Source organism: Antechinus flavipes, chromosome 4 (assembly GCF_016432865.1).
Source record: "Antechinus flavipes isolate AdamAnt ecotype Samford, QLD, Australia chromosome 4, AdamAnt_v2, whole genome shotgun sequence".
In the NCBI taxonomy this organism is placed as follows: Eukaryota; Metazoa; Chordata; class Mammalia; order Dasyuromorphia; family Dasyuridae; genus Antechinus; species Antechinus flavipes.
Window position 1 is genome coordinate 480001515 of NC_067401.1, and position 247434 is coordinate 480248948.

The 247434-nt window shown below is 50.0% G+C and overlaps 6 protein-coding genes and 7 non-coding genes across 21 annotated transcripts in view; 4 read left to right on the top strand and 9 right to left on the bottom strand.

The window, feature by feature from the left end:
* The first annotated feature begins 29384 nt into the window (after positions 1 to 29384).
* Positions 29385 to 36372, top strand: BEST4 (bestrophin 4). The gene is made up of 9 exons (XM_051999897.1): positions 29385 to 29543; positions 29898 to 29992; positions 30496 to 30729; positions 31126 to 31280; positions 31595 to 31672; positions 33224 to 33394; positions 33522 to 33602; positions 35206 to 35360; positions 35585 to 36372. The coding sequence occupies exons 1-9, from the start codon at positions 29392 to 29394 to the stop codon at positions 35895 to 35897; spliced, it is 1434 nt and encodes a 477-aa protein (XP_051855857.1). The 5' UTR covers positions 29385 to 29391; the 3' UTR covers positions 35898 to 36372.
* Positions 36373 to 47336: 10964 nt separating this feature from the next.
* On the bottom strand, positions 47337 to 47468 carry LOC127563659 (small nucleolar RNA SNORA35). Its single transcript, XR_007954097.1, has one exon. It is a non-coding gene; the product is annotated as a small nucleolar RNA SNORA35 (small nucleolar RNA).
* A 110-nt stretch (positions 47469 to 47578) lies between these two features.
* Positions 47579 to 49905, bottom strand: RPS8 (ribosomal protein S8). The gene is made up of 6 exons (XM_051999896.1): positions 49793 to 49905; positions 49476 to 49582; positions 49034 to 49133; positions 48507 to 48682; positions 47931 to 48060; positions 47579 to 47732 (listed from the first exon to the last, which is right to left on the bottom strand). Exons 1-6 carry the CDS (start codon positions 49794 to 49796, stop codon positions 47623 to 47625), a joined length of 627 nt encoding a protein of 208 aa, XP_051855856.1. The 5' UTR covers positions 49797 to 49905; the 3' UTR covers positions 47579 to 47622.
* LOC127563612 (small nucleolar RNA SNORD38) lies at positions 47814 to 47886 on the bottom strand. Its single transcript, XR_007954054.1, has one exon. It is a non-coding gene; the product is annotated as a small nucleolar RNA SNORD38 (small nucleolar RNA).
* On the bottom strand, positions 48387 to 48457 carry LOC127563611 (small nucleolar RNA SNORD38). Its single transcript, XR_007954053.1, has one exon. It is a non-coding gene; the product is annotated as a small nucleolar RNA SNORD38 (small nucleolar RNA).
* LOC127563606 (small nucleolar RNA SNORD55/SNORD39) lies at positions 48908 to 48991 on the bottom strand. Its single transcript, XR_007954047.1, has one exon. It is a non-coding gene; the product is annotated as a small nucleolar RNA SNORD55/SNORD39 (small nucleolar RNA).
* Positions 49906 to 54444: 4539 nt separating the features above from the next.
* KIF2C (kinesin family member 2C) lies at positions 54445 to 87572 on the bottom strand. 3 transcript variants are annotated; one of them, XM_051999866.1, is made up of 21 exons: positions 87389 to 87572; positions 86203 to 86297; positions 82986 to 83093; positions 82848 to 82896; positions 74545 to 74670; positions 73927 to 74049; positions 72680 to 72780; positions 72175 to 72270; positions 71823 to 71877; positions 71577 to 71739; positions 70994 to 71084; positions 70719 to 70782; positions 70482 to 70573; positions 69969 to 70111; positions 67867 to 68071; positions 67654 to 67764; positions 67144 to 67211; positions 66807 to 66918; positions 66576 to 66689; positions 55355 to 55478; positions 54445 to 55087 (listed from the first exon to the last, which is right to left on the bottom strand). In XM_051999866.1, exons 1-21 carry the CDS (start codon positions 87450 to 87452, stop codon positions 55005 to 55007), a joined length of 2187 nt encoding a protein of 728 aa, XP_051855826.1. In that variant the 5' UTR covers positions 87453 to 87572; the 3' UTR covers positions 54445 to 55004. The 3 variants fall into 3 exon arrangements, with proteins under 3 accessions (XP_051855826.1, XP_051855827.1, XP_051855828.1); XM_051999867.1 differs by lacking the exon at positions 87389 to 87572 and adding an exon at positions 87130 to 87275; XM_051999868.1 differs by lacking the exon at positions 87389 to 87572 and adding an exon at positions 87126 to 87275.
* A 4375-nt stretch (positions 87573 to 91947) lies between these two features.
* Positions 91948 to 136526, bottom strand: ARMH1 (armadillo like helical domain containing 1). 2 transcript variants are annotated; one of them, XM_051999883.1, is made up of 12 exons: positions 136315 to 136526; positions 125919 to 126146; positions 123011 to 123079; positions 122446 to 122612; positions 122064 to 122260; positions 116689 to 116773; positions 96618 to 96740; positions 96459 to 96531; positions 93980 to 94109; positions 92862 to 92939; positions 92357 to 92438; positions 91948 to 92273 (listed from the first exon to the last, which is right to left on the bottom strand). In XM_051999883.1, the coding sequence occupies exons 2-12, from the start codon at positions 126122 to 126124 to the stop codon at positions 92161 to 92163; spliced, it is 1323 nt and encodes a 440-aa protein (XP_051855843.1). In that variant the 5' UTR covers positions 126125 to 126146; positions 136315 to 136526; the 3' UTR covers positions 91948 to 92160. The 2 variants fall into 2 exon arrangements, with proteins under 2 accessions (XP_051855843.1, XP_051855842.1); XM_051999882.1 differs by lacking the exon at positions 136315 to 136526 and having other exon boundaries at positions 125919 to 127062.
* On the top strand, positions 102899 to 103014 carry LOC127563532 (U5 spliceosomal RNA). The gene has a single exon (XR_007953990.1). It is a non-coding gene; the product is annotated as a U5 spliceosomal RNA (small nuclear RNA).
* Positions 106167 to 106282, top strand: LOC127563724 (U5 spliceosomal RNA). The gene has a single exon (XR_007954148.1). It is a non-coding gene; the product is annotated as a U5 spliceosomal RNA (small nuclear RNA).
* LOC127563533 (U5 spliceosomal RNA) lies at positions 108415 to 108530 on the bottom strand. The gene has a single exon (XR_007953991.1). It is a non-coding gene; the product is annotated as a U5 spliceosomal RNA (small nuclear RNA).
* Positions 136527 to 136602: 76 nt separating the features above from the next.
* On the top strand, positions 136603 to 149348 carry TMEM53 (transmembrane protein 53). Of its 4 annotated transcripts, none has more exons than XM_051999890.1 (3): positions 136603 to 136798; positions 145589 to 145710; positions 148657 to 149348. In XM_051999890.1, the coding sequence occupies exons 1-3, from the start codon at positions 136738 to 136740 to the stop codon at positions 149308 to 149310; spliced, it is 837 nt and encodes a 278-aa protein (XP_051855850.1). In that variant the 5' UTR covers positions 136603 to 136737; the 3' UTR covers positions 149311 to 149348. The 4 variants fall into 4 exon arrangements, with proteins under 4 accessions (XP_051855850.1, XP_051855851.1, XP_051855852.1 ...); XM_051999891.1 differs by having other exon boundaries at positions 136606 to 136798; positions 145595 to 145710; XM_051999889.1 differs by lacking the exon at positions 136603 to 136798 and adding an exon at positions 142267 to 142413.
* A 2394-nt stretch (positions 149349 to 151742) lies between these two features.
* RNF220 (ring finger protein 220) overlaps positions 151743 to 247434 on the bottom strand; it is a 247401-nt gene continuing 151709 nt past the window's right edge. Inside the window, exons 3-15 of one of the 3 annotated variants that reach the window (XM_051999872.1) lie at positions 191965 to 192127; positions 189319 to 189364; positions 180609 to 180704; positions 174665 to 174707; positions 170062 to 170183; positions 169763 to 169895; positions 162344 to 162440; positions 161907 to 161993; positions 161689 to 161744; positions 161190 to 161271; positions 156674 to 156782; positions 156459 to 156533; positions 151743 to 152565 (exon numbers count right to left, since the gene is read on the bottom strand). In XM_051999872.1, coding sequence (XP_051855832.1) covers positions 152494 to 152565; positions 156459 to 156533; positions 156674 to 156782; positions 161190 to 161271; positions 161689 to 161744; positions 161907 to 161993; positions 162344 to 162440; positions 169763 to 169895; positions 170062 to 170183; positions 174665 to 174707; positions 180609 to 180704; positions 189319 to 189364; positions 191965 to 192127 — 1181 coding nt within the window. In that variant the 3' untranslated portion in view covers positions 151743 to 152493. Of the gene's footprint in view, positions 152566 to 156458; positions 156534 to 156673; positions 156783 to 161189; positions 161275 to 161688; positions 161745 to 161906; positions 161994 to 162343; positions 162441 to 169762; positions 169896 to 170061; positions 170184 to 174664; positions 174708 to 180608; positions 180705 to 189318; positions 189365 to 191964; positions 192128 to 247434 lie in introns of all 3 variants that reach the window. The other 2 variants (XM_051999871.1, XM_051999873.1) reach the window with 2 other exon arrangements.

Sequence of the window (247434 nt, forward strand, 5' to 3'; positions counted from 1 at the left end):
GGTACAAAATGTCTGCTTTAAGAGTTTCAAGAGCAGCACGGGTGGTTTTTAGGAGAATTTGAAAAAACTGCAGGGTAATAGAGCGTAAGCATTAATAATCCAATTCCAATGAATCCAATTGTAATCCAATGAAATAAATCTGTCAAGTTCACACCTTTGAACCAAGAGGTAAATCCCTTCGAGATTTCCTCATTCCATTCTTTAACAAAAACATTTGTTTAACAAAAAAGCATTTTGCATAGCAGAAATAATAAGATCAAGGGCTCTCAATTCGCTAGTAGCATTTGTAACATAAGTAGCATTTCTTAATACATCTTCCAAATATTGATATAAGGTAGAGTTAAAAGGAACAGGGGTAACACATACAGGATAGTACTTATAATGACATTGCATTCTCATATAGCGGAGCATCAAAGCTTGCTGATGTACAACCACTTGCAAAACCTCAGTTGTTTGTGCTATTCTAGCTAACAGAGCACCGTCTATCTGTTCTTGATGTCTCCAAGCTTGTCCATTCTCAACCATAAATTGTTGTAACGAAGCGGCTACAAAACTTAACTGATTTTGTATATTATGTATCTGTATCTCTTCTATAACATTGAGAGCCAGATTCACTACTGACAGTGCAGCCGCCAGTTCTCCTTCTCTTTTCTGTCTACTTAATTTTCCAATTAATTCATTAGAGATAGAGGTAGCAAAGTCATCAGCTTGAACTGTAATGCCAGAGAAACTGAGGCAGGAGAGAGATTAGAGAGTTTTTAATATTTTATTAATGGGAGAGTAAGATTGACTGGACAGGACTCTCGTCTCAAATTGTCCAGCCAGACAGAGATAAAGATATACTGGGACCAAGGAATTCATGTTGGTCCCAGGTCTGGAGGAGACTATCATCTCAAAGAATCCAGCGTCCAGCATCCACAGCCAGCCGCCATTCTCCAGCAATGAATGGAGGAATCTCTAACCTTTATATACCTTTTAGAGACAAAGAAGAGGGAAAAAGAGCGGGAAAAGCCCAGCTGGAAAAGACTATGAATTAAAAAGGAACCCAGAGATAAAGATGTCAGTGAAATATCTTGGAATACTTTAAGGGATGTTGTAAATTTCTCAAGGACAGAAGATAATCAGGAAGTCTACTCTCTTGTTTATCTTGCTTGGGCTAATAATTTATATCCTTAATCTAATTGGTCCTCAGCCTTCATGGACCAGAGGGAGATTTACAGCTTAGGGGAGTAATTAGGGAGACTGAGACAAGGGAAACTTGTACAAGGAAACTGAGTCAGGACAGTTAAAGAAAACTGTGGCATAACATTCCACACTCTCTTTCCTAAATATTCAAACCTTTGAATCTTAGCATCTTCCTCTAGATATCCAGGAGGTCTTTGACCCACCTTATGTAAAGCAAATGAGCCAAAAATAAAACTAGAAAAATGTAAGGACTCATATGGCAAGAGCAAGTCTCTCCCTGATAACCCCAGAGTTAACAGCTGTACAAAGGCTCCCTTGTTGCAAGCATGTCAGGTCCTCTACAGTTCTGGAGCACCACCTCAGCCAGAGAATCCAGCTTGAGATGGACAGTTAGATCTGTGGTCATTTGTGCACTTAACTGTCTCTGCTTACAGATCAGCAGGACCAAGGGCTCAAGCCCATTCAGAGGAGCAGATCTCTCCAGGGGAGAAGGATGAGGCTTAGTAGCTCCACCCGTACCCACCCAGAGAAACAGGCAGGGCTGCTATTAGAATATAGATTTCTGAGCAGATTATGCACAGTTAGACCATCAAGGCAGGCAAACTCCAAACTTTTTAGGTGCCTCATGCCAAACTTCAAGGTCCTTTGAAATGCTGAAATACTTAATGAACTGGGGTTACAGGAATGGAAAAATAGATCAGAGAGATTGCCAGTCCCAGGACAGGTGTCTGATTTCTAAAACTTTTCTAAAAAAATAATCCCCAAAACTGAGTCTGCCAGGGCACTTTTAACAAAATAAGGGATTCTAAAACTAAAGCATCCAAATTCAATCTGAACTAGTGAGATAGGGGGTGGGGCAGAAATGCCTAAGACAAAATAGGAGCTAGGGGTTCCCATTCTTTTTAGTATTTTGAAAAAAATATACCAGGTTCCCCAATGTTCTACTAGGTTCCCCAATGTTCTATCTCTACCTCCCCCTTTTTCTTTCTCACAGAAAGGAATTATCAAATGACCATTGCCCATATAAATCCCAAGAGTGAATCAAAATCCCTGTACATAACAGACTAGTACAGTAGCATTTCCTAAAAATCCCTCAAACATAACAGCAACAGTTACACAGTGTTAACAAATCCCATCCCAAATCTTAAGCACACAGTAGTAGATGATCCAGGCAAGGTTTAACAGTCATTCATCAACCATTCCCAAAGTCCCTCATATCAGTCCAAAGTACAGTAGATGCAGGGTCTAGTCCATGGCTGTCATCCAAAAAAACCTGCTGTTTCAGGCTGTGAAGTGATAGGAGGCTTATTCCTTGCAGAATGGGTGCTTCATGCTGACAATCAAAGCTGATCAAAGCTGATCCAGGCTCCAGAAGCAAGCCAATATCTGTAATTTGACCAAAATCTAGAACAAAAACACAGATCTAACAAAGAAAGATTAGATCAGTCTCAGACAGAAAGACTCGGTTCACCAGACTGCTGCAAAATATGAGGAGGCCAAAATAAATTGGCCAGCAGTTTCCTATGTGAAGAGATGAGTTTGCTCTACAGGCCACGCAAATGGGTGCAGTCCCAAGTTGTAACATCAGTGAGGTCTCACAGACCCCTGTTAATTGTCCTCTTATTATGTAGAAACCTTAAAGAAACAAAACACAAATATCCAGTAACAGACAGATGACCAGGCGAAATAGTTGCCCAAGCATTTAGGATACAATGATTACATATAACCAGACTGAAAATAACAAGTCATAACATAATTGAATTGCATTAACAGTTCTATTGACCATTGCTCTGATCAGAGAGATCAGTTACAAAAGGAAAAATGCAAGAACATAACTATAACATAACATAAGCAGTTGAGTTTTAACAGCTTATCAATCAATTGTCCCAGTAACTGTCAGAGGGTGGAGCTTTAGAACTCCCAAATAGCATTAACTAATTAACTCTAAGCCCAAAAAATTTTACCCCCCATAACAAATTCCATTAATCAAATTTCTGATAACTCCTAAACAAACATTTACCCTAACCTTATAGTAATAACAGAAAGTAATTTCGTCTCAATAAGTTCACAACTTAGAACAATTATCATATCTGGGTAGATGTTACATAAGTGAACATTATACATACAAATCATTTGGCTTTTAAAATACCCAATACATAGAAAAATATCCCAAACTGCATATTGTCCATAACAGAAACATTTTCAAAGGGACAAAGAAAAAACTATTATGTTCAGAGGCCCTTTAAATAACCTCAGGATGACCAAATACAATCAATTTAAACTTATACAAAAGACCCAATTCCACATAAAAGAATTCAAGAAGGTTTTTTTAACATAGCAATTAAACTTTTAGAAATATTCGTACCAACGTAGGGATCACATTTATGACCATATCTCTTTTAATCCAAAAAACATTTATGTATCAAAAAAACAAATATTCAATCAATTTAACCTAAAAGTATGTCCTTAAAAATCAGTTTGCTGAACTGGCCGTAATCAGATAAGAAAAAAGCGGCAGGAACATACTTAAGAGGGGTGAGGGGAGGAGAGGATTCCACATGGCCACCCTTCCCCCACTCCTGCCCCCTAGAAAAAAACTTCCCTCAGGTTCCCCATTCAAATTTCCTAATGGGGATCCTTTTCAAGATTTAACCCATCAGTTTCCCAATATCAGGTTCCAACTTTCTCTTTCTCCCTGGCTACATATTTGAACAATCTCCTTAAAGAACTTTCCTATCAGATGCTCCTGATGCTACTATAAAGACAGCGGAGGTGGATGGCTCCCTCCCCCCACCTCTTCACCTACTCCCAAAAGATTTTCTTTCACTTTCCTAAAACCATGCAAACCTCTAATTGTTCCTACAAATCAGTCTTTCCTAAATCACCTGCATTCCTCTTTCCTTTGTCCTTCAAAAACCTGTAAGATTCACACTATAGTGAATAGTCCAAACCTCCAAAAACCCACACATGTCCAGCAGAGCTGGTTTTAAAGTATAACTTATGTTAACAAATAACTCAATATATTTCAGAAGGTAACAAACTGAATCAAATTAATACAGCTGTTTTTAAAAGTTTTTTTTTCTTTTACCACATTTCTTCTAACAGCTATTAGCTTCTTATCTCCAGAGCTTTTTATTGCCCAGGCCAGGGTAAGCCTGAATTTTATTGCTTTTTACTCTAGTAGGCTTTGTTTCGAGGGGGAAAAAAAAACCTTTTCTGTCCGTTTAAAATAGCTAAATTCCGTGTACTTACAAAATTAGTACAACAGGTTAAAAGTTTTAAAATCACAAGCAAATTTTCAAACAACCAATTCCCAAATTTCTTAATCATTGTTCTTAAACTTAACAAAGCTTTTAAATCAGCAAAAACAGACTAGGGGCTGTATTTTAACTTTCCGAAATTCCAAATCCCTTTCAATCTATTTTTTTCATTTCCTTTTTTTTTTTTCTTTCTTCCTTTCTCTCCCCTTTCTCCCCCTGTCTCACAGGCTGCTGCAGTCAGCCAGAGATAGAGAGAGAGAGAGAGAGAGAGAGAGAAAGATTTTTCAAACTTCTTGATATTCTCTAAACCTGCAACACAGAGGCTGAAACCTTATCTCTTACAAGCTTGCTACCTTTTAACACAGACACACACAGACAAACATGGAGCTCCATTTTATTAAGCACAGTTGCAACGTTGTTCTTAAAAATTTTTCCAACCAATAAAACAGACAAATCACACAGAACATAGAACACACATCACACAGACTACACAGTTACAACATTAAACAAACATATAACACACAACATACCCAGAGGATATTTCCCAGCGTCCCAGAAAATACCCGTCTCAGAATTTTTAAACCCGTCGGTATTTATTCTGAGACTACAGGTTGCTAGCAACAGACCAGACCAGAACCAGAACCAGAACCAGATGGTACCCCAAAAGGTACCCAGACAGACTTACTCTCCCAAATGCCGAATCGATTCCGTTGTCCACTGTAGGCCGGACTGAGACTGAAGAACTGCTTCCTTTTCTATCCAGAGTGCTGATCTTTCCTGAGGAACAGACCCAGGTCCTGAGCCCAGGCCTAGGTGGAGACGGAGAGGTCTCTAATCTCTAATCCAGTTCTCAGTTTCTATTATCTCGGGGGAACCTCCAAAATGTAATGCCAGAGAAACTGAGGCAGGAGAGAGATTAGAGAGTTTTTAATATTTTATTAATGGGAGAGTAAGATTGACTGGACAGGACTCTCGTCTCAAATTGTCCAGCCAGACAGAGATAAAGATATACTGGGACCAAGGAATTCATGTTGGTCCCAGGTCTGGAGGAGACTATCATCTCAAAGAATCCAGCGTCCAGCATCCACAGCCAGCCGCCATTCTCCAGCAATGAATGGAGGAATCTCTAACCTTTATATACCTTTTAGAGACAAAGAAGAGGGAAAAAGAGCGGGAAAAGCCCAGCTGGAAAAGACTATGAATTAAAAAGGAACCCAGAGATAAAGATGTCAGTGAAATATCTTGGAATACTTTAAGGGATGTTGTAAATTTCTCAAGGACAGAAGATAATCAGGAAGTCTACTCTCTTGTTTATCTTGCTTGGGCTAACAATTTATATCCTTAGACTAATTGGTCCTCAGCCTTCATGGACCAGAGGGAGATTTACAGCTTAGGGGAGTAATTAGGGAGACTGAGACAAGGGAAACTTGTACAAGGAAACTGAATCAGGACAGTTAAAGAAAACTGTGGCATAACAGAACAGGATGAATAGTATAGGGGGGAACTCTAAAAAGAAACACAGCATAACCTATGTAATTCTCATTACGTCTATTAGTGATTAAGGGGTTGTTACATTGGATCACATATCCCTCCTCCACTTGAGTAATGTTAGGGTGCCTACAAAGCATAAAGGCTGCATTATCTAGCGTAAGAACCTGTCCTTTGAATTCATAGCAGAGAGTACTATGTTCTCCATAATTTCTATGGCAGGTAGAATTCCTGTTTTGGAATACTTCAAACCATTGTCCAAAAGACAAATCCCTATGTAATGGATTGGAAAGATTCACAGAGATATTCACACCGTATAGGGCCAATCCTATTTTCCATAGCTGAGTTTGTGGAATATCCTCCACCACCGGGGAAGGGGCTACTAAAGCGGAAGTGGAGGTGGTATTTCTATCCCAAAAAATTAACTTCTCCTCTCCAATGTTGTAAATCCCACCAATTTGTCCTGTAGAGCAACTAACCATAGGGGTAAATACTATTCCATCTGCATCACGGGCACATGGGGGAAGATGGGATTGCTTTATGTGTGACACGTTGGTCGGGTTCTTATGTGGGATTGCCAACAATTCGACATCTAATGAACTAGTAAAATTGTTAAGATCCCGATCTCTGTGGGATCTTTGAGAAATTTTCCATGATGTCAAAAGAATACAATACTCTGAAACATTTGAGCTATTTGTGTCATAATATACACAGATAAGGGGCATAGCGGGTGTGCAAAGTTAGGGTACCATTGTAAGTCTTATTTGTGAATGGGATTGGGAAATCCAACCAAGGGCCGTCAAGAAAAGAAGCATTGCCACGCACGATTAATGGAAGGGATTGATGACGCCATGTCATCATTTGGAAAACAGGCAAATTTGGAGTAACAGCCCAATAATTGGCTGCCTCTTTGGTGGTTACAATATCTTTCCATTTTAATGTATGGGGGACCATAGGGGCAGCGATAGCAGAATCAGTCAGGATGCTAGCCAAAAGGCCTGTGATCAATTTCCACGTTGCCCTGCCGGACGCATTTTTTCTCATGCCTCTACGTCCCCTCTTACAAAGTTTCTTTTCTGGAATCTGTTGTTTCTGTTTCTTTCTTCCTTCCCTCCGTCTTTGCTTCAGAGATCGTCGACGGCATTTGCTGGACTTCTCTGACATTTCGTAACGGGATCCATCTCTTTTCTCCTTCTCCATTCTCACCTGTAGAGACACAAAGATATCCTCTGCCTCTCACAAGGACCTTGTGAGGGCCATTCCAATTTCCTTTCTCGTCTTTCCACCACACAGTACTGCCCTCCAGGCAAGTCCGTGGGTGTAACTCATTGTTTTGTTTTTTATGATTGTCATTTCTAATTGGGGAGGTAGTGTAAAATTTCATGGCTGGTGTTGTACCATCCTCTCTGACTTGTAGATAGTTCAGAGTAAATACTGCTTTGGCTACTTGTGCTCTAGTCAGCCATCCAGCAACTCCCCTTTTTTGTTTAATGAGCGTGTGTTTTAGAGATTGATTAGCACGCTCCACTATTGCTTGTCCTGTAGGGTTATAAGGAATACCTGTAATATGATGAATGGCAAACTCGTTTAGGAAGGCCTTAAAGCCTCGAGAAGTATATGCAGGGCCATTAGCAGTTTTTAGAGTGAGGGGTACTCCTACAACTGCAAAACATTCTAACATATGTTGTATTACACTTTTTGTAGCCTCACTGTTCTGTAGAGTTGCCATTATAAAGCCAGAAAATGTATCCACAGTTACATGAATCAAAGAGGATTGAAAGTGAGTAACGTCCATTCGCCAAAGAGAGTTTGGTAGGTCACCTCGAGGATTAGAAGTAGGTTCTCGAGGAGGGGGCCTAAAAGGAATACAGGCAGTACAGCATTTGACTATCTGGCGGGCTTGATCCCGGGAAATACCATATAACCGATGTAAAGATCTAGTGGATAGGTGGAATTGAGAATGAGCTAACTCAGGGGCTAAATACCATATAGTTGTGACAGGGGATGAGAGGGAAGAATCAACTATAGAATTGCCCTGAAATATAGGCCCACACATGCGAGATCTGACATGAAGGACATACATAGGTTCCTTTCTAGCAAGGAGTAGACTTTGAACTTGTTTAAACAGTTCCTTAATAGAAGAACTTGACATATCCAACTCAGCATCAGCTATGTGTTGAAGAGCATTAGCACAATATAGACTGTCAGTAATTAAATTAAAGGGTTCATGAGGCAATAGCCTCAATGCAAAACAAATGGCTGCTAGCTCATTCTTTTGAGCAGAAGAGAAAGGAGTCTGTATTACTTCTAATATTTTCTTTTCTGGGATATACACAGCAGCCCTATTGGCTTTAGTGGCATCTGTAAACACGTTTACGCCATCTACTGGGTATCGTGAAAGAGGGCTTCTGGATAAGGTTATGGGCATCTCTTTCCATCCCCGAATGACGGGGGGAAGAGGTGAAGAGGTGAATGTATGGGTGATATATACCACGGCCCAAGCTTCATATTCTTGAGCCAACTCTCGAAGGACCTCTAGAGGAGTTGATGAGTAAATGATTGGGCGTTTCCCAAAAAGTTGTACACATCTTTCACTAGCTTTCATTACTATTGCAGCTTGTGATTCTTGGCGGTCTCTTAAACATTTCTTCACTTTGTTTCCATTTACCCACTCTAAAACTCCGCATGATTGAAAAAGGACAGCAATCATTCCTTCATTATTGAGTATAGTTAACCCTATAGGTTCTTTTATATCAACACGTGTAAGGGTTTGTGGAGCTCTCTGTGCTATAATGCCCAGGACCCTTAAAGCATCCTTAGACCATTCTTGGGGTGAATTTAAGTTTGGGTCTCCTTTAAGAATTGCATAGAGAGGTTCCATCTCTTGATCTGTTATAGGAATCGAGGTTCTTATCCACTGGATCGAACCTATCCATTTTTGGAAGTCATTAAGTGTCTTTATCTTCTCCAAGGCCATTCTGGGAATTTGCTTAGATACTTGGTTCCCATTAATTCGATGGCCTAAATACTGAAAATTCAATCCTTTCTGAATCTTTTCTGGGGCCACCTGAAGGTGGTTATCATTTAATGCTATAATAGTTTGTTCTAATATTTCATCTATAATCTTTTGTTGAGGATGTGAGATCAATACATCATCCATGTAATGGATTATTTTTGCTATAGGAAATCTCTCCCTAATAGGGGTAAGAATAGCAGCTACATACATTTGACACAAGGTGGGGCTATTAGCCATTCCTTGAGGGAGCACTTTAAATTGGTAACGTTCTGTGGGGGATTCCAGATTAGTAGAAGGAACAGAGAATGCAAATTTTTCACAGTCATCTGGATGCAAGGGAATTGAGAAAAAACAGTCTGCTATATCTATTATGATAATTTTCCATCCCCTTGGGATGGCAGTAGGTGAAGGTAGGCCAGGTTGAAGTGCACCAAATGGCACCACTACCTCATTCACCTTCTTTAAGTCTATTAACATTCTCCATTTCCCTGATTTCTTTTGGATGACAAATACTGGAGAATTATAGGGGCTTGTTGATGGTTCAATATGTTTCTCCTTTAATAAGTTTTGAACTATCTCATGGAGGGCTTGTAACTTCTGTTGTGTTAGGGGCCACTGGTCCACCCATATAGGTTGATTATGTTTCCATTTTAAGGGGATAGCCCTCGCTTCCCAGGTGGCCCCTATCAGTTTAAATGATGATCTTCAGTACTTAGTTGCGCCCCTATACTATTCAAGACATCCCGTCCCCATAGATTTACAGGAAGCCCAGTCACACAGAGTGGTTTGAAAACACCCTGTTTATCCTCATACTCCCATCTCAAATATCTTGGGGTTGTATACGCAGCCTGGAGACCACCCACTCCAGTTATTGGCTGAGGTCTCTGTCTCTTTTCCCATTCTAATGGCCAATCCTCCTCTCTTATTACTGAAACGTCTGCTCCAGTATCCAACATGCCCTCTAAATGATGTCCTTCTACCCCTAATATAATCATGGGGAGGTCTGCTGTGATTTGCTGTGCCCAATTTATTAAAGTTCTAGGAGTCGTTTTTATATAATCCTTATCTATCCATGGAATGGAATGGCCTTTGCTATTTCCTTTTCAAACGTAATCTCAATTGGCCAGGCATGAGGATTCGTAATCCAGATATCTTTTTCCCCTGGATTTAGTAATTGACTATGTACAATAATAGAAGGAAAATATTCAGACCTGATAACTAAACGAGGGTAGTTTTGTTCAATTACTTTTACAGTGACCGTGCTCCATGGGGAGAGCTCGATCAGGGGTTCATTTAATGCGATTATCTCTCCTCTTGCTTGGGCCGAAAAAGTTCTGCTTGGGGGCGGAGTTTGCCGGGACGGCTCATCCCCCCTTGACCTCCCGGTCTCCCGTTTCCCGCCTTCTGTCTCTGTCCTGACCTGCAATATTTGGCAATATGCCCTGGTTTTCCACAGGAATAACACTGTATCCCCTTCTTTGGCTGTCTACAAGCTGACCTATAATGACCTGACTTCCCACAATTAAAACATTTCCTCTCATCGGTTGTTTTTTGCATTTCTTTCACAAGGTTGGCCATTGTTTCAGTGAGCATAGCCATAGGATCCTTCTCTGGAATGTCCAATAATTTATCAATCAACTCCTCAAGGGTAGGACTGGGTGGAAGAGTGGCTAAAACTGGTTTGTATTCAGGGCGGAGGCCCTCCTTAATCAATTGTAAAGTTAATTGAGGACTGGCCCCAGTTCTTCCAAATGTACTCTCTACTGTCTCCTGTACTCTAGCTATAAACTGTAGAGGCTTCTCACTAGGTTTCTGTTTGAGTCCTGATATTTTATTTGTTCCGTTTTGAACCCCCATTTTTTCAAGGGCTCTAATGTGAACTGTCTGCACAGCTCTCAGCACTTGATCATCAAGCTGGAGCTGGGCTTCAGGAGTAATCCAATTCCCCTGTCCTGTGATCATATTTATGGCCTCCTCAGCATTAGCTATATTCATTTCCTCCACATATGCTCTCGCACACCTTTGTGCATAGACCTTAAAGGCAACAAACTCTGCCGGGCCTAAGACTGTCTGCATGATTTCTGCATAATCATAGGGAAGCCATGGTGCAACTGTAACAGAGGCAGAAATACACTTCTTTACGTAAGCGGAACCTGGCCCATATTTTTCTACAGCTTCTTTCATATCTTTCAGAAATTTGTATGGCAATGGCCAATGAGCGGGTGCGTGAGTCCCATCATTTAAAACTTGTGTAAACACTGGGCCTCCAGGTTTCAAACCCCATTCATCTAGATCCACATCCTCCCCCTCCTTTAAGGCCGCTCTCAGACTTGTGGTTAATATACTCTGGTATGTACCTTCTTTTGTTCGAGGGGGTTGCATAGTAACGGTTTTTTGTTTTTCTCGTTTCTCACTTCCTGATTCTCCAGGTTGCATACCTGTGGTTTTTTGTTTGTGTCCCTCGTTACCTGGCTCCCTAGAAAAGTTTCTATGTAGACTAAAGGGTGGGTCTTTGTTTACTTGTGCTTTCTCCCCTGATTTCGACATAAATCCTGCCTGTTTTTCTCCTGTTCTATGACCCTGATCTGAGAAAGTTCCCCTTTTACCAGGGTCAAACATCAAAAAGGTTCCCTTTCTTTCTTTCTCAGGTTTCTCCTGGAACTTTCCACTCCCTGCCCTTCTTAAACTATCCCACGGGTAGATTGGCGGGGGATCACAGGAGAAATAAATCTCGTCCTCACTATCCGTATCATAAAGGGAGTCACCTGCCTGGGTCTCTAGAGAGTTTGTAAGCGGTGGGGGTGTAGGATGTAAAGCCGCCCCCACCACCGTATACATCACAAAATCTTGTTTGGAAAGAAAGGATGGGTCTTCCTTGTGGTAGGAGGCCATCTGCTGGCCAACCACTCCCCACCGGTCGGGGTCTATACCGGTGTGTTCTATCCAGGGGCTGACTTGAAAGATTTTTCTGACCCATTCCCTACAAGCTCTTATATTAATCTTTACCCCATTATTCTTACACAATTTATACAATTGACAGGTGAGTACGCCTGCATCCTCCGGCTCAATACAGGCTCTTACTTGTTTCTGTCCCATTCTTCTGCCTTCTAGTGAACTATTCTCTGAGTTATTTCAACTAGGCTGTCTGGTCTTCTCAATTGCTGGCCAGCAGCAATATGAGGTGAAAGAGCGCAGCACTTACCTCTTCCTGGTTCCCGCGGTGAGTAGACTCTTGGTCCAGCTTCGTCTTCATTCAGGGACCTGAATGTTGTTGGGGGCCAGGACCAGTCGCAGGAAACCTCAACAGTGACTGCCTCTTCCAGCTTCCCGAGCCGACGGGGCTTCGGACGTCTCCGGCCCTCCTCGTGGAGACGGGAGGAGGGAATCACCAGACAGAGAGCCGAGGTTGATAGAACAGTGATGTTTATTGAAGTTACAAGTCAGCGGTGTCTCCAAGACCGTCCCGTGTCCACTCTTTTTCTTCCTCCTTGCTGTTCACCAATCGGGGTAGAGACTCCTCCCCAATCCCTCCCCGAAGGAGGAGCTTAACCTTTCTGTGCCTCCCCTGCCCCCGGCCAGGCTCCACCACGCCAGCAGTGCCAGCGGGGTAGTCCAGGATCCGGGTTAGGGTGGGCCTGACACAAAGGCGTCTCAACTCTCTCCAGGAGGTTCAGGTCCAGAGTCTCTTACACATAGTATTTTCATTCTTTTTGTTCACTTGCATTTTGTTTTCTTTCTCATTTTTTCCTTTTTGATCTGATTTTTCTTGTGCAGCATGATAATTGTGGAAATATGTATGGAAGAATTGTACATGTTTAACCTATACTGGATTGCTTGCTGTCTAGGGGAGAGGTCAAGTATGTGGAAGGGAGAGAGAAAAATTTGGAGCACAAGGTTTTGCAAGGATAAATGTTGAAAATTATCTGAATATATTTTGAAAAATAAAAAGCTATTATAAAAAATAAATATATGTTAAGTCCTCAGGGAATAAGTTCTTTCTGTCCTCTTACAATCTCTTTAAAGCTGTAGCAGGGGACTTTCCCAAAAAATATAGATTATCTCTAACTTGTCCAATATATATTTTGTTTGCACATAGTTGTTTGTATCCTGTAGGGTGAACTATGGGGTCCTTGAGAGCAAGGACTGTCTTATACCTTTTATCCCTGTCTTCTGTCTCCATACCTTTGCACTGATTGTGTTCTGTAGCTAAAATGCTCTCTTCCTCCTCATCTCCATCTCTTTATTATATCATTGGCCTCTTTCAAGAGTCAATACAAATCTTACATTCTGTCAGCCTTTCCCAGTGCCTTCTTCCCTTCTAAAATGACCCCCCAAATACTCTGTATATACCTAGTACATACCTGGTTATTTTCTTTATTATTTAATACCTTCCCCCCCACCCTGAAGCAGTTAGGGTTAAGTGACTTGCCTGGGGACACACAGCTAGGAAATATTAGGTATCTGAGGTCACATTTGAACTCAGGTCCTCCTGACTTCAGAACTGGCATTCTATCCACTGTGCCACTTAGCTGCCCCTCTTTCTTTTTCTTTCTTTCTTTTAAAAGCTTTTTATTTTCAAAACATATGCACAGGTATATGAATGTTATGGAATATTATTGTTCTGTAAGGAATGACCAGGAGATCATGATATACCTCAACAATGATACTGTATGAGGATGTATTCTGATGGAAGTGGATCTCTTGGATAAAGAGAGCTAATTCAGTTTCAATTGATCAAAGATGGACAGAAGCAGCTACACCCAAAGAAAGAACACTGGGGAATGAATATAAACTGCTTGCATTTTTGTTTTTCTTCCCGGATTATTCATACCTTCTGAATCCAATTCTCCTTGTGCAACAAGAGAACTGTTCGGTTCTGCACACATATATTGTATCTAGGATATACTGCAACCTATTCAACATGTAAAGGACTGCTTGCCATCTGGGGGAGGGGATGGAGGGAGGGAGGGGAAAAATCAGAACAGAAGTGAATGCAAGGGATAATGTTGTAAAAAATTACCCTGGTATGGATTCTGTCAATAAAAAGTTATTTAAAAAAACATATGCACAGATAATTTTTCAACATTGCTCTTTGCACAGCCTTGCATTTCAGATTTTCCCCTCTTCCCCAACCCCTCTCCCAGATGGCAAGCAATCCAATATATGTTAAAAATGTTAAAATATATGTCAAATCCAATATGTGTAAACATATTTATACAATTCTCTTGTTGCAAAGAAAAATCATATCAAAAAGGAAAAAAATGAAGAAAACAAAATGCAAGCGAACAACAACAAAAAGAGTGAAAATTCTATGTTGTGATCCACACTCAGTTTCTCAGTCCTCTCTCTGGGGGCAGATGGCTCTCTTTATCACTAGATCATTGGAACTGGTCTGAATCATCTCATTGTTGGAAAGAGCTACGTCCATCAGAATTGATCATCATATAATACTGATGTTGCTGTGTGTAATGATCTCCTGATTCTGCTCATTTCACTCAGCATCAGTTCCTATAAGTCTCTCCAGACCTCTCTGAAATCCTCCTGCTGTCGTTTCTTACAGAGCAATAACATTCCATAATATTCATATGCCATAATTCAGCCATTCTCCAACTGATGGGTATCGACTCAGTTTCCAGTTTCTTGCTACTACAAAAAGGATGTCACCAACATTTTTGCACATCCTTTTTGTCAAAATACATGCAAGCATAGTATTCAACATTCACCCTTGTAAAACCTTGTGTTCCATATTTTTCTCCCTCCCTTCTCCTCCCTAGACATTAAGTAATCCAATGTATGTTAAACATGCACAGTTCTTTTATACATATTTCCAAACTTATCATGCTGCACAAGAAAAATCAGATCAAAAAGGAAGAAAGGATCAGGTGGAGGTGGGGGCTTCTGCATTCAAGGTATTTAATTATGTGTTTTGCAATTTTTACTTTGTGCTCCTTTTGCTGACAAACACCTTGTTATATGGGAGATGCCCTTTCTTTCCTTTTTAAAAAATATTTTATATTTTTTAATTATAGCTTTTTTATTTTTTAAAATATATACATGATAATTTTCAACATTTACCCCTACAAAACCATGTGTTCTAATTTTTTCTCTCCCTTTTCCGTACTCCCTCCCACAGTGGGTAAGTGATCCAATATATGTTAAATATGTACAATTCCTCTATACATATTTCCATAAATGAGATGCCCTTTCTTATGAGATTGTAATCAACCTCCCTTTGCTTTTTCTTATTCTGAGAGTCTCTGATTGTTTTTGTGGTTGCTATTGTCCCACACCCTCCCTCCCTCCCTCCCTTCCTTCCTTCATTTCTTCCTTCCTTCCTTCCTTCCTTTCCTTCCTTCCCTTCCTTCCTTTCCTTCCCTTCCTTCCCTTCCTTCCCTTCTTCCTTTTTCTCTATTTCTCTCTCTCTCATCCTTCCTCCCCTCCCCTTTTTTCTTTCACTCTCTTAGGCAAGAAGTTCAACAGCTACCTGCTCCCTCTCTGTTTGACACAGGAGTTTGATCTGCACCATTTTTGATCTGTGCTGGTTTACTCCTCCTCAGGCAACCTGGTGACCCTCTGCTCCTAGGGTTTATCATGTCATGCCAGAGAAATCGAGGCAAGATAGAGATTAGAGAGTTTTTAATATTTTATTTGGATTTCTGAAAGGGAGAGATTGTCTGGAGGCAGAGCAGAATCCATTCTGCCTCCAGGGCTGAATTGGACTTCTCTCTCAAAGAATACAGCATTGAATGTGAGATTCCAATGAGTTATATATGGCTTTAAGAGCAGGGGAGACAAAGGCAAGGTAAATGTCGAGAATTTCTAGGCAGGGACCATCAATTCAGTTCTGGCAGGTTGGGGGTAAGACTATAAATTCTGATAAACTGGGATTGACGGGGGTAGTCAACTAGAGATAGAAAGTCTGGAACTTAGAGATATGTAAACATATCTCTTAGTAACTTATTTGCCTTTGAATTTAGCTCAGTCCCTTCATAACATTGGTCCCTCTCGGCTCAGGTCCAGCTGCAGTCTGAGTGACAGGCCTCCTGGCCTGAGTGACCACAGGCCTCTCCTTGCTCCTCAGGACACTGATACTTCTCTGGCTGCGAACCTAGGCTCTGGAAAGATGGGATGACAAGAGGTCCCCTTGACCTTTTGATCTTACAAAGTCATAGACTTCACTCCCTTCACTGGTCATCATCACAGAGAGAAGAGTCCAGGATAATGCTGAGCTTATAAACCTTAGACACTAGAAAGATGAGGACACCTTTGATGTAATAGGACTCTGAGTCGCCCAATCTTTGTGGGGGATGGGCTTGGGTTAGAAAAACCCTGAATCTCAACCCTTGTCGGCTTGGGGAAACTCCTAAAATGATCTCACCTGAATCTCAACCCCTCCCACCCTCCCACTTGGCTTCCGGAAACTTCCAAAATAATCTCTACCTTCGATTCATTTGGAGATTTGGAAATAATCACCCATTACTGACCCGAAAGTTAGTCCCTTAAATTGCTCCCTAGTTTCGTGCCATAGAAAGCTAAATAAAATCGAACTCTATATCCCCAATCTTTGCAATCTTCCTAATCAGGATCCTAGCCCACTGAGACCGCTCAGTGAAAATAAACTAATTTTTGCCAAAATCTCACTTAGAGATTGGGACTGCAAATTCTTTTGCAAAACATGTGACACTGGCCTGGTGACCCCCAAATGCTGTTAGGGTATCTCACCCCTCAACACCTTTGACCAGGAAGGTTTGGAAGAAGAAAAAGTTGAAGTCCAGAGAGGAGATTGGCCAAAGTCACACACGTGATAAAAAGTGGCTGAGCTGGGATTGGAAGTTGGATAGTGTCACTCAAACCCCAGAACTTTTTCTTCATCTTCAAAATGAAGAGATCAGACTAGATCCTTCCTAGTTTTAAATCCATGATTTTGTGAGTGCCTAGAAGGCAGTCAGGAGAATTTGGAATGACCAGAAAAGATAGGAAGCATTTATTGCATGCTTTCTATATGTGTCAGACACTAAGTGCTTTATAAGTATTATCTCATGAGATCCTTGCAACAACTCTGCTTTTATTATCCCCAATTTACAAATGAAGAAACTGAGGCAAACAGAAGAAAAATGACTTGTTCAGGATCATACAACTAACAAGTATCTCAGGTTGGAGTTGAACTCAAGATTTTTCTGACTTCAAAGAGATGGAAAGAATCATAGAATCTCGATGTTGAAAGGGACCTCGAGGGTTTCTCTTCATGCCCTGCAAACTGGCAAAAAAAAAAAAGGCAACAATCAATGTTGGAGGGGTTATGGTTGAATCGGCTCACTGATACATTGTTGGTGGAGCTGCGAAATGGGACAGCCATTTTGGAAAGCAATGTGGAATTTTGCAAGTTGACTAAAATGCCTCTACTGTAGATAAGAAAAGAACCATTACTTTTAGCAGCACCTTTTGTGATATCTAAAAATTGGAAACAAAGTAGATGCCTGTAAGAATCCAGAGAGGAAGCTCGTACAGTTCAATTGGAAAGTACAAAAGCCTGGAAGCCTGAGATCCCTGGATGTGGTTTTCTGTGCCCAGCACGATGCCCTCATGAGAGGAAGCTCTGATCCCATTGAGATCGTGACACCAACGGGAGACGTCTCCTTTTCTGATTGGCTGTGTGTGACCTCATAGACCCTATTTAAACTGTGGGGATGAGGCGGTGGGTGGAGTTCGAGTTTAAGGGATTCCCTAGGAATGCGCAGGAGGTCAGTAAGGGGGCAGAAGGGGGCAGGATGTGAACACCTGGAACAAGGTCCTGAGCTCACCTGCGGCCTCCTCGGGTGCTCTGTTGGACGTGAGAACCCGGCTCGGAGAGGTGGTGGCCAGAGATCTCGGAAGACTCTGATGGAGGTGAGATTGGTAAAGAACACTGTGCAAGGCAGTGGCCAGGGTCATCTGAGGGCCTGGGAACTAGGCGTGGCTGGTAACTGTAACCTCTGGGTGGGAGGTTACAGATGCCCATCATTGGGGAATAGATAAACAAATTGTGGTTCATGAACATAATGGAATATTACGATTCTGTAAGAAATTATGCAAATGATAAATACAAAGAAGCATAAAAAGAGCTATATGAACTGATGCAAAGTGACATAAGAAAACAATTACAACGATACCTCAGTCCTCCTTATTAAAAGGCACAATGAGATGGCAAAAAACCGAGTACTGGATTTTTCTCATAAGAAGTACATCTCTATACCACGACACACCTGTCAGACTGGCTAGAATGACAGGGAAAGATAATGCGGAATGTTGGAGGGGATGTGGGAAAACAGGGACACTGATGCATTGTTGGTGGAATTGTACACATCCAGCCATTCTGGAGAGCAGTTTGGAATTATGCTCAAAAAGTTATCAAACTGTGCATCCCCTTTGATCCAGCAGTGTTTCTACTGGGCTTATACCCCAAAGAGATACTAAAGAAGGGAAAGGGACATGTATGTGCCAAAATGTTTGTGGCAGCCCTGTTTGTAGTGGCTAGAAACTGGAAACTGATGTCCACCAATTGGAGAGTGGCTGGGTAAATTGTGGTATATGAATGTTATGGCATATTATTGTTCTGTAAGAAACGACCAGCAGGATGATTTCAGAGAGGCTTGGAGAGACTGACATGAACTGATGCTGAACAGGACCAGGAGATCATTATATACTTCAACAACAATACTATATGATGCTCAATTCTGATGGACATGGCCCTCTTCAATGATAAGATGAACCAAATCAGTTCCAATGGAGCAGTAATGAACTGAACCAGCTACACCCAGTGAAAGAACTCTAGGAGATGACTCTGAACCACTACATAGAATTCCCAATCCCTGTACTTTTGATTTCCTTCATAGGCTAATTGTACACGATTTCAAAGTCTGACTCTTTTTGTACAGCAAAATAACTGTTTTGGACGTGTATACATATATTGTATTTAATTTATACGTTAACATATTTAACATGTATTGGTCATCCTGCCATCTGGGGGGAAGGAGGGGAAAAATTGGAACAAAAGGTTTGGCAATTGTCAATGCTGTAAAATTACCCATGCATATAACTTGTAAATAAAAAGCTATAATTAAAAAAAAAAAAAAAAAAAAGAAGTACATCTCCAGTCTGCAGCCTAACCAAGTGGGGCTTCCAACTGCAGAGAAACAAGACAGCCCAGCCCAGTTAGGCTCCGCCCTTCTTGCCTCACTTTCTGAGAGGAGCCATAACCTTAATATTCTCTCTTCACTCCAAGCTGCCCAATTTCCATGGGAAGGGGGCCTGGATGTGGAGGGGGAAGCATACTTCTGCTCTTTCTGCTGCCCAGGGGGCTTGAGGCTGCTGGGAGTTTGAAGCTGCTGCTGCCTCTGCCTGGGCTCCCCCCACTGCTGCTCATGGAGTTCTGCTCCCCCTGCTCCTCTCCCTGCTAAGTATGCCGGGCTCCATTCCCCTTCCAATACTATTGTTTTGGAAGCCAGGAGACCATATACTACATCCACATCATCCCGCAGATGCTGAGATCTCTGAGACCTGTTGCTGACAACCTCAACATCACGGGCTCCAACCTGACAGCGTTCTCTTGGGAGGAACTTTCCCTGGTGAAGGGCAATACCAGCCATGGTGGGGACTGGGCAGTCCTCCTGGGTAACCACATCCTTAGTGCTCAACCAAGGCAACACTCAGATGCATCAACATGCCTGACAGGCGGCAAGTGCAGAAGCATTTTTTCCTCATCAAAATACTTGGAGTGCTAAGGAAGAGAGAGAGAGAGAGAGAGAGAGAGAGAGAGAGAGAGAGAGAGAGAGAGAGAGAGAGAGAAGAGAGAGAGAGAGAGAGAGAGAGAGAGAGAGAGAGAGAGAGAGAGAGAGAGAGAAGAAAAAGAAGAGGAGGAAGAAGAAGGAAGGGGAAGGGAAGGGGAAGGGAAGGAAGGAAGGAAATACTATTGGAGATCTAGTAGACCTGATAGAAAGTGCCATCCCCATCCAGAGAGAGAACTATGGATATGGAATATAGATCAAAACAGTTTTTTCACCTTTTTGTTATTTGCTTTTTTTTTTCATTCTCATGTTTTTTCTCTTTTGATCTGATTTTTCTTGCACAGCAAGATGAATATGGAAATATATTAAGAAAAATGGCATATGTTTAACCGATATGGGATTGCTCACTGTTTTGGGGAAAGGGGAGGAGGGAGAAAGGGAGAAATATTTTGAACACAAGGTTTTGCAAAGGCAAATGTTGAAAACTCTTTGCATATATTTGGAGAAATAAAACAGTCTTTTAAAAATGCCTAATACACATTTTTTTTTAAAAAAGAGAAAATACTGGTCACAAAGTATGGAAGTATGGAGTATGGAAGATGGAAGGGTTACCTGGGAGGAAGAAGGAAAGGGATACTTGAGATAACTATGGGGATATAAGAAAAAAAAATATCAATAAAAATTTTTTAAAAGTCCGAGACCATTTTGGGCAACAAAGACCTGAATCTTTGTTGTGAGGAATCTCCTCATAGGCTACCAAGCATGCTTTCCGGTGTGTTTGCTTGAAGTCTTCCTACCATCACCAAAGGCCTTCCACCTCTCTGAGTTTTGAATAGCTCTCGTGGTTAGGGAGTTTTTGTTTTTTTTTTCTCTTGACATCAAGCCTAGATCAGCTTTTGATTCCATCTCTTTGTTTCTGCCCTCTGGAATCAAACCGAATAAATCAAATCTTCCTGCCATGAGAAACATGAAGGGTATCATAACCTTCCCTCTTATGTTCAACCTTTTTCTTTTTCAGGATAACTCATAAATGAAGTTCTTTTACTAGATCCTTGTGTAAAGATTCTTCTGGACCTACCTTCTCCTCACATTAGAACTTACAGGTATTCTGATAGAGTTCCCAAGAACACAGACATGAATGTGCCGAAAGTCAGTTCCTACTCAAAAAAGCAGACTCTAAATTTTCGGTGTAGGCTTTTATACTTAAGAAATCAACGAACATTAGGAATCAGGACTTGATTGATTGCTTAATTGAATCTCTAAACTTAAGACAATAAAGGAAACAATGTTAATAATGCAGATTGGACTTTAGAATGTTGCCCTAAAACATTTTCCCCCACCCCCACAAAGCTACTTGTTACACATTAACCAGAACACCCTAATTTTGCAGGTACTTCAAGCTTCCTGAAGTTGTCTATTGGTCTGAAGACTTAAGACAATCACTCAGGAGCTCCCACTAGTGTGGTTGTCTTTAATATTCAGTCAGTATTCCAAATCACTATTGATCAGAGAAATGCAAATTAAGACAACTCTGAGATACCACGACACACCTGTCAGATTGACTAGAATGACAGGGAAAGATAATGCAGAATGTTGGAGGGGATGAGGGAAAACTGGGACACTGATGCATTGTTGGTAGAATTGTGAACACATCCAGCCATTCTGCAGAACAATTTGGAACTATGCTCAAAAAGTTATCCAACTGTGCATACCCTTTGATCCAGCAGTGTTTCTACTGGGCTTATACCCCAAAGAAATACTAAAGAAAGGAAAGGGACCTACATGTGCCAAAATATTTGTGGCAGCCCTGTTTGTAGTGGCAAGAAACTGGAAACTGAGTAGATGTCCACCAATTGGAGAATGGCTGAATAAATGTGGTATATGAATGTTATGGAATATTATTGTTTGTAAGAAATGACCAGCAGGATGAATACAGAGAGGCTTGGAGAGACTGACATAAACTGATGCTGAGTGAAATGAGCAGAACCAGGAGATCATTGTACACTTCAACAATGATACTGTATGAGGATGTATTCTGATGGAAGTGGATCTCTTCAATAAAGAGAAGATCTCATTCAGTTCAATTGATCAATGACGGACAGAAGCAGCTACACCCAGAGAAGGAACACTGGGAAATGAGTGTGAATTGTTTGTATTTTGGTTTTTCTTCCCTTCTGAATCCAATTCTCCCTGTGCAACAAGAGAACTTGTGGAGATTTTCTTCTTTTTAATATAATAGTTCTCTCTGAGAGAGAAGGTTTCTCAAGGAGATTTTCTGGAGGCAGCCTTAGTATCAGTTCAGATCAATAATTACCCCAAATGCAGCCAGGTGATAAAAGTTCAGACCTTTTATTGTCTCTAATATAGCCCAGTTAGCTTGGAGGCCTATCTCTCTGCTTGGTTCCAAGAGTTCTTGCCGCTTTGTCCTTTGCTTCTGCCTCTGCTTTCTTCAGCCTCCAGAGCCAGCACCAAGTTGCAGCTGTCTTGCCTCTGAGAGAGCCTTCTCAATCTTCAGCTGAACTCTCGACTTGTAGCTTCTTCCTCTGAAAACTCTTCTGACTGGCCCCTTAGAAGCTCTAATTTATTCAAGAGAGAGGAATTGTGGGATGGGAGAGAGAGGGATTATGGGTTTCTCCCAGAGTGCTCTCTGGCCCTAAGAGCTTCAAGGGAGGTGTGAATTCACAAAGTTACACAGTTAACTTTGTGAATCTCCCATACTTGTGAATTCCAATGAGTAAAGGTGTAAATACAAGCATTGTATCAATTAGTTCTACTTAGTACCTTGTTTCAGGTTCTGGCCCAAAACATCAACTCTAATGAGTTAGCAGTTTGTAAAGATTCCAACAAGAACTGTTCAGTTCTGCACACATATATTGTATCTAGGATATACTATAACATATTTAACATGTATAAGACTGCCTGCCATCTAGGGGAGGGGGGGGAGGGAAGGGAGGGAAAAGTCGGAACAGAAGTGAGTGCAAGGGATAATGTTGTAAAAAATTACCCAGGCATGGGTTCTGTCAGTAAAAACCTATTTTAAAAAATATTCAGTCAGTAGATACAGTTCAAAGAAAAACTATTTACTAAAACGTAAATACAGTATTTACACAGCATTCCTCTGTAACTTAGATGATATTTTCCTAGAAATACAGCCAACATCAATGGAAAGAGTGGGCACAAAATGAGGGTACACTGATATTGAGACACTCATGTTGGAAACATGTACAGGGCCCAGTATTCTTTTCCTGTATCTTCCTGGGTACAGCATCTTTTGTTATATGAGCTACTCATTTGGGTCCAAAACTTAACTCCCAAATGCTAGGGCTACTTTTTTCTTGAACCCAAAGTTGGGTTTTTTTTTTTGATCATTGAAAAAGCTGTATTATTTCCCCAAAGCAATTCTTTTTTTTTTCTTTTGGTGACTCTATTTTAAAAAAAATTTATTAAAGCTTTTTTTTCCCCAAAAACATATGCATGGATAATTTTCAACATTCTTCCTTGCAAAATCTTAAGTTCCCAATGTTTTCCCTCTCTTCTCCCCATCCTCTCCTCTTAGAAGGTGAGTAATCCAATATATATTAAATATGTGCACTTCTTCTATACATATTTCCACAAATATCATGCTGCACAAGAAAAATCAGATTAAAAGGGAAAAAATGAGAAAGAAAACAAAATGCAAGCAAACAACAATAGTAATATTCTATTATATTCATAAACAATAGTTTGTTTAGCTATTTTTCAATGATGGCATCTACTTTGTTTCCAATTTTTAGGCATCACAAAAGCTGACAAAAGGGGTAAAAATATTATGTTGTGGTCCACACTCAGTCCCCATAGTCCTCCCTCTATGTGCAGATGGCTCATTTCATCACAAGATCATTGGAACTGGCTTCAATCATCTCATTGTTGAAAAGTGTCACATCCATCAGAATTGATCATTGTATAGTCTTGTTGCCGTGTACATGATTTTCTGATTCTGTTCACTTCCCTCAACATCAGTTCCTGCCAGTCTCTCCAGGCCTCTCTGAAATCATCCTGTTGGTCATTTCTTATAGAACAATAATATTCCATAACATTCATATACCATAATTTATTCAGCCATTCTCCAACTGATAGGCATTCCCTCAGTTTCCAGTTTCTTGCCTCTACGAAAAGTAGCTGCCACAAATATTTTCACACATGATCTCCTTAGGATACAAGCCCAGTAGAAACACTGATGGATGAAAGAGTATCCATGGTTTGATAGCCTTTTGGGCATAGTTGAACCCAAAGTTAATTCTGTTCTCTACTGCCAGGTATTCTCCTTGTAGCCACTATAAAACTGAAATTTTATTTTAAGACAAAGTGACATGGACTTAATAATCTCCCACACTTTGAAAAACTTACCTAAAGGCCAAATTTTATCTTGTAATTGCCTTCACTCAATAATCAATTCTGTTGTGTACTGAATCTCCATCTTGGTATTATCTCTGATGGATTCACTCAAAACCCTATTGCAGACAACACCCATCTCTGCAAACTAATTCTATCACTTGGGAAATAATCCAATATCCCAGTAAGGAAGTAATAGGGAAGAGCTGAGGTGACTCTTAATCTACTTCCTTATTAAAATATCTACCATTCATTCTCCATAGTTCTTTTTCTGAATGCAGATTACATTTTCTGTCCAAAGTCTATTGGGATTGCTTTGGCTGTTCACTTCTTTTTTTCTGTTTCCTTTTTTTCTTTCTACCATGGTTTTTCCCTTTTGTTCTGATTTTTCTCTGCTAACATGATTCAAAAAGCAATGTGTATTGAAAATGAATAAATAAATTAATAATCCTCCAAAAAAAAATCTACCAATCAGGGTGGGCATGATGTAATGTCAGGCCAATCAGAACACACATTTAATAGTGCTTGAGATTTTGCTCAGTCATCTTGCTGATGGTTATAAAAGACCCTGTCAGCCCTCACTCAGGGTCTTGATTCCTGAGAGAAGCCATTGACTCAATTTATTGGTTACTGCTAGCTAGCCTAGTTAATATTTTGACTTTGTCTGTCTTTCAGTTTATCTTAATTTTCTTCCATCTCTTTCTGCTTCCAGTAGAACACTGTTTCCTGCTGGACAAGATGACTCAGCTGATTGGAGAAGGGAAGGAAAATCAGCTCTCCAAACTGTTGCCCTCTTATATATACTATCACATGCTATAAAGTTACTTTCTGCATGGACTGCCTTGATTATTTCTACAATTGGTGAGCTTTGCATATATATGCATATATATTGTGTATATATGTATATAAATATATATGGATATATATGTCTCTGTGTGTGTGTGTATATGTTCAAATCCAGCCTCAATCACTTAAATAGCTGTGCGACCCCAGGCAAATCACTTAACTCTCAGTTTCCATATCTGTAAAATGAGCTGGACAAAGAAATGGCAAATCACTTCAGTATCTTTGCCAAGAAAATCCCAAATGAGTTCACAAAGAGTCAGATGTGATTGAAACAACTGATCAACAACATGAATTTATTACATACAGCTCAAGTTAAATTTAACATGCCATAGGAAGGAATGATCCAGATCCCTGATAATAAGAGAAATGCAAATCAAAACAACTCTGCAGTTTTACCTCGTACCCAAAAAACTGGCAAAGATAACAAAAGGAGAGAAAAGTCCACCATGTTGAAGAGGTTGTGACAAAACAAGCGCACAAATACGTTGTTGATAAGAGTTTTGAATTAATGCAACTGTTCTGGAAAGCATTTTGGAGTTATGCAAATAAAGTGGAGAAAATGTCTATACCTTTTGATCCAGAAATTTCATCACTAAGAATATACACTAAGGAATCATTGACAAAAAGAAAGGGTCCATATACCAAAATATTTATAGCAAGACTTTTCATGGTGCAAAGAACTAGAAAATGTTTCCATCTATTAGGGAATGGCTAAACAAATTGTAGCACATGAATGTAATGAGCTGGTGTAAGAAATAACAAATAAGATGAATCCAGGGAAGTATGGAAAGCTTTTCATGAATTGCTGCAGAGCGAAGTGAACAGATCCATGGAAACAATATACATGGTGACCACAACGATGTAAATGGAAAGAACAAAACTAAAAAGAATAAAAAACGAATGTAAAATGGCAAAGAACAAGCATGGCCCCAAAGAAGATTTATGAGAAAATATTTCCCCATACTAATTGGTAAAAATAGTGAGGTATACACCCATATCATTTTGATGAATTTTTTTTTGCTCCCTTCTTTTAAAAATGTTATTTGAAATAAGAGATAGCTGCCTGACAGAGAGAGAAAGAAGCATGCACGAAAAAATTTAGGGATGTTAAAATAAAGATATTGATAAAAATCTAATAAAAATAAATTTTAAAAGAAAATGAATATTGCAAAATTATAAAGAGCAGGTTTGCTACAAAAGAAGAGATATGAGAGGTAGGGTGGGGAAACGAATGATATAAAAATGAAAGACAACAACATTCTATGAAAAATTTCATACAGTAATGCCAGCATCATCCTGTTTGTCTGGGTTCTCTTCTGAACTTCCTTCACTTCCCTTTTGCCTTGTAATTTAAAAATATTCCATTGATGCACTTTTATTCTTAAATAAAGCTGTTGGACCCTTTACAGACCAATGCCCCCCTAAATATATGCCTCTCAATCTTATATTTGTAAAATTGATTGCTTAAATCCAAGAACTAAAACTTCACTTTCATCACTAATAATTTTTTTTTCTTTAGGTTTAGCTCAGAGTTTTAACCATCTAAGATCTTTTTGATTCCTAACCATTAGACAGTATGTTGGCTATTCCTCTCAGTTTGGTGTCATCTGCAAATTTGAAAAGTATATCATAAATACCTTGAGCCGGATCATCGATAAAGAATATTAAATGAAATAGGACCAAACACTTGATCCCAAGTAGATTGGACTTGGAAATAATGACTAGTCTTTTTTGTTGTTATACTTTATGACTATATGTAAGTCATATCTTATTCTTCCTGACCCCATTTGGGGTTTTCTTGGCAAAGATCCTGGAGTGCTTGGCCATTTCCTTTTCCAGTTCATTTTATAAATGAGGAAACTGGGGCAAACAGGGTGAAGTGACTTGCCCAGCTGGAGAGGGCCATAGATAATGTGGGAACTCTGGGTGAGGTAGAAGACCCTTCAGCCCAGAGGGAACCTCTGATCTCTACTCCACAAAACATCTTCCACTTAGCTGCTGAAATGATTTTTTCCTAAAGCATAGTTCCAATCATGGCCTGTCCCTGCTCACAAGGTGCAGATCATTTTGCTTTTTACTTACACTTTGCAATTCGTATATATACAGGACAAATGGATGTAGAAGCAAAGACACAAGTTAGATGAAGCAGATACATAAGAAAGGAGAGAGAGAGAGAGAGAAGGAGAGAGAAAGTGAGAGAAGGAGAAAGGGCGAGGAAGAGACTCATCCAATTCAATTCAACAACCATCTATTAAATGTCTTTTGAGAAATTATTATTAATAACTTTAATATTTAATATTAATGATATATTGATTATGATATAGTAATATAATAATTGAATAATAATAATGATTGAGTGATATCCAGAGTGCTTGCCTTCTTCTAAAATCTTGACTAAAAAGTTTAGTTTTTTAAAGGACATCTATCTTTCTTGTGCACTTCTTGTCCACTGTGGTAGCCATTGAATTTTGCTCAGGCTTAGGTGGGGCATAAATTCTCCAAATAGGTTACCCAAAGCTGCAGTTGAGCTGGGTCTAAGTGTGACAGGGTGTCACACTCAGACTCTCACTGAACACCTACTCCTGGAGAACTATGAGCCTCCATGATGGTCTTTGGTCTAAGAGAGATGGCCAAATTCTCATCTTTTTATTAATAATGTCTTGGTCTAATTAATAAAATGATTACATTACCCAGAAACTATATCATTTGGAATTTTTTAATCATCACACTGTGATGTGTTTGGCAGAAACTGGAGAATAGGACCCGATGTCAGAGAGCCTTGGATTCATCGCCTGCCTTTGACATATACCATTGAAGGAGCGTGGCAGGTCATTAAGCCTTCCTGCCCTAGGCGCTCTCTAGCCCACAAGCTAGCAGAGGAGCCATCTGCTTTGCTAAAGGAGCTCTTCACCAGAAGTTACCCACAGCAATAAAATCACAGGTCCCGTCCATCTTATGCATCTCCTACCCTCAAATCTCATCCCTTCCTGACCCATTCCATGTGTTTGTATTGAGATGCAAGGACCATATATCAGACAATTGCTGCAATGGAGAAGCTTATATTTTACTTAGAGGGATTATCCAGAGGACAAGGGGTTAATGGGAACTTTGTCTAGGAAATGGCCATAATCTGAGAGGAGCAGGAGATAGAGGGAAGGAAGGCTAGATAAAAGTTGGAGAAGAGACCAAGACCAAGAAGAGACCACGGGAAGACAAAGGCAGGGAGATGAGATGGAAATAGAAGTCACAGAAATGGAGGAAAGATAAATGGAGAGACACAGAGAAGAGAAACTAGGTGAACCTTGGAGAAGGTTCTTGGAGTCCAGAGTGATTTACAGGCCTGGGTGGGCCCAGGATCTACTTCCTCTGTCAGAATGACAGTGGAGATAAGGATCCAGATAAGGAATGGGATAAGGCTGGGAGGGAGATCCTCATGACCTTCAGTATCCTGGGCCTGGGCCAGGATAAATGTCCAGCCTGAGCTTGGGCAGTTCCCCATTCCCCTGTGATCCAGCACTGGGGATTTCGGAACCCAATGGATACTCCACTAGACTGGGTAAAGTTAGTCCAAACTCATTATCAACAATGACTTTCAATAGACTGAACTGACTTTAGGAGGAAGAGAGCACTCTGGATATCCCCAAATCATTGTATTGGGAATCTCTAGTCAGGGCTAGGACAATGCCCTCAGAATAGGAAGAAAGGATGGTGATGGTAGGGAAAGGGCAGGGGGAGGGGGAACAGGACCACCAGCAGCCCATGCTTCATACGCTCACCTATTAATCTACAACTACTCCGAGACCTTTTCCAAGTCATTTCAAGGTACCTCCTGGTTTCCAAAACTCTTTGTAATTTACAAATTTGTCAATCACTCAGAGACTGGAATATGCCAGTGACAGAAGCCCCTCCTTCAGCATCCAGTGTCCCTTAAGGTCCCAAAGCGGGCAGAATCACTAAAAATGACTGACTCAGCATCCAGGGAAGAGCCATCCTCTGCTTTCTCCCCTAGGAGAATTCATTCAGATGCTGGGAGAGGAATTTTGAGCTAAATTTTCAAGTGCCACAGAGGGGTTGGCAAATGTTGCTACCACAAGCTTAGGGTGTCCCTGGGCTTCTGCCCACTAGGCTCATCTTGTTTGGTGGGAAAGTCTGGCCCAATTTCCAGTCCCTGGGTGGGGAAGTTAGCCCAGTGACAGCTTCAATCCATTCTGGCTTTATGGGCCCCAGATCTTATTTAACGGGTCTGGGCCACACCTCCAGTTCTTTTAACCTCTGCACAGGCTGGATCAGAGGCAGGTCTGGCCAGGAAGGTAAAGAGCCCAGAGATTTAACCCAGTGGAACCTCCCCCTCCACACATATATCTGAGGGGGAGCTTCCTGCAGGAGAGAAGGAGAGAGGGTCTGGCTGGGCCCAACACGTCTGAGTTCTGGTGCCTGTGTAACTGCAGACTCTGAGACATCCATGACTGTGTCCTACACTCTCCGTGTGGCCAATGCCCGCTTTGGGGGCTTTTCGGCCCTCCTGTTCCGCTGGCGGGGAAGCATTTACAAGTTGCTCTACAAGGAGCTTCTGGTGTTCCTGGGTCTCTACGGACTGCTCAGCCTCACTTACCGGTGGGATCTTGGTGCAGGGAGGGATGCAAGGGGGACAGGTAGAAGCTCCTCTAGGGATTAAGGGGAGCTGAAGAGAACAGGGGAGTTCTGAGGAAGGGCACTTAGGGGGCCGGGGAGTTCGGGAGGTTGTGGGGGAAGAAGCTCAGAGAGGTGGCCACACAGAGGAACTCCATGGGTGGGGAGCTGCTGTGGGACACAGGGATCTCTGGGGGCCTCAGGAGGGATGGAGAATGTGGTCTCAGGATTCAGGAGGATGTCAGGGTCTTTCTCTAGTCGGAAAGGTTCTGGTGAGTCCTCCCCCCTCTGCTCCCCTTCCCTCCATCCCATCTCTCCCCTTAACCGGTTGTCACTCAGGAATCTGCTGTCCCAGGAACAGAAGCGCATCTATGCCCAAGTGGCCCGATACTGCAACCGCTCCGCCGACCTCATCCCCATGTCCTTTGTTCTGGGTAAGGCCCCCCAGCCCAGCTTCCCGCCACCTCCATCCAGACCCACACCGCCTCCCAGCCCTAGAACACCCTCCCTTCGTGGGGGCCTCTCTGACCCCGGGCTCGTTCCCCGTGGGAACGCCACTGACGTTAACCACTCCCCAGTCCGACCCGAACCCCTCCAGGAGGAAGTGAGCCACCCCTCCCCGTGTAGTCACTAGCCCAGGGACAGAAAGAAGAAGCCGCCTCACCCCTCATTCTCCAGGGTTCAAGTCCCAGTTCCGCGGGGGATCGCCGGCGCTCTCGATTTCATATCCGAGGGAAGGGCAGTGCGGGGTTGTGAGCCAGATCCCTGTCCATGGTCCTCCCTGCCGGCGCCGGCCGGAATTCCCCCGTTGGGAAGCGGGCCGCGGAGAATGAGGAGCCGGGACCCTTAGCCCTCCGGGACCTCGGAGCCCTCTGGGACCCCCAGGGCCGAGCCCGGCCCCTCCCCCCCAGCCCCTGCCCTCCGCCCCTCCCCGTAGGGTTCTACGTGACGCTGGTGGTGAACCGCTGGTGGGCCCAGTACACGAGCATCCCGCTGCCGGACCGCCTCATGTGCGTGGTCACGGCCACAGTGCACGGGGACGACGAGCGCGGACGCACGCTGCGCCGGACCCTGCTGCGCTACGCCAACCTGGCCTCGGTGCTGGTGCTGCGCTCGGTCAGCACCCGCGTGCTGCGGCGCTTCCCCAGCGTGGAGCACGTCGTGAAAGCAGGTGCCGAGGCCGGCCGGCCCAGGCTGGGGGGGAGGGAGGGGCTCGAGCCTCGGGAGGGTTGGGGGGAGGTCTCCCTCAGTGCAGCGACTCCCGGCTTCAGGCCGAGTGGTCCCTCCTGGGGGGAGAGGAGGGATTCGTGTGCTGGCTCCCCTTCCCTGGGCCTCAGTTTCCCTCTCCTGTAGGAGGGCACTGGATCTCCTTTTAAGTCCCCTTTCAGCGCTACATGGAAGCTTCTGCCTTTGTTCACTCTATCACTCCTGCCCCCCCCCCCCCAGGCACTTGGATCCAATGGAGGGAGGTGGGGAGGGGGGAGTGGAGAGGAGCAAGAGGGGACGGGAGGTTAGGCCTGGGGGTGTCCCAAGAAGAGGCCGGAAGGAGCCCACGGGATCTCTTCAGGCTTCATGACCCAGGAGGAGAGGCAGAAGTTCGAGAGCCTGCACTCAGACTTCAACAAATACTGGGTTCCTTGCGTCTGGTTCACCAACTTGGCTGCCCAGGCTCGAAGAGAGGGCAGAATCCGGGATGACATTGCCCTCGGGCTGCTCTTGGATGTGAGTGAGGCTGGACCTGGAGTTCCTCCATTTGATGGACTCCTTGCCCCCCCCCCTTTGGACCTCTCCCCTTCCTGATGATTCTCCTCCTAACGCCCCTCACTAGCACTGTTGGACTCACACAGGTCTTCCAAAGCCTGCCCAATGCCTTGCTGCCATGGTACCAACCTAGTGGCTTCTGTTCCTCAGGAGTGATCTGAAGTTTTTCCAGTCACATGTCACATGCCCCTAGGAGCCCTTGGACAGAGCCCCCCTCCCCAGAGTTGCCTTCCTTCCACTCCAGCTTACCTCCTCCTCCCCTGTCCTCCGCCTAGGAGCTGAACCAATACCGAGGCAAGTGCAGCCTCCTTTTTCACTATGACTGGATCAGCATCCCTCTGGTTTACACTCAGGTAACACTACCACCCCAGGCAATCTGGGAAGCATGTTTTGGGTACCTGCGGTGAGCAGAGCTCTGAGTTAGGGTTAGGAGAATCACAGAATTTAGCCAAGATTCGGGCCTTCTCTTTGGTAAGATCCTAGCACAGACACCTATGATATGCCCTCTTCCAAATGACAGCAGAGAGAGACGAGCAGAACAGCCTTGGAGGTTTGGGAGAGATCGAGTCCTTTATCAAGCCAGAAGATCAGGGTCCTCTTCTTAGCATTTGAAGTGGTCCTTGAGGGATGGACAGACATAGAAAAATTATCTGGGAAGTATGGGGAAGGAATGGGCAGGAAAATGGGACGTGGAAGAACTGGAAAACAGTGTGGTACAAGGTCAGAGAGTGCCTTGCGTGCCAGCTACAATATACGAACTTGATTCTTCTCCTCAGAGGAGTGACCGAAGACTTTTGGGGTTGCACTTGCTATCTCTCCCCTCCCCTTGTCCATCTCTCTGGCTCTCAGCCAAGGTGCCCTTTCTATCCACTACTCTCAGCCTCTGAGTCATTCTGCTAGAGTCCAGGCTATTCCTTCATAGCCCCACTCTCATTCTAGTTCCTCCTGATCAGCCTCAAACTGATGGAATAGGATGGCAGGCTCAGCAGTATTGGGAAGGGAAGGTTCTAGAGTATTTCTTATGCCTTGCATACAGAAGGTATTAAATAAATGTTTGTCAGAGTGAGGAAAGATTCCAGAAATATGACCCGGGAGTAGATCCCGGGGGGGGGGGTCAGTGTTAAGGAAGAAAGGGGTGAGACCAGTCCTGAGCTGTATGGAAAGAAAGCATTTATGTGCACATGCCAGGTGACACGACAGCTCCCTATCAGAGCCCTGGAAGAAGCTCCCAGATCTCTAGGGATAATGATCCATGATCCCATGCTAGGGGATCCTTCACAACACAAATGCACTTCTCTCCCCAGCTCTTTCATGGAGAGTCAGGAGATCCAAACACCAGGCTCACTTCTGCCAGATGCCATTAATCTTGCCTTAAGCCTTGTCTGTGATGCTTGAGAACAGGATAGCAATATCTCCTAAGCTGCCAGGGAGCTCAGGGGGCTGTCATTTAGCCAAGATCTCCCAAGAAACCTTGGGCATTCCCGACTTGGGGGCATTCAGCAGCTGGTTGCTGATCTTTGGAGAGGGGGAACTCACCCAGCCCCTCTCAAAGCACTCTATGATGCCCTGAGGCAGCTCACATTGTTAGGAAGGACACCCAGCCCACCTCTACCTTTTTCTGTCTCCATCCCACTGCTTTTCCCCTTGCTCCAGGTTCTGTCCCTTGGGGCCCAGAAGAAGCCTAATCTTGCCTCAGTTTCCTCAAGGGGGAATGAGAAGCTCTTTATTACACTTTGGAAATTAAAATTTTGGAAATTAAAAAGCTGCTCATAAGGATTCCCTCAAGTTCTTACCTGCCCAGAGTCATCAAAGCAGCAGGAGCCAGAACCAGGCCCAGAAACCCAGTTGTTTGACACTAAAGCCAGCTTCCCCACCTCCTTTTCTTCCTGCCTCTACTCTGCCAGGTGGTGACCATTGCTGTCTACTCCTTCTTTGCCTTTTGCCTCATTGGACGTCAGTTCTTGGAGGACCCTAAGAGCCCCTCGCCAGGCCAAGAGGTGCCCCTGGGGGACCTGGATCTGTACGTGCCACTCACCACCCTTCTACAGTTCTTCTTCTATGCTGGCTGGCTTAAGGTGGGTGTCAAAAGGGCTGGAGGAGGGAGGGAAGCCAGCCTGGAACTGGGCCCAAGGGAGCCTTTTGAGGTTTGCCCTGGGTGAATCAGTGTGTGTCAGGGTCAATAACCACTCCTCCCCCCTTCAGGTGGCTGAACAAATCATCAACCCCTTCGGAGAGGATGACGACGACTTTGAGACTAACCAGCTCATTGATCGGAACCTGCAGGTGCGCCTCGAAGGAGCTCTCCAGGGTGCTGCCCAGCACCTGGGAAACTGGCTGCATTCTGCCGTACAAAGCCTTGGGGAGCTTCCGTTCTGCTGGGGAGAGGGGGCCACGGGACTTGAAGAATCAGTCAGATAAGATTCCATTCACATTTGCTGCTCTCTCCAGCAGCTTCTAGGCTGCACTACACTGGGCTGCGAGTGTGGGTGGTGGAGATTTCGGGCCAGGGCTCGAGGGGCCGTTCACACAGAGATGCATCCCCTTGAGGGAGGCAGTAATTAGGGTCACAGCAGAAGTGTGAGCTCAGGACACTGAGGATTCAAGGCTGAGGGTGCGATTCAGTAGTTCCTTGGCTAGAAGCTTGCTGGACACCTTTACCTCATGACTGAGGTACTCCCTCCAGCAACCTCAGAAGTTGGCCAGGCAAGGAGTACGCTCCCTGTTTGACAAAAGAGGTGGTTGTTGTTTGTCCTTCATTTTGGAAAAGGACCATGACATCCCAGAAGAGATGCTGTGACATGCAAATGAGGGAGGGCCGGGCAAGGCCACCTGCTTCACTTTCTCCTCCGGAGCCCTCTGGGACCACTGGCTAGAGATCAGGACAGTGGGGGGATGGCTCTGGATGCAGTGGGAAATTTAAGGTCTTCAACAGATTTCAGTTTGACTGAGGCTGCACTGAGGCAGTGATTAAAGCTAGGTAGTGATTGAGGTAAGGAAGCTGCTCTTTCACCTAGTCCCCCCTACCCCCCAACACCCATCTGGGAGGGGAAGGCCCTCAGGGTTTCTGGCCGAAGCAGAAATGACTGCTATTTACGGGACCCAAACAGTGACCAAATGGGGCTTGCCAAGGGCCTACTGGTGGCCAGTAGAAGCAGCTAATGACAGCAATGCTATCATTACAATTTTTCTTATCAGGCAGCTTTCTTAGGCAGTGGATGGTACAGCAGGTACTGTGGTAGACACGAAGTGGGAAAGACCCGAGTCCAAATCCAATCTCAGACACGTAGTGATATGATTCTGGGATCTTGCCTCACTTTGCTCAAGTAAAATGGGGATAATAATGGCACAAGTTGTTGTAAAAATAACTGAAGTTGAAGGAGAAAGGGCCTGGCCAGGTCACAGTGAGCTTCAGATGAAGGGAGGAGGCCGGGAGAGGGGCAATACACTGGGTCTTGTGGGTCCTAGTTTAAAAACAAGCAGAAACTGGGACAGTGTGGGGTGGTGGGAGAGGGAAGCTGTGGAAAGGTTTGTCTGAGAATCAGCCCCAAGTGGAAGCTATAGCTGTAGGCCACAGCAGGGACGCAAGCCTGAACCTGGCTCTCTAGGAAGGCTGCCCACCCTGGCTGGATGGAGGGCGTCTGGCCAAGATGCAGATTCAGACCAGGTTCAGCCAGTCTGGGCTCAGAGGAGGCTAGGGATCTCCATTGGGGAGCTCCCTTCTTCCAGTTCTATCGAGGCCTCTCTGGACTGCCTCGTTTTCCCCATTTATACGAGACTTGGAGATGGCTTCGGTCTCTACTCCCACCAGGAGCCAGGGGAGGGCGGGGACTGGAAGTGCTCCCCAAACATTGGCCCTAGGATTGTGCCTCTCACGTGGTCCCCACAGGTGTCCCTGCTCTCTGTGGATGACATGTACGGAGACTTACCACCCTTGAACCGAGACCGCTATTGGGGGGAAGCAGCAGCTCAGCCCCCGTACACAGTGGCTTCTGCAGCCGATAGCCAGCGCCCCACGTTCTTGGGTTCCACCTTTAACCTGAAGTTAGTACCCCAGGAGGACGGTGGGTGTGGAGGGAGGGGGACCCGGCAGGAGGGAAGTGGCCAGGGGAGCTGGAGGTCGGAAGAAGGGGTGCAGACGGGTGGGGGTGGGAGTGGCAGGATGAGGGACACGGTCGATGCTCAGGAAGCGGGTAAGGGACGGGGGTCGGGGGCTGCTGTAGGCAGAAGTTCAGCCCTCCACTGCTGCTTCTTCCCCCCCATCCAAGTATGTCGGAGGAGCCAGCATCTTTGGAGCCGGAGAAGGAAGCTGGGGCTGTCTCGGACTCTCCCAGCTCGGTGTGGGCACGGACACCGTTGCTTGGCCGCTTCCTAGGAGCCTCCGCCCCGTCTCCTGCCGTCAGTCTGCGGGCCTCACGCCCCCGGAAAGCCCAGGCCGCCACACCAGTCCCGGGACGCCTGCGCCTGGGCCGGCTCCTGCCCACGCCCGCAGCTCGCATAGACGAGGAGGCTCCGGAGGCCTTAAGCTCGGAGTCTAGCTCCCAGGAGGAGGATGAGGAGAAGGTCGCTCCTAGGAGCTAGGCCAGCCCATGCCCCTGTGTGGAGTGGAGATAAAGTGAAGAACTTCCAAGAATGTATTTTCTGTATTTCAGTTTCTCTAGGTCTCTGTGACCTGTATAAGTATGCTGAGTAGTAGCCAATATGTACTTAGATTTTAGATATATGTATTTAACCTAAAATGATGACATTTGTCGCTGTTCAAGTTATCAGTGTTTAGACAACTAGTTGCCTGATATATGGTTCCTCCCAGAAGTAGGGAATCTGCCGTTTTGGGCACGAATAACATCCAATTAAATGGGGGGGGGCACCTATCTCTCAATGTTCCCCCAACCCATGATGTAATCCTTTGTAACTAAAACTTATAAAAACTGTATATCTTCTCCCAATTCTTTAGTCCTTCAACTGTGAGCTTTCTCTCTCTCTCTCCCTCCTCATGGTGGAATTGCTTGTTCTCATGAGAATTAATTAAATAAACAACTTTCCTACTTTTTACTTCGAGAGGTCTCTGAGTAGTCATTTTTGGATAGGATTTTCTATCCCTCACAGTTTTGGGGGCTCGGTCCAGGATGAGTCTTGGGGGAGATGGCTGCGCATCCCGAACGGGGATAGGCACGCTCACGGCTGGTTTTTTCCGTGGTCTCTGGCTCTGAGTGTGTAGCCTCCCTCCCTCTCTGACAAATGACCCGAGGCAGAGATACTCAGTGAAAAGCAGAATTGAAGACAAAAAGGAAAAATAGAGTCCTGACAGGCCGGCGGCAGTCTGAAAAGAAACACGTGTTCTCGAAGTGAGCTTGGGAAGTCTGGGATCTATTGGCTGGGTCGAGGGAGACCCAAGGGATTAGCCCTCCTAAAAATTATTTTGGTGAACTGCTATTGACCCAACGGTAAAGCACTTTCTAAGGAGGCTCTCTCGGGTAACTGCAGGCGTGAGGGTAACGAAGGACCTCCGCTGACGACTTGGTGAGACCAGTTGTAAAAATGGGGCAGAAGCAGTCCAAAGAGTTATGTCAGGACGTTAGCTAGGAAATTCAAGAAAAATAGAGCTCTGTGTCTGTCAGTGTGTGTATGTTTGTCTGCTTTGCATTCTGTTCTGTGTTAAAAGTTAGCAAGCTCAGAAGAAATAAGAATTCAGCCTCTGTGTTGCAGGCTTCATTTAGAGTGTTAATTCTTTCAGGGTGGGTTAGGTAAGAAAAATAAGTTTGAAAAATCTTTTTCTCTCTCTCCCTCTCCCTCTAGCTAACAGCTTCAGCTTTGTGGGGAGAAGGGGAAGGAGGGAGAAAAGAAGAAAAATAAAAACCTAGATTGAAAGTCTGGAAAGTTTTGAGAAAATAGAAGACCGTGGCTATCACTCCTGTAAACAAGGAGCCTGTTATCAGGATTCAGCCAGAAAAAGAAAAAAAATGTTCAAGGTAAAGCAAGGATTTGGTGCTCAACTCTTTCCGGGCTTACTAAAGAAAAGAAGTTTCAATGGAATATTTAGGTAGGTTTTAGGAAATCTCACAAACTAAAGTATGGGTTAATTTTAAAATAACTTTAAATTGTTATGGGTGTTAAGATTGGAAATGAGAAACTGCAGATCTTGGAAGGGAGGAATAAAAATAGAGTAAGAGAGGTAAACTCTTACACACGGGGGCTCTCTGACTTGTTGGACCTGTGGGAAAACTAAGTGTGCCAGGAGAAGAAAGAAAAATCATTATTAGCAAGTTTGCTTTCATGGAATTAAAGAACAGAAAGTTTAAGAAGACTAAACTGGGTCATTGTTTATCTGCAACATTTGATTAAGAGTTTTGGGAACTCACTATATCTTAAAGAGGTACTATAATTTTGAAATTGAAATAAAATTGAAATTGGGAGAAATATTTTTACTGTTGCCTTGCACATGTTAGATTTATTCTGGGTAAAAATCTTAAGAATTGTTTGACTATTGTGGTCTTTATAACTGAAGAGAAAAACTTATTTTTTTATTATTATTTTGTTGGACTTCAAATTGAAATTCAAAAGTATTGTTATTAAACAAAATGCCAGTAGTTTACCTTAGCGGGGGTCATGTTTGTATCTCCCTACTTAAATGATATATTGCTTTTTAAAATGATATATTGGGTAATTTGTAAACTATATTATAAGTTTTATGAAATTTGGTTCAAAATTAATTGTGAATCTTGAAGTTTAAAGTTTAAAAAGGGGTGATTTAAAGACAAGGGAAAAGAGAGATTGATTTACAAAAGCAATTAATAGTTTAAATGGAGCATCTAGTCGGAAGGGTTACGGAGAGATGGGACAGGAGTATGAAGTTGATTTAAGGATTGATTAGTGAGAGCAAATGATTTCAAGAAGAAATCAGTGGGACAAAGAAGGAACTGGTGGAAAGGGTAGTCACAGAGAGGCGGCTGTGAGACGGGATGTGTTTTTGCAGGGGAAGAGCAGCAGTGGAAAGCTGCAGTCGCTTTTGGCTGAAGCAAGCAAACTGATTTAAAGGGACAAGCTGCTCTTACAATTAATTGATTGAACATTTGTTTCTTTAGATAAATAATGGTTTTTGTGTTTAAGGAATATGATTAGAAATGTGATATATAATTTGAAAGGGTTATTTCAAAAAAGTTTAATTGATGTTTTTAAGAACTTTTCAGATTCTTTTACGTAAAGGAAGTTTTAATTGACTGTATTGATGCCAATTATTTAAAGGGACTTCAAGGATAATAGTTTTTGCCTCTGTCCTTTTGAAAATATTTTTGTTATGGACAATATGTAGTTTGGGATTTTCCTGTGTATTGGGTATTTTTTAAAAAAGCAAAATGATTGCTATAATATTCAATTTATGGAACATCTACTTTATGTATGTAAGAATTGTGTGAGCATTCTGGGATAAATTTCTTATTTTTTTTCTTATTTTTTTAAAATTTTATTTAATAATAACTTTGTATTGACAGAATCCATGATGCCAGGATAATTTTTATACAACATTATCCCTTGCAATCACTTATGTTTCGTTTTTTTCCCCTCCCTCCCTCCACCCCCCCCAAGATGGCAAGCAGTCCTATATATATTAAATATGTTGCAGTATATCCTAGATACAATACATATTTGCAGAACCGAACAATTCTCCCGCTGCACAGGGAGAATTGGATTCAGAAGGTAAAAATAACTCGGGAAGAAAATCAAAAATGCAAATAGTTCACATTCATTTCCCAGTGTTCTTCTTTGGGTGTAGCTGTTTCTGTCCATCATTTATCCATTGAAACTCAGTTAAGTCTCTTTGTCATAGAAATCCACTTCCATCAGAATACATCCTCATACAATATCGTTGTCGAAGTGTATAATGATCTCCTGGTTCTGCTCATCTCACTTAGCATCAGTCCATGTAGGTCTCTCCAAGCCTCTCTGTATTCATCCTGCTGGTCATTCCTTACAGAGCAATAATATTCCATAACATTCATATGCCACAATTTACCCAGCCACTCTCCAATTGATGGGCATCCATCCATTTTCCAGCTTCTAGCCACTACAAACAGGGCTGCCATAAACATTTTGGCACATACAGGTCCCTTTCCTTTCTTTAGTATCTCTTTGGGATATAAGCCCAGTGCTCTCCAGAATGGTTGGATTCGTTCACAACTCCACCAACAATGCTTCAGTATCCCAGTTTTCCTGCATCCTCTCCAACATTCATCATTATTTTTTCTGTCATCTTAGCCAATCTGACAGCTGTGTAGTGGTATCGAGTGAGAATTTCTTTTTTTTTTTTTAATAACTTTTTATTGACAGACCCCATGCCAGGGTAATTTTTTACAGCATTATCCCTTGCATTTACTTCTGTTCCGATTTTTCCCCTCCCTCCCTCCACCTCCTCTCCCAGATGGCAAGCAGTCCTTTACATGTTAAATAGGTTACATCGACTGAGAATTTCTTAAGACAAATTGCAACTTGTGAAATGTGAGGTAAAATATTTAAGTCATTGTATTAAGTGAAGGGAAAAAGAAATCAGATCTTGTAAATTACTTGAGGGAAAGAATGGAAATAGTAAAGGTAAGGGATTGGCACACAGGACATTGCTCGCTGAAATTTTGACTAATTTTATGTTATCTAAGAACATTGCAGTGATTCAGTTGCAAAGACATCAGAGAAGAGATTCATTTGAGGATAGGAGAAACCACCTTACGGATGAGGAGGTGAAACGGGCTGAAGAAGAGGAATCTAAGTACAGAGGAGATGATGATGCTAATCCCAACATTTCCACCTCAATGGCTTCCACCTTCTCTTACCCTAGAAGAGAAGAAAAAGATTCAGAGCCTTGGTGCTCAGGAAGATAAAGAAGGGCATGGGTTCCTACCCAATGGGCAGAGAGGTACTGACCACAGCAGGTATGAGACATGTACTCCAATATTTATATCAGGGCAGTCACTGGGGTGTCCAGAACTTGTGTGATGTGGTGCTGACTAAGTTTGTAGTACTTGGCTTGTACACAATAGCACAGCAGCTTGTTAATGATTGTCTTGTTTGTCAAAGGACGAATGGGGCGGCCCAATGACAAGTCCAAAAAGAAGGAAGGCCCTCTGGTATCAGGCCTTTTCAATGCATACTTGTGGACTTCACTGAACTGCCATCTGTGGGGCGTCTCAAATACCTGTTGGTTGTAGTGGACCATCTGACCTCATGGGTGGAGGCTTTTCCCCTTGCCCGAACAACAGCCCTGAGGCTGGTTGTAAAAATACTTCTTGAACAGGTCATTCCGAGGTATGGGTTGGTGGAGCAGGTAGATTCGAACCAAGGCACTCTCCGATCTATAGCCTGAGCTCTAGAAATATCCTGGGATTTGCATACCCCATGGCATCCACCCTCATCAGGCAAAGTGGAAAGGATGAATCAGGAAATTAAAAGGCAACTGACTAAATTGGCTGGGACACAATTACCCTGGAGCAAGGGCCTTCCCCTTGCCTTATTAAGAATTACAACAAAACCCCGAAGGCATGTGGGATTATCACCTTATGAATTATTGTATGGTCACCCTTATCCAAAAGGGATTCAAAATTCCTCCTTGGATCCAATATTTGAAACCGAGTATTTGTTTTTAAGAAAATATGTCATGTCTGTACTGCAACATTTGAAAACTTTACCAGTAAAATGGCTTATTGCTCAGACTCCTCCCTCAGGATTCACAGTGCATAAGTTCCAGCTTGGAAACTAGGTCCTGGTTTGGACTTGGAAGGACAAGCTGACCCCGACCTGGGAAGGATCCGTCCAGATCCTCTTGACATCAGGCACAGCAGTGCTACACAGAAAAGAAGATGGACCCATCGTACCAGAATTAAAGAACCAGTGGACGCTCCAAGGGTGTGGACCTCGAAGCTGAATCCAGAAGATCAGTTAAAGCAAACATTAAAAAGGACCTGATGAATTGTGCATGTAAAATCCTAATAGCAGTATTGATCTGGGGTACTATATTGGGGCTTTTTCTAACAGTGTTAGATTTTATTTTCTGTTGGACAGTATTACTTCAACTCAGAAATTTGACTTTAAATTATTCGGTAGAATGGGGGCCAAACAAAACACACACAGAAGGGGATTGTGCTTTCTATCCTTATGTATAACACTACTCCTTGTTGGAACAATCCCTAATCCTTTACTGAAGGAAGGCAATAGCTTCCAGAACTTGATTCAGGTTATTGCTGATACATTTTATCTCAAAAACTGCTGGATATGTGGGGGACCTGAACAACTCACACGATGGGCCCTGGGTACCTGTCCCTTTATTTCCAGCTTGGATATTGAGTAATAGATCAGTTGTACATGATGGTACAGGATTTTGGTCAGATCAGGAGGAACATCAGTGGAAACTAACTAATGCTATCCCAGGAGGGCATTGTTTAAATCAAACAGGCACAGGGCCTTGGATGGGAGAAAGTAAATGTGAATGGACTTTTACCCACTGGCCAGAGAAGGTAGATATTATAGATTGTAGTAAATATAAAAATAGATGGAATAAAACAAGTATTGTTTGTGATGATGGGTCAGTGATTAAATGTATTTAATCAACATGCAGTGGTTCTCAAAGTCTGGTCCAGAGCATCCTGGAAATCTCTGAAATCCTTTCAGAGAGTCTACAAATTCATAATTAGGTTTTATTTTTAATGTGATCAATATCTATAACTATAAACCATATAAACAAAAACTCTTTGGACAGATCCTCAATCATTTTTAATAGGATAAAGATATTGAGAACAGAAGTTTGAGGACCATTGAGAGGGTAGTGAAAAATGCTTTAAGGAGTTTAAAAAGAAACCAACTTCTCAAACACCCCAAGATTTATGGAGATGTGCAAGGTTAAATAGTACAAAGCCAGGTACTGCTAGTAGTGTAATGGGATGGAAGTGGGAAAATAGTAATGGAACTATTAGAAGAATGTTTGGTAACTTTTGGAGTACTATAGATTTTACTGGGGAAAATGATTGTAATTGCACTTGGATGCCTGAAAAGCAACTTTGGAAGTGTAATTCAAAAACCATGAAAGGGGGAGCATTAGGCCCATGAGATGTTAGATATTTCCCGCCCTCAACAGGAGTTTTTATTTTCTGGCATGAGAAAATCCCAGCTTTGAGGGGACACTATTGGATTTGTGGTCAAATGGCATATTCTCACCTCCCAAGGAATAGGACTGGGAGTTGTTATATAGGTACAATAAGGTCCAAGTTTTTCTTCCTTCCAGAAGATAGTGACAAACAACTAGAAATACGACTATATGATAATCTAAAAAGAGAAGAATGACGCTTAGATCGTTCTCTAACTAGCATAGATACTTCTCTGACTCAAACAGGTGATGCTAATGGATGGGGAAATATATGGCCCCCAGAAAGAATCATCAAAGAGTACAACCCGCCACGTGGATCTCAGGATGGAAGCTGGGGGTATAGAACACCAATATATATATATTAAATAGGTTAATTAGATTAAAAGCAGTTCTGGAGATAACAACTAACTAGATTGCTCAGGCTCTTGATTTGCTAGCTGATCAAACCACTCAAACACGAGAAGCTGTTTTACAGCATCGACTAATTTTAGGTTATTTGTTAGCAGAGGAAGGAGGGGTCTGTGGAAAATTAAATTTCTCCACTTATTGCATGCAAATTGATGATAATGGGAAGGTGGTAAAAGAAATTACAAAAGGCATTTGCAGAATAGTTCATGTGCCTGTACAGGAGTAGAAATCCCCTTTTTCTAATAGTTGGTGGTCCTGGTTTGATGGTAGCTGTGGAAAAAATTTTTATGGTATGAACTAATTGCAATCAGTGGTGTTATATTGTTACCATTATATTTGCCCTGTATAATTACATTAATAACCAGAATAGTCCAACGATCGCTATTGAAATTATTGCATCCAGAGGATGCTATTAAAATGATGATTCTCCAGAAAAGAGGCCGGAGGTTGCTGGAAGGAGATAATTCTGATAGTGAACTTGATAATGTGTAAGTCTGTTAACTGACTTGGAGCAGTGTGTAAGTTCTTCATAGAAAATATCAAAATCATTTACATATTAGAAGGGGGGAGCTGTGTGGAGTGGAATAAAGTGAAGAACTTCCAAGAATGTTTAAATTCCTCTTCTGTATTTGTTTCTCTAGGTCTCTGTGACCTGAACAAGTATGTTGAGTAGTAGCCAAAATATACTTGGATTTTAGATATACGTATTTAACCTAAAATGATGACATTTGTTGCTGTTCAAGCTATCAGTGTTTAGACAACTAGTTGCCTGATGTATGGCTCCTCCCAAAAGCAGGGAATCTGCCGTTTTGGGCACGAATAACATCCAATTAGGGGGGAGGGGCACCTATCTCTCAATGTTCCCCCAACCCATGATGTAATCCTTTGTAACTAAAACCTATAAAAAGTGTATATCTTCTCCTAGTTCTTTAGCCCTTCAACTGTGAACTCTCTCTCCCTCCACATGGTGGAATTGCTCATTCTCATGAGAACTAATTAAATAAACACCTTTTCTGCTTTTTACTTCAAGAGGTCTCTGAGTAGTCATTTTTGGATAGGATTTTCTATCCCTCCCCCTCCCCCACCCCTCCCCCTAGTCCATAACGCCAGACCAATCACAGCACCCTGGGAACGATACCGGCTGTGTCCAAGTTTGCCTCGATAGTCCGAGTACCTCAAAAAAGGTTTCTTCACTTCCCACTAATGCCTTTGTGCGTGTGAGGATTGGGGGGGAAGCTTGCGCCGGCAGTGTGCAGCCCTTTGAAATCTAGAGGGAGAGTGCCCAGAAGGGCAGGGCAGCGGGCAGCTCTGGCAGCCGCTTCTGACGCACCAGTACGCTCCCAGGAGAGCCAGGGGGGCCTCTTGTGGTAGTCAGAAGCAAGGCTGCGAGGGACATCACCTCGAACTCTCATTTTAGAGGCGCGAAGCTCACAAAGGGATCCTAAGTTATACTGAGGTGGAAGGACCGTTGGGCATCACGGATCCCGAGCCCCTTAATCTGTACTCAAAGACTTGGGCAGTGCCACCTCCAGACCACCGAAGAGGGATGAAACCCCAGACCTGGTGCTGCACCCCATGGCCACCTTGGTGGCAGTTGGGGGGCTTGGGGTTGCCGAGGTGCAAGAGCCTGGAGACGCTGGTAAAGGAATGGCCAAAGATGAGCCTGAAAATGCACCTGGACAGCAGCGGAGAATTGGCAAACGGGAACGTGAGCTCAGTTTGGAGCCTGGTGACCTCAAGTGCCAGTGGGAGAATCTGAGGATGGATACACATCTCGGGGGCAGTCGTGCAGTAAGCATTTATTATTCGACTGGCACATGTTAGGCACTGGACATGAGAAAAAGGGAAATCCCTCTTCTCCCAAAAATCTCTTGTGCCAAAGAGAAGTCCATAGTAAATACAAGGAAAATTGGTTTTGAAGAGGGGGCCATCAGAAAAAGACTTTCATGTGCTCTTGCATCTAAATAGAAGTTCCCAATCATTCATGTACCACTAAGGTATTTCCTATTTTCATTTTTTTGGATTTTCTGCAGCCTGCAAAGAAGGCGTTATCCTCATTTACAACCAAGGAAACTGAGGCATAGCATTCAATGATTGCTCTAAGGTGGGTCAGTTCACACTAGTCAACAAGCATTTAAGTGTTACTGTGACACCAGGAAGGGATACAAAGCATTAGGAATCCACATATGCCAAAAGACAATCCCTATTCTCAATAAGCTTACATTTGAGGGATGGAAAACTCGGCACAAGTGCTATCTCCAGTCATTAGTGCAGGAGTGGAATGAGCTTCCAGATCCTTCAATTGGCTCACCTACTATAGCGGAGGCAGCTGTTTGTGTGGGTGAGCCCCAGCAGCAGGGTGGAGAAAGCAATCCTCTCCTATTAGCCTGAGGTGAGAATGAGATTGGGCCAACCTGATTTACTTATAAGTCAGGGGGGTGAGAATGCAGCGGGAAAGGACCACAATGGAATGAGGCAAACTGACCAACCCTATAGCATAAGTAGGAAATAAGACATTGGAGTTGAGGGTTTGAATATTCCTGTTTTAATGGGATTTTAGTAGAGAGGTCATGTTAGTAGATGGAAGTCAAGAAAGAGGACTGGATAATGAAAGGCTTTAAATATCAGAATCTTTGATTCTCGAGATGATAGCCATTGGAGTTTCTTGAATGGGTGTATGACACGCGATAGTCCTTTGTTTTAGGAAAACCACTTTGGTGGCTAGTTGGGAGAGATTTGTGGCAGAAGCCACTGCTTGGTCCAGGGAAGAAGAGGCAGTCTGTAAGATAGTGGTGGGAGATGTTACAAAGGTAGAATTTACAGGCCCTGGCAACACACTGGACACGACAGGAGTGAGTTAAGAATGGCTCCTATGCTGTCGCTGAGGTAGTATAGCAGATACTGTTGGGCCTGGAGTAGGAACAGACAGAAATGACTCCAAGTACAACCCAAGACAGTACCTATGTGACCCTGAGCAAATGAGACTATTTGCCTTAGTTTCCTCAATTGTAAAAAGGGGATAATAGGATTTACTTCAATGGTTAAATGAGCCATTAAAAAATGTGCTTAGCATTACAGGCAAATTCCCCTTGGGAGAGAAAAGATTAGTTGTGTTTAGAACATCCAGATTGAGATATTCACAAGGCAGTTGGGAGGGATCTGCAGGGTTGGCAGATGAGAATCACTATTGCACTGCACTGCACACATATATTGTATCTAGAATATACTGTAACCTATTTAACATGTATAGGACTGCTTGCCATCTGGGGGAGGGGGTGGAGGGAGGGGAAAAATGGGAGGGCAAGGGATAATGTTGTAAAAAAATTAGGGTTCCGTCAATAAAAAGTTACTTAAAAAAAAAAAAGATATCACCATAACAGCTGAGCCCATAGATAGTATAAAAGGCCACCTGGATTCGAATCCAGCAGATTGTGACGGTTGGTAGACAAGAACCAGGAAAATGGTGTTCAAAAACCTAGAGTTGATAAAGGTAGGGATGGATGGCATTAAAGGCTGTAGAGAAGAATCGGGATTGAAGCCTAATTTAGCTTTGCAATTAGGAGAGGGCAAGTGTAGTTAAAGGTCACAAGCTAGATTATCATAGGATTAAGAGTGGAGAAAAGTGGCCACATCTATTGTAGATGGCTTCAAATCAAATCATAAATGATACAAAAAATTCAGGAAGTTAGCCAAGATGGAGGGATCCCATGAAGATGGGGGAAGCCAGGAGCATGGTACCATGTACCAGGGAAAACAGCTAGTAGATAGGGAGACTGAAGGAGAGTGGGGATAATAAAGGGCAATTCAAGAGTCAGATTGGAAGATCATCATTTGAACTCAGCTTGGTGAGGAATAAGGAGCAAAGGAGAATGGTATTAGGAAAAGGCTAAGGACAGAACAAGGGAGGATAGGATAAGGGCCTGTACCAAGATGCCAGCAGGGATGAATTTGAGATGTTATAAAGGTGGAATCCAGAAGCCTTCACAAATTCAAGTGGAAGGAGAATCATCATGTTCTCATTTTGAGAATGACATCTAGGTTGCTGAGAGAACTGGATGAACCCCAACAATTAGAAGGAGAGGTGAGGGATGGGTAAAACATTCGAGTTCAATTTGCCTCATCCAGACCACTCTACAGCCACCTGATACCTCCCCAGATCCTTCTAAACCCCAACTGTCCTTGTAGACCTCTCAAATCTGACACGCAATAGGCCAGTTTGGGGGCTGCCATCAAGGCTGGGTATCCAAGGGAAAAAACAGGAATAGAGACCAAGTGGCAGATAAGCACTTATCCAAACCCTGTGTCCAGCAACAGGCTCAAAGTATCTTATTTCACCCTCAGAACAGCTCTGAATGGATAATAAAGCTCTGTTTAACTATTAATGGTCCATTTTACCCCTAGGAGAGATGTCTGGGTGTTCCTCACCAGAGAACCAGCTATCAGCTCTCCTGAAGCACCCCTCCCTGAGCAGTTTCCTCCGTCCACTGTCCAGATGTACCCCTAGACCATGAGGGGCAGTCTACGAGGCAGGCTGGCCCTTCTGAAAGGAGGGGAATTCCTCTTGCATTGTGATGAGGCCCAGCAGACCACAGGGAGAGCCAGTGGGTCACTTAACAATGCAGAGTCCAAAGAATGCAGCAGGACAGTGGCTGAATATCGGCGATAATGGTTCTAGAATCGAGCCTCCGGCTCCCCCCTCCCCCATTCCCCAGCAATAAGTACAGACAAAAGCTAACCAATCTGGGGGTTTTATTTAGCCATTGTCCAAGTTAGAGTTTATTTGCCCTTTCGGGCTTTGATCTTTCTTAAGTAGAACTCCAGCTCTTTGCCCTCCAGCACGTAGCCATCTGCTCGGCCACACTGGCCCGGCCTCGATGCTATACAGGCTGTGGAGACAAACAAGAGATCCAGTGGTCAGGCTAAGTCAGGACACCTGCGTTCCCAAATCCCACTGGTGACTTCAAGAACCTCTTCAGATAAAACAGTGTCGTCACTCAAGCTCAGTAGCAGAACTGGACAAGGGTTCTCATCATTCGGAGGCCTGGAGTCCTTGCTGTGCCCCCACCCCCCCTTTCCCTGCTCACCAAGGAGCTTGCCCTGCTGGAACTGTTCCTCCAGGAGAGAGCTGATTTTGGCATTCTTCTTCCGCTCCTCGTATTTCTTCTGGATCTTCTTTGACCGCTTTTTATTTAAAATTTCTTCCTCCTCAGGAGTCTGGAGCAAACGGAGTAGAGGGACTGATTAGCCTGGAGGCTGTTCCTCCCACTGCTGGGGATCCTAAAACCAGAGAAGGCCCAAGCTGTGAGGGACCTTCCACAAACATGCTTCACTTGCCAGTATGGCCACTTGGGCTGGCTGGGTGAGGTGCATGCTTAGTCCAGGGTTCCCTTACTCCATCTATAACATCTTGGTCCTCTCCTGGTCTGAGGAGTCCAGCTACCTATGAAAAGCTGCGGTCCCACCTGGAAACACTCTCCCTCCCTCTTATCCCAGGCTGGAAGCTCTAAGGGCCAGGGCAAACTTCCAGCCCACTGCAGACCTTCCTCAGCACACAAGGCTGTCATCTCTGATGCTTCAGCAGCAGAACTGGACAAGGTTCTCCTCACAGGAAGGCTGGTCTGCCCCCCTCCCCCTCGCCCCTGCCCCCCAGAGCCTCATACCAGCTTTGCTCCCTTCTTCCGGCCCAGCGGCAGAGCATAGTGGGACTCGTACCACTGGCGGTAAGGAGTACTGTCGATGAGCACAATGCAGTTCTTCACCAGCGTCTTGGTCCGCACCAGCTCGTTGTTAGACGCATTGTAGACCACATCAATAATCCTTGTTTTTCGGGTACAGCCTAAATGAGAAAAAACCATCACACTTGGACACATCAGGCTCCCCCTTCCCCTCGCAGGAGTTTGTCTGAAGCTCCAAGTCTCCCCTACAGGAGGCAGCCTCCCCAGCCCCAGCCTTTACAGGCATCCATCGGTCCCCTCCGGGCTCCTCAGCAGCGGCCCAGGTACAGGGAGAGGGGTCCGGTCCCTGAGACTAGTCTGACCCGGGCTACCCAGGAAGATACACCCGCAGCGCTCAGTTCTCCAAGGTTTGCATCCCCACCATTGCGGCTCGGTGTTTGCAGCAGTAACCAAGATGTCATCAGGGCGCTTCTCCCCCCCCCCCCCGCCCCCAGGAGCAGCCCCCTACTCACACTCGGAGCCCCAGGAGAAGTTGCCCACGTCCAACCTCAGCGCCCGGTACTTTTTGTTGCCCCCACGGACTCTCACTGTGTGGATGCGGCGGGGGCCGATCTGCAAGGGGGAAAGAACACAGGTTAGGAGGGTTCGGGGGCGGGGAGCCTGGGGTTGGGACGCCGCGACCACGTGTCAGTGTAACTATGACAAACCAGCCCAGCATCGGCGGCCCCCGGGACCAACACGGCCCGGCTCGGGCCCCTTAGGCTCCAGCGATCTCATCACTCACGTGGCGCGGGAGGAGGGGGGAGTTGGCTTAGTCCGGGGGGGGGGGTGTTCGGGAAGGTTCTGCGTGCTCACGCTTAGGAGGAGGAGGGGATCGGAGCGCAGGGGACGCGGAGGGGCTCGGAACTCTGGGCGCGGGCGGAGAGGTTCTGAGCGCTCGGCTCCGGGGCTCACCTTGGTGTTGGCGGGCGGACGGCCCAGCTCATACTTGCGCTTCTTGTGGTAGGGCTTGCGCTTGCCCCCGGTCTTGCGGCGCTTGTGCCAGTTGTCCCGGGAGATCCCTGCGAGCCAACAGGGAGGGAGCTTCCGTCAGGTCAGGCCCGACCCCGGCCCCGGCCCCGAGCCCCCCGCCCCGGCCCAGGTTTCCCTCCCAGGTTGGCCCTTTGTCTTCCTCCCCCGCCTCCTGCGCCCCATGGCCCGAGCCCGGCGTCCCGGCCTAAGGATGGCGATGGATGGCGATGGATGGTGGCGGACGGATCAAGCTTCCTCACCCATGGTCGGCGCGAGCTGCAAAGAGGAAGAGCAGAGGCTCACGGGCTGGCTTGTAAAGGGGAGGGCTGAGTGCCCTTCGCGTCACTTCCTGAGCGCCGGGACGTTACGTCAAAAAAGCGCGCCCGGCCGAGACAAACCCGGGAGAGACGTGTGGTCACGTGGATCGAAGGCGGAGCCTCAATTCGAACTACGGGATCGCGCAGGTCTCATGGAGGCACCGGACTTTTGGTCTTCCCTCCTCCGTCCCTGTCGCCATTTTATAGATGACGGAGGTGGTGATATAACGCCTGCTTTGTGCCGGGCTCTGGGCGAAGCGCCTTACAATTATTTGGTCCTCATATCAGGGCTGGGGAGGAAAGTGCTAGTACTATAGCCATTTTGCAGATGAGGAAAGTGAGGCAGAAGGCGGAGGTCTCAAAGCTAATAAGTATCGGAGATGGGACGGACATACACACAATACCTGGCACTCAGTAAATGCCACTGCTTCCTAGACTGCCAGACTGAGCTCAGAGACCCGGGCAAGTCCCCGTTCCCGTCTGTGGTGTGGGCACAATCCTCCCTCTCTCCCGATTTCTGCCCCAGCAGCATGGGCAGGGCCGCTAGATGGCGCTGAAGTCAGAGGACCAGAGTTCAAATTCTACCTCGCAGTCTGGCCGCGCAAGCCAGCTCCCAAAATAAATAAATAAATGCCGGGTAGGGCTTGGTGACTGACTTGGAGGTGGGTGAGTGGGAAGGTATGAAACCATCGGTGTTCCTTGGGGACCTCGCGTCAGCTGTTTCTGGCCCACTGGAACGGGGGAGGGGTCCTGACCCTCACGACCCAGTTGGGGGCGTCTCAGCCCTAGGATGGGGTTTGGAGAATGCAAGGGCGGGGTTCCCCCTTGTTGGCGGTGGAAGCTGGGAAGCCGATTCTAGAAAGCTTGGTCTTGGACGAAGCCCCCGCTCTGGCCTGGGGGCGGCCGGCCCCGTCCTCGGCCGCCTCTGCTTGGTTTTACTGTCTCGGGCTTCCCGAGGGAGCAGAACCGACTGGCCTAAGCCTGAGGAAGCTCAACCTGGGCGGTGTGTGAGGGGGATGGGGGACGGAGCTGGGGGCGTGGGGCAGGGGTCAAGATCCAAAGTCTCCGGCTGCCCAAGGAGGGGGAGGGTTTCTGCTCCCGGCCGGGCGGGCAGGGGAGACCGGCCAAGAATTCTCTGGTCCTGTCAGGAAAGGGAGAGGGCTGATGGGAATTGCTGTCTGCTCGAGCTGAGCGCGGACTCAGTTTCCATTTAATAGGAGAGGGAGGTATAGAGAAAGGGGAAATGCGGGTTCTCTTTCCTCCCCACATTAGCCATGGGGGCACATGGGGAAGAAGGTAGAGCTGTTTTGGGAGTCGAGGCCCGTGTGGGAAGGCTGTGCCCGCTCCACTCCACCTTTGGCACAAGAAAGTAAATTTACTGGTATTTTAAGGATTATCTAGTCTTTTGCACATTTAAATAATGGAGGTTAACTACACACCTGTCAGATTGGCTAAGATGACAGGAAAAAATAATGATGAATATTGGAGGGGATGCCGGAAAACTGGGATGCTGATGCATTGTTGGTGGAGTTTGGAACGAATCCAACCATTCTGGAGAGCAATCTGGAATTATGCCCAAAAAATTATCAAATTGTGCACACCCTTTGATCCTGCAGTGTTTCTATTGGGCTTATATCCCAAAGAAATACTAAAAAAGGGAAGGGGACCTGTATGTGCCAAAATGTTTGTAGCAGCCCTGTTTGTAGTGGCTAGAAACTGGAAAATGAATGGATGCCCATCCATTGGAGAATGGCTGGGTAAATTGTGGTATATGAATGTTATGGAATATTATTGCTCTGTAAGGAATGACCAGCAGGATGATTACAGAGAGGACTGGCGAGACCTACATGAACTGATGCTGAGTGAAATGAGCAGAACCAGGAGATCATTATACACTTCGACAACGATATTGTATGAGGACATATTTTGATGGAAGTGGATTTCTTTGACAAAGAGACCTAACTGAGTTTCAATTGATAAACGATGGACAGAAGCAGCTACACCCAAAGAAAGAACACTGGGAAACGAATGTGAACTATCTGCATTTTTGTTTTTCTTCCCGGGTTATTTATATCTAATGAATCCAATTCTCCCTGTGCAACAAGAGAACTGTTCGGTTCTGCAAACATATATTGTATCTAGGATATACTGCAACATATCCAACATATAAAGGACTGCTTGCCATCTAGGGGAGGGGAAAAAAATTGGAACACAAACGAGTGCAAAGGATAATGTTGTAAAAAAAAAAAAAATTACCCTGGCATGGATTCTGTCAATATAAAGTAATTATTAAATAAAAATAAAAAAAAATAAATAAAATAAATAAATAATGGAGGTTAATATGGAGATTGATCAAGGAGAAGTGGAAGGGCCTAAATTATCTGCCATAAAAGAGGCAAGAAAAAGCTTTTACAAGAAATAACTTGCACACTCAATATAGGTTATAGAGAGCTTTCTTACTCTTTGGGGAAGTAGGAGGGGAAGGGAATACAAGAGGGCTGATAGAAGAATATTGGGGGAGAGCCGGATCAGAACCCACTTTTGAGGAGGACAGGGTGAAAGGAAAGGAGAGAATAGAATAAGAGAGGGAGAATAGTAAGCAATGGTAACAATGAAAAGAATTTTGAAGCAAATTTCTGTGACGAAGGCCTCTTCTCAAATGTATAGAGAACTGAATCAAATTGCTAAAAAAAATAGCCATTTTTCAATGATAAATGAACAAAAGATATTAACTATGCTCAAAGAATTATACAATATGCATACCCTTTGACCTAACAATACCACTAGGGATGAATCCAAAAAGAGACTAAAAAAAAAGACTTACAAGCCAAAGACTTGGGAATTGAGGGGAAGTCCATCAATCGGGCAAGGGTTAAATAAAATTGTGGTGTGTAATTGTGATGGGTTACTATTCTATAAGAAATGGTGAGCAGCTAAATCACCACTGAGGAGAGAAATGCAAATTAGGATAACTTGAGGTACTACTACACACCTGTCAGATTGGCCAAGATGACAGGAAAAGAATGAGCAATGTTGGAGGGGATGTGGGAAAACTGGGACACTGACATATTGTTGGTGGAGTTGTGAACGAATCCAACCATTCTGGAGAGCCCAAAGGGCTATAAAACTGTTTATGCCCTATGACCTAGCAGTATTTCTACTGGGCTTGTATCCCGATCTTACAGGAGGGAAGGGGCCCCTTAGGTGCAAAATGTTTGTGGCAGCCCTTTTTGTTGTGGCAAGAAACTGCAAACTGAATGGATGCCCATCGGTGGCAGAATGGCTGGGTAAATTGTGGTATATGAATGTTATGGAACATTATTGTTCTGTAAGAAATGATCTTCAGAAAGGCCTGGAGAGACTCACATTAACTGATGGTAAAGGAAATGAGCAGAGCAACATCAATATTATACGAAGATCAATTCTGATGGACGTGGCTCTTTCCAACAATAAGATGATTCAGGCCAGTTCCGAGGATCTTGTGATGAAGAGAGTGGTCTGCACCCAGAAAGAGGCCTGTGGGCACTGAGTGTGGACCACAACATAGCATTTTCACCCTTTTTGTTTGTGCTTGCTTCCCCCTCCCCCCTCATTTTTCCCTTTTTGATCTGCTTTTTCCTGTGCAGCATGGCAGTTGTGGGAATTGGATTGAGTGTGGAGTAGTGCCGAGCCATCAGCCTCATTTTTTCCTGGTGGCTGGACGAGTCAGGGCAGACGATGATGGCCCAGAGTGCAGACTTCAGTGTCTGACCCAGCTCCGAGTGGCTGTTGGACCAAGGGGAAGTCTTCACAAGCCTGGGATAGCCGCTCCTCTGACAAGTGGCTGAGCCCCTGTGCTGATAGGTTTATGGGGGTGCTGCAGCTTCTTGTGGGGAGGCAGAACAGGGAGCGTACACAAGCAGCTCGGGGAAATTGAGGGACCTGTCCGGGGCCTCCTGGCAACAAGCCTCACCCTGGAAGGGGATCCCAGTTATGGGCCAGAACTCTGAACTTGAAACAAAGGATTCTTACAAGGTGCTAAGTCAGTGGAATTGATAGAGACAATGGCTATCTCATTTAGCCTGGTTCAGTATGATTGATTTAATCCTACAAGGAGATGTCGTGGGCCAGAACTTGAAACAAGGCACTAAGTGGAACTGAGGGGACAATGGTTAAATCTAGTTTAGCATGGATTTAATCCTACAACAAATAATGGTTTCCTAGTGATAGAATGATTGGTTTATACTCAATGTGGGGCATATAAGCTAGGAGCCTCAGCCAGGATTTATTCCGAGAGATTCAGAAGCAGAGAAGGCAGGTGGGAGCTCGAGCTCTCCAAGCCAAGGAGAGAGACAGGCCTCCAGAATACTAGCCGAGCCTCAGGAAAGGAGACAGTAAAGGATTTGGACCTGGCTGCACTCGTGTGGTGATTACTGAACTAAAATGAAGGCTGCTCCCAGAGATCCCAAGGAAACCCAAACAGAACATTACAGATCCCTACTGAGAATTCTGTTCTTCCACCACCCCAACAGCTGCTACCCACTCCCCATGGCCTCAGGGAGGCTCCAGCGGGACCCCTCCTCCCTCTCATATCCACAGAACACAGAGGCCAGTGATTCCATTCTCTTCCTTTATTGGACGCAATGTTTAAATACAGACAACAGACAACAGACGGGTCTCAGGTCCCCTTCACCTCATCGAAACCCAAGAGGGTTACCAGAGGGAATGAGGAAAAAGGGGTTCAGCATTTTTTTTAAAATCCCCCCATTCCCTCCACCCCAAGCCGACACTGGGCAGGCCAACAGCAGGGCCCAGCACTGTCTGCTCGGGAAGGTGGGCCGGAGCCCTGGAAGCACAACTGAAGGGAAGGCTGGTCCTTCCTCCTCTCCTCCCAGCTCTGGGACAACTGCAGGCCAGTCCTCCATCCATCCCACAGGCTGAATGCTCACTAAGACTGTACAATACAAAACCTATACAACAGACATAGATAAAGAACGCTGGGAGCTAGGGGGCCTGCCCGAGCAGGGCAGAGGGTGGCCAGCGGGCCCCAGAGGCTGCCCTGGCCCAGGGCCAGTGGGCAGACGTCCCAGCAGTCTGCCCCAGCTCCCCAAACAAGGAGGGCATCCAGACACCCCTGAAGGAAGAGCTTAACCATCAAACATATTTTATTGGCCTGTTACTGAGGTCGTTTATGGCTGCTCATCTGCTGGCTGGCCTGCTCTTCCAGCTGCATGGCCAGGCGCAGGGCCCGCAGGACATCTGCAAAAGAGGGGGTCTCAGTTCAGCCTCCAAGCTTCAGGAGGAGGCACCGAGGATGCCAAGGAGCATGAGCCAGGGGTCAAAGTGCATGGAAGCAAGCAGCACCCCTACCCCTCACTGGGTGCTGCCCCAAGACCACCTGGGACACTCCATTCTTGGCCAAGGGGGCTGAGGGGATAGAGCTGGAGGTCAGGGGTCAGGCCAAGGAAGCCCCTGAGGGTGAGGATGGGGCAGGGAGGAAAAGGGCATGGGGGGTTTGATTGGTACCTTGGAGGCTGCTGAAGTTCTTGATGCCCTCAGTGGCAGCATGCTGAGCTTTGTTCACGAAGGTCTCCAGGTCGTAGTCCGGCTGCTCCGTGGTCTCAAGGAGCTCGACCCAGTTCGTCCACTTCTATAGGGACACAGGGAAAAGGAGAGGGGGAACACATGGACCTTACTCCATTCTGTCCCACTGGACCTAGGTCAATCTTGCTGGGTAGAGTGAACTTACCTAGCACCTCCTACCCACCCCCAAGCAGCCCTGCCACCATCCTGGCCCGGCCTCCGGCCAGTGTCCTCCCTCTCATTGCTTCTCTGGGGTCAGCGGATCATCTCTGTCAAGTCACGCAACCTTCCTGCGTGATGCTCCATGGCCTGAGTCACAAGTTTTCTCCTCATATTTGTGACTGTTTGGGAGACTCCACACTATACTGCGGCCAGGCCACCGTAAAGAGGCTCCTTGGAAAGAACTGACATTGTTCTCTGAGCCCCACCAAATAGCTCTATGGGGGGAACAGGGGGTTGGCCAAGCCAGAAAAGTGGAGACAAGTAACACTTCTCGAAGCCATCACTGCTGTGGAGGGATCTGCTCAGACTCCATGCCCGCTGACACTGCTGGGCTACAGCTAAGGCAAATCCCTCCATCTTTCCCAGCCTGTTTTCTCATCTATAAGCGAGCCTCCTCCTCTACTGTGGGCAATGGTTAGGGTCACCTTCTCTCAGCGGAAGCAGAGCTACCTGCGGGAATTGTGGGGCCAGGTGTTCTGGCTGCCAGTGTGCCACACTGCCTCCGCCACCTCTTGAAAGAGCCTGTTCCAATTTATTTTTATCTTATTTCTGAGACTAGATGGTCAGTTTTATCAAGCATGTGATTTTTCAGATTATTCTGAAGCTAAGAAACCCTCTGAATCATTTCATTTTACCCTCAAGCCTATTCCATTTCAGAAAGACTCTAGTTAATTAAGCATGTTTTCTCCTGGATTTTAAGCTTGAATTGGTTTTCCTTTAATATCCTCCCACCTTTGTTCTTGGATCTTTCCTCTGGGGCAAATGGAACAAATTTCATCATCTGCCACTGGAGAGCCCTTCAACACTTGCAGACGGCTCTCATGGTCTCCTTGAGTAGACTGGGGGGGGGGGGGGAGGGGTTACACGGCTCTCATGGTCTCCTTGAGTAGACTGGGGGGAGGGGGGGGAGGAGGGGTTACACGGCTCTCATGATCTCCTTGAGTAGACTGGGAGGGGGGGAGAGGGGGGAGGGTGTTACACATCCTAGTTCTTTCAACTGCTCCTCTTATGCTAAGGACTCAGACACCCTCATCTAGACACTCTCCAGAACTCCACTGTCTGCCTCTCCCTCCGGACAGTGCTATCCCTGAGCCAGGCAAAGCGCCGGGAAGAGCCGGCAGTATTGTTCCTCTGAGCCTGCAGAAGCTTCCAGACAGCCGATGGCTGAGCAGACGGTCATTGTCTACTGGCACTCCATCCAGGGCAAGTCTGCAGCTGTGTTACCTGGATCCAAACCAAGCTCTGTAGCCTGGAAAGTCAGGGAGAGATGGTAGGCTGAGCCAGTATCATAAAAATGACTCTTACTACCTAAATTAATTTTAATGCCATACCAATCAAGTTACCAAAAGATTACTTTAGAGAGCTAGAAAAAAATTACGATAAAATTCATGTAGAAAAAAGGTCAAGAATATCAAGGGAATAATTTTTTTTTTAATAGGAAGGAAAGGGCCTGGCAGTACCATATCTCAAACTATATTGCAAATCTGTAATCATCTAATTAACTCGGTAGTGGTATTATTCAGTCGTTTTAGTTGTGTCCAGCTCTTCATGACCCTATTTGGGGTCTTCCTGGTAAAAATTCTGCCATTTCCTTTTCCAGCTCATTTTACAAATGAGAAAACTGAGGACAAGAGTTAAGTGACTTGTCCAGGGTCACATAGCTAGGAAGTATCTAAGGTCAGAATTTGAACTCAGATAGATGAGATTTCCTGACTTTGATCCTGACAATCTATCCACTGTAACACCTAACTGGGCTGTTCAGTGACTTGGAAAACCTTAAATTAACTTTATGTTGTGCTGTATTGGGGGGAAGAGGGGATAAAAACATTAAATCTTTTCTAATTACATTTTAATCTGTTTCTGGGAATTTTCTGCTGGTACACTATGAGTTTGACATCTCTTCTTTAAATCATTAATAGAGAAATGAAAATGAAAATAACCTGAGATACCACCATCAGACTGGCCATGACAAAAAAAAAAAAAAAAAAAAGAAAGAAAATGACAAATACTGGAGAAGCCTCAGGAAAAGAAGTATATTAGTGTTTTTGTTGATGGAGATCTGGTCCAACCATACTGGAAAACAATTTAGAATCAAGCCCAAAAAGCTCATTAAACTGTGCATAGCTTAATACTGAGTAGTGCTACTAAGATCCATAAAAAAAGAAAAAATACTTGTAAGGAGCTATTTTTATAGTGGCAAAGAATTGGAAAATGAAGGGATGGAGGCACATGAGTGGGGAAGGCTGAACAAGTTATCGCATCTGAATATGATGGAATATTATTGTACTGTAAGAAATGATGAAAAAGATGGTTTGAGAAAAAGTTGGGAAGACTTATATGAAGTGATGCAAAGTGAATTGAAGATAACTAAAAGAACAATTTACACCATAACTGCACTATTTTAAAAATAATTACCTCTGAAAGACTTAGGAACTCTGATCAATACAATAAACAACTTCAAAGGACTTATATGATGAAATCTGCTATCCACCTCCAGAAAGACAAGTGATGGAATCAGATTGAGGATAAGTATATTTTCTTCTTTTTCTTTTATTTTTGACAAAACTGATATAGGAATTTATTTTATAGAACCAGACATATTTGTAATGAGTTTTGTTTTTTCTTGTTTTAGAACTTGGCACTGAAAATAAAATTGAATTATAAAAAAGAAAGCTAGAAAGGACAGCAGTCACACTGTATTCTTGAATAGTACACAGTATCTGCTGTAGGTTGGGAGTTCCCTGATCAAAACTACCTTGTGATTCCTGAACAAACACAGGACATAATATTGGAAAGCAAAGTGGTAGCAAAATACTAGGTAAGATAGGCCAAGAAAATGTAAAGCCACAACAGCCAATAGTGGTGCATAGTGTCTAGCCCTAATATAAAATTCCAATTGGAGAAGTCGTGCTGAAAGAATGAGTTAAAATAAAAAAGACTTATTATGAGACAAGGAATGCTCAAGGTATAAACTAGGCAGAGGAGAATTAAAAAATACCTACAAAGCCCTCCATTCTCCCCACAAAATACCACTTGATCATAAGCCCAATTAAAATTCCTACAAGAAATGGAAGAATTTGCCATTTAAAATATTATTAGTGAAATGAAGGAAAAGGGAAAGAGTTGGAAAAGAAATGAGATGGTTTAACATGTATTGGATTATTTGACATCTAGAGAAGAGAGTGGAGGGAAGAAGGAGAAAATTTGGAACACAAAGTTTTGTAAGGGTAAATGTTTTAAAAAAATTATCCATGCATATGTTTTGAAAATAAAAATGTTTTAAAATGTTTTTTAAAAAAAAGAAGAAAAAAGAAATGAGAGCTGTGGAAGAAAAACTAGAAATAAATATTAATAAGCTTAGCAAAAGAGATACAGAACTACAGTCAAATTACAGGCTCCTTAAAAATAAGAATAAACCAACTAGCTAATGACTTTATAAGAAAACAAGAAGTATTAAAGTGGAAGTCAAAAGACTAGAAAATGTAAGGTTATTTCACTAAAACAAACAAACAAACCTGACCTAGAAAACGGATCAGACTTACTTTTGAAACCATGATCAAAAAAGGATCCTAGACATCATATTTCAAGAAGTCTTGAAATAAACTGCCCAGATTGAAAGTTAACTTCTGAAAGAAACCCTAAATTAAACAATGCGTAGTCTGAAAAGTGCCAGGAATCTCATATCCCAAATCCAGAACTTTCAAGTCAAAAAGGAAAAAAAAAATACCACAGACAGAAAGAGTTCAAATACTGAGAAGCCTTAGTCAGGATCACATAAGACTTTAGCAAGCTATCCCTCAAAAGGAGCAGGGAGCTTGGAATACGATAGTTCAAGAAACAAAAGGTTAAAGGTTTGCAACCAAGAAAAACGTGCCCAGCAAGACTTAATTTTAATCCCACAGGGGAAAAATAGAGCTTTAATGAAATAGAAAAAAGAATTCCAAGCATTCCTGATGAAAAAACCAAAGCAGAGTATCAACTCTGAAATGAAAACACAGGAGTCAAGGGAAATATACTCAGGTCATCCTAACTGCACAGTTCAAAGAAGGAAAAGGAAGCAGGGAAAGAATACACTTGGGAAGGAAGGGTAGCAGAAGTTACTATCTTATATAATAGGGGCATTCAAATAGTAGCCTAAAGAAATGGAAGAAAAAGATGAGGGTTGGATGGTGGTGGTGGGTATTACTTAAACCTCCCTTTTGAAGCAGCTAGCTGACACAGTGAATAGAGCACCAGCTCTGAAGTCAGGAGGACCTGAGTTCAAATCTGACCTCAGATACTTTACACTTACTATTTGACCCTGAAGTTACTTAACCCCAATTGCCTTGCAAAAATCCCCCAATCCAATTTCACTTTCATCTCAATTGGTCAAAAAAGGTTAGAATACATAAAAGAGAACGGTATAAAAATACATTCATATCTGTAGGAAAGGACAGCTAAGTGGCATAGTGGATAGAATACCAGCCCTGAAGTCAGGAGGATCTGAGTTCAAATCTGCTCTCAAGACAATAAGTCCTAGTTGTGTGAGCTTGGGCAAGTCACAACCCCAATTGCCTCAGCAAAAAACCAAAAAACCAAAAAAAAAAAAAAAAAATCTATTAGGGAAACAAAAGGTAACAGGGAGGGGTAATGGAAGAAATAAAAGGAAGGATAAATTCAGGGAGAGATTATAAGCAAAACATTATTCTTAGTGGAGGACTGTGAAAAGGGGTTTGAAAAGAAAAAGATTAGAACTTCTGATTAAGAACAAAAGAGGGAACAGATAGGAAAAAGGATAAAACAAAATTAATTAACTTAATTAAGAATGGATGAATTTACCTAAAAACTGAAGTTGTTAGAAATTGAAAAGTACAATCTTAAAATTGTTATTTACTTTAAAAAGTTATAGACTCATTTAAAGAGTGAAAAAGAACAGGTGGCATAATTATGCCTCAGCTGAATTAAAAAACAAAAAAAAGCAGAAGGGGGTAATAATAATCTTAGATAAGACAACAGTAAAAATGAACATGATTTGTTAATCATGGGATTACATGGAAATTACAATGAATAAATATGGAAACTGAAAGTTCTACAGGAAAAAACTACTAAATTGTTTAAAACTAGATCTGTCTTGCTTGAGATAGTAGTTCTGTAGCTTAGAGACCAGATTTGTAATCCTTAACTCAGGACATCCAAAAAAGAAAAACCATAATCGGGATCACCTAAGACACATCTTGGAGAATCTGAAGATTAATACAGATATTTCCTAAGACATACAGCTTAATTAATCTATGTGCCTTGTCTGAAATCTGCTGCTGTTCTCATCAATCACCTGTTCCTTCCTTGTTCTTTTCTTTGGATTCTGTATGTGTAATTCCTTGAGATTCAGGAGAATGAGCCACCTTTTTTAGTTTTCTCCTCTACTTAACTTTCCAAAACTTTTTTTTTAATTCTGGGTTTATTCTCAACCAACAGTATTATTTTAAAAGTAAATAGACAAATTCATTTCAATTGAATGGCATAATTATTTAAATACTTAATGGAAAAACTAAAAATGTCACAGGAGAATAGAAAGGTAAACTAAAATAATGGGAGAGCTAAGAATAGAATTTTAGAGTATGAATGTTAGAAAATTAATAGAATGCTAGAAAAATTAGAAATGATAGAACGCTAGGAATTACTGAATAGTTAATAGAAAGTAATACATATGTTTCTAAGTCACGCACAGCACCTTTACAAGAATTACCAGACCATACAAACTTCACAAATAAATGCAGAAAAGCTGTAATATTAAATCCATACTTAATTGGTCATAAAACAATAAAAATCATATTGAATAAAATGCCACAATAAGACAAAAAGTAATTGCAAACTAAACGACAATTCTAGAAAATTGATCAAACAAGTTAGAGAAACAATCTACAGTTTCTTCAAAGATAATGACAGCACAAACTAAAATTTGTGAAATGTAACTAGAGCAGTTCTCAAGAGAAAATTTATAACTAAAATATTTTTGTTGAAATGAGAGAAAGAATAGATTAATAAGTTGGGCATGTGGCTAAGAAATAAAAACAAACATTAAAATAGGAATTAATTAAAGGAAATTAACAAAACTGAGAACAATTCCCTCCCCCCACAAGGAATTAATAAATAAAAGTAGCTGTGTTGTTGTTGTTGTTGTTTTTTAGGGGGGCAAAGTCAAAGGGATAAACCATTCATTAATTTGATTTTTGGAAAGATAAAACCAAATTAATTAGTATCAAAAATGAAAAAGGAGAATTTATCTTAAATAAAGGATAAAGGATCTTAATGATAAACTATTTTACTTAACTACATGCCAGCAAAACAACTTAAATGAAAAGAACACTTACAAAAATATAAAATACTCATATTAAACAGAATAAGAAATGGAATTTTCCACCAATCCAGTTTCAGAACAGAAAGCTGAACAATAAAGTAACCTCCCAAGGGGGAAAAATGTCAGATCCAGATGGATTTAAAAGAAAATTCCATAAACACTGAAAGAACAATTAATTCCAATGTAATATAATTTGCAAAAATAGGAAAAAAAATTCTACCAAATTACTTCTGTGAAACAAACATGATCTTGATGCCGAAGCAAGAGAAAATAAAAATGGAGGGAGAAAAAAACAAATCATAGACCAAATATTTAAAGAACACTGATGAAAAAATTTTAAATAAAATAACAGCAAAAGGCTATATCAACTTGTATGTGTATAACCTATATCAGATTGTTTGCTGTCTTGGGGTGGGAAGAAATAAAGGAGGAAGAAAAAAATCTGGAACTCAAAATCTTACCAAAATGAATGTTGAAAACCATCTTTATATTGTAATTGGAAAAATAAAATATTATTGAGAAAAAAAAAAGGCTACCTCAATATATCACAAAGATTACACACTATGATTAGGTTGCATTTATACCAGGAATTTAGAGCTGGTTTATTACCATTAAGATAATTATAAAGATAATTGACCATGTTAATAAAAATAAGAACCACACAAATTGTAAGACATGAAGAAAAAGCTTCTGACAAAAAGTAATTTGTTAAAACACTGGAAAACGAAGGAATACATGAACTTTTCTGTGATATGGTAAAAAGTATATTAAAAAACCCCACGAACCAGCATTATTTATATGTTGAGGAGAAACAAGAATCTTTTCCTAAGAGATGATGGGTAAAAAGCACTGTTACCACTACTATTTGATACTGTACTAGAAATGTCAGACAGAGCAATAAAGAGAAGACAGAAAAAAGAAAGAGAATAAACAAAGGCAAAGACAAAACATTACTTTCTGTAGAAAATCCAATGGTGTAGTTATACTTTGAGCAGGTTAGGTGGCGCCACAGCAGTGCTGGGCCCAGAATCAAGATGATGAGTCTGAGTTCAAATAGGAGTGCAGCCCCTTACTAGCCATGTAACCCTGGGCAAGTTACTTAACCCAGTTGTCCTTGGTTGCCACATCTGCAAAATGAGCAGGAGAAGAAATGGCAAAACACTCCAGGAACTTTACCAAGAAAACCCTAAATGGAATGATGAAGAGTTGGACAAGAGTGAAAAATGACTGAATAACAACTTATGCTTTGGACTTTACCAAGATACATACAGAACCACTAAGAACAGAACTACAAAATACTATTACAGAAATAAGGACTGACTGAAATAACGGGGAGATATATATATAATAAAATTTTTAAAAATTTTAATTATAATAAATTTACTAATAAAAAAATTTACTTATTTGGTGCCATACTGATCAAACTACCAAAGGGCTACTTTATGGAGCTAGGAAAAAAATTAACCAAATTGATCTAGAAGAACAAAAAGATCAAGAATCTCAAAAGAAATAAATGATAAAGAAAGTGGAAGGAAGTTTAGTAGTATCAGATTTTAAACTATACTACAGAAGAGGAGTCAAGATGATTTGCTACTAGTTAAACAAAGAAGTCAATGAATGAATCGGATTAAGTACACAACACACAAGAAGCAGACATGGTAGCCTGGTAGTTGATAAATTCAAAGATCCTAGTTAATGAGGTAAAGACTCATAGTACTCTGGAAGAAATCCAGTTTAGACCAACATCTCACACCACATACATCAACATAGGCTTCATATATCCATATATTCATGATATAAAACATCACATCATAAACCAATGGAACCAAGAAATCACCTTTCAGATCTATGGTTAGGGGAAGAGTTCATCATAACTAAACAAGAAATAAAGAGTATCATAAAAGAAAAAATGGACAATTTCGATTACATAAAATTTAAGTTTTTTTCCCAAACAGATCCAATTCAGCTAAGACTAGAAGGGAAAGTTCTTGCAGAAAATTTCTCTGATAAAAGTCTCAGCTCCAGGATCTATCTATCCATCTTTCAAATATTTACATATTTTATATTTCTATAGGGAATTTATTCAAATTTATAAAAAAAAGTCACTTTCAATTGAGAAGTGGTTGAAAGATATGAGTAAGTAGTTCTCAAGAGATGAAATCCAAGTTACTCATATTCATATGAAAAAATGCTTCAATTCACTAATAACTAGATAAATTACAAATTAAATTAACTCTTAAGGTTCTACCTCTCATCCATCTTATTGGAAAAGTTAACAAAAAGGGAAAATGACAAAGGTTGGAAAGACTGCACTGGTTGGTGGAGATGTGCATTGACTCTGGTCCCAGGTATTCTGAAAAGCAACGCACACCACAGTCCAGATGTTACTAACTTGGGGGCATATTATATTGAACCTGGCAACATCACTAGAGAGATCAGGCAGAACAAAGTGCTATGTAATATTTATGGCAGCTCTTTTTTGTAGTGGCAAAAAAACCTGTAAACTGTGTGGATGACAGAACATTGTATATGAGTGTGACAGAAAATGATCATGCTGTGAACTGATGCTGAGTGAATGAGCAGAACCAGGAGATCATTATATACCTCAACAACGATACTGTTTGAGGATGTATTCTGATGGAAGTGGATCTCTTCGATAAAGAGAGCCTTAATTGATCAAAGATGGACAGAAGCAGCTATACCCAGAGAAAGAACACTGGGAAATGAATATAAACTGCTTGCATTTTTGTTTTTCTTCCCGGGTTATTTCTACCTTCTGAATTCAATTCTCCCTGTGCAACAAGAAAACTGTTCGGTTCTGCACACATATATTGTATCTAGGATATACTGCAAAACATTCAACATGTAAAGGACTCTTGCCATCTGGGGGAGGGGGTGGAGGGAAGGAGGGGAAAAATCGGAACAGAAGTGAATGCAAGGGATAATGCTGTAAAAAATTACCCTGGCATGGGTTCTATCAATAAAAAGTTATTAAAAAAAAAAAAAAAGAAAATGATCATGCTGTAATAAGAAATACAGGGGATGGATTCAGAGAAATCTGGAAGACTTGTATGAACTGGTATAGAGGGAAGGGAGCAAAAAAAAAAAAAAAAAAAGCAAGAGAACAAAGAATAACACTGGAAAACTAAAATTTGAAAGACTTAATAAGAATTCCAATCAACCCAATAATCAATCATGTTTCCAAAGAATTCATGATGAAATAGGACTCATTCAAGTCAAAACTGCCAGGAGAGACAAAAATGTAAAACAAACCATATATCTGGTGGACATGGCCAATATGAGAATTAGTTTTGCTTGAATATTTACATCTGGTGCAAGGATTTTGTCCTCCCCTTCCCCATCTCCGACCCCGCCCCCCCAAGTAGGGAGAGAGGAGTTAGAAGGGAAAAAACAGTTTTAAAACCCAGTCTTTTGGACAGAACAATCTTGCCTGCCAGTAGATACCTCTCACTTATCACATTTCACACTCAAGGCCCACATCTCTCTGCTAACAGAAAGGTGATTTGGGGCTGGTTCCTTCCTTCTCAAAAGGGTGCATTATCAGAGATGATTCATGCTGTTACAAAGTGTCTATTGTATTGCCAAGATCACACAGAAAGGGTCTGATAGCTCAGAGGACAATGAAGAGACAGACTACCCTTCCATGCTGTTATTTTCCCAGAGAAGATGAAGGACACGGTCTAGGTGACAGTACTGTTGGGTAGCTTGAGAAGCGGCGGAACGATTGGATCCCAGATTTCCCTGGGATTTGTGCTTAGCCCTGTATAGTTGAATATTCTTTTCAATGATTTGAGGCCCAGAAGTACCTATGTCCATACAACAGAGAACCCAAAGTTGGAGGGAGAGTGAACACACTGGATGACCAGGTCTGGACGGGTTAGCTCATTGGGTCAAATTCATGATGATGATGGTTAAAGTTCACAGAGATAAAATATAAAGTTCTTGACCTGAGATTGAAAATATAAAAGCTATAAATACAGAATGGAGTCCGGGCATGGCAGGCTTGAGAGGAGCTAACACTACCTGATGCTGCATAGGGAAAGACCGTGTCCAGAACGTGGGAGAGCACAGAACTGTGTGGGGTCAGGTCTCCAAGCCACATTTGGGAAGGATGCCAACAGAAAACGCCATGAGAGCCGGCTGGACTGGTGGGAGGGTGGGCTGCGGCTGCCTCTCTGCTGGTGCCCACCATCCTCTCAATCAGGGCTCTAAAATGTGTGGGTTGGGGTGGGGGAGCGGGGGCTTCTTCCCCAGAGAGCAGCAGTCACAGCAGTCTACATGGGGAGGGGTGGGGTTGCTAGCAGAGAGAGAGATTGGGAAAAGAGTTGCCCCTAAGACAGTGGGCCACCTGCCCAGCCAGGGCTTGTTTAGGGGTACAGCAAGAAGGGAGTGTGGCTCAGGACTGGCCAGGCCGGGGGCCCTTGAAGAGCTGGCCTTCTTGCCTTCTTGCCTCTGAGCCAAGTTGCTCCTCTGGAAGACCCTTGATAAGTGTCTGCCTGTCCCCCTCTCCAGGCTGCCGGAGCCCCACACCAGTCAGTCCTTCTGTGGCCTTATTTCTCGTTGCCAGGCTGGCCTGCTCGGTACCTGAACAATCTCCTTGAGCTCCTCGATGGCCTTCTCCTCGAGCTCCCCGATCTGAGTCATGGCTTCCTGGAAGCTGGACATCTGGGACGAGAGCTCCTCTTCATCCGTGGACAGCTGGCCAAGCCAAGGAAGGAGAGGCCCTCGCTGAGCTGCGGGCTCTGCAGGGCCGGGCCAGCCCGGGGCTTCCGCTCCCCCTCCCGTCGCCCAGAGCCCCCGTCTGGCCTGGCTTACCCTGTGGGCGTGATGGGCACTGTCTGAGTTAGGCCCCAGATCTTCCCCCTCCGTCTCCATCTGGGTCTGCAATTCCCCGTTTCCACTGTTGTGAGGGCTCAGCTCTTTGACCCTGCGCAGGGAAGGAGGGAGAAAAGAGAGGTCAGAACTGGCCCTTCTCCCAGACTGACTGGTGGGGGGTGGGAAGGGTGTGGGGGGCATTGGGCCGGGACTGGCACCTCCCCCCTTCCCCACCCCTTGTCCCACGGACCCACCCTCTGTCCCTTGTTTGCCCATTGCCTCCCGAGAGCTCAGGGCCCTCCCCTTCAGGAGAAGCTGCTGCCCGCTGCCCTTGTACCTGTCTGCATATCTCAAGGTGTTCAGAGTATATTCGCAGGAGTTCATCCCTGGGGAGATCATGGCAATCTGGGGAGGAGACAAGGCCCAGGTTACTGCAGAGCCTGGGACTCCCGGGAGGGAAGGAGGACTGGGCCCAGCCGTCCCCTTCTCCCTGGGACAGCACGAGTGCCTGCACTGCCTCACTTCTGCAGGACACCTGCCTTCCTTGGCACCGGTACCACTCCCGAGGGACTCTCAGTCCAACAAGGAGTCTCTTTTCTGGGGCTCCCGGGGATCAGACAGAAGCCCGGGGCCCAGAGGTGCACCCCAGGGCAGGGGCACAAGGGAGACTTGAGGACGGGAGGCGCGTGGATGGGCCGGGGCGGCCAGCAGTGAGCAGGCAAGGCTGCCCTGGGAGCCCAGGCTGCAGGCAATGGCCAGCTTGGCCTGTGAGCAGGGGAAGGGTTCCAAAGTGTGGGTGAGGGGCCCGGGCACCCCAGAGGTGTGTCCATGGCACCCTGGGCCTTACCATGCAGGTTCTGGAGTTTTCCCCAATGAAGGAGTCCCGGAGCACCTGGGTCAGCTTGCTTTCCCGGAACGGTGTGTGTGACTTATTCTGCCCCAAAGCCCGAATGCATTCCTATAGGGCAGAGGGAGCCATGAGTCCTGGGAGCCCCTGCCCCCACCTGGCAGAGGGCAGTCGGGGCCCAGGGGCCGCACTGCCCTGGCCTCTGGCCTCTACCTTCAAGGCCAGCAGGCTCTTATTGATCTCGGCCCCTTCCATGCGGGTCTGCCGGTCGGCACTGGACGTGTCGGCCCCTCTCTCGTTCCCGGCCAGATCCACCAGGGAGAACTTGCCGTGCAGCTTCCCTTTGGCCCGGAGCAGGATCTGGAAGCAGGCATGGGATCGGGAAGAGCTGGCGTTGGCAAACGTCTGCCCTGAGGTCCTAGGACATAGGAAGGAGCGCATTAAAGGGTGCCAACCTCCCTGGGGCTGCTCAAGGGAGAGATCAGAGACCACATTCAAGGAGCCTGTGCCTGCCCGCATGGCAGAATGGGGGCCAGGGCCACCGCAGTGTCGTTTGGTCTGTGACCTCCAGCCCCTGGACCCCTCTGCTCACCCGAGCCATCAGCACTCCCTCCACTTCTCTCCATCTCCATCCTTTGGTGAATGGCTCAACCCTACACCAGTTCTCCCGAACCCCAGGCTTTCTTGTCACATTGTCCATCATACCCAGCCCTGGCCCAGCCTCCGGGCCATGGGTGCTACCATGTGCTGCTGGATGAAGGCAGAGAAAATCACCCTCGGATTCCGCTGGGTCTATTGTAGATTAGAACCTGCTTAGCTAATCCCTCTCCCACTCTGCACAGAGGCCCTTCCAAACCTGCCTCCTGTTTTACAGTAAAAGCTGAGGCCACTTGTCACGAGCTCCCCAGTGCCTCTCTCCTCCCACATGCTACCCCCTCTTCTCTCACTTATTTTTGTGCCACCCCCTCTGTTCTCTCCACAGGTGCCAAAGATCTCTTAACAGCTACAACCAGAAGCCTTTTCTCTGTCCTCTTCCTCCTTGACCTCTGACCTCACTGGTCACTCTCTCTTTTGTCTTCTGTCCAGCATTTCAGGACCTCCCCCCTCCCTCTCTGACTGCTCCCTTCTCCATCCCCTTTGCTGGATCCTCCCCAGATCCTGCCCTTGGACCCCTCCTCTTCTCCCTCTGGGTCACTTTGCCCAGCGATCCCATCAGCTCCCGGGCGTCGAGCAGCCATCTCTATGCTGGTGACTCTCAAATCTACGTCTCCTGCCCCAGCTCTGCTGACCTCCGCTCTCAGGCCAACTGCCTTTCAGAAATCTTAGACGGGACCGTCCGACAGACTTCTTGAATCTGAAATTAAATATCTTTCCCCCAAACTTCCCTAGTACTTGTGGAGGTCACCAGTATCCCCTCAGACATGCCCCCTCTCCCTCCTCTCTTCTGCTACTCTCCCCACCCCCGGCAGGCTTTCTGCACTTTATACCTGGACTACAGCACCAGCCTGTGGGAGGAGGAGGAGGGGTCTGCCAGCCTTAAGTCTCTGCCCACTCCAGGCTGTCCTCCATTGGCCACAAATGTGACTGTCCTATAACACGGGTGCAATCATGTCACCTTCTCGCTCAATAACTTGAATGGCTCCCTAGTGTCTTCAGGATGAAATACAAACCATTCCATCTGGTGTTCTAAGCCCTTTCTGACCTATTTCCTCCCCTCCTCCCCTTTCCAGTCTTCTTTACCTGGCTCCCTGTACTTTTACATCGAGTGACGCTGGCCTCCTGGTTGCTCTCCCCCCTCCCCCCGACCCTGCATCTCCTGGCTCCTGGCCTTTTCTCAGGCTGTGTCCTCTGCCTGGGATGCTCTCCCTCCTCATCTCTGCCTCAGGGATCCCCGGTTTTCTTCGGGTTCCAGCTAAAATCCCACCTTCTACACAAGCCTTTCATCTGTCTTATTTCTACTGCCTTCCTTCTGTTGGTCATCCCTATTTATCCAGCTTGTGCCGTCTCCCCCTTTAGAGTGTAAGCTCCTTGGGGGCAGGAGCTGTCTTTTTCCTTTCTATGTTTAGTGCTTTGCCAGGTACATAGCCAGTGCTTAATAAATGCTTGAATGCTAGACAGGTGCCACCACAGAAGTGCCTCCTACACCCTGAAAACCAGGAGAGATTCCCACCTCCTGCCTAACTACAGTGTCCAGGGGCACACAGAGGAGTCCAGTGAAGGACGGAGGCCTGAGCTCCCCTGGCCCAGTAGCCAGCCCCATGCCCCCATGACCCCAGTCCTCCCTTGGCCATGTGACCTGCCCACCTTCCCCTCACCTGCAGGCGCTTCCTGTCTCAATCATCCTGATGACATCATCTGCTGAGTTCACAAGGTGCTCTTGCAGCCCTACCACCTGCACCTGTTGCTTGCCATCTTCCAGCACCCTAAGCTTGGCCTTCTTGTTCAGTAGGTCAAAGAGCTACAGTGGGGAAGACAAAGAGGGCTCAGCTGACAGAAATGGCCTATGGGTATCACATCTTCCTCCCTCCCCCCACTCCTCTTCCTCCAGGGTGTTTTGGTCCTCTAGGGAAGGAAGCTAGGTCAGAAACAAGAATAGCTGGAAGAAAACCCCCATGAGGAAAGCTTGGTGCCAGGCCAAGAAAGAGGCTCCCTGCCAGGTGAACAGCTCTTTGGTGAGCAGGCCTGGTCTCCAAGCTCGGGGAGCGATGAGCTGGTTTCTCAGGGACTCCCTGACTGGGTGATCTTCCCTTGGCTCAACACTGATGGGAAGGGATAGAGGGACTGAGCAGAGCAGGCTCCCTGACCCGCTTCCTTCCCCATTTACTGACCTTCCCATTGTAGATCTCAAAGAAGGTCACGTAGACTTCCAGGCCGAGGTTTTTGTATCGGGGCTGATTCTTTAGCAAGAAGACATCTCGTGCTAGAGGGAAGAAAGGGAGGCAGGAAGGAGGAACGGCCTGGATGTAGCCTTCCTTCCTGTCTCAGCTAGGAGGGGAAAGGATGCTCTGAGCTAGGAGGAGGGAGCTCGGCTTGGCCTCCAGAGGTGAGGCTTCTGTGGGACTTACAGGCAAATGCGTAGATGCCCTTGGATGCATTCTGGTTTTTCCCAGAGAAGTCACCGCCCATCGTCTGCAAAGACAAATAGCAGCCTCATCAATTGAGGGGCCACACCCAGGACCCAGCACAGATGAGGTCTTCAACAAGAGACCAGCATCCCCTCGCGTCCCCTCTTGTCCCCCCATGGAGACACTTCTCCTCCCGTTGAGCCCCAAGAGGAAGACAGCACTCTGGGAACGCTCCCAGGCTAGGCTCTGTCCACAGGGTCCTTCACATGACTCACATGGGTTTTGCCACTGCCTGTCTGGCCATACGCAAAGCAGGTTGCCTTTCCTCCTTCGAAGATCGTCTGTACCAGTGGCCTGGCTGTGAACCTACAAAGAAAGAAAGCTGGGGGCTGGGGACGAGCCACTGGCACCTGAAGCACATTCTGATCCCTCTGGCTGGGTCTGACAAAAATGCATCTTAACTGCCTCCCCAGGGCTAAGAGGTCACTAGGTTGGCAGACCAGGAAAGCCCCAGTGTCACATCAGAGCCTGGCTGTGGAGTGGTCAGCAGCAGAGGGCTGCCTGGAAAGGCCTTTCAACCCTACCAAAAGCCCTGACAGGACACTGGCACCTGCTGCCTCCTTGGATGGTACAGGAACATCCCTCTTGGGCACCCTGGCACAGGGCTCGAGGCCAGAAGCCAGCCACTTCTTTGCTGGCTGCCAAATCTACGGGCAGGACTTGAAACTGGACAATTTGTGTGGAACAGGAAAGGAAATCAGTCAGACGCAGCACAAGCCCATGAACCCAGCATGGGGTCGGAAGGCCTTGAACTCCCCAAATAGGGAGGGCCTGAGGCTTTGCTGGGAGGACCCCCACCTGTAGACAACCTCATTGGACGCCGTTTCATCGAAAGCAAAATCGAAGCGGAACGCCTGGTTCTCCAGGTACTTGGTCAGGTCCACTTTGAGCTTAGGTTCATGAACTAGGAGGAGGCATTTGCTGGGAACCGAGATCACATCAAACTCCTTCTTGGCTAATTCTGCAAGGGGAAAGCACAGGTTTGCAGGCCCAGAAGACTGCTGAGGACGCACGCGTGTACGTGCCCAGTGTGGCAGGGCTTACCTTGCTTATTAAGAGGGCGTTTCCTAACACAGACACATATCCGATGCTCCTCTATCTGCAAGGGGGGAGGGATGACAGAAAGACAAGCCATTCAGGACCCCAATACCTGCCTGCGTTCACTGCCTCCCCCAAAGCTGGACCCCAGCTGCACTCTCCATTCCCACACGAGCCTGGGAAAATCCTGCTCCTGGTCCCCACCTCTGTCCACATGCTGCACTGGGAGGCAGTTCATAGAAGGCCTGAGTCACGAGTGGACCGCTCACACACTCCCTAGGCCCCAGCAAGGTTGGAAGCGGGAAGGGAGATGGGGTGCAGCATGGCTGCTGTCTGGCCTGTGGCCAATCACACTTACAGGGTCAGTCATAGTAAGTCTCTGACAGTCCAGAGTAGCTCGGAACTCCTTAATCATTCGTGCAAACTCCCAGTTGGGCAGGCTGGTGTCGTATTCCTGTGGGGCAACAATGATGGGAGAGGGACATTGTGGGCAGAGTACTGCAAAATAACCCCAAAGTGATCCCAGGCCCAGAGGTAGGGGGACCCCAAAGGGCTCAGGATTCGTGGGTGGGGGGAAAACCTCAAAGGGTTCAGGGCCTACAGGCAGAAGGGAAACTCCAAAGAGCTTAGGACCAAAAGGCATGGGTGATAACCAAAGGATCCTAACAAAGGTTAGGACCCCAAACCAACAATCAGACCCAACAGAATTAGTTCTGATTCAAAGCAGAGATGCTCAACTAGGACTCACTGTGTCCAGGCCATATGAGCCCCAATACAGGGCTACCTATGGTTTCAGACCTCAGCTAGGATGGGTCTGGATCCAAGGCCTAAAGCCCACCCCCAGCCTGGCCCCAGGAAGGCACCTGTGCCCGCTTGATCCGCATTTCTGAGTTCTGGGCCCTTTTTTCTTCTCTTTTTGTCTTCATTTTTTCCATTTCCTTCACTAAGCACGACTTCCTTCGAACTAGGAAAAAACCCCAGCCCATCATCACTTGTTGAGAACTTGTTTCCCACAGGTGTTTAGCCAAAGCTCTGTGGGCTGGGGCAGTTGGGCCTCCATCAGCTCTGTCCCTCCCAATCACCCCATCATAGAGTCAAGAGGTCACTTCAGAACAAAGCATGGAATCAAACCACAAGCTTCTCTCCATCTCAGCACTTCTGGGGTACTTTGTGCCAGTCATCTCCTTGCAGCCCAGCTGGCTACAGACTTCCTAGTGCATCACTTCTGGGCTTGGAGCTGGGAGAGGAAAGGCTCGCTCACCAGGGACTGTAGAACCCGTGCCCTCTCGCCTGTGTCTCCCATCCTTACTCCTCACTCACCCAGCATGAGCCTTCTCTGCCCCACATCTGCTTTCCCTGCCTAGCACTGATCCTCTGCCCCTAGAGTTGTCTTATAGGAGACACCATCTGGTACTTGTTTTTCTGAGGCTAAATGTACGTATAGCAAGAAGAGGTCTTTTCTCCTGGCAAACCAGGCACCCTTCCCCACTGCCCACTGAAAGCCTTCTTGGGCTTCTAGGCTCAGGGCAGGGACTTCCTTCCTGGGCTCTGTCTCCTCAGCTGCTTCGAGACCACATGAGCTCACTCACTGTGACCTCCCTGACATTCTTCCTTATTTGGGGACAGGATGTAATAGTAGGTCAGCCCCTTGAAGGCAAGGGCACAGCTTTCCTTTTGGGACCCCTAGCGTGCTGTACCAGATTATTTGATTTGTGGCCCTTCGAAAATGCTGCCCGACCCCACCCCATCGCCATCCCCTGTCACCCTATGAGAGAAGGGCATTGGTCTTTTCCCAAAGGGTCTTATGAGCGAGAGGGTCTCAGCCTGCCCATTATGGACAGTGCCAGGAGAATCAGAGAACCGTGAGCCAGCACTGCAGCCAGCATCCCCTGGGACACACACAGCAGGGCCAAGGCCTGCCAATTGCCACCTATGATGCTCCAGGAAGAAAGCCAGACACACCTATGGTATGTCTCCATGTAGCCCCACTCAAAGAGCGGCACTGTAAGGTGCACCAAAGCCCAGTGTGGCTTGTCCCCCTGCCATGCTGCCCCCTCCCGACCCAGTCATCCTTCTAAGTACAAAGGGTCCTGCCAACCTCTGGGGCTACCTGAATTTGCTGGGTTGGCAGCAGAATTGCCTCGGATGGAAGACGTCTGTTCTTCTGCAGCTTCATTAACAGTTGCCAGTGGGATTTCGCTCATGCCAACGCGGGGGGCACGAGGGAGACCCGCTAGGGAGGGGGAAGAGATAAGGATTGGCAGGAGCCTGATACCTGCTCCTGGGCACAAATGTGGCAGGCCCAGCACCTGACTCTCTGGGCCCAAGGACAACCAATAGTACTTGAAGTCCAGGTTCTCTCCCTTCCCACCTTCACACACTGGCCGCTCCCCAATCTCAACCATCAACTTCAGGCCCCTTTCTCCTAGCCACCCTTCTGCCCTCAGACTGATGCCCAAAGCCAAACACTCTGCCCAGTAAAGTCCCAACGCTCGTCCTTCAAGGTCTCAATACTGGCCTCCCCCTGCTGAACTGGCCTGCCAGTTCTCTCATCCCACAGGAGGAGCAGGGGACGCCTCAGCCTCAGAGACGCCTCCAGCTGGGGCCCTTGGGGAGGGGAGAGGGCCAACAGGGAAGCCACACCCCCGAGTCCAGGTGCACTCATTTGCCTTCCTACTTATGCCAAAGAGGGGACAACAGTCCAAGCCAGGCTGTGTTTGTCACTTACTGGGAATTGTGAACTGGCTCCTGGTGTTGGCGGCCGTGGAGGGGTCGACTTCCATGTCATTCTCCTGAGCCATGAGCCTCTGAGTCTCCGAGATGGCAGACATCCTGGTAGAACGGCCACGCAGAGCTGGAGGAATGAAAAGCCCAAGACAGCCGATGAGAGGGAGAAGGGGGAATGATAGCACAGGCTGCAGGGAGGCCGAAGGACCCACATTTCCTCTGTCTGCAAAGCCAGGAGAAATGAACAAAATTCAGGTTGCCCTGAAGCTCACTGTACTGAGGGTCTCTTCCGCTCCTCCCCACTCTCCAGCACTAGGATTGGGGAGGGGGGGAGAATAAAGGAAGATAAAGGGGGAAGTAGCATCAGTGAGGGGGTGATTTAGACTTTTCCTTATCCTTATCAGAAGGTGATTCAGCTGGGAGATACTGAGAAATCACTGGTTTTAGGATCAGAAGAACATCAGCAGCCAGTTAGGCCAACCTATACCCAAAAGGTATCCATAGGGCAGGATCCCCAAGAAGCAGTTATTAGACTTCTACTTAAAGATGGGCACAAATCGCACCCTTGGATGATACTGCCCTCTGGATATTGCTCCCTCAGACATGGCCTCCAGGAACTAAAAGGAGAAAAGTGGGGTAAAAGGAAAGGGAAATACTCAGGGCAGGTTTGGGGGCCCCACTCCCCTACAAGGGTTTCTAGCCAGGCCCTGGAGTTCAGCACCACTGAATTCTGCAGGCCCCCTACCACAGAAGACAACAGCCAACCAAAAGCCAGGCCTACTGACTGGGACCCTCGGAGGTCTTAGTCTGCAGGTTAAGGACAACCTCACAGGCCTCTGTACCATGGAACATGTGCCCAACTCAGTTAGGGGGTGGCGACAGAAGACCATAGCTCCTTATCCAAAAGGGATGGTAACATGTAAAGCGCTGACCTCCCAGCCCTTTGTATATAGGGGCAATGGTCACACAAGAGGCAGCAGAGAACAGTGGACTACCCAAAGCTAAGGTCATCTGACACTTACTGGCTGTGTGGCACTTAACCATTAAACAATTCCCCTTTATATAAAGTCAATGAGAAGATGCCAGTTTCCATTAGTTGAAGCAGTTTTCTAGACACTGAAACCACAATTCCAAGCTCTAGTTCATCCATATTCCCATGTGGAAATCCAAGACCAAAGTCTGGGAAGTCAATGGAGGAACAAACAGAAACATAATCTTTATGACCAAAGAATACCAGAGCCAACCATTTCAAGCTATCCGGGCTTTGGATAGAAAGACAGCAATGGACCAAGATAACTGTATAAATATGTATACATATATTGTATTTAACATATACTTCAACATATTTAACATGTATTAAGACTACCTGCTAGCTAGAAGAAAGGGTGAGGGGAAGGAGCAGAAATATTGGAACAGAAGATTTTGCAAGGGTCAATGTTGAAAAATTACCCGTTCATATGTATTGTAAATAAAAAGCTATAATAGAAAAAATTAAATTAAAAAAAAGAAAGATAGCAATGAAAGAAATACTCCCCTTGCTTTCCCCCTTTCACAAGCCTTTCATGGTAGCAAAAGGTGAAGGCATGGTGGGCATCTTAGCCAAAGATGATGGTCTATTGCAGAACTGATGATCAGGAAGAAGGGGGATGGGGACAGACACATGCCTCCTCTTATTCCACACCCTCTGATCCTAGGAATCAGTTTTTAGCCAATTCAGAGAAAGCGCTGGTGTCCTAAAAAGTTCTTTAAGAAAAGTTCGGTTAAGAAGAGTGGAATGAATACAAAAACTAAATTCTGTTGCAACAAGTGTGTCTAATGGAGAAAAAAGGAGAGTTACCTGGAGAATGTTGTTAAGATATACAAGGTACCCATCAGCTTAGGTTTGCAAAACTCCAAACTCGGCCTACCAGGAACAGAAAGTGAATGTATTTCATTTGTACGGTCACATCCCAATAAGTGATGTGCCAAATGACGAAGCAGAAAGAGCACTGAAGGAAAAAATGGGGAGAGTAGCTGGGCTGTATTGAGGCCCTAGAGGGGACTGGTCAGCAATACACATTTTTTGATGGTACAAGGCACCATAAAAGAGGGGCAGAAGTCCCAAGTACTCGGAAGAAAACCGTTATGAAACCTCAGACCTTACACCAAACCAAGGTGACAGAGATGAGTCTCAGGAACAGCCTCCCAGTTTCTATAAACATCTCCAGAAGCCTACGTGAGGTCAGGGACAATAAGAAGGACATGCTGTAGCCACTCATATCATTACAGCCACAATGAGACTACTGAAAGATGTGGAGATGATGAGAAGAGCCTGCCATCCTTATTTTGTTCATAACAAAAACGAATGAATAAGTCTTTGAATAGAAGAAAATGATGTTTAAGAAGGCTCTCCCTCAACCAGATCCTCAGAATCATACAAAATTTCTTGGAAGAGGCAATAAGGTAACTTATGGACAAAACACTGCAAAGACCACATCAGACAAAACACTGACTTAGGCTCTCACTAAATGTGCTTTTAGCTGCTTGTACAGAAGGGTCTAGCACAAAATCCAGATGAACCAGTGACTGAATAGAAATGACAGTCTTGTTTATGGATCACGCCAATCTCAAAGAGAACTCTCATTAATCACTAAAAGGATTAACCTTTTAGTCACCGGTGGAGTTGTGAACGCCATCAGGGGGCCGCTCTGGTAGAGGAGGCTGTGCAACTGGATGGATAAGCCACAGAGCGGGTTCCTGTGGATTTTGGACAGACTCTTACAACAATACTACCCAGCTGGCAAGGCCTGGAATCTCAGCCTCCAAAGGATTTAAGGTATGGCTGCTCACAAAAAGGCCATGGAGGCCAGCTGGACACCAGCAGGTGGCAGCACTCTACCAATCAAGAAAGATGCTAGACTAACACCAATAAGAGAAGACAGAAATGGAAGAAATTAAGATAATGAGGAAATAAAACTATCACTTTGCAGATGATATGATAAGATACTTAGTGAATTAAAAAATGAGAATCAACTTCAGCTAAGTCGCAGGACATAAAATCAACCCACAGAAGTCATCAGCTTTTCTATATATTATGAACAAAGTAGGAAGAGGCAAAAAAGAAATTCCATTTAAAATAATTGTAGACAATATAAAATACTTGGAGGTCTACCTCCCAAGTCAAACCCCCAGAAACTATATGGATGCAACTACAAAATACTTGTCATACAAATAAAGTCAAATCCAAACAACTGGAGAAATAATAATTGCTCATGAGTAGGCAGAGCTAATTCTATCTAAAAATTTACTAATTCAGTGCCATAACAAACTATCAAAAAATATTTTACAGAGCTAGGAAAAATAATAACATAATTCTTCTAGAAGGTCAAAAATATCAAGGGAATCATTGAAGAAAAATGTGAAGAAAGGTGGCAGTACCTAGCAGTACCAAATTTCAAACTCTATTATAAAGTATTCATCAAAACAATCTAGTATTATTATACATCTCTCAGATTAGCTAAAATGACAAGAAAAGAAAATGATAAATGTTGGAGGGGATGTAGGAGGACTCTAATACATTGCTGGTGGAGCTGTAAACTGACCAACCATTCTGGGGAGCAATATGGAACTATGTCCAAAGGGCTATCAAACTGTGTATATATCCTTTGATCCAGCAGTGTCTTTACTGGGCTTGTATTACAAAGAGATCATAAAAAAAGGGGAAATGATCCACATGTGCAAAAATGTATGCAGCAGCCCTTCTTGTGGTGGCAAGGAACTGGAAAATAAGTAGATGCCTATCAATTGGAGAATGGCTGAATAAATTATGATATATGAAAGTAATGGAATATTATTATTCCTTAAAAAATGATGAACAAGCTGATTTTTAGAAAGGCCTGGAAAGATTTGCATGAACTGATGCTGAGTGAAATAACAAAACCAGGAATACATTGTACAAATAACAGCAAAATTGTAAGATGATCAACTATGCAAGACTTGTTTCTTCTCAGCAATTCTGTGATCCAAGGCAATCCCAATAAACTTTGAATAGAAAACAGCCAGAGAGAACTATGGAGAGTGAATGTAAATCAAAACATGTGATGTTCACTTTTTCCTTCTTCTTTTTTTTTCTATTTTTTTCTTTTGTGGTTTTCCTCTTTTGTTCTGATTTTTCTCTCCAAACATGATTTATAAAAAAAGGCTTATTTTAAAAAATGAATGTGCATGTTTAATTAGAAAAAAATAAAAATATGTATCTTAGAGGAAATTTAAAAAAAAAAAACTTGGGAAGGCTCATAGGAACTGATACAAAGAGAAGTAATCAGAATCAGGAGAATATTATTGTTTGATAATCAAGTGAATGCCTTAACTATTCTGATCAAGACAATGATTCAAAGCAATTCCGAAGGACTTATGATGAAAAGTGCTATACTTCCAGAGAAAGAACTGATGGATTCTGAATACAGATCAAAGCATTCTTTACTTTTTTACTGTGCTTTCTTTTGCAACACAGCTAATATGGAAATGTTTTACTTCACATCTATAGTCTATATCAAATTGTTTGCTTTCTTAAGAAAGGAGAAGAATGGGGAATTTGGAACTCAAAATTTGAAAAATAGAATGTCCAAAAAATTTTCTTACATTAAAAAAAAAATCAAACCAAATGAGAGGAAATAAAAAAAAAGATACTAGATACAGACCCAAAGAGGATCCTGCCTATAGAGGCACTAGACAAAGAGTATACTGAAGCCAGCCAATTCTAATAGATTTTTGATGGAGAGAGCCATCTGCATCCAGAAAGGGGATTGTGGGGATTGAATCTGGATCACAACATAGTTTTTTCACCTTTTTTTTTTTGCTATAGAACTAGAAAAAAATAACATAATTCTTCTAGAAGAAATTCAAAATTATCAAGGGAATAATAGAAGAAAAACTCATCAAAACAATCTAGTACTACTACATATCTCTCAGATGGGCTAAACTGACAGGAAAAGGCAATGATAAATGTTGGAGGAGATGTGGGAGGACTCTAATGCATTGCTGGTGGAGTTGTGAACTGATCCAACCATTCTGGGGAACAATTTGTAACTATGTCCAAAGGGCTATCAAATGGTACATATGTGTTGCTTGCCTTTTATTTTCTTTCTCATTTTTTTTCCTTTTTGATCTGATTTTTCTTGTGCAGTGTGACAAATGTGGAAATACGTATAGAAGAATTGAACATGTTTAACCTAAGTAGAATTGCTTGCTGTCTAGGGAAGGGGATGGGGGAAAAGGGAGAAAAATTTGGAACACAAGATTTTTGCAAGGGTGAATGTTGAAAGCTATCTTTTCATATGTTTTGAAAATAAAAAACTACCAAAAAAAGAAAAAAGAGTACACTAAATCCAAGTACAGAAACAAGCAGCAAGCAGGTGAACTGAGAACAATCCACAAACTGCAGCTTAATCCTTTGTCGGAATCAGGTACCTTTGGGCCAAGTTGGGGGGATGACAAGACAAACTGAGAAAAATATCAGGATGAGATAATGATACTGGAGAAGCCAACAAGACTTCCTTAGGATGAGAAGGTTGGGTGGCCCTCTGGACTGTCCTCAAAGACTTCAAGTGATTAGAGCTGGACCAGCATTCCTGGATCCTAAAAACACTTGACATGATTTCTGGGGAAAAAAATCCCAGATTGGCAGTTTGGTGTAACGGATAAACAGCCTTGGAGTCAGGACCACCTGGTTTTAAGCTCTGCTTCTAACACAAACCTCTTGAGCTTTCAGGCAAATCTCCTAGTCTATGGTGCAGAGGTGGTGCCAATCTGCCTTTGGAGAGGAAGTTTGCTCACTCCCAGCTAGCTCTCTACATCAGAAGAATAAAATCTAGTCCAAACCAAAATTAGTCTAGCCACTTCAACCAAAATTTCATGGAGAAAGGGAGTATCATTGTAGAACTGGACAGGCTAAAAAGGGGGAAGGCAAGGGAGTCGAATCCTCAACATAATGATGTTGAATCTTGGCAAATTATTATTCTAAGGGCCAGATGAGGAGAATTTAGAAAGAGAAGCAGTAACAGTTATTAAGCAGGGAGTCCTTAAGAAAGAAAACTGATTTTTTTTATTGATAGGATTACCAGGGTCAGCAGATCCAAAGTATTATCTCCAAATCTCTGCCAGGAATGCTAAGATATGAACAAAATGTTTACATAGATAGATAAGTTCTATCTATATAATCATCATCAGTGGATCATTGCCCAACAAGAGAAAAGTCTTCAGATAGGAGTCTAGGACCTCTCTTCACTACACTGTTCTTGTCAACATTGTTAGTTAAGTCACTGCTGACTTAGAGGAAAACATAGATACTTGGTTAAACTTTGCAGATCACACAAAGATTGAGGAAATAGCCAGTGCTAGTAAGATAAAGTCAAGCTCCAAAGATCTCAAAGTGAGAAGAATGGGCTGAATCTTAACAGAGACTAAACATAAAGGTTGTCCAAGGAACCTTCAGGAATACAAGATAAGGGAGGTAGGGATAGTGCACGCTGAATGGGACAATAAAATGCCAAGAGCCAATAAGTTCTTTAATGCACCAAGAAGAGCAGTTCTCAGAAGAGAAGGTAGGGCAATAGATAAAGCACAGATCCTAGAGTCAAGAGACCTGAGTTTAAATCTGGCCTCAGATATTTAACACTTCCTAACCCCAACTACTTAGCACTTGGGGGTGCAAATGAAATAACTGGGGATAATATGTAGGGCTGGCACATGCAAGAGAACTCAGCTTGAGGTGGAAGTGGCCAAGGCAGATGTATAGGAAATGGGTTTCCTTGAGAGGTCCAGAGCCCCATATCATGGGATGTTGGTCTGTGGGTCAACTCTAGAGGACCAGTCAGGAGGGTTACAGAAACGATTGGCCTGGGAAGCCCTGAGCTGCCTTCCAGTGTGAGACACTATAATTTCCTCAGCTAGCAGCATCTGCTCTCCAAAGGGGCCCGATGACACGTATCTCATAACTGTTCACAGTGTCCACTTATGTGGAGTAAGATGATCTATGGTAGATCAGAAATGAGAAATATGTTGGAGACTGAATGTGCAGAGATGATAGGATTTTACCGGGGAATTCCCACTACCAAAAAATATATATTGCAACTAGTCAATGGGATTCGGTCGATTAGCAATTGCCATGGCCCCAGAGTACATGAATGCCGGGCAGGAGGATGGGAATCCATGACTAACCACTCAGTCACACCACCTCTATGAAGGTTTTACAACTTAAACAAAAAAACTCCAGACTAACAGACAGCCTAAAGCTCCAGACAGGGCTCAAGGGAACTGGGAGGAACTTCTTCTTGGGGTTCTTTGGTTAGGGGGGACACAGGCATTTCTTACAAGGCTTTGAAATCTCCCCTAGACAATCAATGCTGTCCCCACAAAGAGTGCTTTTAGCACACTGACACATCAACTATGCCCATGGAACCAAAATGACAAGACTCCTAAATTCCATTAAACCCCCCACCCCCGCAAGAAAAACCAGTTCTCAAGATTTCCATCCCTTTCTGTCAACACCATTTTTTTCAGGCGGCTGTGAGCAGTATTCTCTGGTCATAAAGATGTTAACAGTGAGAATCCATGACAGGATGGTCAACAGACTTAGAAATACACCACATTCCCCAGCCTGACCTTCTGCCTGGAGGGAGCCCTCTTTCCCCCACACTCCTGTTGGCCCTCCCAACAACCCAAGCACAGAGAGACATTTAGAAAGCAGAGATGATGCTGAGCAATGAGAAGAGCAGAATGGCACCAGCAAGGAGGAGGTCAGGGCCAGACACTACCCCTCCCTTCCCTACTCCCCAAAGGCTGGTTCTTTTGTACTCCTCAAAGTAAAGGCTGCTCTCCTAACCTCCACCTTGGCTCTCTGGCTTCCCTGAAGACTCAGTCCGAACGCCCCTTCCCCCAGGAGGCCTTTCCCAAGCCCCTTGCTTGGCAGTGATCTATCTAGGACGGACAGAGCGATAGGTGGTGTGTCCCCCATGAGGATGTAAGCTCTAGGGGGACAGACCCGTTTCTGCTGTAGCCATTAATCCCTGCTTGAGGCCAGTCAAACGGAGAGGAGAGCCCAGAGTTTGGTGTCAGGCAGTAAGGGGTCTCCAGTGAATGCACTGGGTTCCTGGTCAGAGAATGACCACAAGGACTTTCCTGCCAGGGACAGAGGATCCAGCGCTGTCCGTGCAGAAGCCACCGCCCCACAGTGGTTGATGGCGGCAACTAGTGAGCGGCGGCTCCAGCGCCAGGCCTGAGAGGAGCTGCACGCACACACCCGTTGCGGGCGCTCTGTTTGTTTACCTTCTTTGGGAGCAGGGATTTTGGAGAGGGTTGATCGGCGCTTTTGTTTCTGGGGAGAAAAAAAACACAAGGAGGAGCCAGAGGTGTTGGCTGTTCCCCGCTGACCCCTCGCCTCTCCCCGCCCTGTGGGTGACCTACCTGGACAGTGACATTCTCCTGCAGAGGCAGGCTGTCCTTGGAGTGGACAGGGAGAGGAGACAACTGCAAAAGCTCTGGGTTGATGGCCGCCACGTCTTCAAAGTCAATCTGCAAGGAGCAAGCAGTCATTTAGGGGATGGCCCAGCTCCCATCCAGGCTGGAAACCTGAGCTGCCCAGAGAATCCTGTCAAGAGCTCACTGCTAACAGGCTCTTCAGCATGAGGTTAGAAAAGTGGCTGGGGCAGGAGGATTTCAGAGATGCCTGGAGAGACTCACATGAACTGATGCTGAGTGAAATGAGCAGGACCAGGAGATCATTATACACTTCAACAACAATGTTATATGATGATCAATTCTGATGGACGTGATCCTCTTCAACAATGAGAGGATCCAAATCAGTTCCAATGGAGCAGGAATGAACTGAACCAGCTATGCCCAGCGAAAAGAACTCTGGGAGATGACTAAGAACCATTACATAGAATTCCCAATCCCTTTATTTTTCCCCACCTGCATTTTTGATTTCCTTCACAGGCTAATAGTACACTATTTCAAACTCCGATTCTTTTTGTACAGCAAAATAACTGTATGGACATGTATACTTATATTGTATTTAACTTATACTTTAACATATTTAATATGTATTGGTCAACCTGCCATCGGGGGAGGGGGTGATGGGAAAGAGGGGAAAAGTTGGAACAAAAGGTTTGGCAATTGTCAATGCTGAAAAATTACTCATGCATATAACTTGTAAAAAAAAAAAAAAGCTATAATAAAAATAAATAAATAAAAATTTTTTTTAAAAAGTGGCTGGGAGGGACTTTCAGAATGGCCATCCAAAGGCAGACATCTGTGGCTCACAATAAATATGACTGCACAAACGGTAGGCAGCTAGCAGACTAAGGCCACACAGCTTCCCCAGCATGCTGAGTCAATACCACTCCTTCCACTTGCTGCATTCCCTAAGCACTGATGCAGGCCCTGGTAGCAGCTCTTGGGCCTTCTCAGTGGGTAAGCAGCTCAAAGCGTCCCAAGTGAGCTGGCCTGCTGAATGCCTTGAAAGCTCGGCTCGACGCTCCCGACAGCAGGGTGTGTTGGTACTTGGCAGCGCGCCCCCAACACTGGTGGGCTGGGCCGTCCGTGTGCAGCACCAGACCGTTTCTCTGCGGTCACCTGAGCCCTCCTGCAGCGAGGTCACAATCCCAGGCCCTGGGAGACCCCCAGTACATCTGTCCGCATGACATCACAGGGGGTTTAAAAAAGCCACATTTGGCCTAACTTAAGGAGCCTAAACACAGAACATTTCAAAGTGCAAACAGCCAAGTCCTGTCTCGTTCAACGGGAAGACTCTCCTTCCTAGACACCAAAGCCCTGCCAGTCCTTCAAGAGAGTCAGTGCTCACAGGGCCTGGCATAGCAGGATATGCCCATGGGCGGGGGAGGGAGAGAAGTCAAAATAAGACACTATGCCAGGCCTTTAAATGCTTCCAGGCTAGCTGAGGAGCTACCACTAAGACCTGCATCCACAATGCTACTGGGGCCATCAGGTACCTTTTCCCTCCAGTCCCCCAGACGCACGGGACAACATAAAAATATAGAATTAATCCCACCAAGCAGAAGACAAAGCAGGTTTGACCAGAGCGGGGAAGCCCTTAAATTGCCAGGGAAGGAGTTTGAACTGAATTCTATATATAAAGAGGAGCTACTAAAAGCACAAAAGCTCTCTTCAAGCTCCCACCCAGTGGTCATCTGTTCTTTGCTTCTGACTCCCACAATAGAGGAGTTTGCCTCAAGAGTTCCTCAAATCACTTTCCGGATGCCACGGTCCTCTTTGAAAATGAAGGACAAATAATAACAGCTTCTCCTGAAGATTAACTATGGAATTGCCAAGCATTCCCCTGTGGCCAGGAGACATCTAGGCCTCCCAGACAGAAGCATAGATCACTAGGTAAAACTACAAAGCAGTCGGCATTCTCAAAGGTCACCAGACATTAGTGGTGCCCAAGCCGTTGACAACACCACTGCCTCCCTCTCTCTTTCTGAAATCCTCCTAATCCCAAGGCCCCCCAGCTAGTCTTCCTTCAGACCTCCTCCTGCAGCATCCTCCATGATTTTCTTTCTTTCCTCATTTCTGCAGACTGGTACCAGCCGTGTGATAAGGCTGGAGCACTCCCCTTAGCATCCTACATGGAGCAAGTACTCTCTTTGCCCTGTTGTTATTCTTCACCAAACACCACATTATATGACAATAAAGACTAGTAGTCTGGTCTACATAATCTCCATCTAAGCCTGGCATCAAAAGTCTTTGCAAAAAAGCTCCAATGTAAACTTTCCTGCCTTCTAGCCCTGTGAAGTTCCCCCTCCCCATCCCTCAGACGCTAGAACAAAGGCTCTTCACTTCTGGTTTGTCATTTCATGAAAGCTGGTCCTAGTCTCTAATGTTTTTAAATTCATTAAAAAAACAAAAAAAGGATCACAAAGGACACCAATTATACTGAAAGAGCCCCTGCTACCAGATGTTAAGAAGCACATCCACAGAGCCCAGGACAGGAGCCCAGACTTTAGAGGGTTCCTTGGGGGGTAGGTACCCTTTCATGCCTGCCACGCTTACCTAACGCTTCCTCCAGACTTTTGATAACAACTGGTAAATTTTCAGTTCCTTTACATTTCCTGTAACCAAAATTATCCTTCTCTTTAAATCACAGAATGATGTAGGTTCATATCTCTGAGCTGAGGGGGGAGTAGTAAAGGGGAAATGTGTGTGGGGGGACCTGAATGAGAAAATCTCCTTTCCCTCTCTGCCGGGTGACAGTCCCCTCCAGCCTGTCAGCAACTCCTCCCCTGAAGCCCGTGCTGCACCTCCAGCAAGCTCTTCCTGACAGTAAGCTAACTCCCACCACCCTTCCCTGGCTCCCACAGGGCCGTCCAGTCTGAAAGCTACACGCGCCTTTGGTTCATGAGTCCCTGGCTGGGACAATGGCAGTGTACAAGCCTGCAGAGAGCTGACCCTCAAGGTTTGAGCGTAGTGTGGGCCTGGCCTGGCTTGTTACATAAAACATGCGGGTTAAATGTTGGCAACTCGGACGGAGATCCCTTTCATGGGGTGATTTCTGCTGTCTGCACAGCGCATGGAGGGAGGGAGGAAAAAGAAATCATGAGGCCCAAGTCAGACTGCCCTGGGGAGAAGGGGCTCCGTAAATGAGTCAGCACTGCCCACTCACCTCTTTGCCTTTGGTAGAGCCACCTTCTGCCCATTCCACTGAGACAGAGGATCTCTCCAGATTTACTGTCATGACATTGGCGCTATGAATCAAGCCTAAAGAGGAAAGGGAGACGCAAGTGTAAGGAAGGATCAACCAAATCAAGGCCATCCTCCGTGGGGTCCGAGGGCTAGCCAGCGCCCCCCATCCCTCCCCCTCAAGATGATGCCCAGAAAGAGGGAGTAAGCCCCCCTCGGGCCGGAGGAATGGGAGATGGGCCGCGAGAAGCTCTTCTTTTAGCTAGTGGAGCTTTGGCGGGCTCCAAGCAAGCCCTCAAGGAGAGTGACATTGGAGGGTGGGAGCCTCAGGGTACGCTCAGAGCTGCCACAGGTCCTCCCTATCCCTGATTCACAAGCCATCTTTGCCCGTCCCCTTGGTTCCACATTTATTAAGCACATATCCTGCACGGCCCTTCTGGGAATCCAAGAATTCCCTCACACAAGATCTAGCCCCGGGCCGTGGCCCGTAGGCCATGCCAGCCAGCACTTTAACCTCCAGCACCCACAGACAATGTGGTCACACTCTTGGTCACAATGGCTCCAGGCAAGCAAGGGGATGGGTCCCAGCCCCTTGGCAGTACAGGTAAGAGAGCCCACTGCCCAAAGCCAAACAGACTGCCCGCGTAAACAGCCCTTTTAAGAAGGGACCAAGTAAAGCCCTTCCCTTTGGCCTGACCCCTGGGTAAGCAAGGAGGCCCCTCTCCCAGGAGACTTGGAAGCCCAGGCTGAGCCCAAAGCACATTCACACCATCTGGAGTAATTGCCTCTCCCTCCTCCCCCTCCCCCTCCCCTTCTGTTTCCCTTCCTTCTCAGTCTCCTTTTCCTTTTCCCCCTCCCTCCTCTTTGGGGCCCGCTCCCACTCTCCCCGCCACAGACTGACACCACTGGCCTGGGAAGTGTGGAAATGAACTCTTGGAGGGGAGATCCAGACCTCAAGGGAGAGGGTCCCCCAGCCATGACAGCTTGAATGCCCGCCCCCCAAATCCACTGGAAGATGCCTGAGTCCCGGCCATGGCCGCCACCTCCTCGCCCAACCCAGCCCCACGCCAGCTGCCCCCACGCCCGCTGCCCACTAGTCCTTGCCCCACCCCTCCCACAGGGCCACGCCCACGTGCAATGCAAGCCCCGCCCCGGCCCCGCCCCCTCACCGTTGCTTCTCTGGATCTTGATGGCAAGGCCGGGGAGCAGGCGGGCAAGCAGAGTAGCATCCATGGCGAGCCCGTTGGGCGAGAGACAAGTCGGGCAGCGAAGGGGGTTCGGGGTCGGGCAAGCTTCCAGGTAGCAGCGGCTGAGACGATAGCAGCAGGGATGGCCGCCGTCGCGTCCAAGTCTAGCCTGTACCAACCGCCGCCGTTTAAATCCCGCGCGCCTGCGTCCTGCGTCCTGCGTCTGCGTCTACACGTTTCCGCCTCTTGTCACGGTGCGCCGCGCCGCGCCTCCTGGGAAATGTAGTTCTGCCGCGGCCCCAGATTTCTCTCCGCTTCCGGACTCTACGTCCCTTAAGTCCCCACCCTCACCCCGCAGTGACCCCAACACGCCGCCTCCCTCCTCCACTGGGTCCACGTGAGTTCGGAATTTGAGACGTTGACATTAGTTTATTAAAGCTCGGGGAAGCCCAGGGAAGGAGAGAGCGGGTACAGAAACGGCACTGGCCCCGAGGGAGAGACCGAGGCTTCCCGGAGGGGGCGGCCTTGGAGTTCCCCACAGACACGGGCGACGTTAACACAGCCATTTGAGAGCCTCTGCTGGGAGGGGCTGTTAGAAGGCGGGAAGCGCCCCGCTGCGACCCCCATATCCCGGGCTGCTGGCTGGAAGCTGGCTTTGCTGTTTCCCAACCATTCCTGTGCTTACAAATCCATGATTGTGTTATTAAATGACGTGCCCGCTGGCCGAGCAGGGGTGAAATCCATGGGGGGGAGGGGTGGGATCCTCAGAACTGTGGCTGGTCATTGTCTTGACAAGAGTTCTTCCCCTGTCTCTTTCTCGTGTCTCTGATTGTTTTTCTCTCCTCTCTCTCCTCCCCCCCCTTTCTCTCTCCCTTTCCCTCCTCCCCACGCTTTCTCCCCACTAGTCTCTGTTTCCTTTCCCCTCTTCTCTCCCTTTCCCCTCTCCTCGCTTTCCTCTCCTTTTCTGTCTCTGCCTCTCCCACCTCCTCCTCCTTCCCCCTTCCCTCTTCTATATATGCATTAGGTATATATGAACATATATACACCCACATATTTTTCCCCATATGCTGATTCATGATTTTACCCGCCCTCCCCACTATTGAGCACACACAAAAAACAAGACCCATTACACCCATGTTTAATCAATGGCAGCAAATTTCCACATTGACCATATCCTAAAAAGTATTTATTTCAGTCCGCTCCCTGAATCCTTCCTCTATATTGGGAGGTAGATGGCAGAGCTTGTGACAAAAAATGCCCACTTCGTGCTGGAGAAGCAATGGCTTCAGATTGAGAACGGAGACTTTCTTTGACGTGACCAGTAAGAAATTTTGTTTTACTTGCCCATAAATCTTTACAACGGGAATTGTTTTTTCTTTTTTTCCCAGTGACCCAGTGGAGGTCAAGGTGAAGAAAGTAGGAGGAAAAGAATGATCTTTGTTTAAAAAATAAAATAAAATTTAATTTAAAACAACTAAAAGGATTCAAAAAGATCTCAACAGGCTAAAACATCCAACTCAATTGAATAATGTGAAAGTTAGTTGAGAAAAATGTGAAATCTTATACTCAGTTTTTGAAAACCAACCACACATTGCTCATAGGGAATCCTGATTGGTCATTAAGCTGATAGGAGTCTAACACAACGGCCTTCTATCACATTTATGTGCTATCCTTTGTTCATTCATTCCCCCACTGAGGGGCACTTCCCAGGTTCCCATTATTTCCTACTACAAAAAGAGCTACAAACTTATGGTATTTGCTTAAAATTTGTTTTGCTTAATCTCTGTCTCCATTAATTTTCCCTTCCCAATGGATTTCTCTCATTTACCCTGTAGAGTGAAATTTAATTCTTTACCCAATTACGTGTATGCATTCCTCTTTTGACCAATTCAGATGACAGTGAATTTCAAATATCGGCCACTCCCCTGCCCCCTGCTAATTTGTGTAGATGTTAGATGTCTACTTGTGTATCTTGATTATGTAAAATAATCCTTTTTGTTCCTTCTCCAGGCCCCAATATTATGTGATCCCAATTGTGACTCTTTGGTACTTGAATTCTTTCTTTCTCGTTATTTGCAGTATTCTTCTCTTCACTTGAGATCTCTGCCTTTTAACAATAATATTCTTGGGAGGTTTCATTGTGGTGTTTTTTCAGGAGATAACTTTTGGATTTTTTAAATTTCTAATTTGCTCTCTGGTTCAAAGATATCTGGGTAGTTTCCTTTTAGGATTTCTTGAAATAGATCTAGGTTTTTGTTGTTATTTTCCTTTGTTTATGGCTTTCAAGTAATCTAGTAATTCTTTTGTAAATTTCCATTTTAATATTTTTTAGCTTTTTATTTTCGAAATATACGCATAGTTTTTAACATTCATCCTTGCAAAACTTTGTGTTCCAGACTTTTTCTCCCTCCCTTCCCCCACCCTCTCCCTTAGACAGCAAGTATTCCAACATAGATAAAACATGTACAATTCTTCTATACATAATTCTACAATTATCATGCTGCACAAGAAAAATCAGCTCAAAAAGGGAAAAAATGAGAAAACAAGCAAGCAAACAACAGAAGAGATGAAAATACTATGTTGTGATCCACATTCAGTCCTGACAATTCTCTTTATGGATGTAGATGACTCTCTCCATCACAAGTCTATTGGAATTTATCCAGTGAATCTTAAAGAATCTTTCCTCAATCTGTTTTTCAGATCAGTTTTTCCTATGAAATTTTCTTCCATGTTTTCAGTCTTTTGACTTTTATTTAATTATTTTTTGATGGCTCATGGAATCATTAACTTCCACTTGGCCAAATCTAGTTTTCAAGGACTTATTTTCTTTGATTTTCTTTGATTTTTTTTTTAAGCTGTTAATTCTCTTTCATATCTTTCCTAGCTTTTGCCTCTTTTATCATTCTTCTATTCTCTTTTGGTTTTAAGAAATCTTTTTTAGGACCTTTATGTTGGGCCCTGAAACCTCCTACCCCACCTGTTTCCCATGACCCCATAACACAATGCCTTGGCTAACAGTACAAACCAGAATGAGGTTGAGGTCCCGGCCGGTATTCTGCTGACAGGTGTGCACTAGGTGTTCCAGCAAGAGAAATAAGTCACAAAGTCACGCATTGAGTACATGCCGAGAACAGGGCAAGCATTCCCTCCGCTGGAAGGACTGTTGCTGAGGCATGTGACCATGAGGGAAACGGAGGACGGTTGGGGGAAGATATAAGGGGCAAGGGATGAGGGAGAGAGGGAGACATCATGGGAGATATCATGAGCTATACCAAATAAAGTGTGCCTGCTGCAACCTTCATTGGGTGTGGTGACGATCTCCTCTGGGAGACTCCGAAGAGTCGTTGAGGCAACTGGGTAATGAAAGGTACCATCTGGTTAGGAAGTAGCTTAATACCTTTAACTCTTGTTTTCATTCTTCTAGGAATTCTTTTTGGACTTGCTCTGAACTACATTTATATTTGAGGCTGTGTGTGTGTGTGTGTGTGTGTGTTTATTTTTGATTCTCTATGTCTTGAACACCCGTCACTACAGTAACTATGGTCAGGTCAGGTTCTTTTTTTGTTTCCTCATTCTTGTAGTCTCCGTGTCTTTGGACTTTTTGTTACTTTTAGGCTTTGCATGCTTCTGGGTAGGAATCTGCCCTGAGTTCCTTTTCTCTTAAATCCTTTTGCTTGAGATTGGGGGCCTGTATACTTTGATTAGTGTCAGTCATGTGATTTGGGAGTCTGTTTACGGCCCTTCTGGTCTAAACTCTATGCAAGTTACTGACCCAGGTTTAGGTCTATCAGCTTGTTTATAATTGGAAGTTTCAGCAGACCACTCCTAGACTCAGCTACTATTGGCCGCCTGGGAAGCTCCCCTTCAGTCTGAGATGCTGCTTCTAGGTTCAGAGCCACAAAATTACTGGTTCCTCCACTGAACTTATTTCTTCCTCAGTATACAGCTGGGGCCAATGCTTGCATTCATTCCAGATCCACCACCATGCACACTCAGGACCTGATCTCCTCCCTCATGTCCTCACGCCTTTCCCTATTCATCTCCTTGAGCTGCCCTAGGCTGGAAAAATGACTCACTGTATCTTCTTGGCTTTTCCCTTCAACATTCAGCCTGATGCATTCTTTGTTGAAAAGATTCGAAGGAAGATCTGTACTCTAATGCTTCCTCTCACACTGCCATCTTTTTTTTTTTAAACTCTGAAGGGAGAGACTTGGGTCTTAGGGAGGGGAGATATCACCCAGTGTAGTAAGGGGAACATTTCAAACTTCCCAAGTTTCAGTCTCTGAAGGCTGGACCTAAATCTTGACTTCCCTGGTTTCCTTTGAGTCCCAACTAAACCCCCACCTTCTCCAGGAAGCCTTTCCCAGTCCCTCTTAATTCAGTGCTTTTCCTCTAAGGTTCAGTCAAGATGAGCAAGTAGGGAAAGGGAAAGAATTCTAAGCTCAGAGGGCAAGGCCGTCACATCTGACCCTTATCCAAACTGGCAGGGACTGGTGAAAGGAACATGGACACCCCCACAAAATGCACACACACCAAGAAAGGACATTGTTCATTGCCTGGGCTCCATTCATTGGGCTCACATTCCTCAGAAGCACAGAGATTGGAGGGGCAGCGAAGGGGCAGCCGTGGAACCCCAGGATGGGGAGTCCCCAGAGCTGCTTCTGCACCTCTGGCCTCAGTAGCCTCCTCTTTCCCCACTTTAGCGGGTGGCCGCCGGCAGGGGTGAGGGGTACTAGGCCAGAGGTGGGGCAATTTCAGAGGAACTTTGTCTGCTTTTCACTCTTCTTAGCCACCTCCTCTTTCTTGTCCTCTTCTTCCCCAGACGTGGGGACTTTGAGGCCCTCCCAGGGAGTCGGGGAGACGAAGACTGTAAGTCAGAGACAGGTGTGAGTCCCCCGGCCGCACTCCCTTCCCAGCTGAATCCCCTTCCTGAACTTGCAGTTTTCTCACCGAAAGGGATGTTGACCTTGTTGGAGGCCAGGACGTCGGCCTGGATGTTGTCCACAATCAAGTACAAGTCCTCCGCGTTGTCCTGGGAAATGGTGTTAAACTTTGGGATGGGGACAAGGGCACTGTGGGGAAGGGGCCTGCCCCCAGGCCCGGCCTTCCGGGAAGTTGTTCCCATCGGGATTGGGCTGCCGGGGCCCATGGCGGGAGCCCCAGAGACAGCTGAGAGCTGAAGCACTGAGTTCACTAGCCCAAGAGCACCAAGGTGCGCTCAGGTTCCAGCCCAGCCTCCTGAGGAGGCACAGAGCCGGTAGAAGTCAAGAGCCAACTAGACGCCTACCAAGGAAATGCAAGGGCTGAGATGGGCCCGGGGGTGGGGGTGGGGGTGGGGGTGGGGAACAAAGCCTAGAGAAGCCTAAGTGAGCCCAGGGGTGGCTGGCCCTGAGCCTCTGGAGGGATAGGGGGTGGAGGGGTGGAAGGGGGAAACAGAAGGGGGGGGGAAGATCACCATGAAAAGCTGAAACAGGGTATCCCCCATGGCCGTTTGCACATGCTCCTCCACTATGGGGAATGTCTGGACAAAGTACTGCAGAGAAAGAGAAGCGAATGGAGGCAGATGCTGGACGTGGTCTCAGCCTCCTCCCCAAATACTAATCCCAGGGTTCCCCTCTCCAGGCTCCTGTACCCCAGGTTCCAATCCCAGGGTTCTCCTCCCCAGGCCCCTGTACCCCAGGTTCCAATCCCAGGGTTCCCCTCTCCAGGCCCCTGTACCCCAGGTTCCAATCCCAAGGTTCTCTTCCCCAGGCCCCTGTACCCCAGGTTCCAATCCCAGGGTTCCCCTCTCCAGGCCCCTGTACCCCAGGTTCCAATCCCAGGGCTCTCCTCCCTAGGTCCCTCTCCCTTAGGTTCTAATTCCAGGGTTCCCCTCTCCAGGCCCCTGTCCCCCGGGTACCAGTCCCAGGGTTCCCCTCTCCAGGCCCCTGTCCCCCGGATACCAATCCCAGGGTTCCCCTCTCCAGGTTCCTGTACCCCAGATTCCAATCCCAGAGTTCTCTTCCCCAGGCCTCTGTACCCCAGGTTCCAATCCCAGGGTTCCCCTCTCCAGGCCCTTGTACCCCAGGTTCCAATCCCAGGGCTCTCCTCCCTAGGTCCCTCTCCCCCAGGTTCTAATCCCAGGGTTCCCCTCTCCAGGCCCCTGTTCCCCAGGTTCCAATCCCAGGGTTCTCTTCCCTAGGTCCCTCTCTCTCAGGTTCTAATCCCAGGGTTCCCCTCTCCAAGCCCCTGTCCCCTGGGTACCAATCCCAGGGTTCCCCTCTCCAGGCTCCTGTACCCTAGGTTCCAATCCCAGGGTTCTCCTCCCCAGGCCCCTGTACCCCAGGTTCCAATCCCAGGGTTCTCCTCCCCAGGCCCCTGTACCCCAGGTTCCAATCCCAGGGTTCCCCTCTCCAGGCCCCTGTACCCCAGGTTCCAATCCCAGGGCTCTCCTCCCTAGGTCCCTCTCCCTCAGGTTCTAATCCCAGGGCTCCCCTCTCCAGGCCCCTGTCCCCCGGGTACAATCCCAGGATTCCCCTCCCCATGGCTCTGTTCCCCAGCTCCAGCCTGTCCCTGAAGCCCTTGCCCCCTGACCTCCAGGGTGAGGCTGGCCAGCCGCTGGCTGTTGCTGTGGTCCCGGTTGCCCATGGCGAACATCAGCTCACTGATCACCTGCAGGGACAACAGCTCCTCTGCCACGGACATGGACTTCCGAGATATGATCCTGTGGGAAGGGCCCTGGTGAGAGCAAGCCTTGGGGTCGGCTCAGCCAATGCCCTTTCCAGGCCCAGGGGTTCCCGAGTCAGACTGTGGCCGGCACTAAGTGGCAGGGCTGGGCCCAGACATTTGAAGCCCCTTCTGGGGGTCATGGCTAAGCCCTGGAGATTCAAAGGCAGATCCTGCCCTGGAGGGTGCACAAGCTAATGGGGGAGGTGACAGGAGCAGAATTCTACCCCCAGGATAGGTAGGAGATGATCTCAGAGGAAAGGCACCGGACTGAGAGGGATTGGGAAAGGCTTCCTGGACAAGGTGGGAGTTTAGCTGGGACTTGAAGGAAAGTGGGGAAGCTAGGAGGTAGATCTAAGGAAGGAGGACACTCCAGGCAGGGAGCACAGCCAGAGAAAACACCCAGAGTTAGGAAGTGGAGTTTGTGGAGGACCTGAGTTCAATCTGACCTTCACTCTTACTAGCTGTGTGACCCTGGGCAAGTCCCTTAACTCTGATGGTCTCAAAAAAAAGTCAGGAGCCAGGAGGCCAGTGTTGTCACTGACCTGGGGAGTGAAGTACAGGAAGACTGGAGAGGTAGGAAGGGGCCAGGTTATGGAAGGTTTTCAGGCCAAATTTAGGATTCGAATATTGCTCCTGGAGGTGATAGAGAACCCCTGGAACTGACTGAACGGAGAGAGCGAGTGTGTCAGAGACAGATTAGAAGGATCAGTTTGACAGCCGACAGGATGGCCGTGGCCATGATGGTCCAAGCGTGAGGCTTCTCAGGTTGTGGTCGCTGCCAGAGAAGAGAAAGGCGGGGTGTGAAGGTAAAGCCAATGAGATGGGGCAGGTGAGTGGATATGGAGGTGATGGGAGGATGATGGTGTCCATAGCACCAGGAAAGTTAGGAGGGTTTGGGAGGAAAAGTAAAGAGCCAGTTCCGGACATGCTGAGTTTAAGATGTCCCATTCAAAATGTTCAACAGGCAGTTGGAGGCAGTACCTGCTTTGGGTCAGGAGAGAGAAGGGCTGGGCAGGTCTATCTGAGAGCCGTCAGTGGAGAGAGAACTGAACTCATGAGAGCCAGGACAGCCAGGTAAAGTAGTATAGAGGGAGAAGAGGGCCCGGCACAAGGGAGAGCCAGAGTTAGAGGGCGTGCTCTGGAGTAGGATCCAGAAAAGAAGACTGAGGAGCAGTTGAAGAGGAGGGGGACAATCAGGAGAGGAGGGGGATGGCCGAGAGGAGGAGTTTTCTGAAAATTTAAAGAGGTGGGATTATCCAGGAGAAGGGATCCTCAGTGTCACTAGGAGGGCAATCGAATTCCAAAATCTGGGGTTAAGGAGGAGGAGTTTGGCCAAGTCACCCAAAGTCCTGCCCTAGAGCTTTGGCGGGATGGGGAGCCATGTCTTGTCCTACTTTTCCAAGATAAGCTCATACAACTCTTCACTTCACACTCCCCAACAAATCCATCCTCTCCCACCTCAGTGCATTTGCTCAGGCTGCTTCCCACAACTGGTCCCTTACTCCTCTTCACCACCTGCTCTGCCATGAGGCTTAAGAGCAGCTACGTGGGGCTTGCTGGAGGAGTCGGGGTATTTCGCCTGGAGAGGAGGAGATTTGAGGTGAGGAAGGGACACAAGAGCTGAAGAACTGTGCTTGGATCTCGGGAGGCGGGGGGAGCAGAGCCAGGAGGGATGAGGGGAAGCAGCAGGGAGGTTGAGCCCAGTCACTGGAAAATCCTTAATGCAAATGGAGCCGACTTGGAGTGGTCTGGGCTGTCTGGGAAGGAGTCCGGTCCCCTACCCTGCTCAGAATATTGGGGGAGGATGGCCTGAGAGCCAGACCAAGCTGGAAGTTGCCTTGCTGATGAGGACTCTGGCCCCAGTCATCCTTCTCCCCCGCCTCCCCCCATGGTCATCTTTAGGGCATATATTTTATGGACTTTGTTCCCAGAGTCAATCTCTACCCCAACTCACCAACCTAAGAAGAAGGCTATGGAAGCTAAACAGCCCTGTTACAACCAAGGAAACGGGCCCCCCAAGGGCATGTGATTGCCCAGCCAGTTGGGGCTGATGCTTTCAGAACTAAAGCTTTCTGACTCCAAGTCCCGGGAGTTCTATCTCCTCGTGCTGGTCCAGAGCTCGGGGAGCCAAGGTTTCTGACAGTGATGGGGAAAGGGCTGGGGGCCAGATAGAGCCATCTCTGAGGGAGGCCCAGAATATGGGTGGGGGCAACAAGGCCAGAGCAAAGCTCAGACCATTTCCTCCTCCTCCCTCCTTGAAGCCCTCCTTCCTACCATGGCAGGGGCTGATGTTTGGGAGGTGTCTTAGCTCCAAGGGTACTGGGGGGTGTTAAAGGGGGCTTACCCAATGGTCTTGGCAGCTGCAGCTTGCTGCAGAAACACAGGAAGGTGTCCAGAGACCTGAAATACTGTTGGATCTGTGGAAGGGAGGAAGAGAAAGCAGGGATGGACTCTGGCTGAGTGGATAAATCCTGTTGGGGACTGCCTAGGAGGCCCAACTCACCTTCTAAGACCTTGGGCTGAAGCTTGGAGGTGTCTTTGGCTGATGGTCTCAGGAGCCCAACCAGCCCTTTAAGTAGGGCAGTCCGGATGTCAGTTTTGATGAGGTCCTTGATCAGCTCGATGGCTGCATGGGGAGGGGCACAGGAAAGGAAGGATCTCAAAGCTCTAATCCCAAAGGCAAAACCTCCATTCCTGGAGCCTGCCCCTACCTGGCTCCTGGGTCACCAGGCATCTCAGGGGCCCAGCACTCACAGTTTCCCCAAATTCAGAAAACTTACCCCTGCACTGATCTAGCTACTCGGCCCCTCTTCTCCCCAGGGCTCCCAAATGCAGCTAGGGAGAACAAAGGCGCCTCTGATCCTAGCCTTCCCTTTGACTTTTTGATCTAAATTAATCCAACTCTTCTGAAAGTGATCTGAGGATGCTGGTGAGCCACAAGCAGCAGGGCAGTGTGGCACTAACAACCCTCTTGGACTTCATTAAGAGAGGCGGTGCTTCCAGGGATCGGGAATCCCACTGGCCTCTTGCTAGTTAGCCCTCATCTAGCGGACTGGGATCAGTTCTGAGCACCAAGATTTCAGGAGGACAGATACGGAAGGAAACTGACAGCCAGAATAGAAAAGGGCCTGGAGTCTGTATCATAGGCAGATCAGCTAAAGAAATTGGGCGTGTTTAACGGAGAGAAGGCTCAGGGGAACATGACTGATCCATCCATCACTGTCTTCAATAAGTCAACAAGCATTTTATTAAAAACTGTGCTAAGAACTGAGTATATAAGTATAAACAAAAAGTCCCTGTCTTCCATGAGCTTACATTCTGACTCATTAGACAACTCAACAATGGAAACTGAAAGGGGAATGGGAAAAAAGGTGCCCAGCCTGGAAGCAGGGTGGGATAATCCAGAGGAGTACGGCCTGGTAGGAAATGAAAAGATGAACAGCCTGGGATCCTCCTTTAATGGAGCTTCTGGGAAGAGCTGTTCAACGAGAGTATCTGAAGACCTTCACATGGGGGAGAGATGAGGTTTGTTCAGTTGCCTTTCCAAGGATTTAAATCTCACACCTGAACCAGCAGTTGGGGGAGGGGGAAGGGGGCAGATTGAAAAGATTTGGGTTGCAAAGAGATCTTAAAGGAGGGAAAGGAGCAAAAATGTTTGTGGTGGCTCTTTTTGTAATGTCAAGAAACTGGAGACTGAGTGGATGCCCATCAGTTGGAGAGTGGCTGAATAAGTTATGGTATATGAATGTTATGGAATATTATTATTCTGTAAGAAATGACCAGCAGGATGATTTCAGAAAGGCCTGGAGAGACTGACAGGAACTGATGCTGAGTGAAATGAGCAGGACCAGGAGATTATATACTTCAATAACAATACTATCTGAGGATCAATTCTAATGGACGGGGCCCTCTTCAACAATGAGATGAACCAAATCAATTCCAATAGAGCAGTGATGAATTGAACCAGCTACACCCAGCGAAAGAACTCTGGGAAATGAGTGTGAACCATAATATAGAATTCCCAATCCCTCTATTTTTGTTCGCCTGCATTTTTGATTTCCTTCACAGGCTAATTGTACACTACTTCAAAGTCCGATTCTTCTTGTGAAGCGAAATAACTATGGATATGTATACATATATTGTATTTAACATGTATCTGCCATCTGGGGGAGAGGGAGGGGGGAAGGAAGGGAAAAGTTGAAACAAAAGGTTTGGCAATTGTCAATGCTGTAAAATTACCCAGGCATATAACGTGTAAATAAAAAGCTATATATACAAATAATTTAAAAAAAGATTTGGGTTGGATATAAGGAAGAATGATCCCAGAGTGAGAAGTGCTGCCCCCCAAAACTCTCCTTCCTTGGAGGAAGCAGAGGACAGGTGACCATTTCTTCAGTGGTTTATGTATGGATTGGACTGGAGATCCTTCCCAACTTGGACCTTTTGTAATTCTCTGATCCTGCATCAGTCCCAAGCTGGGCATCCGATCTGGGTGTTCCCTTGCCTAGATTCTGCATCATCAGGCACCATCGGGGAATGAAAGTGCAGAGAGGAGTGGTCTTGGGGCTGGCAGAGGGTGCGTGGATGCCTTATGCTCTGACAGAACTTTATTTTTCTTATCAAAGACATTTCCTAAAGTGACATAGGAAACCTCTGAAACATTCCCCCCTTAAACCTAAGGTTCCTTCAGAAATACACTCAAGAAGTAAACAGGCATTTTAAAAGTACCCAGTATGTGCCAGGCATGTATTAAGCATGTGCTAAGCCTTTCCAAGTGTCATCTCAATTTGAAACAATTCTGGGAGGTAAGTACTAGTATTACCCCAATTTTGAAGTTGAGAAAATGAGGCAGAAAGAGGTTATATTGCCCAGGATCACAGAGCTGGTGCCCAAGACATTTGAATTCAGGTCTTCCTGACTCCAGACCCAACACACTAATGACCGAACCGACTAGCTGCCCACTCAGGTTCCATAGGCAAAGTGGGCTTAAACTTGGAGTTCAATGGCCAGGGTCAGGCTCCTTGAAGCCGCTTCCTCTCCCAGCTGGCCTCCAAGCTTGCTAAGACTTTGAATCTCTAACTCACTCAGCTATTAAAGCCCTCAGAGACAGTTTTTCTCTTCCCCCTCCCTCCCACTCTCGAGGCAATTAGGGTTAAATGACTTGCCCAGGGTCACACAGCTGGGAAGGGTTGTGTTTGAGCTCACATTTGAACTCAGATCCCCCTGACTTAAGGGCTGGTGCTCTATCCACTGCAACTTCCAGCTGTCTTAAAGACATGGCAAGCATTCTAACACCTCATCAGCATCTCTAACTCCATTCTTTGCTTTAAGTGATTCCATCAATGAAAGTATCTCATAAGTTTGAGAAATATTAAGCCTACAAACACCCTGAAGGGGAGGGGAACTGAAGGTCCTGGCCAGTTAATTACTTGCATGATTCAAAGAGAGAAGCAGTTCTTGAGCAGAAAGGGTAGCTAGCTATCCTATACCCTCTACCACCAGCACCAGCTACTGAACTTCCCATCCATTGCTATGTTCACTCTGAGGATACATGGGAGAGGCACTGGACTATTCGGGCAGCCCCAGACCAAAATTAGGGGGAGAGTTCTCTGGAGCTGGCCAGGGGAGTACCAAACAAATGATTGGCCAAGCGCCGAGTATCATGGTGAGCTTGTGTGGGGCCTGGGGAGACCATATTTATTTTTTCTTTGAAGCTAGTGTCTTGCCCCTGAAATTATCTGCCATTTATTATAACTACTCAATTACATGTTGTGTCTGTTGGACTGTGAGCTACTTGAGGGCACCTATATGGCACAGTAGATAGAACCCAGCAGTTGAGTCAGGAAGGCCTGAGTTCAAATCCTACCCGAAATGCCAGCTATGGGCAAGCTCTGCTGGCCCCAGTTCCCTCATTTATCAAAGAAGGATAATAGCATCTCCCAGAAACCTGGTCGTGAGGATAAAGTGAGAGTATTGGATAAAAGAGACCTTAAAGTGTCATGTAAAGGCTAACTTTCATTACTATTCTATGCTTTTTTTTGTATTCCCAGCACTTAGCACTGTGTCTGGCGGACCATAGTGCATGGAGCATTAGACCTGGACTCAGGAAGGCTCGGATCTTCCTGGGTTCAAATCTGGCCTCAGATGCTCACTGTGTGACCCTGGAAAAGTCACTTAACCCTGTTTGCCTCCGTTTCCTCATCTGTAAAACAAACTGGAAAAAAAAATGCAAACCAATCTAGTATCTTTGCCAAGAAGAGTAGGACATGACTGAAAGATGACTAAAAAACAATAAATGCTTATTGACTCAATCAGAGAAGACTTGATCATTCTGTTGGTTCTCAGCAAGGTTCTATTCTTTTGGCCAAACAAGGAACGAGATGGAGGAAGCCCTTAAATCCCACTTGGCATTGACCAGGAGCACTGGAGTCCCTGCTTCTGAGCTAACCCACTCTCAGCTACTTTCATTTTCGATGTTTTAAGTGCCTTTAACTGAGAGGGAAAACAATGGGAAGGGAAGGGAGATTTTGTTTGGGGATTTTATCCTTTATTTTAGGCTTTAAAGGAAGGGTCCCAAGGGCAGACTAAGTACTTTCTGAGAACGCACAGCCGGTGGTGGGTGAGCAGGTAGCTCCGGACTGGGCCCGCCCCTGTGTAAGCCAATGGGAATGAGGCAGTTAGAGCTTTGAGTGACACCTTGTGGCTTACACAGGTATAGCTACCTAAGCCACAACTAGAATTTGAGAGTTGGAAGGAGCCTTGGCTTTATCTGTTCAATGACCATTATTTATTGGACAAGTAGTTCGAGGAAAGGGAACCTATCACCCCTTGAGGCAGCCCTTCCCACTTTGGGACAGTTCCATCCTTGGGAAGTCTTTTCTGAAGCCCGGCTTAACTTGGTGCTTTTTAATCCTTGAAAGCCAGCTCTCATGTTCCCCTCTAAGCTTATTCAATTTTCATATGTCATATATTTAGGGTTCTTTGGCCTCCTGGCTTCCTTTTCTCCAGTTTGCAATAATTTTGATTTATATCTTTAAAAAACAACCAAAGTCATTTCTCAATATGGTTCTCCTTTTAATCCTCCCTTGTACCAAAGAAAAATCTGCTTCCAATCCTACCTGCAGAATGACATCTATGAGACAGTCTGTGTAATATTCTGTCCCCATATTCCCCAAACTCTCCACCAAGACGATGGATGTTCCACAGGGACAGAGATTTCCTTTAACGTGGAATCAAGATTGACCCTTCCAATGAGTTTCTGAGGTTGGCTTCCCTTTGGTGTTTATATCATTGCAAGCACTGTACATATTGTCCTGGTTCTGTTGACTTTTTACTCTGTGTGGGTTTATACAAGCTTCTCTGGTTTCTCGGTATTTCTTACATCTGTCATTTCTCATAGTTCGGTGACATTTCATTGTGGTCAGAAACCACGGTTGTAGTTGTTATTCCTCCCTGCCACATTGCGTCCAGGTTTTTGCTACTACAAAGATTGTTATCATTCAAGTGATGTTATTGTTCATCAAGTGATGTTTATTACCAAATAATGTATCGTAACATATTGTTAATTATAGTGAGTGTTATAATTAATATTTGGACACTATCATATTGACCATCTTTGGGTGTATGCAGAATCAAGGGACGGCGGGGTCAAAGACATGAAGAATATTGGGATGGTAACTAATTCCAAAGTCTTCCTGTCTCTCCACAAGCCATTTCCGAGGATTGACTATTATTACCATTAGTGATCATTTTTTGCCAAAACTTCAGAATTGTTAAATTGGTATTTTTATTACTAATGATTTTAAGTACTTTTCACAAGGATATTGATAGTCTTTCTTTTTTTTGGTGCTTTTCATTCATAACTCTTTTCTCTAATTTATTGGAGAAAGAATCTTAATCACACTTGTGTCAATTTTCTGTATATCCTGGATAGCAGGATTTTGTCAGAAGTATCTGATGTGAAATTTTGTTTTCCTGTTACAAGTGTTTGGGCAAAAGCTTTAACATTTTATGTAATTAAAATGATCTTTTTATAAGTTTATCTTTTGTTATAAGTTTTCTGTCTTGCTATAATGGTGAAATGTACCTCTCTCTTTGTTTTACTGTCATCTTTTATGTTTAGGTCAGATATCTGGAGCTTATTGTGTATATGGTGTAAGATGCTGATCTTACCTATTTTCTGTCTAACTGGTTCCTAGTTTTCCCAGAAGTCCTTGTTGGAAAGAGAGTTCTTTAGTAGTTTAGATTCTTGGGCTCAATTATTGGAGTGCAGTGCAGAAGTAAAGCTGGAACTGGAAGGGGGCCTCAAATGCCACTGAGAACCCAGAAAGGGGCCAATGGCTGTCTAATAGCATATAATGCTTCAATGGTAGGGCCAGGATTCGAATCTGAGGCTTTGGTTGACTGTTAGAGCCTCGTTTGAGAGTAACGTAGAGGCTCTGGAAGCCTTCCTCTGGAGGGACCCATCTCCAATCATCCTTATGTATGGCTTGCCAATGACTTTAGAAGGCTCCAGAGGAGAAAGTGAGGCACAACCTTCCCTCACTGGCATGTCTGGACCTTACCTCCTAGAAGTCAACGTTCCCTTGGGGAGTGAAGGACAAATCAGCAGCCGGAGGGGGGGAGGGGGTAGTTTCCGACTGCCTAAGGGCTCAGGCGACTGCCCGGGATCGAACTTTCCATCTTATCTGCATATTCATAATGCTTTGCAGTCGCAGTGGAAACTCGCCTTGAGTGTACCCGGAGTGGTTTCTCTCGGGCCGGTGACCCTTCAATCTGCCACTTATACTCTGGTTTCTCTTCAGATCGTATAAATCTTTCGCCTTTTACTAAAGATTTCCGTGGAGAGGAACAATCGAGAGTTTTAAATCAATTTTTAGAAGCCTTGCTTCCGCGAGGCTCTCCCTGGTGCTTTCAAAAGCAGAATTTGTTCTCTTAAGACTTTGTAAGGCGTAACTTTGTTGCGTTTTGGTATTTGGCTGCCTTGTTGCGATTGCCCGTTGCGTTTGATGCCAGCCTTCTTGCTAGTTTTTCATTTTATTGTCGTGTGCTTTTAAGTCAAGCATCGGCTGGTTGAGTAAAAAGACTAATCATTTTTAAGGAACTTCTTCCATCCTCGGAGAGTGTGACCGTCTCCAACTCGCACCCTTACTCCCCGCGTCCCTCCCCTCCCCCCTTTCTCGTCTGTTTCTGCTGCAGAACGAAAGCTGTAGAATCCTGAGAAACTTTCTTCTCCTTAACGTAAAGCTTGTTGTCCCAGCGGGAAGTTTCCCAATTCTCTTTCCCCTCCCCCATCTTCTCAGAGAGCAGCTTGGGAACTGAGCGCCAGTCTGCCGGGTCGGGAGTTGGTCCTGTCTGTCCTGGCGGTCCCCACCTCCCCCTGCTGCCCAGGCTGATTCCAAGCAGGTCTTCTGATTCCAAAGTCCCTTGAGTCCTTTCCTCAGTGTCAGTGCTGCTCACCTTCCCTTCCAGTTCTGACCATTCAATAGTGAATCCAATTTTTCAAAATCCTATCCTATGATCAAATCATAGCGAAATCAAATCAGATCATAAAGCGCACTTCGAGCCCTTTCATCCTGCTGTTTGCTCCTGCTGCCTCTAGGACTACATACAACCCCTCTACTTCCTCCATAGGATTTCCGAAATAAGGATCATAAAGCTCAGAGAGCTCCATCATCCCGCTGCCTCTAGGATCACGTCCAAACGGCTCAGCCTAGCACCGGGACTCTAAATGCGCGCTCCAGCCAATCTTCCATCTTATTCCATAATCTCATCAAACCCGGGCCACTCTAACCTAAACTGACAAAATCAAAATCAAATCTACCCAAACTGTTTCTCGTAGCTGACGCCTCGTGGCTCCCACTTTCCAAGCCTTTGTACAAGTCTTGCTTCCTAAACTTGTTTTCTGCTCCCCTCGGTCTTTCCAAATCCCCTCAAAGCACAATTTAGACCCTTCCCCCACAGGTAGGATAAACCCTTTCTTGGTTCTCCAGTAATTTGTGGTACTTCCTCTTGAAACAAGTTTGTTTGCATTTAGGTCTGGAATTGCTTGAATGGCTGGTACCAAAGGGCCTTGCTTGATGGTTCCACGGGAACTTCAGAGGTCTCAGAGATCTGTGTTTAACCCTGTCCCGCTTCACATTTTTATCCATGACTTGGCTAAAGAAACCATATTTGCAGATGACAAACTGGGAGAGCCAGCTAAGAAGCTAAAAAACGAGTCAAGATCCCCAAAGCCAGGACTCTCACCTTCCTATTCCTGGAAACCTAGCTTCTCGTAACATAATCCAAAATGACACAATAGCATTTTGGTGTCGGGGTCCACTGTTGAGTTCTCTGAAACTTGCAGTCCACTTAACCCCCCAGATCATTTTCAGACTAAGAGCCATGCTTCCCACGCTAAGTCAAGTACAAAACTTTCCACTTCTTTAAATCATCTTTTTAAAGGACACCACCAGCTGAAATCTTTTTAGTTCCCGACTCTTGTCATTCAGGGGGCTGACTTATAATTTGTATCATTACATTCATTCAGTCCACACAGACATTTCTAAGAGATTATGGCCTTTGAAGATCAGAAAAACCCTTCCATCTGCTATGTTCTGGCTAGACTGGACAAGGACAGATAAGACAATATGAAATGTATATACAAATCATTTCGAGAGTTGGAGAAAGCTAATTTTGGGGAGGGAGCATTTGGAAAAGGCCTTGAGTGTGAGGAGGCAACAACTGAAATCTTAATTGGGCAAGGGAGCCATCTCTACTTTGAAGGACCTACTATGTGCTAGGGTAAGCCCTTTACAAATACCAGTTTAATTCTCACAGGTGGGTGCAATTATTATCCCCCCTTTACAAATGGGAATAGGTATTTGGGCGAAGGGAGATAGAAGTGAAGTGACTAATGCAGGGTCACTAGTGCCTAAGCACGGATTTGAAATTCGGTTTTCTGACGCCAGGCACCAATTTCTGTCCACTGCGCCACCTGGTGGCTTCCTGACCCACGACACCGAGAAGGGGGGAGTTCGAGGGCACCGGGCCGAGCACGGATAGGCCCCCTTGGCACCCACCGGAGACGTGCGTCCAAGGCCCGGGACGCCCGTGTCTGCCCTTCGGAATCCATCCTCTTTAGCTCCCATCGCTGGTCCTTAAGGAGAGCAGGAGAGACTTTACTGGATGGAAAGCTGTCAATGTCACGGTCCTGGGGCACAGCCTGGTCCCAGAGAACCCATCGGGCCCCTCAGACCCCGAGGAGCTTTGCGGATGTTGTGGCTGTGGTTCCTTTTCAGAACAGCCCCCTTGTGTCCAGCCCTCCAGCCGAGCGCTTCCGTCTCTGATCGCCATAGCGCCCCATTTCCACCACAGTCTGTTTGAGGGCTGAAGAGGCCGGGCCTAAGTGAGGGGCTCCAGGTGTTCCAACGTAAATGGTCGCGGTGGGCTTCCCGAGCCCAAGGTCAGAGTTCGGGGTGAGGCCGCCGGTGCCTGCCTAGGTGCTCCCTACCCACTGTATTCTTCCCAGCATGGGGGCGGGGGTGGGGGTGGGGAAAGAAAAGGCAGGTTGATCGGGCAGGTAGTGACGTTCCCAGGTCGGCTTGTATTCCTTTCCATGGGATATAAAGGCCATTTGCCTTCTCCAGATTGGGCCAAGTTTTTATGCGCAATTCGCCTCTTCCCGGAGCCCAGTTTCCTCATCTGTGAGATGGGGAGATAGCAGTTCAGCGGCACCTCTAGGTCCCATTCGGGACTGGCAGCCTACTGAGTAGGGCGCTCAGTCCAGGACCCGCCCAAGGTGAAGAGTGGAAAGTTAGTGCTGCTTTGCATACCCAGAAGGCTGTGCGCCACAGCGCGACCTGTCCCGGGAGAGCTTCCCTCTCCCTGACCCTCAAATCCTTTTCCCTTCCACGCTGGGAGTTGGGGGTGCACGTGTGGGTGTGTCTGCCAGTCCGAGCTGCCCCCCGAGGAGTTCGGAAAGGGAGGACTTGCCCCAGGGCAGCTTTAGTCGGCGTCAGCTAAAGCTGGGGTGTGTGTCCTGGGGTGGGCGGGGCGGGAAGTTTGAAGCATACTCTGGTTTCTCTTCAGATCGTATAAATCTTTCGCCTTTTACTAAAGATTTCCGTGGAGAGGAACAATTATGAGTTGTTAACCAATTTTTTGAGGCCTCACTCCGGTGAGGCTAATTACTTTGTTACAAGAACAGATAAGTTTAGCATTCTCATTGTTTCCTGCTACTTATAAACAAAGTATCTCGTGGTGTGTATAGAGTCCGCTTAGCTTAAGCTTAGCTTCTACGTCAATGACGCTTGTGGTTGAACTTTGCATTTCTCCTTTACTCTTCCTTTTTTTCCCCAAGCACTCAGACCGAGGAATGTCAGCTTTTTTCTTCTTCCTGCTGAACTGAACGTTCCCAGTTCAATTCCTTTCCCGTTCTGGGATGTTCCCAGGCTATCCAAGTCCTCCTCAAAGCCTGGTTCCTGGGATTGCCCGCCAGCACAAACTTTCTGAGACACTTCAAATGCTAGCGCTCCAACTTCCTGTTGGGCTTTCAGATGTAACGCCTCTTTCCCATCTTCCTTTTGGAGTCTCCCAAACACTGAGCTAGCTCTGGCTTAAGAGCTAGCTCGAGCCTTCAGCGTGTGTGAGGACGTCCCAGGAAAGTGTATTGGCAACATAAATGGACTTGGCCACAGCACTCCCTTGGCTGCAACTTAACACACGTTTGCTGGCTAGTGTTTTCAAGGTAGTCTTACGGCAGAGTGAGCACCAACGGGGGAGAATTGATCCCTATCTCAGCCAATCATCCGTGAGCAAAACGTCACGCGTTGCCTCTCCCTTCGCTTTAGCTTTGGCTTGTAGTCTTTTCAAGTAGAGAATTTCTCCTCAGCGAGGCAGTGGTCCTTGTTGAAAGCATCGGCAGTATTGCTGAAAACATGCTAAAAAGCACGGGAGCAAGCACATGACCCAGCTTCGCTCCACTGGGACCGGAAAGCTTAGAACAGTCCATCCTCCAGAACCCGGGCAAGCATGGGTACAATACTGATGCGTGTCTCCGGCCGACCAAGTTTTACCAGAATTTTCCTGGCAGCAACAAAGACTTTGGTCAGACTGACAAACACGTGTACAGACCTCTGTTCTGCTCCTGGTGTTTCTTCTGGAGTTGTTGGGCCGCAAACATCATAATGACTGTTCTCCAGTAGGAAGCCACGCTGACTCTCCGGTAGATATCTGATTATATTCCTGGTGAAGGAGGCAAGAATCTTGCCAGCAAAGACTGAGAGTCCTCCCCCACCCTCCGTGATTGTCACGTGACAATCTTATTTATTTACCTTTATGAGATGGACAATGGAGACAAACTGATCTGGGGGAGATCGTATATCCTTCACAATTTCAGTCAGCTTTTGTGTGAGCAGTGAACCCTCTGCCTTGTAAAATTTCTCAGCTGGAGTAAAATCAGTAGCAGGTGCTTTGCCATATAAAATCTCTTTTTCAGTTGGAAGTTTGGTCAGCGAGGGATTGACTTCAACCTGAGGTATATGGTAACTGACTTCAGCATTGGTTGATGACAGCCTGTTGAGAAGTGTTAGTGTTCCGCCCACCTCTCAGGGACCACGTCCTTATCACCAATCAATGTGACTCCATCAGTGCTAAGTACTTGAGATATATACCATAGACCTTTGACCCATAAAGAGCCTTTAGGGCATTATAAAATCACTGGATTGTTACTATCAGTATAAAATAGAATCTCATCTGCCTTCTTACAGAGCCAAGAATCCCGCATCTTTCTAAGCTTTACTTGTACTTAAAAAAAAAGTTAATATTTTATTTTTCCAAATACATGCAGTTTTAACATTCACTCTTGTAAAATCTTGTTTTCCTTTTTTTTTTTTTTTTTCCTCCTCTCCTTCCCTAGATAGCAAGCAAACCAATGTAGGTCAAGCATGATGATTCTTCTAAACAAGTTTTCACATTTTGTCATGTTTGTATTTTATTTTTGATGGAGCGAAATGCTGCCTAAAAGTCGGTGGATGAACTGTTGAGGTCTCATTTTCCTCTTAACAGTTTCCGAATTTCCCCATCATTTCTTAAGCCACAAAGTAGAGAAGTTTATAAGAGAAAGCTTTTTAAGGGAATTAAAGACTTGTCGATGTATCCTTGATTGCAAAAACAAGCAAGAACGCCATCATTGAAGCATCTTTGTATGATCCAGGTCAAACACGTTAAAGCCAAGTTAAAGTTACAGCGGCTACATCGTGAATAACACAGAAGCATTTACAGAAAATGATTCATCTTTTTTCAACGGTTAGAGAGAGAACCTCGCGGAAGCAAGGCTTCTAAAAATTGCTCTAAAACTCTCGATTGTTCCTCTCCACGGAAATCTTTAGTAAAAGGCGAAAGATTTGTACGATCTGAAGAGAAACCAGAGTATAATTTTCGGTTTGAACCGTCACCGGCCCAGGAGAAACCACCCCGGGTAAACTCAAGGCGAGTTTCCACTGCAAAGCTTCGTGAATATGCAAATAAGATGGAAAGTTCGATTCCCGGCAGTCGCCTGAGCCCTTAGGCAGTCGGAGGCTACCGCCCCACCTCCAGCTGCTTGTTTGTCCTTTACTCCCCAAGGGAACCTTGACTTCTGGGAGGTAAGGCAGACAAGTGAGGGAGGGCTGTGCTAATCTGCTCACTCCTTTTCTGCTCTACTTTTGTCCACCAGGTGTTGGCTCAGCTTTCCCTCCCAGTTAGCAATAAATCACTCTGATATTAAGTTCTCTGCTTGTCATCTTGCCTTGGAGCTGTCACTTTTGTTGAATGTGACCGTTTAGCTTGGAGAGGATAAGGCTATGATCAATCCAGCACCACATATTGCTTTCCTCATTCTCCCATTCTGTCTCTTTTCCTTTGTGATACGTGATTCATTAGACCTCTATTTTATTCCAGTCAGTCCTAATCAGTTTCATATGATTCTCTAGTGGTAATGATTATAAGTTTTCTATATGAAGCCCCGGATCTGTGAACTGCAGATTGTAAATTCACTTGCTTAATCACTGAAGACCTCCAACCTTATTTAGCTCAGCACAGCAGAGGTGTATCTTCTCCAGCTATTTTTGCTGCCCCCGTCCCTTGTCGTCACTCTGTTACCCAACGCAGGGAGATGACCATGAGCAGCAGACCAACAAGTGGGATTTTGCAGTTTACACAGACTCTCATGGAGGATCAAGGCCAAGATCTATCAATCAATGAGGCTCAACTTTGAGGCTACACCTGAAAGCCCCTCGAGCTAATTCTCCTATTATAAAAAGGCCACACTAGGAACCCCTCTTTGTAGAGATTCCAAACATGGCTACCATGTGAGGACCCTCTGTCCACTGGACCTTCTGTCCAGTGCCCTCCTTATCTCTACCTTCGTCTCTACTTTAACTTTGCGTATCCAATAATAAACCTCTTTTATCAATCTAAAAAAAAAATCAATGAGGCTCTATATTTTTACTCTGACTCTTCTGTACCATCTTGGTATGGGGGGGGGAAGGGAGGGCTATAAAACTAAGGCCTTGGAGAAAGGAGGCATCTCAGATCATGAGGAACATCTGAGGCCCATTTCATTAAAGGAGACCATGGACCCTTTAATAATGTGCTATTGACTCAGAGCTCTGCTTCAATTTCTTTTATTGTAGATTGAGTAATTTTGTACTTCACACCCAGTCTATTAAACGCCAATTTTTGCTCCAAGGATGCATCCAGGAAGTTTTATTGCAGTTAGGTAAATGGAAGACACAGTAGATGATGAGATCATGAGATGCATGGTCTTTAGTAGTGATGGATTGCTGCTATTTCTTACTCCTGAGAATCTGTGCCCACTCTTGCAGAATTGCAGGTTTGTCCTCTTTTGGATGATGAGCATCTTTAGGTGTTCATATAATTTTTCTTTGACCTCATCAGGATTCATCATGGTGGGAACATAAATACTGATGATTGGGGCTTGGTGCTTTCCTGCAGGTGCCAATTGCATTGTCATCTAGCATTCATTCCTTTTGGCAGGCACGAAAGCTTGTTGATTAGATTAGTTTTGATCATGAAACTTTCATTAGCTTCATAATACTGCGCAACAAGACTGTTTCTCCTTCAGGTCTACTGGATTTTGTGTGCACATTACACGTACCAATAGTGAGTGGAATCATCTTTGCAAAAGTTTTTGTGTGTATTTTTTTATGTTTCAACCTGCCACACAGGAAGCAAGCCAGGGTTGGATGAAGCAGACAGTTTTAGGGCACCTTTTTCTAGCTCCTTCCTCGTGCCAGATGGTGAGAAAGCAGTTCTTAAAACAGGTTGCTCAAAGTGGATTTCAGGAAAACTGGAAAGACTTAACATGAACTGATACCGAGTGAAGTGAGCAGCACCAGGAGAACATTGTACTCAGGAACAACACTGTGTGATGATCATCTATCATTGATTTAGCTCTTCTCAGCAAATGCAGTGATCCAAGACGATTCCAAGAGACTCATGACTGAAAATGCTACCCACATCCGGAGAAAGAACTATGGAGTCTGAATGCAGATGGAAGTAATTTTTGGGGTGTGTATGTCCTTTCCATTTTGTTCTGTTTCTTCTTTCTTCTTTCACAACATAACTAAAGTTGAAATATATTTCCATCCTAGTGTATGTATAACCTATAACAGATTGCTTGCCATCTTGGGAAGAGAGGAAGTTAAATTTGGAACTCAAAAATCTTATAAAAATGAATACTGAAACCTATCTTTACATGTAATTGGAAAAAATAAAATACTATTCCACTGCAACTGAGACAGCACCAATCATCTTGACTCTGTCCAGACACTATGACCTTGGTGCCTTCAACGTCCCACCACGCTCTGAGCATTCACCTTTGTGGCCATTGGAACAAATTGTTTCTATTTGCCCATAGTTCCCGGAGAAGTCTTCATGTGCTTGGGGTAGACATTTCCTAACTCCCTGAGGAATTGGAGGCCTGTTGGTTACCCTCAATCTGGTTTAACCTTTACTGAGGGATGGCCACTGGGCGTGTTACAGCTTCTTGGAGTCATAGGTGAGAGTTGGTGGATCAGGTGGATACCAAAGTTAGAAAGGGAAGGAGGAGGGGACCGGTGGGGGTATGAGAAAGGTGGATATGGAGGTCTATGGGGGAGCCACGGAGCTGCTGATCGGTAAGAAAACTCCCCACTCTGTTCAGAGGAATGATATTGGGAATAATTGATAACAAAAGGAAAAAGAGATGGCTAAGGATGAGATGGAGATGGAGAGATAGTGTTCATGGAAAAACGAAGATGATTTAGATTTGGAGAGTGGAAAACAGAACGGCCTGGCAGCTGTGTCCATGGGGTCATGAAGGGTGAATTAGAATGAACAATAATAAATATTGTTTGCAACCTCTCGGACTAATGAGAGCTTATTTCCCTTCTTTCTCTTTAGCTCAATCAGATTTTTTTGTCTCCCAGCCAAAGGACTCCTTTACCATTGACCTTTCTAATGTGTGCAACTTCCCTGGCTACTGTTTACTATTGGGTAGGCTAAAAGGATTTATTGCTAGTCATCATTCAGGATATGTTTGGTGGGAGGGAGCAGAGTTGCTGCTATTAGGCTAACTCTCCACTTCTTGGGACGATCAGGGGAAATTTTGCTTTTTCTTTTATGTGGCACACATACACTTTCAGATATTTGACCCTCTTGCCTTCTTTTAAATCCCAACTAAAATCTTACCTTCTACAGGAGGCCTTTCCCACTCCCTCTGGCGATTATCTCCTATTTATCCTATGTATAGCTGGTATATATTTGTTTGTATGTGGTCTTCACTGGTTGTAAGCTCCTTGGGGGCAGGGGCGAGCTGCTTCCCCAGGGCTCAGCACAGGCATTTAATCAAAGTTTCCGGACTGAATGGTGGTGAGGTATAGCTAGTGCAATACTCCTCGTAGAGCTAAGCTCCCAATCACCGACTGCTCTTGCTTTTCTCAAAGGCCGAAATCATCATCTTTCATAGGGAGGGGTGGGTTGGATCCAGATCAGATACCTGTGCTACCCAGGAGTTGGGCCATCTTCCAACATCTGATTCATCTTTCAAAGCTGGCCTACTTGTCTGCTCTTCCTTTTGTTCTTTTTTGGGTATTAAAAAAAAAAAGCATTTCAATGACTTTCTCTCTCCCTCTCCTCTCTATCCCTAACCCACTTGTCTCTCACTCCCCCTCTCTTCCCTCCCCATCCCCCAAGTTGGAAAAAGAAGAAAAATAAAACCGTGGTAATAAATATGCAGAGTCAGGGAAAAAATGTCAATATTAACTATATCTAAAAATGTATATCTCCTCCTGCAATTTGAATCTATCACTTCACTTTTGAGCAAAAGTAGCTAAGTACATATAATCAAGATGACAATACTAATAGCCAAATTAATTTATCAGTGCTATACCAAACTACCAAAAATTATTTATAGAAAAATATTAATTATCCTTTCTTTTTGTTTCCTCCTTTTTTTCTCCTTCCTCTTCCCTCTCACCCCTCTTCTCTGTTTCTTTCTCTCTCTGTCTTCTCTCTCTCTCTCTCTCTCTCCCCCCTTTCTTTCTGTCTCTGTGTGTCCTCTTTCCTTCTCTCTGCTCCCCCCTCTCCCTTTTTACATTATGGGGCAGCTTATTAGATAATGGCAGACAGGAAATTGTAAATGACCCCAAAGAAGTCAAATAGCTGATGGACAGAAATCAGAGAGCAACGGAGTCACCAGAAAACCATGGATGAAGCAGGGTGAAAAAGGAGACGGGAAAAGCCTGACCGAGATGACGGGATGAGGAGAGGGGCCTGCAAGGACACTGCCAGCTCTGCAGCCTCGGAGACACAAGTTGCTGTGGCTCCGTGCAGGCCCTGGCAGGGTGTGAACCCTCCATCTGCATATTCTCTGTGACATGGGTCTGTGTCTCTTGTCCCAGACTAGCAGAGTGTTAGTGTATGGATAAGCCGCTTTCCTTTCATATTATCTGATGTTCTGCTTTTTAAGTGTTCTTTGCTGTGAACTAGAGTGTTCTCTGGCTGGGCTGATGAAGCAAACACCTCTGGGGGCTCACACGTGGGGGGCAGCCCGGTTTGCTCACCGTGGGTGATCCAAGAGAAATCCAAGGGACGCCCTGTCCTCCTTATGAAGGAAGCCGGGTGGGGAGCGAGGTCCCAGGAATATCATTTTCATAGAAGCTCAGAAACTCAGAGCTGAAAGCGTCAGAGAGAATTGAGTGGACCCTGAGTCTGAGCCGCAAAGTTTTCTTCAAAGCAGCGACAAAGTGGCCCCGAGCCTGACCTGCCTGCATTGTCCCTAGCAGAGAGGGGGCAGGTTAGGGACCGTGTTAGGAGGCCCCATCCTGGCCTGTCGGCAATTGCTTCAGAAAATGCTGTTAGAAGTGCCAGGGGAGAAAGGAAGAGACAGAGAAAAGGGCTCTGCAGGCACCAGTGGGAGGTCTGTCCTACAGGTGTCCTCGCTGACATTTGATGTTCCCTCTTTAACTTTATTTCATTTCAGTCCCACACTGGGGAGCAAGTCAGAGACACGGAGACTGGACGGAAAATCTTGATGCGATCCACAAATGGTGCTCCTTTGGACCAGAACTCGAACCCTCTGTTGAAGGCTTTGGGTCTCTGAGGACCGAAAGGTTTTGATACTTCTAACAATGCCGCGGTGGGGCTGGGTGGGAAGGGAGGCCAAAGGATGACCACCCAGTGGCCCGCCCCTGGGATCTGCGCCCGGCCCGGGCCGGTTAACGTTGTAAAAACCAGGATTTGGCTAAAGCGCAGCTGGATAATGGCCCCCCACATTACAGAGGGCGCAAGCTGAGAAGGACAGAGCTCAACCAGCGGGGGCCCAAAAGATCCAGGACAGAGCGGGGGCGGAATCGAAGACGATGAAACGTAACAGGGCTAAAGGCAAAGTTCGATATGTGGATTCCACCGCACCTGGGAACAACCTTCATGGATCCGAGGGAGGGCTGGATCCTCCGTAGGTCATGGGAATAACAAAAGGACAACATGTAGCTTTTCATAGAGGATCCAATGGGATATTTGCGAAGCAGCCCGCAGGAGGCTGGCACCTTGTAGGTGCTTAATATATGCTTGTTCCCATTCCCATTCAGGGAGCCCCTTCTGACCCCTCTGGTTTTGAGGGGTCTCTGTCTCCATTCTGGTTCCCTGGGCTACTCCCTGCCCCACCCCTAACAGAATGCAGGCTGAGGGCAGGGACTGTGCAAAGCCTATGGCCCAGACTTCAAAGCCTTTGGGGCAGGTTTTTTTTTTTTAGTTTTTTGCTGAGGCAATTGGGATTAAATGACTTGTCCAGGTTAAGTGTCAAGTGTCTGAGGTCAAATCTGAACTCAGGTCCTCCTGACTTCAGGGCTGGTGCTCTACCCACTGCGCCCCCTAGCTGCCTCTGAGGCACTTGTTGTTTCCAACTCATGTAAACAATAATGTAATGAGTGTTTCAGGGCCGCTAGGGGGCGCAGTGGATAGAGCACCAGCCCTGAAGTCAGGAGGACCTGATTCAAATCCAGCTGCAGACAGTTACTAACCATGTGACACTGGGCAGTCACTTAATTCCTGTTTGATTCAATTTCCTCGTCTTCCAGCCTGGAAGCACCACCCCCGGCTGTTCCTGGCCTCCGCCAGGTCCTTCCACAGGCGCTCCTTGATGTTCCCGACCGGGACGCTGAGGCCCGGGCACGGCGGCCTTGCCTGCGGCCCACGGCGAACGTCAGCGGGAAAACGGGACCTGGGCTGCAGCGCCCAGCACAAGCCGGGCAGTCCGTGCCCCCGGGCCGCACGCTACCAGGGGGGGGGGGCGGGGAGGGCCATGGAGTCTGGCCAGCGCTGTCTGAGGGAGGCAGAGAGCCCGCAAAACCAGAGGGATCCCAAGGTTCCCCGAGCAACGAGACCTTCCCCAACTGCACAGGGACTGGGGATGAGCGCCAGGGGGCGCTGCAGACCTAATTAATGGTGCCCAGGTCCAAAGCCGGGATCCCCGTCTTCTTTCCTTCGTGTACGTGCCTTGGCGCCGCGGGTGCGCAGTGGGCACTGAGCCCGCAGCCAGGAAGATCTGAGTTCAAATTCAGCCTCAGACACTTACTAGCCGCGTGACCCTGATTGCCCCCAAAATAAAAGTAAGAGAGGCACATGCCTGGAACAGCCAGATTGCTTGGACTGCAGACTGAGAGAGGCCTGCAGAGGCGGCTAGCCCTACAGGACGGAGGAGGGCGGCGCGGGAGGCTGCTTCATCCGGGAGACAATAGCGAGCTGCCGGAGGCTCCTGAATGCCAAGGTAACAGTCCCCCTTCTACTGTAGGAAACCTGTTCTGGGGGAGTCTGTGTGCCGAGGGGAGACTGGAGGCAGGGAGCCTGGGAGGAGACAGCTGCAGTAACTCTGCCGCGAGCGGACGGGAGCCGTGGCTCCCACCAATCAGCCTCCCAGTCTAGTGCTTCTTACTTCAGAGTATTTCCGTGCCATCCCCTGTTCTGGAACTTTTAATGGCTCTCTGTTACCTCCAGGATAAAGTAAACCCCCCTTACCTGGCATTTGAAGCCCTTTGCAACCTGACTTCAACTTACGTTTGCTAATCCCCCTAAAACTTTTGCCCTAAATTGTCCTGACTCCTCTCCCATCACCCAATTTTCGGATCCGTTTTATATCCAATATTTTAAAAAACACAGATTTCTATCACTATTTATTCTTTTCCTTTTAAAATTTTTTTCAATTACCAAGCATTTTCTTCCATTTCCCCCTACCCACTAAAAAAATAAAATAAAAAGGAATAGAGAACCCTGGTATCATATAATCATAGTCGAGAATAGCACATTTCCATGTTGTCTGTATCCCAAATTCAGCGTTAGACTTTCTCCCCTCCCTGCCTTTGCACCCGCCGTTGGGCTGTAGCGCCACCTGGCGGCTTGTTCCCAGGCACATCCCTTTCCTGTCCCTCGGCACAACCCTGGAACGCCACCTCCTAGTTTCTGACCCTCCGGTTTTGAGGGTCTCCGCCTCCCTCTGATAATTACTGGCTGACTTTGCCTGGTGAACTTTCACGCCTCCTTTAAGACTAGTTCAAATCCCACCTCTCTGCCATTCCTGATCACCAAACTGGCCTCGCTCGGTCTCCTCCAGCCTCGTGGTCCCTGCCCAGGGTCTGAGGCTCCGGGGGCCCAGGCAGGGCCTGTGTTGTGCTGAGGCGCGGCCTGGCGGGCGAGGGGTGTTCTCGGGGGAGCAGGACGCACTCGTCCCCACGTGCCAGGGCATTTGGATGGGCTCTGGGAGTCCACTCTGGGGCTCCACTTTTAACCACGGTTCCCGGCTTCATTCAGGATCCTCAGGAGCAAGGAAGGGCTTTTCTCCGGGGCCTCACCCCAAAGATGCTCTCCCTCCTCCCTCCGAAGGCCAGCGCGTTCCTGCCGAGCACCCCAGGTCCGCTCTGGACCATTTCCACCAGGAGGTCTCCGGGGGAGGGGTCTCCCTTATCCACCTTCCGGCCCAGAGGCAAGCTCCTCCACAGCTGCCTCAGTGACCCCCAGTCAGACCAGCCCCGGCAGGGTGGGCAATGCCCTCTTACCTTCGTACTGGACTTCCAGGTGCATGGTGCGCAGGACCCCCATTAGGAACTCCACTATGGAGGGGTGCACTGTCCCCACAATGACCTGAAGGAACAGAGCACAAGGCAAAAGGGGGACCTTGGAGACACGATGTATCCAGCATAGAGGTAGGGCAGCGAACCTGAAGCTGGGCGTCTGAATCCTAGACCTCTTACAAGCAGCGTGACATCATGGACAAGTCTCTCTCAGTGTCTCAGTGTCCTCGTCTGTCAAATGGGAGCAACCTTCCCCATGGGGTGGCAAAATGTGAGAAGCCTGGAGAGACTGAGGACTAGGCCTTAGTCTCAGTTCTTGGTTTCTTGTTTCTGAGCTCGGATCAGGGACTAGTATCCGGGAATGGTTTTTCCATGCAGGAATTCCCCAGTGTGAATTGGGTGTGGGAATGGTAGAGAATGAAGCGGGCCCTCACCGGGGAAGAGGCTGGCAGCCGAGGGCTAAGGCTGTGCCATGGCGGGCCGGGACGTCGGCCTTGGGAACTTGGCCGTGGCGGTGAGTTCCTGCAGGCCACAAAGGAATGGGAAGTATTTGTCCCACAGCCCCACAAAGTGAGTGGGAGAGAAGCTACCGAGCCGAGGGGCCTGTTGGAGACCTTAATGTCTCTGTCCTCATTCATGGGTCAGTTTCTCTCTTTGGCTCACTGCCCCCATTTGGGAAGACTCTGGAAATCTCTGATTAGAAGCATACACATATCCCTGTGCGCACACACACACAGTATGGCTTGTGCCTAGTGTATTCTAATATGTAGGAAAAGGGGTTCCCAATTCCCGTGCAAGCACTTCACACGGCACATGCATGTCACAGAGCAGAACAACAACTCCCCCCTTCGCAGAGGATTCAACAGAAGAGAAGGATTCACGGAGGTTGGCAAGGGCCGTGTCTTGTGTCTATCAGGGCGAGCCACTGGGCTTCTTCGGAAACCCTGCGGAAGATGCTACGCTGCCCCTCTGAGAGGCACGGGACTGCCCTAGGCTTCGGACTTTCTCCTCACCTCCAAGGTAAGCGAACTTCGGGGCTGCCGCACATGCAGTCAGTCCACTTGCTAGGGACCCTTCACTGCCAAGTAATGGTGATACGATCTTTCACCCTGTTTCCCCCACTGGTTGCATAATCAAATGAGTATATTACATGTAAAGTGCTTTGCGAACTATAAAGCACCGTGTCAGTGTTAGCTATTAGTATTACTGGTCTCCATCAATCAATAAGCATGACCTGCCTAAGGAGAACCTTTCTATATTCCTTCCTAGCAAAATCCTGATCCTGAATGGCCATCATAAACCCATTGCCGTAGACGGATCTGCCTGATTCGGTCATTTGTTTGATGTCTGTCAGCTTTGTTGACAGACAGTGTTGCCGTGTGGATTCCCTCTTTGACCTGAAAGCCATTTTTAGTTCTCTTCAGGAGTGATGAAAAAGGCTTTAAGGTTAGGCAGAGCTTCGATGGGCTTGAGATGTCACATTTTATAGCAATGATTCTTTGTAGGATACGTTGGTGATGAATTTGAAAGGGAGAACTTTTCCATGTGCACCTCGAACTCTCTCACATTCTCAGTAGGTGTGGGTCTGTTTTCTGTATTGGCTGTATGGGCCTCCGCTATGAGTTAAGACTGAGTCAAAGGGCTGGTGATAATCAATAAAGGCAGCCAAAATGTTGCATTGCCTTGGATGATTCGTTCAAAATCACTGAATTAATAATGACTTGCTCTTTATACCCTGAGATTTATCGGAACACCCCTTGTGCTCCTTTAACAATATATTATTTTCTTGTAAGTTCATGCAATTTTTTTGGGAGGTGATGCAAGCTATGAATGCTTTGTACAAAAACCATAAACACAAAATTAGTCTGTATTTTTAGGATCATTGGGGCTCTCATTTTGCATTAACTAAGAAAGGTGAGATCAGGCTCAAGAGGAAGCTGGTTAAGTCTTTGGCTAATAATTCATAAATCATTAATAAATATTTACTAGCTATTATTATTAGCTATCATGATATAGTAATTCATATGCCCCTGTGAGGCATGAGTTAATAATTATACATCTCGTGTGGACCTATTGCTTTCCAGTTTTACAGAGAAGGTAGAACTTTCAGGCACCCAACTTGCCGTATTTTTTTTCTGAGATTCATTATTGTAATAGTGGCAAACTTCCTGTTTGAGATGGGAGCCAATTTGCCCTTTTCGTTGTTTTGGGCGTCTTGCCATCTTCTCTCCTAATTTCTTTACCTCTTAAACCTTTATAGTATGATTTTTGATTTGTTTCAAATTGTTTATTTTGTTTTTTTTAATTCCTTGTATCATGTTAATCTTTTAGCTTTTACTTTCAACTGCTGATTAACATTGTTAGGGATTTGTTGTATTTCAATCTCTAAGTTCCAGTCTTCATGTTCCTTTTTTTCCCTTCTTTTTTATTTTGCCTTTAGTTGGACAATATGGAGTTCATATATTGATGTTAAGACTTCTACTTTCTTTTAGCATGTCTTTCATGTTTTTGTCATTTCTTCTGCCATGATGATGTCTGATCCCTTTTCTCTGAAGTATTTGTAGATATCTCCATCCCGTCTATGATCGTCACCATAGCAATAGCAAATATCCATCCCTTCTATGATCGTTACCACAGCATAGCAAATACACTGAAATGTTTCCATAGTAGGTCAAATTTGGAGACATTTTTGGGAGACATAATTTGGAGATATTAATACAGTTCTGTCATTTGTTTTATTATAAGGTAGAATTTCTGTCTGCAGAAGATTTTCAGTGACCTTGAGGACTTCAACTTTTTGCTCTTTACACTGTAGTCACTCCTTGGTTTTACCTCATTTCATTTAATCTAAATTTAATCATTTAATCATGTTATTCAGTCATTTTAGTTGTGTTCATTTCCTTGTGATCCTGATGCAAATTGTGTCCCTCCTGATTTTGGGGGGAAAGCCATGGGGGTGAACTCTGAGAAACTCTCCTCTGGGGGAGGGCTGCCCTCAGGGAATCAAGATAAGTGGTTTCATTCTGAGTTGAGTTGAAGATTAGCCTGGGACCACTCCCAGCAGCTTGAACTTAAGGGGTCTCATTCAGTTGGAGATCTTGGCCTGAAACTCCAAGATCAGTGAGTGATCTCTTTTCAACTAGAAATCTAGGTCTGGGGGCATTGACAACATTGAGGGATTCTCATTTAATTTTGAATGGAAGCGGGAGCCTCAGACCGCTAATAAAAGACAATTCTGAACTCCCGATCTCTGCAGAAGTCCAAAGTAGGATTATGCTTTGCCAATGAAGCTCTCTTCTTGGCACAGCTGCCGGCCAGGACTCTTGCCTATTGTGAAGATGTGCTCTTCTCATCGTTAACCTTTGTGATTTTCCCTGACAGGACCTTGCCGCTAAGAAGGCTGTCTTCCTAGCAAAGCTGGCTTCTCAATGCCAGTAAAAATCCCTTTTGCCTCAGATTTTTGGGTTCACATTGGACCTGTGTCTCCAACCAGAGGGGATCCCCCACCCCAATTCTCACACTGTTAGCACCTCATCAGCCCCATTTGGGATTTTCTTGCCAGAGTGATACTGAAGTGTTTTGCTGTTTCCTTTTCCAGCTTATTTGACAGATGAAGAAACTGAGGCAAACAGAGTGAAGTGACTTTCTGAGGTCACACACTTGCCTAGTGAGAGTCTGAGGCTGGTCAAATACTAAATAACATACATATCAATAAGGGTATAGAAATCTATCTTACCCTGCAGGAAAATAGGAGGGAATGGGATATGGGAGGAGGGGAGAAGGTGGAAAAAAAGAGAAGGCATGTTGAGGGAGGGAGTGGTCAGTAGCAAAACCCTTTTGAGGAGGGACAGGATGAAAGGAGAGAGAGAATAAATGGGAAACCTAATTAGCAATTAGCCATCGTCATTGTAAAAAGATTTTTGAAGCAGGTTTTTCTGATGGAATAGTATTGTTCTTTGAAAAATGATGGAAAAAAAAATCTTGGAAAGTCCTCCACGAACAAAGTCAAATATACTGTATCCAAAGTGATAGTGATGTTCTGGGATGACTGGCTGTAAGTGACTTTGTTATTCTCAGTAGAATAATCACCCACACCTACTCGGAAGGACTTATGATGAAAAATCCCATCCATGCACAGAGAAGGAACTGCTTGAATCGGTCGGTATATAGATTGAAGCATCCGCTATTACACTCGCTAGCTCTATTTGAAAAAAAAAAGCCTGGACTTGAACTTCCTGATTCCAAACCTAATGCTCCACCTACTGCACCAGCCATTTAAATATTTGACCAATATTTCACCTCCTCCATCATATCTATTTTTCTACTTATAATATTTATATGGCGATTTAAGGTTTACAAAGCTTTTTCACAAATGGCATATTATGATGGAAAAATGCTTCGTGCTGAGATGCCACATTAGGGATGGGAAAAAAACAATGAAACCTGAGGTTGTCAACTGGGGAGCCGAGATTAGCTTGAGCTCAATTGCTACAGAAGAGATGCTTGGGTAGAGTGCCACCTCGTGGCTCCCATTGATACTGCAGCCTGGTTAATTCAAATCCCTTGACAATTTTTTTTTACCCAGGTGACAATATTTCAAGGAAAAAACCACATGATCGGTATTTTTTACCACCTTCCCCACATAAAGATGTTATTATATATACACACCATTATATGCATGTATATATATGCTATCACATTTTAGAACATGTAATGGGATCATATCTATTTAGAACGGAAAGGGGTCTTCGTAGGGCTCTCTAGGCCCCAGACTCTCAAACTCTGGATTGCAGTCTCATGACCGAATGTGGGCATCGTGAAATGATGACTTATTATCGGTAAATGTTTTGCTCATGTACCTCCTCTATGCACCTGCGTCCTTGGGATTGTGTGAAAATCTCCTGGATGGACGGGGTCATCAGGGGAGAAAGCGGGAGGCCCGGCTCTAGCTGAGCGCCTCCTGCCCGTCCTGCTCTCTCGGCTTATTGTAAGGCTCGGACGCTGACCCGGAGAGACCAAGGTTCACACAGGCGTGCACCAAGCAGTGGAACTCGGACCCGACTTTCGGGGTCCCAGTGGAGCCGTCTCCTTACCTGGCTCCATTTCATTCCTGAGGAAACGGAAGCCAGAAGAGGAGGCAGCTTTTTCCGGGGTCAGACTTCCAGCTCAGTGCTGTCCTTAGGCAAAGCCGTTTCCTCTCCCAGACCCTTCTGTTCTTTCTCTGTACCTGCCCCGAGCTGGGGCAGGACCCTGGACTCTCGGAACACGAGGGCCGCCGGGGAAGCTCCGCGAGGGCCTGAGGAGGCTACAAGGGCTTGGGGCTGAGGGGGGGCTTGCTGGGAGGCAGCCAGGAGGCTCACCTGGGCTATTCTGAGCGTCTGAAGCGACAGCTGCTGGGCTTTGGGGCTGGCACAAGGTATCAGAGCAATCAGGCCTTTGTACACCTGGTGCTGGTACTTGGGGTTCCCGTGGACCAGGGAGTCCAGCAGGATCTGCACCTCCTCCTGGGCGTCTTCGCACTTGGACTTTGCCATAAACTCTGCGATGGATCGCACACCTGTGGGGTGGGAAGTGGCACGTGGGTCAGCAGTAAAGGCTGAGTCCCTGGGCCATCCCCGACAGCCCCGGGGGAAGCTTAGGGCTCTGGGGCCGGGGCTGCCCTGGCCAGCTCAGAGCCGCAGGGTCAGCTGCCAGTGGGCACCCAGGGGGCAGGAAGCCAGGCGCCACAAGTGCTCCGCCTACCGTAGCTCTCACAGATGAGCTCCTTGTACTTCCGTCCACAGTTGGCGACCATCTGGAGCAGCAGGACAGCCTCCTTTTTGTCCTCTTCCTTTACTTTCTCTAGTCCAAGGATTTCCAAAAGGGTCAAGACTCCTCCAACCTCAAGGAATTCCACCAGGTACCGATTACTGCTCGGGACAGATCACAAAGTGAACACAAAAAAGGAAAGTTGCCCACTTTTTAGCTGGGTACCTATCCTGAAAGATCTCAAAGGGGTTCCCAAGAGGGCCGGTCCTTCTCCACTGGGAACTCGTCCTGAGGGGCAAAGCCTGGTTCGGGGCTCACATCCCACCTTTGCCATTTACTGCCTATGTGATCTTAGGCAAGTCCCTCCTTCTTTATGGATCTGTTTCCTCTTCTGTAAAAGGAGGTTGGCAGAGGTCAGGACACCATCCCAGCCCAGCTCTGCAGAGCCCTTATCCCGGCCCCATCTGTGACGTTCCAGGGACTTCGCCTGAGCTTCCCACGCTCTAGCTCAGAACTGAAGGTTTCTCCCCTCCCTGTTCTAGATCCCTTCCAGACTCACCTGCTCACGGCGGAGAGGAAGATGCCGATGGACTTGAGCAGCTTTTTTAAGCAGGTCCCAGCCATGTAGCTGGATGGCTGGGTGAAGGAGGAACATTGCGAGCAGCATTGCTGGTCAGCCCTAGGTACAACGCTTGACTCCCATCTCGCCCACCCAGCTGCCCTCATAGCTTGGCTGTCGGCAAGCTAGAGCCAAGGACGGGAAGCCAGAGGGGGAGGAGTCCTTGGATAACCAAAAGAAGGACAATGCAAAATACTCCGCAACCATCCTGGGAGGGCTGGGACTGGCCAGCTGTTGTAAGGGAACATGCTCTGGTGGGACAGAAAGCTTGAACTGGCAGCCAGAGAGTCTGGGTTCAAATTCTGACTCTGTCACTTGCTAATTGAAACCCTGGGCCCTCAAAACCAATCAGTCACCAAAGAACAGCTAAATGGCCTCACAGTGGGTAGAACACCTGGATCAGAGTCAGGAGGATCTGAGTTTGCCTTCAGACACTTCCTAGCTGGGTGACTCTGCACAAGTCACTTAACTCCAATTGCCTCCAACAAAACAAAATAGAAAACCTGCTCTTAAAAAAGAATCACTCCCCAAGCAACGATTGAGTACTTAGGATGTGCCTGGGTCCATGCTGGGCTCTGGACATGTGGAGACAAAAGAAGGAAGTCTGCTCTACTGGGGGAAATCCTCAGTTTCCTTTTCTGTAAGATGAGGGTAGACCTTGATGGCCTCCTGGAGCCTGTGCGGCTCCAGCCAAGCCTCCTGTAGCCCCTCCCCTGCATCCCAGAGCACCAGATGCATCATGGGCTTTTCTTAACCTCAGTTCCCAATAAGATTTTTTAAAATGACCCTTTACAAAGAAGTCAACAATGAATGACCAGAGAGTCCGTGTCCTTGGGGGGCAGCTAGGAAGGCCAGCCAAGGATCCTCGGACTCGGCTTCCCCAGACAGCTGCCCATGAATCCTGGAGGCTGAGGGATGATGGAGCAAGATTTGTGCACCTCTGACTGGGGAAGACTGGCTGAGCCAGCCTGGGAAGGAGAGCGTACCCCCTGTGGCCTCCCCGCCTAGCCCCCAGACCCTTCTAGTGCCTTCAGGTCCAGGAAGGGATGGGGAGATGGGGAGGAATATAAGGGAGCACTTGTCACATGACTAATGAGCCTTAGAGCTGGAGTGAAACCAGAGTTTCTGCCTCCAAGGGGAGCCTGCCCTTGCTCCTCCATCCTGGGTCTCACTGTCACAGAGCCCAGAAGGGGCCCCCCTCCCCGAGGGGCATCTCATCTAGAACCACTATCTCCAGGGAGCCTGAGAAGGGGCCATCCTGACCTCTGCCTGGAGCCCCCTGGAGAAGAGGAGCTCACTCTCAGGGACACCCGGCACCTCAGATGCTCCTGGGGGGCCCTCCCAGCCGAGGAGGGATTCCACGAGCTGCCTGGCCAACCACAATCATTCCTGCGGGCCAGGCCTCTCTGGGCTCAGGACCGCGGGAGGCTAGAGCTGGAGATCAGCTTTCCTGTCCCGGGCCGGGCCCAAGAGTGCAGACGCTCCAAGCTGGCTCTTTTCCAGCTCTCAGAACACAGGGTGGCCCTGAAGCAGAGGGGCTCCCCTTCTCCTCTGTCCCCCTGCAGGCCCTCCTGGCCACCCCCAACATGGCCACCACCCTCTCCATACGGACTCTCGGCTCTCCCTGCTGCCCAGCCCCCTTTGCGGGGTCACCATCCCCATGATGCCCTAAAGGTGGGGATGCCTTTGTAACACCTTCTGCAAGTTGCTGCAGCTTGGGGTCTCTATCCCAAGTCTTTCCTTCTCCAGTCCAACTGTCACTCATCTTAGGTCTGGGGGCAGCCAGCGGGTACACATGGATAGAGTGCTGAGCCTGCAGTCAGGAAGGCTCATTTTCATGAGTTCAAATCTGGACTTTCTAGCTTGTGACCCTGGGCAAGTCACCTAACCCTGTTTGCCTCAGTTTCCTCATCTGTAAAAGGAACTGGAGAAGAAAATGGCCAACCCCTCCACTCCCTGCCAAGAAAACCCCCAAAGGGTCATGAAGAGTAGGAGACAAATGGAACAAGTGAACCCCACAAAAAGGCTGTCTGGTCACTGTCTGCCCCCTTATACTCAACAAACTCTAGTGGCTCCCTGTCACCTTCAGGATCAAACAATTTAAAAAATATTAAAAATATAAAACTCTCTGGCCTTCAAAGCCCTTCATAACCTGTCCCCTTCTTACACTGCCCCCCCATGTGTTCTGATCCAGTGACAATGGCCTCCTGGGCGTAACTTGAACAAGACACCCCTCTCCTGACTCTGACCTTGTGCCCCCCACCCCGATCCTGGGCTTCCCTGGGTTCCTTCCAGCTGCAACCAACTTTCACTCTCTGGGGGAAGCCTTTCCGGATCTCTCTGGATGCTCTGGAGTCTCAGCTCGGGCCTGGAACACTTTCCACGCTGGAAGCGCCCTCCACCTTTGCGGCCTCTCTCCCAGATCCTCCAAGTTAGGAGGCCGGCTGGGCCTCTGTTCTGTGTCCCCCTGCCCCAATTAGGTTACAGGTTCCCCAGGGCAGGGTCTTTCTGCTTGTGCTTGTATCCCAGGGGCTTAGCACAGTTCGCGGCACAAAGTGCTTAACAAAGTGCTTAACAAAGATTTTTTGACTTGTTGACTAGAACCCTCTCCCTCCTTACTTCTGCCTCAGGTTCCCTCCAATGGAGGAAGATTCCTGGGGGACAGCATCCCCCCCACTTCCTCTCAAGGCCTTCTTCAGAGCGCTATCGGGAGCCCTGTGCCAGGTATATAGTAGGTGCTAAATAAATGTTTATTGACTTGGATTGGAGAGCGTGGAGGCTCTGACAGACTTTAGCCCAGCCCTTCCCCCCAGCATCTCAGGGGCAAAAGCTTGGCTGCAAAGGATACCTGAGTCGCAGCCACGTGGTCAGACGCGCCAGGAACAAGCTGGCCCCTTGGGAAAACTCCTGCTCCAGCTCTGGGGCCGTCTTGCTGTGGTTGAATCTGATGAACCTGTCCAGGATGTGGCACCTGGCCACTTTGCCGGCGTTGTCCCACTCCTGCAGGAAGCTCAGCAGTCGGCTGATGGCCGCCTGCTCCTTGATGGAGGTCATGAGTCTGGGGCTTGCAGCAAACCTGTGGCCGAAGGGAGGAAGCTGGTGGGCCGGCCGGCCGGAGCCCCCCCAGCACCCTGGGGCCCCCGGAGGCAGTCCGACCACCGCTGAGGCATCCAGCCTCCCCGCCTCCAAGGGCTGCCCCATTTATGCTGTTCGGGGCCTCTATTGAAGCTAGCAGCTGGAGGATGGTCAGCCCCTCCAGGTGGGGGTCCCAGTCACCCCACAATGCCTCCCTCCGAACACGGGAAAGGGGCTTCCCTGGGCCTCACACGTGGGCAACCTTGTCTGCTTTATTGGGTCTCCCCACGCCTGCTTTTTCCTTTTTCTTTTTCCCTCTGAAGAAGTTCAGGGTGGGGAGGAAAGTTTCTGTTTCCTCATTGGCTTAATGGGCTGTGGCTTGTAGGAGGCTGTGTCCTTGGCAGAGTGTTTTCAGTGTATCCTTTGGGGGAGGGAAGGTCTAAAATAAACCCGTTTTCCAAAAATAGTTGTGATGGAAAGTGTTATTACCCATAACCAATGTTAGTGGTGATGGGCGTGAGGCGGGCGCTCCTCTTGTGTCTAACAGACGACTGAAAGTCATATTTCACATTAGCGCGGGCCTGCCGGTGATTTACAGAATATTTGGGCAACAATGCTCGCAGGGGCCCCGGCTGGGACGGAGGGAACGGCTCGGAGCAGGGAAGACGTGCACTGCACTGAGACCGCTCGGCCCAGAATTTACAGCCCCATAAACCGCCTCTGCACCCTCACCAGAGATCTAGTTAAAAGGACTTTACCGTCTGAAACACCCTAAAATTGATTCTAAATGAACATTTCCGTACGCGGATTTGAGATATTGATGGGGCCTGCTCTCAGCGTTTTATTCGGGAGCAATGATCTGCCCTGTGTGGAGACACCGGGTGCACGGCCACCCGTCCTTTCCAGGGACCACTCCCGTGCCCTCCTCCCGCCCGGAGAGGCTTGAAAGCAGTGGACAATGGGCTCGTCCCCTGGAACCCAAACAGGTTAGCCCCCCGGTGCCTGTGGAGGCAAAACTGGGAAGTCCCCAGTCACCTTGAATGGCTTGGAGGCGGCTGGCCTGGTCCCACCCTGTGAGAGCCGGTGGAACAACCTTCAGCATCTCCCGTCCCCCAAAGCTGGAAAAGTGCTACCTGCCCCCTGTCCTCTGCCCTCTGACCCCCAGCCCCTCAGAAAGTACAGAAAATGACCAAAGGTCAGACAGAACTTCAGAGACCTTGAAGCTTCTCCCCTCACTCCCCAAGGGCAATAATACTTTACACAGTTGTCCAGCCCGGCCAGGTGACCTGCTTCCCTCTGGGTCAGCTCTCATGCATTCGCTATTTGTGTGATACTGAGCAAGTGCCCAAAGTCTCTGGGCCTCGGTTCCTGTCTGTGAAATGGGGACTCGAGCTCCCACTCACAGAAAAGGCCCGAAGGTTTGCCAAGTACCTGAATCTGCTGTTTCACTGCCCTCCCCCCAAAGACCCTGTGGAGTGGGTGCTTCTGGGATAGTAATCCCATTGATGATGGCCCCTGTCACCGGCTGGTGGGGAGGAGTCAATGCGTGCACCGATGTCCTCCAGGTGTGAGCCGTCCATCAGCCGTTAGGAAGTCTCTCCCAGCACCCTGCTTCATCTGCCTCCGGTTCTAACCTCGGGGGACAGAACAAAGCAGACCCTCCTCCACAGGAGAGCCCTTCAAGCCCTTGGCCACAGCTCTCAGGCTCCCCTCCAACAGATCTCCATGAGACACATGAACTCAAGCCCCTTCTGCATCTTGGTCACCCTCTGGATTCTCTCTGGCTCCTCAAGGGTTTCCTCTAGGGTGGGGGGCCAGGTGTGGGCTGACCCTGGCAGAGGAGGGAGGGCTGGCAGTTCTGGATCCTTCGATGCTCTGCTGAGGCAGCCCATCCCACACTGGGACAGTTCTCTTGGTTAGGAGGTCCTTCCTCCTATCTAGCTGAAGTGACCCCCATCTCTTCCTCCCGGTCTCGTCCCTGGGCAGAGAACAGGCTTATCGACCTTTCCCGAGAGCAGAGGGTCTCATTTGTTGCCAGATCCCTGACTAGTCTTGATCTCACCACCATGTACATCATGGCCCCCCTCAGGGACAGGAATGAACTCATCATTCTGCAGACGGCTTCAGCTTTGCTGTTGTGGAGTCGGTTCAGTCGTGTCCCACTCTGAGACCCCATTCAAGGTTTTCTTGCCAAAGATCCCGGAGTGGTTTGCCATTTCCTTCTCCAGTGCTTTTCTTCTACACATGAGGAAACTGAGGCAGCTGGGGCAAAGTGATTTGTTTAGGATCCCACGGCTAGTAAGTGAGTAAGTGTCTGGGGTTGAATTTGAACTCGGGCCTCCTGACTCCAGGGCTGGCACTCTATCTACTGTACCACCCAGCCGCCCCTCAGCTTTGCTACTCACACCTCATTTGCCCCCCCACCCCCGCCACAGTTGCTCTGTTCCCCCCTTCCCTACCTCCTTTGGAAGGCCAGAGGTCAAAGCAAAAACCTCTTCCCTCAGCTTCCCTTTATAGGTGGCTAAACCGCAGCCATCTCTTCCCTTCTGCTTTCCCCATTAGACTGTGAGCTCCTGGAGGGCAGGTATTAATCTTGATCTTATTTGTATCCCCATGGCTTAGTGCAGTGTCTGGCACATAGTAGGTGCTTTTAAATAATTATATTGGGCCATATCATTGTCTTCTCTGAGCTACGTGGGGACACTTTATTCACCTGACCATGGTCTGGACCAGCTGCTGACTAGAAGCAAATATAAAATAAGCCTCTTCTATAAGGGTCCCTTCCTTCCTTTCCCACCTTCTCATCCTTCCCACCACAGTGACTGCCACCATAATTGTGTGCGCCTGGACTCTTCCCGTCAGACTATGAGCTCCTGGAGCTTGGGCCCTTTTTTTGTGTGTGTAATTCCAGGCTTTCCAGCAGCTCTTGGCACATAGTAGGTGCTTATAAAAGCCAGTTGATTGGGAGGGTGAGGTCTGATCACAATGAATTCTCCCGGAGAGCAGGGAGAAGGGAGGTATCGGGCTGGGGAGTGAGGAGGGAGGCGACGCTGGCTGCCAGGGGTTTTCAATCCTGTCAAGTTTAATGTTTAAACTGCTAGAGAGTTCTGTGACCTGGGATTCAGGGTGCTGACTCACACCACTATGACAGGACAAATGGCCTTCCAACCCCTGGCCTGCTCACTGTCCCTGGCGGGGCAATAGCCTCCCAGGGACCCTCTCTCCCCCTCTGACCCCGGGGACCTCTTGGCTGAGAGTTTCAGGGTGACCTTTGGACATTAAGGTCCAAGGGTGCATTTCTGCTTCCATTGAATCTGTCTCCTTGATAAACCCAGGTGCCCATTTCATAGATGAGGATGGAAAGTTCCCTTCAGGGAGGGGAGGGGGCTTGTGGGAAGCTGCCCTAAGTCCTAGAGCCAGGAATCCAACCCAGAGGCTTGAACTCCAAACCCAGGGCTTTATCTGCTCCTGCTGTCGCCCTCCCCCACCTCTAGTACCCCAGCAGCCTTCAGGATCAGTTTGGGGCTGTGGAGATCCGGGGCTGCGCCAGGAGAAAGGCGCTGAGCGCCAGGACTCACTAGCGTTGCTGGTTCGGTTCTAGGTCGCACCATTCAATGAGGGGAGGGGTAAGGTACAGAGTGACGAGGGGGCGACGGAGCAAGGCTATACCATGTGACGAGGACTGTTAACCCCGAGAAGAGAAGGGGAGTCAAGGAGAGGCACAGAAAGGTAAAGTCTTTGAGAAGATCGGAGGAGAGCTGGCTTGCAAACTTGGACGCACACAAACCTTCTCTGTTATATCTTCAGTTTCCTCTGCAAGGGTGGCCCACCTCGTGGGCAGGGCTGTACACGGGGGCCTCTCTTTGGCCCATTTCATTGGCTCTCGCGGACTCAACCACTATCTCTGCAGATGTCTCTCACGACTCCAGGCCCAGCACCGTGTCATGGAACTCCTGGGCTCCATGGTCTCCTATTTCCAGACGCTGGCTTGACATTTCTACCTGGATGTCCTATTAGATATCTTGAACTCAACATGTCCCAAATTATCTTTCTCCCAAACCTTGTCCCTCTTCCAAACTTCTCTGAATCTGTCTAAATGTTTCGAGATTCAGGGCAGCTACACGGTGGGTTGAGCACCAGCCCCTGAAGTCAGGAGGACCTGAGTTCCAACGTGGCCTCAGACACTTAACATTTCCTAGCTGTGTGACCCAGTCACTTAACCCCAATGGCCTAGCCAAGAAAAAGTGTTTTTAAGATTCAAATATTTTGTATATCTTAACTTTCTATTTCATTAAGTGACTTTACTATGAATTAAATATGTTCTGACCAACTGGTAAAAGTAAAAAATAACAACGGGGTTCATGTTTGATCGAACTTGAGTTAACTTGTTGGAGAGGAGGGAGTCAGTCAGTCAATAAATACTTATTAAACTCCTAATATGCTAAGCACTAGGGATACAAAAAGAGGCAAATGCATGCACAAAAGGAGCCTTGCTTTCCATTTCCACAGCATGCGCTCTGGCCTAGGCTCTGGATGACCTAATGTGCTTTTCAGTGCCGCGGGATTATGGCTTTAGAGCTGTCTGTGCAGTCCAGCTCCTCCTCTCAGATACCGAGGCCTCTTTGAGCCACAGCTTTGCTGTTTCACTAGCAGCTATCGATTAGAACGGTAATGCATTTTTCCAAGTTCCATATGACTGAGTACTGGAACAGGAAGAGTGAAGGCAAGAATCCTGTTCTCAGACTCGCTGGAAGGGGTAGCAGCTCTATTTCCTTTTTCTCGGTCTTATCTAGATTAACAAACCATTTTCCTTTTCCATTTAGGCTTCAGCTGCAGGAAACTGTTGTATTATTTTGCAGGGATGTGGACGGCTTTTCTAGATTTCTTATGATTCATGTTTGTACTTCAAAGTTCCTACTCAGCCCTGGTCTTTTCATCCAAAATGCTTGAAAATCCTTTAATCCATCAAAGATCCATTTCTGTCTCCAGTAGGATTATACTCATGATTCTGACTGTGGTTCCTTGATACTTGAACTACTTCTTTTTGGACAATGGCAATATTTTCCCTTTCACATGGGAACTTTGGATTTTGGCTAGGACCTTTCCTTTTAGAACGGATTCCTATACATTACTATGTGGTTTTAATAGATTTAGGCAGTTTACATTTATCATTTCTTAAACTATAATGTCCACGAAACATAAGTGATTGCAAGGGATAATGTGGTGTAAAAATTATCCTGGCATGGATTCTGTCAATACAAAGTTATTATTAAATAAAATTAAATTAAAAAAAAGAAAAAAATAAACTATAATGTCCAGGCTTTTAAAATCATGATTTAATGATTCTTAAATTCTCTCTCTTTGGTCCATTTACTAGGCCAGTTGTTTTTTTTTTTTTTTTTTAAATAACATAGCTTACGTTTTATTCTATTTTGGTTTTGTTCTCCTATTTCTAGCTATCTCATTGAATCCTTGATTTCTCTTTGATCTTCTACTTTTCAGAGATGCCTTCTTCCTTTTTGTCTTTTTACATTTTGTTGACCTCCACATTACTCTTCTATCCAGGGATACTTTTTTCTTGCTGTTCCTTATACAAGATGGTGCATCGTCTAACTCCCTAGCTTTGCACTGGAAGTCCTTTATGCCTGAAATACTCGCCCTTAGAATCTTTATCTCTGAGCTTCTCTAGTTTCCGTTAAGACTTAGTTCAAATCTTACCTTTTTTCTTGGTCCCTCTCACTGTTAATGGCTTCCCTCAGAGATTACCTCCTCCGCACATGATCTATATTTTATATGTACACAGCTATTTGCATATGATCTCCCCCACTAGAATGTGGGACTGTTGTTTGCCTTTATTTTGAGCAATTAGGTGATGCGGTGCATAGAGTGCTGGACCTAGAATCCAAACACAGTTCAAATCATGCTTCTGATAGTTACTCGCTGTGTGATCCTTCAAAAGTCTGTTAACTCCTATCTGACTCAATTTCCTTATCTGGAAAGTGGGCTAATCATAGAACCTACCTTCCAGAGTTGATTTGAGATTAAGATGAAATAATATTCTTTGCAAAGTTCTATGTAAATGCTAGCTGTTATCATTTATAATAAATTACCTTGCACCTGTAGCATTTAATAAATTACCTCACAGCTGCAGTACTTAACACGTAGTTAATGCTTATTGAGCATTTTATGTCAAATCCAGCCCTCTTTCCAAAGCACCGAGTTACTTCTTTCTAAAGCTATCAAAACAATTTTCCTAAGACACAGGACTGACCAAATCGTAGCCCTATTAAAAAACTTACCAGTGACTCCCCATTATTTTCCAAAGAAAATAGAGAATCCAGCCTAATTCAACATCCTTTTCAATCTGATTCCAACATGTTCCTCTCACCTCACCTCTCATTACTCTTTCATGTTCGCTAAGATCCTCTGTAGAATCTGGCCCATTTGCTAGTCCTAGATCTTTACCTGCCAACTCTCGGGGCTGCAAAGGCGCTTTCCACATCAGCCTCCATATAGATCTGTTGCCATGGTGAAACAGTGGGTATACCCCTTCTTGGAGAACTTGTTGGAAATGTTTTAATGGAGATTCAGCCATGGATATTCACAAATGGCTCAGCTGTCTCTGAAGGCCCTGAGATCCTGGCATTCTGTGGTGTCTTTTTCCTTCTTGGCCCATCTCAAGTATTCCTCCAGCTGGAAGTGACCAGGTCCTCCAGTTAATCAGGACCTTTTCTTTCTTTTTTTCCCCCCTGAGGCAACTGGGATTAAGCAGCTTGCCCAGGGTCACACAGGCAGAAAGTGTTAAGTGTTTGAGGCCAGATTTGAACTCAGGTCCTCCTGCCTTCAGGGCTGGTGCTCTATCCACTGCACCAACTAGCTGCCCCTAATCAGGCCCTTTTGCTGGACTTCTTAGCCCATAGTCACATACATATTCCATCAGAATGTTTCCCGAGGGAGGCAAACACCAGCCTTGTCAGTGGATGCTCCCACCAGGATGCTGGGCCTTCCACAAAGTGCTGAAGTACCCGTTTGGGACAACATCTCTCGGCCCCTCCAGCTCAGCATCCCTACTCATCCGTCCAGCTGGTCTTCCACTTTCCAAAGAAGTAATGGCCCTTCTTGTGCGAAGGCTAGCATTTTGTAGCAGGAATCCTCCCTTTGGGTTGCCCTTATTGTGTGTGAAGCTCCACCAGCACCCCAAGAATCCCAGAGGCTCTTGAATAGACAGATTTGCTGGAGCTCCCACACAAGGAGAGCAGCGAAAGGCACCCCTGGGGGCGGGCGTGAGGGAAGGCAGTAACCCGCTGTCGGCCCAGGGCCGCCATGGGCACCCAGGACAAAGTGGGCACCACGCTTGGTCAGCGACACTGTGACTGGAGCTAACGGCTCCTCTGACAACACGAACGCTCTTTCGTCACAGCCAAATGGCATTCAGTACGGCAAGAGTGTTTTTTGAAATGTCAAAGAAATTATTTCCAATTTGATGCTTACAACCAGAGGCCCTAATGATCAGAGGAAATGAGAAGCAAACAAATTAGCGGTAATGGGAAATGGTTTCTGGAAAGAAAGATTTAATTTATAGGCAACTGATCACAACGTGGAGTGTGCAGTAAAACTGGCTTCGATGGCTCCGCTGGAAGAGCTCAGAGGGAAGGGAAGCAGCGCAAAGGCCTCTTTGGGGCAAAAAGAACTCCCAGGCCCAGAAGATGAGGAAAGGAGGCCTTGAGAGAAGGGTCAAGAGAGCGGCAAGGCCTTCCCTAAGGTTTCAGGGAGACTGCTTTCTCTTGGTCCATCTCCTAGCTGCCGGGTTGCTCCTTCTCAAGCTTCTTTGAAGGGCCGTTGTCCCTACCTTCCCTAACTGTAGGTTCCCTCCTCCAAGGGGCCAACGAATCTCTTGGATTATATCCTAACACCCTCACATTTCATTCATTCATTCGTCCATTAGCTCCATCCATTAGAATGTGAACTGCTTGAGAACAGGGAGAGAGGGCAGCCTATGCTGACAAGATCAAACTTCTCCCTCAATCAACCAACATCACCCCTCAAATCATGGCGGAGATAAGCAAAGAACCCAGATCCAAAATTCTTGGCAACAGTAGTGTCCCCCAGATCATTAACCCTGCTTCCAGTCTGGGCCCCATGCCATCGACGAGGGGGGAAGTCACTGTGAGCCCTACCTTATTTGTCACCATCAACACCAACTGCTGACCAGTTTCCATGGATGGGTTTCAATCTAAGAGTCCTAAGAGTAGCAACATTCTTCCACTCCCCCAGACTGTTGGCCTGTTCACCCCAGGGAAGGTGTAGCCTGACAATGCTTCTGGGGGCTGTAGCCACGGCTCCCATCACCAAAAGGAAAGTTCCCATCACCAGAGTCTTTAGGTTTGCCAAATGGTTCAGCATCAGAAGCAGATAGGATTCTGTCCGTGCAAATGGCTCTGGAGAAGTCACGACTGTTTACTTTGCTGTTGTGCACCCCGAGGACCGAGGGACCCTTTCCTTTGGCCTGTATAAAACTCGGCTCTTCCCTTCGTGTCGTCTGTCCGTTAGAATGGGCCCGTTAGAAGTGGGCCGGGTCTTGCTTCTTTATTTGTCTCCCGGTGTTGTAGTTAAGCCCCTGTTCCGTGTTTTCTCACTCACTCACTTCTTGTATCCCATCCCTCCACAGAGCGCTTTTATCCTTAACGAATTCTTGACTTTTTCCTTCGCTGATTTCTTGGCATCTCTGGCACTTTGGTCAGTGTCCTTAAGGAGTGCTTAGGAACTGACTGTTTCAACCGTAAGCTCTCTTCTGAGAGCCAGTGTCGGGGATCCCGTGAGGCTTTGTTTATGCAAAACAAACCAGGCGTCTTGGAAGAAATTCTCTTTCCCTGCTGAGGGGCCTGGGCTTAAGTGACTTGCCCAGGGTCCCACAGCTGGGAAGTGTTAAGTGTCAGAGGCCAGATTTGAACTCGGGGCCTCCTGACTTCAGGGCTGGGGCTCCATCCTCTGCCATTTAGCTGCCCCAGATGTACTTTCTAGAAGACGGTGCATCTAGCCCAGGACAGTGGTGTCCATCGGCAGGGACTGGCTCCTGGGAAAGGTTTAGAAAAGCTTGGAGGAACCCGTGGGGGCAGCGGCTTCGCAGAGCCAGGCCTCCCTCAGGGCTATTCCCACTGAGGGAACATCCGTTTCTGGCGTGGAGCCCGGGCCGGTGACAGGACTTTCTGAGTGTCGGAGCACTTCCCAGCTGCATCTCCACGGGTCCTGGCAGGAACCTTCCCTCTCCCCCCTCCCCCTCCATCAGCGAGGTGCTGCTGGGCCCCGGGTTCCTGGCTCCTCCCCCAAGGCTGGCGGTGGGCTCTGTGTGTGGCAGCTGGCGGGCAATGCCGCCCTCCTCCCCGGGCACCAGGGCTAGGGGGCGCTCCTGCGCGGGCCAAGTGAGGCTCCTCCCAGGCTCTTGGCCTTCTCCGCATCTCCGACTGGGGCCCGCCCCCTCTCTCAGGCGCCCCCTGCTTCACCAGGAGGTAAAAATGGCTGAGTTTGGAGCAGAGAACGACAAACTCCCTGGTATTTTGGGGGAGGGGTGGGGTAGATTAAGGGAGATTAAGAGTAGGTGAGCGTATCATTCCCCTGACACCTGTGAGTGTTTATATGGGAGTAAGAATAGATAAGAAGCCTTGGGAGTACGGACACAAAAGGCACCTTATCCTGCCCTCAAGGAGTTCCCATTCCTATAGGGGAAGACAGACAGGCAGATAAATGGATAAGAGAGACCAGAGATAGAGACAAGACACATCGGCAGACAGCTATGGGTGTGGCCATGCCGGTGTCTGGCTTTGCAGCGTCACAAGATGACATTCGCCGTGAGCTCCTGGAGGGCAGGAATTATCTTTTACTCTTTTGTATCCCGGGCGCTTAGCACAAAGCCTGGCATACAGCAGGTGCTTAATCAGTGCTTGCTGTCTGACCGACTGCTTTGTGTCCCTGCTTCTCCGCTTCATTAAATACTTCTGCAGTTCCTACACTATGTGGAGGGGTTTGGGCCCAACGGCTGAGCCTCAGTTTCCTGATCTGTACAAGGAGCTGGACTCGGCGGGCATCCCGGGGGGTTCCGGACGAGGCCGCCCCCAAAGTCTCAAGGGCCTCCCTCTCCCGGAGGGTCCCCAGAGACCCTTAGATTTGCTTACCTCACTCTCCCGAAGGGAAGCTTTCCGAGGGGCACTCCGCATCACCAATCCGGAGTCTCGCTGCCGGGCAGCAGCCAATGACAACGCTCTCCGGGCCTCTGGGGTGGGACATCGTGACGTCAGGCGGGGGCGAGTGAGCGCAGTTGCTATGGCTGCGGACGCGACGGCCACGAGCAGGGGCGGAGCGGCGCCGTTGCCATGAAGCCTGGGCAGGTCACAGTGCGATCCTAATCTCTGATTGGGTTATTTCTGGGGTAGGGGGTGGGATTTCCGGTTCCCTATGCGGGAGGCGGGGCGAAGAACTGGAAAGGGAGGGTCCCAGCGTGCGCGGAGCCCCGACCCAGTCCCGGGCACAGGGGACTCTGGCCCGGGAGGGAGGGAGGGTTCCCGGGAGGGAACCCTGGAAGGGCCTCACCACCCGCCATGGGCTCCGACGACTTGGACGTGACCATTCAGATTCCGGAGCCGGTCTCGCGCTGTCAGGGTATGGGGCTGGGAGTGCGGGCTGGGTGCAGGGCTTCTCTCCGGGCTCCCCACACCCCCCCAAACGTGCCCTTTGGTATGTTCCCTAGGAGTATCCCCAAGGCAGGTTCCTCCGTACCCCGTGGCTCTCCGAGCAGGGGCTCTCCCGTGGACCCCCACGGTTCCCCGCGTAGGGCTTCCCCAGACACCCCTCTCAGATATCCTTGGGCACGCCCCCCCAGGAATTCCCCCCTACTGCGCAGGGTCCCCCTGGCCCTCCTGGGCCCCACGCAGGGGTTCTTGCGTGCGCCGTGACCCTGCGGTTTCTCCCGCGCGCCTCTGGGCCCCTGCGGGGGGTCTTCCTGCATCCTGGCAGAGGGAGGCGCTTGGCCGAGCCCGCTCCCCGGCCCCCCTGCCCTTGCTGCCTGATGGCCAGATCCTGCTCGACAGGTTCCTGGCCTGCTTTGGATGGGGCGCCCCACAGGGGAGGGCCCGCGAAGCCCTTGTGTCCTGACACAATGCCTTGAAACAGGAGAGCCCTCCCTCCGCGGCCGCCCAGCCCCCTGAGATCCCCTGACATTGGGAGCTGGCAGCGCCCTCAGAGGTCATCTAGTCCCAGGCCCCGAGAGGGCCAGACTCGCCCCGGCATGGGGTCCCCTCCCGGCCGCGGCTCTGTCCAGCGCAGCAGCTGAGCCCTTGGGGCGCGGCTCCTCTCGGCCCGCGGACGTGGGTCCAAGGCTGTCGGGGGAGCACATCCTCTTGGTGCCCTGCTGCCGGCCTGGTGGTGCTGGCTGGTGAATCGCAGCCATTCCTAGAAAATGGTGGCTCTGGATGTTTTCCTAGGACAGGATGGGGGGAAGCATCCTTGGATGCCCGTGTCAGGACCCAACAACGCTCCTCCTCTGAGGGAGGAAGCTCGAGGCTTGCTGAGATTGAGGGAGGAGGGAGCCAAGGCTCAGGGAGACTGACTGATCAGTCACAGGATCTCACGGGGGGAAGGGACCCTGCAGGCCTCGAAGCCCCCAGATTCAGGAGCTGTGACTTAATGTCGTCTCCTCCATCCAGCCTCTCCCGGAGCCGGTATGGGGGTATACATATATTTATATATATATATATGTATGTATGTATGTGTATATATATGTATGTATATTACATAGATACATGGAATCCAAGCATTTGATTTGACCTTTATTCCTATTCAATCTCTTAATAAAGTCAGAATACCATTCTAGTCTACTAAGCTCTTTTTGGGTCTTGACTTTGTCATCCAGGCCGTCAGCCATCCTCCCAGCTCTGGGTTGAGTCATGATCCATTTCTGACCTCCGGGTGATTTTGGGAAAGGGTGGGATTTCCAGTATCCATAAGTGAGAGAAGGAATGAAGGACCAGAAAGGGAGGTTCAGCACAGAGAAATTGATTTTAAAATATTAAAAGTTAAATTTTTCTTGGAGGGGGAAGAGAACTGACTTTGAATTCCCCTCCCCTTCATTTCTCATCTCACTCTGTCAGTCATCAAGCAGTGGTGAAAGCTTAATGGGTGCTAGGCAACTGGAGACACTAAGAGAAAAAATCCCCGTCTGCAGGAAGCTGGTGTTTTAGGGGGACGGCCATCGGGACATAGATACATCATCAACTAACATAGCAAATAGAAGAGTCAGCTGGGTATGTGGCTTGGGAAGGTCGAAGAGGGATGATGTCAGTGTGGAAAGTGAGGCGGGCACATGTGCGAGAAACTGAGCTCAAGCCAGTCTGGCCTGATTCCACTGTGGAAGAGTGGAGACGGGGGGAATCAAGTCCGGTGAGGCTGGAAGGGTGGAAGCAGATTGTGAAGGGTTTTAAAAGCTAACGGGGGGCATAGGGAGCCACTGAGTAAATTCAGAGAGAGGATGTTTTGGGCACAGGCTGACCAAAGACCAAGTAGGCGAGGTCTTTGTGTTGGGGGCATAGAGCACCCCAAGAGTCTCCTTTCCCATTCACAGCCAGATTGCAAGAAAAAGACGTCTCTGCTTACTGTCCACCTCCTTACTCCTTTGTTTCTCAGACCTTTATAGTCATCTTCCAGGCCTTGACCCCCTCTGCATCACCTGGGATTTCCTTGTGGCCATACCCGGTTTCTTCCTCAACCTTTCGGCAGGTTTGACCTTGGTGGTCCCCAGGGACCTGTGTGGCCCCACATGCTTCCTGCTTGTCCGACCATTGTGGGAAGTCCCCCGGGGTCAGGCCTCTCTGGACCCCTAACTAGCTGGGGGACTGAGGCAAACTGCTTGGCCACTTGACCTTTTTTTGTCTTAATAATTGGAGTGGAGGATCTCCCTCATCTGTGAAGTGGGGATGCCAACAGCCAGAGTTGTTGTGAAGATTAAGGGAGAGGCTAAGCTCTTACCCTAGTGCCTGCTACAGAAGCAGCTTGACAAATGTCTGTTCCCTTCCTCTTAAACCCACCTACGACTGCGGATCCCCCTAAAGCCCTTCATAGTCTAGATCCGGCCTCTGTCCTTTCTGACATGGTCCTGGTGGTGGGGAGTCCCCAGCACCCGCTGGGGGAAAGGGCTTTATGCAGAAGGTGCCACTTAAATCTAACCATGAAGGAAATCAGGGAGGGCATTCTAGGCACGGGAGGCAGGCAGCCTGACCAAAAGCGTGGAGGTGGGAAATGAAGCTTTTTTTAAAATCAAGTTTTTATGAAAATGCCTACTGGTTGTCAGGCACTATGCAAAGCACTGACGATACAGCTGCAAAGAATGAAATAATCCCTATTCTTAAGGAATATATGGATTTTATCAATGTGAGAAAACAGACCCATGGCTTAATCAAAATGAGGCATTCTGGATGGAGAGCAAGGAGGCCGATTTGACGGGATCCGGGAGTGTGTGGGGGTGCGGTGAGCCGGAGAGGCTGTCGCAGCAGGGGGCAGAGGTTTGAGACACCCGGCAGAGGAGTTTGTTCCTGGCCTTGGCACAACAGCAGCCACGTGGCACCTTTACGACAATCCCTTCGGCAGCCGAGTACTGGGTGAAATGGCAGGAGAGCCGGAGCAGAGCGGGAGCCCAGAGTCTGTGGCAGCAGTCCAGGGAGGGCCCGCCCTGAGAAAGGGCTGGGGAGAGTGGAGAGAAGGAGAGGATGGGGGAGGAAGACAGACCTTCACTGGAGAGCTGGATCTGAGAGGGAGTCCAGGCAGGCCAGAGAAGCCCTAAAAGCGGGACCTTCTCTGGGAGCGGCCGGGCCAAGGCCGCCGGTTTGCTTCTGTTTTCTCCGTGAAGGAGATTGGAAAGGACAGAACAGAAAGGAGTTAGAGGAAGCCGATACCCAGGTTAAGTGTGGACTGAGAGAGCCCTGAGCCGCCTCGTGTGAGCCCAGGTGAACGACACTTTTTGGGGGAGTCCCTCACACTCGTGGCTCTAACTGCTGAGTCACGCGGAGGGAAGGACAGACTCCCGCGGCTGTGGGCCAGTGAGCGTGATTGCCGGGAGGACTGTGGACCCAATAAAGAGGCGATCGGCATCTCTCCAAAAGGCAGCAGTGGCCAGGACCGCTGACAGACTGCCCGACCACCCGCTAGGTCAGGGAGTGCAGAGATAATCATTTACCTGGAGGTTAGCAGGAGCTGGGACCTGTTCTCACGGGAAAGATGGAGAGATAGGGCACCACTGGATGGGTTCCAGACCAGCTGTGGCCGAGCTCCGAGTCTGTCAGTGGTTCGTGTCAGCTTGGCAGAGGCCTCCCAGGGATCTGCGCCTTTTTACCTGCTTATCAATGATTTGGTTAAAGGCCAGAAGGTGCTTATCAGATCTGCAGCCCATCCAGGGCTGGGAGGGGGGAGCCCGCTTGCCGAGGAGCTTGGCAGGCCACCCAGAGCACGGGGCTAAGCTGGATAAGAGGAATTCCATAGGAGTGAATGCACAAGGTTAGGTTGGGTAGGAAAAACACTCAGCAACCCAAGGACAGCGCAGGGGAGGCTTGGCTACCAAGTTAGTCCAGACTCCAGCCTCTCCTTGGGGCGACTGGAAGCTCGGGGTCAGCAGGTTGTGGGGCCGCCCCCGAAGTTCAAGGAGCTTGGCTTGTGTAAGGAGGGCAGGGTTCAGGAAGAGGGAGGTGGTGGGCCCGGTCTGCTGCCCAAGGAAGATCTCCTATGCTCGGGGAAGCTCAGGGCCAGCCACATGATGAAGGGCCATGAAATCCCGTGTGGATTGGGAGTGTTGGGCCTGGCACAGAGTGGGGAGAGGGCCGAGGGCCTTCTTTCTCTGTGAAGGTTTGTCACTCGGACTCAGGGTTCAGAACAGGAGCCAAGGAGGGAAAGGCAGAGAGACCCACTGAGTCAGGAGGGAGAGCCGCTTGTCAGGTGTATCACGGCAGTGTTTAATGAAGTTCTGGCTGTTTTCCTGCTCATCTCCCCCCTACCTACTGAATATTTTTTTTTCAATTACAGAGATAGTTTTCAACATCCATTTTTGTAATGAGTTCCAGAATTTTCCTTTTCTCTCCCTTCCCCCCAAGACTGCAAGCAATGACATAAGTTATACGCCCGCAATCACATTACACGTGTTTCCACATTAGTCACATTGTGAGAGTCCGGCTCGCCGTTTTTTCGGCTGTCGCTCCTCTCTGTGGGATCTGTCTTGGAGTATCCACCTTGGCAGTTTCCTTCTTCTCTCCTCCTTTTCCATTTAAAGCCCCTTTGATTCGATTTGCAAGGCACTCGAAGAGTGGATTCTTGCTCGCTTTGGTGGGTGCCCTCTGCCCCTGAGCAGGGGCTATCTGCTGGCCCAGAAATAGAAAGCCATTGTCATCTGCTTTCTTTGAAACCAGCTCCCTGTTCCCTTCCAGATACCTTCCTGTCTGAATCCCTTCCCCTCAGTGAGCGGCAGGGTTGGAAATAGCACCCGAGCCCCAAAGGGCATCCAGCTTCTGGCCCAGACCTTCCTTCAGGGGGGCTCTCTAGGCCCTGCTGGCAGCAGATCCCGGCAGTGGGCGGGAGTGAGCCGGTTGGACGAGTCTTGGGAGATTCTTGGTGACTTTTTTTCAATTTTTTTTTTTAAATGATGGCTTTTTATTTACAAGTTATACCAAGGGTAATTTTACAGCATTGACAACTGCCAAACCTTTTGTTCCAATTTTTCCCCCTCTTCCCCCCATCCCCTCCCCCAGACGGCAGGTTGCTCGGTGACCTTTTAAACCTGTTCTCAGCTTACGGTGCGGGGCCCCTTGTTGATCCTCGGTCGATGGCTTCCCTGGGCTGAGGGTGAGTGGCAGACAAGGCAAGGACAGATCTGGCCCTGAGCAGCCAACGGACTGCGAAGGGAGAGGGAAGAGGAGGAGCGGGGCTTGGCAGAGCTGGCAAGGAAGGGCTCATGGAGAGCGTCCAGTTCCTGCCCTCTCCTGCTCTATAGAGGAGGACCTCAAGGCTTAGGGAGGAGGGAGCCTCAGCCACTAGACCTGGGAAGGACCTCAGCCTGGCCCTCCTGGAGCTCATGGCCCAGTAGGAGCAGATGGGACCCAGCTGAAGGAGAGAGAAGGCAGGGATGGATGGCAGGGGCCTAGCGGAGCTTCTGGAGCTGGGCTGGGCTTGGGAGTCTGGAGAACAGCCCGAGGAGGCTTCCTGGAAGAGGTGGAAAAGGGAGGCGAGGAGTGTGAACAAAGGTGCTGGTAAAGGCCACGTGCTGAGTGGGGACTGCGAGGAGGCGCTGGGGGAGAGCCGGGAGTGTTGTGGCTGCATCTGCGGGGCCCCTCCGGGCAGGCTTGGGACCCCGGGCTGACAAGTCTGTGCCCCGTCCTACAGTTGGCTCCGAATTTGAGCAAGGAGGCTCCTCTTGTCCAGGACTCGGGGCTCAGTGATTGCACATCACACCCTGGAAGGACTGGCTAGTGCTGCTCCTCGTGGGGCTCAGGGTGTGCCCCTGGCTCGTCCCCAAGGATCTGGGGGCTGGTCGGGGCACCTGGTGTACAACTGTCTGGAAACCTTTCCCAACCCCGCCGCACCTCTCTGGTTCTTGTGACCCCTGGGAGGTGTCAGTGTGGCGGGGCCGGGGCCAGCCCTAACCCTGCGTACCCCTGCGCAGGCTGGCACGCGGGTGGCTTCCCGGAGGGGCTCCTGCAGAAGTCACTTCCTCTCCTCTCTCCCCCTGCAGACCTGGGGTTCAAAGGAAGGAAGGTTTGGCTCCCGAGTCAGAGGATCTGACCTGGGAGTCTCTGCCCTTCTTTCCTTCCCCATCTGGGAAATTCTCTGACATTTCTCCCTCCCTCCTGGGGCCGTGGGCTCCCTGGTCAGGGCAGTGATCCAGATTAGCCCCGGCTTCCGGGGCCTAAGTGGGAGGTGTGGTGGCCACAGGCCTGAGGCTGGTGCTGAGCCTGGCTCCAGGAGACCAGAGGCAGGGCTGGTCACGGGGCAGGGCTCTCGGGTTCGCCCTCACAGTGGGGAAGGGCCGGGAGCTGCAGCCAGCTGCCCCCTCCCGGCCTCTCAGCTGCTGCCTCCCCGGCCCTTGCCCGGCATCCTCCTGGCCCAGATCGGAGGCCTAGATGGCAGAGCTGGCGCCCTTTGCCTCCGGAGCGCGCTGGCCAGAAACTTGCGAAAAAGGGGAGTAGCCAGTGCCCAGGAGCAGGGTGGGCAGGGAGGAAGCGGCCAGCGGGGCCGGGGATGCGCCCGGGGGTCTGCAGGTGACAGCCGCCCCTCACTCCCAGACGTGGCGATTCCATTAATTTCTACAGGAATGTGCTGGCCTTGTGGTTCAAGGGTCAGTGATTGATATATTGACTCTCTTCCTAACAGAGCCTTGAAACTCACAGGTCACCCTCCCCGCTCCCATAAATCTTAGTCAAGCTGGAGGACGCGTCCTCTTTGTCCCTTTCTGGTGCAGGCCCTGGCCGCCCTGGGAGAGCCCCCGGGCGCAGTGAGGGAGGGACCCTTCTTAACTCTGGGGAAGAGCCCCGGTTTCTCCGGGAACGTGGGGGGGGTGAGCGTGGGGGGCCCTCTCCAAGGAGGTGGGGCGGGGTGGGCTCACCGAAGGGTTTGCAGACCCCCCCCTTCCTATCTCTGCCTCATCTCAGAAACAGGAGGCGACCCTCTCTCTGGCCTCCGCCCTCGGCAGAGGAGGATTATGGTCAGTCTGGACACGGTGACTTAATGAGGACACCGAGAGCCCAGCTAGTGGAGGCCCCCCGGAGGGGGAGGGGCAGGGCCTGCTTTGTGAAGATTAGTTGAAAGGATTAGGGCGGGAGCCCCTGGGCAGGAGGGACCTTGTACTTGACCTCGGACAGGGGAGCAAGGGGGAGGTGGTCAGGGCCAGGTTGAGGTTTGTTGTCAGGAAGGAGGTTCCCCTGAGAAGAGGGTCCCTGGAGGTCTGTGCGCAGGCCCTCGCCTTGTGCCCTGGGGGGTTCTGGCCGGGGGGCTGGGCCTGGGTGCCCCCGAGCTTCCTTCTGCCGCCAAACCCTGGCCCACGAAATGTGGCCAGAAGAGGCGGGCTCAGGCTGAGACGCCCCTCGGCCCCTCTCAGCCTTGTTCTCAAGAATCCCCTTTCCTTAGTCACAGGAGGGAAGCCTCTCCCAGAAGCCCCCGGGCCTGGCACCTCTCGGGCAGGGTCTCCATCAGGCATGGGCAGGGAGGGCTTTTAGGGAGAAGAGAATGTGGAGGCCGGCCTCTCCAGTCCCCCCACTGGAGGACTGAGGATTCCAGTTCTGGGGCCACCCCAGGAACCCCCCTCCCAGAGCTCCCCTTCCCGCCGTTTCTGATCCTGACAAACAGACCCTCCGGCGGCCCCCACTGCCCCCCTCGACACTGTCCCTCCTCCACAAGGGGGAGGCCTTGAAGCAGGAGCCGTGTCTGCTTGGAAGGGCCTCGAGGGCTGCGTTTGCTGGGGGAGGGGCGCGGGGGTCTCAAGGACGAGGTTGTTTCATTTTCGGTGACTCCTAGTTGGCGTGTTGGGAACGCGATGTTTGTGGAGTTGAATTTTGTGAAACATTAAAGCCGGGGACCGGTCGGGGGTCGGCCTTTGGGCTTTTCTGAACGCTGTTGGCGAGGCCGCGGCTGCAGAAGCCGGCCCGAGAGCCTTGCTTTGGGTGTTAGGCACCCGCCGGCCGCTGAGCTCACGCTGGGCCTGGGCTCCGTTGCGCTGTCGCCGTTCCCCATTGGCCCGCACTCTGGTATCCAAGGCCTTCCCCCCTCCCCCCCACGCTCCGCTGTGTCCCTCTGCCTGGTGAGAAGGGCCCGGCTGAGCCAGACGAGCTCCCTGCCTTGGCTTTGGGCATTTTTCTGCTGCCCCCCATCTGGGTGCTCTTCCTCCCCTCTGCCTCCCGGCTTCCTTTAAGTCCCAGGTAAAATTCCAGCTTCTCTTAGAAGCCTTCCTGGCCCTCCTTAATTCTAGTGCCCCTCGGTTTACCCCTTGTGCATTTTTGCTTCTTGTTTCTCCCCCTTTGTCTTTTGACTCTTTTTGTAGCTCCAGGGTTTGGCCCCTGCCTGGCCCACGGACTGGCCTTATCCTCGATGGGGGCCGTGTGGGGCCCCTGGGGACACAGGCCTGGGCCTCCCTTGCCCCGGTGGCAGAGGAGAGGGCTGGATGGTGGGATGGACAGGGGGGCGGGGGCGGATCTCCGGGCCCTCGACACCGGCACTGCTGGGCTCGGCCAACTTCAAGCTAACGGTTCCGGGTGGGACGTGAAGCCCCCGAAGGTCCCTCAGCTCTAGGCCCCGGCCCTGGGATGAAAGCCCGAGTGTGATTCTGCAGGGGGGTCTGAGGCTGGTGGGAAGAAGGGCAGAGGGAGGGCCACGTCCTGGCCCGGTCTCTCTGCTTGGGAGGAAGCTTGATCCTGGATTATATTTCAGAAACAGGCCTAGACCCAGAGAGAAGGGAGAGAGGGAATCAGCAGCCGGTGGTGATTCTGCTGGGCTGGGGAGGCTGCACCGACAAAAACCTGTCCAAGTACAGTGCCATCTACTTCAACAGGGTGAGTGAGTGGCCGTGGCCGCCTCCTCCCTGCCCGAGGGCCCCCTCCCCTCACCACTGCCTGCCGGGAGCCCGAGGGCCCCCCCACTGCCTGCCGGAGCCCGAGGGCCCCCTCCCCCCCACTGCCTGCTGGGAGCCCGAGGGCCCCCTCCCCCCCACTGCCTGCCGGGAGCCCGAGGCCCCCCCCCCCCCCCCCCCCCCTCCTGCCACTTCTCCTTTCTGGGCTGGAGCACTGGTTATGTACCTGCTGGGTACGGCCCCACCCAGCCCTCAGAGGGCCTCCATGCCGGACGGCCGGCCACTAGCAGCCAGGCTCCCGCCGGGGATGACAAAGGCAGCAGGAGCCGGGCCAGAGAAGGACCCGACTCCCTGGGGAAGGACCCAGTTGGGTTGGCCGGAGGGGGATGATGGAGAGGAAGCTGGAGTCGGTGGGGGAGGGGGAGTGTCTTGAGAGCCAGGCCAAAGGGAGCGGCTGAGGCCGGGAGGCCGGGCTGGGCTTAGCGCCCTCACCACAGGCCTGGGGCCCCGGAACCCCCAGAGCCCCCAGCGCTGCCCAGGGTGGCCCCAGCAGCAGCTCACTGGGTGAGGGGGCAGGCGGAGGGAGCTCCCAGGGTCAGCCCGGCTGGGTCTCCTCCCACGGCCCAGTGCTCGGAGCTTCCCCCCAGGCCCGGTCGGCTCAGCCCGGGGGCTCTCCAGCAGCTCTTGCCTGGCCCTGTTGCAACCCCAACAGTCCAGGATTTTTGTTGCCTTCTGGTTTCCTCTGTCCCAGCGCTTTGGGGGGGGAGGGGTGTGTGTGTGTGTGTGTTTGTGCTGGCGATGGGGTTTTCTCTTCCCCACTGGCCCGGCCTCTGCCTCCTGGGCCCTGCCCTGCGCTTTCCCCCAAGGTCTTCCTCCAGTCCAGATGAGGAGGCTGGCCCCGAGAGGATGTGGGGGCTGTCCAGGGCCGAGTGGGAACAAATCCCCTTTTCTGTTGTTCCACTGGGACAAGACTGGGCTGCCTTAAAAAGGCATTTTTCCCAGGAAACAGATAATGTGACAGGGCCCTAGATGCGGAGCGGGGAGCCCTTTCCTGTGGGCTGTGGGCAATTGCTTGGGCAATTCCCGGTAATGGAGTGGGACCCCGAGTGCCCTGTGGGGAGGCCCGGCCTGTCTGGCGGCCTCCCCGTGGCTGGCCACGGGCCCCAAGCCCGTTCCCTGGTTGTTTGCTTCTGCCCTTTGGGGGAGAGCAGCTTCTCGGGCCCTGGACTGGGGGCCTCCGCTCCACCCCTCAGGCCAGACGCAGACCCACCCCCTCCCCTTTCATCCTCATCCCACCCAGTTGGACTAGTCCCCACTGAATGACCCCCCACTGAGCTCTGCCCTCATTGGGCAGGGTGTTGATGACTGACAGGGACTCAGCCTGTCCCCCTGGGTGGGGACTATTCAGGGCAGTCCCAGCCCTATGTTTTTGGGGAGCAGAATAGTGGCAGCTTCAGGGAGTAAAAGGCAGGTGTCTGGCATCCTTTGGGCCTGATCTTCTGCCTCCTCTGGCTTCTTCCCCCTTCCCCTTGCGTCTGTCTCGGGGACATGTGTTCTCCACGGCCCTGCTGCTCCCCCTGCCCCGTCCCTGCTTCCACACAAGCTGCCCCCGCCCAGAGCCGCCCCTGCAGCAGGCCCTGGCCCGCCTGCCCCTGGTGACTCAGCTCCTCCCCAGCTACAGCGTGTCCCCGATAGAACGGAAGCTCCTCGAGGTCAGCAGGGCCTGGCACAGAGTAGGTCCCTAAGTGTTTGGGGGTCAAGGACTAGGACGTAGTGCCCCCAGGCCCTGGGGCTCGCAGCCCCCTCCATCGGGGAGAAGGGGCTTCCTGGAGGATCTCCCTCCTGTGAGGGCAGATGGGTTCCACGAGGGAACTCGAGGCACAGAAGAGAGAAGGGGCTTGTCCACAGGGTCTCGTGTGATTCATGGCCAGGGAAAGACAGGGAGGGCCCCAGGGTCCTGCCTCCCAGACCTTGTGGATGGAGAAGCTCTGAGCCCACTCCCCTGGGCTGCATAAGCCAAGCCTAAGGTCTTTCTGTTCCCCCCTGAGCCCGAGGGAAGGTCCGGGGGTCCTGGAGTCTTGGGGGGCCCTGGATGATCCCCACACCCTTTCCTTGCACGGTCCCTGCTGTCGGGGAAGGAGCTTAGGGCTGGGAACTATTGGGGACCTCGGAGAGTGGCGGGAGCGAAGGAAAGCCAGACTCCCCTTGGGCTCGGCTGCCAGGCTGGAGGGGGGGAGAGGGGCAGAGACAGAGGGCGAGTGCGGGGGTCCTGGGGGGGCAGTGGGGTCCTTCTGGGGAGGCCGGAGGGGCCCGCTCTGCCTTGTTCCAGCCCCCTCCCCGGCCCACCTCTGCCCCCTCCTGGCTGGGGGCGGCACTGAGGATGCGTTGTGTGAAGGCTAGACAGTAGTCACTGTAAAAGATCCACAGGTCCTGGTGGACTGCTATCCCTGCTCCCCCCCCCCCCCCCCGCCGCGGCGGGACAGCATTGGGAGGAGCACCCCGAGACCGCAGCCTAGGCCAGGGTGAGGGGGGAAGGGAAGCACCCCTTATTTGGAAAAGAGAGCCAGTGAGTGCAATGGTGAAGGGATTCCCTGGGGGTCCTTGGAGGAAAGGAAGATGTTGGTCCTGGAGGGTCCCAGGAAGGGGAACGGGGCCTTCTCTGGCTCCCCTAGTCCCCCCCAAACCAAACTGAACCCCAGTGCCTGCTGCCGGGAAGCTCTGGCAGGGCCGGCCTGCTGCTCATTTGGCTGCGCCTGCAAAGAGTAGGCGCTTGATGTTTGCTGACAAGCTTCGGACAGGCTGCCTCCACAGCTTCCTGGGGGTGGGGGAGGGTCTTTGGGCCCCGCTCTGTCCCCCTGGTCCCGCGCGGCGGCGACCGGCGGCAGAGCTTTGGCGCTGACCTTGTGGGTGGGGGGTCTGGGCCCCACAGGGATGCATCGTGATCCGCTACACGGCCCCCTGGCAGATGGCCTTCTTCGCGGAGCCCTTCGGCATCCCCTCCCTGCGCGGCCCTGCTAAGAAGCTGCTGGAGCTGCTCTTCGACTACGAGATCGAGAAGAAGCCCCTGCTCTTCCACGTGTTCAGCAACGCGGGGGTCATGCTGTACCGCTACGTGGTGGACCTGATCCACACGCACCGCCAGTTCAGCCACCTGCGCGTGGTGGGCACCATCTTCGACAGCGCCCCCGGCAACAGCAACGTGGTGGGCGCCCTGCGCGCGCTCTCCACCATCCTGGAGAACAAGCGGCCAGCCCTGCGCGTCTTCCTGCTGCTGGCCTTCGCGCTGGCGGCCATCCTGGTGAAGCTGCTGCTGGCGCCCATCACCGCCATCTTCCACATCAACTACTACGACGCGCTCATGAAGCAGTCGTCGCGCTGGCCCGAGCTCTACCTCTACTCCAAGGCCGACCGCATCATCCGGGCCAGCGACATCGAGCACATGGTGGTGGCGCGGCTGGAGCAGCAGGTGCTGGTGCGGGCCGTGGACTTCTCGGCCTCGGCCCACGTCAGCCACCTGCGGGACTACCCCACCTACTACACCAGCCTCTGCCTCTCCTTCCTCTACAACTGTGTGCACATGTAGGGCCAATAAAAGGGGCCCCCCTCCAGCTCGGGCTGTCACCTCTGGCATCTGTGCTCTCTTCCCTCCCGCCCGGAGGGGGCCGCCAACACGGGCTGGGAAGGGCTCGAGGCGGGGCCGGTGACGGCGGCTGGCCACGGGAGCGGGGGAGGGCCTGAGGCCGGCACGCGCTCCCCCCAAGCCCGGGCTCGGGGACCCGGAAGGCTGCCCGGCCCCGGGGGGCTGTGGGTGCGGCCTGGGTGTTTGCCAGCACCTGTCCGGGAGCCTTGGGCCCCTTCCCCTGCTTTACTCCACAGTGGGCTGCGGTCTGGAGCGCAGCGATCTTGAGCGTGGTCCCTGACCCAGATCTGGGTCCCGAGGGCCCAGACGCCCTCCCCAGCAACCTCTGCCAAGGGCCCCCCCGTCTCTGGAAGCCACCCACCTCCCGAGGCAGCCCCGGCCCACCCCATCGTGAGGGCCTTTCTCCTTCCTCACGGCCTTCCTCCTCCCGGGTCCGGCCCAGTCTCCGGGGCCTGGTGTCCTGCAGCACGTGCTCCAGCTCATCCCTCTCTCGCCTGCACTGGGGGCACCCCCTCCAGCCCCTGCCCTGGGGATGCGGCCCCTCCTCGTTTGCCCGGGTCACATCACGGACTCCCTGGGCAGACAGGGTGCCCTCTGGCCACGCCTTCCGGCCTGACTTTTTCCAAGGGGCCCCAGAACTGTGCATGGTCCCCTTTCTGGGGGTGGCCAAGTGAGCATCGTGGGGGCTGGGGAAAGAACAAGAACCTGGGTTCTGATCTTGGCTGTGGATCATTGGGGGGATCCAGAATCCTTCGTGAGCTTCTTCCCACATGATGAAAGGAAAGCAGCTGGGAAGTGAGTCAGTCTGGCAGCCCGGGGCCTCAATTTCTGGAGCCCGGGATCCCCCAGACACCCCTCTCGTTCCACAAGCTCTACTCAGGCCCTGGCCCCTGCCGACGCCCTGGCCCCTGCCGACGCCTTGGCCCGGTGTGTTCCCCTACGTGGCCAACAGGTGGCACTGCTGCCCAGCGCAGGGCTGCTAATGGAGGATGGCTGGGGGCGCCTTCCCCTGCCCACACACTGGCCCATCAGTGGGCCCAGGCCGGAGCACAGGGAAGCTGTGGGGAGGGCAGCATCAGCTCCCGGCCATCCCTGGGAAGGGGAGAGGAAGGGCGGTAGGCAGAGAGGGGCTCAGGGGAAAGAAGATCCCCCATTAATACCCACTCACTTTGTGGGGGGAGACCCTGTCCAGCCTCACTCGGCCTAGAAAACAGGTGTGACTTGGCCAAAATCATGGGGGGAGGGTTACTCTCTGCCAAGAAAGGGGGGGCTCTGGGGAGCGGCTGCATAAGTGGTGTCCACCGAGGCCCCATGGCCACCCCGTGGGAGGTGAATAAGGAGGCCCTGGGCGGGGTGGAGGGTGCTGGCCAGCATGTGGGCACGGCCCCTCCCCCTGCCTAACTTACAGGGGCGCACCCCGGCACTCACCGCACCCACAGGTGCCAGTGACCACAGAAACCAGAACACCTCTGCCCCCCGCCCTCCCCGGGCCCCCTGCATTCTGGGATAACACTGATTCTAACCGGCCTCTTGGCAGCAGCCTTCCCTCCTCCCCGAGATGTAATGTGCTCCTCCCCACGGCCCCCCTTCCTCCTGAGATGGTTCCCCTCCAGCTCCTCCTCGATGGCCCACGCTTGAGCCTGCCATTAACTCGACAAAGATTTGACTTCTAGGGGCAGAGCTGGGGAAGCTGGAAGGTGGGAGAAGCAGGAGCCCGCTCTGGGGCCTAGTGGGGAAGATGGGTGGGAAACAGTGTCCAGGGCTCCCCTTCCGCAGTGAGGCCCCTCATACCAGTGCCCACCCCTTCCACTGGCACCTCTGTTACAGGCCCTGACGTCCCCTCGGGCCTCGTGGGTCATATCCGAACCAAAGCATGGCTGCCCCTCCCTGCTGTGGGCCTCTGCTCAGGCCTGGAGACCTGGCTTCCGCCCACCTCCCTCACCAGCATCTCGGGGCTTCAGGCCTCCCTGACCCCGTCTCTGCGAGGCCGTTTGTCTCTCTGACTCAGGTGACCCCTGGTGGCTCAGGTCAGGATCTTCCCATCCATCAGGCTGCTCCCGGATCCCCACTGACCTCTGACCCCAGGCCTGGGCGGCTCAATGGTAATTGGGTTTGGACTTGGCCCAGATGGGAAAGTGGCGCCTGTGACCCTTTGGGGTGCGTGTGGAGCCGGACAGAGGCTGAGGGCAGAGCGGGGCAGGCCCTGGGGGGCCCTTCCGGCCTGGCTCACGACCCCGAGCCTCCCCCTTGACAAGAAACGCACCAGGCACGCCCTCCCCACCACAGCCCCCAGCACGCTTGGCCCGGGCTCGGGCCCCTCGGAGGGCGCCAAGAGCCCGGAGCCTGGCCGAGGGAGAGGCTGAGGCTCGGCCACACACGGGCGTACACTGGTTTAATTCATGTCAAATGTAGTTTACAAACAGGAAGGACAAGTACCTTGGCAGAGGATATACAGACACAGCATCACAGCACAGCGTCCGCGGTGGCCGGCAGGCAGGGGCTGGCGGGCCAGGGCCAGGGCCGGGGCGCTCGAGCCCCTCCCCTCTGGAGGGTCACTGCCCCGGAAGGGACTCCCACTCCTTCCTTCTCAGCAGCCCAGGTCCCTGGCCCCGACCAGCGCCAGCGGGCCCCAGGCGGATGGAGACGGGGCCCCTCCTGGAGCTGCCGGCCCCCGGGTCTAATGAAGAACTATACACCACTGAACATGAAACCACCGCTGGCAGACACAGGGGACCAGTGTGGGGAGGGGCTGGGGCTCCCCGGGCCGGGGCCGCGACTCCCTGCCTCCTTTCAGAAAGAAGAAAACATACAACCCGGGGAGGGGCGGGGGCGGGGAGGGTCCATCCCATCTCTACACAACATTGTAAACATACAGGGTCTATGTTACATGTGCTTGTCTGGCCTGTGTGCAGGTCCATCCGTGCGTCTGCCCAGACACACACGGGCAAGAGGGGAAACAGAGGTGGCCAGGGCCGGGCGGGGGCGGGAGGGGGGCTGGGCGGCTCCACCCCCTCCACTCTGGCTCCAGAGTCCCGTGTGCACGCCTGTGTACACGCGTGTCTGTCTCTGTGGGCGGTGGGCGAGCGGGGCTGGGGGCGGGCTCACGCCTGGTCCTGGAGTCTGGGTTCACAAGTAGATGCGCCGCAGGTCCCCGGGGGCTGTGATGGTGTTACACTGGGGGCACAGCTTCTTGGCTCCCTGGGGGCAGAAAGGAAGGTCAGGGAGGTGCGGTGCCCCGCAGTCTCCCAGAGAGAGGCCCCTCCCCCTCCCCACGGGGCAGGTGCCTGACGGAGTGCCCCTCCCGTTGGGCTGCGATCCCTGCTCCCAGGCCCCTGCCAGGCAGGCGGTCACGCTCAAAGTTGGGGGACAAGACACCGTCGATGCCTGTGGGGGCGCTGGCTGCTCTGCCTGGATACAGACTTTTCCCCATCTGCTATTTCTGATCGTGGGGACCTCCTTCCCTTGTGGTCCGGAGGGAGTGGACGCTGCAGGAAGGCAACAAGAGCCTGGGCGGGGGGTATGTGTCAGGGACTGCCCGGGCACCTTCTCTCTGAGCTGAAGAACCAAGCGGCTCGGGCTGGGCCTGGAGAGCCAGGCAAAGGGAAGGCGAGGCAAGGCGGGAGCTGAGCCCAGGGGGCTCTGGCATGGGGTCGGCCCTCCAGCTCCTTAGGGAGGGCTGCCCCTGGGGGGAGGGGAGTCAGGACAACTCCTGTGATGATGCCCTAGTCATGTGACTAGGGTCAGAGAGCAGGGACAGAGGGCGGAATGCCCGGGCTGGGCCGGCCCACGAGAGCAGAACAAAGCCAGGGCTGCAGCCTCGGCACCTGAGGATGCAGACTCGGGTCCAGGCCCCGGGCAGGTGGAGGATCCCGAGGGCCTGCTGAGGCTCAGCCAGGGGTGGGTCCCCGTGCAAAGCGGCTGGGCCCCCCCAGCCCTTGGACACATGGCTCCCCATGGCCTTGGGGGGGGTGGGAAAGGACCAGCCCAGATGAAGGCTTGGCTCCGACACAAGGCCCCTTTTGTGGGAAGAAGCGGGGCTGTAATCAGAACAAGGCAGGCTTGCCAGGCCCAGCTGGGCTGTTAAACCCCACGGGTCCAGCCCCCACGCTGGCTCCGCGGCCCTAACGAGATCACACGCCTGACTTTGATCAGGCCACAAAGGCCCAGTCGCTTCTCTCCAGCTTTTATTGCGGCTTCGGGCTACGTTTTAATGGTCACACAGAACCCGCCTGTGCCGGAGCCGGAGCCGGGGCCGGGGCTGCGGGGCCTGTAATAACCACGGCATGGTCATGCAGGGAGGGCTGGCCGACAGATGAGCCGCGGCTTTGTAACGGCTTCTCCTGCCTGCGCGGCGCCCCGCCCCAGATGGGGACAAAGACCGAGGGGCCGGCGGTCTGTCTGACAAAGATCTGGGGCTTTAGTGCCCTGCGAGCTCCGTGAGGCAGCAGGGGGATGGGCAGCCAGTTCAGTCCCTGGGGGCTCAGGGGGCTCCAGGACCACCATCCCTCTGCCCTGCTCAGGCGTTCTCTTGGGGGTGTTCAGATTGGGGAAGCTGCACTGAGATGCAACGATGTGGCAGAAGGCCACCTGGGAAGGGCTGGAGGTTCCGACCCAGAGGCCAGAATGCTGCTCAGTGGGAAAGGCTCCGAAAGGCTGTTTCAAACGGGCGTGGGGGGGGGTTGGGGGGTATATGCCCGGCTGCCCTGAGCCAGGACCGGCCCCAGGCCTGGAGTACGGCCAAGCTCGGAGCGGTGCAAGGCTGATTAAGGGACAGCCGAGGGAAGGTGCCCATGTAAGTTAGGCCAGCTTGGGAGGAGACAGTGGTGGGGTAATGCGCCCGTTACCTTCTGAAGAGAGAAGAGAAAGAGACAGCCAGCAAGGGTCCTGGGGAGGGGATGGGAGCCAGGATGTCCCTATCAGAACGGACCCATGATGGGCCCCGGAAGGAGGCAGGAGAGCCAGCTCCTGCCGTGCTGGCCCAACAAGCCTGGGAAGCTCTGCCCAGGATGGACAAGCTTCCTGCTCCTGGCCAGGTGCTGGTGCCCGGGGAAACAGGAGCAATGAGCACATCGGGAGTGTTCAGGGGAGGACCCCTAGGAGCTGGACCTTCTGGCGTTTTATCTGCGAGGTGGAGAGGCGCCTGGACGGCAAGCTCACCACCTCTGAGGATACCAGCAAGGGGGACGCTCACTCTCGGCAGAGCAGCAGTCCAAATGTAATGGAGTCCTAAACCAGGGTCCCCAAAATCAGCCTTGTAGACGAGTGCAAGCCGTGGAAAGCAAGGCTGGTATGGCATCTGGGGGAAAGAGACTTGGGGGGGGGTTAGAAGTGGCAGGGGCAAGGTCAAGGGTCAGTTAGCTGGGCCTGGCAGCCGCTGCATTCAACGGGGCTGGCTCCGGCAGCACAGAGAACACAAAGGCAAGAACTCAATGGGCTCTGCCCTCGAGGGGCTCATGTTCCACTGGATGTGTTTAAGCCACCAAAAACAAAAGGTCTTCAAGGTGATTCCTGAGAATGATGTGGGCACCTGCACCTCCAGGGTCAGGGGGAGGCTTGTGGCGGCCAAGGAACTGAGCCTGGAAGCGAAGCTGTGGCTTCTGGAAGGCAGAGAAGGACCAACATTCCTGGCTAGAAGCACAGCTAGTGCAAAGGCCTGGAGGGGCGAGATGACACGTCCCCCACTGGGAACAATGTCTATACAACATGGCAGAAGAACACCCAGTGAGGGTTTGCAGGGGCCCAACTAGGAAAGCTTTTGATGCCAACTGGAGGAGTCCGATCCAAGAGCTAAGGGAGCACCGTTTATGAAGGCAGCCAGGTGCTGGGGATGGACTTTGGCAGGTGTGAAAAGGAAGGACTGCAGGAGAGAGATGGGAGCCGGAGAGACTGCAGGGGTGACCACACCCACCTCAGTGTCGAGGGAGGCTGGGGCGAGCGTACCATGCCCCCGAAGGGGCAGGTCTAGGGGATGGGCGACGGTGTGCCCGTCACAGAATGTCTACGGGACGTCCGGGGGAGAGACACAAAGGCTGAGCGGGCGAGGAGAGCGCCCTCTGGTGAATGCTGCCTTCCTAGGGCTGCGGGCCAGTGGGACACTTGGGGGCATCCAGAGGGACACAGTCACCAGGCAGATGGGGCTGGGACACAGAAAAGAGCCTGGGGGCCACTATGCACATCCGCGCCCGGGGCTGCCAAGGAAGCCCAGGAGAGCCAGCGAGATCACCGAGGACTGGGTGCGGGCGCTTGGGGGTGGACCCAGGACAGAGATGTGGCAGATGGAGGAGAGCTGCCAGAATGCTGGGAGAGGAAGCGATCTGGAGGAGCCCCTGGCCCGGGCAGATAGGTTTCCCATCAGCCTGCTGCGGGACAGAAGGCCCAGGAGCTCAGGCTGTGGGAGGGAGAACTGCCGATGGAGGGGATGGCGGAGGGGGCCCATCTGTGGGCGGACAGGCAGGAACGGGTGTGGGAGGAGCACCAGGGCTGGGGGTGGGCAAAGAGAGCCAGGCTCCAAGCACTGGGCCTTGAGGAAATCCAGAAGGTAAAGCTGAAGGGAGGAGGGAGCACAGTTCGGGAGGAGGGCCAATGGGCCCAGGGAAGTGTCTGTAGTGGCCAGCAGCTAAAGGAGTGAATGGTTGGGATAAATCTGCAATGCCCAAGTCAGCTCGGGGAGCCCCTGGATTTGAGAGGTCCAGAAGAAGAGTCTAGGCCCTATGAGGCAGGACTGGAGGCCCAGGGGAAGCCCAGCTCGGAGACAATAAGACTTGGGCGGGGGGCAGTTCGGTGGCAGGGGCCGGGAGCACTGAGTGCCCTTGAGAGCTACCCCAGAGGGGAGACCTCCTTCGGACTTTTGGAGACAGTTATAGAAGCCTTCTTTTCACAGCTTGGAAAGTCTCTGGGGCCTCAGTAATCTTTTGCAGAAGGAAAACCAAGGCTCCAGGAGGCTAAGTGGCAGCTTGGCAAGATTCGGTCCCTCTCCCCCATCTTTTCCATCAGGTATAGGGAGCAGAGCAGCCTTTGGGGTTCCTTCCAGTTCTGGGCATCACCCCCACACTGGGCGGGCCACTGCCACCCCCCTCTCCCTCATAGCTTACCAGGGTCCGGAGCCAGCACTCCTCACAGTGCACGTGCCAACACTGGATCGATGTCAGAGGCATCGTGTAGGAGTCCTGGAGGGTGAGACAAGAGGGCGTCACTGCCAGGCCCGCCTCCGCTCCCTACCTGGGCCCGCACCACCGGAGGGAGGCACCCCTTTCACCCCCCAACCCCCCAACCCTCGGGGCAGACCCTGAGCGGGCAGGCCTCTCACCATGCAGATGAGACATTTGTATCGATCCCCACGGGACAGCTGCCGCTCCAGCTCCCGCACACGGGCCTTCAGGGCCTCAAAAGTGGTCACAGCGGAGTCCTCGGTGATCCTGGAATAGGGACAGGGTAAGGCCGAGGCAGTCAAAAAGCGCGGCTGGAACCTCCCTCCCCTCACAGAAAGCCTGCAGAGATCCCAGGATGGGCCCAAACCCAGTAGGGAAGGATGGGGAGGCCCGCCTCCCTGGTATCATGGAGACTGCTGGCAGCCAAGCCACCTGTAAGGATATGTGGGGGGAGAGCCTGGATGTAGCTGCTGGGCTGGCCAAAAGATGGCCGGACCCAAGGCCAGAGCTTTGCTGGCTAGGAAGTGCCCGCTCTCCTCAGAGGCAAAGGACTGAGTCAGCTCTGATCACTTCCTCAGAAGCTGCAGATGGGAAGTCAAGTTCTTGCTTCTCCCCAGGTTGGGGATCCCTGGCCTTCCTGGTTGCACCAAACCCACGTTCCTGCCAAATTGTAAGTCATTCCAAAGAAGAGTATCTAGAACTTGTAGCCGGCCTCCAGGGGTAGGGAAGGTAGCCCCCTGACCTCCACACACCTGAGGCCCCTCTAGTTGTGGAGTCACAGAAATGTCACCCTCTCTCAGTGACTGACACATGACCTAGCTTATGTTCCAGGGTCAGTGCTACATGGGTCTCCATCCCCAGTACCTTAGGGAGGTACTGGAAGCCCACCCTCTGGTGATAGCCTCTAACTATCAGACCAGGCCCTTCAAAAGCCCAGACCCCATCAGTTCCCTACCCCAAAACAGAAAAGCCCTTTGGCTGAAGGCAGAATGGATAGCTAAGCTTGGGCCAATGGTCACGAGGCTCTTCCCAAGTTAGAAAAGATGTGGCCACCTGGCACGAAAACAGGTCCCCCACGGGCCTGTGTGCTCTGGTCCCCCCATGGGCCGGTCTACTCTGGCCCCCCATCTCTGCTCTGGTCCCCCACGGGCCGGTCTACTCTGGCCCCCCATCTCTGCTCTGGTCCCCCCATGGGCCAGTCTACTCTGGCCCCCCATCTCTGCTCTGGTCCCCCACGGGCCGGTCTACTCTGGCCCCCCATCTCTGCTCTGGTCCCCCACGGGCCGGTCTACTCTGGCCCCCCATCTCTGCTCTGGTCCCCCCATGGGCCGGTCTACTCTGGCCCCCCATCTCTGCTCTGGTCCCCCACGGGCCGGTCTACTCTGGTCCCCCCATCTCTGCTCTGGTCCCCCACGGGCCGGTCTACTCTGGCCCCCCATCTCTGCTCTGGCACACCTTGGCGCACATGGAAGGGCCCCCGTGCAGCAGGGCTGACCCCTGGTGGCAGCTCTGGGCTCTCGGTGCTAGCCCGGGAAGGTGTCTGCCTCCGCAGCCCCAGCTGGGGTCACCCCTCTGCTGCTAGGTGCCAATTACTGTGTAATTAAACTGCTCAGTGCTCCCATGTAAATAACAGGGCCTGACATGGGATTTGTAATTTAAAATGTTAATGATGCTATTTATCCCCAGATTTTGCCCAGGGAGAGAGAGGCGGCGCCATAAATCCTTTGGCCTGTCCTCGGGAGGTGGCAGGTCCTCCCGGCAGCGCCTCCCCCTTCACGTACCCCCGGCCCCACCTCCCAGTCCAAGGCGAGGGCCGGGATGCCAGGAGAAGGTCACATGGGTGGGCCTGCTCACACGGAGTCCCAGGCCCCAGAGGAAAGCCCCATCTCCAGAAGGGGAACGGGGCTGAGGGGCTCATGAGGGGAGAACCAGACGGTTTCAGACAGAAGGTGACCCTAGAGCTTTCAGGTGGGGGAGTCAGGAACGGGGGACTGGGGTGGAGAAAGAGGGTCCTCAATCGGCTCCTTCCGTCCCCCCACCCCACTCACTTCTCCTCGCCACCTCCAGGGGGAGCAGGACAAAAGGCTTTCCTGTATTTCCTGAACTTTCTCTGGGCACTGAGATCTCCTGAGTAGGGACATGACAGGCATGGGTCCATCAATATTTGTCCTCTCCAAACAGCTCAACCAGAAGCTTCTGGGGTCCCGATTTATCCTGCATGGCCTGGTTTGTTTCTTCTATAACTGAGAGCTAATTGTCCTCCCAAGAGGTGTCTATAGAGCCTAGAGCCTGAAAGGCAGAGCTGGGGCTGTTTCCAGAGAGAAGGGGCACTTGTGCCACACCCAGAGTCCCCAGGCAGTAACGGGGGGTGGCTGCCTCACCTGTCTCCAATCCTTTTCCAGGTTCTGGGCCCCCACTCTCCCCACAAAGATTCCATTATTATACCACAATCCTTTGCCAGACCCCAACTTCCTCTACCACTGGGCCAGTGTAGCTGCCCGATGGGCAAACAGCATTGGGCTGCCGGGCTTGGGGACTACAACTTGGCAATGACAGCCCTGCCATTTCCCTGCCCCCTTCCGATTTATCTCAGCTGATGGAGTTCCTCTAGGTCTCTGTTCCATTTAAGAGACTAGCAAAATTGAGCCCTGAACCAAGGGCAGTCAAAGCTCAGGGGATATAGAGGCCGACTGAGGTTCTGCTGGGGGCCAAAAAGGCCGAGGGAAGAGTATGGCACAGAGGGAGGGATTGGTTCCTCCAGGAGAAGGGGTCTTTCCCACCCCATCCCACCCCATACCTCCTGGCTCTGTCTTCTCCAGAAGGAGCTGCCGGGCTCCCCTGGGCACACTGGAGCTGGGGGTCTGTCTATGCTTGCTTCTTGCTCCCCTTCCTCCTCCTTCCCCTGGGCTGGCTCAGAGCACGGAGCTGGGAGCTGGTTTCTACGGGAACCATGTGAGCGGGATCCCACCAGGAGGCCCCAGGAGCAGGGCTGGGATGGAGCCGTGCCCACACCTGGCCCCTGGGGCGCCCTCTCTGCTGAAACACCAGCTGTGTTCAGCGCCCCCGACCCCCGGGGATGTGGTGGGACCAATGCTTTGTAAAACTGCCATTTCGGAAGAAAGGAAAAAGCCAAACCCGCGGCAGCGTCTCCTGCTCTCAAACCTTCTTAACCCAACGAGCGTTTCGCCCGCTGAAGCATGCCCGGCATGAAGTGTTCTCCAAAGGAGATAATTACAAGCGGATTGAATGCTTGGCGGCGGCGGCGCCGACTCAAATCCCAGGCTTCACACACTCGCCTTGCCCACTGGGGCCCCCGCTGCCTATTATGCACGAGGCTCTGCCAGGCGACGAGCACGGAAATCAAGACTTGTTTTATAAAACGTCCCCCGCCCCCGCACACAGATACCACCTGCCTGCACGCACACCCACCCACGCTGGCCCCCGTGTCGGCGGGCCCGGTCCTCTCCCGGCCCGGCCACACAGGACAGCCAGTGGCCCCTGGGCCCACCTCCTTCCCTGATTAATGATGTTGTCTCCCTGATTTATGACCGGCTCCTCCAGATTAGAGTTCGCTCCCCTCCCCCGACCCCTCCCCAGCCCCCATTCGGAAGGCACAACCACACTCGGCTGGAAATATTAGAGAATTATTAAATAAACATTCATACGTCATGTCTCTTCCCATCCTGAGCTCATCGGCGGCCTGGTCGGCCGCGCGGGCCTGTTTGCCTTGCCGCTGACACGGAGCAGCTGGAGTGATTCATGGAGAGGCTGGCTAAAACGTTTCATGTCATATATCATGCTAGCAGCGCTCTCTGCCCCGACCGAGATAAACTGATCAACCACAACGGGCTGGAATGAATTTATGACAACAGAAAATTGAGGAAAACAAATGGGAGGTGACCCAGTGGGCCAGGAAGCCAGACTCGCACGCTGGCCTGCAATCTACTTTGGTGGCAGGAAGCAAAATTGAACATTGGCCCTCGGAATGAAGATGCTGCCTTTTCCCCCCACGCGACCCTGGCTCCCACGTGGGGGCTGAACTCGGGCAGCACTTCTGGGGCAAGGAGGGGGCACCCGGGCCACCTGCAGCCACGCCACCTGCAACCCGCCAACAGGGTGGGCCGGGGGCCCCAAGCACCCCGGGGTCAGGGCACAGCTTCGGGGACCGGAGCTGTGAGCCAGGATGCCCTCCCTGATTTTTGGTTGTCAAGGACGGAAGAGTCTTTCCTCGTCCCTAAACCTGGGTGGGGCTCAGGCAGCTGTCTGAACATGGGGCAGAAGCTTCACCTCCGGCCCCGCGGCCGCCGGCACCAACGGGGCTCCCCTGACCAACTCCGGCCACAGCACCAAGGCCGAGAGATCCCAGCTGCGAATGATGGAGCCCAACGGTTCTGCCTCAACTTGCCGCGAGCAACACCCGGGACAAGAAAAATGAAACCAATTTAGCTCCCGATTAAGAAACAGAAACTGGAGATGAATCAGCCGCTGCGGCTGGGCCGGGCTGCCATACATCACCGCTCGGCGGCAGGGCTCGCGGGCAGCCGCTCCGGGGCTCTCAGGCCGGGCCCGCTTATCAATCCAGTCTGGGCAGCCGCAGGCGGCTCGCCCTCCCTCCCCACTTGCTGCTCAGCCTAAGGAAGTGCCTCCGCTGCAGGGAAGGACCCCGACACTCACTTTTCAATGTCGCTGTTCTTGCACGTCTTCTGCATGGCGACCTCCTGCTTGCTGCTCTCGCCATTGCTCGTGGAGGGCATCTCTGCTGGAGAAGGAGAAGAGACTCGCACCCATCCAAGGGCAGGGAGACGGGCAGGCAGAGAGGCTGCCAGCTGCTGGACAGCTCCTCCTCACAGTGATTCCTCTCCCAGGCGGGAAGCCCCTGGTCCCAGGGGTTAGAGGGAAGGCAGGAAGCCCGGTGGAGAGTGGGGGCCCTGGCTGCTGGACAGCTCCTCATCAGTGAAGCTGGCTCAGCCCTTCCTTCTGAGGCCTCTGACCAGGCAGCCTCTCTACTGTTTTAGCCTCAGTTCCCCAGGTGAGTGGGGAGCAGGGGACGGATATTCTGGGGGGCCTGGATGGGGGAGTGCCCACAGCAGGGGCAAAGGCAGCTGAGGCTCTCGTGTCCCTCCCCCTGCCGGACTAGGGCAGGGACATCCCCCTCTCCAAGTGCAGGACTCACCATCACTGGCCCACTTGGAGAACTCTGGCGTTATCCGAGTGCTGGGTGTGCCGCCACTGCAAGGAAAGTGGGGAAGCAGTGAGACCTTCAGGCAGGAAATGGGGGAGACCCCACTGAGGGGGGCTGCCCAGCAGTGATCCACGTGGCCTCCACGAGGGGGCAGCAGCTGCTTTGAACATCCCCCTCTCCCCACCCTAACTCCATGCCTAGGAACTCACTTTAGCACAGCTCCTCGAAGGGCTTCTCTCTCTTTGGCTTCCCCTGGCTCCTCACCAGTGCATGGAATGACGTCAGCCTCAGTGTACCTGAACCCAGGTTAAGGTAAATACTGCCCGGCTCCAAAGCAAGGCCTGGCTCTCAAGGATTTGTCAGTTGGAGGCCAGTCCCAGGACCTCAGCAGTTAGAGGCTGTCACATGATGGGTAGGAAGCGACTGGAGGGACTTCGCTTTGGGAGGGCGTAGGGGGCGAGCAGCCTCTTTGAGGGCTCTAACGTTGCAGCGTACAAAGTGGAGTGAACTGGCTCTGCTCACTAAGATTGGGGGTCTTTGATCTGGAGGCTCCCCAAGCCCTTCAAATGAGGATTCCTTTTGTGTAGGGCTCCCGAAGCCCAAGGGTGCCCCGCCCTCCCTCTCCCCCACATGTCCTTCAGGATACTGGGGCTTCCCATACTCCAGGGTATCATCACCATCCACATCCAGGTCAGCATCACTGTCGGGATTCTCTTTGCCGCTGCACATGATGAAGCCAGAGCCTGCGGGGAGACAAGAGGGCAGGGGGTGAGGCAGGAAAAGCACCTAAGGTGTGTGAGCGTGCGCCAGCAGCTTCTGGGAGAAAATCCAGCAAGATAGAACTACTTCTGGTTTGGAGTCTTACCTCTGCTAGGCCCAGCTTCTCTGGCCTGCCATTCAAGGATCCTTTTTACCCGTTGACTGCCATGCCTCCCTAAAAAGATGCTCTGGTGGGCCTTAGCTCACCTCATCTTACTGTTCCCTACCTACCAAAGCCCAGCTCTAGGGCCACACTTTCTTGGACTGCTCTGTTCCTGGGTTCAGCCTGCATAAAGGCTGACACCTTTCCTTCTCACCGGCTCTAGTCTGGCTTCCAGAAAGGGTCCTGTGTTCTCTAGGATCCTCAGAGATAAACTAGAGGAAGGATTCTGAGAATCCATGACGAGACAGACAGGATAGATAAGCCAGGGCCCTGCCAGCTCTTTGTTGCAATATTTCCATATCAGCTCAAAACCCTGCCTGCTCACTGGCCCACTTACTCCCATTCTGCAGATGGAGGTGCTGACTTTCTGAGGGCCAGAACTGAAGGCCAAATGGGCTGCAGGCCTTCCCTTTAACTTCACTTACACATGTGCCACCTTGCCCGGAGGGCAGATCAGAATAGGCTATGCCCGAATGGGGATGCCCTGCTATGCCATGGCTGGTTCACCATGACCCCAGAGACCTGGTTTCTTGGTTCTGCCTCAAGGTCCCTGCCAGCAAAATCACCAAGCAGCTGCTCAAATATTTGGTGTCTGAACTGCCTGCCATTAATTATTCATCCCTGCCTCGTTCAGACCAGATTCCTGGACAAGAGCAGTCACACACTGATAGGGAGAATGGCCCCAGCGGGATGCCTGCTCACACCTGCTCCTTCCCCCGGGCACTGGGCCCCTTGCTCCTGAAGGCACTGGCCCATGATGGCCACACTTCGGGGAAACTACAAGACACCGTCGGGAAGAAAGAACCTTTAGATCACACCATGCCCTTTGGCAGCGAGCTTCCATATACCCCTTGCCCTAGGGAAGCCACAGGGCACTTCTTAACTGTTCACCCACTCAGAGAAACGGGTCTTCAAAGAGTCAATATCTATATTCAAGGGGCAGACCTGCACCAAAGTTTTGCCGAATGTCTTGTTTGGATAATGCAGGCCCCTGGGCTGCTCTAGGGACCAGACTGCCTGTCAAAGCCCTTTTGGGAGGGAGGGAAGCAGGTGTGTTGCCCCCAACCCCGCTCCAGAGAAACGGCAATAGGCAGCTGGCAGCCATTTCCGAGGGTCTCCCGGCTGGCCAGGTGTATTCTGAGAAGCAATTTCAGTCTCACCGGTGAGTGGCACCTCCATAAACCCTCTGACAGTTTGGGAGACAAACTCCCCCATCAATCAGGATATAGCTATCAGGATTGCGGCAGCCCCCCCGGCCCCCAGCACTGTGTACACACAGCTTTCTGGGGGCTGCCGGCCCGACGCTCACCAAATCAAGTTATTCCTGCTTCTGCCAGGGACTGCGGAAGCCGAGGACCACCTTCACTGAGTGACGAGTGATGAGGTCAACTTCATATCCTCCTGGCGGCTGTTCGCCTGCCGCTGCCCGCTCAGGCGGGGTTAAAGGGGTCTCAGCTTCTTGGAAACGATTTAAAATAAATACCCCAAAGGTGTTTAAGAGCCCCAAATCATTAACAAACTCCACCTCGCCTTTCAAGTGCCCCGTGGCCTCTCTTTTCCTGAAGCCTGTAAACAAAGCAGCAGAAGCAGCCAGCCTATGGTGCAGCCTCCGTTCTCCTGGCGCTCCAAGGGCTGGTCTGAGAGAGGGCCTGCCGCTCGCTCCCTGCTGCTCAGCCCTCACCTGGATGGCTCACAGAGATTGGAGTTCTCGGGGCCGCCTGAGCCTGGCCTCGGCCCCATTTCCCTTTGCCCAGACCGTAAGTTGGGAAGCCTTAGACAGACCTGAGAGACCCCCATTCACACCTCAGCCCTGATGCCAATTACCTGGGCAACCCTGGCCAAGTCCTTTAGGCTGCCACGGCTCAGCCGCTTCCTCTGCAAAAAGTGAGACAGACTAGAATCTTTCAGGTCTGGGATCACATGACCTCTGAGCTGGGTCTTCTATGGGACAGTTTAGCACTTTCGGTGACAGATGGCATTCCCTCCTGCTCCCCGGGGGAAGGGCCCCCTCCATTCCCCCAAACATTTGACAGAATCCTGCCTAGTCTATACACACCCTGCTCCCTGGCCTGTTAAACTTTATTTTCTTAATGAAATGTCACTCGCTGACTTCTCACAGCATTCCAATAAAAAGAAATGGTCGTAAAGTCATTTTATGCGGATCCCCAGACGGCCCCCTGGCCGGGAAAGGCCGCGAATCTCCTTTTTAGCCTCAGCTGTTGAAATATCCCAAAGTAGTATTTGCAGGCAAGATGGCCTAGGAAGCAATCTTTGCCTTGCAGTGAGGGGGGGGGGGGGGGAAGGGGGCTAAAAGGAAGCTGTGTCCCTGATCCAGCTAAAGAGAGATGGGCCACAGGAAGCTTTTCCTCCAGGCTCCAGGAAGAAGGGGCTCTCCCCCATCTCTGGTCCTCAGAAACCCCAGCAGTCAAAGGAGGCAGGAGCAGACTGGTAAATTTCTTTTGTTCTAAATCCTGGTACCCTGCAATGACTGGGGTCTATTCCCAGGGGGTGAGTGGAAGAGGGCTGCTTGATGACTTCTGGAAGGAAGAAGTGGGGCTCCCTTCTACAGAGCTTGAAAGAGTGCTCTGGGACTCCTCCCTGCTTCCAGTCTGGGGTTCTCAACCTAGCTCCCCACTTGTGAGAGCTACAGGGAGGGGGTAGAGGAGAACCCCAAAGGAGCAGCCTTAGCCAGCAATTTTAGGAGTTGGGCCCAGCCCTATCCCATGGCAAGATCTTGAGATAGGGCTAGCAGAGGAGGAGTGGGTGCTAAATGATAATAAGGTCTAAATTTCATAAAATAATCTCCTCTCGTCCAAAGGAATTTTTTTTCCCTGGACCAGTAAGAAGAAAGTCGGTGTTAATTTAATCAATTGATCAGCATATTGATTGAGAAACCGGAGATGTGTGTGAGCTTGGCGCAGTAATGTCCTGGAATCCGAGACCACCAAAAAAGCCTCCATCGATTTCCTCACCTGCTGCCCCAAACACAGGCAGGGAGGGCCAGAAGGTGAGACCCCCATCCCCCCTTGGTGGGGTGCTGGGGGCCAGCAGGGGCTGAGCTGGACTGGGGCGTCGGCTGCAGATGAGTTTCCAGCTGAAATTAGTTACCGATGCCGCCGTGGTGGCTTGTGTAAACGCCATCGATTGGGGCCTGACAGTCCTCGGAGCCGGCCCGGGCGATGCCGGGACAATCAATCGGCCGGCAGTGTCTGTCACCTGCCACTTGGCTGAGCAGTTGACAATGCAATTATCCAGTGTGGAGGCAGGGAGTTGGCGTGTGTCAAACGCAGTTAGCCACTTTCCGGGCACCACTCGATAATGCGTTTCACTGCCTCACTTGCTGGCGCACGTCAGAAGAGACACAGGCAGGCGGCGACGTCCGAGCCGCCAACGCCCTGGCCTCTGCTTCCTTCACCGTCCCCGACTTGACAACCGTGGGTGCCCACGCCACCCGCAGGGGCAAAGGCCAGGGGGCCTGGAGACTGCACCACATGCCCCCTCCTCCTCCCCCCAATCCCCAACATATATGACAAAGGCAGATGCTGGCCATTTCCAGCACCTGCCGCCTCCCAGGCCGGACAGCAGGGGTGGCAGCCGTGGCCTCTGCCACGCGGGGTGGGGAGTGAGGAGCCAGGCAGGCCCTGCTACCCCAGCAGGCAGGTGCCACGCCATCAGGCCACCTCCTCCCAGGCCCAGGCTCGCTGTACCATCTGTCTCCACCAGCTTTTCCCTGAGATTGTGTTGTCCTGGAACGAAAGGTGACTGGGGCCTTCGGGGCATGCCGCCTTTGCCTGGCTCCTCCCTGAGAAGCGGGTCGTCCCAGGTTGCCGTGGAAAAGTGGCTGGAGCTGCCCAGGCCAGCTCCACTTCCAGGCCGACTGTTCTTTCTGTCCCCAGCTTGGTGACAGGACCCTGATCCCTTGGCTGAGAGGGCTCCGAATCCTTGGCGGGTCCCTTCCACCTCCACTTCCTGGCCTGTCTCTTGGGAGAGTGCTCCACCTCGCTGCTCTTGTACTCGGAGTCAAGGCTAACTCTTTCCTGAAATGGGGTCGGCCCATCTCCTGTCTCTCTGTGCCAGGGAGTATGGCGGACAGGTGGCTGCGGGCCCATGAACCCAACAGAGAGAAGCCCCCTCTGGATTCCACCAGAGTAGGAACAGGAGCAGGCAGCGAACAGGGACACTCCCAGGGATGGAGCCCTTCTCAGGGGGGCCAGTCCCCCATTTCAGAGAGGATCTTGAGACACAGAGGGGAAGGCACTCGCCAAAGTCTGTGGCAGAGCCTCGGGGGTCAGGGGGCTTTTGAGCTTGTGTTTGGTTTCAGGGAAGGCAGCAGGGCCGTGGCAGGTGGGGACACTCAATGGCCCCCATTGTGGATGGAAGCTTTGCCTGTGATTGTCACTCTCCCAGGTTTTGGGGGAGTCCAGAGGTTTCTCCGCATAAGGTGGGGCCCGAGGGGACCTCTCTCTTCCTTTGAGTCTCTGCGCCCCTTCACACCAGGCATCTTTTCCTAACTTCAAATGCGCGGCTGCTCCCCTGGGCCTTTCACGGGCCTCCCCCTGCCCTGAAGCTTCACTGCTCCCATAGCAGCAGGAGGATCATTTTCAAGACAACTGATCGGCTCAAAGAGAGGAACTCCCAGAGGCTGGGGGGAGGGGAATGTGGCGGGAAGGGCCTGGCTGGCGTTGAGGGAAGAGAGGATGAGCACTGAGCAGGAACTGATCCCCAATTCTCCCATGCTGTCCTCTGCCCCATCAGGTGCCTCTGTCCCTGTCTGTGGCTCGCTCCCTCTGAAGGCTGCTGGACAGCTTCCTCAAGCTGGCGTTATCACTCCCTCTAACCGGTCTTGGCAGGCAATCTAATTCCTCCTGAAAAGGTCACCGCCATTTTAACTGCCTTTCAATCACATTACGCACGCGGCCGCCCGCCCGGGCTCCCAACCCAAGGCTCGAGGCTCGACTCACGGAGAAGCGATCGATGCCCTGACACGAGTGTGGCCCCGCACCCCCCAGGACCACGCCCGCAGCCCCCCGGAACGGCCGCTCGGCAGCAGCTGGCCCTCGGAGGCAGCCTTTCGTGGGCCACGGCGGCTCGGGCTCCTCCCTGGTGGCCTGGCGCTATCGCACTGCCTCAGAGGGGCCTCTGGCTCACTCCCTCGCCTGCTTCCCCGGCCCCGGTTTCGTGTCCTCCCATTGATCTCCATGTAAAACAGTGTTTCAAGTGGGCTCGCCTCCTGACTGCGCTAAGCTGGTTACGAGATGACAGCAGCTTCCATCAGGGGAAGCGCCATACTTCTCTGTAGATAAAGGAGCCCCCCTGCCTTTCAAGTCACACACACAGGCCTGCGCGCTCTGAACCCTTCAAAGACAGGCCCCTGTTGAGCCCCCTTAGGAATTCTTTAAAGGGAGAACCTTACGGAGTGACCTTTGGGGGCCAGAAATGTGCAGCTCGTTGGTTTTTTCCAAACCACCCCAAAGCACACCGTGTAGAAGGCGTCTTGGGATGGGGAGCTGGCCGGTGCCACTGCAAGGGACAGGGCGTTGCCAGAATCCCATCTCCCGGGAGCAAGAGCAGCCCCTTGTGCCTTGGGAGGTTCCTCCCCCCACCAGCTACGCCCCCTCCGGTGCCCACATGCCTGGGAGGGAACGTTGATGGAGCAGCGAGAGCTTCTCTCTACAGAGGGGGCTGGGCTCTGGGAAGGAACCCAACTGTCCAGGCCAAGCCAGCCTGTCCCAGATCACTGCTGGGGCCTGGCTGTCTTGCCATGGAATCGTCCTGTCTCCAGCAGCATGAGAGAGAAGGCTGGGATTCAAATACCTCCTCAGATGATTCCTTGCTGTGTGAGCCCAGAAAGGCGCTTAGCATCTCTGTGCCTCAGTTTGTCCATCATTAAACAAAGCTATGATGGCCTTGAGAAAGCTCTCCTGGGTTTAGTGCCTCAGTCTGCCGTCGGCGCACGGGGATTGCGTTTCCCCCCTCCAGATGAGAGGCTGAGATAAGAGACCAGAGCGACCCGAGCCATTTCTCAGCCAGAGGAAGAGAGAATGAACGAGTGTCTGGTCCAGCCCCTTTCGGCCCGCCCAGCCCGGTCTCCCTACTGCTGGGATCGGGGTGACACAGCTGGCCCCGGGAGCTGGGGCAGCACTCTCTCCCAGAGCTCGAGGCAGCTGGGAAGCAGATGGCCTCCCTCACTGACCAGCCCCCGGGCAGTGCTGGCCAGATGCACTCAGAATCCTCATTTAGCTTCTGGAAATCCCAATTCTGCTTTATACCAGGCCCCTCCTGCGTAAGGAGGAGGCTCCATGGGTGCGCGCCCTCCTTGGGAGAAGACTCGCCTCTGCCCCTGGGGCCCGCCGAGCCCTGCCCATTCCCCCCAGAGCCCACCTCACTGTGGACAAAGGCAGGGAGTCCATCTGCCCGACCAGGAGCCAGGAGGGCGTAAGCCTCCCCCTTGGCCCCACACAGGAGCAGACCCCAGTCTCCAAGCCTGGTCCTGCCCTGGACATGGCCGAGGGGGCCCAACTCTGATCTCCAGGTTGGTGCTGCTTAAATTATACCCAGACGTGGGAGATGGGACTCCTCTCCAAATCAAAATAGGCCCAAGGTCTCTGCCACGGCCCGTGGTCCAACCGCTCCCCTTGGGGGTCTCAACGTCCAGGCGCCCCAGCCCTGGGAGCCTGGAGGGAGGGGAAAGCTGCGCAGCTAGCTCCCTCCTGGGTCAGGCTGAGGGCGAGGAGGGAGAGGGGACGGGCCTGGAACTAAAATTACATTCGCCAATAAAGCTCACAGGAGGTCAAATTTTGCCATAACTCACTCCTTCCTCTGTAACTGATTTCCCTGACACCGAGAACAAGGAGAAGGAGGGAAACATAAAATGTGTTTGTCTGGGAGCCCTGAGGGCCCGAAGCGCTGGAGGTGTGCAGCGGGCTGCTGGATTCTCATTTATCAACCTTAAAAGGGATGGAGTGATAAATGCATAACCGTCCCTTTAATATTTGATGCGGGCGCTAAGCCGCCCGAGCTGTCACCTTCGATGCATCAGCGGGGGCTGATCAAGCCGCTTTCTGTCGTCACTCCCCTCCCCACCCGCCGGCCCGGGCCGTTAATATGCTCTGAGCGTGCCTCCGGCCCCGGCCAGGACCTTACCTCGGAAGCCGCCCTCCAGCAGGGTCGTGGCGCGTATCCTCTTCTGCCCGCACCACTCATACTCTTCGAAGCGGGTGCTGTTCTCGGTCTCGATGTCCACGGAGTCATCCTCGGTCACACAGGAGCCTTCCCTCTGGGGGGGCAGAGCAGGCAGGTGGGGTCCCGGGTGGGGCGGAGGCTGCCCAGCGGGGCACGGAGGCGTGCCGGGGGGCAGCGGCCCTGCCCCTCAGGACATCCCGGGCTGGGCAGGGGGCGGGGGCGGGGGAGGGAGGGCGCGGGGGCGGCACTGGCACCTCTACCTGGGAAAGGCATTGCTCCACATGCCTACTCATCTCGGGCTCCGATCCTGCCAGGGGGCGGCTGCACAGGGGACATACCTGGCCTTCATCCTGCTTCCGACGCTTCATCTTCCCAATTCGAGCTACACAGAAAAACCAACCACAAGGCACCAATGACACCGGCCCGCCGTCCCTGCGAGGCACGGGGCCAGGCCCCAGAAGCCCACCGGAGGAGGCCTGGGAAGGCGGGCTCTGTCCTCCCCCACCTCCACCCTCTGCAGGGCACTCCCCCACCCCAGGCTCCCTGCCCACCCTGGGCAGGCAGTGACTGCGATCTAGGGGGCTCTGCCCGGGAGCTCTGTGCTGGCCATGCATTGGGCTGTCCAGGCACACAAGGGGCAAGTGGCTGACTTGAAATTTTTCAGACCTTGGCTGGAGTTTGTTTCTGTGTGGCCTAAGTGTTCATGTGGTTCAATATTCCCCCAGAGACCGAGGGGGAGGAGGAGGATGGTTTACAAACACTTGCCCTCAAGCATTATTACTCCCATTTTATAGATGAAGAAACTGAGGTCCCTCGGTGATTTGCCTAGGGTCACACTTGGTCTTCTGATTGCAACTAAGGCCATTGGCCCTCTCACTGTACTGTGCTGTCCCATTTTACAGAGGGATAGACTGAGATCAAAGAGTCTCTGAGATGACTCAAAATAACAAAGGGTCACTTGCATAGAAGCCTCTGACTGGGCCCAGGTGCATCCTGGGAGCTCTGTGCTCCCCAGAGCCCCATCACTTCCAATCATGGAGGGAGGGAGGGAGTGGCCTCAGAGAGGGGGGCTGTGGGCCAGGGAGCCCATGGCAGAGCTAATTAATGCTGAAAGAGCGATCATTTCTAATTAGTTCACCGATCCCTCTCCTGCTGCAGCTCGCCAGACCCCAGAGCCCAAGAACTCAGGGAAGCAGGGGCAGTACTTGGGGGTTGGGCTGGGGGCTCTTCCCCCAGACCCCACCCCGCCTGCTGTCTTTCCAGCTTCCCCACCGACAGCTTCCTGGGGACCTGGGCTCTTCCCTGATTATTTCAACCTTCTGCTGGGAGGTGAGGAGTTCACTAATGTTTATTAGCATTAATAATGATGATTAGGCTGTCAGAAGACCCTTGGAGAGCCACCAGCCCAGCCTGCCTGCCTCGCCTATTACTGATGGCTCAGCTAGCAGGAGGGAAGAATACGTTTAACTCCTTCTCCGCTGGACGCTCTGGCCTGGGCAGGAAGAGGCGCCCACCTTGGCATCCAGGGCAGCCAAAGCCCTCCTGGGTCGGCCCAGGGAACCAGGAGGTGAGATGGAGGAGGGTGCCCTGGCTGACTCCCGCTTCCCAGAGCCTGCCCAGGGGTGGCTGACGCTCAGCCATACCCAGGGGGCAGGCCCACTGAGGCTCAGGGGGGCCGGGGGCACTTGCTCAACATCACGACAAGAACAAATGTCTGGGGCAGGACATGATCCAGGCCCTTGGGCTCTCAGCCCAGCATGCTTTCCACAATCTGCCCCCAGGGACTGTGCCTGATGGAAGGCTGGGGCCAAAGAGACCACGTAACGTGGTCAGACCCTCCTCTCCCCTCGCCCTGTGAGGTCTCGGTCACGGCCAAGGGGCTGGGATGCCCATCCCCTCTTCCTTCTGTTCCCCAGCAGATGGGGGACAGGCTGCCAGTTACTGGGGGCACAGAGACCTACTCTGAGAGCAGAGTTTCTCTCATTCTCCCCAATGCTGGAGCTGCAAGGACCTTATAGATTCTCTGGTTTATCCTCATTTTACAGAGAAGGAAACTGAGGCACTGACTGAGGGGAGCATGCGGCAGGCCGCCCGCCTCCCCCTTCTGGGCTCCCGTGACCCCGAAGGAACCAGAACAAAAGGCACAGTCCATGGGACTCAGGAACTGCACGGTTCGGCACATGGCCAAACGGGCCCACGGGGGTGATGTGGGCAGCAGAAGCACTGAACACACGGTGATGCTGGAAATTGGCAAGAGAGGTGAGAGGTCAAGATGGATGTGCCCGTCTCTGAGTCACGGGCCAACGTCTCAAGTGCCTGAGGCTCCTCTCTGTGTTCGGCACCGGGCCCATCGGGCTGCCAACCTCAAACCAGGAGCCATCACAGCCTGGGGCGGAAACTGCCAGCAGACCGTTGGCTTCGGGAAGACTTGGAGGCCCTGAGTGTAGCTGGGCCAGGGAAACGGGCTCCAGAGCATTGGCTCTGGAGAAGGAAGGGATCTGGAGATCATCGTCCACCAGGGCTGGGGGCAGGGGGGAGGAGGGGCTCCCGAGAGCCAGCATTGGGGCCTGCCTCTTCTTCTAAATCTTACCTCGCCCTCTGGGGCTCTCCTGGACAAGCCCAAGGTCCTGGCAGGAGGTGCTCAGTGACGAAGGACTGCAGGAAAGGAAGCTAGTGAAAACCCAAGGGGGCGAAGGAAGCCTTCTCTCCTCCACTGGGCTGGGCCAGGCCAGCTGAGGTAGTCCAGCTTTCCGAATGGCCCGCCCTATGCTGAGGCCGACAGCAGCGCGCCTGCCTTAGGAAGCTTGCATCATGGTGCCAGGGGCCCAAGTTTCAGGAAGGGACTCCTTGGCAGTGGAGAAAGCTTTAGAATTGGTGGATAAGGCCTTCGCTATTCACTTCCTGTGAGAGTTAGGGCAAATGCCTTTGCCTCTGTGGGCCTCAGTTTCCCCATCTGTAAATTGAGGGTATTAGGCCTGCTCTCTACATCTTTCCCTGGTCCCCGGGTCCTCTGCCTTGCTGGAGGTTTATGTAAATGAGAGCTGTGTATATGAGTCTTCAAGAGCCATGGCCTTCCTGCGGCGGGGCCGCTGCCCCTTGGCACAGACCAGGTCACTCTTACTGAAGAAGCTTCGGTGGCTCCCTGTTGCCTGAGACAAACCCATTTAAGCCCTCCATGTGTTGGTTCTAGTCTATCTGTCCAGATGGACTCGCTATTTCTCCCCCTCACACATCCCACACTGCAGCCAAACTGACCTCCCTGCTACATCTCAACGTCCAGTTTCTGCCCGAGGTCCTTCCCAGCCTGTCCAGCAACCCCTTTACCAGATCCAGGGGTTTCTCCATCCTCATGCTTCCTCCCCAAGCGCCCCGGTCCCTCGTCTCCTTCCCACTCTCCCCTTCGGGGTCCTGTGCCGGGGCTCTCTGCTTCCCCCCGCCCGGGACTCGGCCTTCTCGCGATAAAGCCTTTTATCGGGTTCTCTCAGGAGCCAGTTCTCTGTACGGGCTCCACAGAAGTGACTCACAGGTTTCTCTGTCCGGCCCTCACCTCTCCCAAGTTTCAGTCTCACATCTCCATTTGCTTAAGGAACATTTCAAACTTAACACGTCCCAAAGTGGGCTCTTCCCTCAGACTCTCCCCATCTTTGTTATTTCCTTATTGCTGGGGTGGGAGTGGGGATGGGAGGGGGGTGTTTACCACCACTGATCTTCCAGCCGCAACCTCGGCATCATCCCCGATCCTCCATATCTGCCGCCCACCCCGCTCCAACCTGTCGCCAACGGTGACTTCCCTTCTGTGCCGCTTCCCCAAGCCTGGCCCTTCTCTCTGCTGCAGGCGGCCCTCGCCTCCCGCTCTGGGCCCTCGCCTCAGCTGTCCAGGGGCAGGTCTGACCATCCCCCTCAACGAGCTTTCGTGGCTTGGGGCTCAACAGAACCTCTTCTTTCGGCTTTCCAAGCCCTTCACAAGTGGGGGGGCTCCCCACCTTTCCCTTCTTCTAGTGACACTGGCCACTCCTGACCCCCGACATTTCCCAGGCTGCCCTCCGGCTTGGCTTAAATCCCACCTGCAGCCAGAAGCCTTTCCTAATCCCGCTTAATGCTCCCGCTTCCCTCTGAGAGGCTCTCTGCGCTGGCACAGCTTAGCAGGCAGCTGCGGCCTTGACTGGCTTGTGCCTCTGGGGATCCCAGCTCCCTGCCCAGCCCTGGGAGACGGTTGGTTTGCTTTCTTTTCACAGGAATGGGCAGAGTGGACGCTCTGGGAGGGTGAGGCCTTTGTGCCCAGCAGCACTCAGACCCATGACGTCATTGGTGTGGAAAGGGATGAGGGGAGGAGCTTCTTTAAGTGATGCTACTGGGCGGCTGGAGGAACTGAGTTCAAATGCTGCCTCAGACACTTACCACTTACTAGCGGTGTGACCCTGGACTAGTCACTTAACCCCAACTGGCCCACCTCGGTGATGGCCTAGCAGGGGGAGGGCCAAGCCTAGAGCCAGCGCAGTAGCTGGGGCTCGTCCTTCGGAACACAGGCAGAGCTGGTACCCAGCCGGGGCCGTGGGGGGGAATGGGGGGTGTCACGGTCAGGGTCCGACAGGGAGCTGCGCTAGCAAACCGGGAGTTAAAGGCAAAGGCCCTGAGCGGACATCCCGGCTCCATCCTGGCGGGCCCCGCGGGCCTCAGTTTCCCCTTCTGTAAAACGAGGGAGTTGGGCTACATAACGGTAGTTTTGCCCAGGTAGTTGGCCCCCGGCCTCAGAAGCGCTCCGAGGGCCTGCCAGCCCCAAACCCCATTGTGCCTGTGTATCGCGACGGGCGCGCAATGACGCCGGATGCCCAGGGCCGGGGAGGGCTCTCGGGCCGGACTCACCATTCAGCCGGGTCTGCCGGTTGGCTCTCACTCTCAGGAAGGTCTGAGGGGAAATCCGGGCGGACGGCGCGGCGGAGGCGGCAGCAGAGCGGGGAGGGAAGGAGAGGAGCACGGTGAGGTGGGATGAGGTTCGATGGGGCGCCGGCCCGGCGAGGCCCCCTCCCCTCCCTTCTCCGGGCCCCCTCTCCCTCCCGGGGCCGCCCCCGCCCCTCCCCCCAGGCCCGGCCCGTGTCAACAAACCTACTTCCTCCCTCCTGCCACCGCCCACGCCGGCCGCCCCGCTGCGCCCGCGGTTCCGGACCCTCGGCATAGCCGCCCCCGGCCCCCGCGCCGCCGCCCCGGCCCCCGCCCGGCCCCGAGGCCGCCGATGCGGGCGGATTCCCCGCGGCTGCCCGGCGGCGGCGCCGCCTCAGCTCCCAGCAGCGGCGGCGGCCATGTTGGCCCTCGTCATGTGACCGCCGCTGCCGCCGCGCGCCCGGTGTGAGAGGTCACGGGCAGCGCCCGCAGGGGGCGGGGCCGCGGCGTGCAGGCACCCTCCGAATGGGGGTAGGGGGAGCGCCGGGGACCCCGCTCCCTCCCCTTAGGATTGGTAGTGGCCGAAGGTTGGCTGACCCCGGCCTGCTAGGCCTTCTTGGAACTGCGTGGATCAATATGGATCCGCCCTGGGCCTTGAGTATGAGACGTATCAAGGGGCAGTAACTTTTGGGGGCCTGCGAGTCCGCCCCCGCCCGTAGTTCGGGGAGTGTTCGCCTGTGGCCGCCCACCCCGCCCCTCCCGGTCCTCTTAGAATGAGAAGGTTCCGACCCCGCCCCTAAGACCAGAACGAACTATTGTGTATCAACCATCGGGCCTTAGAATGGGAGGGTGGGGTGTCTGTCACCACCCCCTCCCCCTCCCCCCGAATGTGATGTATTAACCCCGGGTCTGGGGGCGGACCCCGCCCCTTAGAGCTGGCCGTGGCATTGTGTATCCGGGCCCTTGGAACAAGACGTATCCCCGTGTATCGGCTGCGGAGGGGGCGGTGTCAGTCGTCCCACCCCCTCGGAACGGGATGTACCGGCCCGAGATCCGCGCGTCTGACCCCGCCCCTCAGGCAAGAGGGTGCCGTATGGGTCCAGCCTTGGGCCCTTAGCTGATGTATCCTTATGTATCACCACGGATCCGTTCTGGGGGAGATGTAGCCATATGTATCGGTCGGGCCCCTGGGATTGGGATGGATCCGCGGGGCTGACCCCGCCCCCGAGGAAGGGCTGTAGCCGAGGTGTATCTGCACTTGGATCAGGCTGGCCCGACGCTCCCCCGCCCTCCTCCTTGATGTTTACCCGGAAGCCTCAACCGGGCCTGCCTGTCTGCGTCTGAGTCTGACCCTATCCAACCCTCAACGGGACTGTCCGCCTGCCGGCCCGCCTCGGGCCGCTTTCATTTGGATCCCACCCAACCCTGGCACAGCTCTTAGAACTTGGTGGATCTGGTTTTTTCGGTCACGGGTCTGCCTGTCGGGATCCGTCTGGCTCTGACCCCCTCCAAAGTGCCCGCCGTCCGGCTGAGTCTGTTCTGGGGTCGCACCCTCGTCCTGACCTCAAGCCAGGGAAGTTTGGGTTTTGCTATTCTTGACCTCAGACCTGTAGCAGCTGTCTGCCCCCCCCCCCCCCTTATATATCAGCTTTGGGGCCGGTCTCCGGCCCCCAGAGCCTGGGAGGGAACACCCCAGCTGTTTTTCTGGATGACATGGCTTGCCCCTTCCTGCTTCCTGTCATGTCTTTATCACTTACCTTACTTCCTACCTCAGTGTGCTAAGGAGGTAAGCTTCAATTTGCCAGACCCCTTGGATGAGCTGGAAGGGTTTTATTCCCTGGGCTCCCTCTCACCTCGGAGCTTCCTTGAGCTCCCATAATGCTTTTGTCAGCACCTCCCTTCAGGGATCTTTTTCCCTGTCCACATTGCCATTATCTGAATATGATTAGTCTTTCTAGTAAGGAGGCCTATGAGCCTATGAAGGTGGGAATCATGACTTCCTCATTCATATCCCCATGGGACCCAACCAAGGCCTGGAAACAGCAAATCCCTCTGCAGGTGACTGATGAGACCCAGAGAGCTTCCACTTGGCCCCAGGAGAAAAGGCCTCCCTGAGGATGAATGAGGCCACTGGGGAGTTAGTCTCTTTCTCTGTCTCTCTCTCCCCCCCCCCCCCCCATCCCCAAATCTCTTCTCTTTTCAAAACCCTTTACCCAACTCTCCCGTTATCTCCACTGTATGACATTCAAAGCTTCTGCAACCTGGTCCCACCCTAAGTTGTCATAGGAAATAAAGCAGGAAGAATACTTTGCAGACACCGAAACACTATGTAAATGTCATCGATCCTCCTCTTCATTATTATTTACTTCCCAGGCTCAAATTCATTTTTTAAAGCCCTTCAAACCTGGCCCCAGCCTCTCTTTCCAGTCTCATTGGTTGTTACGTACTCTTCTACACTCCATGATCTGGCCAAACCCACCTTCTCTCTTGTCTCAATATCTAAACTCCATGTTTTGGCACTGGCCTGGCCTCCATGCCAGTCCCCAATCACTTTTATTCCTTAGGATCTCTTCCTTCAAGACACCCCAAGCACCATTGACTGCATGAACCTCCCAAATGCCCTTCTGCCCCAACTGCTTTGTGACTACTTTGCATGGATTGCCATTTATTCTCTTTGTATTTGTACTTATATGTGGGACAGAGTGGATACAGTATGACTTGGAGTCAGGAATACCTGAGTTCAAATCCAGCCTCAGACACATTAACTATGTGACCCTGGACAAGTTACTTCACCTTGTTTGCCTCAGTTTTCTCATATGTAAAAAAATGAGCTGGAAAAGGAAATGAAAACCTGCTCCGGTATCTTTGCCAAGAAAACCCCAAGTGAGGTCAAGAAGAGTCAGACGCAATTGAAACGACCCAATAACAATACTTATTTATGGCTTTGCTGTCTTTCTCATTAGAATGGCACTTCCTTGGGAGTTGTTTTGGTCTTTGTATCTGGATCTCTAGCACCCGCCCAGTTCAGGGCCTAGCACATAGTGTATGATGGCGAATGGCGAAGGGCACAAGGCTTCTTCAGCAGGTAAAGGGTCTGCTGGGCAGGACGGAGCCCTCCTTGAGGCAAGGCTTGGGTGGTTACAGAGGGAGCAAGGAAAGGACCATAGCTTGGGTTAGGGTATAGTGGTAGTGGTGGGGATGAGAGGGTAGATGGAAGAGAGCAGGAAATGCTGTTATTTTTTGTTCCATAGAAGATGATCTTTGGAATAAGGAAGGCAAGACAGGGCTTTAGAGAGAGCTGGACAGATTCAAGCTGCTTGGATCAAATGGACTAATAATACCTCAACTACTGGAGGTGAGGTTTCTGAAAAGCTTGCTGCTGATCCCTGAAAGCTTAGGAAAGATGCTAGAGATTCCTCAGGCTTGAGAAGGGCAGCCATTTCCTGATCTTTCCAAAGAGGGGAGGCTTCGGTTACTGGCGGCATCCTAAAGCGATCCCTATAAAGTGATGGCTTGGGAGCAATTCTTGATATAGGATTTTGGGGAGCACTTTAAGGGTGACCAAAGTCATCTTTAGACACTTCTACTTCATAACAACTGCGGTTATTATCTACATTTTACAGAGGAGGAAACTGAGGTTGACATGGCCACAGTTGCACAGCTAGAAAGAATCCAGTCTGGAATTCAAGCCCAGAGGACTCTCCCCTTGTCCGGGATACCTTGCTACATCTAGCCTGGGAAAGGGGACTGCAAGAACCAGCTGGGCCCCGTCAGGACAGGAGGTGGTTAGATAAGCCAGACTTCCCTTGGTTGATAGGGCCACTAGACTGGCACATCTGGGGATCTGTAGTTTTGACAAAGCCTCTCGTGATGCTCTTGCAGAAAAGCTGGGTAGAGATGGTCTGTGAGTGATAGGACATTTAGGTGACTTTGAAACCAATTAAATGACTGGATCCAAAGTCGTCACGAAAGCTTAAATGCCAGCTTTATCTTCAGTGGAATGACTCGGGAAGCTGTTGGCTTTAGGCTTGTGAAGTTTTGTCCTATGTACGGCCTGTCCCTGTAAAATCACTTAAATATTGTGCTTGCTCTTGGTAGACCCTCCCCCACCTATTTCCTTATCTGGGAACAAATCTCTTCCTTCTCTCATTTGAAAGTCAGCTCCCTGAAGACAGGGCTCATTTCCTTTTTGCACAGTACTGCTGCATGTGGATTCTTAATAAATGCTGGTTTAGAGACTGATCATGGTTGCAGGGAACCCTAAGTTGACAGGTTGATACCAAAATCAGGATTTTAACAGGAAGGCTAGGCTAGAGCATGGGGGTGAATTTAATAAAGCGATTGAAATTTTATGGGGATAAATGTAAAGTCTTTTACTTGGATTTTAAAAAAAATGACTTTATAAATACAAAATGGGAGAGGACTGGCTAGGAGACAAGACCTCTTTGGAAAAAAAAATCTAGGGGTTTTAGTGGATTGTAAATTCAGCATAAGTCAACAGTGTGACGAAGAGATCAACAGATCCATTCTTTGGCAACAGAGCCAAAGCTCTCCTAGCTTTGTAATATGTAACATAAGAGGCATAAACATCCTAGGGTGGTAACATGCTCTTAGGAGACCATCTGTAGAGTACTATTGCCTGAAGTTTTGTGGTGGTTGTTTAGTTGTTTTTCATTTGGGTCTGGTTCTCCCTTTTGGGAGATTTATTGGTAAAAATACTGGAGTGGTTGGCCATTTCCTTCTCCAGCTCATTTTACAGATGAGGAAACTGAGGCAAATAGGGTTAAGTGACTTGTCCAGGGTCACATAGCTAATGTCTGAAGATGCATTTGAATTCAGATCTTCCTGTTTCTAAGTCCAGCACTCCCTCTTTCCTCTCCTGTCCTCTTTCCCCCTATCCTCTCCTTACCCCTTCCTTTCTCTCCCTTCTATCCTTGCCTTATGGATCCCTTTCTCTGTCTCTGGCTGTTTCTTTTTGAAGAGCTCCCCCAAACCTCTGAATTCTCTGACACTGGCAGAGATGGGTCAAAAAAGCTACAGATAGGGGAAAGGTTACCTGAGATTCTTTCTAGTTGGATGTGTGATTCATTGACTTTCCCCTGTCATCCTGGCTCCTACAACATTCGCAGTCTCTCCCCCTGCCTTTTTGGGTAGACTCTCCCAAACCATTCCCTGCTCAGGCTCAACTCCATCTTCTCCGATCTATTGACAGTCACAGATTTTAGGACCCCCGGGCTTGTGAGAAAGAAGACCTTTACTCTGGTTAGTGTGAGAGGGAAAAGGGGAGGGCTTGCCTCCAGCACCCTCAAATCCCCACTGCCAGGCTTACCTTTGGGTCAGGAGCTTTCCAGGCTGCCAGGCTTAGCCTTGGCAGCAGCCTGCATGGTGGTCACGAGCCATGTTCTGCTTACCACCATGCCCTTTCTGCTGAGGGTGGAAGTAACCAGGGCCAAAGCCTAGGGTTTGAGTCCTTGGTGCCTGATTCCTTGCCATGTTTCCAAGGGCATTCCAGTCCTCAGACTCTCTAGACAGCCGTACAGAACCCAACTCTGGGCCTGCAGGTGTGTGGCCTGCTTTTAGGAAAGCCCTCCCTCTAAGCTTATCCCAAAGCTGCCCTTCTGACTCTCAATCTTTAACCAGGGGTTAGAGTGGTCATCCAGGCCTACCTCTGAGGGACAGAGTCAATGGGTCCAGGTTTGTGGGAGAGACAGAGATCCATCCTTCTTTCTCCCCCCTCCCAATCCCCCAGCTCTGGGGCAGGGGAATGATGGACTCATTTGCTCTCATCCCAGCAGACTGTGGCCTGCCAGGGAGAGTAGCACGAGTGTGAGGTGCTGGGACCCACGTGCCAGGGAGTATGGCTCGAGTGTGAGGTGCTGGGACCCACGTGCCAGGGAGTACGGCTCGAGTGTGAGGTGCTGGGACCCACCTGATATCTGTCAGAGTGGTGCAGATCATCGGAGGAATGCGGAGAGGCTGTGGGAGAGTCCCCTTCTCGCTTGATCGAGGCTGATAACAAGAGAGACTGTAGGAAGAATAGAAACAGGAGGGGAGGTTGGTAGGGTGGGGCACAGATCCCCCCACCCTTCGTACCCTCCCCTTGGTGGTGCAGCGGGAAGGTTTGCTCTGTCTCCTCTCGGGCCTCAGGCACTCCCTGAATGCTGGAAGACCTATCTCACTACAAACCCAAGAATAATTGGTCGTATACGACCATCCTTCAAAACCCAGTTCAAATGCTGCCCACCATCGTGAGCCTTCCTTGATTTCCCCAGACAGAAGTGTAGATGTCAACATGGATGCCTCCATTTCTTGAGCATTTTAAGGCTGAGAAAGCTCTCTGAGGGAGTACGTGGGGGAGCTAAGAGAGAAACCCCCCCCCTCCCCACTGCTCAGAGGGGAGCTTGTGCTCAGCCCGGGGCCAGGGGAGGTGGGGGGGAGTGCCTTAACCAAGTTCACTGGGAAACTTTCCCTCTTTTGGAGCTCAGTTTAGGGCTGGGTGCTCTGACCACAATCTGCCCTGGGCTTATATAAGAGTTCCCTTTGGACCAGGGTGGGGGACTTATTCATCTGAAGACTGAGGTGGAAAGGACCTCTCCGGGTCCAGCCCAGATCTGAACAAGCATCTGAGCCCTGGGCACTCCTTGAACCTCCTTGAAGAGCTCTGGTGGGCAGGCGCCGCTCCCTCTGCCTCTGCGGGCAGCCCATCCGCCTGCTGGACAGCTCCCCGTCCTCTCTGCTCCTGGGCCACAGCACAAGAGGATCTCTCCCTACCGGGCGGTCTTCCACAGTTAAAACCCAGCTTGCAAGTCTCCCCTCCCTTCTCCCCAGCTCAAGGCTTCTGTCCTTCATGGGTGGGCTTCCCTGAGAAGCCCCCAACCCACCAGATGGCACCAAGGACCCAGATGTTGGACTGTAATGCTCAGAAGGCCACACCTCTCAGTCTCAGGGTGCCGTACCCAAAGGGCCTCCTATCACAGGTTCACCTCAATACTGGGAGAGTGACAGTCTCATCCCTGTTTCACAGAGGAGCAAACTCAAGCCCATCCAAAGGAAGGGACTTGTCCAGAGTCACGCAGCTGGGAGGCAGTGGTGCCTGGTTTGGGCTCCAAAGGTAGGGCCCTCTCTCAGGACGGGGTCTCCTCTGCCTGCCAGCAAACAGTCGTTGTCCAGGGCATTTCTGCTGATGAATTGGCAATCAATCTCTTTTATCTCTTATCTGAGATCAGGAGAGAGGGGATGGAGGGAAAGACAAAAGGTCAAATAGCTTGCAGGGGAAACTTGGGTTTAGTGATCACCCCTCTGCAAGTGAGTCTCTCCTATCCCGACCCATGTGAGTCTCTCTCCCGACCCGGGTGAGTCTCTCCTGACCCGGTGAGTCTCTCCCGACCCGAGTGGGTCTCTCTCTTGTCCTGACCCAGGTGGGTCTCTCTCCCAATCCCTTGGTCCTGACCCCGAGATCCCTCCATCATCGATTGCCTTTTGGTTCTCACGGAGACGCCCTGAGCGCAGTGTGTCCGGAACAGACCTCATCCTCTTCCTCCTCCAAAGCCTTTTCTCTTTCCAAGTTTCCTATTACAGTTTGAGTCTGAGGGCACCATTTCCCCGGCCAGCCAGGCCTGCCTCCCAGGAATCGTTCTCAGCTCCCCAGGTGTCTTCACCCCATTTAGCTTGAAATGCCTTTGTTTTTTCCCCTTTGTTCTCAGGTTTTCTCCAGAGCTCAACTCCGGGGCTACATATGTATACACATAATACACAACATGTGTATGTGCACATATGTCACACACACCTGTGTGTATACCCACACACACAATACATGTACATGTACACACGCATGACGATATTCTATATGCAATACACATGTATATAAGTATGTATACATTGTATATGTATGTAATATATGTGTCTCTTTTCCCTGAGGCCATTGGGGTCAAGTGACTTGCCCAGGGTCACACAGCTAACAAGGGTTAAGTGAATGAGGTCACATTTGAACTCAGGTCCTCCTGACTTCAGGGCTGGTGCTCTACCCGCTGCGCCACCTAGCTGCCCTTATGTGTATCTATTTAAACACAGATGGCCAGATGGCCTCAGTCCCCAGCACAACGATCGGCTCCCACACACAGACACAAGCCCACCCAGATGTCCTTCGGAAGGACTTGTGGAAGAATGACCAACATCCCCCCCCCCACCCCAGTGGCTTTCCGCCTCTTCCCGATTACTGGTTAAGCCGGCCCGGGGCCGTTGGCTCCTTTCCTTCTGGCCAATTTCTCAGTGTCCCCTGGGAGCTTCGGGAAGGGGCTTCAGAAGCTGGTGTCCGCAGTGAGAGGCCCTGAAGTGCAAGACTCTCCCAGCTCCCATCCTGCTTGGGATACTCGCAAGCCGTGTGCCCCTGGGTAAGTCACTGAGTCTCGGATTCAGTCCCCTCCCCTGTAGCAGGACAGCGCCTCCCTTCCAGGGCAGTGGTAAGGAGCAGATGAGATAACTAGGGGAATGGGCCTTTCCAACCTCAGCGGGGATTTGCCACCGATGGTTTCCATGCTTAGCCTTGGATCAAAGCCTTTGGGAGCGGGAGCGCTTTCTTAGCTTGCCAACTTCATTTTGGGGCGGCTGTGATTGTGGGAAGTTTATCCCCCCGCGGCCCCCGCCGTGGCCCCCTCTGTCTCTGGGGTCCACCTTCTCTCCAGGAGAGCTCTTTGGGTCTTTGCAGCCAGACTGCCTTCATTTTTCCAAGGCCAAGCACCCAGGCTGGCCCCCTTGGGGTCGCTCTGGCCCAGGCTGACCTCGATACTGGAGCCCCGGGGGCTGGCTGCTTTCCCTGAAACGTGGGGGTGTTCTCTGGGGCCGGAGGTGGTGCTTTTTGACTTGGGATCATTCTCTTTTGGGTTTTGTTTTTTGGAGGCTCCCGGCTGGCCCGGTCTTGACTCTTGGAACAAGAGCAGTATTAGGAACTAGGAAAGGCAGGAGAGCCAGTGGAAGCCACAAGGAGAAAGCCTCGTGCTCCTGCCTTCCCTGGGGCTTCTGATGAGCCCACCTTAGGCAGCCTGTTCCAGAGTGAAGGGAAAAGCCAAGAGCTCTGCTTCCACCCAAAGCCCCAGGCTCTTCCCCCCATGCTCACAGAACTTGGAGCCAAGAGGAGCCCCTGAGATCATGGCTCCAACTTATTTTATAGGGAAACTGAGGCCCTAAGATGTCAAGGTACTCGCTTGAGTTCCCAGAGATGACACTTGAACCCAAACCCTCTGTCTCTCACCCTAGGATTCCTTCCACCATCACCGCCTCCCCCTCTGCTCCCTCTGCCTGCCTGTGAATGAATGCCTCTAATCCAATATTATTATGTGAAAAATGGCCGGCCCCACTATGGAGACAGTAAATTAAACGTTATGTATTAGTTTTTAGCGGGGAGGCAGGGGCGGAACGCTGGGCCCATTTATTCCTGAGCCTCAGAGATGACCTCTGGAAACAGGCGAGGCTCAAACCAATCCCCGGGCCGTCAATCTCGGCACCTCTTCTGCATACCCGCTGCTTCGATTAATAAATTGTCTATTTCTAAATTGTGCGGAAGTGCTTCCGAGCCGGGCGGGGGTCAGGTGCCGGGGCCTGTGCTTGGGCCTCTCTCTCCTCTCGGTCCGAGGGACCAGCAGGAGCGGAAGCCCCCTCCCTGGCGGCCAGAAGCCGGCTTGTGGACTGGGGAGGACTGACTCCGGGCTCTGGGGGGTGGGGGGAAGAGGATTTCTCTCAGTGCCTGGGAGAAAACTGCACTTGGCAGGCCCCGCTCCCCCCACTCATCCTCCCTCCCTCCAAAGGTTTTCACCAACCAAGCCCCACCCCCACCCCCACCCCCGTGTTTGAAATCGCTGGTGACAGCCCAAAGAAAGCAATTTGGGAAAGAGAGAGAGGTCATTTATCCTCTATCTCCTGGGCTGAGCGGCTGGGATGTGACCCGAATTCTGCCCGCATCCTCAGGCACCGCGCGGGGGTCTGGGGTGGAGGTGGGGGCTGGGCTTCAGGCTGCCACAGTCTCTCCGCTCTTAGGCTTTCGGTGGGGAAGGGCCGGGGAAATGAGGTGGGGATGGGACCCCGGCGCTCTCCTAGTCTGGCCAGAAGGAGCTGTCAGACGCCCTGGAGAAGCAGGGCAAACTCATCACGTCCTGCTCAGTGACTAATCCCTTGCAAGTAGCCCGAGAATCCATGGGAGGGAACAAGGACATGGACAGCAAGGCCCACCCCTCGGCCTCCTCCTCTGCGGGGACTGTGGCTCAAGGACTCCATCTTTCCTTCCTTGGTCTCCTCAGGCTTGTGGGGCCACCGGGAGAGGGAAGGCAGGATGAAGCCCTGGGATCCCACGCAAGGCTTAGCCAGGGTGGTCTGTCGGCCTCTCTCTGGCAGCTAACGATCCTCCTGCCCCAACGCTGCCCCCCTCCCCTACTCCATCCTCTGGCCCCTGGCTCTGATCCTAGCCACAAGGGCCGGGGGGGGGGGGACTGGGGACAAGGGTGGTAACAGGAGTGAGAGACTGGAGGGTGAATGAATCTCTGACCCGGGCTTGCTACCTCTGTGAGCTTGGCCCACCTCCTGCTTCAGTCTCCTTCCCTATATCCCCAGGGACTCTTTCAGCCCCACTTTGGGGGCTCTGCCAATGAGTGCATGATCTCACTAATTCCCTATGCTTCCCCTGCTTCTCCTCCTGTTCATCCTCATCCTCTTCCTCCATCTCTTCTTTCTCATCCTCTTCTCTCTCTTCTACCTCTACCACCCCCACTTCCTCCTTTTCCTCCTTTTCCTCATCGTCTCTTCTTCCTCCTCCCTGTCTACCTCTATACCGCCTCTTCCTTCTCCCCCCTCCTCTTCTTTTTCCCCTCCTCTTCTTCTCCTCCTCTTCTCCTCCTTCTCTACCTTATAGCACCTCTTTCCTCCCCCTTTTCTTCCTCTTTTCCTCCTCTTCCTCTCCTTTTCTTCTTCCTCCTTTACTTTATACCACCTCTTCCTTCTCTCCCCTCCTCTTCTTCTTTCCCTCTTCCTCTCCTCCTCTCTTCTACTTTCTCCTTTCCTACCTTATACCACCTCTTTCCTCCCCCTTTTCTTCCTCTTTCCCTCCTCTTCCTCTTCTTCTTTTTCCTCCTCCTTCTCTACTTCTATACCATCCCTTCCCTCTCCCTTCTCCTCTTCCTCTTTCTCTCCCCTTCTCTTTTTCTTCCTCCTTCTCTACCTCTATACCACCTCTTCCCTCTCCCTCTTCTTCTTCCTCTTCCTCTCCTCTCCCTTATACCACCTCTTCCTCTCCCCCCTCCTCTTCTTCTTTCCCTCTTCCTCTCCTCCTCCTCCTCTTCTACTTCCTCCTTTTCTACCTTATACCACCTCTTTCCTCCCCCTTTTCTTCCTCTTTTCCTCCTCTTCCTCTCCTTTTCTTCTTCCTCCTTTACTTTATACCACTTCTTCCTTCTCCCCCTTCCTCGTCTTCTTTCCCTCTTCCTCTCCTCCTCCTCTTCTACTTTCTCCTTTTCTACCTTATACCACCTCTTTCCTCCCCCTTTTCTTCCTCTTTCCCTCCTCTTCCTCTTTTCCTCCTCCTCTACTTCTATACCATCCCTTCCCTCTCCCTTCTCCTCTTCCATTTTCTCTCCCCTTCTTCTCTTCTTCCTCCTTCTCTACCTCTATACCACCTCTTCCCTCTCCCTCTTCTTCTTCCTCTTCCTCTCCTCTTTTTCCTCCTCCTCCTTTCCCTTATACCACCTCTTCCTTATCCCCCTCCTTTTCCTTTTCCTCTCTCCCCCCTCCTTTTTCCTCTTCTCTTCTTCCTCCTCTTCTTTTTCAGACTCCACTTCTGTGCTGCTGCTTAGGCAGCACTAGGCAGGCTCCCCTCACTCCTCCTCATCCATCTATCTCTTTGTGGAAGGGAGAGGTGAGGGGCCCCCGGGGAGGTGATAAACCCTGAGAGGCAGGGCCTCCCCCTCCGCCTCAGCCGCTTCACACCTGGGGCGAGTGGAATAAAAAAAGGTCACCAGCGCTTTTTAAACACGGGCACAAGATCGGGAAAATGTGCTTGGGAAAAAAACCGCTGGCATTAAATCATGACTCTGGGCCCGGCTCTTCGCCTCATTAAAAGTGGCCTTTCGCAAGGTAAAATTATCATTGTAAGCGATAAGATCTTTAAGAAAATAATTCACGGCTTCTTCACCCTTTAATATGATGGCCGCCACTGGCTAATTTTTTTCTTAATGGCAACGAGACCATCAATCTTGTTCAAGACTTCCTCTCTCCCTCCTCCTCCCGATCTGACTACCCCCCCCCACAGTCTCGATGCCCACAGCCACTGCCCAGCTGCCTTCCTGAACCTCCTTGTCTTCCTCCAGAGCACCCACCGATGCCCCCTGCCCAGCGCACGCTGCTGCCCGCCCAGAGCTGGCCCGTGGCTAAGCAGGGAGCCAGTGTGAGCAGATGCCAGCCTGGCACCAAGGTCCTAGGAATGTTCACAGTGTGCCCATTTGTACATTCGTGTGTGTGTGGGAGTGGGGCAGAGTGAACAAACGCATCATCAGTGTGTCTCTGAGGATTATGGTGGTCCCTGGGACTGTCGCCTCCTCCCCCTTCATGGGCTCCCCTGGTGTTTGTGGAGGCGTAACACTGAATGTTTTTTACAAAATTGTATGTGTGCATTAAAGCCTCTGGGTGCGTGTGTGTGTGTGTGTGTGTGTGTGTGTGTGTGTGTGTGGTGTGACCTGGTATTTGTCAGCACTGAGAAAATGGACCAAAATTGCCTCCACTTTAGCCATCAGGCCCGCCTCTGCCTGCTGCTCCTCTCCCTGCCTCCCCCCCCCCAGTAGTTGGGGTCATCTGTGGGGAAAGGAAGGAGCCAGATGTGGTGGGAGGGGGGCCAGATGTGGGGGAGGGCTGGGTGGGGGTCATCCAGTGCCATTGACATGCACTTCCCTTTTAAGCTTGGTCATTTGAAACTATTAAGTGCTGGGTGGGGGCTGCTGCCGGGGGCAGCTCGAGCCAAGCCGGGGAGTCTATTTCCCTTAAACAATCCATCAGTGGCTGTCACCCGAGCAGCCCCGCTCCGGCTTGCTCCTGCGAGCACCCGCTTTTATCTCTGACCGCGCCAGCGCCTTTGTGGGATTCTGCACAAAGTGTTCCCTGCCTGATGAAGGCTTTAACTCGGCTTGCAAAGAGGGGCAAATATCACTTAGCAGCTTCATGAGAGAGGCTTTGACAGGCTGCCCCCCCCCCCAGGCCAGAGCAGGAGGAGGGGGTGCAGTGAGCCGGGCTGGGGCCCCCACCCTCCTCGCCGAGGGAGAGCAGCTCCTCTGAGCAGGGACCACTCCAAGCCATGGGCAGGTCCCAGTGATCTGCCTTTGAAACTTGTCTCCCTGCAAGGGTTCCTTGCCCTCTCCACAGCTCCCCCTCTCATTCAGGCCCCACTGGGGCTTGCCTGGACTATCATAACTGCCTCCCAAGAGTCTCTCTGCCTCCAGACACATCCGTATTCCTGGATTTGGCCCGTGCCCTAGGCCCTTTCCCAAAGTTCTGAATCCTCGGTGGGTCACTCAAGGTCTTCTGAAATCTTCCTTGAGCCTGTCCTTCCAATCTCATTTTATTCCAGTGCCCCAGAAACAGTCTCCCTCTCCTCTGTGGGTCCCGTGGCCGGGAAGTCCCGTGCGTAGCGGCTCTTGGGGGCCTACCCCGGCCCATCCCGGCCTTCGTCCCTATCCAAGCTGCCCTTGCTTCTCCTTTCCCAATAGGACTATCCTTTAAGACTCTGCCCTAGCCCTTCCCATTAAGCTTCTGTCCAGGCTCCTAGTCCCACCTCATGAAGAGTGCTCCTCCTGCTCATCCCTTAGTAATACTTCAGTCAGGGGTGCCTCCTTCTCCCCAGGAGCAAAGCACTCGGGACCACCAATCAGGCATCTCCCCTCCCCTCTTCCTTTCCCCCCTTTTCCACCCCACACCTCCGCCATACAAAGTACTGGCCCTGCCGGAAAGACCAAGGGTCAGCATCCTCACGTCTGCTTTAGGACTGTGCAGGGGAGAGGGAGGACAGGGAGAAGGGGTGGGAAAGGGAGTGGCCGGAGAAGAGAAGCTGATGGGGGTGGGGGGGAGGCAGAAACCATGTTCTGAGGGTGTTAGTTGGAGGAAGCAGGAGAAGAGAAAGCTCAGGGAGATAGGACAGCCGTCCTCAAGGATAGACTTGAGGTTTTAGATATCAGGGTATATGTTATATGTTCAGTTGTTTCATGTCCAAATCTGTGTTAGCTCATTGGCAAAGATACCAGAAAAATTCGCCATTGTTTTTCCTCCAGTTCATTTTACAGATTGGGGGAAACTGAGGCAAACAGGGTTAAGTACTTATCCAGGGTCACACAGTAAGTCTCTGAGGCTGGATTTGAACTCACAAAGATGAGCCTTCCCACTCCAGGGTCCGGCCCTCTATCCTGAAAGTTTTCCCCCTGGAGATCTGTCTCCAGGGGCCCGAGCTGCCTGAGGAGGAGGTGGATTCTCTCTCCTCCCTGGGAGACAGTTACTTGTCAGGGATGTGGCTGAGACTTCTGTCGGGGGAGGGGGCTGGGCTCTCTGAGGGTCCATCCCCCGGGGCCTGAGCAGGAGACAATGACTGTGTATGTGACACGATGGGTTCTGCTACCTACCTTGGGCGTGCCAGGGGCCATGGCGTCCTTCAGGAGAGAATTCTTGCTGCAAAGAAAGACAAGGCCATGAATTCCCCAGTCCTGGACTGCAGGACGCTGAGGGAGCAGCAGCTCTCCCGGCTCCCCCTGCCCACTTCATGGCCAAGCCGGGGTCTCTCTGTGTCTCATGGTTCTATTTCCCTGGGTGGGCGGGATGGGGCCGGTACCTGCCCCCCCTTGTCCTTGGTTACCCATGGACTCCCCGAGCTAGGGCAGCTGCCCAGGGGAGAACAGACAGGCAATTGCCCTCCTTGCCCCCCAGAGCCACGACCCTGCAGACCGAACCCGGCTCCCAAGATTCCATGGGCCGACAGCTGCTCTGGGGCCAAGGGCCCAGGGAGGCAGAGACCCGTTCCCTCCGTGCTCCTCCTTTGGAGTTGGGAGAGAGAGATGGGAGGCCCAGCCTGGGCTTAATCCCAGCATCCGTATGCATGGCCACCTCCCTCCCACTAAGCAGGAGTGACAGGAGCAAGGAGCAGACCGAGGCCGCCGAGCGGATCCCCTCCGGCCTGGTCCTTGGGCCCACCCTCGGCCCTCAGAGACGGGCAGAAGAGCCAGGATCCAGCACCTGGGGACTGGGGGGAGGGCCGGGAACAGGGCCAGACAAGGGAGAGCCAGCCAGAGCCGAGACCCTCCCATTCACCTGGGGAAGCCGGGGCCTGCTGAGGCTCCTGGCCAGGGCGCCCCGGCCGCGCCAACCCCTCCTTCCATTCTCCAACCCTCCCTCCCAGCCCCGAAGGAAGGGCAGCCCTGGGAGATGGAGGCTGCCAGCGGGAGAGGGAGGAGCGGGAGAGAGGCTCTGTGATCTCCCCATTGCTGCCTGCCTGCCGCTGAAGGATCCGGGGGCTTTAAATCATAAGCAGGCCCCAGCACCGGGCCCTGCACCCAGCCCAGGCTGGCACTTTTAATTAAGGTGATTTACACCGAATTATCCTTGGAAATAAAGAGGCAGGGAGCTGCCCGCACTGAGCCTCCCCCTCCGCCCCCCGCTGAGCTTTAATCTATTGGGGGAATTGTTTATCTAGCTCATTACCCAACCAAACACCGAGGCAGGCAGAGGCCCAGAGCTGCTGCTGCTGCTGCTGCTGCGCTCCTGGCTGCTGCCCCTGTGCCAGCCTTGCCATCACTCCCAGTGGCTTGCGGGGCTTGGGGGTCTGTGGGTGGCCCTCCTTCCCATTTTGTTCTTCCCGGCTCGTCCCCTGCTACCCCCAGAGACCCAAGCCTTAGAACAGCAGCCCCCGCCCCGATCTGAGATTTCCTGAGGAAGCCCCAAGTCAGAGCTGCCCGCCCCTCTCCATGTCCAGCAGGACCCCCAGAACTCAGGGGGTCTCATTCCCTGCCCAGACCTTGGCCTGCCTAACCCCCCCCCAACCAGACACCTCCTGGGGGTGTCCAGCACCACCTGCAGCTCACCCCGACTCCCTCTCCTGCCCCCCCTGCCCTTTCTTGGGGCCCGTTGGTCCCAGTGGGGCCCCGGGTGGGGGAGTGGGCAGTGACAGGGACCCCACTGGTCTGCTTTGGCTGGGAGAATGGGAATCTCTCCCGTTGTGGAGTGGGTGATGGGCGGGAGGGCCCCACAAGAGGGAGCCTGGGAGAGGGGAGGCCTGGCTCTTCCCCCCACCCCCATGACCCTTCCTGGGAATCCCTCCCACACCCAATTACAGCCTTAATTGGCAAGTCCAGGAAATCAATTAATTCGCAAATTTTTTCCAATTAAAAATTAAGATAAATCAGGCAGCCTCGTCAGGTGCCAGGGCCAGGCAGTTTGGGGGGGGCGCCCTTGGAACGCCTTTGCCGGGCGCGCTGTCAGCGGCCGGCCGGGCCGAGACAGATAAAAACCCATCGACCCGTCGCGAGGAGCTCTTCAGTTCCATCGATCAGGCGGGATTTCACTGGCTCTGCAGAGCAGAGGGGGCTGCGGGGGCTCAAGCCTGCCCCGCTGACCCGGGGCCTGAGCCCCGGTGCCCTGACGGCCGAGCCGCGCTCCTGCGGGGGCTCCTGCCTCCCCTCCAGCCTCCCCAGGGGAATTCTAGGGGAAGGGGCGTCCTCAGCTCCCCCTCAGCCTTTGCCCCACGCTCAGGCCCTGCTCCTGCCACAGCCCTTCTGAATCCCCCGCTGCTCATCTGGGGGAAAGGAGGCAGGAGGAAGAGACTGGTCTCTAATGCTGGCCACAGCTCAGTGAATCTGATATTCACTGGGGATGGGGGCTTGGGGCCCTGGGGGAGGCTGTGCTGGGGGGGGGCCTTGGGGGAGATCCTGGCTTGGGGATTCTGAGGGAGATTCTGGGCTTGGGGGCTATGGGAGAGACTCTGCCTGGGAGGCTCTGGGGATGCAGGATTTGGGGGAGACTGGCTCAGAGGCTCTGGGGATGCAGGATTTGGGGAGACTCGGGGATGCAGGACTTGGGGAGACTCTGGGGATGCAGGATTTGGGGAGACTCTGGGGATGCAGGATTTGGGGAGACTGGCTGGGAGGCTCTGGGGATGCAAGATTTGGGGAGACTGGGGATGCAGGATTTGGGGAGACTCTAGCTTGGGGGCCCTGGGAGAGCCAGGGGGAGCCAGAAGTCATGGTGGTAGGACAGAGCAGGTCTGGGGTGAACTGTACCTGCTGGGCAGCTGAGTGAGTTTCTCCAGCTCTTGTTCCATGTGTTCTTGCAGCTCCCCGGGCCGAAGTAAGACCTGGCAGATGGGGCAGGTGGGGGCCTGGCTGTCAAATAGGGCCGCTGCGGCTGCTGCGGCTGCTGCAGCTGCTGCTGCTTTCTTCTTACCTGGAGAGGCAGGGAGGCCGGGAAGGAGGCCAGACACAGACAGGAGAACACAAAGAGAAGGCAGAATGTTAGTCCGGGCTTTTGTGCCCAAAGCAAACCCTACCACCCCAGGGGTGGTTCTCAGACCTGGCCCTGGCTCCAGGCCCTCTCTGTTTAGGAGGCTGAGGCACACTCAGGTTCCGTCAGAGTCTTCCTTGGCTCTAGCCTCGGCTCCAGCCCTTGCCCTGGCCTAGTTCACATCTTGTCCCTTCTGTACTCATGGGCCGTCACCAAGGCTTCGCCAGCTGTTGCTTACCTTGCCTCCCACGGCTCCCACTCCCCACTGTTCTTTTGCTTTTGCTTGCACGTTCCAGGTTCCCACTCCCCAATACCTCCAGTCATACTCAAGCCTAGAACCCCAGAAGTGGAGGGGACCTTAGAGCCATTCCGTCAAACCTGGAAGTAGACAAAAATCCCTTCCTCTGTCTTGGACCTGTGCTCTTCCAGCCTATGTGGAAGACGTCCATTAGGCGGGAGCTTCCCATTGCTGGGGGGCCCCTTCAGCTCTAGGTCAGCTCTCCTTGCTATAATATTCCTGGTTTTTCTTCACTACCTCAGTCCCAGTTCTACCCTCTGAGCCTGAGCCTGCTGGCCTTGTGCCCATTCCTTGGGCTGGTTCTTCAGAAACCCCCCAAACCCGATTTCCCCCTTTCCCAATCTCCTTTTTCAGTCTGTGTGTGTGGGTGGGATTAGATCATCTCTAAGATCCCTCCCAGCTCTAAAGGTTGTGACCCTGTTCCCCCAAACCATCTCTGAGGCTTTCCCAAACATGTCCCGTCTCCAGGCCGCCGGCAGCCCTGACCCAGAGCCCCAGACGTGGCCCACTCTCCCTCACTGGCTTCAGTGCTGGGCTCGGGCAGCCCAACAGTCACGACCCATCGGCCCCCAGGTCCTTGGTGTAGGACTCACTGCTCTCTCCCCTCAGCCTGCCCGTCCCTCTGCCATAGGTGTATGTCTCTGTCCTTGGTAGCCCCCAAGCCTGCCAGATCCCATTCAGTTCAAGCTAGGGAGGAAGCCGGGAACTAGGCAAGGACAGAGACGTGATGGGTGGGTGGGTGGGCGGCGGTGGTGTTGGGGGGGACCTGTCAGCTCTAAAGATGATGGATGGGGGAGGCAAGGCGGTGGCTGGCGGAGCCGAGGCGTTATCGGATGCTCTGCCCGTCCTACCGCCGAGGGCCGCTAATCCCCGGGCGAGGCTGCAGCCGCCCTCCTGCTGATAACCAGGAAATGGGACTGACAACAATTTTTAGCCGAGAGATTCTTCACCAAAATGCCGAGGCCGGAGGTCTGACAGCGGCTGATTGAGCGCGAGCGAGCGTGAGCCCAGGAGTGAGGAAGAGAAGGGGGAGACTTTGGAGGAGAGGGAGGGAGGCGGGTGGGGGGGGCCCAGGACCTCACCAGGGAGCCAGAGCTGTTCTCTCCTTCCTCACCTCCCTCCTCCATTCTTTTAATGGGGGCCTGCCAGACCACATTCATTATGGCTGAGCTGAAGGGTGGGCTGGGGAGTTCTTTTCAGCCTCCTCGCCCCTAATTTTTGGGCACAAGGTTGAAGGTAGTCACTCCTCAGCATGTGGTCCCTCACCCTGGCACGGCTCACTGGCAATGTTGTCAGGGGTGTTGGTGGAGAGCGTGAGGGCAAAGATGGCCACAGAAATCTAAATCAGACCTAAACATGAATCCCCTCAAATCCCAAACCACCTAAACACCAAACCCCCAATCCCCAATGAAACCTAAACTGGACCTAAATATGAATCCCCCCCAATCCAAAATCAGACCTAAGTATCAATCCCCCAATCCCCAATGAAACCTAAATCAGACCTAAATAAGAATTCCCCCAAATCCCAAGCCAGATCCAAACACCAATCCCCAACAAAACCAAAACCAGACCTAAACATGAATCCTCCCAAATCCAAAATCAGACCGAATCAACCCCAAATCCCAAACCCGACTTAAGCATCAACCCCCCAATCCCCAATGAAACCTAAACCGGACCTAAACAAGAATTCCCCCAAATCCAAAATCAGACCTAAATATCAACCCCCAAATCCCAAATCAGGCCTAAACAAGAATCCCCCAAATCCCAAACCAGACCTAAACATCAACCCTCCCAATCCCCAACAAAACCTAAACCAGACTTAAACGTGAATCCCCAAATCCCAAACCAGCCCAAACATCAGTCCCCTCCAAATCCCCAACAAGTGGCCAATTAGCCTCTGCCAGAATACTTCCAAGGATGGGGAGCTCACCACCCTGGAGGCAGCTCATTCCCCTTTGGCACAACTCTGACCTGCTGCAGTCTAACATTGTTCCTGACATTGTTCACGGCTTGGCCCTCTGGGACAAATAGAGCACATTTGATCCTTCTTCCTCAGGACAGATCTTCAGATACTTGGGGAGAGAATCTCCCAGCCCCTTCCCCACTCCAGTCCCTGTCCTAGCTGATTGGCCCCTCTGGATGATTACCAAGGTGAGGATAAGAATGGGCACAGGGTGAGGGAGATGGCACCTGGGAAAATGGCTGCCGCCATGCTGGGGGTGCTGGGCAGGCTTGTCCATCCCTGTTCCACATGGAAGGGAGGAGCTGCTCGGACTGGGCTTGTTAGCTCCTAGGGGCTCAGACCTCAGACCGCCGTTCCTGTGGGCATGGAGGTACCTTGCAAGGTCTCCAGGCAGTCTCTCAGACTGAGGGCGTGGTACCTGGATCCCCAGCCCGTGGGGAAAGCCTCCTTCCAAATGGAAGTTCCAGGCCAAGGCCACAGCTCTTTTTCTCAGGGACAAGTCAGTGTGTGACCTGCCTGGGTAACAGAAAGGATGAGGTGACCTCACTCCTCTAGCTTCTGAGCTGGGTCTGGCCCCTTCCTTCTCTTGACTGATCTGGACTCTGAGCAGGGCCTCTATTTAGCTGGAGCCTAGAACCCAGAACCTAGAGCTGATACACCAGAACAGACTCTGTAAATACCTTATCTTCCAACGCTTACTGCCTTGTATTTACAAGTGTTTACTTTGTGGAAGTGAATATTGAATATGGAACACAGGTCTCCGAATGGGTGTCAACTGTAGCCTAGAACTCATGGCTCAGAAAGGAAGTTTTTGGTTCCTTCTATACTCCTGGGTGCCATGGAAGCAAGGGCCAGGATGGGACAGCCTGGTACATAAGAGGGAACAGTTGACCTTCTTTAGTATCAAACTTGGGAGGGTGCAGAAGCCTGGGATTCAAATCTTGCCTCTGACACCTTGAGTTTATGACCCTGGGGAGATAGACATCTTTGATCCTCAGCTTTCTATCTGTAAAACGGCAGTGATGTTTGCTGTCCCCCCTCCCCGCAAGGCTTTTGGGACTCTAGAGAAGGGGGCTGTGGTTATCACTCTGATAAGACAGCACGTCAAGCATGCTCAGCTGCCTGTGATATGTGCTCTGTCACGGCCAGGGTTGGGCCAGGGCTGGGCTGTTCAGGCATTTTTATTAATATGTCCAATACATTATCCATGTAATACACTTGTCTGGTGGGGCCTCCCATGGCTCCGGAGCTGGCAGGTGGGGGCTGGGGGCTGGCCCACTGAATGGGGGAATCTGAGTGTGCAGTGTGATGGATCAGTTTGCATTACCCACCCAGGCTGGCCTTCGTCTGTCAGGATTAATAGGTATCTGCGGTAACTGAAGTGGGCTGGGAGGGGGGAGAGCACATCATGTGTATTTATCGAGGGGCTGATACCAACTTTTATTTATCTCCTCCCTTCCCTTGGACTTCCCTGCTCCCTCTGCCCCAGATCCGGGAGGCAGGGAGGCAGCTTGGGTCTATCCGTGGGTACCCTCTGATGGGCTGGAAGCCGGAAAAGATGCAAAGATACCGTGACAGAGAGATGGGAGGGAGGGAGCAGGGAGAGAGTCGGCCTATAATTTTTACCCAGGATGAGCTATCCAGTCATCCCCTTGGCTGCACATTGCCTGTCCCTGTCCTCCTAGGGAGTCCTTCCAGGGCAGGGGCCCCTCTCTCCCCCGAGACATACCATACCCAGTTTGGAGACCTGGGTTGCCTAGTCTGGATCCCCCAGCTCCTCGGGAAACGGGGCAGGCAGATCCCCTTCCTCCCCCCAGTATCTCCAGGGGCATAGTGCCATCTCCCTGCTGAAATTCTGCTGAGCTTTTGGAGCCGGCTTGCCAGGAACCTCCAAGAGAACCTGGAATCATGAGCCAGGACTGATAAAAGCCTGATCTGTGGGGAGGGAGAGGAGGAGCAGTCCTGACAGCTAGGGGCTGGAGGAGCAGGAGGGAAGGCTGGAGTCCTGAAGGACTGGCAGAGCACTCAAGTGCAGAGATGGAAACTGAGACCCGCAGGAGATATGGAGGGAGGGAGGGGAGGCAGGAAGCCCTTACAGCGGGAAGTTAGGAGCCTGGAAGGCATGTGGGGAGAGAAACTGAGGTTACTGAGGGTGCTGGGAAACACTGTATGGGGGGTTTTGGGGCAGATGGGGGATGGGGAAAAGGGAGGGAGGAGGAGGCCAGGAAAGCGGAGGGGAGCCCTCTCCTCCGAAGATCAATTAGCATCAATTACCGACTTCATTTAATTGTCGTCGAAGATGAATTTGTCATTTTTAGCCTGGAATTAATGGGACACCTTCACCTCCGTTGAGCTAGGCGGCGGGCGGGGAGGCTGGGGTGGGATGGGGAGGCGGGAGCTCGGAAAGCTGTCAGCAGCTCCGCAGGGCCCGGGGGAGGGCCCCGCTCCTGCCAGGCCCCTGCCCCTGCCCCCGCCCCCGCCCAGCCCCATCCAGCCTCGGCCGGATCTCTTTGCCTAGCATCCTCCCCAGTCCCCTCCGCCCGGGTCGCCCCCTCGGGCCCCACGCCTGTTCACCTTCCTTCTTTCGAGCCCATGGGGGGGCCGTAGTGTGTGTGTGTGTGTGTGTGTGTGTGTGTGTGTGTGTGTGTGTGTGGTGTGGGGTGGGGGTGGGGTGTGTGTGGGGATTCGGTGCGGCGGGGAGGGTGCGGGATGGGGGGGGGAGGTTAGGCCGCCGCCGGGCTGGAATTGAATTGATAAGCACATCAGCGCCAGATAACGCCTGAAATAATGCACCGATAAGGAAATGCGATTGGATTTGCTGGCGAGCATCAGATTGGCCCCATCTGGGGCCGCCTGGAAGCGCCGTAAATTGCGCTGGGAAACCTTGTTTGTCCTTAAATATTCCTGTCGTTTCTCATTGCAGCCGACAGGGCCGCGGGCACACGGCAGGGGATTGGCCCGCTGCTCCGGGCCGGCGAAGGGAGTGGATGGGTGGGGGTGGGGGCGGGGGGCAGGGAAAGTGAAGGAGATGTCCTTCTTTAGACCCTCCTTTCTTCCCGGGGCCTCAGTTTCTTCCCGTAGAAAAGGGGAGGTGCTGGGCTGAGGGGTCTCTGGGACATTTTACTATATGCTTGAGAAGCAGTGGGGGAAAGGAGGAGCAGGAAATGGAGAAGGGCAAGTGGAGGAAAAGGAGAGGAGAAAGCGAAGAATGGATGATGGAAAGGCAGGAGAGGAGAGGGTCGGGGGAGGGGCGAGGTCTGGGATGGCCCCGCGGCCAAGAGCTTGGCCAGGTGACTTTACCTGGGAGACCAGGGCTCACCGAGCACATGTCCTCAGAAGGAGAGGGAGGGGGAGGGGAAAGGAGGGAGTCCCTGCGGACTGAGTCAGGCTGGGCCGGGAGGGAGGGGGCCCCACGGAGGGCTGGCGGGCGGGTCCTGCCCGGTGACAGCTGGCCCTCCCATCAATCACGCATCTGTCCACGGGCAGGGAAGAGTCTCTGGCAGAAATTGAGTTTGCCTCACAGGGGACGATTGAGCAAATTAATAGCCCATTAGCCAAGCAGTGACCTGAGAAATGAAGGTGCGGGGGTTCCTGGTCACCAGCCCCCCACCCCCCTCCCAGGCCGGGCCAGGGTGAGGCTCGGGGTTAGAGCTGGGCTGGGTCGGGCCGGGCCCCACCCAGAGAAATTCTGACGGAAGGAGACAAAACAGCCTATCCCTGGGCGCTGCCGGCACCGCGTCTCGCCGCCCCCAGTTCTGTGGATTCAATTCCAAGGATTGGAGGGGGGGGGGGGCTCGGGAGGAGATTTATTGGCTGGTTTAGTGTCTCCCAGGCTCCCGCCCCACTCCCCCTCCTGGAGCTGCTTCCGTCCTGAGCCCCTAAATCAGGTGGCGAGATGGGCCCTGTCACTGCCCGCATTAGCCTCGTTAGCGCACTCGGAGCAGAGATTAATAGTGGTGTGGATGCCCCCCCCTTCTATCCGCCTTCCCTGCTACCCCGCCGAGGTGGGGGCCAAGGCTCCTCAGAGTTTCCCCCTCCCCAGACTCACCAGACCCTTCCTGCCTTACCTCCCAGCCTTTCCCCTCTGCCTCTATTCCAATTCTCTCCTGTCTCCACTTTCCTATTCCCCTCCTCTCCCTCTCCATGTTTTCCTCTCCATATGGCTGGTCCAACCCCCCCTCCCTTTCCCTCCCACCATGTCCCTTCCCTCCCCTCCCTTTCCCCATCTCCACACTCTCTCTCCCTTCTGGCTCTCTTCTCTGTCTCATTCTGGCTCTTCTTCCACACTCCCCCCTCCCCCCATGGCTGAGTGGGAATATTAATTATTGGAACCAATTGACTGTTTATACTCTGATGTTTTAACTAATCACTACTAAGGCTGCCGCCATCGATGCCTCGGCTCCTCCCATTACCCCTAATCCCCCCAACTGGCTATTGCCCAGGTCCATGGGTGGGGGCTTGGGATGAGGACCCAGTAGCTGCCCCCAAACTGGAGCAGTTTTTCTCCTCAGATGGAGAGGGCTGGCATGGCTGGGCAGGAGAGCTGGCAGATCCAAAAGGCCAGTGTCTTTTTGGCCTCCTTCTAGGTATTTTCTCCTCCTGCTGCTCCTCCAATCCCCTAATTTATCATCCACTCAGCTAGGCTCATTTTCCTTATGTACAGCTCTGGTTAAATCTCTCCTTTTCTCAAACACTGACAGAAGCTCCCAATTGTCTCCTAAGTGAACTGTCTTGTTTGGCATTCAAAGCCCTACGCCATCTGGCCCCTTTCCTGCCTTATTTCATTACTCTCCTCTACGAATTCTATGATTCAGCCAAACTGGGTGACGCCGGTTTCCTGAATTTCCTTGAAGGCTCTTGCCTCTCTGCGTTTGCTCATGTAGTTCTTCCTTCCTGATATTTCCTCCCATTTCATCTTTAATCATTAAATTCCCATTCATCCCGTGTAATAAAGAAGCTTTCCCTGATTTCCCACCTCAATTCCCCATTTAGAAGATGGCCGGTCTCCTTTGGACATTCTGGTGTCTGAAGTGTTCTCCCTCTAAGATGCATCTCATGAAATGGGGATTACAAACATCTCTAGCTTTTTTATTTCCTTTCTTACACTGTGAACCTCTTGAGGGCAGGAACTGGGTCTTTTCTAAGCAGTGCATTTCCTTCAATAACTAGCACTCGCGCCTTTAGTGTGACCACAGGATGACAGCACGGAGAGCGGGAAGGGGATACCAAGCGGCCCATCCCTCTCACCTTACGGTAAAGGGACCTGCGTCAAAGAGGGCCAGAGGCTTACTTGTCCAAACCCACATGCAGAAAGAGTGGCTGAATCTGGGCGCTCAAAGTCTCATGTCACAGCTGATGTGAAGCCCGCAGCCAGGACCCAGCCTCCGCGGCCTCCTCTGGAGCCCGACCCCAGGCCGCACTGAAGAGCTCTGAGGAGCCTTCTAGTTCTACGTTCCATGAGCTGTGGCCAGCATCTGGGCCCTCAGCCTGACCCGGAAAGGGAAGCTGGCCCCCTCTCCCACTGCCTTCACACTCTCTCCCCCCTTAAATGTCTAAGCTCCCCTGGGGTCCTTGGGAGGACCAGAAGCCTAAAAGCTGGAAGTGAAAGGGAATTTTACTTGAATTAGGGAAACTCAGGCCCAGAGAGTTTAAGTCTGACCTTGGCCCTTCTTTCCCAGCCTTCCGAGGGCGCAAGCTGCTGTTTTATGTGCGTGTGAGGAGCAGTTGAAAGCAGAGGTGACGGGGAGAGTGGAAGGCGAGAACTCAGGTTCGAATCCTACTTCTGATGCAACTTATTGTCATACTTCCCAGGCCTCAGTTTCCTGGCCTGAAAAAGGAGAGTCTCTCTCTGCTGAGGTCTGTGAGCCTGTGATTGGAGTCCAGAGCCCCGAATGTTTTATCCCAATTACTGGCCCGAGGACCCCAGGGCTTGGTTTGTGCCCTTCTGGGAGGCTGAGCTGGTCCCAGCATCCTCTGACTCTTGGGCATCAGCAGCTCAGCGGCGGGGACTGGCCAGTAGGTGTCGCTGTGGCTCCAGGACTGGCGGGGGAGGACTGCCTAGGTCAGCTGACCTCTTGCCCTATGGGGGGTCCCAACCCCCCACCTGCACTGGAGGGGGTGCCTAGGGCCAGCTGGAGCCCCTCCACCTCTCTCCTAAGCACAGTGTCAGCGCCCTTATTTCTCCAGCTCTCAAACTGGGGGTGGGTACCATAAAGTAACCCTTGGGCTGGGCCTGCCAGTGAGAGCTGCAAGTCTGTCTGTCTGTCACTAATCACGGCCATTTCTAGAACACGCTAATGTGCTGGTGGGCTTGGGCACACAGGGCGCGCATGCTGTGGGCCAGCCTCCACCTCCCCTCCTTCCCCGAAGGCCCCCTTTCTGAAACAGGGCTGATCTCTGAAGTATCCCAGAAGCCAAGGCTCGGCCTGGTCCTCAGGACCCCAGCTCAGGGCTCAGCTCCAGGAGAGCGATTCACCCAAACGGGCCCAGCACAGCATCTCCAGCCTTAGAATTCCCAGAGTTCTGCAGAGAAACCCACAGTGCTCTCCCCAATGTGACAGGTAAGGACCAGGTTACCTGCAGGTTCTCAAGGAGGCAAGCCCCCCCTCCCACCCCAGGGAGCCCCCTTCCCCCCTTCTCTGGCACAGCTCTCCCGGTGAGGGAGTCCTTCCTGGCATCTGGCCCCATTCTCCCCGCCCCCCCCCCCCCAACTGCTCCTGGTTCTGGCTTCTGATCTCTCTGATCCTCCCTCCTCATGCCAAACTTCCAACGCTGGAGGACAGCTCTCATGTCTCCCTGAGACGTCTCTGCCCCAGGCTCAGTGGATCCAGTCCCTTCAATAGATCCCCAAATATCAGGGACCGCAGGCCCATTCTCATCTGGCTGCCCTCCTGGGGACTCTCCCCCCTGGGACCGCGCCTTTCCTACACCGTGGCAGGACAAAAGACGCCACATGGTTTTAAGCAGAGCCAAGGATGGCAGGACTGTCACTTCCTCATTCCAGAAGGCTCCGTCTTACTTAGTCCCACCCAAAATCTCATGAACTGCTTGCTGTTCACTCAAACCCCCAGATCTTCTTCAGCCAAATTGTTGTCTAACCATCTTTGTTCTTGTGAGTCTGACTTCATGATGCTGAGGTGACATATTTAAAGTGTTTTGCAAATCTTAGGGTACTATTAAATGCTAGCCATCATTATTCTTCATTGTCTATTTTTTTGAATCCAGGTAGAAGACTTTATATTTACCCCTATTATATTGTATCTTAGATTCAGGCCAATGTTCCCATCTAACCTATTAAAAATCTTTTTAGAGCGTAAGTTTGTCTTCAGCTGCGTCAGCTATTCCTCCAAACTTGGTGTGATCTGCAAATCTGATAAGTACTGATGAGGTTCAAGCACCAGATCTCCGGGGCACTCCACTGGAGCTCTGCCAAGGTGACATTAAAGTATTAACGACTCCTTTTGGGGTCCGGCCACTTCTAAATCCTCCTATCTGTATGGAAAGCTTGACTCGGAACTTTCCACGCTCCACGAATCTTTACGCCCTCAGAGAGGATTGCAGGTTCAGAAGGAGCCTTACAGTCTCCACCTGCTTTTCCTTCACAAAACACTGGCGCATCTCCTAGGCACTCTACAGCTACAAGGCATGTGGCTTTTACAAAGCGCTTCAGTGTTTAGGAGACAAATGCAATGGATTCGTGTTTTTACTCTACCAAAGGCTTTTGTTTACAAGGCGCCTCATAGGCCAGAGGAACTCTTCGGTTCACCAGCTACTCTACAAAGGAAGCTGAGACAATCTTATAAAAATCCTGTGAGGAAGGCAAGTCAAAGATTCTTATTCCCATTTTACAGGTGAGGAAGATGAAACCCCAGAGTTTTCTCTGGGGATTTTATGAAGGTCTAACAGCTGATGAGCAGCAAAGTTGCATGCTGGGAGATCTAGGTTTCCTAGTTACGGGTTGAGAGCCCTTGTCACTTAGCCATCCAAGCTCTCGGATCTTGGACACACCTGACCAATGTCTGCCTCTCTGGCAGGGGGGTCCTTGAGCTTGAGAAGAAAGAAGCCCTTCGATGAGCAGACAGACATGGCACAGATGGCCCTGAGCTAACTTGCTGGGTTTGAAAGGCAGTCTTGCAAAAGGATAGGCAAGAACTTTGGTCAGATCTAAGAAAGAAATGTAACCCCAGATTTTGAGAATTGGAAGGGCTCTCAGGGTCCAAGCAGTCCAACCCGTACACAAAAAGAATCTTCATTAGAAAATAAGGAGCTGTCCAGCCTCTGCTGGGATAATAATAATAATAGCTAGTATTTCTACAGTGCCTACAAAACGCCAGACACTGTGTTGTGTTTTATAAATAATATTTCATTTGATTCCTCACAGCAATCCTGGAAAGTCGGTGCTATTATTATCCCCACTTTCCAACTGAGGCAGCCAAGGCTGAGAGAGATGATACGAATTGCCTGGAGTCACACAACTAGAGTCTGAGGCCAGATTTCGGCTTAGAGCTTGCTGACAAGAGCTCTTTCTACTGTGCCATCAACTTCCCGGAGACCTCCAAGGAGAGGACACCTCTCAATCTGGGACAGATGTCCTTCTTAGGAAGTTTTTTCTAATATCCGGCCCTCTTTGACCCTCCTGGTTCTGCTCTCTGGGGCCAGTCCTGTCACATGACATCAGTTCAGACACTTGGAGACAACTCTCATGTCCCTTCCTCACCCCCACCCCTGGCCCTGAGTCTTCTCTTCTCCAGTCTAAACATCCCTAGTTCCTTTAATTCACACTCATAGGAAGTGAGATCGAGTTTCTTCACCATCCTGGCTAGTTTTCTCTTCTCATTGTTCTTAAACTGGAGAGTTCAGCAGTGAACACGAGACTCCAGATGAGTTCTGATGCGGGCAGCACACAGTGGGACTCGCTGATTCTTGGGAATGACCTAAGATGGCCTGGGCTATATATTGGGCACTGTGCTAAGTGCCCAAGAGACAGAGATAAAAGGGGGAAAAGTCTCTGTCTTCAAAGAGCCAATGTGTATCCAGTGGTTCTCAAAGTCTGGTCCAGAGCATCCTGGGAATCTCTGAAATCCTTTCAGAGAGTCTACAAATTCATAATTAGTTTTTATTTTTAATGTGATCAATATCTATAACTATAAACCATATAAACAAAAGCTCTTTGGACAGATCCTCAATCATTTTTAATAGGAAAAAGATATTGAGAACAAAAGTTTGAGGACCACTGGTATACTTTTGTGTGTACAGGTCACTTGTGCAAAATGAACACCACCTGTGATCTTGAAAGGGAGCTCCTGGCTGGGGAGGCTGAAGCATGGACCAGAAAAAGCTTTAAGAAGAAGATGGCACATGAGTTGAGTCTTGAAAGAAGTAAGAAATTCAAGTGGGAGAGATGAGGAAGAAGGAGAGAGAGAGAACAAGAACTAGGAGAGAATCAGGAAAGCCATTCTATAGTCAGTCAATAAATTTCTGTTGTTATGGTTAAGATATTTTCAAGCAAATCTGACTCTTCGTGATCCCATTTGGAATTTTCTTGGCAAACAGATTAGAGTGATTTGCCATTTCCTTCTCCAGCTCATTTTACAGGTGAGAAAACTGAGGCAAGCAGCCTTAAGTGACTTGTCCAGGGTCATACAGCTATGAAGTGTCTAAAATCAGATTTGATCTCAGGAACATGAATCTTTCTGATTCCAAACCCAGGACTCTATCTACTCCACTACTTAACTTTCCCAAACATACATACATACTATATATATATATATATATTTTTTTTTGCCGAGGTAATTGGGGTTAAGTGACTTGCCCAGGTTCACACAGCTAGGACGTGTTTAGTATCTGAGGTCAGATTTGAACCCAGGCTCCTGACTTCATGGCTATTGTTCTATCCATTGTGCCACCCAGCTGCCCCCCAAACATCTATTAAGCACCTATTATGTATCAGGTACTGTGCTAAGCTATGGGCATATATAGGGACAAGATATCTGAGAAGCCAGGAGAGGCATGAGGAGGGAGAACATTCCAGGCCTGGGGGATAGTAGAAAGGTTTCCCTTCTGTCTCTGTCTCTCTGTCTCAATCTTTATTTGTCTCTGTCTGTGTGTCCCTCTCCCCATATCTATATCTCTGTCTCTGTTTCTCTGTGTGTGTCTGTCTCACTTGGTCTCTGGGTCTCTGTCTGTCCCTTCTCCCTCCCCATATCTGTCTCTCTCTCTCTGTTTCTGTCTATCTCTCTGTCCATCTCTTCCTCCCCCTCATATCTGTATCTCTGCCTCTGTCTCTCTCTGTATGTCTGTCTCACTCCATCTCTTAGTCTCTGTCTGTCTCTCCCTTTCCCCTTCTGCATATCTGTATCTCTGCCTCTGTCTCTGTGTGTGTGTCTGTCTCACTTGGTCTCTGGGTCTCTGTCTGTCTCTCCCTTTTCCCCTCTCCATATCTGCCTCTGTCTCTCTCTGTCTCTCTGTCTCTGTCTGTCTCTCCCTTTCCCCCTCCCCATATCTGTCTCTATCTCTGTTTTTTTATTGTCTCTGTCTCTCCCTTTCCCCCTCTCCATATCTGTATCTCTGCCTCTGTCTCTCTGTCTCTGTCTGTTTCTCTCTTTTCCCCTCCCCATATCTGTCTGTCTCTGTTTTTTTCTCTGTCTCTGTCTGTCTCTCCCTTTCCCCCTCTCCATATCTGTATCTCTGCCTCTGTCTCTCTGTCTCTCGGTCTCTGTCTGTTTTTCCCTTTCCCCCTCTCCATATCTGTCTGTCTCTGTTTTTTCCTCTGTCTCTGTCTGTCTCTCCCTTTCCCCCTCTCCATATCTGTATCTCTGCCTCTGTCTCTCTCTGTCTCTCGGTCTCTGTCTGTTTTTCCCTTTCCCCCTCCCCATATCTGTCTGTCTCTGTTTTTTCCTCTGTCTCTGTCTGTCTCTCCCTTTCCCCCTCTCCATATCTGTATCTCTGCCTCTGTCTCTGTCTCTCGGTCTCTGTCTGTTTTTCCCTTTCCCCCTCTCCATATCTGTCTGTCTCTGTTTTTTCCTCTGTCTCTGTCTGTCTCTCCCTTTCCCCCTCTCCATATCTGTATCTCTGCCTCTGTCTGTGTCTGTCTCTCGGTCTCTGTCTGTCTCTCCCTTTCCTCCTCCCCATATCTGTCTCTATCTCTCTCTGCTCCTTTCTGTCTCTGTCTCTCTGCCGACCTTCTTGCTTGTTGCCCTGTCTGTGTGTCTCTCTTGGGGAGCCAGTACAAAAGTCCCGGACAGGAGATGGAATGTTGTAGGCAGACCACCCCAGTTTCAGCATGGAGCATGGGGGATGAGGATGACCGATACGCAATAAGGTAACAAAGAGAGGTTGGAAGGGGCCCTGTGGCTCCTCTCTGGGCAGCCCCATCAGCTGGAATCATTGTTGGACAAGACTGGCCAGTGCCAGGCAACAACCCCAGCCCTGATCAGTCTGGACCGGCCCCAGCTCATCCCAAGAGCAGCCCCAACCTTGATTGGCCTTCCGTCAGTCCCTGTCATTGCTGGTCAGTGACAGCCAGCCCCGGTCAGCTGCTCCACAATAGGGGTCTATAGGAGCAGAAAGGCAGCCGTGTCTGTGAAGGGGCAGGGCTAGAACCCAGGAACAGAGGGGCAACTGTGAGGGCATCCAGACACGGCCTGTTACTGCCACTCACTCCTAGCCAGACTGGGCTTGGTTTCCCCACCCTGCTAGCTCAGGTGGTGCTTCTGGGAACCCTTCTGGGCCTTGATGGGCCAGACCAAGGGGACTTAGGCAGGACTGCCCTCCTCTCACCCTTCGGATCTTAGCCTAATGCTTCCCCTCCTTTTGGAACTCTTTCCCCTCCCTCTCCTGGTGCCCATCTTCCTTTCCCAGAGCTTCTTGAATCCTGGGAGATGGGCTCCCGGGCCCAATCCTGGCCCGAGCCTCTCCCTGCCAAAGAATTGTCTGTATTGTCCCCTCTACTCCAGGTCATGGATCCTGAGCAGAACTAGGCCCAGAGCTCCCTTACCTCCACTATCTCTGATCAATGCTGGGCTTGCTCAGACTGTCCAGGCCCCAACCAGGGGCATTAAATGTTAATTATGTCTATTTGGATTTGAAAAATTTTATGACTTGAGTTAATTACAGGCGGAGTCATAAAAAAGGTTTCAGAGCGAGGAGCCTGCGGGCCTCATCCCCAGGACAGATGGGGATGAGATAACTGGAAAAAGAAAAAAGAGAGAGAGGGGCTCCTTGCAGAGGGCAGGGTGGGGGCAGGCGGCAAAACGAGGGAGGGTTTTGGGGAGGACAAGGGGCTTATCCAGGCCCCGCTCTGAGGGGATCCTAAGTGGCCCAAGGAAGCCCTCAGAGCATTTACTAGACACATGAGGCCACCATATCTGTGCCCCCCACCATGAAAGAATTATCCGGTGACCATCACAGTCAGGATCGTTTCCCTGCACCATCGCATACCCCTCGCCAAGAAAAGCAGAACTCAATTTAACCAGCACTGGTGAGACTCCTACTGTGTGCTAGGCCCTGGAGACAACCCAGGCAAAGAGGAGCCAGAATCTGGCTAGGGGTAGCCTAGAGCAGTAGATTTTACATGCTATTCCAGTTTTTCTTGTTATTCCAGCACCATTCTTGTAAGACACTATTGGGTAACCAATATACAGCAATCTACAGAGCAATGAGACCCAATCAAAGGAACTGGGTGGGGGTCCTTTCCCTATAACCTTCCTGCCAATGTCCCTTTCTGCTTCACCCTTATGGGATGATTCCAATGTCCCCTCCCCAGTCCTTTGGGAGGAAATCCAGAATCCTTTGGATCACTCCTTGCTTGGTCATGAACTAAAACTGTTCTGCTAAGATGGAGGAAATGGCCTTCGCATCTGCTCTGCCTCCATGGCCTTTGGACCTCGGGCCCTGCCAGCTGACTTTCTGATGCATATTCCCATAGTCCCCTGGTTGCCTTCTGAGCCCTTTACAGCTCCCTTCAACCAAAGCCTCCTCTGTGCACTGGCTTCCCCTATTAAAGCGGGAGCCCCCTGAGAATATGGGCCTTTTGGTCTTTCTGTCTGTATCCCCAGGGCTTTACACGTAGTAAATCCTTAATAAATGCTTTGTTCCTTTGGAGCAGAGCTGCCACTTATGAGTCATGTAGCCCTGGAAAGTTCTTTCCTTGCAAAAGCCTAAGTAGGCGAGGGGGCTAATGTAGACCGTCAGTTCTATTTTTGCAAATAAAGAAACTGAGGCTAAGGGAGACTAAAGGGCTGGCTCTTGATCATTCACATCAGCTACTGTCTGCAGAAGGACTCGGTCCATTCTGTCTGAGCCAGGTCACTGAGTATAATTCAGAGAATAACAGAGTCAAGCCAGACCAATCCACAGTGATTAAGCACCTGCTGTGTACAGGATGCTGCGCCAAGCACGAGATACAGAGAAAAGCAGAAAACAACCCCTACGATCTAAGAACAAGTCGGTACAAAGTACAGGTGGGATAAGCTGGGGAGGATCAGCAGAGAAAGGAGGAAGTCTTGCAGAAGGTGCCAGGGAAGCCAGGAGGTGCAGCACAGCCAGAGGGAGTCCTCGGGCCCAGAAGATGGACTGTCCTGGATGGGGTACGGCAAGGAGGCCCAACCGCTGGGGTTCGGAGGAGAGGGGGTTCGGGGTGAGAAGCCTGGAAAGGCCGGGAAGACCTAGGGGAGGAAGAGCTTTGAGTGCCGGCAGGCTTGCTATTTGGCCCCAGAAATGACCGAGCGCGGGGTGCCGAGGACAGACATTCTTTTTAGGAAGATCAGTTTGGCAGCTGAGTGGAAGGTGGGTTGGAATGGGGAGATGTGGGCAGCCCCTGGCACTCAGGGAAATGGTCCGGATGAGGGGATGAGGGCCGGGCTGGGGCAACATCAGAGGAAAGAAGAGGGCACATGGAGAGGTACTAACGATGACAACTGGGCTTGGCAACTGGTTGGAAATGGTGACTTGGGAAAGAGTGAGCAATCGGCGATACCCAGGTTGGGAGCCACAGGAACCGAGGGGCTGGTTTCCAGCATCCGCCACCATGCTGTTGTCTTTTAGTGAAGAAAATGAGGAGGGGGAAGGGCTGGGGGCAAGGACAGGGAACTGACTCTGTGGAGTTGAGCGACAGCTGGGCTTTAAGCACGTACTGTGTTCCAGCCACTCTGCTGGATGCTGGGGAGGTGAAAGCAAAAAGGAAAGTGCTTCTGCCTTCAGGAAAGTTACATTCTACTAGTGGGAAACAATGCGAGTGGATACATTGATAAAAACACAGATACAAAGTAAAAGCAAAATCATCCAGGGAGCTGGCAGGAGGCCACTAAACAAAGGACTTAGGAGGGGGACTGGCCAAGAGAGAGCACTTGGAGGGAATTAGGAAGGCTAAGAGGCAACCAAGACTAGAAAGTGCCTCTCAGGGGTGGGAACAAGGCTCATACATGTTTATTCATTGTTGTTGGTTTGGTTGTGTCTGATTCTCTGTCACTCTTTTTGGAGTTTTCTTGGCAAAGACACTGGAATGGTTCGCCATTTGCTTTTCCAGCTCATTTTACAGCTGAGGAAACTGAGGCAGACATAAGTAAGTGACTTCCCCAGGGTCCCACAGCTCGTCAGTGTCTGAAGCAAGATGTGAATTCAGACCTTCCTGGCTCTAGGCTCAGTGCTGTGGCCCTTGTGCCCCCTCACCGCCCCACAGAGTAGATACAAAGGTACGAAGGCTGGGAATGGGATGTTGGACATAGGAAACATTAAGCAGACCAGTTGGCTGGATGGAAGAGTATATTAGGTGAGTGATGCGAAATCAGTCTGGAAATATAGGTTGGGGCTAGGCTGGGAAGGGTTTTAAATGCCAAGGGGGGAGTTTGCTTTTTATTCTGCAGGCAATGGCGGGGGCCAGCAGATTCTGGGAGGGACCCAGTAGGGTATCATGGCCCAGTGCTGTAGCAATGTCACTTTGACAGTTGGGTGAAGGGCAGTTTGGGGAGGGACTGCAGAGAGGAAGCTCCTGAAGTGATCTCCTTTTCCTCCTTCCACAGTCTCCACCTCCAGTCCACCAGCTCCCCTTGACCTGGCTCTTGATCCTGGAATCTGCTGCCCTGATTTATGCTCGGACACATGCAGACACCAAGTTTTCATCCGTCCTGCCTTCTGCCTTCTTGGACCCCTGCTACCCAGTGACTCGGAAGGAAGTTTCTCCCCTCGATGCCGACCAGGTCCATTGCAGACCATTGCTGTTCAGTCTCACCAAGGCCCTCACCGATGCACAGCAACCTCTTATCTGTTGTCTAAGTTACGCTTCTAGCAGCAGTTCCAAGCCTTGTGTTCTCAGCCACCTAGACTCCCCCTTTCCCATTCTGTGTCAGGAGAGAACCTCAAAAATACTTCCCTGAAAAGAAAAATGAGGTCATCTAGAACCCTCAGCTGTGGGGGAACTCTTTCCCATTCCCATCCCATGATTCACATCATCTCAGTGTTAGCCCCAGTCCATTCAACCCTTGTTGCTCTGGCCTTTGAGAATGGTAACTACAGTGGGCCCAAATCTCTCCCAGCTTAGAAAAAGTAAAAACAAAACCCTTTGTTTGATTCCGCCAGCCCCTCTCCATCTGATTTCAGCTATCATTCTACTTCTCTTCTTCCTTTCTGAGCCAAACTCCTAGAAAAAACTGCTTATTTTTGTGGCCTCCATTTCCTCACTTTTCAATCTCTTTTAAATGGCTTCAGTCCCTACCACCCGGCAGAAACTGTTCTCTTCAAGGTTACCAATGATTACTGCTCTAATGGCCGACTCTCAGCTCTCACCCTTTCTCGGCCTCCATGGAGTGTCTGGGAGTGTGAGCCTTCCTCCCTTTGGGTGTGGTGACATTGACCTCCCGTGGCTCTCCTCTCGCCTGTCTGATCATCCTTCTTTGAAGGATCTCATCCATGACCTTTCCCCCCCATGAGCACATCTCTGGGCTCCTCCCTGGGCCCTCTCCTCTTCTCTCTACATTCTTGGAGGGTTCATAAGTCTTCACACGGTGAATTATCTTCTCTCTGCTGATTACTCTCCAGTCTCTACCTTTGGGGTCATCTCTCTCCTGAGCTCAGTCTCAAATCCCCAACTAACTGCCAGATACCCCCATCTGTGCATTTCAAATGGAGTACATTCAGGGCTAAATTCATTTTCACATCCCCCAAACTCATCTCTTTATCGCTTCTCTGTTTCGATCACAGACACTAACATCCTTCCAGTAATCCTGGCTCATAACCCGGGAGTCCTCCTTAACTCTTCGCTCTCCCTCATCCCCCACATCCAATAAATTGCTAAGTCCTGCCAATTTCCCTTCCTCAATATCTGCCATTTCCATCCTCTTCTCCCTCCTCACACTACACTTAGCTCAGGCACTCATCATCTTGTTCCTGAACGAGTGCAATAATCTCCTAATTTGGTTTTCCTGCCTTCGGTCTTTCCCATCTCCAATCCATTCTCCACACAGCTATCAGTCACCTTTCTAAAGTATACCCGATCGTGTCTCCCCACTGCTTAAGACACTCAAGTGGCTCTGCATTATTTTTATGATAAAATGCCAATTTCTCCATTTGGCATAAAAGGCCCTTCATCATCCGGTTCTAGCCTGCCTTTCTAGACTCCTTACATATCATTCCCTCTCACAGGTTCTCCTTTCATCCATAACTGTCTCTCTTGCTGTTCCTTACGCTGAAAATTTCATCTTTCGCCTCTATGACTTTGCACTGCTGGTTTTCTCCACCTCTGTTTTGGGGACTCCTAACTCATTTCCAGCCTCAGTTCTGGGTACACTTCCTTTAGAAGTCTTTCCTGTGTCTCCTCCTTATCACTGCAAATTAATTTTTGCACATAATCTCTATTTACTTTTCGGTAAACCTATCGCATCTTTCTGGTAGAATGGAGGGCAGAACAGGTCTCGTTTTGGTATTTGTGACCTCGGAACCTAGAACAGTTTCTAGCATGAGCAAGACATGCTGAATAAGTGCCTGTTGAGGGTTAACTGACTGATTGATCTATTAAATGGAGTTAATGATGCCTTCTGTATCTTCCTTATGGAGATGTGGAGGATTTCAATGAAACAATGGGTGGGTTTGCAAAGTTCCAAGTGTTGCATAAACATTGTCATCCCTTGGCCTGCAATCACAGACATACACCAGTCTTTGGAATCAAGACAGGAAGACGATTGTGATTCTTCCTTCAAGGATCTGAAAGCCCTTTACAAAAGTTGGAGAATTTTACTTCTGGGATAAAGAGAGGGAGGCAGAAAGCTACGAGGCCCCAGGGCTCTAGACAGCTGGATATTTCTTTGAATCTGAAGTCCTCCAGGAGCTCCCTGGCAAGCTTAAGTGAGCAGAGAGGGAACCAACCTCTTTTCTTTCTATGTGAATTTTTTTCTTCTCCTTCCCTGAATTGTCATTTTACTTAGACTTTACACACTTACATAAGATCAAGAACCCTATTTCAAGAGTAAACCATCAAAGAATATGAACAATCCTCAAAAGAACTGCAAACAATTAACACACATATGAAAGGATGTTTAAAACCACTAGCTAGAAGAGAAATGCAAACCCAAACAACTCTGAGTTTTACCCCTGGCCCAGCAAATTGGTAAAGATGACAAAAAATGTCTAGTCAGTGTTGGAATGGCTGTGAGAAGACAGACACACTTATGCATTGTTGGTGGAGCTGTCAAGGAAAGTAACCTTAAAGTATGAGAAAAAAGCAACTGAAACATATACAGCCTTTGATCCAGAAGCTTTGCTGCTCGGTCTATACTCCAAGCAGGTTAAAGATAGAAAGAACTATCTCATATGCACTGAAAGAATTAGACTTTTTGTCCAGTTCCCATGCCCTGGAAACACAAGAAATGCCCGTTGATTGGGGAATAACTGAACACACTGTAGTCCATGGGCATGACGGCGTCGCAGAGCATGAGAAAACTTCTATGAACTGATGCAAAGGGACACAGAAGCAGGAAAACAACAGACAGAATGATGTGCTGAGGCGAGCAGAGAGAGCATAAAACCACCAAGGAAAACTGCAATTATAACAACCAGAGAAAAGTGGGGGAATGGCCCTTCATTGTGGTGAGGAACTAGAGCTGGGAATATGGCATCATGTTCTAGACAACATAATTGACAAGTTGCTTAAATTTACCAAAATTATTCTTTTTTCCTCCATTTAAAAATTTTTTTTGGTTATAAAGGATGGTTCTTTGGATAAAGGAAAGCAAAGAGGGAGTGGATACATTTGGAAATGAATGGGTTGTAAAAAACACAGAGCATCAAGACAAATGAGCTCTATTTCAAAGACCAAGAGGGGGCTGCCTAGGCTAAAACTAAATTTAGCCCAGCCCAGCTTAGAGAGCTGAGGGGAGAACCCAGCCCAGCCCCCTCTGCGCCCTCTCTCTCTCTCTCTCTCTCTCTCTCTCTCTCTCTCTCTCTCTCCCCTCCTCTCTCACTCCCCCCCACTCCCTTTACTGCCAGACCTCGGCTGTTTCCTCCCAACACCTCCTATGATTCATAGACTTGACCTTGGGCTATAAACTGTTCACCCTCCGGACATACAAGGAGGATTTACAACCCAAGGGGCTGGCTGTACACTGACAAAGGCGCGCATGTGTGTGTGTGTGTGTGTGTGTGTGTGTGTGTGTGCAGACATACATATGTCGGGAGGTACACTGCTGAAGAGCCACACCCAGACATAATGTCACACCCAGGGCCCACAGACACACATATATAGACAGACGAACACTCATAGACACATGCATACATACACAGACACTTAAGCTGAGTGTGATAATAAGGATCCACCTTTATAAAGAGCTTTGAGCTTTGCAATTCACTTGACATCTTTTCTCTCCATGGATCCCCTGTACAGCAACCGGGTAAAATAAGGGCTATTCTCATTCCCATTTTATAGATGGGTTAAGTGAATTGCTTGGCGTTATCTCCTAGACAAGCCCTCACTCAGGAGGGGGCTCCTTTCTCCAGTTGCTAGTTGTCTGTCCTCCCTTCCCTCTATGTGTTCGTCTATCCTTTCAGTCCCCCCAAAGCTTAGCCACGCTTTTGTCTGTTCCCGTCCTCCCCTGCCCTCGCCAGCTTCTTGTCTACCCATCTCCTAGTCTCCTGCCTGGTCATCTCTCCGTCCCCCTTCTGGTGACTCAGTCATGTGTCTAGGCTGACTCCCTCTGGCCCATCTGAGTATCCATCTTTCCAACCCCTACCTTCTGCCTGCCTATCCTCTAGAACCCGAGCTCGCTATTGATCTGCCCGTTGGCTACAGTGAATTGGCTAACCGTGTCTGTCCACCCCTTTCTGACTTAGCCAGAATCTCTCCAGTGAATTATCTAGTTATTGGCGACAAGAGCCATTCCAAGGCTCTTAAGGAGGCAAATGACCATTGGGATTGGGAAAAATGTGGGCCACGGGCAGGGTCACGGCCTTATCACAGGAAGCCCTGGGTGGGGACAAATGAACACTTGTCGGGAGGAAGGAATCGTCCTAGATCTGCTAATAGCTTTTCCTTTCTGGAGGTAATGCTTTTCCTTCAGCTCCTCATGGTGCTGGGCCCTTGTGGTTCTCATTACACTTCTCTGTCTGCTCCTTCTCTGACCTAAGACTGTGAATGATTCTGTGGGGTAGTCCTGAGTCTCTTGTTCCCTTATGGTTTTCAAGGCTTAGACCAGTCTTCTCAAACTGTGGTCTGCAAGGCTCTCTTTAGACCTCAGTGTTCCCATTTGTAAAATGGGTTCGGTGCCGATGATCTCTGAGGTCCCTACCAGCTCTGAAACACAGACAGACTCTCAGAAATAATTGCTTTACCTCTCAGGGCCTCTGCTTCTCCATCTGTAAGATGAAGGGATTATAGCAGAAGAGTCCACGCAATACATTCATCTGCTTTGCTGCCCATGAAGGGAACAGTTGGACACTGGTGGAAATCACAAACGTCTTCTCACAGCTGGCTTTTAATTCACCTGGAGTCAATGAGTCCCAAGACATATAGATGGCCACTTAGCACAGTGACTGTAACAATTGGAGTGTGTCTTTTGCTCAAACTCATTTTAGAGCCTTAGGGTCTCAAACCATATAACTCGCAAGTAAAGGAACAAGAATTTAAATCCAAGCTTCCTGAATCTCAGTCTAGGGCTCTCAGGAAATCTGAAGAGTTAAAAATGCACATAGTGGTGATGATGATGCAACACCCTGGAAAGCTGGTCTCCCCTACCCCCAAATATAGGCGGTCCCTAAAAAGATGTGAAAACCATTTACCCACAATTTGAGTGCTTGAAGGGAAGGCAATACATTGGGAGCTTTTGACGTCAAGGACTGACTTTTATCTCTTCAATCCATCTTTCATATATCCTGCTCCAAATCCTTCACTGGCTCCCTAGTATCTCTAGGATCAAATACAAACAGCCTGTGCTGAAGGTTCTCAAAAGGGCTTGGCCTGGCTCCATTCTGGTAGCCTGACACAAGATTCTTGAAAAGCTTCTCTCCACCCTTTTCCTATCCTCATTTCCAGCCAGACTAAATTACCAGAGGTTCCCTAATTTAATCTTGCTGCCTCTTGTGCTCTCCCTTCAATTTATACACGTATGTCCTTCCCTTTTTTACCTGAAAGCATCTTTTTCCTTATCCCTCCTAAAAGAAAAAGTCCTTGAAGATAGAAAGGGCGACACCATTTTTTTTTTAAGCATCACAGAATCTCAGAGCTAGAATCAAAGGTCATTTAGTCTAGATCACTGAAGTACAGGACTCCCCTCCACAATAATCCCAACAACTATGGCTTCAGCAGCTCCCCCTTCCCTGCCCCATCTATACCCCCAAACATGATTAGAAAAAGGAAATAAGGTTCATTTGGTATTTATTTGTTGGCGAAGACATGAAGTCGTTCCTAAAAATTCACCAATCATCCATATAATGAGGTGTGTTGAATCAAACTTCCTAAGCTATATTTGGCAAACTCTAAGTCGAGATATTTACTCTCCTCTGGTCCCCTGCTCCCTCTTCCTATCTCTAAGACACATCAGCAATAATGGCTCAGCCATCACATATGAGACTTCTTTCAGAACTTGGGATGTTATGGGGCTTAACTTGTTGAGGGAAGTCAGACCATCTTTTCTTATTTCTCAACTGATCTTGGATTTCCACTCCCTATTTGCCATTTGTGTTCCCTCTCTTCCAGTACAAAGAAGCTTAGTGTGGCCATCCCAGCCATGCTGAGCTGCAGCATTCTTCCTTCTTTTCATCCTCCTCCTGCCCACAGCATAATAAAGGAAAGATGTTTTGTGGTCCTTAACACTCTTCACCGGCCTCGGTTCCCTCTGAGCTGTAGCACTTTGGATACTTTCTTACGAGACCACACCATGCCATCTGCTCTAGTCTTTCTCTCCCATCCTCAGTTCCATCATTTGTTCAGATCTTTTTTTACAATCTGAGTGGCCAGTGACCTATTCCCTGCGGAATCGCACGGGTCCCTTTGGCCAGTTAGCTCCCCCGATTTCTTTTTCTGGGGAATCATTTCTCTTTGTATGTTCAGAACTGTATCCTTAAGAACCGTCCCACCTTTTGGGTTTTGCTTCCCCTGTAGATTTTAGGATTTTATTCAACCTGTCCTCTCTCAGAACACTTTGAAATCTGCTTCCCCGGATTCTAGTGTACACAGTAGACGATGTCTGGCTTTCTTTGCCTTGTCTGTCATCAGCTATAAGCTGGAGGGATCATCGCCCCCAGGGTTCCCAGACTTTTCTCAGCCTGTCAGTCAGACCTGGAAGAGCACAATTCTAAGGTTCCTTGATGCCTGTGTCTGGCTTTCCCTTCCTCTGCCAATATCTAAGCTGTGAGGGTCACTGCCCCCAGGAATCCCAGCCTTTCTCTGCTTGTGAGTTAAACCCAGAAGAGCGCCATTTCCTCTTGTCTTTCCCAATCCTTTAAAGGCTGAGATGATTGTTAAGACAAGTTAAGAATTTGTCAGCTGTTCTGTCTTTGGCCGGATGAACAGAATTGTAACTAAGAACATTTGCGCCCAAGGTGGGACCAGCTCAGAGGTCTGATGAGGGTGAATTTATTCTTGGAGAGGGGCCAGGCCCTTCCCCAGAGAGTCCCCTTTAGGGGCCCAATGGTCCCTAGAGATGAAATGCCATAGAGCTCTGAAGGATGTGTCAAGGTACAGGACTGGTGGTCCTGTGGCAAGGAAACATACCCTCCTGAGTAAAAATGACTCCCTTCTAACATAAGAGCCCCGAGGTACGGATTTGTCGGCTCCATGCCATCGACAGTGTTGCCAGCGGATACTGCCGTCCCCATTGCTGCTCTAAGGCGCCTTAGCGCATGGGGTACCGTTCCTAAACAATTCTTCCTTTTACTTAGTCTGTAGTAGGATCCCATGACAATATCGCTTCCCTTTATCCTGCTAATCTTCAACCAAATGTTGACTTTTTCTACTTGAGGTTCCCTTCTCTGAACATCAGTGACTGAACAAGGATCCTGAGATGGAAGTGCCTGTGTCTGGCCTTGCCCGTAGTCTTGTGAGTCTGGGAACTACTCGAAGGAAATCGATTAGATTATAAACTCTTTGAGGGCAGGGATTGGCTTTCTCTTCTTTTTGTGTCCTCAGCACCTATCCCGGAGCTAATAAGTACTTTTAATAGTATATTATATAAGATATTATAAGATGTATAAAATGACTATTACTGTGCATATTATATAGTATATATAATATAATAACATTACTAATAAGTATTAACAAGTACTTATTAAAATTTTAATGATTGATTGGAGAGTTGGAGAACACGGGTCCTGTGATACTGGCAGCAGAGGGAATTTTTGCATTGGAGAGATGCCCACCAATAGGAGGAGGAGCTTAACCTCCAACCCGGCTTGCCAGAAGGCATGGATAGGGCTGAGTCACAGGGAAAAGCAAAATATCTATTCAGTAACATCTTTTTTATTATTATAGCTTTTTATTTACAAAACATATGCATGGGTAACTTTTCAACATTGACCCTTGCAAAACCTTCTGTTCCAACTTTTCCCTTCCTTCCCTCCCCCCCCCCAGATGGCAGGTAGTCCCATACATGTTAAATATGTTAAAGTATGTCCTAGATACAATATATGTGTTATTCAGTGATATCGAGCTCTGTCAGGTCTTGATGTCTTAGGTATCAACCTTCAAGGAGAGGATAAAAATGGATTATAGATGCTGCTCATTAAGTTTTCTGGCAATGAGAGCTTGTGTATATTAAGCATCGTGTATTTGTGTATGTGTGTGTGAGTAAAATAAATTACTCTCCTACACCTGATCGCCATTATGCATTGAATATACTTTTCTATTCTTCACTTTTGGGGAGGCCTCAGAGGTATAAGTAAAAACATCCAAGTTTTAAATAATTTTTCCCCATGAGGTTCCAGGGTGGAGCTATCAAAAACTGAGATGAAATCCAGAGAATGGAACAAAGGGGGCAATAATGCCTCATAATCCTCAAAGCTACTCTCTTCAATTCAGATTCAGATCAATTAATTACTGACATTTACATTGTCCTTTAAAGTTTGCAAAGCACTTCAGAACTACATCCTCTCATCTGGGTCTCAGAGCAACTCTGTGGGGTAGATCTCACAGTTCCGCTTATAGCCCTTTTCTAGCTGAGGAAATTGAAGCTCAAAGAAGGGTCACATAGCTAATAAGGTTCAGAGATTTGAACCCAGGACTTCCTGATCCTATGTCTAGAGTTCTTTCTCGTTTAAGCAACCTAACTCTCTTTTAAAAAAAAATCTATTTATTTTAATACACTTTGCTTTATGAATCATGTTGGGAGAGAAAAATCAGAACAAAAGTTAAAAACCATGGGTGAGGAAAAAAAGAAACAGAAAAGAGAAGTGAACATAGCATGTGTTGATTTACAGTCATTCTCCATAGTTCTTTTTCTGAATGCAGATGGCATTTTCTACCCAAAGTCCACTGGGATTGCCTTGGAAGCACTCTAATTGCCATGATAGCCCCATAAGGGATAACAGAAAGGAGGAGGCCTTCGATGACCAGAGACTTGTTTCTGAGCATCACGCCTTATTCCGCCCTATCCCACCCCACATCCATCAGTGTCCAAGAAAGCACGGAGACAGCATGATCTACCTGTGGGCATCTATCCTGGGCAAAATCCGACTAGATAACGGCCATCTCGCCCACTACCCCATCCATCTTCTGACAGTCTATGTGACCAGACCCTCAGGAGCTCAGAAGGAGGCACTGCACTCTAGCAGAAAGATTAGTATGAGGCACTGACAATGATATTTTTATCTCTGACAGACACAGCCATGCAATCTCAAGAGAGCTGAGGAGACCCCTGCCCCCTGGTTTGCTGAATGGACGGATTCTCTGTGGGGAATTTATGGGAAGATATGGGCACAAGTGGTTCAGCGTGGACAAGCATGGATGACTTGTGATGTGTTATGTGGGAGGGACTGCCTAGATCAGTGACTTCTCAGATTCATGGGAGTTCTGAGACTCCAGTGTTTGGGGTAATGGAAGCATTCGTGACTGGGAAAAAGGCATAGAAGGAGAGGGGTTGATTAAATTAGCAGATGACCCTGAACTGGGAAGGAGAGCCAATATACTAGATAACAGAGTCAGGGTCCCAAAGGATCTCTACAGGCTAGAACATGAGACTCAGTCAAAGATGATGGAACTTACGAGGAGTAAATGTAGAGTCTTACAGTTGGAATCAAGGAAGCGATTTCACAAATACAAGATGGGGGGCATTGAGTTAGTTAGCAGTTTAGTCAAACTGTAACTAATTAGCTAACTAACATAAACTGAAGAAAAAGACTAAGCTAAAGCTTTAGAGAAGGACTAACTCAATCTGAGTTCACAGGGAGACAAAGCTAATGGATCGTATGGAGAGAAATGGGATGGTCCCCCTGTATGTTATCCTGGCCAGACCCAACATGGGGGAGGCAGTCAGTTCCAAGCACCGCCTTTGAGGAAGTACTATAGTAACCTGGGTAAGGGTCCTCCAGATAATGTCCTCTGAACACTAATGCCCGGATGTTTATCCTGGAGAAGAAAAGGTGCAGGGGACCAAGGAGAGCTGTATTCAAGTCTCTGAAGCTCCGCCCTGTAGAAGAGGGGTTCAGCCTTGTCTGGTTGTGCCCCACACTCAATGAGAAGAGTACAAAGTGCTTTCTTGGGGGGAAACAGTCCCCCCCGACTGGGTGACCGCTTGATAGGGATGTTGGAGAGGTTTGACTCCTGGCTTTGATAGTCTTTGCTATTTGATAATAGAAATAGCTGAGAGGTGACAAGTAAAAGGGTGGGATGGGGTACTCTCTGCCCTTTCTCCATTCAGAAGCCTGCTCCCCAAGAACTGAGAAGTCTAAAACTCTTCCATGCTGGTTAATGAAGATATGAAATCTATAAACTCTTGGCTTCTCTTTATGAGTTCCGGGCTCTATCTAGAGTTTGGATTCTGGGTTCCGGCTCTGGGCCCTCGGCCGGACCGGCCTCGGTGCCGATGTGCCCTCCTTCCCCACTGATGGTAAGTAACACAAAGACAAATTCACCATCCCCATGCTGGTGGCTTGGCGCTGGCCCCAGCTCCATCTAAGAGTTTAATGAATTTATGAGCTGCTTTGGAATTTGACAAGGGCTGTAAAGGACTAATTAACACGTATCAGAAGCTCCTTGAACTCCCTTCCCAGGAAAGAGAAAGGCAGGGAGGGAAGGAGGGAAAGAGAGGAGAATATTAAACTGATCAATTAATTTTTAATCACCTTGAGCCAGGGAAATTGTAGAGCCCAGTATGAACTGATGGAGGGTCAATAAAAAGCCAAAGACTCCTTCCCCCACCTCTCCTGCCCACCTGGGCTCTCCCAGTCTGGAACCCAGACAGGCTTGGATCTAGCCTTGGTGCTGAGCCTGAGGAGGGAGGAGGTTTCCCGGGGGTAGCATGGCTCAGGGGCCATCTCTGGTCTGGGAGTCGGAGCAGGGAGGCAGAGGGCTTCCTGAGCCTCCTGGCGTGGGGGACAGGGTGCAGGACCCCCAGGGATGTGATCCTTGGGCTTCTCTTGCATGTAACCCGGTACCTGTCTGTGCTGGCTGCTGGCCCCCCTGCCCTCCGCAGGACAGCTCTTAAATGTCTGGGTCTTCTGTTCTCCAGGAGGCCATGTCCAGTTTCCTCAGCAAATCCTCACAGGAGACAGGACTCCAGCCTTTCACTGTCTCGACTGCTCTCCTCTCACCATTCTCTGCTTTATGAGCGACCTCCTTAAACTTTGGTCAGAACTGAACATCCCTGGTGTCCTTATGTTTTTTTAAGCTTTAAATGCCTGGGTGCGGGTGTGGTAAAGCAGACTGAGAACCAGGCTGAAGGCAGAGGGCCTTTGACATGGAGACCTCAGTTTCCTCAGCTATGGCCTTGGAAGGGCCTTGGAGTCCCTTCCTGCTTGAGGTCTATGAGCTTATGACCTTTGTCTCTTTGGCTGTCATAACTCGCCACTGGCTTGCTCACCTTGAGTTCCCTTTCGGGCAAAGTTGATTTTTTGAACCCATGAGTAAGAGTTTACATTTGTTTAATGAGCAGATAAGATGAAATACAATAGTGATAAATACACAGAGGCTTCTTCAGTCAGCCAAATAACATAGAGATCTGCTAAGGGAAGCTTCCCAGCTTTATCCAGGGGGATCCAGGTCCTCTCCAGGAAGCATTCACTCACTCATAAATACTGGGGCAATAGCACGGCTGGTAGGGATGACAGGGGTGAGCTCTCCAATCACAGAGGCACAAACCCTTGGCTTGGGCACCGATTGCCTACGTTACCACAATTAGAGAATCTTTTCAGTTAAAAGTCCTTCCTTCACGACCTAGCGCAAGCTGACCTAGCCCAGATGTTGCCCATTTCATGAAGTTTTTCCAGCTAATCAGCATCTCCGAGCCAGCAGACACCCTAGAACCCCAAATAACAATTCATAACTGATCACGAATCCCCGGTAACAACGTCTCGCTTTCCCTCCAAACCTCCATCTCTTTTGCATTGATCTATAGCTTACAGGTAGGTGGGGTCCTTTGTGTGTGGGAGGGGGCCAAAGATGAAGAAGGCCTGGACAGGGCTTGGGCCACCTGTAGGGCGGACACATGCACTTGCAGACTGTGGTGAGAGCTTTGAGGAAGGGGCTCGATCCTCTGGGGTGAGACCGTGTTCAAGGGTAGGGGTGGGTGGACTATGACCAGGCTCAGCGTAGAGCCTTCCTTAGCCACCCCCCTATCGAGGAAGGCTCCTAGTGTGGGCCTGGTCACAGCTTTCTTAAAGCCCTCAGCTCCATGAGTCCCCCCACCCGAAGAGAAAGGGAAGGACTCAGGCATTCAGGGAAGGTTTTGCGTCCACACCCCGGCCCATCTCTCAGACCTTTCCTGATAATAAAGGTCTCAGGAGGTCTTGCCTTGGGTCCACTCTGGGGGGGGGGGGAGGGAGATGGCAAGGTAGGCCAATGGTTAGCCCGAAGCTGAGGGACGGAGGGCGGTGACCTGGGGAAGAGAGCTGGGTGAGCCCAGGCCTGAGTACGTGAGCCCCGCTCCCCCCACCCCGTGGCGGAGCACATCACCCCCAGTGAGGAGCCTTGTCAGAGCTGGCCCAGAGCCGCGGGGCTCCCCTGGAAGGCAGAGCACATGGAGAACCTACAGGGCATTTGTGGGTTAGGGCTTGGAGTGGGGGCACGGGTGGGGGAGCAGGAACCCACTGCACAGCTGCTCAGGGGCACAGCTTCCTGAGGCTTGGGCAGTTGGGCCTGGAGAAACCAGAGGCACCTTCCTCCCAGCCCCGGCTTCCTGCAGGTGCCGCGATCTAGTGGGGAGCAGAGGGGAAGTAGGGACCGAGGGGGGTGAGTGTGTGTGTGTGTGTGTGTGTGTGTGTGTGTGTGTGTGTGAGTGTGTGTGTGTGTGTGTGTGTGTGTGTGAGTGTGTGTGTGTGTGTGTGTGTGTCCAGCAGGACTGGGTCCTACCATGAAAGGTGGAGGTGACTCCAGGGCACAACTCTTCTAGGGACCTTTCTGGGCACAGCCAAAGCACGAGGTTTGGGCCCCGGGCTTCCGGGCAGCCCGATGGATGGACAGGCAGCTGGAGTCCTCCCTGACCTCTGCCCCGTATCTCTCTGTCCTCTCTGCCTTGAAGTTCTCTCTCTCAAGACTGTTTCGAACCCAAAACCTCCCATGTGACGACAGACTCTGAGGCTCCCTCCCCGGAGAATGGGTACGACAAGAGCACTCAGCTCCTCCCTGCCAAGGTCGGGGAAGGCCCCCTGTGCAAAGCGCTTTGCCAGCCTCGGCCCGCTGGAGAAATCTCAGCTGTACTTAAGGATTCCTCCCTCAGCGTGCAGGAAAAGACCATGCAGACTCACTGCCTCGGAGCCTGGGGAGGTGTTAGTGGGAAACACTGGCCCGGGAAGGGCCCTCCTCTCCCTGGCCACAGCAGCGACTCAGGGACAAGGTCTTGGAGACCCCTTCCCTCCCCGGGCTGTCTCCCCTCTGGGAAAGGGGTGGGCCTGGCCTGCTCCGCTCAGGATCTTGCTTCTTCAAGGGCACCGGGCCCGAGTGAGGGCAGGAGGTGGGAGCCAGAGCCTCAGGAGCATGAGGGAGGCGGGAGGTGGGTCTGGACACAAGCGGGAAGCCGACCTCTTGCCCAGGGAGAGGGCACGGCCCCCACGTAAGGGAACCCTGAGCCACCAGACAGCCCACGCTGGCCAGAAGCTCCAGGAGCACGGAGCCACCCTCCTCCCTCAGCCATTAACACCGGCCCTGCCATGGTCTGCATCCCCTTCCTCCCAATAATAGTTTGGGGCCTGGGAGTCAATGAGATTGGCTGGGGTTGAGACAGACCCCAGTCTGGTAAACTGCCCCATTCTGTGTCCTTTGTGTGTGTGTGGGGGGGGGCCGGGGTGGGAGCTGTGGGAAGGACGCTCGGAAGGGTGGATGGCACGGGGAATGGGGGGTTCTCGGGTGTGCTCCTCAGGGACAAGGGACCATTGGCCGTAATGGGGGGCAAGGGTGTCTTGGTTGGCAGATTTACTGTGTTGAGTCCGAGGAGTTCTCGCAGGGACGGGGGCGGCTCTGGGGACGGGTCTGGCTTGGTGGGGTCTGCGGGAGGGGACGCGGCTTGGGAGAGTGTCCGGCCCCCGGGGCCGCGGGGGGCTGGCTGGGGGAGGGGCTGGGGGCCCATCCCGGGGCTCGCAGGCTGCAGCGGGCTAATGAATCCTGATGGGGAGAGTGACCTTTTCCAAATGCCACATGTCATTGGATTTTATATCACACTAGGACAATGTGCCGTGGGGATTAGGATAGTTTTTCCAATAGAGTTATGTATGTGCTCGAGCAAGGCTACGTGGGTATGTCTACGTGTGCATGTGAGTGTGTGTGTGGCTGCTGTCTGCAGGATGGAGGGACAGCGACAGAGTGACAGCTGAGCCCCGGTCCTGGGCTCGGGCCGGGCTGCCTGGCGGGACTCACTCCAGACCCACCCCACACCTTCTCTTCCTCTTTCTCTCACCTCCTCTCCATCCTCTCTCTTCTTCCTTTTTTCTCTTCCTCTCTCACTCTCTCATTTCTCTCTCTCTCTTTCTGTCTCTGTCTCTCTTCTCTTTCTCCTCACTGCCTCTCTCTTCTCTATCTCTCTCTGAGTATCTCTCTTCTGTCTCTCTCTCTTCTCTGATTCTGTCTCTCTGTATCTCTCTTCATTTCTGTCCCTGACTTTCCTCTCAGTCTCTTTTCTATTTGTCTCTCTCCTCTTGGTCTCCTCTCTCTCTGTTTCTCTTTTCTCTGTCTCTGTCTCTCTCCTCTTGGTCTCTCTCTTCTCAGTTTTCTCTCTCTTAGTCTTCTCTCTGTCTTCTCTCCTCTCTCTCTCTGTTTCTCTCTTTCTTCTGTATGTGTCTTTCTCTCTGTCTGTCTCTCTTCTTGGTCTCCTCTCTGTCTTTCTCTCTCTCTGTCTCTCCGTGTCTCTGTCTCTTCTCTCTGTCTCTATGTCTCTCTTCTTTCTTTCTCTGTCTCTGTCTCTTTCTGTCTTTGTTTCTCTCCTTTCACCCCCTCCTCATTTCCCATTCTCTGAGCCTCAGTCCCCTAATCTGTAAAGTGGATGTGGGGGACTTTATGTGTTAATATGCTTTTCCCTTGAACCTGATATAGAGGAGCTGTGGCTGTGCTCCCCACCTGAGGCCCCCAAGGGAGAAGGCTACGAGCCTTGGCTCCTTCCAAGCCTCTGCTGAGCAGGGAGGGGCGGCTGGCATGGAGGTGATGGGGGGATGGGGGCAGAGAAGGTATTCCCACCTTGGCCAGGGTGAACTGGGGGCTGTGGAAGAGCCATGCCCGCCGGGCCAGCCTGAAGAGGGGTCCGCATGTTCTGGAAGTGTTGGGGGCACCACGAGGGGAGCCGGGGCACAGACTCTTGGTCTTGGGCCTCCCATGGTGAGGCTGTGCCGAGGGCCATTTTGAGATAAAATCGAGTGCGGGACAAGCATTAAGGAGCCTGGGTCCCTCTGGAGAGAATTCCCTCCCAGCTTCCTCAGGCGCAAGAACCTGTGGCTCCCCTTTCCCTTCTGCCCCCCCCGCCCCCATTCCATCCCTGTTCTGGCTCAGCTCTAGTAATGACCAGTTCCCCTCGGTTGAGTCCAAGCCCATGAGCAGGAGGTAACGGAGGGCCCAATGGGAAGCTGTGTCACCCCTTGGGTATATTGTAAAGGTTCTTTCCCATGACTGGGGCTTCAAAGGTAAAAAATCTGAGCTCCTTAGCTTGGCATTCAAGGCTCCCCAGGCTCTGGTCCCAGGCAGCCTCTGTATGCTTACTTAGCATCCGACGTGGCCAGGAGATAACCCAGCCCCCTTTACACACCCTCCCGTTCCTGAAGTTCTTTTAATTTTCCTTTGGAGCCCCGGCTCAGCCTGGGCCCCCGGCTCCACTGCGGGCTCCTGCTCAGGCCCCAAAGGGAGATGATAAGAAGTCCCCCCAGAGCACACGGCAGGTGTCCCGGGGTCAGCTACAGGCCTTTGGCTCCTGCTCTCCTCCAAGGGCAGCCGGGAGCTGGAGTGGGCCCCTGCTCTTCATCCTCGCAGGCCCAAACCCCCGGCTCCTCTCTGACTTCCTGTCTCTGTTTGGCTCGAGCTGGGCCTCAGCCCCTTCCTGTCGGTCCCCTGAGAAAGGCCACCGCGGGGCAGGCCCAAGGGGCTGCCAGGGCCCTAGGTCACGAGGAGCGGAGGGAAGGGGGAGCTCCAGCCCAGCTCCAGCCCAGTCTGCTAGGTGATTGTCCGGCTGAAATAACAAGCTGAGATCTGAAGCGAGACCTGCTCTGTTTGTTTACTTCATTTCCCCCCCATCTCCTGGACAATGCCCTACCACTGGGATCCCGCTGGGCTGAGCGGGAACACCTCCGGCCTCCCCATCCCTCACTGTCTGGCCTGTTTACAGGGGCCATCCTGTTTACACCAGGGCCCATCCTGCCCCTTAGCAGGGGGCTGGGGAGGGGCGCAGAGAAGGGGCACGGAGAAACAGCAGGGCCAAGCCCGGCCCCTCCCACCCACAGCTCTCCAGGCCAAAGCATCTTTCATCCTCTGGTCTCCCTTTTTCCTAACCATGAGAGACTGGACTTTGGGGTCTCTAAGAGCCTTCCTAGTTCCGGGGTCTCGGGGTAGAGTTAACCAGAGCCCAGGATGCTGGGCTCCCAGAAGCCTCTGAGCTTTATTCTTGTAGGGGGCGAGTGTGTGACATGGCCAGCTCTGCTCCTCCACGACCATTTTGCCCCAAGCCCTCACCTGCTTGCCTTTCCTGTTGCTACTATCCTCTAAGAACTCCCGTCGCTAGAATGTCTCCAATCAGAGAAGCTCTCATTTCTAGGATGGTCAAAATGGTTCCTGTCAGCTTAGACATGATCTGGGTTAATCTATCACCAGCATCGCTCCATCCATCATAGCTCCTGTGATGTAAAGGTTTTCCTCCTGCCTGCAGATGAGCATTCAGGCTCTCAGGTAAGAGCCCTAACAACATCTGCTTTGGAAGTTTCTTCCTTGGGGATCTTAGAGGAGGAGGAGGAGGAGAAGAAGAAACAACTTCTCTAAGTACTTTAATTTCTCCCTTAATTACTCTGTATCTCTTTTGTATTCATTTCTGTTATTTCTCCGCACTCCCTTCCAATAAAATAAAAGCAACCTGAGGACAAAGGCTATTTCATTCTCCAACTGATTAATGGCCAAAAGATATGACTGGGCAATTCTCAAGGGAAGAAACGTGACCTATTTATAGCCATGTGAAAAAAATACTCCAAATCACCAATAATCAAGGAAATGGAAATTAAAGCAGCATGAGTTCCACCTCACACCCAAAACATGGGCAAAAAGACAGTTGTCGGAGGGACTGGGGGGAGGAAGAGGCAGTTTGAGAACATTGTCGGTAGAGATGTCTGAACTGGTCCAGTCATTCTGAGAAGCAATCCAAGACCTATGCTCCTAAATATCACTAAATTGTGCAGATCTTTTGACTTGAAGAGATCAGAGAAAGAGGAAATGGAGCCATATGTACACAAATATTTAGAGCAGCTCTTTTTGTGGTGGGAAAGAACTGGAAACTAAACTGGAAACCCACCAACTGAAGGCCGGCTCAAGCAAATTTTGGTATATTCAAGTTATAGAACATCATTGTTCCACAAGAAAGGAAGATGTTTCCAGAGATATCTGGAAAGATTTGTATGAACCGATACAGAGTGAAGGGAACAGAACCAGGAGAACAATTAATCTAATACAATAACAGTAAAACAATGACTGAGATTTAACCAATTGCACTCTTCTTCCTCCTCCTCCTCTTCCTCTTCCTTCTCCTTCTCTTCCTCTTCCCCTCTCTCTGTGTCTCTCTGTCTCTGTCTCTGTCTGTCTGTTTTTCTTGGTTAACTGACTTGCCCACACAGGTAATAAATGTCTGAAGCCACATTTGAGCTCAGGAGCTCCTGACACCAGGATCAGTGCTCTATGCCCTAGGCTACCTAGCTTCTCCCCTCTTTTCTTTCTCAATTGGGGTGGGCAGAGAGGAATGGAAAAGACAGAAAATAAATGCGTGTTAATTGAAAAGAAATTCAATGATTAAAAAAGAACAGGGGTTAGTTTGTTATCTTTGTGTTTACATAGGGACTGATACATCTTAGAGGCTCATGAATAAATGCTTTTTTAGGTGAATGAATGAGGAAGAAACACTTTCCTAAAACATCCTTTTTCAATCCCAGCATCTCAGTGTTGGAAGGGTTCATTAAGGCACCCAGTCCAACAATGCTTCAACAAGGATGTCCTCTGTCAAACCCCCAAAAGTCAAAGATGACAGATATTTGAGGGGCTGTGGAAAAAAGCAGCAGATCGATGCATTACTGGAACTTCTGCTGGAAGACCTCCAGGGATGGGGAGCTCACTGCCTCCTGAGTTAGTCTGATCCGCTCTGGGATAGCTCTGAGCTTTGTCTGACATCACCCTACATCAGCCTCTGCAACTCTTCTCCTCCCCCATTGTTCCTGGGAACACGTACTGTCCCTGACATGTATGAGTGAAGAAAGGAGATAGAGTGCTGGAGGTGGAGTCAGGAGAACCTAGCTTCAATTCCTGCCCCAGACGTTTGCTAACTTAGGCAAGTCATTTAACCCCCTTCAGCCTCAGTTTTTTCATCTGTTAAATGGAGAGCATAATTCCAAACTAGAAACTGGAAACTAAATCAGAAGACCAAATGAGTTAATATATGTAAATTAATTTGCAAACCTAAAATACAAGTCAGTTAATAAATATTTTGTAACCTATCAAATATCTAGTATACATCAGAGACTGTGCTAAGTGATGGGGACACAAAGAAAGGCCAAAAAAACCCCTTCAAAAACACAGTCTCTGCTTTCAAGGAGCTCCAAGTCTGATGGAGATAACGTACAAACAGTTACATACAACCAGGATATCTACAGGATAAATTAGAGACAATAGACAGAGGGAAGACACTGGCATTAAGGGGGATTGGGAAGGGCTTCTTGTAGAATGTGTGAGTTTAGCGGCTACATAAATGTTAGCTATTAGCAGTGTGATGTGGCAGCCAAGTAAACTAATGGGATCTTCCATTAAGCAGGGCAGGGCTTCCAGGAATTAGGAGGTCATAGTTTCTCCCTTGTACTCCGTCCTGTTTTGAACACATCTGGAGCGACACATTCAGTTCCAGGCCCTCAGACTCTCCAGAAAGGAGCTGGCTCGTTGGAAAGCATCCTCATGAAAGCAGTCAGGATGGAGAAGGGCCGTGTAGCCTTGTCCCATGGGGATCCGTCGAAGGAAATAGGTATATTTAACTGGAGAAGCACAAGATACTTGTTGTCACACAGCAGAGGCATTAGCTTGTTCTGTTTGGCCCCAGAGATTAGCAGCAGTGGGTAGAAATGATCAAGGGTTTGATACCAGGAAAAAGTAACCAGTGGCTTCAATGGAAACCTTCAAATATAGGATGGATGCTCACTCACCAGGTAAGGTACAGGGTGGGGGGTTACTTTCAGGTACAAGTTGGACTAGGTGGCCGGTGAGGTTCCAGTCAAATCTCAAATTTTGTGCCATTCTTGGATGAATTAGATTTAAAGTCTGAAGACCAACAAGTCTTTCCTCTCCTTCTTTGCCCATCTTTTAAATCCCAACCAATGCTCTTCAGCCCTTCTGCCCTCAAATGGACCTTTGTCTCAAGTCTCTCTTATCATTACCACATCTTATTGTTCATTAATGGTACATGTTTGGGTTTAGATTTTATACTAGAGGTTTGGAGGAAATTTTGGACCTTATTAAGGCCAGAAAAGATATCTAAGATACTATCTGTAGCTCCCCTCCCATATGACAAATTATGCATCTTTGCAAAACTTTTTGACAGTAAAATTCGTTGAAAGGATCCCTGGTGAAGGTATGAGAGGGAACAGGAAACCTTTCAAAAATGGTACCCTATAGCAGACCATCCTTTTAGTCACCTGAGGACTGAAAGGTCTGGATCCTATTGTGATTTTTCTTTGTTGTTGTTTTAAATAAAAAAGCATTTGATTTTGTGAGTAAAACATTATCATTAGGTGCTCTCTTCTTGTAAAGAGTCTCTTGGGAATGTCAAATTTATTTAAGATGCTGGAATAATAATAATTTAATGATTTTATGATTATCAGTAAGGGGGAAAAGGGCTGAAGTCCACTTGTCAAACATGGTTGCCATCATCCTGGTGGATGTCCAGAACAAAAAAGGATTTTCCATACATTGTGAGGTTCTCCAGGTGCTTTTGTTTGCCTATGACATTGTTCTACTTGAATCACACTCCAGAATAATACAAAACCTTTTAAATGAGAGTCATAAGCATTTAAGAGAGTTTGACTAAACAATCCACAATGGACTAATCAAGTGGATGCAAACTATCCATCTTCCATAGTCAGATGTGGGGAGTTCATAGAGTTGAGCCTGAACTGGCATTATCTAATACTTCAATTTTCCTAAATCCCAACCCTTGATTTTTTTTTTAATTCACGAAGAATCCCATATTGATAACCTCAGGTTTTCCCTCAAAGGCACATAGAATACTTCCTTAGGACAAGGATCAATAAAAATACTAGCCCAGGGTACACCAGCACATCTGGCCCAAGTTCCATGCAGGACTATGGTTATATTTATATTCTTTTCTCTCTTCTAATGTCCAATTAGATGCCAGGTCCTGTCAATTTTGCCTCTTGTATTTTTCTCCATTCTATCTTCACGTTGGTAAAATTTGTGGTCCTTGGGAAAAATTTAGAGCATATTACTAAAGGGATAATTAGTAAATATAAAGAAAAAGAAGCAGGGACCAATTAAATTGTGTCAGTTCTAGGAACCCTGTGTCAGTTCCTACTTGTAATGTGGCGCAATCAGTTTTGATCCGCCAAGGACCACGTCACAGTGCTTGGTGACCTGCTATCTCTGTTCCTCAGGGACTAGTCTTCAATGATTTGTGGCTATCCATCTTCACCAGAAGAACAATGGCATTCAAAAGATGGGTACTTATTTAAGGAAGAAGCTATGTTTTACTAAAAGAACTCTGTGGTTTCTTAAAAGCAACTGAGCCCACTCTCTTCCTCCTTCCCATTTCCTTCTGGATCTAGATTATTTTCTCTCTGCAGCCACCGTTCCAGATTCATGGACTAATGGATGAGTTCTAGGTTATCCATCCACCTTCACATCACAGGCTGAAAATGGGTATCATTTACTTTCCCTAGGTGGGCTGTCAAGTCAAATTCTTTTGAGTTATTATGGATCTTGTTCTGGCAGCTTTGCCATGTTCCAAGACTTGACGCAAACAGCAAAATGTCATATGCAAAGAGGATCAATCAATCAAACAATCGCCAAGCATTTATTAAGCACCTGCTATATGTCAGGCACTGTGCAGAAGTGCTGGGCTTACAAAGAAAGGCAAAGAATGGAGTAATTCCTCTTTGATTTGGTCTTTAGGCTCAGTCTCCTGTATGACAGGAGAAGGCAACTTTAGTGAGCATAAAGCTTCTTGTTTTATATTGCACGTCATAATAATAGTTAGAAGGTCAACAGAAAAGTAATCTCTGTTCCATCTTTGGAAGAATCTTGTATGACTTTGACAGATATTCCAGAGATACTTTATTATCAAAAGAGATAATTTTTTTTTTACTTTTTAAAGAAATAATATTTGTTATGTACTTGACACAGTGGCTACCACACAGTAGGCACTTTGTAAAGGTTAGTTATCATCATTATTGCTTTAGTGATCTGAATGTCTTTTTTACAGTCAATAATAAGTAGCATTTATAAACCCCTTTAAGGTTTGCAAAGATTATATCACAAATATAATCTTATTTTATCCTCTCAACAATTCTGGGAGGCATGTGCTGTTATTATCCCCAGTTTAGGAAAAGGAATGGTCATTTTATAAAGGACCTCTTATGTGCTAGGCATTATGATAAGTGTGTTACAAATATAGATGAGGAAACTAAGGCAAATAAATATTAAGTGATTTATTCCAGCTCATATAGTCTGAGGTAGAATTGGAACTCAGGTTTTCTAACTGTAGGTTTAGTGCTCTAATCACAATGCCTTCTAACACCTTCTAATCAATTAACAATAACCAAAGTAGGATCATGTTCTCTCTCTCTCTCTCTCTCTCTCTCTCCTCTCTCTCTCTCTCTCTCTCTCTCTTTATATATATATATATATATATATATATATATATATATATATACGTTCTCGTAATTATGTGGTTTTACTTCAGGTACCCTTTTTGAGGATAACAATACGGTTCAAGGTTTTTTCCTATGACTTCAGCATCCACCCATCCATCCATCCGTCTGTCCATCTGTCTCTAGAGAATCAGTCTCTGAAAAGCCCTCCAAATTTTATTGCCTCCATTATAGAATTTCAGTATGTACTGGGTGTGGTCCATAAACATTTTCCATCCTTATTTTCTCTGGTACCATTTCCACTTCTTTTAAAAGTACATTCAGGACAGTTATATTAGAGTCCAAATATGGTGACTCCATGTCATTGATGGTGAAAAGAATCTGCTATAAAAGTCATTACAGACCTTTTCCATGTTTCCTCTTTCTTTTGTCTTCCATCCCATTTGTTCCTTAAATGCCCTTGGGATAACTTTGGTTAGTTGGGTTTCTTGCCAAGCTTTCTTCAAACTGGTTATTCCCTCTTTGGCTTCTTGCTATTTTATGAAGTGATACTGTTTGCAATTTTCCAGCATCTTTTCTTTTGTAAGAATTTACAAATGAGTGCGTATTCTGAAGCAGGGTTACTCTCGGTTGCCACATCTCTCTGCCTGGCCAGGAAATCAAGGGTTTGCACGCTGATGTGGTTTCTGGATTCTCTTAGTCTTCTTGTTATGGCAATTGATTTACATCAATTAAACCTAAGTGTAAAATTGTCAGAATCAGTGGCTGCGTGCTTTTCTCCATTTACTTCCCATTTTTCTTTCCCTAATATCTTGTTTAAACAGGTCGTGTCAGGGTTTTTTTAAGCATGAACTACAATGTTTTTTCAGTATTATTCTATCTTCCATTTCATTTTGAGCTTTTCTTTCACAACCGTTTGGCTGTTTACAGACAGATGATTCAGGAATGACTTCCATATCAGCAACAAGTTTTTTCCTATCTGTTAAAAATATAATCAATTAATTTTTTTTGTGACGATGGTCATCATGTATAGTGCCTTCTGCTTCTTTTCATGAAAGATATTATTTATTACATACAGACAGGAGCCTTCTGAGTCTCCAAGCCACTGCTTCTTTTATTCCTTCCTCCTGACATATTTGCCATCCTCCCATTGCATTGAAGTCATTATACATAAAAATGTAGTTTGGGGGATTGAATTGGGGTCTTCTTAGGGAAACTTTTTCTTCCTCTTCTTCAGCTGATGGTGACACGTAATGGCAATGATTTTCATGGGGGTCTTTTGCAAGTATGAAATTGTTTCTTCCCCAATTCATTATTCATTTCAGCTGCTGGCAGTGGGGGAAAGAGCTATATATAGCTGTTATCCCAAACCTCAGTTTCTTCCTCCATAAAAGAAGATGACAGTAGTCTGTATGCTGCTCACCTCACCGAGAGGGCTATTGGAAGAACATAAAATGGAGCCAGAGACCACAGCCCTCCTCACCCTGATGCTGTGCTGTTCTAGTAAGGCTCCCGAGGAGAACCTCAGTTGGAGGGAGCAGTCTTCAGACAGGGTAAGTATCCAGCCCAGAGGCTCCCCTCCTTCCTCCATTTCCTCAAGGCCTAAAAGGCCTCACTTTGGGCAAACCAGGTAGACAATGGTAATTGAAAGAAGGGTGCCATGAATACACTTCCTCTATGTGAGTCTTTCCCTCTGTCTCTCTCTCCTTTCTCTATCTTATCTGCTTAACAGGCCAGCTTTCCAGTAGGAAAAACTTTTTACTAGATGTGTCTCAAAGTGGAACAGACTATCCTGGGTTCCTAATTAATAGAGGCCTTTATATAGGGGCTGGGTGAGCTTTGGTCAAAGTCGCAGTCCAGGGGATATTCGGTCTGGCTTGGACTGGGGACTTTGCTGAGCTTCTGTGATTCATCCTTGGGTGGATGGTGGCCATGGAGTGGTCCATGAAGTTCAAGGTTCAGCAGAGATGCAGGCCGGAGCCCGGGCTGAGCCAACCTGTCCTGGAGCACACTGCCGATGGGCCCTGTTTGGGTGGGCCATGGCTCTGGGAGCAGAGTCCCGGCCCCACTCCTGTTTAAGGACATCTCTAACTGCTTCTCGGATGGCTCAATTAGTAAAGTGAATATATTAGATAAAGTCTAAAAGATTAAACTATCATCGTCAGCCCATAATTTCATGAAGAAGTCAGGGGACCGTATCCCTCTTATTAACTCTATAACAAATGTGATGAAAATGTTCAAATAGAATGTTAATGCAACGTTACGTGCGATTTTCCCAGGCGATTTGCTGCTGAAATATTTCTTTATTAATAGTAATTGAGGGTATAAATTATGAATGAGGCGATTTGCTCCTTCCAGTGGGGAAGACGTCCCAATGGCTATAATTCTTTATAATAATTTTGGGGCAGTGGGGAGGGAGGAAGGGGTTGTCCAGGCCAGTCCAGGGAGGGGGAGGGGGAAGCATCGCCCTTGCTGGGGAGACAGCGCCCTTGCTGGGCCTGCCCTCCGAGCCATCTTTGTAGGCCTCAGATAGAAAGCAAATGAACACTATGGTTTTTATTCTTTTTCTTAATTCTCAGATCAGCTGAGCTCCCAAGGTTGCTCTTTCCCAGGGCTAAGCCCTGCTGGTTCCCTCTCTCCCCAAAAACCTTCCATAGCTCTCCAATGCCAGAAAGTAATCTCTAATTACTCTAATTCTACTTCTACTGTCCTTTGCCCTTTCTCCTCCCCTCCCTTAGAGCCCAAATTGGTCTCTGCTTTGGCATCTACCCTTTGCTCCTCATATCCTAGCCCTTGCCTTCAGTTTGTGTACCCCTGGATCTCCATCTCCTCACATATTTATCCTGCTCCCCAAAGCCCAGCTTACACTCCACACGCTCCATGCTAAAGTACAGTGGGAAGAGGGACCTAGAAAAGTTCAGAGGAAGGAAACGAGGAGCAGAGGAGACTGAAGCCTGCTTATATATGAAGACTGCTTAAAGGTGCTAAGATGGTTTGATCTAAAGAGAAGAATCAAGGAGACATGATAGGTCTGTCATGTGGAATACAATTCAATTAAATTCAACAAGCAGTTATTAAGCACCTTCTTTGTGCGAGGTGCCAGACTTGACGCAGGGGAGACAAAAGATGATTAGATTTGTCCTGCCTGGCCTGAGAGAGCAGACGTGGGGGCAATGACCTCTTCTACCTGCGTGACCTCGTCCGCCCTCCCTCTGAAGGGAGTCCATCCCATAAAGTCCTTTCTTTGCTAAAAGCAGCAAAATCCCTGACACTTCTGTGGGATAGGAGGGGATAGGAGGGGATAGGAGAAAGAAGGCTGTCTTTGTTAGAGTGCTTTCTCACCCTGTTGAGTCTATCTACCTACTATAAGTTTCTGCAGTAACAAGGTGGAGGGGTCAGGGATAGGCTAGGATGGAAGGGGATCGAGGACAGGTCCCCACTCAGAGGTGAGGGAGCAAAGGGAGCCAGGGCTAGTGTCTTATCAACTGACTGTAGAAACATACACATAAATTGATTTTATAAGATAAATACAGAATAGAGGGTGGTAACCTTAGAGAGGCAGGTACCAATAGTGGTGGGACCCTGCAAGACTTTCTGTAGAAGGTGACACTTAAGGTGAATCCTAAAGAAAGTTGGGGATTCTAGGAGCCAGTTAAGCAGTAGAGCATTTCAGGCACGGATAGAGAGGGAGAGAGCCGCCAGAGGAACATGTGTGGGGATCAGCAAGAAGGCAGGATTGTAAAATGTATTGAGAGAAATAATATGCAAAAAGAAGAGAAAGATGAGAAGGGCTCGGGCTGTGAAGAGCTTTAAATGCCAAACAGACACATCCTATTTGATCCTAGAGGAAATAAGGACACATTGGAGTTTGTTGAGGAGGGGATAAGATGGTCAGATTTTCTCTTTGGGAAAATCACTTTAGCAACTGAATGGATTGGAGAAGAAAGAGACTTGAGGCGAGGAGATCAATTAGGAGGCTCTTCTAATAATCCAGGAGAGAGGTGGTGAGATTCTGAAATAGGTGGAGAGAAGGAAACACATGTGAAAGATGTGATAGAGAAAGAAACGACATTTGGCAACGAGGTATGTTGAATAAGACCATCAGCTCCTAGGGGGAAAGGACTGTGCTGTTTTTGTTTCTGTATATCAGCACCTAGGATAGTGCCCTGCCCTCAATAAGTGCTTAATGTTGGTTTGGATCTGCCTCACAGCTTCAATTCAACTTAACTCAGATCTGCAAGGCACTGGGCACAGAGCTGGAAATACAAAGACGAAACCAGAGCCCCAAATCCCTCAATGACCTTACATCCCACTGAGAAGAGTACCATATATATGTGTGTGTGTGTGTGTGTGTATATATATATATATATATATATATACACACACACACACACACACACACACACACAGATACACACACACAGAGATTTAGAAATATAAAGTGATTTTATCAGAGAGGGAACACTAACAGCTGGAGAACATCTGGAAAGGTTTCTAGCAGGAGGTAGCCTGTGAGTTAAGCTAGGGATCCTGAGACAGAGATGAAGAGTCAGTGCTTTCCAGACATAGGAAGCAGCCTGGACAAAGATGTGCCAAGAATGGTATTTTGAGTGTGAAAAATTGGCTGAACTAAAGGAAAAGGAAAATGTCTTTGTTTTGGCCAGGATAGACAGACAGACTGACAGGGATATTTAAGGCTTACCACTGGCCAATAGGATGCTCAGTCTGGCATAGTTCTCCCACCACCCCAGCTTTGGGTTTTGATTATTACTACTAAAGTAGTATTAATGTGATAATTGGGGTTATCCAAAAACTCCCTCATCTTACTTCTGATATTGTCCAGAGTTGTCTCTAAGTATAAATACTCCTCCATTCTGAGAAGCGGTATAAAAACATCTAGAATTGTCATTTTTGTTAGCTCTGACCCCCCACCCAGATGGCAAAAATGCTTCAGTGTTAAATCTCTCTCTCTCTCTCTCTCTCTCTCTCTCTCTCTCTCTCTCTCTCTCTCTCTCTCTCTTCTCTGAGATGTTTCCCCTTCAGTTGTTCCTTCCTAATATATTCCCAATATGTACAATACACTAACCAGAAAATGTTTCAGATAGACCTTGTCTATGAGATCCTCCTTGGACCTTGATTTCCTGAGCCTTGACTTGGGGAAGAAGGTGATTGCTTCTTTTCTTCTCTTCCTTAGAGCTTTGGGGGAAAGAGGATGCTAGAAAATGAGGAGGGATCTCCTTTGTGGTTTGCTCTCTCTCTTCTTCCTTTCCCCTCTCTTTGCTAAAGAAGTCTTGCTTAGAAGTAATGAACTGAACCAGTTACGCCCAGCGAAAGAACTCTGGGAGATGACTATGAACCACTACATAGAATTCCCAATCCCTTTATTTTTGTCCAGCTGCATTTTTGATTTCCTTCACAGGCTAATTGTACATTTCAAAGTCTGATTCTTTTTGTACAGCAAAATAACTGTTAAGACATGTATACTTATATTATATTTAATTTATACTTTAACATATTTAACATGTATTGGTCAACGTGCCATTGTGGGGAAGGAATGGGGGGAACAAGGGGAAAAAAGTGGAACAAAAGGTTTGGCAATTGTCAATGCTGTAAATTACCCATGCATATAACTTGTAAATAAAAAGCTATTTAAAAAAAAAGAAAATAAAAAGCTTTTTATAAAAAAAAAGAAGTCTTGCTTAGAGCTATTTCTTCCCTTCCCTCCCCCAATCATAGTCTTATAGCATCATAATCTGGAAGGCTTCTCTCCTTTTGCCAGTTTCCCTCAAGTACTTTCCCTGTGTCTCTGATTTGCCCTCATCACACCCCCTTGTATGACTGCTTCCTCTGTGTACAAGACATTCAACTGTCAACTCCTTTAAGACAAGGACTATGATGCCTTTTTCTCCCTTTTATTCCTAGTGCTGAGAACATATTTATTTTTTGATAATTAGCTAATGTCCATGTAATTTATTTTTAATAGCTTTTTTATTTTTCCAAATACATGCAAATATAGTTTTCAAAGTTCACCTTTACAAAACCTTTGCAAATTTTTCTCCCTCCCTCCCCCGCCCCCTTCCACGGTCAGCAAGCAATCCAATATAGGTTAAAAGTGCAATTCTTCTAAACATATTTCCATATTCATCGTGCTGCACAAGTAAAATCAGATCAAAAGGTGAAAGGAAAAAAAAACATAAGGAAAAACTCACTGGCAAACAACCACATCACCAAAAGTAAAAATACTATGCTTTGATCCACCTTCATCTCCATAATTCTCTCTCTTTGGATGCATCTATTAGAAATTACCCCGAATCACCTCATTGTTGATGATGATCCCATAATCTTGTTGTGAACAATGTTCTCCTCATTCTACTCACTTCCCTCAGCATCAGTTCCTGTCAGTCTCTCCAGGTCTTTCTGAAATCAGGCTCCTGATCATTTCTTACAGAACAATAATATTCTATCACATTCATCCACCATCACTTATTCAGCCATTCCCCCAGCTGATGGGCACCCACTCAGTGTCCAGTTTCTGGCCACTACACAAAGGGCCTCCATGAACATTTCTGCACATGTGGGTCCTTTCCCCTTTGGGAAACGTATTTCAAAACTCCAAGGATGCTAGACTCCTTAACAATACAGATCACAGTCACAAACTGTCTGGGGCAGACCGGACAACCTGGAAGTGTCACTATGGATTCTTACCCTTTAGTGGCCAAACCGGGGATGAGATCATGGGACTTTGCTGACCCAGCCCTTCCCCAACAGACAAGTAGGTACCGATGGCTCCTCCTCCCCTTTCCGAGGAAGGATCTGCCCAAGCTAGGATTTCCTGGCAGTGCGTTTAAGGGCCCCGATGCAGTATCGCAGGGCACTGCACGGAGGTGCCCATGGGCAGATGTGCGTGGAATAGTTTAAAAGCAGGCCCCAGGGACCTGCGGCACATGTGGCTCGGAATTAGACAGCCCTCCAATGTCCCACTCTGGGTCTCTGAGGAAGACTTCCATTTCTCTCTTTGTGAGACTAAGAAGGTAGCTGTCAGTGAGTAATCATGCCTTCCCTCTCCTGTCTTCCGGAGGGGTACTGGGCTAAAATCATATCTCTATTACAATCGGATATTTGCAGTCTGGGGGTGTGGGTTCAGGATAAAAGCGACTTTCCCTGGTCGCTCTGGGTAAGAAGGAGTTCTGCCCCATATCGGGAGGGTCATAGTTAGTTTGATCTTGGCCAGCTTAGCTCCCATCTCACTAAACCCTTGTTACACAAAAGATAATCACAGTTAGTGAGCAAACATTTATCGAAGCAAGCAGTAAAACAGTAACTACAGATTAGTTTAGATGGCAGACTACACAAAAGTAAAGGGGCTCTGGGACTCAGGAATGAGAGGAAATCTCAGCTCAACCGAGGAAGAACAATCTCACTGTAAAAGTCCATTCGTAGTAGATTGGGAGTGGGGGTACTGGGGATAGAGGGGGTGCTGGCTTTCCCCACGTGCCTGGGGCTCTCAGGGCCCCCCAAACCCATACCTTGCCTCTGCTTTTTTGTTCCTCTTTTCTCCACCTCAGCCCCATCTTCTCTCTCAGGATTCACAGCATCCTACAATATAGTCCTTTAGGATAATCTTCCCCCCCCCCCCCAGCTTACTTGGGGAGAAGGTGCTTTGCTTAAAAATTTCAAAATGACAGGATCTGAGTTGAGAAAGCCTTTAGGGGCCATTTTGTCCACACTACACATGAACAAGGAAATTTTCTTCCACAAATCCAACACATAATCAATGTGAACTGGATAACCTGACCATAGAGACAACGAGAGGTAGTTGGAACAATGGGGGTGGACCTGGAATGGGGGGAGCTAAGTGTGAATTCTGGCTTTTTCATTTGCTACCCGGGAGCCCTCGGTTAAGATCCCACTACAGGACTGTGTCTTTCTTTGAATAATGAGAAGACTGGATCACATGATCTCCATGACCCTGTCAATTAAACGGAACTGAAATATTGGCCCAGATGACCAGTCACTCTAACAATCCCCTCCCTGCCATCGGTCATTTTTGCTGTAGGAAAGCTCTGTCGGCTCTAGGGCCCCAAGCCCCCAAGCCTGGTTCTGGCTGTGGGGAGGGTGGGGCAGGAGGAAGAGGAGGAAGAAGCAGCCCAGCTCAGGCCCTCCCTCAACGCAGGGCGGTTGCTCTAGTGTCCACAATGGCCACTTGACCAGAGGCCGCTGAGGTGACCTTCAAGGGCATCATAGCATCTCCCTAAGCAGGTCCCTGAGAGGCACATGAGGGAGGGGGAGGTCTTAACAGCTCCAGTCCCCTCCCCAAGGGGGCACATCCATCAGTGGCTGCTCTCCAAATTAGGTTAGTCATCGATGAGATGGGGGGTGGATGAGCTAATAGCTCCTTGCCCCCGGGACACCCCCATAGCTCATCCCCAGACAGAACCTGGGCTGCTCCGTAGAGGCAGGAAAGGTAGAGTGGTCTCCGATCCCCGCTCTGCATCTCACTGATCGTGTGACCGACTCTCCGGTCTCCTCATCTGTGAAATCTGATGGCTGGGCCAGACCCAGGACAGCTTAAACTCCCCCCCTTTGTAACTCCTTTTTGTGTGACCCCGGTATATCGGTGTATAAAATCGGTACAAAACCCAAACATTTACTGATAAGAAAACATAATTTTGTGACCCCCACATTGAACTGTGAACCACAATTTAAGAAGCCAGGGGCTATAAGACACCGAAAGTCCCTTCCAGCTCTCATCCTGAGGACAGTGTGAAGTAGCAAACAAGCCTGCTACTTGGAGCCAGACTGCTCACTACCTACATGCCTCTGGATGCACCATTTGAGCCTCAGTTTTCACATCTGCAAAATAGGTATAATAAACATTGTTGGGCATGTAGGTGGTGCCTTAGTGCAAAGAGTGCTGGATCTGGATTCATCTTTTGTGAGTTCAAATCTGGTTCCAAATACTACTAGCTGGACAAGTCACTAACCCCATTTGCCTCAGTTTCCTCACTTGTTAAATGGGCTGAGGAAGGACACTGCCAATCACTCCACTATCTTGGCCAAGATAACACCAGATGGGGTCATAAAGAGTGGGACAGGACTAACGTGACCGAATAATAACAAAGCCTCGGCCTCTCTCCCAGGGCCATGGGTAAGAATGTTTTATAAACCCGAAGGCCTTCTGAAAGGGGCACAGTGGGAGCCAGCCGGAGGGACGAGCCGCAGGGCTGCAGTCCAGACTCCCCGGCCCTCGCCGTGCTGTCCAGGGGCACCGCGGCCTGGCCTGGACCCTCAGTAGGGGTGAAAGTGGTTCAGATGGAGCCTCTGTCCCTGCAAGCACAACCGGGGAGGCCCTTCCCTCTCTGTGAGCCTCAGTTTCTCCCTGCATCGGATGAAAAGCCTGAACGAAGCGAGATGAACCGAGTCTCTTCCATCTATACAAGCCCCTGACCTCAGCTCACCCCTCGCTCCCTCTGCTAATTCCTTCCAGGGGCCTGGGACTGTCAGGAGATTGGGTTTTCTCATTAAGTCCCCTCAGTGTCTGTTTAAGCTGCCCTTCCACCCCCCATGTTGAGCCAACAGCTCGATCTTGCTCTCCAGGGTTGGGCCCAGGCCTTTGGCCCCTCTGAAAGTCGATGCTAATCGGGTTAGGGGCTGGAAGGAGGGGTCTGCCCTCCCTCCTCTGGCCCAAGTGCATGTGAAAAAAGGCCAATTACCAGATGACAAAAAGGGTCCCTGCCCCCTGGGGAGGGGGCTCGGGGCCCTTCCTCAGTAACTGAACACCTCGCCGGAAACAGCTCCGGATCAGGCCACTTAGGGAGCCATCGGCCAGGCAGATTTATAGGCAGCGGGAGCCCCTCTGATAGATAGCGCTATTTAAAGGCAGCTGAAGCCTCCATTTATATCCATGTGGAAGGGGGAGGGAGGCAGAAAAGCAGGGAGGGAGGGGAAGAGACTGAAGGATGGAGCCACAGCCACCAGGCAGCTGGCAGGGGCTCCAGCTGTGGCTCAGGGCAAGAGGGCAGGGACGGGCCCGAGCTGGGCCCTGCTTGGGTGCCAAGGGCTCTGGGGCTCTCAGCAAAGGCTGTGCCGTCCCCCCTCTCCTCCCGGCCCTGACAGAGTCAGGCAGTCACTGCTGGGGTCGCTCCCCCCCCCTCCCCTGCCTTCTCCAGGCCCTTAGTGAGCAAAGACCCTTCCCCATGTCCTAGGACCATGTTCTCCTGTCCTGAGCTCTTTTACCTCCCACTGCCAGTCATCTTAGCCATGACCCCTAGAGCTGGGGCCTCTCCCAAAGTGGGACTTAGTTCTTCTGGGGCTGAACTCTCCCCACCAGAGGAGAACCTGTCTCTTGCTCTGTCTTTTTCTCTCTATCTCCATCTCTGTCTCTGTCTCTGTATGTCTGTCTGAAACCCCTCTCTTCTCTCTCTCTTTGCCTCTTTCTTGCTGTCTGTTTCAGTTCCTGTCTCTGTCTCTCTCTCTGTCTCTCTGTCTCTTTTCCCCTTCTCTCTTTGTCTTTCTCTATCTTTATCTCTTTCTTCCTGTTTCAGTCTTCCTCTCCTTGTCTCTCTGTGTCTCTCTCGCTGTCTCTTTCTCTGTTTCTCTCTGTGTGTCTCTCTCACTGTCTCTGTTTCAGTTCCTGTCTCTGTCTGTCTCTCTGTCTCTTTTCCCCCTCTCTCTTTGTCTTTCTCTATCTTTATCTCTTCCTGTTTCAGTCTTCCTTTCCTTGTCTCTCTGTGTCTCTCTCGCTGTCTCTTTCTCTGTTTCTCTCTCTGTGTCTCTCTCACTGTCTCTTTCTCTGTTTCTCTCTCTGTGTCTCTCTCGCTGTCTCTGTTTCAGTTCCTGTCTCTGTCTGTCTCTCTGTCTCTTTCCCCCCTCTCTCTGTCTCTCTCTATCTTTATCTCTTCCTGTTTCAGTCTTCCTCTCCTTGTCTCTCTGTGTCTCTCTCGCTGTCTCTTTCTCTGTTTCTCTCTCTGTGTCTCTCTCGCTGTCTCTTTCTCTGTTTCTCTCTCTGTTTGTCTCTGTCCATTTTTTTCTTTCTCTGTCTCTGTTTCAGTCCCTCTCTCCCTGTGTCTGCCTCTCATAGCAGATGAGAAAGCTCCACATTTCCCCCCACCTGGCGTTGACCCCTGACTTCTCCCTTCGCCAAACACGCTCCCTGGGCCAGAGCTCTGTGCCCACCCCAGAGGGCCCCGGATCCCAGCACCTCGGCCCCCTCCGTGCCGCGGGGGGAGCCTCAGCCCGGGCGGGCTCTGCAGCCAGGCCCTTCTCGCCCTTTGCCTTCTCCTCCCCAAGCCTGGGAGCTCCGGGCCATGTTCGTCCTCTGCACAACCCCGACTTCCCCAAGGAGGCAGGGGGGTAATTGCGTTAGGCTCTGGCATTAGCTCCCGTGAAGGATCGGCCGAGCTGAGGGGCCGCCGCCCGCCCGCCTGAGTGAGGGGCTGCCCACCCTCCCGAGGGTAAGTTTAGCAGTGTTCATTGCTTTAACCAGGCCGGCTGAGGCCGGGCTCCCGCCTGGGCTTTACCATCTAACGCTATTACTCCCTTGCCGAGGGCCTGCCCGGCCTGTGTCGGTCCCTCTGATAATTCACCTTCCAAGAAACTTTGCCTTTCTGACCTCCCTCTTCCTCCCTCCCCTGCCCAGCTCTTCATTCTGGGGCTCTGGACCCCCTGGGACAACTCCCAGCAAGTGAGGCAGGGGAACCCTCTCCACGGCTCCCAGAGACCCCGTCCTGGATGCCGTCTCCTTGCCTTGGGCTGCCGTGGGGTCTCTAAAGGGTACAAAGTGGGCTTGTGGGCAGAAAGTCTCCTCCCCCAGCCCAAGGTGCTCTACGAACACCTGCTCGTGCTCTCTGAGCCCCGAACTCCCGCAGGGAGTTGCCCAGGAGACCCGCCCTTGGCCAATAGTCTTGCCCCAAGGCCCTGAAAGTCGGTGCTGGGAAGTGGATGGAGAACCCCCACTTGGGGTCTGCCTGACAAAGCTGCCGGGCTGGTTGGCCATTTCCAGCTCATTTCACGGATTTGGAAACTGAGGCAGACAGGGGTAAGTGATTTGCCCAGGGTCACACAGCTAACAAGTGTCTGAGGTCAGATTTGCGCTCAGCTCTCGCTGACTCCGGGTTTGGTCTCTATCCGTGAGCCCCTGGAGCTCCACCGCTGGCTGGCTGGGCAACTGGCTTGCACTGGTCAGCCGTGCTCGGCTTCCCGCCTCTCATCTAGAAACCAGGAGGGACAAAAAGACTGTACATGCCCAAGGGGGAGGAGGCGCGCTTGGTCAGTTTGTCTAAGAAGTTCTGGGGCTCCATTTCAAGGACGCAGTGCTAAGCTGGGTAATTCCTAGGGAGGACAATCAGAGGGGGAAGGAGAGCCCTGGGATCTGCTCCAGAAGAAAATTGGCCGAAGGACCATGGAGAAGAAAAGGCTTGGAGAGCACGGGGTGACTGCCTTCAAACACTTAAAAGACTGGTACATGGGTGTGTTCTGTTTGGTCTCAGGAGGACCACAATGGGCTGCCCCCAACTCGATGCCTGCTGCTCCTGACCCGATGCCCACCGCTCCCCGACCCGATGCCCGCCACCTCCCGATCCGATGCCCGCCTTTCTAGCAGGAGCACCTAACTCCCAGGGTTTTGGAAGAAGAAAGTGACATAAAACTTGTAAAGTGCTTACAATAGGGTCAGCACACAGTAAGCATTTACTAGATGTTTGTTTTCTCCCTTCTGATGCCTACCTAAAAACCACAAGAAACTGCAATGTGATTGAGCCGCGTCCACACTGCAGGGGATCGGCGCCGGGCATGAGGATGTGGACTCCAAGCCTGTGGCTGGGGGTAAAGGCTGCCCACACCTCGGGCACAGAGTGCCCTTCCTGCCACGGCCTGGTGGGCACCACAGCCCAAACTCGCCAAGCACTTTCCCCATAATTCTGCTCTGACGCTGAAAGGATGCGGATTATTCAATGCCGCAAATTAAGCACCTACTCTGCGCAGAGATACTGTGCCGGGGGTGAGGGGATGCAGAAGCAGAAATGACCCCCCTGCCTGTGGAGAGCTAACATTCTAGTGGGGGACGTGTGTCAATCAGTCAGTCAACAGGCATTTGTGAAACACCTACTAAGTGCCAGGCGCTGAGTGTGTCTCTTGGGGAGAGTGGACCTACAATGCTTGTGATGCGAGAGACTAGAGTCCAAGGGATTTCGCAAAGGAGAAAGCCCTGCTCTTGGGGAGGGGAGTAAGGGGGGTCAGGACCGTCTTCAGAGACCTCGCTCTGCTTGAGAAGAAAACGGGACGTCTCTGGGCCCGTCTGAGGATGGAGAGAATCCCAGGCGTGAGACTGTGATAGGGGCCGGGCAGAAGTGCATGCTGGGGGCCCCGTGGGTGGGGGCTGACTCGGTGCCTTGAGCTTGGCAAGCTCTCCATGTGCAGAGAATCAGGCCCCCAGATCTGGCTGTCATGGCTTCCACAGGCCTCGGAGGCTCCTTCCTTGCTTGCTTCTTTTCCCCCAGGCAGCGGGCACAGAGATGGGCCGTCAGGGGGACTTGGCGAGATCCTTTTCCCCAGAAGGTTCTTCTGGGGGATCCCTGAAGCTCCTTCTGGCTCCGAGCCCCCGGTGACTGAGGTCTGGGGAGGCTTAAGCTGTCCAAGAGCTAGCAAGGTCCCAGCCTCAGGGCGTGGGGTCCGAAAGAGCCGTCCTCTGCCCAGGCTCGAGGTGGGGGGAGTCCTTGGGCACGGGCCGGCCTCCTCCCTACCTGGTGGTCCCCGGCCCTACCTCTGCCCACCACCGGCCGGGGAGCGAGCTAAGCCGGATTGGAGCGGCTGGGCTGGAAGACTGAAGGCACTCCTATATCTCTCCCCTGCAAATGGCCTCATAAAAGTGACAGGGAGACGCACATATGGATGCTTGTTAAATTTTTATTACTAATCACCTCCAAAGTCGGTCACTATATTTAACCCAGGCAGGGAGGGCGGTGATGGCAGAGAATGGAGATGTCAAAGCCAGAGGAGGGGGAGAAGGGCTGGGGAGGTGTGGGAGAGGCAGGCAGATGGCGGAAAGACCCTGCCTCATCGCTGCCAACCAGGGGCTTCCCAGCAGCCCCTCCAGCGTCCCAGGTTTGTCCAAGAAGCCCCGTCTCCTGCTGTGGCCCCGTCTCCATCCTTGCTGTCCCTTCCTTTTCCCCCTAGGGAGCTCCTGGGCCAGGCCGTGGGGATGTGGAGCCCTCCAGGTGATCAGAAAACCCCCAGTCAGGGTCTAAGTGTACTAAGGAGGGGCTCCAGTGGCTCCGGGGTCTGCAAAGTGTTCTGGGAGGGAAATGGTACAGGAGGACAGAACAGGATTCTGGGAATCCTGGGTTCGAGTCCCACATTGTTTACTTCTTGTATCAGGTCCTCATCCTTTCGCCACCTTGGCTTTGTGGGTTTTAGCCTGACTTGTACCCCCGGTGCCCCCTTATTCACTCACTGAGAGGGCGGCAGTTCCCCTTCTGAGTCCTGCCCGGGCTCAGGAGGGAGAAGCGAAGGGGCTCATCTAAGAAGTGGACCGCCCCATTCCCAGGATAGCTGGCTGAAAGGGTGGAGGGCAAGGGCACAAACTCCCCCTTCCTTCGCTCCCCTGAGGCTTCCCATCCATCCCAGACCCAGTGGCCCCAAAGGCCAGACACAAGCACTCCGCCCGCTCCATCTTCCTCCCAGGCTCATTCTGCATGAGGGACCGCAAAAAGCCTTGACCATGTAGGAGTTCTGTGAAATCGAGAACATTCTGGCTTATTAGGAAGGGGTAACGGTCCTCCCTGGGCAGTGCTCCCCGGATCTTACAGGCCGTACATGCTGGGTGGGCTCCCAGGAAAGGTTCTCGATGCATGGACGCCTTTTGTCTCTTACAACACAATCATTTCTGAATGCCCCCTGCCCCCTCCCCGCCCCTCTCCCCGCTGGAGCCTTTCTGCCACCAAAAGCAGTGAAACAACGGCCTTGCTTGGAGTCGACCCCCCCCCCCCCCGATAGTGCTCACGACAATCTGAATGGGTTTGCTCACCAGGGAGCACGGCGGTGTCCAGCCTAGAGTCTGCAGGGGGACGCACGGCCCAGGAGCGGCTCAGGATAGAAAAGGCTGAGGGGGGTAGAGGGCTCTGAGTCGAGGAGGGAATTCTGGGTTTGGATCATAGGGCCTGAGTCAAAATCCTATCCCTTGTGTTAAACTGTTCACCCTCCTGGCCCTGGATTTGAATAAAATTATCTCTAAGGTGTCCCTGGCTCTAAATCCGGGGGGGGGGCTTTTCCAGGAGAAATGGGGGAGGTGTGCCGGACAGCAGTCTCCACACACCCATGCGCACACATTTTAAAAGCTGGAGAAGCGCCTGCAATCTCACCTGCTCTTCTTCCTATTCAATTCTGGAGCCAACTCGTGTCTTTGTCTATTCTGGATAAATATCATGAGGGGCAAGCGCTTCTTGGTCATCTCCAGGCTACGGGAGCTGGGCTCCAGCCTGTCCCTCTGACTTCAGCCTCCATCTGCGGACCCCGAGGCTTCAGAGCAGCGACTGCATGCACCCTGCAGTGACGTCCCCTTCTCCAGCCTCCCTCCCCAAAGCCTTCCTTCCACTTTACTGCTCTAGTGCTAAGGACAGTAATCAAGCCGACACCAGGTCTTGCCAACCATGGCCAAGGATCGCCGTTCTCTGACTTTGCTGTCCAAAACACTCCCCAACCCAGCCCGCGCTGCCTTCCCTCGCTGGGTGACTCCTAGTCCTTGCTACCAGAATGTCACCTCACTGGGGGCAGAGGCCTCTGGCTGCTTTGTATCTCTAGTGTTTTTCGAGGCACCAGGCACAGTGAGTGATT

Bases quoted from the DNA above. Each gene is read 5' to 3' on its own strand.
- KIF2C (XM_051999866.1), bottom strand. From the start codon at position 87,452: ATGGATGCTACTCTGCTTGCCCGCCTGCTCCCCGGCCTTGCCATCAAG. The intron at 71,085-71,576 runs GTGGGGGTCCTC...CTTTCTTTGTAG, and splicing joins TCCAATGAGGTTGTCTACAG to GTTCACAGCCAGGCCACTGG. The intron at 70,783-70,993 runs GTGAGTCATGTG...TTGTCTTTGCAG, and splicing joins CAGGCAGTGGCAAAACCCAT to ACGATGGGCGGTGACTTCTC.
- BEST4 (XM_051999897.1), top strand. From the start codon at position 29,392: ATGACTGTGTCCTACACTCTCCGTGTGGCCAATGCCCGCTTTGGGGGC. The intron at 29,544-29,897 runs GTGGGATCTTGG...GTTGTCACTCAG, and splicing joins CTGCTCAGCCTCACTTACCG to GAATCTGCTGTCCCAGGAAC. The intron at 33,395-33,521 runs GTGGGTGTCAAA...TCCCCCCTTCAG, and splicing joins TCTATGCTGGCTGGCTTAAG to GTGGCTGAACAAATCATCAA.
- ARMH1 (XM_051999882.1), bottom strand. From the start codon at position 126,271: ATGGGGCAGCCCTTGGAGGCGGGGAGGCTGGATGCCTCAGCGGTGGTC. The intron at 122,613-123,010 runs GTGAGTCTGGAA...TGTCCCGAGCAG, and splicing joins TTCCTCTCCGCCGTGAGCAG to TAATCGGTACCTGGTGGAAT. The intron at 92,439-92,861 runs GTGATCTTCCCC...ACCATTTCCCAG, and splicing joins CCCTGTTTCAGCTTTTCATG to GACAACGCGGAGGACTTGTA.
- RPS8 (XM_051999896.1), bottom strand. The intron at 48,683-49,033 runs GTGAGTAGGGGG...TTTCTCATTTAG, and splicing joins CTTCTCCTGGGGCTCCGAGT to GCTGTACCCGAAAAACAAGG. The intron at 48,061-48,506 runs GTATGAGGCTCT...CGTTTGCTCCAG, and splicing joins GGAAGAAGGGAGCAAAGCTG to ACTCCTGAGGAGGAAGAAAT.
- TMEM53 (XM_051999889.1), top strand. From the start codon at position 142,296: ATGGATGGCAGGGGCCTAGCGGAGCTTCTGGAGCTGGGCTGGGCTTGG. The intron at 142,414-145,588 runs GTGCTGGTAAAG...ATTATATTTCAG, and splicing joins GGCGAGGAGTGTGAACAAAG to AAACAGGCCTAGACCCAGAG. The intron at 145,711-148,656 runs GTGAGTGAGTGG...TGGGCCCCACAG, and splicing joins GTGCCATCTACTTCAACAGG to GGATGCATCGTGATCCGCTA.